At 37.5% G+C, this 288358-nt stretch overlaps 1 protein-coding gene across 1 annotated transcript; it reads left to right on the forward strand.

Annotated features, from left to right (window-relative positions):
- Window positions 1–41909: 41909 nt before the first annotated feature.
- Sema3d (semaphorin 3D) lies at window positions 41910–231408 on the forward strand. The gene is made up of 18 exons (XM_038315362.1): window positions 41910–42151; window positions 112978–113160; window positions 129641–129801; window positions 148680–148742; window positions 157261–157380; window positions 164049–164142; window positions 167216–167344; window positions 178395–178537; window positions 191144–191258; window positions 192364–192433; window positions 196365–196509; window positions 205487–205709; window positions 207371–207459; window positions 209010–209051; window positions 212365–212522; window positions 215036–215100; window positions 217425–217564; window positions 227380–231408. The coding sequence occupies exons 2-18, from the start codon at window positions 113010–113012 to the stop codon at window positions 227803–227805; spliced, it is 2334 nt and encodes a 777-aa protein (XP_038171290.1). The 5' UTR covers window positions 41910–42151; window positions 112978–113009; the 3' UTR covers window positions 227806–231408.
- The last annotated feature ends 56950 nt before the right edge of the window (window positions 231409–288358 follow it).

A 288358-nucleotide genomic window follows, 5' to 3' on the forward strand; every position in this document is an offset into this window, starting at 1 on the left:
CTATTCTCTGATGTCTCATGAGATTAGGGATCACAATCCTATATGTGCATATTCCTTACCTTCTCATACTCAGACACTTCAGAAGTCGTATTTTCTATTTATCAAAAACTCCTCTAGGGCTACAGAAGCATTCTAGCTTGATCTCTGGATACCACTTTATCTGAGAGTTTGAATATCCTCAGAGAAAGATAATTACAATATGTTATCGGTTCATTACTTTTCCTGAAATTGATTACTTGCCACTCAAATATCTGATACCTTCACATTGGAAACAGTTAAACCCCTCCTACCAAGTACAGGAAAAGTTTTGAAAATACAGAAAGTACCGAAAGGTCTGAAAGTAACTTCAATACATTTTCCTTACATTACATTTTAATCTTTTCAATATAATGCTTTCAGGAAGATATCATATTTATACATTATTTGAAAATATGTTTACATTAACGGGATTCCCATATTGAGGTTGTTAGTTAAGTAAAGATGCTTTTCTCTCTCAATAAATGAAGAGCATTTTCATAGCACTGGATGGTACTGCTTTAAGTATCATTTCATATTTCTCTCTCTTTCCTTCTTGGTGCAAGAATTCATAAAGGGTTGTTAGGGATGAAAGCATGATATTTCATATGGGGCTTATCCTATCTGGTATTCCAAACTGTCTATATTCTAAAGAGACACATTTGACTACTGGTTTACTTGTTGTCTTTAATAAGCTTCATTTTCTTAAAAGTAGTTTGATGTTCATCTGGTTCTGTTTTCAAGAGAACGCTCACCTTCATCCTGTACAAACTTAGTTAGTAGGTATCACTACCACCAATATTTCATTAGAAGCTTAACTCTTTTGCAGGAATATCCAGGACCTTTCTAAAGACTAATAACACAATAAATGAGAAAAGGAAATATTTACTTCTGTTTTAGGAGTGCTGTCAAGCCTGCAATAAAACTAACACTGCCTTGGATACACAAGTTAACATATTTGCATGGTGACTCATATGTAGGAGGCTATCGTCCCTCATTAAACATGTATGGAAGCCCAAGATTTTCTTTTCCAGCACTGCTACCAGTTCTCTGGATGTAAATGTTGCACGTGTTTTACTTTTTAAAAAAATCACCAAATTCTAAGAAAAAGAAAAATAGGATGATTCTTCCAAAGACATCAACACTCGTAATATCTTTATTAGAGATAAAGAGAAACTTATGATGGTTTGAAAGAAAATGGTCCCCAAAAGGCATGGCACTACTAGGAGTTGCGACCTTTTTGGTGTGGGTGTCATCTTGTTGGAGGAAGTGTATCACTGCAGGGGTAGGCTATGACAAGCCATCAATTTCCTGCTGCTTCTGAGTCAAGATGTAGAACTCTCAGCTCCAGCATCACATCTGTCTGCATGCTACCATGCTCCCCTCCATGATGATAATGGAGTGAACTTCTGAAGCTGTAAGAGGGTCATCTCAATTAAATGTTGGCATTTATAACCGTTTGCCATGGTCATGGTGTCCCTTCATAGCAATTAGAGACCTCACTGAGAAAACTAAAAAAAAAAAAAAAAAAAAAAACCTGCCAGTGAAGGAACTGGACGCCATCATTTAAAAGAGCACCACGTACTTACCATGAAGATGCAATCCTACTGGAAATGTTTAAAAAAAAATACAGAGGTGGACTTCAAGGTCTTCAAGGACTGACTTGAAAGCCCAAGATGCCTGGATAGCTGGTGATGTGTGGCATATGTTGGGTCTTCTGGATCATGAGTGTTCAACACATAAAAGGAAGCTAGAAACTGTTCTATCATATGCATTGGCACTTTGAGGAACAGAGTGATTCCATGTCTGTTAGGATGTAAAACGTTCCTGGAGCAGCATTTCTATGTAAGTATCAAAGTTTCTAAGCATGTATCAAAGTAGCAAGCAGCCAGAGAAGAAGGGAGCAATGAAGTATGAGCACTGATAGATTAAAGTCAAATTAAACAGGTGGTGTCAGAGCTTAGAACATGGATTTAATACTTTAACAGGGAATTGAATCATAATACAGAAAACTAGGATTGTTAAAAAAAGAGAGAGAACTCCTGTAAGATTTAGAATGATTCCATATCTACAATATCTACAATGTAGACAGTGAGATGTGTTGACTCTTTAAGTAGGGGTAGGGAAAAGCTACAGGAAGAAAACTGATTTTAAAAACTATTAAGAATACAGTAGTTTATCAACAAGGAAGACATTCCATTCTCTCTCTCTTTCAGTTTCTCTCTGTCTCTCTCTCTCTCTGTCTCTCTCTATGTTTCTTTCACCCTCTCTGCAACTAAAAGAGAAAGCCCAAATTAACAACGCAAGATATTGTATGGAGATCTTTGAATATTGATTTTTATACATTTAGGTGGTAAAACAAGAAAATTTAAGGGTTCAGACAATCCCTTTGCTGAAACGACTAATCACAAGTAGGGCGTTTGACTCTGGGAAGGTTCTAAGCAGGCAAGCTTGTCAATGAGATATAAAGGAGGCTGTGGTAATAAATTCTGATTGGAGATTGTGGCAGAAGTGAACAGTGTGTAAAGACAAATGTCGACTAAGATGCAGAGGTATGAATGGGTAGTGAAAATCTTTATCTTTGTAATAATCTGTACTTAGTGACAGTTTAGAAAATTGCTGAATAAATGGTAAGTATAACTCCAATTATAAAATTCATCACTTAATAGCTGTATACTAAAGGAAGATAGATATATCTCTGCGGTTCAGTATTAGATATATTTCCATAGAACTAATGGAGTTTTATATATTTTATATTAATTAAATCTAAAATTTATTTTAATGTGCTTGTGCTCTCCTAAAAGATGCCTTTGACTGTGCATCTTACAAACAACAGAGATGCATTTCTTAGCACGATGAAGCTTATGTGTACAAGAACAAATAGGCTGTTTTCTACACCAAGAGAGAACCTGTTTCCTTGGTTATACACAGTTACCTATTAGCTAGAGAAAGGCAGTTTCTTGAGATGCTTTAATAATTTCATGTATCTGATTCAGGCAAAACATTTTCTGATCATTCTGAATCATTTCAATCAATCAACTGATCATTTCTCAATGGTCCCACCACCTCTCATCGGTGACCAGACTACAGGATATGGATTTTCGGGAGATACAAACTATATTTGCGAGTAATCATGTAGATATTTAGAATGTGTTCAAACATGCTTTGTCTTAATCTTGTATTTCACAGGTAGTACATACATAAGTTTTAAAGAAATTCTTTTCAGCAGGATAAATACTTTCTCATAAAAGATATGAATTAAAAGGGGGAAAAGGAGTCAATTGAATGAATATCACTTATTTACAAAAAACCCACTAAACTTCAAAATAAGATCTCAATTATTGCTTTACCAGTCAAACTTATTTTTATTGGAAAGTGCATAAAGGTCACTGTGTTTAATGCTTCTGCCTTATAAGGAACTACAAGGCTTTTTCAGTTGCCATCACTTGTCTACGGATGTATAGATAAATTTTACGGTACCATAAATTTCAGAATATAAACTCAATAAAGGAGTTGAGGGCATGCACTCTGAAAACATCTGTCTTCTAATCTATATTGTTTCTATAGTTAAAAGGAGACTGTTTAGCCTTCATTTTAAATGATACTATTTTGACGCAAATCTTAGGTTTATAATACAGTCTTTCCTTGGCCATGCATAGTGAAAATCTCTATAGCCTACGTTTTCAATTACACAACTAGAAAACTGGATTTCTCTTGGCTGTAGCTATTTTCTCAGCAAACTATGAGTTCAAAATCCTCTTATTACTACCACTTCCACAAAACCTGAAAATATGCTTTCTGGGGTCTTATGACAGTTACAAAATCAAAGTAAATTTCTCTATTGTTTATACATTCATTGCTTGGAGTCAAGCTATAAAAGCGGGGTCATCTAGTATATAATAACTGTGTCATTCAATAAAAATGAAAAGAATTTTAATTAAAATATGAATATTGTATCATCTCTGCACTAAGTAGAAAAATATTCAAATGATTACAAATTTCTTTTTTCTTTTTTTTGGTTTTTCGAGACAGGGTTTCTCTGCAGCTTTTTTAGAGCCTGTCCTGGAACTAGCTCTTGTAAAATGATTACAAATTTCACCTGTAGCATGACGTTACCACTGAAACTAAACTCATGATACATTCATTAAAAAACAACTTTTTGTTTAATGAACTACTAAATCCTATTGAAATACGTAAAGAATATTTACAGGAGAGTGCATAAAACATATGGAAACCATGAAATTTTAAATAAACAGTACTGTAAGAAAGAATCTAAGAACATATTTATAGACATATGAAGTTACAAATGTGAAGAGCTGAAGGAAACTTTTGATCACTTAAGGTCAGACTTATGAAAATGAAACAATAAATATGAATCAGGATGTGGACCTTGTTGTGAGGAAGAATGAAGGACAACTTTCATGATTATGAAAGTGGAGCATGGTTTTCAAAATGCTGCCATAGAGAATAAACATTTTGTTTTATCCAGTCTACCTCTTTTGTTGGCTTTGCTTTGATCAATGTTTATGAAATTTGTAGGAAGAAAGAAATGATCTTTTCTGGTAAAAGGGGAGATGATACGCAAATAAATTAAAACAAAGAAGCTTCCTGTTTCTTTAAATTATAATATATATTTGTTATACTAAATACTAGGGCATGTGTGTATATACATACAAATACACACTCACATAATATGTGTAAAAAGATAGATACTATACAAAATATATGTATATATTACATAGCAATGCATTGAGGTACTGAGGACAGCTCCCACCTTATAGTCCCAGAGCTGGCAGTGAACTTCCTCTGCCATATTGAAAGCTTGAGTAAGGCAGAGCCAGCATTCATGGCCACTGAGACCAAGCTGCTTAATATTTTAAAAGTGTTCCTTGTCAGAAAATTATTACAGATATACAATAAAGACAGATTCAGATAAAAAGGCCCTCTATTTGGGTCACAATATTAGATAAATAAATGTAGGCTTGGGAAAGAGAAGAATAAAGAGACAGTAAGAGTAATATGAAAGAGTACAGTCATAGATTAAAGGTATAAAGATAATAAAATAAATATTAAACTTGTAGAAAAAATACTAGATCAAGAAAAATAAGCAAAAGAAAGATGAAATATACACAGAGAGTCTAGATTATGTGTCTTATTGTGTTTTCTTTGAATTTCTTGAATGTGACATAAGTACAGAAAGATATTTCATTGTACAGGCTGCTACGCTAAACCAACATATATATTTTAAAGGTATCTTGACTTCAAAATTTGGGCCTAAGAATATGTTGCTTTGGAAAAGAGGTTCTGCTTTTGTTTCCACAGATGATGAGAACCTGTAGATTTCTTCCAGACTAATGTGGTTTGATGGAATAAGATCTCCTGAAAGGTCTCCACAAACTCCTAAAATTACTTTGCCCAATAAAAATCAGAAAGCAGTTTGGAGAGACCTATGCCCAAATTCCCAAATATAGTTTACAAATGTTTGTTTATATTTAAATGAGGATATGCTATAGAGATGAATACTTTGCATTGGTATGGATCTTGGTCTATTGATACAAATTTAAGGTCAATTTTATTATATGTATATTTCTGCTCTCATTTAAGGTATTGAGCTTATACAGATAATTTAAATATATAATGTATAACTAAGAAATACAGGTTAATAGATAATAATATATAATAGTCAAGCTTGTACTCATGTTAGTTAGGTTTTCTAGATATATAGAGATATATTTCAGTTATATAGATATTCTTTAAACCTTTCAAAGATCTATGGAATATGGTATTTCAAATGCTTTAAGAACTTAGGACTTTTCATGACAATGAGACACATCTGCTCTTGGAAACACCAATCTACTTCAAGAGGATAATGGACATCAAATAATCTGCTTATGAAGTTTGCTAGCCATTTGAGCAAGAAACTGTTCTTACCTAGACTGCTTAATGTTATCCTGTATCAGCTGGACATGCCGGACCCACAAAAAAAATGTTTGCTGAACCTGCCTAAAGAAGGTGAGATGGTCCTTCTTTAGAGTTTGCCAGACATTCCTCCGGACACAGAAGAAAATCACTGAAAACTGCCAGTATAGGTAGAACTATCTTTGAAATTTTCTGCTTCACAAAAATATCGGTCAGATACTATGGGTGGGTCTATAGGATGAAGATTGGATGCCCTAATGTTCCAGAAGAACTTTGCGTGACTGTTCAGGCAACAAGATGTAGCTGTCAATTCTAGAGTTTTGAAAGTTGCTTACAATGCACTGCCTGTTAACTTAGCTAATATTATATCCTTCCAGAGTCTTTGATGGATTTTAAGAAGAGATAGCTATAATTATAGTTTTCATTAGTTTTGACGAAAGATAAAGGTGATATAAATATTGTAACTATAATTCTTGCTTGATAACTGTTTTGTTGTATGTAATCTTGCTATGTGAAAGTTAAATGCTTCCTTTATATTTAGACAAAAAAGAATTGAGGTGGCATTCCCCTCTGTATGCTGTAAATGTTATATTGTCATTGGTGAATAATAAAGAAGCTGCTTTTGGCCAATGGTCTAATGGAGTAGAGCTGGGAGGACGATCCAGGCAGAAATGTAGGGAGAAAGTAGGTGGAGTCACCTGGATACCACATAGCCGCCACAGGAGACAGATGTGCTGGAAACTTGCCAGTAGGCCAGGAGTCTTGTGCTAAAATACAAGATAATGGAAATTGATTAATTTTAGATGTAAGAGCTAGCTAACAATATGCTAAAATGATTAGCCAAGTAGTTATTCAATTAATATAGTTTCTGAGTGATTATTATGTTTCTGGGCTTCCAGAAAATTAATGAGCAGTCTCTGCTAACATATATATATATATATATATATATATATATATATATATATATATAACTGCAAAAACTCTTATACCAAGCAATCACTGAGATTGTTATATAAAAAAATCTATGATTTAACTATTAGTAATTTTTGATATTATCTTATTATTTTTAAAAGTATACTTTAAAGCATTTGAATATGCTAGAAATGCAGAAAGTGAGCAGTAACAATACATTCCTTGTGAAGGCATGTATTAATGCTTGCTAAGAGAACATGCTATATTGGGTTCTATTCATATTAACATAAACAAATGAAAAAAATATACATAGTAATAGTACATTATAATAATATTTAAGAGAAAATACCATTAGAGTCATGGCATACTAATCAATTTCCATTCATCAATACTAAAGAGGTCATTTAAGAACTATTATAATTCTTTGACCAATCAATTTCACAAATTTGTCTTTTATTTTTGTTTGCTTTTGACACTCACTATGTAGCTAGCGCTAAGTGGTCTAAACTCACTATTTAGACCAGGTTGACCTTGAGCTCACAGATATTATCTATGTCTTACCACCTACAAGCTGGAATATATCACCATGACTGGATCAAGAAATAAAAGGATGTTTATTTATTTTTGGATAATAATTTAATTAAATAATTTTCCTCTGTCCTTTACTCTTATAAGGGAAACTTCTCTTTGCAAGTGATGCAGACGATTTGAAAAGTTCACAACCATTCAACAACCAGAGTTGAGAAGCCCATTTCCAATTATCCATCTCTATTATAGCTCCTGAACCAAATGCTCAAGGAACACAGCAAAAAAGAGGGAGAAGAACTGCAAAAGCCTGGGTTTCTGGGGGTTTTCTTTGAGTGTACATTCTAGGAATGACAGAAGCTACACTAATAAAGTTATATAGCTACAAAATGAAAAGATTATGACCAAATCTTTAAACCAGTAGCATGTCTAATATGATTGCTTAAATGATTTAAAGTAGATGTTGCTTGTAAACCCCTGTATTGGTAAATATAAGCAAAATTCTATGTTTTGAAAAATATGTGTAGATAAATACGAACACAAATATATACGTGTGTTTGTATATATCTTGCTTAGTAAAAATTAAAATATCATGTGTTGTGGATAACAATTTACCAATGTTTATCTTTTAATGTTTCCTTTTTATAATTTTCTACTCTTTTACAATAAGGGTTTATTAATTCTGTATTTTTTTATGCTCAAAGGTCAAAATTTGCTTCCGTTAAATAAAAGGCAGCTTAACACCTTAGTCATCTGTCTCCATAAGCCCAAATGTCATGCTTTTTAATTTATAACTGTCCAAAGACACCTGGGAAAACATCCTTGGACATGCTAAGTTATACTGGGGATGGAAGAAGTCATGGAGATACTAAAATTCAGCACAAAGTAAGTCCATTGAATTTGACCTTTCAAATAAGAAAATTCAAGAGAAACAATAATGGTAGAAATTTTATCTGTGAGCAAATTAAAAGTCTTTGTTGAAGAGATTCTGGAATGTGTGAGTGTAAGCTGAAGGAGCACCGTGAATTCTTTTCACCATCATTTCCAAACCAAAGGGATTCAAAACGCCTAAAACGCCCTGTCCTAATTTTCAGCGTGACATTTTCCAATTTCTAGTAAAGTATTATGTTACTACTTAGTTCAATGCAAAACATATTGGACAGGATTGACTACATCTGTTTCTATATTACTTAAGTTATCAGGAAGATTATCTGAAATTGGGCAGTGATTATTGTACAGTAGCTTGACTGGTGGTTACAGACAAATTGTCACGTTGTAATATTTCTTGTAGTTACAGAAAGGTTCAAAGGGAATAGCTATGTTATGCAACATGTTTTTTACCGGATGTCTTAGGTATCTATTTCATCAACAGTAACAGCAAAGACGGGGACGAGAAACACAGCAGTCACTTGCCGACTAAGGAGAGCACCGTGGAAAAGGGCTCTGTCCTTCGTGGTTAGCTCTAGAGCACTGAACGGCCTGATGGAGCAGGACACTACAGGAGTCATTCGTATGCTCATTTGTTCCGACTTTAGAAATTGTTCAGTACCAATGCTTAGTATTTAAAGAATTGTTTTCTCTAATGTAAATAAATATATTGATTTGAGTTCTTATTTAGATAAGTATTATTTTTTTTTCTTATTGATAGATGTTTTAGGGTTCTTTTATTGCTACGACAAAACACCATGACCAAAGAGCAAGTTGGGAAGGAAGAATTTGTTTGCGTTACACTTTCATGTTACTGTTCATGGAGGAAGGAAGTCAGGAAAGGAGCTCAAACAGCGCGGGATCCTGAAGGCAGGAGCTGATGCAGAGGCCATCAAGGGGTGCTGCTTACCTGCTTGCTTCCTCTGACTTGCTCAGCCTGCTTTCTTACAGAACCCAGGACCAGAAGCCCCGGGATGGCATCATTCCCCATGGACTGGGCCCTCTCTCATTGGTCACTAATGGAGAAAATGTCTTACAGCTGGACCTCATGGAGGCATTTCCGCAACTGAGGCTCCTTCCTCTCTGATGACTCTAGGTTGTATCTAGTTGACGTGCAAAACCATCAGTACATTCAGTAATGATAAAATGAATTTTTGAAAATATTTCTCTCTATTTCATAAAGAATAAGCGTGGTGTTATTTGGTTAGATTTTTGTGTACCTAAAATCTAAAAAAAAAAAAAAACCATGAAATCTCCTTGTTAAATATTTTTCTGCAGTAGTAAATATTGTGGTCTAATATTACGGTTCAAACACAAGCTATAAAGTCATCCACAAAAGATGCAAAAGTCCTATTGGACTTCCCTTTTCTTTTGCTTGATGTGAATTCTGTGTAGGTGTCCTGCCTATGTGGCTCCGAAGCAACACTGAACATGTAGAGTAGACCGGAAGAGACTCACTCCACTCTGGCAGTTCTATAACACTTATAAAGTGTCTCACAGGAAGGCATGTATTCCTTCAGACTGGAAAACATTGCAATCTTTTCTTTTATTCATTGCTTGGAGCAATGATGAGCTGAAGATACAAATGTCTGTGTATAATGAGCTTCAACGGAGTCAATATGAGATCTAGTCTGATAAAGTTGTTAACTTTGTCATCCTGCAGTGTATTTTTTACAGCAAAGAAGTGTTTCATAAAAACTGTTAGTTTTAAGCACCTAAAAAGTTTAAATATGAAGTAATGAATTTCATTTCTCTTGTATTCTCATATCTAAACAAATACTGAAAATAGACCTATTTTGAAAAATGTACTATTATACAGCCTTGTGATTGTCAAATCTGCTACTTCCCCTAGGAAGCAGCTTTTAGAGTAACAAAAAGTCAAAACGCAAAATGAGGGAAACCCTTTCCACATGTGGTCTTACAGCAGGGATGAATAGCTGTCTGCTAGAATCTGTCATTTTCCCATTACCACGTAGTGGGATCATGGTATACGACATCCACTTCATCATATCTGTGCAAGACTACTTAGCTAATTTGCCCTAATGCAACGTAAGCAGAGTAGATGTGTGCTATTTATGGACAAAAAGCATTTAAAGGGAATGGGCTCTATCCATTTCCACTTCCACTGTGCCAGATGGATGCCTTGATCTGTAAGCTTCAGCAGGCCCCAAAGGAGCCACAGAAGGACATAAAGAAGCCTGATGGTTTAAATATCCAAGCAGCACAAAGATTCTCATAGACGACAAACAATAATGTCAAATTGTCATGCTGGTAGTAATTAATTAGATTATGGCAAAGCCATTTCATGATTATTTAAAAATGGTTGTTAATGTGAAGTAGAGGAAAGGCTGTGTATAGCACAAAGAGGAAAAATGATCAAGACAATGTCCTTGAATTTTTGCTAACTTGTCAAGAGAATGACCCACCAAACAATGGCCTCGTAAGTGCTGAACGAGATGCTAATTTGTCTGCATCCTTTCCTTCCACAATTCAGCACTGTTACTTCAGACAATTTCTCTGCTATTTGAGCTCTGAAAAAATGTTCTCGGTTTTCTCACTGAAAAATAAGAATGCCAGGACAGGCAGTAACCACACAGTAACTGCATGTCCTAGCACTCCCTTTTTATATTTCCACGGACATAAGCAGTGACGTTTTCTAAGTTGAAAGGTGAATTAGGATTTGTCCGAAGGAAAGGTTTGTGCAATGGAAAAAAATGCACACAGGTTATGAGTTTTCCACCAGGATTTTAGTGTTTTTCACTAATCCCTGCACGTACTGAGAAAGGTAATTTAAGTTTCTGGCCAGGTTGCATATCTGTAAAATAAAAGTAATCCTGAAATACTTCTTTTTGCTGTGTTCTGCAACTGCCTGTGGTTAGTTTGGCCAAAATGGACAACATCACAATAGTAAGCTTCTGAGCGGGGAACACAGCTTCTTCACAAAGTGTTATCGGGACTGTGAGCAAAGATGTTGACACATAAATAAGTTTTAAGAGACCGTGACATTTTCACCATTCTTTCCTCGCTTATCATTGCCGACTGAGAACACTCACCCCAAATGCGTGGCAAGAACAGCAGAAGCGCGAACTTATATGAGTCCTACTCCTCCACTAGGGTCACATTCCTTGCTGATGATCAGCTGACAGGGCAATGTCTCCGTAAGAGCCCTGAAGCACAAGGCTCCTTCCCTTTGGTGATCCAGATAAGGGAGAGTTGCTTTCACAATGATGAGCCCACAGGGAAAGGAGGACTATGTCAAGGTTTCAGAACTCAATCAGTTCTGTTGATTTGATAATGGCTTATATACTTCTCACACAGAGAACTTAATCTAACTTTTAAAAAAAAGTCACATAGGAAAGAAAGAATGAAAGAAAGCCAATAAGTAACAAAAATGTGTGCATGGCTATAGTCATATATGTTAACATATTTATTGAAATTGATTGAAATGATTAGCTTTGTATCACCAGATTCTTACCTCACGCAATTTTCTCATGCAGGTATTTAAAGAGAATGTCATTAAAAACAATCCAATTTGTCAAAAGCATAAAGGCATGAAGATGTTCAGAGTCTTAGAAGGTGAGAGTCGTAGCAAACAAAGGTTTCTAAGGCAATGAAGACGTTCAGAATTTATTGTAAGTTTCAGGGCTTGTATTCGAAGTTGAGAATTTGTATAAAGATACTCAGATTGGTGATGTACACATTTCCAGAACTGACAGCTATTTCTGATTAGTGGTTTGTCAACCACTTCAGGTTTACTGAAATTTTTCGCATGTGTGGCTGTACAAAGAAGATTATGTTTGCCTGGGTATCTTGCCTTCAGAAGAGAATTTTTTAGTGTTAGTGGCATCAATAAATTCTGTAATTATACACTTTTGTTAACCAGGAAAAGTAGCATTAAATTAATGCTACTGTTTCTTTATATTTTTGTCTTATTTTCAGGACTAGTTCCTAACTTTATTTTAATGGATATTTATTTCATTTCTTTTTCCCTAATGATGTCCATGGAATTATGTAACATTTTGAGTAGACATTCTGTCTGTGAGCAAGTATCAGTATACAACTTTCCTGTGAATGAATATTACACACTTTCCACTACATTTTCTATTTGCTTGAATTAGTGTTCTATCCATAGGCAGTGACAAACAGCAGATGAGAACATTGTAATAGTCACATATGGCAGCATTACAATTTCAGAAACATGGGCTTTGATGTCAGAGAGAATTTGAAGTCATTATGAGACGAGTAGCATTTTCTTGAGTATTGCTTTTCTCAACTGTTGGGTTTGAGTAAATTTGTCTTTTAAAATATGCAATTTCTTCAAACGGAGAGGTATTATTTGAATTTCTGTTCCCTGTAGTCTGCATTTTAGTTAGAAAGTTAACCATATTCTCTACTGGCTGACTCTTTTAAGTTTTGGTTTTTTTTTTTTTTTTTCTAACACAGGCCTGTACTGTCCCAAATGAAATTGCCGAGTACAGCAACAGGTAGCCTACATATGGACTCAGACTCCCTTCCCTAACGACTCCACACTATTCATGCTGGCTTTGTCTGCTTCTGTGCTGGGGTCATGACATTGGAGCATATTTCTGCCTGAGAGGATCTGAGGCCAAGGCCTCTGCTCTGCCCCATCTCTTTCACACCTGACCCTGACGCTCATTTAGAAAAAGAACTTCAGTTGCTGCCTGACTTCTACATTATCCTAGCCTATGTTTCTGCTGAGATCTTTGCCCTGTGGCCTGGGTAACATATTTTTTTTTTTATAGTTGGGTCTTGGCCTTTCCGACCTGAACCAAATGATTGTAGCATGGTTTTAAATGATCACTCAGGTTAGACCAAAGAAGAAAAGAGACCCTCCTTATTCCTTATTTATTTAAATAGTGTGTCAACACCATTTAAAAAAAAAAAAACTGTCTTTCCAAACTTCTACCTTCTTTTTAGAAGGAAATGAAATTACCTTTTTTAAATTGGTAGTCCCTTTTGAGACTCAGTAAAGCTCAGGTATATCCATTATTTTAAGAGAAATAGTATTGTTTTAATTTCACAAGAAACAAAGTCATTTAATCAATTCCCTAAAGTTATATATAAAGTTAGAAAGCTACAGAGTGCAGATTATATAGTCTCAGGCTTTTTAAATTTATAAGCTATTGATTTTGTTCCCAATAATTATATTATGGATTTTAGCTGCTTGTAAAATAGGAATCAAAATAGGGAGAGACAGAATGCCAATGACAAAACTTGTTTCCTTTGGTGGGGCGAAGGAAATAGTGTCAGAAATAAAATATTGATAAAATGAACATAAAGTTTGGAATATAATATTGTTCAGAGTGAAAGATTACAGACGCTAAAGTCCTTTTTTTGTATTTCTATGGAAATATTTCTGGGCAGATTGTTGACGTAGGCCAAAGAACCAGTGTCAGTAAAAGCATGGATTGTTTAGGTGCACTGCACAGCATATGGTACCCAGACCTGACTCAAAGCAGCAGAACAAACGTCAATTGTTAATGTAAGGAACACAATGACTCAAAAATATGGCAGAACAAAGTTTATTATCTCTATTAAAGCTTAGGATGACATATTTTTGGATCGAAGAACTTCTTGACAGTTCATTAAAGACATATCAAAAGTATTGTTTAACCTGGCTGATCTGACAGTTCCTATCAACAAAACTGAACTGATATTTATCACAAAATCCTGTGAACATTTATGTACTGGAAACTTTCAAAATGCAACTTATTTATGGCTGAGTTATTCAAACCAGTTTACAATTTTTTTTTACTTTCTTCATAGAAAAAAATGGAATCATTAGCGATTATTGTTAGGGGAAATTTAAATTATTGCATATTTAATCATAGGATCCTGAAATTTTTCATCATGTTTTTTTTTTCTTCTTTGAAGACCATCTTCTAAAAGCACACATATATCGTTTGAGGACTTTTATAGAATATAGTATTTATCATCTGTTTATAAATTTATTTGGATGATTCTGTATATTTCCAGGATGTAAAATTTGACATTCTAATCTATTTAATCAATTTTAGTAGCCATATGACATCTGTGAAATAAATAATATACATTTATATCTATTTATGAATGTATGTTTGTGCATGTGTGTCAACATAGTTACTATAAAAGGGAATAACTGTAGAATTAGTGATTAGTCATATAGTTTATTACTGAATGAGATAAAATATTTTACATAGTGCATATGGACTAACGTGAAAGAATTGATAAAGTATTTTAAATAGAAACACAAAATACACTAGAATCTTCCAATATAAGCTGGCCTCAAAGAACTCAGTCTCACTCCTTCTTTCCTTTCTTCTTTCTTTTTTCTTCCTTTCTTCTTTTCTTGCTTTCTTCTTCCTTCTTTCTTTCTATTTATTCTATGTATCTTGATCCCATTCAAATTCCATCCCTTTGCATCCACCTCCGCAAAATAATACAAAACTCAAGAGAAAAAAAGGGGAAAAAAGAAAAATAAAAATCTTGTCATGGAAGCTACAGTGTGACACAGTGGGTCACACAGTAAACTCTTTTATCCACATATCTTTAATTGCAAATGTTCAATGCAAGGAGTCACTTGGGTTGTGAGAGGTCTCCGCTTTCTACTACACTATTGATGCAGGGCCCTCACTAGGACATCTCTTGGATATCCTGTTGTTACCCTGTGCTGTGTAGATCCTGCATCTTTGGATCTGCCCTGTCAGGTTCTTTCATGTGCTCCAGAAAATCATAGACAATTGGGTGGCCAGGTCATAACCCTGGTTCTGGGCTTGGGAATCTGTAGAGTTGGTCCATCAGCCAGCCACTTCTCACTTGTTCTCGCAACCAGGGTGAGCTCTCCAGCATGGCCCTGGCTAATTCACCTCTTGCACCAAAGAGTGAGGGGTGGGGCCAGTTCTCCTGTTTACATGCCCTCTGGGTCTGCTCTCCAACATCTATACCATTAGGGTCAGCTCTGTGGTGCCGCCCAGAAGAGGTACAGAGTCCACTCTTTCGAGTGCTACAGCTGATGAGGTGTGGGTCCTCCAGTTCCTATGACCTTAGGGCCAGCTCCTCTACCTGTCTCAGGTGTTGAAGGACAGGAGGTGAGGAGCATCTCTAACCCCTGCCCCCCACCACCACATGACAGATGAATAGGGAGATCCCAAGCTTACAACCTAGATGTAAAAAGCTATTTCCCAGAAAAGATTCCTTAGCAAAGGCAAGGTCTCATGGTGATTTGTGGGACGTGCCACAGTTCCCTCTCCCCTCTTTTGCATGGTAGCAACTTTTCTGCATTCATCATTCCTAATTATTCGTTGAATTAAGTGCCCCAAACATTTATCTTCCAACTCCTTGACTTAGTTACCTTAGTTAGTTAGTTTAATCTCCTATTTCCATTGCTGTTAAACTAGGTATGTGGGAAAGCAATACCCAGTTCTCTTCCATTTTATTGTTTTCACGGCTATATTGCTATAAATGCATAAAAAGCTACCTAGGAAATACTTGATGAATACATAAATATATATTTTGGACTAACTTAGTAAGCTGACTATGAAACTATTAACTAGTTATTTATACAGAGTTAATATAAATATTAGTTTGGTCTCGAGTTTTTAGTGTTTACCTAGTCATCTGTTATACTGTTATAGCTACAAGTCCAGATAACAGCAAGGCAATAAAGAGATCATACACAAATTGTGTAATGCTTTGGAGTGCATCCATTCCAAACTTTATATAACTTTATAACCTCATTAAACTTTCAGGGCTAAATAATCGTGGCTCTATTTTTGTCTCACAAATAAGATAGTGGACATTTGAATGGGATGATTAAGTCCGAACAACGCACTAAGAAATTCAAATAGATTACTGCACTTAATGACCAGAGAGACTTGAATAAATCTCAGGTTGCTGAAGCCCAAAGCTTATACAGTGAGGTAGGGGATTTTAAATATGCAGAATGGAGGAAGTCCTGAATGAGTAAAGGCCTGAGTGCATGTGTGTTGTTGATAATGGCAGGGCTGTGTCAAGGGCCCTAGCTTCAGACCCATGGAAAATAGAAAAGTCTTCCCCTCCCTTCCCCCCCTTCTGGAGTGAAGCTCAGAGGAAAATGGTAAAGCCTTCCTCTGATCCACGTGTGGGTATGGATAGTCTGTATTCTCCCTAGCCCCTCACCCACCCAGTTATTTACTGCCTGGAGACTGTTCCATTACAGACATGACTCCCAATGAGATTAGCTAAACCCACCGCCTTGATCTGCCTGTATACCTGCCTCCTTGTTTATCTGTATGTAATAACCTTGCTTCCCTGCTCAGCTGTATATTATAAAAACACGAGCTTCCAGAGTGCTGGAGTTTTTCCATCAGGTATCCCACTCTAAATGATCCTTGCTTTTCTGTGTCTTTGTGCTTCTGCATGTCTGTCTTTTCTTCCTTCCCTCAATACCCTGCTCAGGTCTAACTCCCCGGAGCCATGCTCCATGTGGAAGTTAAGAAAAATCATTCAATATTATGATTAGAAAATTAACTATGATTAAATCCTGCATTGGTTAGATGCTCAGTTTGAAAGAGAACGTGCTGCACAAGCACGGGCACTGGAGTTTGGATACCTAGTACTCAAGAAAAAAAAACACAGAACAGCAATGTGCACCTGTAATCCTGGCTACTGAGAAGGGAGACAGGGGCACCCCTAGAGCTCAGTGAACAGTCAGTCTAGCCAGTTAGAGAGCTCCAATTTACACCCTGTCTCCAAAATAAGATGAAGTGATCGAAGAGGACACCAGTGTCAACTTCTGGCCAGCAGACACATGCATACAAGTGAAAACACATCCACATACATTTGCACATCCACACCTGTGCATACATGAATTTGTGCACATAAAAATTCAATGTGTTTTAATGAGACAAGAAATGCCAATATATTGCACTAATTGATAATAACCAAGTACTGTGTTTTGAAATAGAAAAAAAGGAACATTTTATTTTACATTAGAACTTTTTGCAGCCAACATTAATAGATATTAGTACTGGATAATCTAAAGTAGTACTAAAACTTCTAGTGTCTTAGCATGAAAGAAAACGGGTCAGAGACCAGACTTTACTAAGAGTCATTATGTTTTTACCACCATGTACTTAGAAATAATTTTATTGTATTTCAACCTTTGGACACATATCTTTTTAGTATATAATTTGGTAAAAGGGAAGCAACTGAAACACATTGATTTCTTTGAGAAAAACACTCATACTGTGGCAGGGCTGAACTAATGCTTTTTCATTAATAGCATAATTTGTACATGGAAAAACAAGCGATGGGCACATGACCCTCACTTGGATGTGAGGCCTTAGGCAATGATATCTCAGACTGAAGGAAGATCGTTTCCTCAATATCTAGTCACTGATAAACTAGGATACCCAGCGAAAATGACTAAATCTTGCATCCACCCTGTACCTCAACACTTATGACTCCTCTGATGAAATTTGAGATGATAGTGATAAATCTAACTATTTGTAATTGAGCAGTAAAATAGGTTTAGCTTTTAGAAGATTTTAAATAAATAAACAGATATTTTTAATGAGAATAAAATAGCATGTGATGAGAAATTCAAACTGAAACATATACTGAAGGTTCTAGTTTCCAGATGGAAGCAACCTTTATGGAATTGTTATCTGACAGTTTAGGTACCTTCTCAAAGAAAATTATCCATAATTTCTAAAAAGGCTATTAAATTTTGCAGATATATAAGATAGTCTTATTCTCATAACCAATTTTCTTTATTTCTTTCTTTTGAGAAAAAAAGTTTTATTCAAAGTGAAAAAATTTGGGTAGCAAATAAAGGGGTCCAGTGATTCCCCCCATCCCATCTTCTGAGTCCTTACATGAGGTTTTGGTTTGAATAAAGGTTATAAGTGTGCACAGTTAAGTAAGCTGTGCTAGTCAAAGGGGTTCCTGCCCATCACTGACCCATACTTGTGTAAGCCTGGTCTGCTCTGCCTCTCCTCAGAGCTGTGTGGAATTTCTTCTTGCAAAACCAACTCGTTCTTGGGCTATCACCAGGTTTTGCAATTTTTCCTTCTCTCAGCAGGCATTCCTGGGGAAATTTTAATGCTCTGGAATCGATTGTTTCAATGGTCACCCAAGGTGAAGAGCACAAGCATGTCTTAGAATTTCTCTTTGACAGAGACGTTTTGATTAACCCCTGTTTGTTTTTAGACCTCGGTCTTGCGGTATTCAGGGTTATGTGGTGTTCTTGGTGTAAAAATTCCTGAAATAATCATGTTTCTGAAGCAAATACCTTCAGCAGAATATGAAAAGAGCCCAAGTTAAAAGAATTTTAACAAATGTTAGGTCATCACACAAAAGAGTCATTTCAACAGAACCTATTGCTTCTTCAAGGTAAGCAGAACTCTCAGAAGCAAAAGCTACCAGAATCTTTAGTAACTTTTTTTTTTTAATGTATAAAGGGTTCCTTAGACAAAATCTATTAGGACCATCACTATGAGGAAGTCAGTGAGGGAGGAAACTGGTGTTTGTTATCTTTCCCTTTCTCTGATGCCAATATCTTCTTTTGAGAAGCAAAACGGTGATATACAGATGCCTTTGAGTGGTGCTACATAAGAATGCAAGCGATTCCAGATTACTGTGTATGAATCTGCGTGTGACTTTAAGTGGTATTCATAGTTGCCAGTGTTCTACTAACACTCAAGGAGCAATAACACCTCTTCTGTAGATGCGGAAGCGAACATCAACGAAATATCCCAAACATTAAAGCTCTTAGGTAGTGGGGAGTTTAAAAAGTATCTATAGAATTCCCTGTAGGTTTTAACATAATCCTAAATTTCATTTGATCATAGAAATCTACATCTCCCTACGGGATCTTTCTGAAGTTATCAAAGATAAACAGAAATTATAACTAGTCTTTATAAGGAGCAACTGAATTGTTTCTGTTCTTTTCATAGGTAATTCTACCAAAAATTTCATGTAAAGACCCAAAGCATAATATGAATTTGTATAAATAGACATATTCTGAGATGTCCTTGAAATATTTGTTATGAGGTTGATATATGGAAATCACCCTTTAACTTATCACTTTAGAAGATGTAAAATAAGTTATTTGACTCTCTTTTACTCCCCCCCCCAACTAAAATTAAATAACATGTTTCTATTGAGTAGTCTTGTCTCTTGTCTGCCCTGAACTGATGTTAGAGACATCACACTAAACACCATTAGTAACACAGTGCAAACATTGTATTATATTGTGCACAGTAAAAGTATGTTTTCCAATGATGATAGTGTTGGAATGTTCAAGAGATCTATGGTGCTATCATTTTGCAACACTGAATTCGTGATCTTTCTCTAAAGGGTGGATCATGTTTGTTGGATAAAGAAAGTGCCAACCCAACCAAAACAATATGTGTATTCTATTACTCTTCCATTTGATGTTTGACAAAATGAAATGGTACCTACCCAAACCACAATATCAGGTTATATATCCAAGTGGATTTTGTTTATTTGAATCAATATACAGGATTGTGCACGTTTGTGGGTTTATATTACCATACCCACAGATGGTAGCCACTCAATGTATGACATTTTTATATAGATGCACATGTTTTCAATGATGCTAAGCTTAATAATTTATGTATTTTTATATAGCCCATGAGACTGAACGGCAGCCAAGCAGAGCCACATCTTGAAATGTTGCTGATGTAAACTAAATTAACTTCAGCATAATACTGTACAAACAAAATGAAAATTCCAAATAAAACCAATGTATTGAATGCATTTGAAGTACTTCTCACATTCTGTGGGTCACAGAGGTGAAACACTTCACACTCTTCCATTAAGGAAGTTTAGGCTAGGCATGCTGATGAATGCCCTCATATAGTGTCTTCTAGCCCTGTGGAAAAGTCCTTTGACTCAGAAGAACTCTACTTACACACCAATAGACAAATACACTCTGGCAGATGCAGAACTATAAATACACAGAATATTCAGAGTCCCCTGAAGATACAGAATTTGTTAGAAATAAATTATTTGTACTTCTACTACTGAGGTACTTGCTGAAAACAAACAAAACACCCTGTTTGACCTAAAATATATATTTACCTAATTTAATAATTTATATGAATAATGTAAGGAATATATTCATGGATCCTAAATGTCTACATTTTAAAGCAATTTCCAACATTAAAACTTAGGAGTACTTCAGATACATTCAGCATTTGTAAAGATTATATAAGCATAGTAAAATCTTTTTACAATCTCCTAATCCCCATAGAAAATATGTTTAATTTTTTATATGTGCCTATAAGTGATGCAGTATGATATTAATACTGCTTACTGACAAGATAATGATGTTATCATTCCAATTAAAATCACGACAACTATGTTTTATAAAAAGTGGTACTAAAATCGCACAATGTCTGAGCAGACTGCTCTTGCCATATGGAATCTATACATTCATTCGAATTTATATATTGTTATGAACTGAGATTTTTAATGTTGTAGAATATGCCTATTATACTAGAGTATCCTCCTAGTATTAGACATAGAGAATTTTTCTGTGTGTAATATACTAGCCAACAATATCATCTTTTTAATGATTTACGCAAAACATTATGCTATAAAGGTTCAATTTAAAATGCATCATATCACACATCACCCAGCTGTGCAAACTGATAAAAATTTGCTACAAATTGAGTTAAAAATAACCTTAAGAAAGCAGCGAATAATATGCATTTTGGAAGTATTGTTAGTTTAAAAAGTATGACATATTTATACCAAGAGAATATTCATTTATAATTAAACAAAATATTTTGTGTTTTTTTTTCTTATAATTTTGTATTTTATATTTATGGGTACTATGCCTGCATGCATCTAGATATATAGATATAGATTGTGCGTGTTTGTGCTTGTGTGTGTGTGTACCAAATGCGTGTTTGTTGCCAAAGATGCCCTGTAACTGGAGATACAAACAGTGTGGACTGTCATGTGGCTGATGGGATTGAATCCACATCCTTTAGAGTGCTTCTGACCACCGGGTCATTTCTCCAGCCCCCAAAGTTGGTTTTAATAATATAACATTCTAGTAAAAATATGTTCTAAAGTGTAATAGTACAAATATATCCGTACAAGAGTATGTACACACATACTTATTTATAGCCTTTTTTTTTCCATTTTAACCTAAGTTCAGTCAAAAGCAGGAAGAGGAGACATGTGGTTGCAATATTCTCATGGAAAGAACCCATAATCACTGAGTACTACTCCAGGTGGAACATTGGCTTGTAGGTTCACACCGCCATTGGAGGCTGCAGCGTTTCCTAAGAAAGGATGTTAGTGTTATTGGCACAAACTGTATGGCACCAGGCATAACAGCAGAAGCAGAACCTCAATCTCAGGAACTCCGTACATTCACCTCCATACTCCTTTCTACATGAAAGCAGATCATTGGACCTTCATTTGAGATGTACCCAGCTTATGGAATAAGGAAAAAAGAAAGAAAGAACAGCAAAACAACCGTGCCTCTCAAAACACAGCATTCAGGGGAATCTGAACAAACTGGCCCTGTCATGTCTATTCCCACCCTCAATTTAGAACCATGAGATCATGTTCCATTTGACTGAGCATGCTCCATGATCTGTACCTCTTCATGCTACCTAATCCTAAAAACACATGGTTTTCTTTCTCATTAAGCCATCTTTCCTGAAATCTCCTGTCATAAGCTCCTTATTGAAGTACATTTTTATATTTTCTTTGTGTTATCCTGGCTTTTGTTATCGGTACATAGCTACAAACGTAGCAATGGTGAAAAAAAGAAATATTTGATTTGCTATAATTGCATACAGGTCTTCCTACCACTCTGAGGGATTACTACTATGTTCACTCTGCAAATGCTGGTATAGAAATTGCTCATTTCTTATATCTTACCTATGAGAAGTTTCAGAAAAAGGATCCAAAACCAGCAATGACCATCACCAAAGATCACTAAAAGATGGGAGAATTCGAGAACAGAAACAGAGCCAGGATTTAGAATTGGATTCCATTTAGTTCTGTATTTTTTAATCTAAGTTTATTAATCAATTTATCTTTAGAAATATTTAGAAATCACTTAAGAATATTTTTATCTCATTGTCCTTAATCACATTCATTTATTATTTTAGTTAAATAACATTGATGACGTCTCGGTGGAGCACTGAACTGTAGCAAATACATAACACACTTTTAAAGTTGCTCATAGTACTATGTACCTTAGTTTACAATGATCATAACAGCTTGATTTGATGATCATTTGTGAGTGAACTTGAAAACACCCACTTTCCTCAGTAAATAATGAGTTGAAAGATTATTTTTTCTTATCAGTTTATCTTTGGCACTTACAACGTTGTTTAATTCTTAGTAGATGTTCAGTGCACATTCAATGGCAGATTAAATGAATGGAAGCAGAGGTATTATTCCTAGTCCTGTTGAATATTATAGTAATTGTCTAGTCTAATACACTAAAGATTATACCATTGGTTAAAATCATATAGCAGTTTCAGAACAAGCAAATTATATAAATTAGATTTGGAATAGACTTGCCAAATGTCTTTTGATTTATTTCTCCTTGTTATATTAAAATGGAAAAAAATAGATTCTATTTATAATTCTGCCTAATAATTATTTGAATATAATAACCTTTCCACTATTGCATGTTTTATATTGTGAAGGTACTAATATAAAATAAAATAGGTCAGTGATATATATTTTTTCCTTACTATGCTTATTAGAATCACTCCTTGTGATTTTCCCATGGGAAATCTCCTGACTACCCTAAAATGTCTGTGCACATATGGATGTTTTTCAATACGTTTCAGAATGTCAAATGAGGGCCGCTCATAGAATCCATTAAAAGTATTAGCCAAATACAAAGGATAAATTGTACTTTGAATAAATAAGAAAGTTTTAGAAGAGGATTTCCAATTTGAAACATTTATGCTAAGACTACATAATGATTAACCAGTCTTAATAGAAGAAAAAGGCAAAATAATCAATAGTTAATCTCACCAAGTGTAGAGAACCATACTTTGTGATCACAAAGGAGGTTTGTGGTGGAATTAGCTAATTGACATCTGCTGGGAATGACTTCGGTGTATAATAGAATTTTCACAAAATAGATGTTCCTCAGAATATCCCATTAGCAAATGTGACCTTTGGCAAACAATGCCAACCCTCAGAGTTTTCATCAGTGACTGAAGAGATTGGATCAATAAACTTCAAACCCAGAGCTCCACAGTGTTCTCTGACGCTTCCAGCTTCCCACTCCAATATTGACATTCTCATATAGTTTTGAATGGTTAACTTGAAGACGTTGCAAATACTTGCAATGTTTAAGAATAACACAGTCAAGAGGGATAATTGAAGCATAGGATGAGATTTTCTTTTTGTCTTTTTAAAAATATATTTAGTGGATATACACAAGACTGACTATGTCTACTGATCATGTAAATTAATCTGAAATAAAAATACTAGTTGATTGCTAACATTATATATTGCATTAAAGAGCTTGAATTTTACTTATTATGTTGGACTAATTTATATAAAATATATTCAGAAGTAAAATATGAGTAAAAAATGGAATGAGGAGAATAAGACAAGGAGCTAATCAATGAAGAATACTAATTCGTTTTGGTCTTAAAAGCTTTGAGTGATTGATGAGTTTCAGAATACATAGTGAATTTTGCACTGATGATTTCCTTCAACCATTGCTACTGTCCCTTGAGTCTAACTCCACATTCACAGATATGATCTCTTCATCGGATTACATGATGACTGAAATCTGTAAAATTATAATTTTCCAAAATTAAGAATCTGTCACAGCAGCAGTATCAATATATGGTAAAAAAAAAAAAAGTGGTTATTTTTGTTGCTCTCTTCAATTACCTGTAAATTTCATGATTCTGTTTTTTAACACCTGAGTATTATTGCATTGTGCTGCTGTATCACATTTTCTTTCTTTATCTAGTCATCCATTGACAGACACTTAGGCTGTCCCCATTTCTGACTATTATGAACAGAACAACGATGAACATAGTTGAGGAAGTGTCTCTGTCGTAGGATGAAGCCTCCTTTGGGAATATGCACAATTGTGCTCTATCTGGATCTTGAGGTAGATGGAGTCCCAGCTTCCTGAGGAACTCCCCTTTACATACCGATTCTGGCTTCTGGTTTTCTGTTCTTCTGGGACTTCTATGAGTTTAAACGTGTTTTGGCATCTGTATTTGTTTCTCGTGCACTATCTTTGGCTCTTCTGCTTCTTTTTGTTTAGTTATACTCTGATTTCTTTGGTTTTATTTTATTATTTTATTTTGTTTCTTAGATGCATGTTTGTTTCCTAACTCCAAAGAGAGAAGGTGTAGATCTGGAGAGGAGGAGAGGTGGGCAGGAAGAGGAAGGGATTGGGGGACAGAAACAGTAGCCGAGATGCATTGCATGAAACAACAACAACAACAACAACAACAAAACTATTTTGAAGAAAGGAAAAACAAGCGGTAAGCTCATTATGTATAAGATATGCAATGCTCAAACAGTGCTATCTGCTAATCACAGCTAACTTATGCTGCTCGTCATTATTGATATTGGTAAATTGGCCACAGAAAATATTACAACTTTAATCTGGGGTTTAATATGTCTTTAAGTTTGCATAACTGCAATTCTTTTTTTTTTCTGCTTAGCTCATAGCGTATACTTGTCTTTCTGTACTAGACCGATGATGTAGTTGCTCCTTTCGAGTCGAAGTACCTACAGTTTTGTAATGATGTCCTGATTTGTTTCTATTTAAAGCTTTATTTAAATAAACATACATGTGAGTAAGAGAGGGATTTTGCTAACAGCCTTTGCCTTGATGTCTTCCCTTCTCACATTTCGCAGTGGCAGTGCAGGGTGAGACCCGAGGAAGGAGGGCGAGACCTGATGGAGGAGGTGAGCGTGAGGAAGCTTATCGTCTTCTATACGTTAATAAGGTTGCTTCTGCAGGCTCGAATTTCCAGCTTGGGGATTTTTGAGAAAAAGGACTTGCAGAACTCATGTTTTGGAAAAATGCCAAATGAACAAGTAAAAACATCAAAATTTAACCCCCGGCTAAATCCGAATCTCACCTTCACAAAATCAATCTCAGGAAAACAAGAAAGAGAATTCTTAAAGTTTTACTTGCATAAAAGTGCAGAGAGGTTAAGTTTTCTTTATGCTTCTTCATAGAATAATACACTAATATTTCCTTGATGATTCTTAGAGCACCACTGTTTTTGAAGGGGTTTTGTTTGTTTTATTGATTTTGCTTGATTTCAGTTATCATATGGATATTTAAAATCAACCTTGTGGATTTCCATAATAGATCTTGAGAAATGTTTAACTTTCTATAATTTAGTGATCAAACAGAGTAAAAGTATATCAATTTGTTTCGGCATAAATATGGGAAATTTTAAGTCAAACAATATTTTACAATTAATTTGGTAAATGCAATTATATAAATTAAACTTTTATGATATTTGCAGTTGATAAAAATGTGAGTAAACTTTATTTCCTTCATGGTACTTACGAGTCTTGAATGTGAGGAAATTAGGAGCCATGACTTCACACCACTGGCATTAAAATTTTGAAAAACAGATACTATCTCCTTAAGTTAGGGAAAGAAACAATCTTCATCTAGTTCTCAGTGAGCAGCTGATGACACTATGACTTGTATACTTTTCTTTCCAAGTAAACAATAAAGACAAAGCGTTTCTCTTCGTGCTAGCTCTAAACATGAAATATCAGTAGATGATAATTAACAAGAGGCCCACCGCTGAACAATGTGCCGAGAGCGAAGGGCTTTGAAGCTCTGAACCCTAAATGAGTGTCTCTATACACCGCCTTTCCTCAAGGCCTGGGGATTTCTACAGAAGAGGGACAAAAGGATTGAGAGAGACCGCAGATGGGGTCGCAAGGAAACGGCATCATAAGCCTGACACTCTCAGGAACTCACACAGACCAGAACTGCAGCACAGCTTCAAATGAAACAAAACCCGAGCACTGGGAAGGGAAATGGAAATGGGCTCCCACTCCTAACCAAGAAGCAGTTTGTAATTGGTACCCAGCAGGAAAGGGGAGATCTGTGTTCTCCAGTGCTGTGGCACTGATCTATCAACCACTCTCCAGGAGCCCCGTCTAGCAATAGTCAGTCAGTCAATCACACTAACTCCGTGGTTTTGTGGGGTAGGGTTTTTGGCTTGCTCCATTTTGATTTTCTTTTTTCGTTTTCTTTTTTTTTGGTGTGTGGGTGTGTGTAATTGTTTTGGGCTTTTAAAGTTTCCTTGCTTTGAATTTTGTATTTGGGTATTTTTTGTTGTTGTTTAGTTGTTTTGCTCTTTAGAGACAAGAACAGGGAGCATGACGTTGGATAGAGAGGTGGGGAAGATCTGGATGAGTCAGGGAAGAAGAAATACATTGTATGAAAAAAGATTAAGTAAAGCAAAATTAAGTTTTAGAATTTACACAAACCTGTCCGAGCTGGTGTCCAATTGGAGCCCTCTCCAATTAACACTTGTTAGTGATAAAATATATACTTACTACATTTTTTTACAATGTTAGTAGGATTGCTCTTTTCATTTATATTTGTGAGCACTGACAAATACAAAACACCACTTAGGGAAAACAGCCTTCATTCTTTGCTCCAGATATACGGGAACAGAGTAAAGAGACGGGTATACAGAGTGAGGTCCAGGACAGCTCGGAATACACACAGAAACCCTCTCTTGAAAACAAACAAACAAACAAAAACCAAAAAATTACACCTTCAATTTCATTGAATATACATTCGTCACTATCTCTTCAGAAGTAGAACGATTATCAGCCTTCTTAAATGATATCATCAGAAACGCTTGCTGTCTAAAGACACACAATTTTGTTTTTGGTTTTTCTCCAGTTGGTTTTAGCTAGATGCTTTCCTTGCAAACAACTATGGGATGTCATTATCTGGTAAATGAAAATACTACGTTGACATTAGGATACTTGTGGTCCCTTATTAGTATGGAAGTTGTTATTATACCTTCTTGACACTTCTGCACACACAGATGGCAAAGGAATGATAAAGTCCGTTGTCCTCACAGTGTCTTGCTGAAAGAGAAAGTGAAAGCACTCCCTAGTTTTCTGATTATGATAACTAATCCTGTCACAACCCACTTTAACCACTTTCTAAATGTCTAATCAGAGAAAGGAAACAACTGGGACGCTAATTTCTATAATAATTGTAGCATGACATAGGCACACTTAGGTGAGGACATGCAGTGTAGATAATCCCTGTCTCTCCCTATCCATGCATGCTATGACTATACCAAGGGAGGAGGAATAATAATTCTGAATGGCCATGGTTTGGAACTTTCAGAACCAATAATAGCCTGGAAGATGAGAGTGGTCTCACAGGCCAGTCTCCTTTAGAGCATGTTCTCTCCCTTCCAAAGGATTCTTGGTTTTTTTTATTGATCTCCTTAATGTCCTTGGCATGTGCCAAGGCCTCAGTTCAGACAGTTAGCTCCTGCACCTGGGCAAGTGACAGCACTGGACAGACATTTTGGATCATGGGAGACTTGTGAGCTTCACAATCTGCCACTCTGGCCATTCCACTTTTCATGAACTTTTTCTCACCGGGGGCTGGCAATCTTCCAGTTCTACTAATCACTCCATGATGGAAGGTCAAACAAAGCCAGATAAAGTCCTCACAAACGCAGCTGCTGCTGCCTGAGAAACACCATCTTCAATACCTGCAGTCTTGTGCTATTTCTGTCTGGATAAGGCTAAAACTTTCAAATCTATCCCTTTGCTTCCTTTTACCTTTGTGATCCCTTGGTCTTTCTGTAAAATAGCCAGTGCCTGTGTTATGGGGTGCTCAAATATTTTTCAGATATAATTTATAAATAAGTAACCTGATGCATATAATTTTCAGGAATAATAATCTTACCACTCTTGGGCATATATCCAAAGGATTCTCAACCCTACTATAAGGACATTTGCTCAACTATGTTCATAGCAGCATTATTCGTAATAGCCAGACCTGGAAACAACCTAGATGCCCCTCAACCGAAGCCAATGAAAGGATTACTAATTATCTTCTGCTATACTCATAGATCAATGCCTTGTCCATCAGAAAGGCTTCATCCAGGAACTAATGGGAGCAATGGCAGTGATCCAGTCAAACATTAGGTGAAGCTCAGGCAGCCCTCAGGGCAGAGGGCAAGGAAGGACTGTAGGAGCCAGAGGGGTTGCAGACACCAGAACACAACCCAGAGTATCAACTCAGCAGAGGTCATTAGGCTTTACAGAGACTGAAGTAGCAACCAAAAAGCATTCATGGGTCTGTGCTAGTTTCTCCGCATTCACCCTGTGGTTGTTTAGCTTGGTATTTTTGTTGGACTCCGAACAGTTCACAGTCTCTCTCTCTCTCTCTCTCTCTCTCTCTCTCTCTCTCTCTCTCTCTCTCTCTCTCTCTCTCTCTCTCTCTCTCTCTCTCTCTCTCTCTCTCTCTCTCTCTCTCTCTCTGTGTGTGTGTGTTGGGGGCGTGGTCTCAGAATCCTTTGTCTGCTTTTTGGGTCCTATTCCTTTGCCTGGGTGTCCCAATTCACCTTGATATGAGGCTTTGTACCTAGTTTTACTGTAACTTGTTATGATATGTTTGGTTGATATCCCTGGGAGGCCTGCTCATTTGACAAGGGAAATGGAAGAACAGGGGATCTGGGGGAGACTGGAGGTTGGGGAGACTGGAAGGAGTGGAAGAAAGGGGAGGGATTTATTGTTTGAGAGAAGAATGAAAAAAGAAGAAAGGAAGAAAAGAAGCAAGGAAGGAAGATAGGAAGGAAGAGACGTAATGAAAGTGAAAAAAAAAAGAAGCTCTCAAATGCATCCCAATTCAGACTCAGGGAAAGGAAAGTCTGCCTGATAAGCCAGTACTTAAAGAGGCTCAGCAGAAGGCAATTCTGCTCCATTTCCACAGACCTGCTCACCTGCAGCGTCTTGTTGCTTGTTTGAGTGAGTTGCTGAGATCATACTTGCCCCCAGCTATGGATTCCATAGAACTCCACAAAGGGATCTAGCAAAGAGATTGAAAAGACTCCAAAATAGATAAAAATTCACAAATTCATGGCAAGAAACTATAGATGAACCCCAAGATTTTCATATGCTTATTCTTCTATAGTTTGTACAAATATTATGACATTTGAAGAAAAGGAGGAACAGATTGCCTAGAGTCCTCTTTTCTCTCTCTCTTTTTTTGGCTAAAAGAAAGGGTTAAATTGTTATTAAGGTAAGTCAAGGAAAAGAAGGTAGAAAGTGTGGTCTACAAAGAAGAAAACAGTAAAGAAAATAATAGAAAGGGGAGACATTTTAAATAATAAATCATAATTATAGACATCTGTGAAATAATATATATGTATATTTACATATATACACATATCACTTGGAATGATTGTACAAGCTGATTAATAAATCTAGTATCTCACCTTTTTATCTGATTTTGTTGTGAGAACACTTAAGCATCTGTAAGCCAAGGATGTTTGTTTAGGCCAGTGGCATGTATTTAATTGGGTTATCGAGTTTCTCTCTTTCCTTTTTCTATTCCCTATGAAACTTTATTACTTTATCAATGTGCAGTGTGATTTTTTTCATATCTTATCTACTTATTTACCTCATGGTTAAAACAGTAATAATAACCACATAAATACCAGTTCTAATATAAACATTTTATCACACAAGTTTTTAACGTTACAAGGATGTAGTAAGAACTACACACATTCAGTAGAACACTTCTTCAAATTACGAATTCATTATCATCTGCCCTTGAGATGTTGGGCTGCAACAGTGAGCACAACTTCTATGTGCAATGAGTCAATAGTCAGCAATTATGGAGGGGAAGTCTCAATAATTTTAATTATGAGGAAAATAAAATCTGGAGGCATTGACATAGCTAACTCCTCATACATGTTACCGCAGCTGTCACCAACAAAGAAGTTGTTCAGGTTGCTCACTTACTCTGACTTCTGGTGTTGTCATTCACTGGACTACTTCAAAATATATGCGCTATTTTAAGATTTAGAGACCACCAAGAAAAGCCGCCATTGTGCATTAAAAGTCTTAATGAGTTTAGAATGATGAGAAGCAAGAATGATGTGGCGGGAGGGAAAGATGCATGAAGAGCACTCCCCGAGGCTAGAGGAAATAATCATGAGTCAGATGAAAAAACTTTTCTTTCGATGGTCTCTTTATTGCCAAGAGCTTCAACTCAGAATACAGGGGCACCGTCTTAGTCTTGTTATCATGAACGATGAATAGCTTTGGGGTAATGATGACTAACAGCAACACTGGCTAGTGTTCTAAAGACCTCACGGCTGGATCCTTCCTCTCATCAGCCCGCACTGGAAAGCATAAATAGGCTGGCTCCGTAGCAGTGTGACTACATAAGGGCAGGACTGGCTTCGTTGTGGAAGACTAACCAGCAGGTAAAAGCTAGTTCATGGAAAGACGTTCACTGAGTCCAATTAAACAAATAAATGACACAAAAGGCCATTTGTAAGCAGTCAATATTTTTTTCCTACATGAAATTAATAGCTGTAATTTAAAGGATCTCTTTAGTCAAGCACTTCAGAGTGGTACTCACTCACTTTTAAATATCATTACCAAGTTGGAAAAGTCACTTGTTTGGGAGGAGTTAAACAGAGAAAGTCAGTTAAATTATAGTCTATTTTGGTCTGGCAAGAATCTATTCCCTGCTGATGCCAAACAAGAATTCAGTTTTTTAGGAGCCCGAATATTTTAAAGTGTTCTTTACTACTAGTCATAAAAATGTGTTTATTTTAAAAATGCTTCTATTTTAAATCTAAAATGCAGAGAATATTTAAATCTTAACTATCCCCCATACCTAGCTGAAACCCACCCTCATTTTGTGGGTAACTACGTATGCTCACATCCCTATTATTCTAGACTATTTCAATACTTTCTAGGAAGGATGCTTTCGACTCAGTTGTCCTGCTGCTGCTGCATTGTTTGACATTCCCAAGGGAGAGAACTCGATATCATTGTTGTGCACACATGTTTTATTATTTTTTCTTCAATGCCTTTTTCCTATTCAGTTTGTGAGGTTCTATTTTCTTTGTCTGCCATCTAAAAATTGTAAGTTCTTTCTCATGCTCTTTTACTGGGGTTTACTAATGGAGCGTCTTAGTTGAGAAAAATTGAGAACTCCCAGATTTTCCACAGCACACTGCCTATAGGCCTCTTGCGGTGCTTTACGTAATTCAGGTGTTCTGGTCATGAAGTATTCTCACCTCCCAAACCCTCCCACCTACTCCAGACCATTACCTTTCTAGGTGCTTGCATACTGCAAATCCTGCAGGATCTTGCTCAAAACTCATGTTAATGGCATTCAACCTATATACTTGTCCTAATGTTCTCTTTTACACAACTCCGACTATGCACCATTTTTTTTGTGCTCAAAAGCAGCACATTATTTGCTTTTCCCTAAAATATTCATTTATTCTTCAGCACAAATCACAAAACAATTGCAGTCAGTTCTAGTACTCTCTCCATTAGTGTCTGAAAAGACAGAGAACATGTACATTGCACATATATGTCGATATTTCCAAGATAAATGAATATAAAATCATGGAACAGTTGTGGCTGAATACCACATTCATAGCTTTCTCTCTGTGTATATTGCATAGATTTTTCTCTCTGCATTATACTCCACACTCCTCTCTTAAGGTACGAACTATTGCTCTACATCCCGGAGAAAACATGCAATAAATCTTTCACAGGTTTATGTAGAATCATCTATTTTGGGCCTACCTCTCAGTTCCCTAATTTTGTCCTCTCTCATTTTACCACAGATGAACTGACTTGTTCTCAATAACAGTAACTTTTCAACTTCAGTAAGGACCTCTCTTTTCTATCATCCAGAAGTTCCTGTCCAAATTTCCAGAATTATATTCTTTGTGTAATAAAATACAATGCCCAATGTAATGATTAAAGAGGTTATAAGATTTTTAAGATGTGATCAACCAATGGAGTTAGTGCTTTCCTAAGTGGATTAATGGTACTTTTCTGGCCATGTTAATTCTTCAAATAGTGAGGGTGAGTTATTCTTTTAGTATAATATTTGTATTAATTCGTTGAAAAGTTTATATATGCATTCAATGCATTTGATAACATTCTACCCACACTCCTCTCCTAATTCCTCCCATATCCCCCTACATCCCATCACTGAGTCTAATACATAATGCTTATATGCCCATGAGAGTATGGCTGTCCATTAAAACATAGTGGATCTACCAGAGACCTCACCCTTCAATAAAAACTTGCTGTCCTGAACCAGCCATCCTGTCAGTACGTCACCACCCAGGGTTGGGAACCTTGAGCCCCTCTGCTCTCCATGCTGAAGTGTTTGAGCTGAGTCCGGTCTGGTGTGGGCAATGACAGCTGCTGAGTTCATGATTTCACATCCAGAAGATATTGTTGTAGTCTGTCTCGCTCAGGTTCTAGTTTTTACAGTCTCTATGTCCTCTATTTTGAGATAGTTTCTAAGCTGTGGATGAAGAAAGCATAATGTAGATGTCCCATTCATTTTCTGACTAGTTAGAAGCCTCTGCAGTCGCTGGTGCAAACTAACAGTCTCCTCGCATGACTAGATTAGAAACAGTGAGGACCGGTTGTTTAAAGAGGTAATTTCCATAACATTTTTCTCTTCCACATGTGTTTGCTTGCTTTCCCTTATTTCTCTGTGATGAGGGACATTAAGCTTCTTCAAGGTCACTCCCATTCAAATCCAACAACTTCAATTTTTTTTAAAAAAATAAAAGAAAAAACGTAAGAAAACCAAACTGCATAAGGAAAAGATTATTGTAGAGATATATATGTAGAGAACACACGTGAATGACTGAGGTTTGTGAAATATATCAGTCATATTATATATAATGGATTAAGCCATCTATTAAAGGATAAAGATTTTTTTAAATGGGCTCACAGGAAAGCTCACTTTATGCTGAATGCATGAAACAAACCTAAAACAATGTGCTCTTGATAGGCTAGAGAGTATAGGACGAACAGATGTGTACCATAAAAGTATAACATAGAAAGTACAGGTTGATATACTCTTGACATAAAAAGGAGACTAGGTTAAAAGGCACTGAAGGTAAAATTTGTAGTGCTAAACACTCTAACATTTAATAAATATATAAAACTCTATATGAACTAGTGAACAACGAATGCTAAATAGGAAAAACATGTATTAAATACCAAAGAGAAAGAAAAACACTAAGACTGGGAGAATTGAGCTCTATATTACCAGTGAACTATAAATTAAGTAGACATATATGTATGCAGTATATATATATATATATAGTATATATGTATATATATATATGATTTTTGATACAATACTATTATGCTAGAGTAACAATGTAAGTGCTTTAGTCTAAAGTGCCCAAATGTCATGGAAACCAAACTTATATTTAGCAAGTCAAGGGCTCCAAATTGATTTTAAATAATATACACAGCACTTTTATGTGACTTTGGTAGGTTTTGAAGATAACACCATTTAAAATGAAAGGAAAGACCTCTTACTCAGAGATTTTTTTTTTTAAATAGCAAGACTGAAGGGAGGTTAAGCAGTTACCTTTTGTTCTTTATATGCATCTAGGATTTAGGAGGTTCCATGCGTCTGAAGGTCTAAAGACAGCTCACAGCAGTCTCTTCTCACCTGCCACCGTGTAGTTTCAGCAACCTGTCTGGACCCTCTCTTTTTTTTTTTTTTTAATTTGAGTATATTGCCTTTTAATTCTTTTTTTTCTCGTTTTTTTTTATTAAAGATTTCCATCTCCTCCCCTCCTCCTCTCCCTTCCCTCCCCTCCCTTCCACCCATACCCCCACTCCACCCCTCTCCAAAGACAAAGAGCCATCAGAGTTCCCTTCACTATGTTAAGTCCAAGGTCCTCCCAGCTCCCCCTAAGTCCAGGAAGGTGAGCAACCAAACTGACAAGGCTCACAGTGAGCCCGTCCATGCTGTAGAGGTCATGTTCATTGCCGTTGTCCTTGGTTTCTCAGTCCTCCTCCACCGTCAGCCACATTCAGAGAGTCCGGTTTGGTTCCCTGTTCCATCAGTCCCATTCCAACTGGACTTGGTGGTCTCCCGTTAGATCTGTCCCACCGTCTCAATGGGTAAACGCACTCCTCACGGTCCTGACTTCCTTGCTCATGATCTCCCTCCTTTTGCTCCTCATCAGGACCTTGGGAGCTCAGTCCGGTGCTCCTATGTGGGGCTCTGTCATTTTCTCCATCCAATGCCAGGTGAAGGTTCTATGGTGATATGCAAGATATTCATGAGTATGGCAATAGGATCTGGACATTTCTGGCACCCTCTCCTCAGCTGCCCAAGGAACTAGCTGGGGGCGTCTTCAGGATTTTCCATCTCTTTAGAATATGTAGAAGAAAGAGAAATTGGGAAGCAACATCGCAACGTTTCTGTGAAATGATCATTTAAGCACTACGTAGCAGACACATGACTGGTTAGCGATGCAAGAAGAAATTGCATGGACATAGAGTTTTATATTTCCTTCTTAAAACGTTGCTGCAATTCACTTTACTTATTTGGGGGGGGGGGGATTATGCGTATGTGGAGGGGAGAGCACCACTTGTTGGAATTGTTCTGCTTCTCCCACCACACAGGTCCAAGGGAATGAGTTCAACTCATGAGGCTGCTTGGCAAGCACTTTCCTCTCTGAGACATCTCATGAGCCCTGCACTACCACTTTAACATGATTTTGCCCACCTTTCAGATTCTCCTACAGCCTTTAACAACTGTGTTCTCTCCTAAGAAGTGCAACTATTATAATAAAGTTGGAGACAAGTTTTTCACGGTAGGAATTAGGATAGACCTTCAATGTAGATGTTTCTCTGACAGACTCCAAAGTAAAATATGGGAAGCAACGCTGTAACTCGGAAAATGATAATTTTAATGAAGTATCAATTCAAAGGAGAATAGGATTTGTCAAAGTATTGTAACGATGTATTATTACTTTTTTTTTTTTTTTTTTTTTTTTTTTTTCTGGTTTTTCGAGACAGTGTTTCCCTGTAGTTTCTAGAGCCTGTCCTGGAACTAGCTCTTGTAGACCAGGCTGGCCTCGAACTCAGAGATCCGCCTGCCTCTACCTCCCGAGTGCTGGGATTAAAGGCGTGCGCCACCAACGCCCGGCTGTATTATTACTTATTTTTTTAAAAGCATACATAGTTCATTAACATTCTTTGCTAATGGTAATTCTATTGGCTGTTTAATGATTAACATTAAACACCTGTTTAATGATGCTAGATAAGAAAAATTAATTTCCTGTTTCCATGTAGCTTTGAAAAGCAAGAGTGCTTCCAAACATTAAATTAGGGCTCTATAAAACTGCCCTTATTAATTCATATCAGTAAGATCTGGATGATTTCAGCAGGGCTTTTCCAAAGCAAGGATGTAGATTAGGCATGCCAGCTACCCCACTATTACACAAAGCAGATCCAGTCAAGTGGTGCGATTTTAAATTACTGTAGTTCCCTAAATACTGATATTGTTGTTAATGATAATGCTAATTTTTGCAGATTGGCCTAGGGATTCAGCAATCTGGCCTGGTCTGTACGGCTGGCATTGACTTAGTTGGTAAATTACTCAGTCACAGTGTGTATGCAATCTGTTCTGAACAGCTCCGGCTGCCTGGTGTGGTTTTTGGATGTTCCCCTAAGGCTCCTGTGTAAGCGCTTCCTACTCAGCCCCTGGCCATTTCAGCAGCAGTGAAATCTCTAAAATGCACGGAGTTGAGGAAAAGCTTTTTGGGGCGTGGGGCCACGACCTTAAGAGGATTGTGCGACTCCAGCATCTTCCGCAACTCCCTGTTCAATTCCTAGTCATAAAGAGGTAGGAACGAGGAAACGGAATAGCGAGGTCTCTGAACAACAGTGATAACTTAAGCATCACATATTAAACCCGGGAGGCAGTAAATTTAAATTAGAGATAAGAAGTAAAACTGAATAAGCTCATGAGTTGGTTCCATCGCTCACTCTGTAGCACGCGTGGCCTACTCACAGGCACCAGAGAGGCAAGGAGCAGAGGTGATCAATCACCAACGGGAGCCTCCCAATTAGGAGACAAAGTATCCCCGTCTCAGGCATTTGGTGAAAGTCAACGAAAACTAACTCAGGTACTATTTCCTATTCATCATTGGAGCACTGGACTGAGCTCCCAAGGTCCCGATGAGGAGCAGAAGGAGCGAGAACATGAGGGAGAAAGTCAGGAACGAGAGGGGTGCGTTCACTCATGGAGACGGTGGGACAGAACTAATGGGAGATCACCAACTCCAGTTGGAATGGGACTGATGGATCATGCGACCAAACCCGTCTCTCTGAGTGTGGCCAACAGCGGGGGCTGACTGAGAAGCAAAGGACAATGGCTCTGGGCTCTGATTGTTCTTCATGGACGGGCTCTGTGGGAGCCTTCTCAGCTTGGTCGATCACCTTCCTGGACCTGGGGGGAGTTGGGAGGACCTTGGTCTTAGCATAGAGTGGGGAACCCTGATGGCTCCTTGGCCTTGAGAGGGAGGGAGGGGAGGTATGGGTGGAGGGGAGGGGAGGGAAGGGGGAGAAGGAGGGGAGGGAAGGGGGAGAAGGAGGGGAGGGAAGGGGGAGGAGGAGGGGAGGGAGGGGGGAGGAGGAGGGAAGGAGATGGAAATTTTTAAATATATATAAAAAAAAATAAACCATGAGAAAAAAAAAAAAGGGATGAGTAACTTTTTGTGTGATATTATAAAGCTATATTTTAGAATCAGTATCTATATAGCACACTTGTTCCATCCTTTTTAAAGAATGAACTAGTGGGGAAAGAAAAGGAAAGAAGGCAGAGAATGAAAATCACTATTCTCCTAATTGTTTTATTATATACTGTAATATTTTAATGGAAAAATAAGCATGGTTCAGGGGTGAAGGAAATGGTAGAGGCACAAACACAGCAGTGAAGAAAATCCTGAATTTTCTCCTATTTGTGGAAACCGATGGTTCAACTTTGTCCAAAACAAACCTCATTGTATAAAGAAAGAAATTCTATCTAATACATTTATGTGGAAGGCATTTTGATCATATCTGTACAGATCTGGGGTTATTTTGAAAAACCCTCCCATGTTTTCGTAGATACTGATTTCCTTGTGGTAAGCAGCTGCTTATGACCTTAAAGAAGCAGAAGCTGTGGAATGCCGGCCTGCTGGCTGGACTGGCCTGCGCTTGCCAGTTAATGCACAAAGGAACAGCGTCATTCCACTTGGGATACAGGTATATATTTGGGGTTGCGGAACTAACACAGCTTTGTCAGTTAGTTTTGAACCAGAACAAATAAGCCACAAGAGGGCATATTTTTCTTCATTTTATCAGCCTTGTACAAATAAGGAGGACTTCAGTGAGCTATCATATGAAACCATCTCTACCACTGTCCTAAAAGAATACAGTGCCCTCAGATAGACTCTAAGTGTGAAAGAGTGATCAAATGGGAAATAAAGCAAACTTGAAGGTATTTTTTGCAAGTGACATATAGAGAAATTATTTTCCCATAAACTCCTTTCTTGGGTATCGTTGATTGATATTAGTATAATGTTACACATAAAAAAAATGAATCATTTATGTAACTTCAAAATCCCCCCCCCACCCTTTTACAACATCCCACGTCAAGTGGTCAAGTGTGGGAATCCTTTCCAGCTTCTGGTGAATTTCAAAGTCAAGAAGGTTTTTCTTTTCCGAGGTCTCAGGATTTGTGCCAAAGGGGCTGGGTTGTGTTTTTATTTTTATTTTGAAACACATTCCTGCTGAATTTAATTATTCACCACACCCCAACCCAGCTAAGTAAATATAACCCTAAGATTCCAGCCTGGAAAGTCTTGAAAAAAATAGCTGATTTTTTAAAAAGACCCTATAGCATAGTGAAAGAAACATTCCAGACAGGACATTGGGGCAGGAACCTGAAAGGGGTGGGTGGTCATTCCATCTCTCTTGACTCTGCTCTCCTCACCAGAAGATGTCTTGGTAGGTAGTCTCTAAGGCTTTTCCTCACTGCTAATGTCTGTGAATACTCATGCTGCAAACCAGTCCCTATTGAAGACTTAAAGTGAGATCCAGACAGTTCGGCATTCCGACTGACTAACCGTAAGTTATTTACTGCTCTTATCTGATGGATAACGAGCAGTTGTGTATCTCTAAGATGTATGTAAAAGATAAAAGGTAGGCATGTTCTTCTCAACTACTAGCTAAATATAGCTAATGATGTTGATGGTGTAAAAGTCTAATGAATTGATAGTGAGTGAATTTCTAAGATCAAGTGAAACAGTGTACGTGATTAAGGGTGGGTGTGTTTGTGTGTGTGTGTGGTGTGTGTGTTGAGGTGTGCTTGGTGCTTATTAAAGAGAAATGCCTTATAGAAGATAAAGTAGATGAGCCACTTTTACTTCATGCCATCACTTGTTCTAATTAAACATAAATTATCATAAGTCAGAGTTTCAGTCTTATCTCCCTGTATTGACGTGTTAATATTTGAAAGAACATCCATAAATTAGTGTTTATTATAATGTTTTATGTATGATCACGTTAGAACAGGTTTTGCATACATGAGTACTAAATGTCCTGTTTTAACTCTCCATTTTCTTGAATTGTCTCTGGGTGGGCATAAATTTTCCAGTATCTTTTTCATTCCTTTTTGTATTTCTCTTTTAAAATCTTTGAGGTTCCACTTATTTGGGGCAATACAGCTCAAACAGCACATTTGATGAAAAGAGTCACAATCTAGCAGCTTCTGAGAACACGCCCAAATTATGAGATGCTGTTAGGTTGACATTCTGAACCCAGTAATTATCTTCTCAGTGTCAGAGGAATATTGTACAGAGGGGTTCTCCGTATACAATTTACTTAAACACCCGGAAAATATGTGTTTTCTTTACCCTACATTTTCCCTTTAGACTGAAGCAGACACACTAGCAACAATTCAATATATCTAAATGATTGCATACATGTTTCCACTGTAACTAAGGGTTTTTTGTTGAATCCCCAATAGCAGTCCCTAGACTCAAGTTAAACCGCATAATGAACCTTATATTTTAGCAAAACAATGTAAATGACACCCCTTATCCTAAGAATTCTTGCAATGATTCAGGTAGTGTGTGGCTCCTTAGGACAGGGAGCATATGTATTTTGATGACAGTCATATCAGAGTCCTGGAGTTTTTTTTTAAAACCATCCCATTGGGATACAGTACAGTTAACACACATTCTGGTGCAAAAAATTCAACAATGAGTATCCCAATCACCTGCACTTTTTTCCTGAATGTATCTACACCCACAGATTAGCTGAACACATAGCAGGTTCAGGATAACTAGGAGGATCTTGAAGGCTTAGTAAGCTACACAGCTCAGACCATTTACCTTATTGTGAGACTCTGCAGTTGATGCTGAGTCATGCTTAGAGTAATTAAAGGGAAAGAAAGGCACAAAAGCCATATCCCAGATGCTCTTTTCTCATGGTACCTTCAGGAGGCTCTAGAAAATTCCACCTAACTTCGAAGTGAGGGTACTTCAGACTAAAACACTTCATTGCTAATTCATGGGCCTTGTATTAGGATCTACGGAAATAAACACACAAACAGCCAACACGTATTGCATGGAGTCACATGCCTAACTCATTATGATATAGCATGAAAGGGGTTTCTAGTAATACCGAATATCAAAGTGCTTTAGGAAAAAAAGGAGGGAATGATTAATGCTGTTGGGGCTTTATAGAAAGACTTGCAATGGTAGCGATGAGGAAGCATCTGGTAGAGTAAGGACACTAAACAGAAAGATGTAGATAGGAGGGAAAGGGGAAATCCAGAGTTAACAGCAGTTCTCGTTAGAAATAATTTTTTCAGTCAACAAGCCAACAAAAACATTCAAGACTTCATGAATAATGCTTAAGTGGAGAGCTACTTATCATGAATCCCCCAAGTGAGAAAGCACACAACCATGCTGTGGGAGTTAGAAAGACGCAGTGGGTCCACACAAGAAGTTTGGACTCTTGATGACTGCTTAATAATGTAAATAAATATAACAATACAAAACTAGAAGTTAATGCAGGAAACACTAAGGGTCTGGTTAATTATGAGAGAAATGGCACATTGAAAAGGAAACTTCGGAAAGTTGTTGCTGTGGGTTGAAATAGTCTGTGAAGATTTCGGTTTTCCTATGTGAAAAGAGAAAAATTATGGGGTTGGCTGGTGACAGGCAAAATCAAAGTTATAGAGGCGGGCAGCATGGGACACAGTACAGAACCTTGGTCAGAGTTAGGAAACCTAAGCCCCTCATTAGGCTGAGTCTGCCACCAGCCACCTACAATGTGAAGTGACTCACTTCACGTCTGTGGTCCCCTGTCTTCTTCTGGTAGGAGGCTGAATTAAGAGTTCTTTTACGCCCTTCATTTCTCCCATCATCGTGCTCGCCTTCTGACCATCCCCAAGTAACAAACAGACCCCTTGTCATTTCCTAAGGTTGCACTGAAACTTTGCGGCGCCTATATTTAAAGTCAGAGCACAGGCAGGAAGCCCTGGCTGTCTGGTTTCTATGGGACTACTTCAAGGGAGCTCTAGGTGGCAACTAAGGTCATGGTTAGAAGTAGAGTTCTATTCATGGTAGGATTTACCGTCCCGCTGTCCACAAGACTCAATTGTACAGGCCCTTCCCACGTCCTTGTGCGTGGCTCTCCACGAGCCTTTGCTTTTTAAGAAATTCATCTAAGTAAGCCATTTATTATTTATACATGATTTTCTTAGAATTTTACCTCTAAATTGGGAGCTTTTGTTTCCTCAAAATCTATGTCCAGGGTTTGGGCTTGTATTCCTTTAAATCATTCTCGTTGTGTGATCAAAGTTTGCAAAAAATGTACAAAAGAACCCGGAAGGAGGGCCACACCCACAACCTCAGGCCAGTTGTGAGGAAAAGGTGAAGATTCCACGTTGCAAAGCTTCAGGGGTCGGTCACTGAGGAGAACTAATTCGCTCAACCTTTCCGGGCCACTAAATGTAGGCTGGAGTTTACCAGAGAAACACCTGTACTTTTCCCAGGGCAATTAAGATTTTTTAGGGTGGTATTTGTGGTCAACCATCGCCCCTGTTGTTTCTGCCTGAAGTCCTTTGCGTACTGTCTGAAAGAGAAGGGAATACAGGCTCGCTAAATCACCCAGGCCCAGACTGAGACGACAGGGGTGGCTTTACTGACTGACACAACACCCCATCCTCCCCAAAGCACTCACAGATCCGGCCGGAACTACCTCCAAACCCACCCAGGAGAGCCAGGCGCAGACAGGGAAGGTCTGTGAGCTCTGGAGGGATTGCCAGCACATCGGAAGAGGCCCGGAGCTGGGGGAGGAGATTGGAGGGAGAGGTAATCCCTGGCGTTCTGAGCATCCCCTTTTTAGAAAGACGGAGTCTCTCCCAGGACAGCTGCTGCGGTCACACCACAAACTTAAAAGCCGCCCTCCTGCTTGGAGCGTGCCTTTCCTCACCACGCTCCCCGGCCAAAGAGCCAACTGGTTGGGTCGCTGTCCGCGCGGAGAGACGCTCGCGGGAGACAGGAGCGCCCCCTGCCTTCCCGCCCGGCCGAAGCCAGCGCCTCCGCGCTCCGCCAGGGCCGCCCGCGCTCCGTGGCTCAGCCTGGGCTGCGACTCCAAAGAACTAGCGCCTGTGCCTGGCGTCCTGGTCCTCTCGGCCATCGCTGGCTGTCCCTTCTTCTCTCCTGAAACAGCGTCGGAGGGAAGGGAAAAAGCGACAAGAGTTGCCAGCAGGGAGGTAAGTCTGGGTTCGGGTCACCTGCCGCTCCAGTGGGAGGGTGCTCTGGCGGCTTAATGTTAAGCAGGGATGGTGGGATGTGAGCGCGACTGTGGATCCGAAGTGGTAGCCCTGCGACCGGAATGTGGGGACCTGTGCCTAGTCTAAGAAGGCGCCGGAGAGCGCGCCAGAGAGCGCACCGGGTGCGGCTGCGCCATGGGACAGACTGGGGAGCCCAGGAGCTCCGCTTCAGAGATAGTGCGACAACTGGGGCGCAGTGCCACCACGCCGCTGTGCTTCAGAATCGCACTCCGAAGCTCTGCCAGCCTGTGCCTCTGAAAGTTTGTTTCCCGGGGCTCCCCGCCTGAGAAATTTACCCTCTTCCTGGATACTCCTTCCCGGGTTCTCTTCCTAGGCTTGACAGTCAAAGAAACTTGGGGACGTGCTCCCCAACTCCCTACTGCTACAGGTTCATTCGGAGCAGCGGTGGTAGGGCGGTCCAGAATGAATTAAGCAAAGTGTAACTGTGCCCAGCTCCCCCTTTTCCTTTTAGCCTGGGGACACAGAAAGTAGGAGCAAGTTGGTTGTTTTGGTTGTGGCACTTTGAGAAAGGGAGCTACAACACCTTTTTTCTTTCAAAGAAATCGCGACTGGCGGTCTGTTGGGAGAGTTCAACCCTCTTGCTAGGGCGGGGTGGGTAGGAGGTTTTGAAGCCAGATAACAGCCTCTAAGCTTGCTGAACTGTGAAATAAGGCTATGACAAGTGTTCTACAACCAGGGAATTCTGTGGCCCCGGACACGACCCCCACTGCGCATTTAACCCCGAGGGCACCACCTAGGCTCTCTCGGATTCGCCACTGCTCTGGCAACCTCGAGGACTGTTTTCTGAAACGATATTCCGTTCCCAATGACTTGTGCTCAACCTCGTGGACTGAGTTGATTTGCCTAAGTCCCGGCCCTTGGAGAGACTTGACAGGAGGAGGAGACACCCCTGCGCTCTGGCTGGGCTATCTGGAATGTGGGGCCTGGATTGGAGACGTATGCCTGGCAACTGAGGCTGCTGACCTCAGCCATTAGGTATTAAGGATGTCGGAGCTAAATTGGCGAACTTTCACCATTTTGTGTCAAACCCTAACAGAATGCAGTATCCCTACGTGGATTCTTCTTTCTCCACCCAAAACCCTTGGCATTAGCCACTCTAGCCACAAGTTCCTATTTGCACTATAAAAAGAAGCAGCAAGTACCAGTAACTGGAAAGGACCTAAAGTCTCAAATGCCAAAGAAAGGGGCTCTCTTGAATATGTGCACCAGCACTGGGAAGATGGAGAATTCAACCTGAAGAAAGGAGTTTACATGATAAAGAGATACCATGCCCACCCCACCCCCACCTCCCACCCTTGGCTCTGCACCTTGGAGTATCTCTGCTGCTTTTGTGTAACCCATGGCAACTGCCAGGGCAAGGGCCATCAGAGCCTTCTTCATCTGCCATGTGGAAAGAAAAATATGAAAGGTACAAAAGGGAGGGAGGCTCAAGCCATCACTCTGTGGAAGCCATTCGCCTTCCCTCTCTATCTAAAGTGCAGGAAGGATCAATATTGGGAGTGACCAGCCATAGCTGGCAGTTGCTTTAGCTCCCTGTGTCCTTGGAGTCCTGGCTAGCGGGGCATTCAATGACAGACTAAGTGATGGCCATGCAGGGGTCAAGAGATGGGAACAGACCTTGGCCCTTAAAAAGAACAGCCAGGAAATGATGTGCGAAGAGATAAGGAGAGGATCAAGAGGTAACCGAGAGACAATGAAATGGGACTAATTTGACCTGCCAAATTTTCACATGGAATTTACCCACTTATGAAATGGAAAATTTCTGGAAAAGGAAACTGACATTTATCAAATATCTATTGTGCCCATGTGCTCTGTATACTCTTTTATTGCTCTCAATATTGTATAAATGGTCTCTTGATGATTAAAAAGGAAAAATTAATATTGTTCCATTGGACGTTTATATTGCTATAAATAATCATACCTTTAAAAGTTACATCAATCGGAGAATGTACTAAATCCTCATTCTGTTCATTGTAGAGGCGCCAATAGAATCAAAATGATGATGATTTGTGTGCACAAATATACATTGTAAGGGGTAAGGCTGCTGTAGGGGCTCAATTGCTTGGCTGTGGCTCTCCCTTCAGGAACCTAAGCTAGCTCCCCATGACTCTACTGGAAGGGAAGTCTTTTCCGAGGTCTCTATGAGTAAACACGTATCTGTGAAGAGCACTAGAGAAGTTGGTTGGAGAGGACAGAACAACTCATCCAAAGACCTATAACATGTATAATATTAAATTTCCAAATGTAAACGCATAACATGTTCCCCAAATTATCGGGGCTTTAAACGTATTTTTAAAAGAAAAAGAATATCCTTATCTGACAGCAACTCTGAAGTTGAGAACACCTGTTTTGATGACCAGTTTCCCCCCGTCTCACGACCTACACATCAGAAACCTCCATATTTTGGCCACTGTTTTACCTTCACAAATGTCTACTGCTCTTTAGAAAGAAGGATAAAGACTGGTCTCCCGGCTCCCTCTTGCTGCCTTTCTGAGGGAGAAGCCTGGGGGAAAATGTCTGTCAAAGCAAATGTCTGAAGACAATCAGGAAACGGATCAACATGAGTAGAATCTCTCGATGAATGATAGAAAAATAGTTACTGGGATTTCCCTTTCACAGGACTGCCTTTGTAGGCGAAATTTTACCTGATGAACTTGTTCTCCATTTTGTAGGGGAAAGCTGCACAAAGATAAACTTGTTATTATTGTTGTTATTGCTATGTGTCACCGTGAAGATTATGTCTGTGTGAGGGAAATCCAAGATGGCACAATGACAAAGGCAGAGGAAGAGTGTCTGACAGGACAACATGGTGCCTTAGGTTCGAATGTGAGTCACCAACTGTATCGCCTTTTCCAGACTTGGGACATAATTCATCCATACTTGTATTTAAATTAAGGCAGAATCTTTCATGATTCCCAGTTCTTACCTTTCATATGGTTCATTGTGTGGACATAGCATGTTAACGGTCATAGAGTTTACAGAAATTACCAGGCATCTTGGTAGACATCTCCTAAGGTTAGAAGCATCTCATGGCTCAGGATTTATTTATTAAAGTAGTAATGAAGTTGCTGGACTAAGTTTCCACCAGGTTTTTATGAATGTGGACTATCAATTCATCTTAAATGGAAAGTCCTCCAGCGACTGTTATTGTTTAAAACAGCTTCATTATCTTGGAAAAAATAGAAGAAGTTGACCGAAATTTGGTCTTTCATCTAGAAGGTTGAATATTTTCATGACATGTTCATGGGAAACTGTCCTTTTCATTTAATAAACAAGAGTAGCCAATGGTCTATGTTGTTATTATTAGTAGTAGTATTTTGCTATAAACACATATAGCTTCATAGAGTATCCAAGGAAAGTTAAAATGTCTTTGAGGATTTCCTATCACAAACCTTGAGGTTAAAACAGAGCGAGCTGCCACATTTAGGGAATAAGCAGCAACAACAGTAGAAATGATGGTTGATACTTGGCACTATTTGGTGACCACAAAATCACAATGTTGGTTTTTAAAACTTCTCTTCCTCTAGGAGACTTTGGCCAGATTCTCCCTTACTTTTATGTCTTTGAAGTCCATCCTTACTATACTGAAACACTTCAATTTTTTCTCTACGCTTATGTTGTTTATAATCCCTGCTTAGATCATAGAAATCTGGAGGGAAATAAATAGTCTTCTCTTAATTTTGAATACCTTTGGTTAATACTGTACAGAGCATATATCACATACTATTGAAATCTAATTAATTATTCCATAGATAGTAATTTTAATGTCTATAATGTTGACAAAATGAGTCCAGGTTCATACTTAATTGTCTTGATTATAACAAGTAGATATTTTTCACGTTTCTGAATTTTTTCCTATTCACTTAAAGGATTTTAGCTCCCAGAGTGTAGTGATCATGCAGTAACACAGGAAGGGCATACACTCATGCACCTAAAAGAGTTATATATCCCCAAATTATTAAATTCGTGGGTCTTTTGGAAGAAACTAATTAATTAGGAATGATTTAATCTATGTCATCTGTGAAAATGGTAGTTTAATTCTTCATCAGTAAAGTGGTTGGGAAAAAGATAGAGAATTTATTGTACATAAAAAATACTGATAAGCAGCTACAACACTTTGGAAGGTTTTTTTGAAATTTGGTAACGAGACAGATTCATTACTGACATATTTAAATAAACTATGAAACTACATGTACACACAAGAGCTTTTAGGAAGATAGTCCATGTGCTAAAACATAGGGCTCTTTTTAATTATTTTGACCCATCACTGTTATTGTTTGACTTTGCATTTCCACCTTTACACTTACGTTAAACCATTTTAATAGTACGGAAACAGTGCATTTTCAAGCTGCTTACTAATCTCCTCTTAGTAAGCCCTTTCAGTGGGCTCATTCAATTGTAACACTCCATCAGCCATCTACACCTCCCCTAAACTGAAAGGGAGGAGTAAAAGCAACGTGGGAGGGGGCTCATTGACCGGGAGAGACTTATCTGGACTAATCTCTCTTCCTCCTAGACCATCATCTTTCAGCTTGTATCACTTTCTGCTTTGGTGAAGACAAATTACTTCTTTTACATCCCTTATTGCTTCTGGGAGACAGTCTAGTAATTTTAGAAAGTGGTATTTCAATAAGTAATATGCTGTGCAAGCCTTTCACCGGCAACTCATAGGAATGTGGAAATGTTCTTCCAGCTAATCAAAAATTGTCCTAATGGAAGGAACTACACACACACACACACACACACACACACACACAAGAGAGAGAGAGAGCCCAATACAAACAAAAAATAAATTATGTGACTTCTGGAAATAAAGTAAGATTACTTATCTGGTAAATAAAGTTGTATAACTTTATATATCAAAGTAACACATTGATAATCTATCATCAGGTGATTGACATTTTCCTATCTTAAATGAGTCATGCTCTTTGCTACACATTTTAATTAGACTCTTGAATACTTTAAACCAACATTGGCGATGATGGTGCTGTTTGTAATCCAGATGAGCTTCCCAGCTGCCATTTAAATAAATGAGCTAAGTACATATAAATATAACTACATTGCATAACAAAAGTTGCAGTAGAACTTTCTCAGTAGAGATGGTGTCTGGACTCATTAGAATAAAGAGACTGAGAAATAATGTTGGCCAATTTATCTTTAGTTTGTATTAACATTGAAAAGGGGGACTCAGAGTAAGGCCTCCTACTAAGTTCCTTTTTTAAAGTCCCTTAGAGGTTGTACCATGAATTCTCAAAAATTTGGTTGCCTAACCAAGACCTGCATGATGAAAATTCCAGCTGAAGGCCAGCATAGACTGGGGACATCTCATGAGTTCCTGACCCTAGATGAAGAGTTGCAGACAGTCATCTATTGCTGCGAATGGAGTATAAGTTTTCTCCAGGGTGTGAAAGTTCCCAAGAGTTATCCAACTACAAGTGGTCATCTCTAGGCACATATGTTTACAAGCATCACTAAGTGGACCCAGTGGCTTGTGTATGTGACTCTGTGCTTGAATGTATACATGGGTAGCATCAATTAAAGAAGAGGTCATAGTGTGAGAGGTAACGGAGGAAAGGGGAGCTGGAGCAGGGAAAAGAAAATGTGAAAATGATACAAATAGAGTACTCACATATGTAATTTCCAAATATTAAATAAGTACAGCTGCATCCATGCCTAATGATGAAATGATGTCAAATTAAATCTACATAATCTAGCTCTTATGACATGTATAAAACTAGCATAAGTTTTTTCTTTTTATCTTTATCATAAAAAATAGGCTAAATAAGTACTAAATTCAGGTATTCTGAAGTCTGGCATTTCTTATTATTGTTATTCTCAGGGGATATTTGGTTCTCATATATAAAGTAATTAATCGATGAAAGTAAAAAGAGTTCTATAAGGCTTTAAAAAATTTAAAAGGAACAGTATTCCTATTATGGACAGCACTTTTAGTTTTGAAAATATTATACTGTATTTCACATAGATAGTTGAGGCTCCAAATTACCTTTAATAGGAACTTCTAGATTAGTAGAAATGACACCAATTCAAGTTTACTTGTTGAAATAATGTATATAGTTTTATGAGATTTCTAAAAATCTTATTTTGACAGCTTTCATGGAAATAATGGTTCAGGTTCTGGCTATTACAAATAATGCTGCTATGAACATAGTTGAACAAATACTTTTGTAATATGATAGGGCATCTGAACATGGCGGATAATGAGGGCTGCTGAGAAGCCAAAGACAATGGCACTGGATTTTGATCCTACTACACATACTGGCCTTGGGGGGTGGCTAGCCTGTTTTGATGCTCACCTTCCTAGACCTGGATGGAGGGAGGAGGATCTTGGACTTCCCAGAGGGCAGGGAACCCTTACTGCTCTTCGGACAGGAGAGGGAGGGGGAGTGAAGGGGGGAGGGGGAGGTAAATGGGAGGCGGGGAGGAGGCAGAAATTTTTAATAAAAAATGGTTCAGGATCACCATTCCATAATTAATAAATTCTGGGAAGCAAAATGTAGGAAGATTAGGAATCATTTTTTTCATACATCTACTACATTCAAAGATATGTGGTAATTACTAAGACACAAGTAAGTTTAAATTAGAGTTAAATTTTATATTTAACAAATAACAACTGCATTTTGCTTTTTAATACCATTCCTCAGTAGAAAGAACCCAGTTTCCTTAGAGAAATGCCTAATTCTAAAACTACCTTGTAATATCAGAAAATAAAGAGCACTAAGCAACATACACAAACACACCTAATGTACACACACACATGCACACACTAACTCACCCACACATACACAAATTCACACACATCACATGTGTACATACACACAGGCATGAACACACTAAATCACCCACAAACATACACACATACCCTACATGTGCATACACACATGCATGCACACACAAACTCACACACACATACATACACAAACTCACACATACATACACAAACTCACACATGCATGTGTATCCATACCCCCACATACATGTATACATACATTCACTCACAGAAAATGTACATATACATACACAAGCAATCACCTATACAAAACCGTACACGTCTTCATATACACATGTATACATGCATGAATACACACATGCCCACACATGTGCACAGACATATTCACATGTACATTCTTACACACATATGTACACACATTCATGCACACAAACACACACATACTCTTACACATGTGTGTGCAAACACACATTTATATTCACACGTGCATGTACACACAAATGATATCTGCATGCCAAAAAGACACAGGAACCAATGATTAGAACTCCCAGTGATCACAATTCAAATAACATGAACAACAAAGCTGTAGTAATAGTTATGAAACAAGTATAAAATAAATATTCATGAAATTATAATAGTTTTAATAATTTTTATCAGATACTAGAGATAGGAGAAAATTTATGTTCCCTGTGCAGAAGAACTTCAAATAATTTCTGCACTGAGTTGAGAAAAAGAAACAGAATGGCATTAGGGTGAGAACAACTTTCTTCCCAAAGAGCATGGGGTGGAGGGGGCAAAGAAAGAGAGCACTGCGCAGGAATTAATTATCACGAACCCCATCTCACTGCCAGTGTCAACCACGTTGTCACATTTAAAATGATAGTCACAGATCTCATGGATGGTATGCACTCTTCATGTGAGTGAGTAAAAGTGGTGTATTTTAAAGCAGGCTCTTTCTTAAATCTGTAATCCCATGAACTCCAGAGAAAAACACTTGAGACAAATTACACTAGTGAAAAATTTAGAAATCTTCACACCTCCAATGTCATCAATAACTAAGACAGCTGAGATACTGTTACAGATTAAAGGAAATAATGAAAATATACTATAGACTTGTAAAAATGTAAATAAATTTGGAACTAATAATATTTCCTTAATGGTTTATTATTTGTAGTGAATGTCTATACTAATGTAAAAATTGATAATGGCAAAAGCTGGTGTGAGTTTTAGGGAAACTTCTCTATTTTCTAAGTGTTCATAGAAATCTAAAACTCCTCTGAAACATGTTTACAGCATGCATTGAGAAAGCAGACAGACTAAAGGTTAGCCGTTCTGTACCCATCAGAGTTAACATCTCTTCTCTCTCTCTCTTTCTCTCTCTCTCTCTTTCTCTCTCTCTCTCTCTCTCTCTCTCTCTCTCTCTAGTGTGTGTGTGTTCGTGTGTTTGTCATGAATATAGGATTTTTTTCTTATATATGTCTGTGCAGTTGTTATATACGTGTGCCAAGGAGATCAGGAAAGGATATTAGATCTCTTGCAGTTACAGATGGTTATAAACTGTCATGTGAGTGCTGGAAATTGAACCTGGGTCCTCTGCAAGACCATTAAATATTCTTAATTGCTGAGTCATCTTTCAAGTTCCAAGATCTTTTAATTGAGTGTTGGGTTACTTTCTTTAATTTGGGTATCCTATTAATGCTGCTAGTATCTTCTGTTAATAATAAAGATAATAAATCTTATCATCACAAAAACAAATACAGTGACTTGGCTATCCTTATAATTATTTCTTTTCAAAGTAAGATAGAATACTGAATTTCCAAAATCTTCTAAATCACATTATTGTTGTTTGTCATGAAAATAAAGCTGTATGTTAGCAATCAATGAATCAATCTTACGTGTTTAAAGGCATAAGGAAGGGTTTTCTCTCTGTATTTCTGCTGCTTGCTGACTTTACTGAGATCCATCATCGTTCCCAGATGTCTTCAATTCCAGATAAAGGTTAGCCTTCCAAAATTCTTACCAAAGTCAATGAATGAATACTTAGACTTTTTCTTTCAACCTCAAGGAACCCACTCTGACAAATATGTTAAAGATTATTATCCATCAAATTCTTTATGTGCAGTAACTATGCATGGCTATGTTGAATGTTCTAGGATTCCTAGGGAGTTTCTACCTTCGCTGAGGCATATTTGTGTTTCTGCGGATGTATAATGACAGCAAAGGGGACTGCCTCTTGCCACTGAATCAATTATATTTATTATACACACACACATACACATATGAGTACTCACATATATAATTTTCATGTACTTGCATATTACACGAGTCTATATTATATATTTATATAACTATGTATATAATATATAATTATATATCACATATATATAAGTGCTCACATGTATATGTTTTCATGTACTTTCATATTCCACGAGTCTATATTATGCATTCACACATATATACATGCATGCATGTACTCACACACATACTTTTAAATACAAGTGCTCCTTCTTCATATCTTTCTCCAAGGAGAGAGATTCATATGTAAAATTTTACTGTTTCTCACAATGTTCTTGTCTACACTTGGTACAATTTTTGCTGTTGTTGCTTTGAGTTTTGTTTTAATGTATAGTTAGAAGACTTTGTTGTGTTTTTAAACATAAGTACCAAATGTGGTGGCACATTCCTGTAATCCCAGTCAACTGAGTGGCTGAGGCAGGAGGATGGCAAATCTTGAGGCTAACCTTGGCTGCTTACTAAGAAGACCCCATTTCAAAACAAAATACAAAGCACTCATCTGTCATGTGTGAGGCCATAGATTCAATCTCTAGGATCAGAGAGAGAAACAAACAAGCAACTAAACAACAACAAACAAATCAACAAAACCTGGCTTATTGTTGTGTGGGCAGCCCCCTCTACAATTGAGGCAAAATAGTGTCATTTTGTCAATCCCACGGCTCTGCTCTTTACTCTTTCTCTATATTTATAATTGTTTAGTGATGACCTGCTTTAAAGTCTCTGTTGAACTTGTGTTTTAATGTGACAAAAGTTAAAAACTTAGCATTTATTTCTCTTTTTGTTTTTTAAACTTTTCTTCCTCTGGTGTTAGTTTACATGAGTCATAATATAAAACACGCAAGAACTTCTCTGTGAAAAGTCTGATTACCTGGCTGCAGGAGACAGGATTAAGCCTACCTCTGGTGACAGTACTCTGTATTATAAACTTGTAAAAAGACTGATATTAGAAACAAGTCCCAGTACCTTTATCAATGGCTTCTTAGTCAGCTCCTATTGTCAGCCACATTCAGAGAGTCCAGTTTGATCGCACGCTTCTTCAGTCCCAGTCCAGCTGGATTTGATGAGCTCCCATTAGAACAGGCACACTGTCTCAGTGGGTGGATCAACCCCTTGCAGTCCTGACTTCCTTGCTCATCTTCTTCCTCCTTCTGCTGAGCAGGAGGGGAGTGGGAGGAGGGGAGGAAGTATAAATTTTTGAATAAAAAAATTGAAATACGTAATAATAATAATAATAATAATAATCATAATCATAATAATGATGACTGACATTACATGACTAATAGGATTTGGACCCTCACTGAAATTTTAGATTTACATTTTCCCTATGGCAAAACATATAAAAACTTTCTTAATATTTGTTCTTGATCCATGATTGTAGGTAACTTGAGGGCCTGGTTGTTGGGGTTTCTGTCCTGCCCAGTTCCCACAGTCTTTAGCTCCCAAAGAAAATCACACCGATTATCTATATTAGATATAAACTGATTAGCCCATTAGCTCAGGCTTCTTGTTAACTCTTATAACTTATATTAACCCATTATCCTTATCTATGTTAGCCACATGCTCGGTACCTTTTTCAGTGGGGCAGGTCACATCCTGCTTCTTTACTTTCTGGACAGGACTTGGGAGAAATTGGCTTCCTCCTTCCCAAAATTCTCCTGTTCTCATTGACCCACCTTTACATCCTGTCTGGTTGTCCTGCTTATACTTCCTGCCTGGCTACTGGCCAATCAGCGTTTATTTAAAACAAAATTGACAGAATATAGACAATTGTCCCGCACCCATTGAACATGCCTAGAAACCCAGCTCTTAGCAGCTGGAGGTGGGAGGATTAGGAGTTCAAAGCTATACTACAGATTCAAGGCCAGTTAGGTGCATGAGACTATGTCTTCAAAAACCAAATGAACAAAAGTCGTCATCTGACCTATGTATGATAAGTTACCTTAATCAAAATGAAGAATCAAACAATATTCTGTGAAAACTTCTTAAATATTTAATTTCATCAATGGAGACATGTTTAATTCATATTTTGTAAAGGTCATCATGTTGTTCTTCTTATCTCTTCTGAACACATTTTCAAGTAATTGTTGACTTCTGAAAAATAATTATGACCAAATTAATATTTAAAAATAATTTAAAAGTGAAAATAATTATTTCAAATATTATCTATTTGAAATTTTACTTTATATACCAGAGGACAAATTCTCTGAATGTTAATACAATTGTAAAATTATTGATTTTGGCCTTGATGTATTTTTCAATATAGAGTTGATTTTGGCTACAATGACTTCTTTCATTCCTTTTTGTTATATTTCTATATTATAACCTAGTCAGTGTTTACATATTGTTTTTAATACTGATTAGGTACACAGACTCTTTTTGAATGCAAAGCTATCTGCACGATAAAAGAATACCAGACACACACTTACATCTCAGACGGGGAAGTCAATTCGAATCAAGAATCTTGTGCTCTGTTTGAAGTGAGGGCTTTTATCACCTGCAAAGTAGCTGTTCAGAAGTACGGATGCCAGATAGTCAGATGAGCAAACACCATCTCCCTGTCTTTGGCTCAATTCACGTTGTGCAGAGCCATGGGGATTGTTGTCTTAGACTTCTCTGTGATGAGGTTTGGCAGAGAGCATTCATTGTTCAGGTTTTCAAAAGGGCAAGCTTTTGGCAGGAATAACTTGCATAGAAATGGAATGCACTGCTTACACATGTGCACTCAATAAACGTTCAGCGCGCCTGGACTAACGTACTATGGGTTTGCTTTACCCCCACCCTCCACCCTGGCTCTGCACCCTGATTGTTTCAAAGCTTTCTTTTTGTTGTACCCCTATCAACACACTTCTTTTCATATTTCAGGAAGCAGTATCATTATTCATATTTCAAAAGGTATTAGTGTGTAATGAACAGTCACTTCCTAATCTGGTACTTTCACTCCAGAGTTACTAAAATAACAACTGTATTGAGTTTTCCTTGCCGCCAGGTTTTAGCAGTCACACATCACAATGTCCATGACAACCAACAATCATCTTTTTGTATATCCGTAATACTATGTTATTTCCAATAGTCAGAAATAAAGATGCTGAATTACCCTCAAAGTCTGGTATAAAGGGGTGTGTGTGTGTGTGTGTGTGTGTGTGTGTGTGTGTGGTGTAAAGAATGCTGGTGTATGTGTACCTTTATAGGTATCAGGATGAACAAGCACAGTCATGTATATTTCCCTAGGCAGTAAGCCAAACAAGCCAGTGTCAGCCTCTTTGGGGCCAGCATTCCTCTGTTCTTTCAAGGATTTTGCTGCATATGAGGATTTTGCTGCATTTTGCTCCTTTCTCTTGGTTTTATCTTCCTTTGTTGCCATAATAGCTCCCAGCCCTTAACTAAAAGCTCCTTCCATTTTGACCCTTACACTACATTCACTCAGACGCAGCAAATCTTTTCTGAAAAATATTTTTTTACTCCAATTCTACTCACCTGTCCAGAAGAGAATTCCTTCCTTCCTTCCCAGTTCTTCTAAACCCACGGACAAAGCTGCTCTAGGATAAGGACTCAAAGGTGATTAACTGTGTATCTTTCCTTCATCATCCTGTCAGCGATTCCCCGCAGCTTTGGCTTGGATGACTCATCTGTCACACTCACACTGAAGGTGATCCATTCACATTCTACTGCCTTTCCTTTTTCACGCCATGACTGACTGTGGAGTGAATCACAGAGCGTAGTTTACAATGTACTGCTTCATTACAAAACGTATCCCACACATATATTTGCTTTGTGTTTGTCTCTGCTTGAAGCCCATCTGTCTCCATTCATCTTCTGTATTTTATTTTTTTCAAGAAATATTTATTGAATGAGTGTCTGTTATATATCCTGTGTGACAGACATTAATGGAACAAAATGGAACAAACACATGGGTTGCATGATGTCTTAGTTTGGGTTTTTATTGTTGTGAAGAGACACCATGGGCATACAACTCCTAAAGAAAACATTTATTTGTGATGGTTCACCTACAGTTCATCGTCATCATGACAGGTAGCATGGTGATGGGCAGGCAGATGTGGTGCTGGATGAGTAGCCCAGAGTCCAATATCTCTCAGGCAACAAGAATGGGCAGTATCCTGAGCATAGGAAACCTCAAAGCCTTCGCCTTAGTGACACACTTCCTCCAACCAGGCCATAGCCACTCCTACAATGTCAAACCTCCTAATAATGCTATTCTTTATGAGATTATGGGAACCAATTATATTCAAACTACTGAGATTATGAGAGCCAGTTACATTCAGACTATTCCCCGTGCATGCCCATTTCTCCGTTTGTTGGGGCTCATAAATCACACTAACCTCAGGGATATTTTTAGAAATAAATGTTTAGACAAACCAAACACTCTATGGTACATTAAATTATTGTGTCACCTTGTCTTGTCGTTCACAAGCTGTACATATTACACATTTGTATGGATTTCCATTTCATCTATATCATTGTGTGTTGCCTCTTTTACCTGATGGAATAGTTCAAGAAAGAAGATTTAGGTCGCCAATTCAAGTGTGCAGTTGGATAACAGAATAATATTTCCAAACAGATCCTCTTTCTCGACCGTTTCTAACTCCTGCTCCTGCTCTTGCTGCTTCCTTGCTAAGAAGTTTGAAGACACATAATAGACAATAGCATGTGTTCCCAACGGGAACATGACGCCGTACAAGTAGTCCCAGAAGAAGGAGTTAGTTATAGACACTAAACACTGAGTAACAGTGTCCTGAAGCATCCCCATTTTAGTTTCTTTAACGACATTACCGTTTGCCTTTCCACTGTTGGGTTTGTAACATTGCCTATTTCCTTGATGTAGTTTTCCATTGCCAAATACAGATAGAGATTGTTGAACAGACTACTTTTAAAATCTCTACCAGGATGCCCCGTTCCCCTCTAACATGTTCCTGTTCTTATTTCTATCCTTTGGGCCAGAATATATCCACTGTGTGGGCCCTACTTTGTCCCTTTACGTTCTCCTGTCAGGCTTTATTCTTGGGTCCTTTTCTCAAATGTTCTCACTCTCATGATATTTTGAGCTAGTCTATTTTAGTATGCTTCATAAGAAAGTAAAAGGAAACAACATGATCTAATCCACTGCTCTTTCACTTGACGACCTGGAAATAATCCCAGACTCAAGCAGTCTCATGCCCAGAGACTAGACTGTTTCTAGACCACACACCAGTGATGTACTGGCCGTACTTGAACTGTCTGGCTATGAAGGGAGCACTGGAGTTTTTCTCTCTCTATTAAATGTTCAGGGCCCCCTGCAGGAAGCCTCAATGCTGCCCTTATGGAATCAAGTTACCTAAGGAAACTTCACTCCCCATCTGCCAAGAAGCAGGGTCGAGGAGAGCTCAGAGATGAATCTCGGCCCCGGGGATCTCCAAGGACATTAGTACCAAATGCAAGTCTATATCCAGTGCTGTATCATCTGCTTGACAATTCTCTGGTGTGAAACTAAACAGTAGTGGCAAATAGGTTAATCAATGATATTTTCCTGAACTTGAACTTCAAGGTCAAAGTCACTTCTGAGCAAATGGAACTGAAACTAAACAGTGTTCTGAATTACTTTGGGAAAATACTTTTGAGTGTCTTTCTCAATGTTACAAGCTTGTCTGTTCTCACAATTATCACTTTTGCTTATGAGTGCTTATCAGAATAAACTGTTTGAATAATTTATGAACCTATTCACAAAATTAAAATGTCTTAAATATAGGGTATAAGTGAATTCTTTTCTTATATTTTCCAGTAATACAGATCCCATTGCCACATCGTTTTCATAGGAATATTCAATATTACCTTCTGATTACTATGATTCTATGATCCATATGAACTGGGTTTTTAGGTACATATTAGCATCTATAACTCTTTTCCTAACTCATGTGATAGAAATGAACCACTTGCTGCATATAAAGACATTTCTGCGCTTCCTTGTCAGATAGTAGTTATAAGACTTTCCTCATGGAGTAAGGATCTTAGCTTGGAAAAAAGAAATTCTGTGCATAAAGATCATGGTGGTTTATATCTTAAGAGGTGGCAACAAAAGCAGCAGGAATTCAAGGCCATCTTTGGATATATGATACATGGATTTGATGCTTGTTTGGGCTACAGAAGTCCTTGTCTTAAAAGAAAAAAAAACAGCCAGAAGAGCAGGAGGGAGAAATAGGGAAGCATGAGACAGGGAGTGGATGGAGATGAGGGAAGCCAGAATATGCACACGAACCATTCTGAGCTCCCCTGCCTTGTCTATTAGAAGTTGTACCAATGCAATGGAAGCTTCACAGTCCAAGGGACAGGGGTTAGGAAACTGGATAGTTGAACACATGGAGGTTTTTGGTGGGTGGCATGCCCAGAAACTTCAAGGTCTGTGACTGTTCCAGAACACACAGTACATGCCTTTCCTTCCTTTATCTGTGGTCTATGTGGCTATTTGCATTAAATCAGTCATTGTCTGGGCCCAAGCCCCATGCATCATCATCAAAAATCATCCAACCCAGTGAAGTTGTTGTGGATTGTAGATTTGTAGGTGATTGATCATGAGCACTGGAAAAGAACCTATGGCTTGCTACTGCCATCTGATGTATATGAGATGACCGTAGTCTTGGAAATTGGACCTTCAGCATGTAGGATCTGACACTCTCTCCACATAGAGAGTGTTAGGAATGGACATTAGATGTACCAATTATGGAACTGCTTGCTTGATATTGGAGAGAAAGTCCTACAACTTCTCAGGTATCAAAAATGATTTTCTTGTGAATACATAAGAAAAAATTGAATGGTTTTGATCTAACCACAAGAATTTGAGAGTAGATTAATATACAATATTTCATTTACTTTTCATATGCAGGAGAATACACTCATAATATGAATATTTATATGTATATGTATACATAAATTTTACATGTACTATTTATAGATACAGATATATAAATGTATACATATATTTCTATATACACCTTATAAAAACTTATATTAGATGAAAACCTTGTATTCTAATTTTTAAGGATAATGTTTGTTGAGGGAAACCAGAGAAAGAAAACTTTAAAGACTGAAGCCCTTACTTAGGTCGGTATGACAGTCCACACAGGCTCAGTACTCTGGAAGTAGAGGATCAGGATTTTATTTTTTTATTTTTATTTTTTTTATTTTTTATTTTTTCTCATTTTTTTTTATTAAAAATTTCCATCTCCTCCCCTCCTTTTCCCCCTTCCCTCCCCTCCCTTCTACCCATACTCCCACTCCGCCCCTCTCCAAGTCAAAGAGCCGTCAGGGTTCCCTTCACTATGTTAAGTCCAAGGTCCTCCCAGCTCCCCCTAAGTCCAGGAAGGTGAGCAACCAAACACATTGAATAAATGGGACCTCCTGAAGCTGAGCAGCTTCTGTAAAGCAAAGGACAGTCACTAAGACAAAAAGGCAGCCTACTGACTGGGAAAAGATCTTCACCAACCCCACAACAGACAAAGGTCTGATCTCCAAATTATATAAGGAACTCAAGAGACTAGACTTTAAAATGCTAATTAACCCAATTAAAAAATGGGGCACTGAACTGAACAGAGAATTCTCAACAGAAGAAGTTCGAATGGCCAAAAGACACTTAAGGGCATGCTCAACCTCCTTAGCAATCAGGGAAATGCAAATCAAAACAACATTGAGATACCATCTTACACCTGTCAGATTGGCTAAAATCAAAAACACCAATGATAGCCTTTGCTGAAGAGGATGTGGAGTTAGGGGTACACTCATCCATTGCTGGTGGGAATGCAAACTTGTGCAACCACTTTGGAAAGCAGTGTGGAGGTTTCTCAGGAAATTTGGGATCAACCTACCCCAGGACCCAGCAATCCCACTCTTGGAAATTTACCCAAGAGATGCCCAATCATATTACAAAAGCATTTGTTCAACTATGTTTATAGCAGGATCAGGATTTTAAACCTAGCCTCGGTAACACAGCTAATCTAGGTTTGTCCTGAGCTACATGAAACACTGTCTCAAAATACAAACAATGAACAAAAGACTGTTTAGTTTTACCCTTCTCTTCCTTCCCTCCAAGCCTTTCCATGCACTCTTTTTGTTCCCTCTCAAACCTATTGCATCTTTTTCATTTTTTCTATATCCATTCCATCTTACATTCTTGGAGTCATTGTGCCATGCTGGTCATTGTTGTGGTTCATAAGCATCATAGTGCTAAGACCATTGGTTATTTCTCTCCCTTGGGATCCTGCATGGCAGCTCCTGTGTCTCTCAAAGCCAGTTCTCGAGACGGAGCTGTTCAAGTCAGATTCAGCAAGGATCCTCTGACTTCTGTGTCAGATCCTCTGGAGCTAGGATCAATGTACATAATATCTTTAGCAACAGAAGCTACCTTCAACATCTGAGGGGTGACCAAGTGCTACAACAAATAGCCTATAATGTTTCTGGAGTCTCTTCCACAACCCTGACCAACAACCCAAAAGAGGGCTTCTCATGCCTGGTGTTGGGGGTTTTGTCAGATAGACTGTGTCTCTCGGGGGAGCATTGTTACCTTAGATAGGAAAATTTCATTTTTACTCTGCATGTGTATGTATACACAGATGTATATGTATAATATACAGCTTTCAGTGAACAGATAAAATATGCTACCTTATGACCTTTTGGAATCCTTACTATTCTTTTCTTTTAAAAGATAATTTTACATTTTCCTTGTGGTAGTTTATTTATCCTTTACTGTGCTAGTCTGCATAAGTCTAATAAATTGCCTCTCCAAAGGTATTTTAGGAAATGATTTAAGTCATACCGATTTCTAAGTAGTTAGTGAGGAAATCTGTTTTCAAACGATAGTATTGGAATTTTCCCATAGAACCTGCAAGGCTATTTGTGAGGTTTGGGAGTAGTTTCAGTCATCAACAAAAGATTGCATTGATCAACTGATTAACAATTCTTGTTGCATATATGTAACCCAGGATTAAATGGGGAAGGTGGCCACACCAAGCTAACAAAGTCCTGACTTAGGTGGTTCTTTCTTACTTACTTCCTTGACCCCAGTGGATCCTTGCTCTGTCTTCACTGATGTTCCGTGAGATGAGAGCAGCCAATGTCATCACTGGTGTGTAGACAATGATGTCTCATCCCGGGACGTGTTGTCACTGAAACACTATGGAAAGAGAAGCCATAGCCATGACTTCCCTTACCACATATTTAGGAAACACTACCAAATTTGTTCTTAAAATGAAACCTTGGGTCCAACACCAATCACAGTATCAATTCAGGATAGAATTTGTTCCATCCTGTCTTTGTACACCAATATCCAGTTTTTCAATAGTCAACTCAAGTCTTTCTTCTTCCTTAAGTATGCCAATCCAGAAAATATATATCCTGGATATTTACCTCAACATATATGCCAGCACTGTGCACTAAATTACTTCATCTTTAAATGACTGCAAATGGGATTTTTGTGTTTCCAAGAGGCTATGTTTCAGAGACAACAACAATAAGACTTTTAGGTAGCAGTCCTTTCTTGGTTTTTAAAAAGATGTTTTCTTTCATAAAGGATTGATTTATTTATTATGTATGCAGTTTTCTGCCTGTGTGTAGGCCTGTAGTTGAGGTCACAGATCTCATGATGGATGGCTAACCGCTGAGCCACCTCTCCAGCCCCTCCAAAAAGATATTTTCTCAAGGTGGAAATGTTATCTTCTGTATTGATGTTTATAAACCATCGGTAAAATTTAAGTATTCTACTTGTTGAACTTTTTCAGAATGAGGTCCAGAGGACTTTTGCTTCTCTTTGTCATTTTTTAAAATTCCAACCCTGGAGCTGATTGAAATGTAGGCCTAGTAACCTTTCAATCTCAGCAAATCTATTTGGAAATCTTTCTAGTTAAGAAATAGTTACTGTAAAATTGTCTAAATTGGTTCATGTAGTTGTTGTGTTTCAGATTTTTTTTTTTTAAAAAAATCCTGAGAAATTGTCTCCTCAAATTTCTTAGCTCCAGAGAGACTGGGGATGTGCTGGTGTAAATTTCTTCTGTGTGTCTTTCACCACCCTCTCTTCTTCCTTCCTGCCCCCTCTCCCATCCTTCCTTCCTTAGACATCAATGGACAACTTGTCTATTTTAAGACAGTATTGAGAATTCAAAGTGGAATAGCCCCAGGCTTCAGCTCTGTAGCTATGGCATACTGGCTTCAGTGTGCTCAGTGGTACACACTGAGACGTCACATGGTAAAAGACTCTTCACGGCTAGAGAAGGCAATCTTTCTTTTTCTTGGTGATGGCAACATGTACTTTGGAAATGTGGTGTGGTCTGCAGGGGCTGTTGAAACCTGAAGCCAGGTAAGGCTGAACTAATGCCCACATCCCAGGGGCAACTTCCAGAAGAACAAACTAACTTCCCTGGTACATTCATGGACTGTATTCAGTTATGATCCATTACAATAAATGATTGCAATTAAATGTGTATGATTTATTAATTATATGATGTTTTCTAATTAATCTAACTCTGTATCCATTTCTGTATAGAACATATGGTTATATATGATTTCATGTGTTTATAAGTGATTAAATATACTATAACTTACAAAGAAGATAATGTTATAAGTCGTAGGTTTAATGAATTAAATTATAGGTGGAAGGTAGCAATGTTTTGGAGAGTTAAGTAAACTTTTAAGGAATGGAAACTTCTGGGGCAAAACAAGAAAGCTCTATTTTGCCTTATAAAATATATATTTTAATTGCAGTAAATGTCAGGAAAGTACAAGTTGTGTTAGAGTTGCCTTATCTGGTTTTGCTTGTCCTTTGAATATGCCTTCTCCCTAGTCTGTGCCATGCCCTGTGCAGTGAGCTCAAGGGCAGCAGACACAAGTCTGGCTTCTTTTCAGGCATTGCCCTTTATATACTCAGGGAAGACTCACAACTTATGAGTGTTCAATGGCTCTATCACCAAGTGTCCAATGGCTCTATTAGGTGTTTTTCATGGTGTTCTGGATCACTTAGGAAAGTCAGAAACATTTTTCTACAATACTAACCAATGTGAACTCATCTTCTACTTCTTCATATGTGAGTATATGCTTTTTTATCTTGTTATTAAATTTATAGAAATTTCTTTAATTTAAGAGATACAAACGAAAGACAACTTGGTTTGAGCTTAAATATTATTTGCTATTAAATATTGGTAATATAATGTTTTTCTGTGTACCTTGTAGGAAATATAAAGCTGCCTAAAGACGGATGCTCAAATATATTAATATACATATACATAAAATATGAAACAACGTATAGAGTGTGCATGATTGCAGAGGTTGGTCTTTTGTCAAGGAGTTATTGGTTTTGTTTTTGTTTTCTAATGTATCATATATTGATTTATACATTTTTGCTGTTGAACTGTAGTAAAAATGTAGAGAACACTTTCAAATCATTCAATTGTAGTTGTCTTTTAGTGTAAAATAAACTTCTCATTTTAAAAAAAGCACTTAATGAGGAAGAATATCGTCACAATCTGCTTTCCGTAACTCTTTGTCTGCGGGAGGTACGGATTTATCTGAAAACCCAATGCTTTTAATGTCTCATCTGGGTGTGAACAATGCAAAAGATAACACTCCTGCACAACATCATTCTTTCTTGGTGTGGTCACCTTTAATAATAGAAACAACGGATGCCTTTCCCAGTGTGCTCATCAGAATCCTTCCAGGAAGCAGGTGTTCGCTCTTATTTTCCTTTGAAATCGTGTCCTTATTTATTACATTATGTCTTTCAGTTGTGGATATTTTCCTGTAAAGGGGAAATTCCATCCTTCCTGGAATAATAATCTCCTAAATTTTAAATGAACTTTAAAAGAATCTGCTGAAATGATAGAAAGCACTCTCTTCTGCTTAGTTGTATTTTCGTTTTATATCTATGTAGGAAGAATGTGGCTGTTTGTAGACTTCTGAAGGGTGCATTTATCATATAAAACTAACCCAAGTTCATGTTAAAATGGCCGTCACATTCTCACAAATGTACAAATCTACGGTTATTCATTGACAGTGTCAGCTCCACAGGAAATTATAGTGAAAGAAGAAAATTTCTAATAATTTGTCCACTTGTCCTTTCTCATCTCTTCATTCATGCCAAAATGGTTTGTGTCTCTATTAGAGACTTCCACTTTTGACCATCCTCCACATTTCCAGGGGCTCTTGGCTTCTCTTCATCTACCCAACCAAAGCATCTGCATCAGGCATGCGGAGCACACACTTGGAGCTCATTTTAACCCCTCACCCCTCACCTGTCTTTGCAGTTGTTACAAAATCCTGGAGTTGGTGCCGGATCTCATTCTGGCTTTGGGATCACCAGGCAGGCTGTGGTTCTCGTGTATCTTAGAAATACCTGCTGCTTTACAAGAAGCCTTTACCACCAAATATTTCTCTAAGGCCAGTCCATCTGTATTGGTTTTTAGACATTCTTTCAGGGACATTTAAAAAAAACAGAATTGAATATTGAAAATTGAATATTCCAGAACTTGCACTATTGTTCAGAGCCTTGCTATGGTCCGGTACTAGGGACATAGCCAAGAATAACCTGTACAATACAATCAACTCATACTTGCTATATTATTTTTATATTCTCCAAGCGCTTCAAAAACAAAAAGGCAAGAATTAACCAGTTATAGTTATTTATTTGTTTTTGTGACCTATTTGACCTCTTTATTTCTATAACTACCATACACAAGTACTCTTAAGGGTACAGGCCAATCAGTCTTCCGTAGCACAAGTTTTCAGCACCAGTTTCCATCCCGTCTTTGCTACTTGCCAGCTTGCAGCCTTTAAGAACTCACGATGGTTCCCTCTGCCTGCATTTTAACATCAGAAAGATGACAGCAAGAATGGTGTGAGATGGCTTGGTCACCAGGCGTATTAAATGAGTCTATGTGTGTTCACATTTCTAATGAATGTCTGGTCTCGAGTAACCCAGACTCAGTGTTAGCGTCGTGATTACCACTTTCATTTACTGTCGATTTTCAGTTAGTTTAGAGAGCTCTTCTAAACAGTCTCTCATTTCCATTTTCACTGCCATTACTATGTTAAACCTTTGCGATATTTTGTCTAGGCTGTTTTAGTCGTCTTCCGACTCTTACTTTTGTTGACCTTTTATCAGTAGACGTGTCTGATTTGGTCTAGTGTATTCCATCATCTTTGCCTTTGTCAGAAATGGTTCGTTCTGTGTGCTTATCATCTCAAAGAAAGCAAACAATTAAAAAGAACTAAGAATGATAATGAATGATTAGGTGTATATTTCCATACAGGTTTACATGACTATGTATATGGGATACACAAAAAGTTTTGCTAATGGGGGTGAAAATTATCTCCCTTAAAGCAATTACACCTCATCACGTGTTTAGCCATAGTGATGGTTAATCTTGGTTGTCAACTTGACACACCTTGGCAATAAAAACCTTAGTCTAAACGCCTCTACCAGATTGGCCTGTGGGAATGTCTGTTGAATACTTTCTCGATTGTTAATTGATGTAGGAGGGCCCAGCCAACTGAGGACAGAGCTATACCTGGGTATGTAAACCTAAGCATATCAGAAACCTAGCTGAAGAAATCAAAATGGGCAAGCCAATAAGCATTTTCCCTCTGTTATCCCTGCCTCCACTCCTGTTTGAATTCCTGCCCTAATTCCTCTAAATTGGTAGTTCTCAACCTGACCCCTTTGCCTGTGAATGACTCTGTCACAGAGGCTGCCTAAAACCATTGGGAAACACAGATATATGCACTAAGATTCATAGCAAAATGAGAGTTATGAAGTAACAATGAAAATAATTTTATGGCTGGGGTCACCACAATGCAAGGAATTATATTCTAGTGTCCTGGATTAGGAAGTTGAGAGCCACTGCTCTAAATGATAGGATGTTATCGGGATGTGTAAGTCAAATAGACCCTTATCCCAGGTTGGTTTTGGTTTATCACAGCAACAGGAAGCAGAATCAAACAAACATGTTGTTGGTACCTCATGCTTTTTTTTAAGTTGTTGAAGTATGTAACATATTCCAGTTTAAGCCCACAACATAATATATGTAGTAATATGATTTTATGTTGTTAGGAAGATCAGATGTGGGTGTTATTCCCTTGCAGACCCTCCCACTCTTGGGAGTTCTTTCTCAGTTTTACTTAATAAATCTATGTTTATTTTGCTCAAAAATTCAAGAAAGGAAGCCTATGTGTTTCCTGTGAAATCGCATGTCTGCTTCCTTGATTCTTTTGCTTTTAAACAGTATTGTCTCTAAGTTGTTCTGTGCAAATCCATTCCTTACAAAAACATTTACAGTTTTGAGGGTATATTTTCCTCAGCTACATCTTCTGTCAATAGATTGTGAACCTAAACACTGCCTTTGTTCCTGTTTCATCCTAAGGTGTCAAGAATATTTGATGCCATTCTTTGAGCTCAGAGGACTTTAAAGCTGTGTATCATGGGTTTTTAAAAATCAGCTTCTGTCCCTACCTCGTTACTGGAAAGCCACGGAGCTGTGGTTGTGTTGACTGTGTGTGCTGTGTGATGCCCCCCCCCACGACGGGGATCCCCTAATAAGGTGGTCGTCCCATTTACACACCATTGTCTTTGTTTGCTCCTACATGGATGCTGGCAGAACCCCGTGTAAACACCTTACCTTGTCATGACTGGGGTGAGAACTGACTTTGTAGTCTGTCCATGTTTATCTTAACCCTATGAAGACATTACATCATTCTTTTCTCATGCCCTATCTCATATGTGCCTTGAAATATATACTTTCACACTCCAGCTAAAACAGCATCCCTACTATGAAATCACCCTGATTTTATTCACCCCTCCCCTCTTCATAAGTCACAAAGCTTATTATTGTTATTATTATTATTATTATTATTACATATATGTTTTATGTATCTCGTGGAGCACTTACACTCTGCTTCAATCTTTGTGAACATGTTTTATTTCAGCCTATATTATCCTTTTGAGTGAAAGATTACATTTGCTCACCAACTATAAATACGGTAGAGTTGAATCTTCCATATGCCTTGTTTTAAGGTCAATATTTAAAGTTAAAATTATACACTGCCAAAAATGTCCCGACAAGATCCTAAAGGCAATAGAGAGCAGGTATTTTGCATTATTTATGCTCCACCCTGGGGACTGATATTTAGTCTCTGAAGAAAGTGCATTTGAAGTTTGCTTTCTGTACTCCATCAACTCCCTCTCTTCACGTTAGCCACAAATGAAGTAACTGGCTTGACTCGAGAGGCTGCGTGTGTGAAATGATCCATGTGTCATTAAACACGAAAATCAAATGCAGCTTCGGGGGATACTCAAACTATGAGAACTGAGAATGAATAAGAATACTATATTATTTTTTTTTAAAAAAAATCTTACTGTTACGTGATCCAGAGGCCCACTTTCTATCAGTGGTGGACTGCTTATCTGTCATGGCTGGGGCTTTTGCTTGATCACCAGAGAAGAGAATTTCTCTCAAATTCTGTCTAGCCACTTAGTGACCAAGAAATGTGGTTTTGCAAGTTCTACAAGGTTTCAGACAAACATATAGATTGATACATACAGGCATAGATGGAAGCGTGAGCTGAAAAATAAATAACCAGCTGACATAAGTAGTTTAAATCCTTCATGGCTATTTGATGAACGGATGTAGAGGCTCACTTTGAGTCCTTCACTGAAGACATTACCATGCTAAAAGTTCAGCTTTTTCCTCAAACAGACTTCCATTCAAGCCCAGGCTCTGCATCTGCATGACCGAAAACTTGAAACACTGGCTTAAGGTTTTTTTGAGCATCAGCTTTCACACAAGTTAATGGAGATTAAAATGAATATCCATCCTCCAGAGTCTGAAATGAGACCTGTAAGGTTTACCTTAGAGTAGATAGCCCAGAGTTTGGCTATTAGTATCCTTGTTCATTGTTAAAGTCACAAAGTAAATATTTAAGACTGGGAGTATGGCTTTATTGGGAGATTAGTAGGAGTCCCTTTGCTGCCTTTGAATGGCATTCCAACATGAAATGCTCAGTTATTTATTTGGATCTGGGTTGAAACGCTTGGCTGTTTTAAGGCAGTTCTGGGAAGGGGAAGAAGAAAGCTTCTTTGAATGATTTTTGAAAACGGAGTTCTGAATTGGGTCTTTCAGGAATAAGTGACTTCTTTGCCCCCTTTCCACAAATTTACATTAGTAAACACCCTTGGAGCTGATGCACGTTAAGCAACATCTTATTCATCGGATTTTAAAAGTGCAGCCTTTAATCCCACACTCTTTTCATCTTTCTTTTTTGGATCCTTTATAAAAAAATACTATTTTTATATTTTTTCCTTCTGTATCCCATTTCACTCCTACCAGTATCATAAGACATTGAAAATTGACCCTTTATCAGATACTCCACTCTCCAACAAGCGCTGAGCTCTTTCAGGTCTTAATTCTCCTACTGATTCTGTGGCAAATGGTACAGCGTTCTGCTGTTCTCTTGTGAAAAAACTAAGACACGAGGGGCGATGATATAGTTTTTCCAGATTCTTTCTGCCAAGGGCTGTGAGTGGGACATGGACCAGGCAGCTGGGTTTCAGGAATTTCAACCTTCACGGCTAGAGACGCTGGTTGGCTTTCATGGAGGATTTTGAATAATTGCCACTTTTGTTTCCTATGTGTATGTTGTTTTATATCGTTCTGCTTCAGGTATCTATTTGTTTCATTTGTAGTTTTGTTATTTCCTTCAAGGCAGAAATTTGTTTTTCTGAATGCACCCACCCTCCACTATCCCACGTGGTACACCCTTGTCTCATGTTATTGGCTCTACTCTTGGGAAGTCCTAGGCCTCAAAACCCCTGCTGTCGATGTCCAACGCCTGACACAGTCTCTTTACTCCTGACTTTCATTTAAATGCTCTTCTCCTTTCAGCCAGTTCCAAGATGCTATTTGCCTCTGGTAAGAATTTCCTCCCGCTACTTGGACCTTCTGTTCTGCAGATTGCTCCTTGGCAAAGCTGAGAAGCTGTTGCCAAATGTCTTTTTTCACTGACTCTTGTTTTTCACTGTCTGGAAACCTGACAGGGCTTCCTCTGTTTTTCCACATTCCTCCTCAGGTTTTGCCCCACCCTCCTGGAACACCTTCTCCAGATTATCTTCCTTTTTCTCTCAGCTCCACCCAGCTTCACCTTCAGAAAGTCTGCTTGTTCTGAGCGTATCTGTCATTGGACTCTTCCATTTGTCCTTTCCCATCGCCTCTGGTATATGACTCTGTGGGAAAAAGCCTTCTTGTGAAAACAAATATTTACACATATTGGATAGCTATGAAAATAAATTTAATTATTATTTTGTCATATCTCCTCTTTATTATGCTTAATAACTGTGTGTATTAGATTTCCAAGAACCTTGTAGTAAAGCTGTAGTTTTGTGTATAAAGAGTATGCAGTTAATTTTATTCTGCTATGATTGGGTTTATAAATCATAAGAATCAGTGTGGAGAGAAGACACCAGGATGAGCAGGAAGAAGATTCAGGTCTTTTTGATGTTCTTGTTTTTCTTGTCATCTTGACATTGGCTTCCAGTAGTGTATTCAGTCCTCAGCTCCATTGTTTGTCCAATGGAGAATGACATGAAATTAGGGGAATGTGTCTTACCAGAGAGAAAAGGCATGTGTGCATGTTTACAAGTCGAAAACATGTACACCGCAAGTATGTATTGTTATTTCATTGGCTCTCAAAGCTTCCAAATACAAGTTTCTCAACAAGAAAAATATAAAAGAGCAATACGTGATAGATCAATATAACTCTTTCAGTTCACCTTTTCTATTGGGTATCTGCTCTATCCCAAATACTAGAAGCTGAACTCTGGATTTCAAGGAAGGACTATTATGCATTACTGGGAACATGGGTGGCTATTAACCCAAATAGCTAATATCTGTTTGAGCAGTTCAGATTCCTCCCAGGAGATGGGCGCTGCAGAGTGATTTGTCCAGGAAACACAGTGGTTCATGAGTGCATGCAACAGCTTGTGTGAAAATGGGCGAATTTCTGCCTGGGAAACTCTGCTTTCTTCTGTGATGCACTGTCTACTCTCACAGATAGATGTTTCCAGATATCATATCTACCCTTAGGTCTGATTATATACGAGATTCATTTATAATTCATGATTTTAAATACCCCACTAGAAACCCACATAAAGAATCACTGAGCGCAATATTAAAGGACCTACCTCCCTATTTTATTTAATTTCCTTCTGGAAAATGATGCACTGATTTACCAGCTCAGATTATTGATAAAGACTTTGAATAAAGAATACGTGGAGAACCAACCAAATTTTTCATTTGCATGGTGAGTTTGAATTGGCAGTGTAATATACACATTCCTTATTTTTTCTTTTTACTGTGTTTACTTCCTGAGTCCTGGAATCAAATGTTGTTTTGTGTTGTATAGATTTATTTTATTCATATCCTCAGACTGACATAATCCTTCCTTCAGCACTGTGTCTTCCTTATTAGGAAAAGATATTTATCACTTGTATCTCCTTTTTCCTAATTTTAGAGTTGCCTTTTTTCTCTCTATGCAATTATTCTTTATAACCCTTCTCCAGATACCAGGATAAACAGCACGTTTTCTCCAAACTGTGTACATTGTTGATTATTCACAGATAAATTCTTTGTCCATCAACTTGTTTCTCAGCCTGGCTACGCTTGTTTAGTACTTTAATCTTTCATCACAAATCATCTTTCTCTGCATCTTAACCATTCTTGCTTCCTCCCTCTGAACTCCCAGTTTCTCAGCACCTCTGGGATAACGCGGTGCCACTTCTGAACACCAGGTGCAGCCCCTACCATTCCTGCCTAGGAGGGAGGGTCCCATTACCTCTGGTGCTGCTGCGAGGCTTGAGACTTCTTGTTCCCAGAGGTATTCATTAGAGAGGATGCCTGTCTCTACAGGTAGGGCTAAGCATGGCTCCAACACTCTTCTCTCAACTTGCCTTCCGGCTAATCCCTTTTCCAGAGTAGAAATCTCAACTCAATTCCTAATCACTTACTCCCTCTCCTCCTCCTCCTCCTCCCCCTCTCTCTGTATGATATTTTTTTATTTATTCATACTTACTGACTCAAATAGATGTAACTCTGGTCATCCCCAGTCATTTATCTTGATCCGGTGCCAATGTCTTGTAAGTACTACAGTTCTGCCCTTCTGATAATAACCATTTTTCCACTCTGCCCACACACCACACTTTGTAGGCTTATCAATTTCATTTGTTCCTAGCTTTGTCTCTCTCTCTCTCTCTCTCTCTCTCTCTCTCTCTCTCTCTCTCTCTCTCTCTCTCTCTGTGTGTGTGTGTGTGTGTGTGTGTGTAGTGTGTGCACATGTGTGTATGTTTTAAATAAACAAGTACTTGGTTTGGCTTTATAATATTATACTTGAAACTTTCTATCAAAATTGCTCAGATAATTGGGCTGCAAATTATTTGCTGCTTGAAATAGTAACTGTTCATATTTTATTCATAAATGCTATCATTCATGGAAAGATAGGATTTGTGTGACACTTCTAAAATAAACAGTGTGTAAGTATGGCTTGTGGTTTGTAGTTTTTGGACACCAGTTTGTCATTCTTGCGTTCTTCCTCTTCTATCTTCCCCTTCCTAGTCCTTTCTTCAAGTCTTATGTTTACTGAAACTCCATGTAGTCTCCACGTAGTGATAAAGAATGAATGTAGCAACTGTGTTTTCTATCTTGCTCACAAATGACCAGTTTTATAGCTAAAATGAAGCACAATCCTTCCATCACTTGTGATCCTATTTGTGATAAGAGCTGAGCTTAACAAAATCATACTTAAATGACAATAAGACAGCGTTTTGCTCTTGAATGAAAGATTATACTTCAATGAAGCCTGAGAGCAGGTTGAGAAAGACCTTTGAAGCCTGAAATGTTTTTCTCTCTGACAGATGAATCACTTTGCTGTCCCAGCAGTGCCAGAGTAGTATACATGGAGAACACACATTGGTTTCCCTGGCCACCCAGACCCGAATAACCACACAAAACTATATTAATTGCATCACTGTTTGGACAATAGCTTAGGAATATTCCTAGCTAATCCTTACATCTTAAATTAACCCATTCGATTAATCCATGTAACGCCACAAGGTTGTGGCTTCCTGGGACGGTTCTGGAGTCTTTCTCCTTTGGTAGCTACATAGCATCTGCCTGATTCTGCCTTCATTCTCCCTGCATTCAGTTTAGTTTTCCCACCTAGGATACATTAGGCCCTTTCATAGGCCAAAGCAACTTCTTTATTAACCAATGGTAATAAAACATATTCAAAGCATACAGAGAGGAATCCTAATCAGAACAGTCCTACTAAAGCACCTTCACCATTGAATGTGGTTTCTGTGTGACTGGAAGTCTGAAGTAATGGAGGATAGAAAGGAGCTAGGAAAATATTGCAATGTTGCTGCAGGAGCTCCTTCCGATCTAGAGATTAGAAAATACATACATACATACATACATACATACATACATACATACATACATATGAGAATGAGAGTTCGGAGGAAATTTTGAGTCTTATCCTATACTCTAGGCTCCAACTTTAAAATTGGTGATTAGTAAAAAGTGGTTTGATTGAGTCTTACCACCTTGAGCAGTTTCGTAGTAAACCAAGTCTCCTGGTCATCCTCTGTGGCTTTCCAAATGGACCATTCCGGAAGGGTCGCAGGAAAACTACAACTTTAACAATCCACATATTTGCTTTATATACTTATAACTTATTATAGAATTTGGAGCTAAAAGGTAGTTCCTGACAAAACAATGAAATGTTATGGTAAGTAGGGAGAAAGAAGGATGTGATAAGAGATTTCTGATTTGAATGTAGGGTCTGGCAGAAAAGATCTGCCTCTGGGAAGAAGGTGAAGAGAAGGAGAAGTGCACACCACAGACACACAGGAGATCAGGAATGAAGGAATGAAACACAAGGGGATTTTGCAAGAGCCATAGATGATGGTTCGCTGATCTTATTTTAAAAATAAAATGCTAAATGGTAACTATCACAAATCGCTGCACCCCAGGAGACTGAGGTTAAATGCTGAGCACCAAACACTACACGAGTGACTGAGCTCTGGCCAGCACAACCCCATTAGTCCGTCACCTCTGTTTTCTCCATTTATGTGCATGTGCGGGCACAAAATTTGACCCTCTGTCTACTTACAAGTCATAGAAAATAAATATTAGATGAGAAACTGAAAGGTAGCTTAGGACTTATTAGAAGAGTTCAACGTCAAGCTGTGAGAACGAGCATCCTATGTCTGTTATATGCAGGATTAGGCTGTGTAAAAACAAAGGCATAAAAATGAAGACTGAGAAACTGTTTAGAGAAAATCATACAAAACACAAAACAAACACTATGTATTTTTTCAGAAACTTATTCTCATTTTGAGAAATAAATTGAAAGCCTGTCACCATTTCCAAAATAACTAGAATCTTTTATTTGGTTATTCTTATCTTGCTCTCCTGGAGGTTTGTTTTTGTTTTTGTTTTGTTTTTTTAGCTTTTCCTATGTGAACAGACTCTGTTTACCAACTGCCAAGAGTTTAGTATGACTTTGTAAACTGAAGCAACTGTGAACCACAACGTAACACTATGAAAAGAAGAATGCAAAATCTAAGATCAATTTTCTTTTTTTTAAATCTGCTGAAATGGCAGGTCTATGCCCGAGACAGTGAGACTTTTCTATATTATTCTTTCAGAGTGGATTTATTCATGAAATGTGTTAGCCTCTCTGAACAGTGACCTACTGTGTTTATCTTTATAAAGAATAAAATAAACCATTATTTCAGAAGCACTTCCATTTGGAAGCTGTAGTGCCAAGTGTTAATGGCATTGCTATTCTACACAAAATCCATTTAGAACCCTTCTTGACACAGTGTGCTTTTGTGGGAATACCCATGAAGCCACCAGAGACTATACAGTGTTCACTTGGTGTGTCTACTCCTGTCTTAGTGTCTGCCAGGCAGGCTGGTCCCTCACTAGTCCATGTTTGGTGCACATCTACGCAATCAGTGTGGGTCACTTATAACTACTCACCATGGAGAGAATAGTAAATCCTTCGCCAACAATGACAACTGTTCCTAAGTAGTGTGCATTCTAGAAATGTATCTATGTCCCATGGGAACTTTGGCAAAACCATAGGTCTTAAAGAGATTTGACATTCTCAAAAGAGACTTTTTTTTTTTTACAATTACGTATTATAAAGACTCCTCTCACTGGCATCTGAAATATTATCTTAAAATTTATTTTGTCTACTTTTAAAATTTCATAGCCCACACATTTAGATCCAAAAATCCATTTGCACTCATGCATATATGCTCTAGATGATTAAAAGCTACTGATTTTTCAGGTGTAAATTCAAATTAATTAGGTTCAGAACAAGAATTAAAACAAAGAGCCTTATGTAGCATTAAGTCATATTGTTTATTCAGAGTTTTAACAGCCGAGCCTTTCGTTTCTACAGGTTAAGGTGACAGGGTTCTTCATAGAACTCTAGGGTGCTTTACTCATTACTTTATGAGAGTTTCAGAAATTACTTCAGTAAGATTGAATGTTCTCATAATTTTATTTTCTTCACCTAACCTTCACTATAAATATATATCTACAATAAAATAAGACATATATAACTATAGTATTCCAACTCCAGAAGGTCATTACTCTATTATTATTTCATTCCTTTATAAAGTAATAAAGTTGCACCTCAGCTACGATAGGGGATTCGTTTAAAACTGATTAATTAGTATGACCCTCTGTACCTTCTTAATGAATCCTGTTTCCCAAGGATTCGTGTATTCTCACATGCTACCCTCTTGTCAGAAATGCACATTTTGTTGAGACTAGTGTAGCGATGTAGTATGCACCCGAGACGAAGACAATAAATATCAAATTATCGCAGCAGAAAGACAAAACTTAAACCACATCCGAGGGCTTGAATGCAGTGGCTCAGCGTTTAGAGCAGAAGTCTTGCTGTTTCTGCAGGGATCTAGGCTCAGTTCCTAGCATTTACATGCAGCCCACACTGTCCTCACTTCCATGTTCAGTAAATCCACTGTGCTATTGTCATTAGCATGGGCACAAAGACATACACATCTAGCGCATACATACGTGTAGACAAAACACTAATGCATGTACAGTAATACAACCAAACCTAAAAATCGTCCCTATTACAGTGAGCACTACATTTAGCATTTACTACATTTGAAATGAATGTGTTTTCAAGTAAGCGGATGAATAGAAAGATACATATTTGGTTATACTTCTATCTTATAGCAATATACTTTTTTTTGTTTTTTTGTTTTTTTTTTTTTGTTTTGTTTTTTGTTTTTCGAGACAGGGTTTCCCTGTAGTTTCTAGAGCCTGTCCTGGAACTAGCTCTTGTAGACCAGGCTGGCCTCGAACTCACAGAGATCCGCCTGCCTCTGCCTCCCGAGTGCTGGGACTACAGGCGTGCGCCACCACCGCCCGGCTTTAGCAATATACTTTTAATTGTAATACAAAGTAAAGGGGCTTGGATTTTTGGAAAGATTTTGTTTTGATCACCAGTGATGGAAAAGATAGTATGGCTGTTTAATTTTTATGCATCAGAGTAAAGACTCACATTGCCAAACCTGACTGCTCGAGTTCGACCCTTGGCTACAGAATGGAAGGAGAGAAAGGTCTCTTGTGAGTTGTTCTCTGACCTGCCATGCCTACCATAGTACACAAGTCACACAAACTAAATAAGCACTAGTTTCTAAAAATATGTGAAAATATTGATTATGGTACCCTTATACAGGTTCTGTATGAATGCTTACTGCACATTTTATCTTATCTGTCTCATGGACTTGATAAGAACGATTTTTGCACCATTTTAAAGTCAGTCATCCGGGTAAAATGGGAGGCGACAGAAATAAGGTGGTACCAATCTGTTCCAGAAAAATACAAGATAGTCTGTTCTTCTTAAATATATATACTCTTTAAAATTTAAAATAATTTAATTTAGGTTTTAGCCAAATGCCTTTCAATTTACACACTTTTATTTTAAAAAAGGTTTTACCCTTTTCACTAGATTACGTGTTCAATCCTAATTACTTTTTATGGTTGTCTATTATGTAGGACTAACCTAAAGTTATCACCTATGTTGTAATGTTGTCAAAGGGCTTATTCTTCTTCCCAGGGCTCTCTGGAGCCTCCATGAAGTGCTCTTTATGCTCCACTCCAGCTCCCCAGGAGAAGGGAAACAATCCTACTGCTGTATTTCAAACCATTGACATCCTGGCCATGACTTCATTTGCAATAAAAATCACAAACTGTGCAAATGCATTTTATAACTGCCCGCTTTTTTTTTTTTAAAGTTTTTGTAAGAAAATGTCTGGTCGACTTTGTATCGAGAAAGTCGTATACTCTCCACATAGTGGAGGCTGTGTGCGAGTGAACAGAACCTCAAAAGTACTCCCAACAGCTCATTCCTGGAGTTTTCCTTCCATTGAAATCTCCTTGCTTTATTCCTTGGTATTCTTTTAGGAAAATATTTAAGCACTCTATTGAAAGGCACGTGCTATAGTTACTATAAATTATTATTTACCTAATGTAATGTCCGGTCAGTCTTAAGAAAACACCTGTGAACAGAAAATGACATTAGCTTTTCTCTGACGTGTGTAACCTTGCAGTATCCTTCTGATCAGCAGGCACAGATGTCTGGAACACTGAGAGTTACACAGGATCAGGAGGCTGGCATCGTAGAGTAGAAAAAAGAATGTGTATTTCTCTGAAGATATTTTGACTGAACGACCAAATTCCCAGACATTTGGCCAAACATTGCTCTGGGTGTATCTGTGAGGGTTTTTGTGCGTCAAGATTAATGTTTTGATCAATAGACTAAGCAGAACACGTTGCCCGCTCAAATGTGGATGGACTCATGCATCTATCTGAAGATCCAAGGGAACAAAAAGTCAGACACACCATGAGTAGGACGGAATTTCTTTCTGTCTGAATCACTTGAGCTGTAATATTTATACACATAATTTTCTTATTCTTTCTCCAATATGCTTGAACTGAACCATCTCATTTGGCTATAGAACCTGCATAGATTAAAGTAGAACCATATTTTGTCTTCTTGATCACAAGCCATCAGACTAGGACTGATCTACATTTCTGTTCTTCTGAATGTGAGATGCTGACTTAAAATAGTTGTCCACTGTCAGTTCTGCTGAGTGTCTGAATAGCAACTGCAAAGTCCAGGAAATCTCATCAGTCTCCATAGTCCCATGAGCCAGCACACTGAAGTTACCCTCTATTTTCTCTCTTTCTTTCAGTACATAATCAAATAAACATCCACTTGTTTCTCTGGAGAAACCTGGCTATGGTCTGCGATATGGAATCAGACCCAATATGATTTGCAGCACAATTTTGGATGATCTGCGTCCATATCACATGTGAAGTTTTTCTCAATATGATCACTCCAAGAGAGCCTAAACACAAATAATAACACAGTCTTTGCTGGATGACTTCACTGATTATTTGAAACAGTCGGTTTATAACACAAAGTGGTTATAATGTTCCTTTGGCTTTTTAAACTGTAAACATAAAGTGTTTTTACTACGCTTAAAATTACCTGGATACAGTTCTCTAAATACCAAACTGAATGGCCCTTAACTTCTTGACAATGCCTAGTTGTTTACAGTGGAAGAGTTCCCTTGTCTAAGCCTCTAGACTTTCACTGAAATCCCTGTGAAAGTTAGAGATCAAAAACTATGATCTCCCATCTTGTTTACAGAATAAGAAAATATACCATATAAGTAACATGTACATGATAAATTTTAATCATGACATATATAGACCTGTTTTGTAAAACATAGTTTGGGTAGGTATTATGCTAATGAGATTATCTCTCTATATATTTGAAAATATATTTCAGCTACATAGCTTTTGTAGTTTTTTATTATTACCATAATATTACCAGATATAGGGAATTAGTACTGTGTGCTCTGTCAATTTCATGTTTTTACAGTGTCTTAAAGGCACAGAATTGCTATCAGTTTTCTTTCATTGTAAGGTTGTGATTAAGCTTCGAAGCTTTTATTCAGACTGAGGTCATTTTCACATTAGCAAATTTGCCTTTCATATACCCTATAAACAGTTGTATTCAAATTTGGTCAGGAATAAATACACATAATGTATATCAAACCTTTTAACTTGGTGGTATAATATCAAATTTAGAGGCAGAAGCCTGTTTTTCTGTCCCTTGTGACTGAGAATGACCCAGTCACTTGGAATTTTGCTTATGTTTTCTAATAATAAATAAAAAAATTCAGCTCTTAACTTGTTGCAGTGACATTGGTTTGGCAAACACTTGAGTTAGACAAAAGTTCTAAGATTTAACAGCTCTTACTCTGAATAAATAAATGAATGTTCTAATATGTAGGTTCAGGTGCAAAACAAAATAAGGGAGGGATTAAAGTCATGCTGAGCTGTTAATAAATCACAGGGGACTGGAAATGTATAAAGTGACTATGAAAGCAATGTGTATAAGGTCAGAAATATGTTCCTACCTTTTGCATATTCAGGTCCAGAATCCATAAGATAAGGCAACCGCATCTGAGAAAAGAAGCGGACATGTCAAGACTTACAATACAGTGACAAGAGAAATGGTGTGTGAGCAAGAACCATGGGTTATTTTATCAAGTAAAACAAAATAAAACAGTTTTCATTCTTTTGATAGACACTCTAAAAGTATGGAAATTCTTGGATGGACTTTTAATTTCTCAATACCTTTTTTTAAAAAAAAATAAATGTAATACAAAGCTTGTGATTTTCTTGAATGCTTCGGTCAGTGTGATAAAACCAAAAGAAAAAAGGGCACGGCTTCTAACTGCAGTGGCACAGATGTTTTTTAGGATATTGAAAATGTAGTTGTTATATGAGCCATAATAAACTAAATACTGAATATGTGTTTCATAGATCTCTGTATGTCTGTCTCTCTGTCTCTCTCTTTCTGTTTCTCTCTTTCTCTTTCTGTCTCTCTCTCTCAACACACACACACATGCATGTATGCATGCACACACATCAGTATTGCAGTCTAACTTTTTATCTCTAGTAAATAAACCTGCTCATATCTTAAGAGAAACTTTGCTACTTATTATATATTTTCAACAATGAATCGATTTCTTTTTATTGAGGCTATTACTCTACTTTGGCTGTCTTTGTTTTGTCTAGATAAAATATGTTTTCAAATTATATATACATGTATAAACTTAGGAACATTTACCTCAGATATCTTCAGGAATGAATAAAGGAATCAACATCCATGCCACAGGACAGAAAGAAAATAACAACTGATTTTAAATAACACTTCGTCACGAGTTGGTATACTAGAGTTTCTGCAAAAGTCTCTTTTGTGCTTAACATTGCTTCCAGGTTCCCATCCTGAATTATTTGTGTTTGTGTGACTGTCTGGAAACACAGCTGTAATCAGAGTGCTATTTAAACATTATGTAGATTAGCAACTGAAGAACATTCAAGATGCATAGTACGTTTGTATATGTTATGAGTTAGTCAAGTAGTTTCAAACTTTAGAATCATGATTTGATGAGCTATTTTATTTGTCTCACACATATAAGGAAAAGAATTTACAGGAATGAAAATAACACACTTCATGGAAGGGCAAAGTCGGTGTAAGACAGGTCAGCCCTGGGCTTTTTCCAATGGAACATAATCATACCACCACAATGAGGACATTGTTGTCCCCGATTTTACCTACCTGGTGCACTCATACATTAACACAGAGAGGGCCAGCACGGAAAAGCCGAGTGACTATAAACTTTGGGCCATAACTCTAACAAGGGCTGCAAATAGAGCAGCACAAGAAGACATCAAACTGGGCATTAGAATTAAGGTGGAAAGTTCCCTGCTACATTTCATACACAGTCTCCTTAGGGATGGAGTCGATGAGTGGACATTTCTCTTATTTTCACAAGGATGAAAAGAAAGAATTTAGAAAACTTTTAGAATGTTCTCAGTGTTTAGCAGTTCAGTAACTTTCATCAATGGCATTAGTAGACTAACATAAAAGTACCAAATAGCTTAGTAAATAGTGATGTATTGATAACCTATTGAAAAAACACAATATTGTAATTAATACTTAAATTATGATCCACACACTAACAAGGTCTGTGTATCCGTGAGACATGGTGCAGCTGCTTACTCCTTGGATCAGAAGGAAGACTGTGAACCTCATGACCTGTTCAAATAGATGTCCAGGTTTCATCATATCCCCTGCTGAGAAGACATCTCCGCATGGTTAGGATGACCTGGCAAGCAATGTGGTACTCACTGATGTGGAAACTGAGTTAGCCTGACCAGTTCACGTAGTGTCTGACCAATGTCCAACTTTGTTTTTAACTGGAACATTAAAGTACTTCCCTGGACACCTAACAAAATCCCTCATCAGCACTGGGCTGTCTCTTGCATTCAGTTTTAGATTCACAATGTAGACTATTCACTGCCACACTGACTTATGGACCTGATTCCTAAACTTGAGAAACCAGAAGGCCCATGACAGCAGAACTACATGAGGAACACTGTAAAGCGAACATACAAGACCCAAATCTTAATGTTTCATCTTGGTAACTTTTCTCTTTTCTAAGTCAAATTAAAACAAATATTTCTCAGAATATACAATATTCTCTTACCCCAGGGTGGGTAGGAGTGTGAAGAGAATGTGCAAGGAGTTGGGGGGTGGGGAAGCATAACCATAATATATCTTGTAGGAAATATTTTCAATGAAAATTACATACAATAAAATGAAACTTGATGTTAACCTAGGAACAGCCCACAGGGATGGTGCAGGGGTAAGGTCATGATGACTTCTGACAATGGAACCTGTGGACTTCTAAGATTTAAACTAAATTTCCCCCTAGGTTCTGGATTCATGCTTTGTTAGCAGTAGGTATGAGATGTATTTCATTGAAAGAAGGGTTTACTTTCTCATGAGTGTGACCTTACAGTGCTCCAAAGGAGGGGTTGTGAGTGAGCTTCCAGTTGATCTCATTTTCACATTGCGGTAACCAGTTAACTGTACAAACACCATTTCCCCTTAAAAACCATTATCTTATACACAATAGAAATGTGTATTTACTCTTATCTCAAGACCTTGGTAAATTTTCACATAAATTAATAAGAGAACGCAACTAAGAGAGCCTTTAAAAAGCAGTGTTCGTTAGCTACTGCTTGTTCAATAAGCTGTGAGCCCCAGGAACACACACATTGAAAACTCAAAATATAAAACCAAAGTAAGTTAAAGTGATAAAAAAAAAAATCAAGAAAATCAGTTGACTTTTAAGTACAAAAAAATAAATGGGATGGCAAAAAATTCTGTACAAAAGTTTCAAAATATTTTAGATAATAAACAATTCTGATAATTATTAACACTGACACTAACTCTCAATGACATCCTTATGGCCTTAGATTCAAAATTTGAGATTCATTTACCCCACCTACTCCTTATAAACTGGACTCATAACAGTCTACCTTGCTCATACATGTCCGGATCATTAAATAACTACTCCATGACCCCTGCTACAATGGTACACTAGCTCATTTTATCTACAGGGCTATTTAGTTTTATTTTAGTTTTTAAATTTAAATCTTTTTCACCAACCCAGGCAGTAGATGGTTGAGGTGATGGAACTCAGCACCCAGGTCTGCAGAGATGGCTCAGTGATCAAGAACACTTGCTGCTCTTGAAGAAGATCTACCACATCTTGGTTCCCAACACCCACTTGCTGGCTGGCCAACATCCTTATTTCCAGTTCGGGGTGTTTGACACTGTCCTCTGACATATGAGTCACATACATACATGCAGGACAAACATCCATGCACATAAAATAGAGCAGATCTTTCAACTGAAAAGAAAAATTCTCAGCATTGTTACTAACTTTCTAAAAGGTTGGTGTGGCTAAGGTGTTGTGATATCTGTAAAAAGATTTCCCCAATCTGCTTGTATATGAATGAGCTTCATATGAACGAAGGCCCTCTGGGGTTAACAAAGATGTTTTACCTGCTTTCTAAGTCTCAGACTTGTGGACTCATACACACCACAAAGCACAGAAAACCATCCATTATTCAATGCATGGTGAATAAATAATATACAGGGAATCAAATAGGTGACTAACTCACATAAAACTTAAAAATAGAAGAAAATTAACTTACTTTTCAATTTTTATATAATTTGACAACCCAAATGTTAGAATTATATATGTATTTTTTTTTTTTTTTTGGGTTTTCGAGACAGGGTTTCCCTGTAGTTTCTAGAGCCTGTCCTGGAGCTAGCTCTTGTAGACCAGGCTGGCCTCGAACTCAGAGATCCGCCTGCCTCTGCCTCCCGAGTGCTGGGATTAAAGGTGTGCGCCACCACCGCCCGGCCTAGAATTATATATGTATATTGGTACATACATATGCATATATAAATATACATGGGTGTATGCATATATTTGCATAATTTAATTCTGAACTGACTGCTGCATTCTTTATTTCATATTTGTTATAAAATGTTTTTGTATAGTAGAGGCATGTCCATAGGTAGAGATGTATATGCAGTTACACATAGAGATGACTCTAGGTAGGTGTCATCTCTTTCTCAGTAGCTAGCACCTTTGTGAGTGAGCAGTGTTAATGCTGGGTTGCACTGAAATGCACCTGCTCACCAAGGACTGAACTCAGTTCTGTCTTCCTCCCTCTTAGTTTGTCTGCATTGCTGTGCCCGTGTGTTTCTTTGGTGCTTCCTACTTCAGCTGCAAGTCCTTTGAATTGCCCATAATAGCACACTAATCCCTTGAGTATTTCCAGTGATTTTATAGGCTGCTATGGGTCTGGAGAGATGGCTCAGTGGTTAAGAGCACTGCCTGTTCTTCAAGAGTTCAATTCCCAGCAACCACATGGTAGTTCACAATCATCTTTAATGAGATCTGACGCCCTCTTGAGGAAGACACCTGGTCAGTTGTTCTCATCAACTTAGATCATGAAACCCAATATGGACAAGTTCAAGAGTACTGCCATGTATGGGCTGCCCGTGTATGCTTCAGCATTGCCGGGACATAAATTTCAATTTTCACTTCAAATTAAGCATTGATTATGCTTGCTACATTATCATTAGAAAGTATCTGAGGTCTTACTTTGCCATTTTCCACTAACACATTATTTTTTTCAAGACAGGATTTGTCTGTGTAATCCTAGCTGTTCTGGAACTACTATTGTAGACCAGGCTGGCCTTGAACTCACAGAGATCCAACTGCCTCTGCCTCCTCAGTGGTGGGATTAAAGACATGACCACGACACCAGGATAACAAATACATATTTTTAATGTTTATTTCTTATTTTACTGTGTGTTTGTCTGTGTGTGTGCACATGCACATAAGTATATATGTACACAACATCATCACATTTCATATACAGTAATATTTTGATCTTGTTTACTTAATAGCTGTGCATTTAAGAAAATATTTCATAATAGTGACAAAAGATGTATATGTGGACAAATATGCACACATACAAACACACATGGACAAGCACACAGCAAGCAAGCAAGTGAATAGAAAGAGAAAATAAACTATAAATCATTATCTAATATGAAGCAGTTTAACTATTTCAAACAAATGGTTTATGTTTTAAAAGCCCTCCAGAACTTTGTATTTTTGTAATAAATGTCTTACTGTAAATATTTTATAATCCCTTTACATATATTTTCATTATTAGATTACAATGCGTTTGGTGGTGCATACTTTTCTATTGTTATGCTTAGTGAGAAAATTCACCTCATCATTTTCTGTTCCTTTCACCTTGGTCATTACATTGTATTCTTAGCACTCCCGCTTTCTTTCTTTCTTTTTTTTTTTTTTTTGGCTTTTTCGAGACAGAGTTTCTCTGTGTCTTTGGAGCCTGTCCTGGAACTAGCTCTTGTAGACCAGGCTGGCCTCGAACTCACAGAGATCCGCCTGCCTCTGCCTCCCCAGTGCTGGGATTAAAGGTGTGCGCCACCACCGCCCGGCTTCCCGCTTTCTTGCAAAGAAGCTTTTAGTGAAGTAGCAATTTTCTCTTTGGTCATATATCACTGACCTATACATATAAACCTAGACAGCCACTTATTATTTTTGTCGTGGCAAGTATTGCTTTTTATATAATATTTGAATAATAAATATTGATATTGTTGCACATCAACATTAAAATGTAAGATAAGCCTATATCTGCTCCATGTCTCTATGGTAAGAATACCTGTATCTGTACCACACCAAGACATTTTTCTATCCCTGGGAAGAAACATGAAGGATATGGCTGCCATATTATTTAATTCTCCGTATAGATTTTTAATTTATTATTTTATTATACCTTATAAGCTAATATTTGATCTGTTTTTATATTTTAAATAAGTTTGTTTTTAGTAAGGTTTGTATACAATATATTTTTATAACATTTTCTCCCTGTCCCCAGTTCTTCACATATCTTCCCCACCTCTCTACTCAAAAGCTTCATGTTCTCTCTCTCTCTCTCTCTCTCTCTCTCTCTCTCTCTCTCTCTCTCTCTCTCTCTCTCCCTCCCTCCCTCCCTCCTCTTTTTTCTTTCTCTCAAGAAACAGAAAACATAAATAAAAATCAAGGCAAAAAAACCAAGCAAACAGCACAAAACACTTTTCATTTTAGTATGTAAGCATTTTAAGTTTCCTTTAAAAAGTTTAAAGTATATTTGACCTCTTCTTTTAATTTTAAATTTCAAAAATCATAAATACATATACATACATACATATATATCAGGTATATTTCTCATATTAAATCTAAGCCCTCTTAGAGCATAGTTGCACTGTTCTCAGCAGCGACAAACATAACATCACTTTGTTGCCTACACCAATCTGAAGAGCTCGCTTTTCTTTTCGGAACATCAACTCTGGTAAAAGCATATCCTTAGACTGGAAGCAGAAAAGAGTTTAAGAACAAACAAATACGGCAGAGTTGGAGTTTGTCAAAAATAGAAAAAAAAATGGTGCTCAGAGAAAGAATAAAGCCTGCGTGTGGAATTCTCAAAAAATTGTAATTAGTGTCTTAGGAGTGGGCAGATATATCATTTCGGTGCCGCTTCAGTTATATCTCAAAAGCTTGCTAAGAATGTTTTTATTTCTTTTCCCTTCTCCTACAGGGTGGCTGCAGACATATAGTCGTGGGTGGGATTACAGTCTGATAAAGTCAGGAGCCACTGTGTTTGCGGGAAGGAACGAGACATGTGCTTTTGTGTGAATGGTACTTTCAGCCAGATCCCTAAAATTTCAGAGTAAGAGCTAGGAAGAATAAAAAAAAGGCTTTTAGCCGTCAGCCTGTGTTATCTGTGTTGAAATTCTTTATTCTGACTGGCAAATCTCTAAACGGAATCTACTTGAGGGGATTCTCTTCTTCACAGAGCTTCATAGTTTTCCCTACTTTCCTTACCTACCTCAGAACAATCAACACCTGGAGGGATGAGGCAGTGGGCTGTGGGTCTGAGGTCAGCCTGGACTATACAACACATTTCCAATCTAGCCTGCATTCCATAGAACATTCTTGTTTCCCACATGATCAAACCTCCACAAGAACAAATGAACACAAAATAGCGCTTGCATGAAGAAGTGCTGAAATTAAAACTGGGGCTAACAAAGGAAAATGACGGAATGTTGTTTTCCTGTGATCGTTTTTTTGGGCTGGGGGACAGCTCAATAGTTAAGTGCTTGCTGCATGGAGAATGGAGACCTTAGTTTGAAGATTCACCAACTAAAACTTCTGCGCTGATGGCCAGAGATAGGGCATCCAGGGCCAACCTTGCCAACCACTCTCACAGAAATGAAGCTTGGGGTCAGAGACCAACTCTTGTGATGATGGTGGTGATGATGGTGATGATAATGATGATTATGATGGTGATAGTGGTGATGATGTTGATGATAATGATTATTATGATGGTGATGATTATGGTGATGATGATGGTGATGATGATGGTGATGGTGATGGTGATGGTGATGATGATTGTGATGGTGATGATGATGGTGATGATGGTGATGATGATAATGATGATTATGATGGTGATGATTATGGTGATGATGATGGTGATGATGGTGATGATGATGGTGGTGATGATGATGGTGATGATGATGATGATGATGGTGATGATGATGGTGGTGATGATGATGATGGTGATGATGATGATGGTGATGATGATGGTGATGATGATGGTGGTAATGATGATGGTGAGGATGGTGATGATGATGATGGTGATGATGATGGTGATGATGATGATGGTGATGATGATGATGGTGATGATGATGATGGTGATGATGATGGTGATGATGATGATGGTGATGATGATGATGGTGATGATGATGGTGATGATGATGATGGTGATGATGATGATGGTGATGATGATGGTGGTAATGATGATGGTGAGGATGGTGATGATGATGATGGTGATGATGATGATGATTATGATGGTGATGATGGTGGTGGTGATGATGATGATGATGATGGTGATGGTGATGATAATGATGATGATGATGATGATGATGATGATGATGGTGGTGGTGGTGATGATGGTGATAATGTGGAAAACAATAGAGGAAAACACAAGGTGAAAACAAAAGACATCTGCCTCTGAACTCCATATCTGTATACTCAGGTGGGAAAGCCTGCATGCACATTTCACACATACACACATGTGCTTGCATGAGCAATTAAACTAAAAATACAAATAAAAATAAACTAGAAATAATAATTTGGATGTGTTACATGACTTGAGACAGAAATATTTCTTTGACCTATGCCTTTCCACTTTTCTTATTTTAACTTAGTAAAACTTAGAATTGAATAGGTCACATTAAATTTACCAGAAAGTAAGACAATGTATCACACGGTTAAGTATGCCGTATTTATGTTGTGTATTTGTGGTGCTTATTTAGCATAATCTGTAGACATCTGCTTTTACTAGAGTTATAATTTAATTATTATTTTTTACTTTAGAGTTAACTATCAGACACTTCATTTGTGTGGTCTGAGTTTTTATGCTCCCTGTGTCATTTCAACTTTATTCTGAGCTGCAAGTTGTATTTTATGGGTATGCAGAAGTGACTCATCATCTGGTGATGCAGTGATTCCTAAGATGAGCTTGCTAGAAATCATCTTTTCAGCATGCTGAAGGCATATGAGACAAGTTAATATGCAAAAGAAGAAAGATTTGTCAATTTGATTGGAGTAGACAAGCTTTTGATGTCACTTTTCTTTTTTATATATGTGCAGTCAGTGTTTTATTTTATACACACATACGTTATGTAGTTGAAATGCATTTGTCCATGAATAACAAGTCTGTACATATCCTTCCTTCCCCCATTCTTCACGTGTATACAGCCAAAACACTTCCAGCTAGATTTTTGTGAGTTACGATGCAAGTATGCTTTCATAAAAAGAAAAGGCATAAATATTTTTTCTGTGCATAAAATGTTATAAAACCCAAATGTACACAATTACACAAACTCCAGAATACTATTTCAAGTTTATAGTAAGTTGCAAGATACACTCTTGTATTTGTTAATAGAGATGGTTCTGACTAAAGATGGGCAGGGCATGGCTATTCCTGGGGCTAAGAACTAGCCTAAGATGTCACTTTTCTTGACCAAGGTGGCAGTCTTAACTTCTGTCACGTCCTGAGAAAGCAATCTTAGCTCATGGGTATGGTTCAGAAAGCAACATTCCGGAAAAGAATGTATAAGATGTATATTTATTTTGAGAAGCTATCACCCAGCCAAGACAGAGAGGTTAGTCTATTCACATCATATTGTGTGTGGGAATCTTTCTAGAGAAAAAGCCAAGAAACCATAAAATTAAAGAAAACATCTATTGGGTTTTCAGACACTCAAAAATGCCATCTCCTTTTCTCCTCTCTTTTGGAATATCTATTTCTGTGGAAACTCTTTCTGGGATCTCTAAAATAAAACAAATATCAAAATCGGTTTTCTGCCCTTCTTTCTAAAATTTGCCTGCATCTGCTCTTGAGGTTCAAGTTCAATGCAAATTGGGGGAAATGCTGCATTACCGTGGAGAATGATTAAATTAAAATGGGACCACCATGAACTGAATTCCTCAGTCCCTCGATGTGATCTGTGTCTTTTATAAATAAATTATGACATCTTTAGAAAGTTTTTATTAAAGAGTTTAAAATACTCTGTAATGCCTAGTCCAGAGAAAGAAATTTAGACGTTAAAACAATCAAAGTCATATGGAATTAACTGTCTGAATCCATGTTACACTTAAACCCAAGCACTTGCAAAATTCTTTACTAGGAAGATTTGATTCAAGAATCTAGTATATTACTTAAAAGAAAACAGCTCCATGAACTCCAATTGAATAAATAATTTATTTAATTTTAACACGGAGGAAAATTTACCCTGTAAGGTTTTTCTTTTAGTGATACTGGTGTGTAACTTGCTTAGAAATTCTACCGTACAACAAACAACTGAAGTGTAATGCTGCTTTCTATATTCCTTACAGAAACACACAGTTTTCTTTCTTTTTTTTTTAACCTTTCCTTTTTGTGGTGAGGGTTCGCTATTAAATTTAAAAAGTATATGCTGAAACTCTCTTTAAATGTGTACTTTGTATTCTTTTCCAATTCTAATTCTTCGAGTGCAAAGTACATTCCACACATCATAAATTAATACCGAGAAATCTGAATGTACCCCCATAGAGTCTCTCAGTGATGTCTGGAAAGCCAGGCCCTTGTTTATTCTGTGGGTGGCCACTTTGGTTATTAGTGGGGGTAACACTGGACGCCCTTGCCCCAGATTTATGAGACTTGGCAAAGGCCTTGAGAAAACAGAGTCCAGTTTGTCTCAGCAGAAAACATTATTAGATACTAAATAAACATTAATTTAGGTAAACTTGGTACTACTCAGCGCAAAAGCGCACGTTCTTATTCAGATTTCACTCTGATGGGTGAAAGTCTTTGGGAGGGGATTTGGTTATGGAAACCACAAAGAAAATCCATTTAAGAAATAGCCAAAGCTGTGTCCTTAGGACACAATCCTTTCTGGAGAGCAGTGATCCTCAGGCAGGGATGGCAAGCATCATGTCCTTCTTCCAAGGGTGAGAGATCAAGGGAGCGCTCAGTCTTTTAAGAATATTGCAGAATACCCAATAGAGCAATGATTGATTTTCTCTGGATTCCAGCGAATCTTTGAGAAATGAAGCATATTGTGCACTTCATTAACATTGGGTTCTGAAACAGATGATGGATTGTGGCAATTTTGAGATCGAACATCAGGAGGTTAAAGAACTCTACGGAATAACTTGAACTTCTCTCTTGTCGAGAAGCCAGTGTCATGAAAAAGATGGAAAAGCAAGTGAGTGGCTTGTGTGTTAGGTTTAAAAGAAAGAGCTGCAGCAAAAAGAGGATGTCATATTGCATTGGATCCTGGCTTGGAAAAACCAACTGTGAGGAACATTTTCAGATCAACTTGACATTGAATGTAGATAAATTATTAAACAACAAAATAGTTAATAAAAATAAGGACAATTCATGTAAGCAGTTTATAAATTATAATGTTTAATTCAATTACTGCTGGAAAATAGATCTCCATGTATGCATGTATAAGCAAAAACACCCGAAAAGATAGAGAAAAATTGCACAGTAACAATTTAAACTGGAGAATGGATGAAAATAGGATATCTTAATTCTCTTCTTTTTGTGTAGCTGTAATTTTGACATCACGGATTCAGATTTGCTGAAAAGTATCACATTTGTTTCAAAACAGTATGAAACTGGTCAATACTTTCTTTTTTTTTTCTCAGTGAATCTCGAATGATTTACAGGATAGCAAGCATACAAACCTTGCTCTAAAGGAATAAGTATTCTAGGTCATCACGATGACTAATACTTCTATTAAGCCATTCCCATGCGAGAATCAGAGGAAAGCTGGTTTAAGTGGATTTTGCTGTTAACAAGGAGCCCCGGGTGATTAAAACCGGCTGATAATCGGCTTGCTTTGCATGCTGTAAGAGATGCATTTGAGGGAATAAATAATAGATGTTAGAGTCAGGAAATAAGAACAAAGAACCTGGTTGTAATCTGTCAGAGAGAATTGATGCTGTGGTTCAGGTGAGAATGACGAATCTTTTCTATTTTGCCTGTAACATTTGTCACATTCTTGTGCTTTGTGACATAGCCTCTCTGTCGATTGTTTTCTGACCCTTACATAGTACTCTGGAAATCACATAAAATCTCATGTGTTCCTTGTGATGTCTCCACTACTGAGAATGGTTTGGAACAACTAAAAGTTGCCCAGTTAATATTTTCTTAAATGGTTCATAAATATATTAGCATTCACAGGACTGGCTTAGGACTTAATCATTGAGAAGTTGACATTTGTTTACTCCTTTGTTTAAAGTGGGTGTGGCCCTCCAGCTCATTGTAGACACCCACAGGACACCCTCGTGGACTTGATTCTCTCCTTCTACACTGTGGGTCCTGAGAATGAACTCAAGCAGTCACCTGCAGTGGCCAGCATTCTGCTTGCTGAGTCATAACTCTGACTCTGTTCCGTTAGCATTAGCTTTAGCAAAGTGAATATTTTTGCTCATATTGGACAAATTATTAAAACTATTCTAATGAGAATGAACTTTGTCTGTTAGTAATACTTTCCTATAGACATTTTAAAATGATAGAACATTCGTTACATTAATCTATCATAATATGCTAATTGTTTAAAATTATTTGTAATATACAAGTGTATCTAATTTTACATGCTTTGATGTTTCTTGTTTTTCTTCTATCCGAATATAGTGTTTAAACTCCATTTGTAGAAAAAATAAGAATCGATTAAATACCTGTGCTATTGAATTTTAGTAATAGTTATTTGTTAAAAACTTCTCATTTAGGATGTATATCTTGGTTTACAGAAGATAATACAATAATATCTCAGATCTGAAGATGCCAGTTTCCTGTCCCTACACCTCTGAAATGAGTGGCACCATTAATCCACGACACGTCATAATTTCAATAGCATCCTCTTCTCAGTAAACGTAAAAATAAAGATTATTTGTGTTAATGTGACATCTTACATTAAATGTAAAAAGATACAATAAATAATATGAATTTGATTATTTTGGAATTACTTTCAGAATGAGTAAGAGTTTTCTCTTAAGCAGTTGTAAGACTTTATGGAAAAAAGTAAATAAAAATTAATGACATTAATTTTATGCTGTTTAAGACTTAAATATAAAGCATTTACTAACGTAATTATATCTTTATTTTTTTGAATGATATAAGTATTTATCTGGATAGGAATTGGTACTTTTAAGTAATCTATAATTCTTTAGTAATGCTCACAGACAGTGATCAATAATCATATCACATATTACTTGCATATCAATAACATTATGCAAATAGAATAAGTTAATTTTATCACTTCATTTTCTTTCTAAGAATACATGAATACAGAGCCCCCCACACACCTGATCACCTCCTAAATCACGAGCAGTTATTCTGGGTCTCGGTCATTGGTGGTCTTTGCTTTTTAAGCTTTGAATAATGGATTGCATCAAGGGTCAGTTCTTGTTATTATTCTTTAAGCGACGAGGACCCCTTTTTCTGGCAACCTCACCCCTCCTATCCTACTGCTTCCTTAGGGCATCTACCAAAGATAGGCATCCACTACGCTGGTGTCTGCTTCTTCAACTTTTAACTTAGCTTTCTCCTCAATACTTTCTGCAGGCTATCTGACAGCGAGAGCATATCCAAATCGCAGATCGTAGTTTTCCAATTATCTCCTCTTAAATATTCCTCCACGAGAAGCCTGAGTCTGGATTCTCTATTAACAGTGCCAGCTCCATCTTTATACCATATGAAGAATCTGCCCTTTGCTTTTTGCCTCCTCCATATATAATGCTGATTCATCTGCTGTGTGAGTAACTTCTCCAGATCTTTAAGTCCAGCTTAAGATTTTAGTTAAGTATTTCTCTGGGGATCTTGTGAAACTAAAACTTAAGTAAAAATAGTCCCTGGACTCTGTGCACAATTTACACATACCTTTTTTGTCTCGCAATATGTCTTTGTTTACTGTATGGCATCTGTATAGCATTTAAGGTGAGAGCATTATCTTTATCATCTAAAAGAGTCTCTGTTAGACTATGAATTATATATAAACACATATGTATATATAAAACAGTTGATTAAATTTAGAACTCCCAACATTCTTGCCATTGAGCTATTTCTATAGCAAAACTACATAGTTTGTTTCCTGTATCTGAAAGCTCATGATAACTCCTTACAAAGTAGATATATATTGTACATGACATACTTTAGAATATTTCCATAGAATGTAGTAAAGAGATGATTAGTTTATATTGAGTTGACTATTTTCTAAGAAATTTAACTGTTTACAAAAATCTAATAAGTGATAGTAATTACAAAATACCTTTGTCACATTCTTCTATAAAGAATTCTATACAGAATGGCTTCAATCATCATGATGTTAGATTTAAAAATGGCTGACATAAAATGCACCTGTGTTCTGCAGGTGTCCCCTTCCTGTCTGAACTTCTAACCAGTTCTGAGCTGATTATCATTATCAGATTTTTATAAGCCCTTGTTAACCACTTATTACTTAGTGTTTTAACTACAGCACTATTATTAATATTGCTATTGGAGCACATACCTGATAAAGACAGAATATCATTTCTAGTTTGAAGATAAGACAGAAACGGGACACTTTATTAGGTGGTGTTGAAAAATTCTTGATCAAGAGGAATCCGAGCTTGCAAAGATTAATATAATGTGCTAAATCATATTCTCTGGTCAAACAAAAGGCATTGAAACTCTACATTCTAATAATTGCAAGACAAACATTTGTGTAAGGTTGCCTTTCTGCTATGGAACACCTGAGAAAAATCCAATTAAAAGATAGAAAGATTTACTTTGGCTCAACATTTCAGATTTCACTATATAGTCAGTTGACTCAGTTGTTTGGGGGCCTCCAGGGGAATAGCACATGGTGGCTGTGACCCAGAGGACAGTCTTACATAATGACAACCTGAGCGCAGAGGAAGAAGAAAGTCTGGAGTCTCATATTCCAGTGACCCAGCTCTCTTCAGATTGGCTGTACATACTCAGGACTGTATCACCTCCCAACTGTATCACAGAATCCCAGGGCATAATGCTTCAACATCTGGCCTTTGGCAGACTCTGCAGACAGAAATAGAATGGTATTCAGGAGCATACTGTACTGTTAGTGTATTTATTGCACTTTTAAAGAATAAAACGATGTTGCAAGATGTATACGTAGTTTAAAGATAACTAATAAGGAAATAACCATTTTGTGTGCTATTAAGAACACTACACAATAAAAAAGCTCAGATGAAGTGCCAGGGAATAGACACCAAAAAACCGTCTCTCGACAAACCAAATAAAATGGAATTAAAAAAAATGCATATTTACTAACCAAGCACTTGGGCAGCAGAAGCAGGTGAAATCTCTATATGTTTGAAGCTAGTGTGGTCTACAGAGAAAGGTCCAGAAGAGCCAGGAGTAGATGGAGAAATCCTGTCTCCAAAAGTAAAAAGAAAGAAAGGGAGGAAGGATAGAAGGAACCAAAAAAAACAAGCAAAATGAAGATTGTGGAGGAGGAAGAGGAAGAGGAGGAGAAAGAGAAGAAAGACATCATGCACGTATGCAGGGAGGCAGGGAGCAGGATGGATCAGTGAATCTATTCCTCACTAAAGTCTTCTACCCCATTCTTCTGAATTCCTCAGATTCCATCACTCAGCTACAAATTGACCACAGTTGGGTCACAGGCATCTTATTCTCTTTACAGACCTCTTCATTGGGAGACAAATGGGAATGGACAGAAGCAATTTCATTTATAAAAGTGTCGAGTACAGTTCACACATCACTTAGAATGCATGAAAACTTACTGAATTTTACTAGCTATGTGGGTGAAAAATAAAGCATTTATGACAGGCTCTACTCAAATTTGGGATTAGTCCATTCCTGACATGAAGGAGAAAGGTATTCTGATAGGTAATATGTACTTTTGCCACATTCCTGCCTCTTCCATAGCAAGATGGGAAAAAATAAAAACTTGCAGATATTTCAATGTTAAAAATAACTTGCTAATTTTTGCTACGATTTTATAACAGCTTTTCACTTGGTCCATATATCATCAAAGAATCAAAGCAGTTGTTCAGTAGACAAGCATGTAAATCAGAATTATCTTGGTGACCATATGTTTTTGGTTGGTTTGGAAGATCTTTATTAATTCATTTTGGAAGGCTTTCTTTTTGTCTTTTTTAGTCATTTTAAACAATTTTATTATTCAACAATGCCATATACATAAATAACACACTTTGGTGACATTTGTCTCCTCTACCCTCCTTTATCCCCCATCCAACATTCTCCTACATCGTAACTCATTAGCCCCATTCCCACTTTCATCTCTTTATGTTTTGCTTTTGTTTTTGTATGCGACCTCTGGAGTTTAAGCATGCTGACAGAATAAGAAGGATGGTGAAGCTATCTACAGAAGTATAAATAGGTCATCAATAGTTACATTATTAAAGAGAATGACTCCCTCTCCTCAGTATCCCCCAACTGCCAATAGCTTTCCCTAAGCAGGGCTGGAGGAGTTGATGGTGCTAATGGAGATCTTCCCCCATCTATGACTATATGTTTACAGGCTCAGCTGTGGGCAGACAGCTGCAGCTTCTGTGAATTAAACAAGCTCATGGTCATGTCACACCCTACAGGAGTGCATTTCAGACCTTTGCTTCCTATCATACATATATCACTTACTACACTGTTCTTCTGCCTGTTTCTTCCTCAGTGTTCTCTAAGTATTAGAGGGCCTGTTATGTGTTTCTTTTAAAGTCAATATCATGACAGTCGCTTGTTCTCATTACCTTCTCACCACCCATGAGGCTCTACACTAACCTGTGTTCACAGCAAATAGCTTCTTTGACCAAAACTGATGATAACACCGTCTCTGGTTATAAGGCTAAATATTTAGATGAAACTTTGACAACATATCCATTTTTCAAATAGGAATTTCAGTTTACAATGTTCAAAGCAAAATTTCTCACTTTATTGCACTAGAGAGACATCTCAGTGGTTACAAGTCCTTGCTGCTTTTGCAGAAGGCATGGGTTTGATTCCAGCCCACATATGGTAGCTCTCAATCATCTCTAGCTCCAGTTGTATAGGTTTTACACCCTCTCGGACCTCTCTGGGCACAGCCTACACATTCAGGCAACACACTCACATACACAATCATTTTCATAGCTAAAGATCTTGAGGAAATAGAGAAAATGCAGTGAAAATGGTTCCAGCAGTCCTCAGACTCTTGAAAAACATGATTCTCATCCATTTCTCAACGTGTTTCGTTATTCATAAAGCAGAACTTCTCAGATCAATTCCTTCTCATTATAAAGCACATTCTATCAAGTTCTCTGCCACAGATTTTGATGTTACTAGGTAATGAAATAAAATCAATTTTCAAAGATTTCTTCTATATCCTTTTATTTTGTTAAAGATTAGTGTTTAATGAGTCGGAAGAGTGGATGCTTGTTACAACTCCAGCTTCTTATTTGTTAATTTCTTGTATACACATTAGTTAAGGTTTTGTTTTGAGCCTTTTAAGCTTTCTTTAGCTACTTGGAATAAATAAAAGAAAACGTACACTCTCAATATCCAAGCATCGTCTAAACACTGGTTGGGTAGAGGAGCCTTAAAATCAAGTGCATATTATGGCTTCCAGATTGTATGGGATTTCTGAGTATGCAAACAAGTGGGTCTCTTATTCTTGTGTCTTCTCTTGGGCTCTTTCCTTTGATTGTTTTATCTTGTCCAACTTCAATATAATAATTTCTGTTTTAGCTTATTATATTTTTAAAAATGAATGAGTGAATGAATAAATGAAAACCTGGCCACAAGGATAAGCTGAATTACTTATATCTGATAGGAGTGGGAAAACCAGTTTCCTACAAAGAAATGACACTGGGTGTTTCACCCACACCAGGAAGGTCCTCATGTTAAGAAGTAGCCAACCAACATATTATGGATTCCACAGGTTTTGTGTACTGTTATTGTGTACCGCTTGGTGGGGGTTATTTTTCCTTGTGTGTGTGGGGGGGAATCTTTTTTATTTTGTTTTATTGACTTTAGTGGGTTCTGTTTCTGTATTGGGCTTTTTTTGATAAAGAAAAGGTTGTGTGGTTAGGCATGGGCAATGACACACTCACAAAAAAGTATTTAAAAAAAACCAATAGATTAGGCTTATGGTTTGTTAGTTAAGAATAGCTGATGTGAAAACTAATTCCAAATAAGAAATTTAAAAATAAACATGGTGATTCTTAGGGAAAACAGGAGTCAAGATACATGTAACTTTATTTATGATCTAGTTAGGTCCAAAAATGTATGTTTTAACTAAAAGCATTGTAGGTTCAAATGTATTTAGTATATTTAACCTGTCAAATAGCCCAGTGCCACAGGTTGGGGACAGCTCAAGGCTGTGCATTGCTTGTTTCCTTCTGTGATTGGTGTTGGACAGGGAGCTGTTGCTTGCTGCCACTGCCCAGCACAGGGAAATAGTATCATGACTGTGAGTGTTCACTTGGGGAAATATCCAGATTCCAAATAGATGCTCCTTTCTACTGAACCCACAACACATGCACGTTAAAAAGTCAAAACTTGAGAAATTCTAACTGAAACCATCGCAAGTTGAAGATCATTTATGAGACATTTCCTAAATTAATATAGTAAAGAAAAACCGACTTCAGATGGTCTTGACAAAGCCCGAATCAGTGCTTTGACCTGAAACTTATCCAGTAAACGCTTTTGGATGAGATTGGATCAGGGAGAAGCAGAACATTCCCAAGGGGGAAGAGAAAGGCAAATGATGTGGATGGCATGCTTTCTCTGACCACTTTGTCTGGAACACGGAGTGCATACTGAAGAACAGAGAGTAAGCAATTGATGCAGTTAAGGAAAGAACTTGGATTTCGAGTCGACGAGCTTGTATTTCAAATTAGAAATGCCATTTGGAAAGAAAACACTTGAACTATCTGGAAATTGTAAGTGCTCCTTGGATTCACAGATACAGCCCCAGGCCAGAATATCAAGTGGAGTCACCCACATACTCAGACAAAGCACATAGCAGCCTCAGGCCTGCCCTTGAAAATCGCGCAGCAAGGATCCTTCAGTGACAGCAGCTGTGTATATCATTAAAGGTGACAAGTTTGATAAAGAACTTATTTTTGCTCACCTCCCTTTCTGTGGTGTGCATGTGCGTGCATAATGGTGAGTTACTTCTTTCACAGAAATGAGTTCCAATATATCTGAAGCCGTTTTTTTTTTGTTTGTTTGTTTTTTTTTTTTTTTTTTTTGTAAGTCACTGTACTAAGTATGTTCTGGTAGCATCTATCACGAAGAGAGTAAAGCTGAGTTGAAAAATGAACCTCTTAAAACTCTATGGCTCATATACATTCATCTCTAAGCAATTTATATATTTCCTGCATAATGTGATGTTGATAATTTGTATATGAATAACACATTATTATAGACACTCTCAACACTGAGTGTTTAATCACATTCTCCAAACTAACATACATGCCTGTGTAAATTAAAGTCGGGTCTTCATCAAGTCTTCAGTCTCTTAACTTAATGTTCTAGTTTCATAATAATACACATGATACTTTCTTGTCTATCTTGGGTGTGTAAATAAAAATGGACTAGAATAATATGTGTTCAAAAGTCGTATTGTAATGAGGTCAAGTTGTGTGAAGATAAAAATGAATACAGATAAGTGGCTCCCCTACTCCATTCTGCTCCCAATTAATACAAAGGTTTTTTTAGCAACAGTAAGTATATTTGCTTTTGTAACAAAGATGATTTTAATTTCATTACATTAAGAAAACACATGGCATAATTGTCCTAAACTCATATAATCATAAAATATAATTTTCAGAGTAAAATAGGGTTCCCTAGAAAAGCTATTTCCTAAATTTCAGTATAGAAGTTGAGATACAGACTCTGTTTGTTTTATTAAAATATGAAAACCCAAGTTCTGTGATTCCTGACTACAGATGGTTATCATAGTTCCTGAGTCACCCTAAACAGAATGTACCCGAGGGTTTGTTTGTTAAAGGAGACGCTTAATTTTACAAGGTTATACGTTATAACACTTTTATTGAGGAGAAGTATGTAAGTTTTGATTTATTGGCGTGTGAAGGATAAGAAGACAGCTTCTCTTCATTGTTTTATACTCAAGTATTTGCTGGTCTTTTTTCACAGTCCAAAAGATGCTTTGTATGCACTGCCACGATCTAGCTTCACATTCCTTCTTTGCCCAAGACAGCAATAATCTCTATACACAAGAAGATTTTCCTTGAAATTGCTTGCATATTTTACCACTTAGACACTGGTCTCCATCCCCTTTGTAATCTGGATGTTATTTATTTAGAATAGGTCTGTTCTTCTCTGACTGTAAGAGGAGTGGGCATTGCAGACACAGCTTACATGCTTGATGAGTAGTTCCCAAACATGGGCATGCTCTATGCTTATGTACAATGTTAGATTTTCTTTTCCTTGAAAGAAATAGCAAATGAAAGAAAGAAAAAAAAAGACTAGAAGACCATTGTAAACAGTTTGTAGTAAAAATACAGTTTGTCTAGTATGAAATTCCATTCACTGAAATCATGCTAATAGGAAAGAGAGACTCTTAACAAAAACTTATCATATTAGTTAGGTGAGTGCCTTTCTGAAAATACATGGCAAGTGCCAGCAAGATGCCTTGGTGGATCATACAACTATGGAAAGCAGAGTTTTGCCAATGTACAATACAGGTTAAATAATGTCTCGTACTTGCTTGGATACAGTCAGTGGGATAGAGATTTATAGTAAACTCTCATTACTAAATTTCAAAGAAATCTTACTCGGAAGTGTAGAAAACTGGAATTTAATTCTTATTCAAATCTACTGATCTAATGGCCAAAATCATTTCCATTTTCATGACCTTTCCCTGCATACAGAAGGCTCCTTGAGATGTTCTCAACTGATTCTAAGGAAAAACAAAACTTTCCTTCTGAAAACAAAAGAGGATATTCAGAATGGCCCTGAGCAAAACACACACAGACACACACACACAACAACAACACACAGACACACACATATCACACACACACCACACACACACATACACAAGAGACAGACAAGAGAGAGACAGAGACCAAGAAGGAGAAGAGAGAGAGAGAGAGAGAGAGAGAGAGAGAGAGAGAGAGATCACTCCAGCTTCAGAGGGTTCTGAACCTTGAATCCTTCATAGATCATTCTCTTAGTAAGGTATTCAGGGTCTCTATGCTGTGTGGGATTTCAGCTGCTTCTCCACCATCGATCACAGAAGTGATGCAATGAAGGAACTAGAAGGAACCTGGTTCCTTTGTGAATGCAAGCTAGCTCTTCACTGGGTTTTGGAATTCAGCCATCATAGATGTCTGGCATGCATCTGGTCTGAAGGAAGTGAATGAGGGCTGATGTGGTGGCTCAGAGGATAACACACGTGCCACCTAATTTGATGACCTGTGTTATAGCCCCACATGGTAGAAGAGAACTAACTCCTACAGGCTGTCCTCTGACTTCTATACATGTGCTCTGGATCATGAAGATTCACACACCCACAACGCGCGCGCATGTGTGCGTGCTCTCTCTCGCGCACACACACACACACACAATGTTATTTTTTTAAGTACAAAGAATATATCTGTAAAGGAGGTTATAATTTTTTTCAGAAGTAACAAAGACAGATTTTATGAAAGGCAGAAAATGCCATAAATATCATTTTGAAACATTTTGAAAACTAGTTTGGCAAATTCAATGTTTTCAAACTCCTAAAATAGTATGCAACAGTTATAATTAAAGTTGAGTTATAATTTAGTATCATCCTCTTCAGCCATTACACTATCTAAATAAATCTTTAGAAGCACCTCCAGGCTTGCTTCCTCTCACAACAGCTTCTAAGTATTATGAGTGCTATATACCTCTCCAAAAACATTGCCTTCAAAGATACTTAGTGACCTCAAGTTAAACATTTTTAAATATTTCCTTTTGACTTTACCTTGACTTTTTCTGATGTTCTAACATTTACACACAATAAAGCTGGTAAGTGTGTTCTTTTTGCTCGAATTTAATTTTGGCAGTCCATATACGCCCTACAAAGAACTCGAGAGAAATTGGGTGTTTCCCTATTGATGCAACAGGGCTCGCATCTCATTATGCATTGGAAGCAGTTTTATGGTGCAGGATGGGAGCAGGGGATTAACGCCAAACAATACAAACACATATGTGAATGTGACAGGGCGTCATGGGGCTTCCAGCTTTTATTTTACATTCCACAGTCACTCACTACCTTTAGAAAAACAGTCACTCTTAAAGTATGTGTGAGAAATAGCAGTGCTTTAGCTAAGGTTGTAGTGTATGTGCCAAACAAAGGAGGAGGCCTCCGACTTTATTCTTATCAACATCACATTTAATAAGAGCTGATAATCCACTTTTCTAAAAAAAAAAAAAAAAAAAAAAAAAAAAAAAAAGGCTTGGATTTAGAGAAATTAAGTATAGTGTATGACAGGGTAAAGCCTGTAAGTCTCAAAACAGGCTTTATACTTAAATGTTAGATGACCAAGACCTTGGTTCTTAGCCAGCAACACCCTTAGATGACTCAAGAAATTTACTTTACTCAAGAACTTTACTTTAGTTATCATAATACATAGCAAAAAAATAGTTTATAATTGTTGGGACAGTTTTAAACTAACTGATTAGTTGAAAGACTAACTGGCAAACTGAGTTCAATATTTTAAAATCTCAGACCTTATTACTCCTTCGATCTTGTAACCAATTTAAGAGTTCGTGTAGTAAAAAGTGATTATAAACTTATAAACTCTCAGATGGAAAATATATATATATATATATATATATATATATATATGCACACACACATATAGTACATACATATATACATACACAATGGAGAAATGCTTCTTAGAACTTGTATGTTCATCATAAGAGCCCAAGATCCTGGCTCAGGATCATATTGGAAGCCCGAACGTCTAATGGTGGATGTTTTGCATCCAGTTGTTAAGAAGTAACTGAAGCCGGGCAGTGGTGGCACAACGCCTTTAATCCCAGCACTCGGGAGGCAGAGGCAGAGGCAGGCGGATCGCTGAGTTCGAGGCCAGCCTGGTCTACAAGAGCTATTTTCCAGGACAGGCTCTAGAAACTACAGGAGAACCCTGTCTCGAAAAACCAAAAAAAAAAAAAAAAAAAAGAAGTAACTGAAGAAGACCCAGTGAAATGGTGGTAGGGAACTGGGAATAGCTAGGATGCTATGTCAAATTGAACAGCTCAAATGTTTCCTGGAGCACATAGCTTCAACAGCCACGGACAAGGAAAGGGTATTTAGGAAGCAGCAGTAGCTTCTTCAGAGACAGGAGGCTGAAGTGGGATTAAAGGAGATAAAGCATGGCACCACCATTAGTTACATGGTCACAAGACCTGACCCAACAACTACCTTCTGTGTATATTGTTTTGCACAGTGGTCTATTCAGTTACAATAGCATAGAAATATGTTCGTACAAGAAGTGATTCCTAGCCGGGCGGTGGTGTCGCGCGCCTTAATCCCAGCACTGGGAGGCAGAGGCAGGCGGATATCTGAGTTCGAGGGCCAGCCTGGTCTACAAGAGCTAGTTCCAGGACAGGCTCTAGAAACTACAGGGAAAGCCTGTCTCGAAAAACCAAAAAAAAAAAAAAAAAAAAAAAAAAAAAAAAAAAAAAAAAAAAAAAAAAAAAAGAAGTGATCCTTGGGTGTGTTAAGAGAGAGCAGGAAGGAAAAAAAGGTAAATTTAGCTTAACGTATGAATTCTGGTGTTTTGTTGTGACAGAGTCTAACTATGGAGCCCAGGATGTTCTGGACGCTCATTAGTCCTGCCTCAGGCCCCAACAGGGTGCTGCAGCTGCTGAGCTTGCAAGTATATTATTCACCATAAGTTCAGGGTTCTCCATAATATAGTGTTACAGACATATTTAAATATGAAATATGATTTTTCATCAACTGCATGAGAGTATTTAATGATTTCCCAATAATGTGATTTAGAATGATGCCATACCCTGACAACTTGTTTTATCAATTAATCATTCCCATTAACTGATTTCTGTATTTGGAAGACTTATGCTACAGAAAAAAATATTCAATACTCAAGCAGAAACAAGAGTAATTCCATTTGTGGTTTTGATATTCCAAATTAGGGTATATAAAAGAGAAATAATATGATGATCTAAGGAATGATTTGGAATCTGTTGGAGAAAAACATTAAACTTTTGTTAGGCTACCCAGTAACTTTGAAACTGTTATGAATGATACTTGGAAAGTGTTTAGATCTGTAATGGTTGTAAATGGCATCAAAATATTGCCGATGTTTAACATCCCTAGCCATCTGAGAAATCCAAATGAAAACTACAAAGAGGTTCTATCTCATCCCGGAGAGAATGGCTGTTGTTAGGAAAATGAATAACAATAATGTTATGTGAGAAGGAAGGGCATGGAAACTCTTATAGTGCTTGTGGGAATGTAGACTGATCTAACCTCTACTGAGACTCTCCAATCTAAAAACTAAGAACAGAACTACTAAATGACCCAGTTAAGCCATGCCTTGGTATACATGTTGAGGTATCTAAGTCAACACACTGCACTATTATTGAGTATCCATGTTTATTACAACACTGTTTCAGCCTAGACACCCATCAGTAATTTCCTAGAATAAAATATTGTGGCTTATATACACAATGAAATTTAACTCAGTCATAAGAAATGAAATTATATTGTTGAAAAAGTACAATTGCAACTAACAACCATTATACTAAGTGAAATAAATAAGATTCAAAAAGACAAGTATTGTGTCCTCTCTCATTGTGGATTCTATAGCATTTTATGTGTATATATGCCGAAAGCATTGGTTTTGCCCTGCTGTATAGTGAAGTGCTTTTTCTAAAATTTATACTCTCAAAATGTCAATGAAGTTTGCCTAACTTATATAAACTGGTGTGAATTTCCAAATATACTTGGTCACAAATAAACCAACAAGCAAGCAAGCCAAAAACAATGTAAGTAAAGTATTTTAGAAAATCTGACTTTGAGAACTAGTTGTCCGGTCAGAGGTCATTTTCTAGCATGAGTAGTGGTCCTCAGATTTGATCTCCCAGAATAATGCCTTAAAAATTCTTGGATTAAATATAAGCTGTTTTAACATGATTATTTTATTGTCATGAAGATATTTTATATAAAATAATTATGCACATATGTTTAAAGAGTTCACAACCAATTAAATATAAAGTGAATAAAGTTCTTAAGTAACATTATAGTTAGTGATTTGCCTTCAAACAGAACTGAAAAACAAAGACCTTTAATAATAGTTTATGAGACAAATATGGATCAGTTTTAGAAATCAAGGATAAGGGATGGACTGGTAGACAGGATGCCTTGCAAAGGCCTGAATGAATTGTACAGATGATGCTCCAGCTGTGTTTTTGTGTATCTTGGGCTACATTATACCTGTTTGTTACAGAGGCCATGAACAATTGCTATTCTGAGTGTCTGTTTTTAAAAGGATACCAAATGAAACTCCATCCTTTGCATCATTATACAAGTGGGGAAATATTAGATAAATTATTACATGGTCTTCAAAGTAATTATGCTAATTTTTCCTTAAGTTTTTCCAAGTACTTATTGCTTTATAAGGGTTTTATTGCTAGCATTTTATTAATGAATTAAATTTATGTTAAATAACTGTTTTTAAAGACTTCAGGTCTAATCATGTCTAATCATGCATTAACTGACCTTAACCAATTTCCACTTTCCCATTTTCAGTAGTAAAAATAAAGTTAATTTGTCTGAATAATTATTTGCTTTATTGATATCAGAAAAAAACGTTGTCTATTTGTCTTTATAGCTTTGAATGTTACCTACTACTTTCTTGACAATTGTATTTTAATGCCTAACACTTGTAAGATATTTTCAGATCGTTATTAATTGTAGAAGGAGACTTCTTGTTCATTTCCCAGTAGCCCAGCTCTAAAATAATCACACAGAAACTATATTAATTACAATACTATTTGACTAATAGTATAAGTGTTTTTCTAGCCAGCTCTTACATCTTAAATTAACCCATTTCTATTATTCTGTGTATTTAAGATTCTGGCATGTGTCTCCTTCGGCAGCTACATGATATCTCTCCAACTCTGCCTTCTTTCCTTCTCTCTTCTCTTGGAATTTCTGACTTGCTCTATTCTGCCCGGCCAGAGGCCCAAAGCAGCTTCTTTATTAACCAATGGCAACAAAGCACATTCACAGCATACACAAGGAAAACCCACATCAATGAACTGTTTTAAGCATATGTTGTTCTCATACACAAATAAATATCCATTGAAAATTAACATAAATTGAATATGACCATTCTAAATGACTAACACTAGAGTATGGCTTACTTTCAATGTTATGCATTTCTTTATGCAATGGATAAATCATTCTTATAACAAATGTGTTAAGTATTCTGGTCATCTACAATTTTAGGGGTGGTGAGACACCTGAGATTAAGTTACCAATAGACCATAGATAAAGAGGAGGCAAACAGATCTGCTGCCGACATGGCCCATGAGAGTTATGCAGACTACAGCTGGTGATAGTCAAAATGTTTAGGTTAAATGAATTTAGTAATACCATCATACTAGGTTAAAAGACAAGACTTGTGGTATTAGGAGAATTCAAAATGTGAAATTTTGTTTTAGAAATTGCATTTAGACGTACTATCAGCGACATGGATTAGGTCAGAATTTTGAGAACTTTGTATTCTGGTAGATTATCTGGAGCAGAAGGAAGATTTGTGTTATGGATTCTTGAATCCTAGAGACCACACTCCAATCAGGAACATTTTAAAATTGAATTGGATATTTATCAAAGATTCAATTAGAAATACAATGGTATTGGAACCATGGCATTGGAAGCTTTGAAAACTCAGGTGAAATCTGTGAACAAACATCTTTGCTATAACTATGAACAATGATCATTAAATTACAATTGCTGTTGAGTGCTGAGAAAGTCTATCTCTCTGCATAATCATTGATTGTCAGAGTCAGCATGGTTATTGATAGTTCTGTATTGTGACATCTGAAATTCAAATCTGATTGGAACACTTGGATTCAGAAATCCACGTGACTTTAGGATCCCTTAAAGTAGTGCTTATGTTGCATTTGAAAGATAATTCTGTGTGTTTTGATCACGTCTAACATATATTTGTAACATATGCATTTATACACTCAAGGGAATTGGATGTTATCATAAGGATGTTTGCTGCTAAGTTGATATTTAATCAAATGTATATACATACATTCTGTGGCTTACCAATTACCAAGCACATGATGTCACATCATTATCATTTGATAACCCAGAGAACACACTGTCTATTTTCATCCACAGATAATGTTGTGTTTATAAAGTTAATTATTTGAATTATTTTTCCTTTGGAAATGGAACACTTCAATTGCTAAAAGTGTTTATTTCCCAAAGATATTTCTGGCTATGAGGATATGACTTCAGGAATGTAAATCGACGAAATCCGAATTGCTGTTTTGTTAAGCATGCTTTTATAGAAAAGCATACTCCCAATGTCCTTTAAATAAAATACCATGTTTAAGTAATTTCATAATAATAGCACAAGTACTACTATGATGTATCTTTAGTAACAAAGGGTTTAGCTCAGCTCTAGGAATGATAGTCAAGTGAGGTGCCTATTAGTTAAGATCATAGGCAAAGATCATTGAATACTATAATAAAGATGTTTATAAATAGAGCAACATTTTATAAAATGTAAATGAAAAATTCATATGATTTTCCCAATGCCTCAAAAAATATATTTTATTATTTTACGTTTACTTAAAATTATTTATATTTATTTTTACTTACATTTACTTAAAATTGCAATTTCACAAGCTATAGAATATCTAAGAAAACCCTGATACCAAGCATAAGAAACCTTCTTTTGAGTTTGTGTGGGAGACCAAGAGACTTCTAAAATAAGATACACTATTACTATTGACCTTCTTTGCCTCCCAGTTGTACAAGGGAAGTTCCCATTAGTGAAGACATCACACACATTGAACACAGGATTGGGAAAATTTGATTTGGATTTGACCTAAAAATCTCCTTGAGGTATACGAAGCAACGAGCATTCCTACCCAACTGTGGAATCTAAAAACTACAAAAATCAGCATGGCAAAATCTCCCCAAAGGTGCAATAATGGCACTCATATTTTGGCAGTAACTATCAACTGCCTAATTGACTTAAAGCCCACTCAAGAGGAAATCAACCATGCTTGGTACTGAAATTTAGGCAGCTACCCAAACTAATGAGGTTTTGAATCTTAGAAAATCTACTACTGTTAAACTTTACCAGACCAATATAATTTCTAACTTCATTCTAAATAGTGACCGATATGCCCACAGACAATTATAACTCCCACCCCTCATTAAAGAAGCTTCTTTTTGCATTGGACATATATTATTACCTAAGATCATAAATGGGGGATGAGGCAAAAATTAACAAATCACAGTGTGTTCAATCCCAAAGTATCTAAAAGCACAACCACTACTGCTACGGATCAGGGAACAACACAGAAGAGGGATGGAAGGACTGTAAAAGCCAGAGAACCAGAACATCTGATAAAAGATTGTGTCTGCTAGGAATGACAGGGAAGCTATGGACAAAATAACTCAACCAGATGGCTGCCTAAACAGCTCCTGAAAAAAATGGCAATACCAGTAGACCTGCAACGTTGTAAGAAGAAAACTTCACAGGACCCCACCCTAGACAAAGAGCTTCAGAAAACTGATGAAAGTTGAGAATTGGAAAATTTGTCTCTTTCAGAAATGAACTCTATAACTTGTAACCCAAGACTTAAGTGGTCAGCCCTGAAATCATACACATACAATTAACACTAAATGGACTCTGTAGCTTGAACTTAATATTTATGCATACATGTAAATGCATGTATGTACGTACAGCAATAGTAATAGAAAAATAGGCCTAGAGAAGTCTTGTCTGACTCCAAATGAAAGTTTTTGTTTTATCTGATTCCATTTTATTTTGATATTAAAACCTAAAGGAACAGATGGATGAAAAGGTGGATGGATGGATGGATGGATGGATGGGTGGGTGGGTGGGTGGATGGATGGATGGATGGATGGGTGGGTGGGTGGACGGACAGACAGACGGATGGATGGATGGATGGATGGATGGATGGGTGGATGGATCGATGGATGGATTGGTGGATGGATCAATGGATGGATGGATGAGAGAAAACCTAGCGGCAAGGTTAAAAGTTAATAGCTGAGCTGTCACTTATACCTGGTGGGAGATGGAAAATCAGTTTTCTCCAATAGAGTGACACTTGGCATATAAACCGATCCAGGACAGGCTCATGTTCAAGAGTAGTGTATCAGCATATAATGAACTCCACAGGTTTGAGAGCTTTCTTTTCTATGTGTGTGTACTCTGGTGCTTTCATATGGTCACAGTTTGATGATTTTTTTGTATCTTTGTCCATTTTTTTTCTTTAGGGGTATACTTCTATCTCATTTTCTTGGATTTAGGGATTTTGTTGTATTGGATTTTCATTTGCTTTGTAACAAATAACTTAAAATTGCATGCATAGGGAAGGTGATAAGAACAGGAAGCACTTGGTGAATGATATGAGAGGTATATACATATGATATATATATGATATATATGATATATATGGAAAGAAAGAGAAATAGAGGCTCTGAATTTGAGAGGAAGCAAGGAGACACTATTTGAAAGGAAGTTGAGAATGATGAGATGATACTTTAACTTTTAAAAAGTTGTTACCATGTGAATTCAACTCATTACCATTAAATAGTTAAGATGTCAGTTAATGCATAGTCTACAGTATTCTAAATTAGTAGGGTAATTTGTGTACTAAAAACGCACAGGTATTACTTTTAATTTCTGGTGATTATAGTTTCCTTCTCATGACTTGAGCCAAAATATATAAAGGTGACTTTTTTTGCCCAAAATTAAATATGGCAAGAAATAATCTTGTATTTTCTTTCTTCATCCTAGATGCACACATGCAAACACACCATAAACACACACACGCCTAAAAGTTAATTCTAAATTTAAATGTTCTAGCATTTAAGTCTTCATATTTGAAGAATTACTGTGTACTTATTACTTCTAATATGCAACAATTTTCAGTTGTAACAATTCATCATCTTGCCTTAATGAGTTTAGTAACAAGTTGTTATAAATAAATAAGTCACATCAATGAAATTCACATAAAATTTTATATCTCTTGCTACTCAAATAAATTTTTGATGAGTTACCATCCACATAATAGGCGTTGGACTTTTTATTTTCCTTAGGGAAATGGCACAGACCTTCTTGAGTGTTGGATTGTGCATTTGGATCTCTGATTTAGTGGAACAGTGTGTAAAAATCTCATAATCAGAACACTCCCCATTGACTCCACATCTGAAGATCCCCAAGGGTGCTGTTTGTCTCCATGAACATCTGGAATAGATTATACGCAGCTAATTGGCTCCAGGTTGAGCTTGTTACAGACAGTAGCATGTAGTATAACCTATGCAATTCACTAAATCCACCCACTTTGGGTAACTCACACCTACTTCTATTTATTCATAATTCCTCCCAGATGTATGACTTATGCACATCTATGTGTGTATATGTGGACACTCACATACAGATGCACACACACGCACACAAAGAAAATATCAATGCATTAGTAGAAAGGTTATTGACAAAGCATCTATTCAGAATCTATGAAAATATATAAAATACTGAATTTAAAGGTTTGTTGGGAAGGAAAGAAGGATTAGAAATGATAGAGTGTAGAGAATGCATTAAGTAGTAGAAAATTATTCATTTGTTAAAAAGCTCTAGCATTTCCAGCACTTTTTTTTTCTATATTTTATTTCTCCCCTTTGGTATATGTTTCAGCACGTGTAGGCACTTACCAGTATGTCATCATAGTAAAGCAAGCAGTGCTTTGATTTTTAAGTTATTTGATGTTATGAATGAGTGGGTTTATGAGAAACAGTATGGCCACTGTTCACTGAAACCAAATCATCAATCTTTTTAACAGACGATGCTGGAGGCACAGGGCATGTCGTAGCGATTAATGGCCAGTTGGAGGAGTAGCTATCTCAGTACATTGCCAAGGGTCATTAACCTCAACTAGTCATTAATTTCCAGAAAATGTCCCAAACTGAGGTCATTATTGCTAATAAAATGCACATATGGTGTGTCCTCTTGCTTGCTCTGCATGTAAACACACATATCTGTTACACACACTGTTACATGTCGAAAAGAAAGCAGTCCTCCATATGTCCAGGCTCTCTGGAACTCAACTAGAATTTCAATTTACTCAGTTCATTTGTCCACTCACTTCTCGCTGTTTGCAGAGGGTGTAGGTAATGTCCTTGCATCGTGAGGCTGTGGGTAGGACGGAACCAGACTCCAGCAATCTCCTCACAGGTATACAGAGATAAAAAAAAAAAAAGAGAGAGAACAGTGGGAATGAAAGGTGACAGACCCGGATAGAAATGATGGAACAACATACATTACCAAGTCAACAGAGAAAAGAGGAAATCAATGCACATATTAGGTTCCAAAAGTGGCATAAGACAGAGTTAAAGTTTCTTTTTGCTACCCCCCTTCAAGTCCCAATGTATTATATTCGAATCTTCTTCCCTTCTGCCTTGACCATCTAGCACAAGCTGTCTTGCTATCTGTTTAGCTTTTCCAGATCCCAGAGTTGGGAATCACTTTTTCTTGAGTTCTCTTTCACCATTCCGATCATTTGTTCTTTCCTCCATGAGGATATATTTATTTATAAATGATCATTCCTTTTTTAAGTTGTTTTCTATAACATTTCTTATATCTCAATTTTAGAAGTATTTTTGTTGTGTTTTAATCATTTGTGCAGGGTAATTTTTCTCAATTTAATACAAATTAGAGGTATTCAAGAAGAGAAAATCAACTGTGGAATTGCCTCTCTTAGATGTGCCTGTGGGAGTGTTGGTGGGAATAGTTTCATTATTGCTTGGTGGTGGGGGTGGGCATAACTCATGTGCCACCCCTTGCCAACTAGACCTGAGTTGGATAAGAAATTAGCTGAAGGCCAACCTGGAAGCAAGCCGCCATTTTAAAAAATGAGTTGGAGAAAATATTTGGTAAGATACAGACCCAGGTTCAAATTCCAGAATCCCCATAATAAAACAATTTTTAATAAAAGGAATGCTGCTGTGCACTTGTAATACCAGTTCTGGGGAGAAGAAACCCTAGGATTCAATGGCCCACCAACTTAGCCTGCTCAGTAAATTCCAGATCGGTGAGAGACCCTGTCTAAATAAAAATTAGGTGGACAGGGTCTGAAGAATAACATACAAGATTGTCCTCTGGCTGTCTCACAGATATGCACCTGTTCACAAGTGAGCATGCACACACGCACACACACACACACACACACACAAATACACAAACACACACACACAAGCACACTTGCACACAAATACATAAATAACTATTTAATTTTAATTTTGAGAGTTTTTCAATTTAAATAAGGTTTCCATTAGTATGTTATATTAATATGTGCATAATTATAAGCTGTAAAACAAATTTTTATAAAGGGTGATGGTCTATCATTTTAAATTTACTAAAATTTGGGTGACCGATATGACGAAATCATTTACAAGGGTCATGGTGTACATCTGGAGAGCAGAAGACAACTTTGAGGAGTTAATTCGTGGCTTTCACTTGTTGAGACAAGGTCCCTCATTGTTTTCCCTATATTTCAGGACATCTAGTCTGTACGGTTATGGGAGATTCTCTTGTCTTTTTCTCCCATCTTTCCATAGCAGTGCTAAGAGTAGAGATGTGTGTAACAGCATCCAGATTTTTAGGTAGGTTCTGGGTATTGATCTCAGGCTTGTGTTACAAGCAGTTTTACCTACTAAACCATGCCATCATCCCATTTTTTGTGCCTTTTTTATCAAAAGGCCATTACTTTTTTTGTTAGTCGAGATTCTTTCAAATAACGATGATTATAAGACATACACACACACACACACGTGTGTGTGTGTATACATACATATATGGGGTTCATTGCGATAGCTGCAGTCTGTGGTTCAACTAATCCACCAATGGATAACTAATAACAGAAGGTCCAAGAATCCAGCAGTTGTTCAGTTCATGATGCTGGAGGTCTCAGCTGTCTTCAATTTATGCCAAAATCCTAGAAGTAGACTCTAATGTCATCGAAGGAATGGACGTGCCAGGAAAGGTGAGCACAAGCAAGCAGGGAGAGCAAGAGAGTGAGAGCAAGAGAGTTAGGGAGAGAGAATGAGTAAAGAGGGGGATGGAGAGAGAGGGGGGGGGGGGGGGAGAGAGAGAGAGAGAGAGAGAGAGAGAGAGAGAGAGAGAGAGAGAGAGAGAGAGAGTGCTTCCTTCTTCCATGTCATTTGTTAAGATAGATAGAAATAACAGAAGTTGTGGTCTAGATTTGAGGTGGATCTTCACAGCTCAAAAGATCTTGATTAAAGGTATACCTTCTCACTTTTAAGATATGGATTAGAAGTGGGTTTTCCCACTGCTAATTATTTCATTCAAAAAGAAAAGGCCCTCACAGGTGGGTTTTAGTTAATCCCAGATGTAGTCAAGTTGACAACTAAGAAAAGCTACCACTTCTTTGATCTGTTACAGTGCACTCACTTGGGTAAAAACTTCAAAAAGTGTCAAGATAATGTGAGTTAACTAGTGCTAAGTGCACATTTAATAAAATGTCATTAAATAAATATACAAATAAATGTGACTATTTATATGTAATATTCCGTAAGAACTAAAGGCACATATTCTACACAAGAGACAGTTGTATTGCTTTTGAAGATAATGAAAGTAATTGAAAAAATGTAATTTACTCATTAAAATTGGTAAAAGTATTTTCAAATGCATAAAACTGAAATTAATCCTCACTGCATAAATTTATGTACCTTAAGACATAATATTATTTTAATTTAGTGAATGAATTTTACTTTCTGAGATTTAAAGCAATTTTGATATTGAAAGTATTTAACAGACCTGGGCTGTAGATTACTGGCATAAATCTTTTCTAGTGTGGACAAGGCTGAACCAACAAATGAAAGTATGTCATACACTTCAGAAACATGAATAGCCAATCTCTCGTAAAAAAAAAAAAAACAACTTAATTTAATATTCTAAAACTAACACAAATAAACATGAAATATTTATTCTGAACATGCAATAATTAATAACACTACTTAACACAGTGTTCACATCTGTTATGTATGAAACTGTTAAGAATGAAATAGCAATGTTGTCCATCTAATAATTTAAAAAAATCAGGCACCACATGAAGAATGCCTGCTGGCTACAACTTAGCAATAGCTTTTTAAATGACTATTGACTAGAAAAAACAGATGATACCTTAATGATTAGGCAAAAGAAGCTAAGACCCCATTAATAAGTAGAAGATAGCGCACTTAACACAAAAAATAGCAAAGATTTAGGCATGAAGGCGGCCATGAGATTAAGTCCTGATCAGATGTTCTGACCCATCTCTTATTTGATCATGTGACAATGGAGGTATTATTTTACCTATATACCCATTTTATCAACAGCAAAATTAAGAGTTAAGATTTATAGATGTTATTAGTGTTAGATTATTTGTGTCATATAGAACATATTTTTGAATACATCTGATATATATATAGCATACATGTACATATATATATATTCATACACAGAATATATATTATATATAATATATAATACTGAGTATGACTTTTAATTTCACGTTTCATTTGAATTGTTTCTATTTCAATTATTTTTATTATTTCTATCTATCTTAACAAAGAACATACAATCAGTTTACTGTTGACCGTGGAGTTAGTAACTATTTTATTCCTCTCATAAATGTTCATATTTTACAAAGTATTTTTCTGTGCAGTCTTGTCCTCTGTGGGGCAGATACATCTTCAGTTATGGCAAGCTTCCGGTCTGTACTGTGGCCCTAACCTGGTATTACCCAATTTCACCAACCTAAATATCTGTAAAGCTTTGTAAGCCAACAAGAGGGAAATACTGTCTTTTGTCTAGTCCCATTTGAGGATCTTTTCCTTTGGGCTTGTTGTCAGTCACAAGAAGAGTTCTACAAGCACTTCTACCTCATGAAGAGATTCACAAAGCTTTGGGGAAAAGATAGTTCCCCAGAGAATGCATTTAAAACAAAAAGAAAAATAAAACAACTTAAGGAGAAGAAAATTATTCATTAACAAAATAGTTAAATTTCTACTAGTGTATTCTTTCCCCCCACTAAAGACAAACTTGAATTTTATTACTTAGATTCAGTCTCTCTGTAAAATGTCTGTAAAGACAAAGCAAGAGAAAAGAGAGATTATACTTTGGAAATATCTCATACATTCTAACAGCTGTTGCTAACTCTAGGAAAATGTAAGCTATTGCCTTGGAGTAGTAATTTTATTTTCTTTCTCTGCTTTTTAGGTTGACATTGTTTTAAAGACTATATTTTCATCATGAATGCTAATAAAGATGAGAAGCCAAGGTCCAGAAGTCATGATCTTCACCTTCTTCATACTTGGATGATGTTAATCATGACTGTGCTCTTTCTTCCCACCACTGAAACATCCAAACAAAATATTCCACGTCTAAAACTAACCTACAAAGGTGAGTAATAGATATTTTATAGGCGTGCCTAGGATATCTGAATGTCTTCTTTGAATAACTGATATCTTTTTTTCAGAAATGTATATTAACTTCTACAAAGTTACATCAGTTGATAATTACTTAAAACAGAGACCACAATTATTTACTCTTGAGCAGTAAAAGATACTTAAACTTCCCAAGTACATTTTTCAGTTAATATTTATAATTATAGTGATAAATTAAGTCTACCAGATCTATTCAACTGCATTAAAATCAATTGTATGATAATAGAAAATTTAATAAATTCTATGTAACTGCTACTAATTACTGTTACTAGCATATTAAAGTTTATTTAAAACAGCAAGAAATTGCCGGGCTGTGGTGGCGCACGCCTTTAATCCCAGCACTCAGGAGGCAGAGGCAGGCGGATCCCTGTGAGTTTGAGACCAGCCTGGTCTACAAGAGCTCTAAAGCTGCAGAGAAACCCTGTCTCGAAAAACAAACAAACAAAAAAAACCAGCAAGAAATTATTTCACCTAAAAGCTTTTACAGTCCACAAGAGCTAAGATACCAGTTATATAGGTTTTGTAGTGGGAAAAATCAATAAGAATGGCATAAATTTCAAAGATATAAATATAAGATAATTGTTTTAAAGATTTAAATTAACATCAATGGGTTATTTAAAACCATTATGTTATAGTTACTCATTATGTGGGTGTTTGAATCTGTGAATAGCTTTTTCCAAAATTCCGTGTCTAAAAACTCTATTTTTTCCCTATGATTTGTACTAGGCTTCTTACCATGTGTTTAAAAAATTCTGCTGAGAAAGTCAAACAACTTTATAAGAAGCTTCTATTAAAATTAAACTGATAGTTTAAATACCTTCTGTTGACAGAGACTTCTCGTTTGTTCCCAGCTTACCAGACATGAAATAATCATACAGAAATCTGTATTAATTGCAATACTGTTTGGATAATAGCTTAAGGGTAATTTTGGCTAATTCTTATATCCTAAACTAACCCATTTCCACTAATCTGTGTATTGCCACGTGGCTGTGGCTTAGTGAGTAAAATTCCGTCCCTGGCATCTATCTTCAGCGGGTCTACAAGGCATCTCTCTGACTCCATTTACTCTCTCTCTCTCTCTCTCTCTCTCTATATATATATATATATATATATATATATATATGTGTGTGTGTGTGTGTGTGTGTGTGTGTATTTTATATATATAATCTTCCAGCCTGACTATATTCTGTCTATATTCTGTTAAGCCATTGGCCAAAAGCAGCTGCTTTATTAACTAAAAAAGCAACACATAGGCAGAAGAACTTTTTATACCATTTCCCCTTTTCTGTTTGAACAAAGAGGAAGGTTTTTACCTTTAACATAGCAAAACTTCATATAACAAAATAATTACCAATCAAGAATTATAGTTACGATATTTATATCCACTTTATCTTTATCATAACTAAGGAAAACTATGACTTATGATTTATTGTTCAACTCCATCAAAGACCCCAGAAGGATATAATATTACCTAAGTTAACAGGAAGTGCATTTTAAGCCACTTCCAAAACTCTAGAATTGACAGAGACGTCTTGCTTCCTGGATTGTTACCCAAAGTTCTTCTGTAACATGGGGGCTTCCAATCTTCAACCTACTGTTCCATAGGATCTAGCAGACTTTTCCATGAAGCAGGATCTTTTATGCCTTGTACTCTTCTGGGCCCTGCAAAATGTCTGACAGTCTCTGTCATGAAGCAGGAACGCCAAAGGATAGTCTCATCTTTGGGCAAGGTCACTAATCATTTTTCTGTGGTTCCTGCATGTCCAGTTCATCAAGAAGTCCAGGAAAGAGCAATTTTTTCCCCAAATGTCTAACAAGCTTCATTAGGAGCCTCTTCAATGCCCATCATCCTCTTGAAGTAGATTAGTGCTGCCAGAAGCATATGTGTCTCACTATCATGAAAAGTCCTAAGCTCTTAAAATATTTTAAATGTCATATTATGGAGGTCTCTGAAAGATTTGAAGAATCCCTATCTAACTGAAACATATCTCTATATTTCTAGAAAACATAACTAACATAATTACAAATTTGACTATTACAGATGACTATTAATCTATATTTCTTAAGTATACATAACATTTTAAATGAGCTGCTCAAACACGATCTTAATCACAAGCAGAAATATACATACATAACAAAATTTATCTTAACTTTGTACCAATAAACCAAGATCCATACCCAAGCAAAATATTCATAGCTATAGCATATCCCCCTTTAAATGTAAATAAGCAATTATAAACAATCATTTAGGAAATTAATTTATTAGTGTTTTGATTCACCAATAATTAAAAGCTATATTTGAGAATTATATCAATAATTAATTACAGATAAAACTTTGTGCCTTTCCCCAAAGCCCTTTGGCCTCATGTAAAGTGCAATCTGAAAATAAAGACCAAAGCCATAGCTGCCACAGAAACACCATCTCAAAGAAAAGGGACAAGTGACAAAGCATGTCATCCCACATCTTCTTCTGGTCTCTGAGCATACAATGCCTCTATCACATAAATGAATGCAAAAGACTTAGATGTGCTATGGTTTTGCAAAGACATTCATCAAAGCTACATTTAATGTTTTATTATGACAGTGCCCATTTTGCCAAGCGTTATAATTCGGATGACTACTGATACATAACAGCATGTCTTCATGAAACTCAGTACTATAAGCGCACGCGCACACACACACACACACACACGTCAGGTAATGTTCTATGTCAGAGAAAAGTCACTGACCACTTCATTCATACTTATTTTCTCAATGCACAAGTAACAGGTGAAGACACTAGCAAACATCGGTCCAAGTAAGGGTAAATGTAAGGCTTACATTCATTGAGTCTAACGTCCATTATGTATGCTATCCTTTGACTGTAACCAGGAAGAGCACAAATATCAAGACAAAAAAAAAAAAACCCTAGCTGTTGCAACTACTTCTTTGGTAAATATATTCTTTTCAACAACTCCAAATAGTAAAAACCAAGACTTACATGAGTTTTTATTAATTAGAAAACGTGAAGCCCACTGTTAACTTTTTTACCTGCCATTTGACAATAATGTCGTGATTTATTTGATGGAATGGCACTTTGTTTTATAAGAAATTTCAAATGCATATGTATATAAATTTATCATTTTTACCACGTTTGCAAACTAATTCATTTAGTTATAAAGTACAACAGGTGTCTCAACTAGCAATTTCCTTCCAGACTGGTTCATAGAACCTGATTATTTTGACTTATCCAGTAACATGTCTGTTTTTTTTTTTTTTCAATTCACTATGAGAAAGCAGTAAGTGTCTCAGATTCTGAAACCACAGGACTTAGATCTTGACTGCTCCTATTGTATGTGAAATAGTTGGAGAGACAGGAGTATCAGGAATTCAGGACTAGTCTGCTCTACTTAAGTTCCTGATTCACAGAGAAAAGAAGAGGAAAAGAATGAAGCAAATAAGAGAAGATAAAGGGGAAAAGAAAACAAAATCTTTCAATGTGCTGTTTGAACTTCCCTGATTCAATAGATGCAAAGGCTAGAATAGATGCATTTATCCACTACAAAGAAAGTTAGCACTTTACAGGGGTGTTTTACTAAAGCCATAGTTCACATCACATCTTGCGGTATACAGTGGAAGATGCAATCGTAATTAACTCATGTTAATATAGTAACTATAGGGCTAGAGAGATGGCTCAGAGGTTAAGAGCACTGCCTGCTCTTCCAAACGTCCTGAGTTCAATTCCCAGCAACCACATGGTGGCTCACAACCATCTGTAATGGGGACTGGTGCCCTCTTCTGGGCTACAGGCATACAGTCAGAATATTGTATACATAATAAATAAATTTAAAAAATATAGTAACTATAAATGTATATCGTTTCTTGCATACAAGAATATTAATTCTAAATATTAATTAGGAAGCACAGCCAGGGGTGCAAAGATGGAAGGCACAGGGAGGTGTCAGTGCTTTCTCCCGAGCTCTGTCTGAGCAGTGGCTTGTTAAGCCTGCTCTCCTCACCTGAACGCTGATCTCCTACCTGAGCAGTGGGTCTCTTGAGGACCCATTGAAATATTAATTGAAATATTAATTACACAAACAAGGCAAACGTATCATGGAATGTAAGTTGTGACAGAACCAAAACAGTTTGAATATAATGTGTTTTTGAAGAGACATATGAAGCACACTTAAGGTCTTTAAATACATAAAATTATTTCAGAACTTGGGTCAGAAATGTTGCCATAGATAGCACGACAAATCTTCTCTTTAAAAGCATACAATTAATTCCCATTCTGCAATCTCTCTTGGATAGTTTTTTTTTTTTCCATACAAAAGGAATTCACTTCCCTGAAGTGCTAGATGACCTGAGTTAGTGGTATGTTTTACTTCTTTAGTTTAAATGAAATAGGTAATTTACTACTTGTAAGACTTAGCTGTAGGAATAGTTTAGTGAGGTACAGATCCCAACAACACAGTGTTATAAAAATGCATAAATTAACATGTTAGGATTAAGAGCTTGAGAGTCTCTTTGTGTTAAAAAAAAAAAAAGAAAGAATTCAGTTCTTTAAATCAAGCAAGCTGAGCACAAAGGGGCCTCAGTGTTTCCCTGCATTTCTGTTATAAGTGGGATTCAGACATCAAGAGAATCTGTATAACTTGGGCACATCTAAGAGATACAGAACCTCGGCCTGCTCTTACTTTTGAATGGCAGTCTACGTATTAAAACAGAATCATAGATGATTTAAATGAAAGGTAAATTCAGAAATACAATCTTCTGGACAGCTTTGCTTCCCCTGTTCTTCTTCCCTTTCAAGATGAGCATGTGGACAGTGAGCATGAGGATGTCACCACAGGCGTCCACAGTTTGGATTCCAGATGGCGCATGACCCTCTCTGCATTATTAACACTGTGTGATAAAGAAGTCGGCCTGGATGACAAGAGAGACACATGCGCTAGTCTCTCTCTCTCTCTCTCTCTCTCTCTCTCTCTCTCTCTCTCTCTCTCTCTCTGTGTGTGTGTGTGTGTGTGTGTCTGCACGCGTGCGCTAGCCAAAGTATGTATATGGCGATCAAGAGAAGATTTACAGGAGTCATTCTCCCTTTCCACCCCGTGAGTTGAAGGGATCCAATGCTGGTGATAAAGCTGGCTGCTGGGTACCTTTACCTGCTGGGCCATCTCATCAGATGGATGAAAGGATTCACAAAATAACTGGAGAGATGAGAGTTGCCGTGTATGTAAAATAAAATGCCCTAAAGAATTTCAAATATAATAGGAAATGGATCTTTGAATATTGAAAGAAAATTTAAAATATTTTGTAGAAAATAACCATTAGCATTAGAGAATTTTCACTACAAATTTTACCTAATTTGTGGTTGTTGGGAACCTTCAAAAAGGCAGTAGCACATGGTGTGGACTGCTGCAACGGGAGAGAACAAAATCATTGTCGAGTATACTCATGTAATTTAGAAGAACAGTGTGAATCTTAGTGTGACCATATGAAGAATAAATATTTGAAGAGGAGAGGAATTTGCTCTTTGGACTTTCCGTTTTTACTGGATATTGGTGCCCACGATATGAAATGGATAGAGAAGAAATGATGGATATTAACCATGATCCGAGAAGAATACAGAAATAAGGAAAGAAAGCTAAATCTGGTTATATCCTGGAGTTAGTAAGGTCAGAAAGATGACATGTTTAGAGGTATAACCGACAACAAAGGAACTGAACTAAGACTCACAAGGGGTCCTAGGGCTTTACCTGTGCTTGAAGGCGTGACCAGCAACACAAAGTTTACGGGACATAAACAACTATGGAAAAAATAAAAGTTGAAGCAGGAAATATTGCCTTACTGTCTAAATGGTGTAAATACTACCTGTTGGAGAAATACCCTCTAGTAGGCATGCGTGAGAAGGATGACGTCAGTCTTGTGACCACCTCTAGCAAGGTCAGAGGCCATTATCTGGAGAAAACCGGGGGCATCCCTTATGAATTACAGACATCTATTCTAAATGAGGAGCCAATATGAAATTTTCCCCAAGTCAGTGGACATGTAAGAGCAGATTTCACAAGGGGCCTGAATGATAAATGAAAACCGGACATATATGTGGCAAATTAGTTTAAATTTCATAATAGCAAGAGTGAGCACATGGTTGGAACAACTTCCAGGAAAAACAAAAGGCATGTTCAAAGGCTCGGGGTACAGATGGTTTGAAATGTCTCAGCAGTGACCAAAGCCTCACATATGACTTGATCATTGGTTGCAGTATGCATTTGTATAACTTTAAGACAAATTGATGTTTAAAATTATAAGAATTAAAAATATGATCTTTTAAATATAATCCCTTGCTCTCTATTTTGAAGAGGTGTTACTATGAGGAATCTTATTTTTTATATATTTGCCTAATAACTCTGAGCAAAACATATTAAGATGTGGACTTTAAGAGTTTTCTTTTGATTAAGTTCATATGCTTGGCTAGAACACATTCTTACTTATTAATGAGGTAGAATTTTGATTTTAAGCATGCCCTGAAAATGGAGAAATTCTCAAGGCCTTGAGGAAGCAATGTAAAGAATTATGTTAGGATCAATTTCTCACAGAACTATCCTCCAGCTACCTGTGAGGTGTAAACAGAGACTGCTTGTTCATTTGCTGGTTGCCCAGACCTGAATAATCACACAGAAATTTTATTAGTTGCAACACTGTTAGGCCAATAGCTTAGGCATAGTCCTAGCTAGCTCTTACGTATTAAATTAACATATTGCTATTAATGTGTATATCACCACAAGGCTGTGGCCTGCCAGTAAGTTTCCCATATCTGTCTCCTTTGGCAGCTGCAATACATCTCCCTGACTCTGTCTACTCTCTCTCTATATCTCTGTTTGGAGTTCCCGCCTGGCATAACTCTGCTAAGCCATTGGCCAAAACAGCTTTATTCATCAACCAACAAAGCAAGACATATACAGAAGTACATCTCACATCAATGAGGAAGTCCACTTCCCAGTGGCATTGTTCCCCCGGGAAGTACTACTTAGTCACAGTACAATGGGAAAGTATACATCACAGCAAGATTGGAGGAATTTAAAAAGACTTATTTTTGAAACTATAGATTTGAACATTCATAAATCATGACTCTCATGTGATTTAGTTCCATAGGAAGTATCCACAATTAAAATCTAACCTACTTAGGAAAAAAAAAAAACCTGTGAATTGAAAGTAAGGACATGGTTAATTTGATATAAGTAGACTTAATATAATCCAATCCCACATCCTGTCCTTATAAAAAGCATAGATCTACTAATGCAATAGACTTTGACTTTGAGTCTAATAAAGCTTTCCCTAAGTAAAATCATCTCATTCACCTTTATCATATATAATATTCTAAAGCTAGAGAACAGAATCTACTCACCATTCCACTGCAGAACAATAAGTGAGAATTGACTTCGTTCTTACTTTCTTGTTGGACTTCCATTTGCAAGGAGAAGCATTTCCTGTGGGCACGTTACCTAACAAAATGCCAGTATCACATACATCTAACAATTTGAAGTTGTTCTGTGGGGGATTTTAGGTTTGACTAACATTCTTTCTTTTATATGCTTTGTATTGTTTGGACAGTTGACTCTATCTAATTAAATACAGACATGTTGATTGTAATTGGCATTTTTATGTAGATAGTAATGAGTGACTTGGCAGCCAAAAGCTTTGCATTTGATCTTAAAACTGCTGAAAGTCAAGTTGAACCATTCTCAATTAATTCTTGCTGTTTTGAGTCAAACGGAATGCCTTTCTAGAGTTAGAACTGGGGAAGTAGACAAACACCTGTAGATGTTGAAGGAATTAAATAAACTATAGAACCGAAGGTTAGTTTTTATTTTACAATGAATATTTTGCTGCCTCTGTTGAATTTTTATACCCAAACTTCGCTTGGGAGTGAATTGAAAAACAAAACCATTCTGGAAAAAAAAAAAAAAGTCAGATAATTCTTGGAAGTAACCTCAATGAGGAGATTTTAGGACAGCTACTAAGTCAATATGCAAAGCCCAAGCCATTCAGAATTGGGTAAACAGTAAAATGTGGTATCAAGACAGGAGTAGAAAGCAAGCTGAAAACATATGAAATGCAAACGACAAACACATTTCATGGAAGACACTAAATATACTCCTGTGTCTTCAAGTCCTCAGACCTAGCATTTGGAATGTCTCTCCCTTGAAGATAAAGAGGAGCGTGTAGGGCAAGGACTTGTGGTGAGCCTCCTGGGTTGGAGAGAGAGGTGGCTGGGCATTGAGCTGTATCGTTTTCTATGTGCAAAATTTCCTGCTGCAGAAGTGTGGTCTGCAGATGGGCAGGGGGTGAAATCTGACTTTCTTTAAAGCTGACTTTCTTTTTAAGTGATGAATCTTTACCTCTCGAAACCTTCGTGTGTGTGTGTGTGTGTGTGTGTGTGTGTGTGTGTATGCATGTGTGTGTGTGTGTATGTGTTTGTGTGTGAAACTTAGTGAAGGATTCTCCATTTATAGAGTGTGCAAAGCCGTTTTCCAGCCATGCAGACTTATGAGAGAAACTGCCAACTCCACCCAGTTCAGGATCTCTGGCAGTAAATTTAATTTTTCAAGGGTTTAAGGTCATGTTCATTTAGCACTCAAAAACTGAGGAAGTCTGTGTTGCTTAATCCTAAATTTATTAGATTCAGTATTACTCACCACTCCCTTCCTTTGGGGGGGTGGTGAAGAGGAAGAATGAAGATCATCAGGTCATGCGAGCTTTTAGGCTGAATGCACAATTGTATTAAAGGCACTGAAAAGGAAATACAAAGAATTATTAGAAAGGCGAGCATTTATTTCAATAAAAATCAGGAATTACCCAGTCCTTAACCTGACCTTCACATGGGAGAGCACCTGACTATTTTGCCCAAGAGAAGTCCTTGTCTCAGGGCTTCAACACTAAGGGAAATCCATAATATGAAACCCAGTGATGATTTCCTTCTTAAGTAGCCTGACACCTTGTTAGTAATACAAGATTGCCAATAAGATCTCCCATATTTATGATTACTTGATATCTTAGTTGTGTTTTCCCCAAAGGACAGGGTCTACCTACTATTAGGAGAAGGAGGGGCATTCTGAAGTTCAAATGTGAGTCCATGTATTATTCAGTAAGTCATGTGTCTTAACCAAATTTTAAAAAAAGTTCTGATACATGGGATTCAGTCCCACCCAGAGAAGAGGACATTGAAATAGTATTAAGTTTAGTGATATTAGGTTAATTATAGAAAAGAAGTCCTTCCCATTTGGCTGCTAATGATATTTTGTGTTTGGTTAATCTCAGTACACCCACTACAGTGGATTCTTCTTTCATCTACGGTTTATCTTTTCTTCTCTACCAGGCTGTGCATTCCACACAGTATTGCTGTTAGACAGGGTGTCTTGACCAAGCTGTCAGTACTTTTCAGTGCAAGAATGGTACTCAGGAGAGAACGTCAGAGCTTTTGAAATCGAAATTGAAGTGACAGGATAAAAGACCTTTGTCCCATAGCAAATACTAACTTTCTTATTCTCACTATCTATGAGAAACACACTTTTTCTTTTTATATTTGTCCAGATATACCACACGTTGATGAAGCTCAACTTACACCTCTCCTTTGAAAAATACACATATAATTGTGTGCCATAGCACACGTAAACACTCTCAGCAAACACAGGCAGGTAAATCTAAGAAGGTTCAGAAACTCATGGTCATTTTGAAAACATGGTAGCTCCAGCCAACCTGGGCTTCATGAGACCTGCGTCATAAAGGAGCTAGGTAGGGAAACAACTCTGCTAAATGTGAGGATGAGATTACAGATACCCAAAACCCTCTAAAAGCAAGAGGAGATGCATTTTTACTCCCAGTGCATCTACAGTGAGATGCAAGACAGACATGGGCCCTGGAAGCTAATGAACTAGCTAGCCTGAAGAACACAGCAGCAAGCAAGAAACTCAGAGAAGACAGAAGTATAGGACCAACTGCTGAGGCTGTCTTCTGATTATACACACACACACACACACACACACACACACACACACACACAAACACACACACACACAGAGAAAGAGAGAGAGACAGAGAGAGAGAGAGAGACAGACAGACAGACAGACAGACAGAGACAGAGAGATGGAGAAAGGGGGTAGATTTTAAAAGAAAATAATAAAGTCAGAAAGAAAGAGAGTGTAAAGGAAGAAAAGAAAAAGTGCATATACCTGAAGGATTGGGATTGTGAATCCTTTATGTTGCTACTGATTCTCACAACCCCTTCCCAATTCACTGTAATGAATACCTCTGGTGTCTTTCTCAAATCCACCGCAGAAGATACTGTTTATGCTTTAAACATATTTGACAATTACTGATATATTTACCTCATTTCCTTTGGAAGTAATTATATTATCTGCTTTCCAACATTGTGTTTCTTGTACAGAAGTATGGTTTGAGTATCTGGGTGAAATTCCAAAGCTGAGAGAGGGTGAGAGGAGAATAGGAATGCACTGACAAAAGGCATGATTAGAAGCTTCGGTGGGTCGGCTCAGAGTTTATGTGGATCAAAAAAGCCATGTGAGGCCCCAGTGTAAATGCTGATGGCATCCCAAGCAAGGGTGCCCCTGAGTAAGTAAGCTCACAGGAGACCTCGGCATGGGATGTGTGAAGGGACACACTGGTCCTTCCACTAAGGGCAGAGAGGGAGGAAACCCAGCAAGACTACAGGGCTTACAGACGAGAATGCTGACAGTTGCACCCCTGAGAATGTCCAGTTTAGATGAAAACATAAAATTCCATTTGCACTCAGAACAGCCACGTCTCTACATCTGATTCCTGGAGCTCATGGTATGTGTCAGCTTTTGGTGTAAAGATATATTCTCTAGGGTTGTTATTGTGTAGGTTTTAGTTGATGATCCCATGGAAACAAGCAACAACTTTGCTGCGTTTGGCAAGAATGCAAGAAAGATAAGCTTGGGAAGAGGAACCTGTCCCAATCTCTGTCCCGAGGACCCCTCCTAACGTGTCTGTCAGCCCGAGAAGTGTTCATGTGTAATTCTTCAGTCTAATTATTTTATTTGGCTGCAGAAGGCCGGTGAGGCATGCTTTAATCACTTTGATGCTAGCTTTGTTGCAGTACAACGTTAAATCATTTGGAAATGACGATGCTTCAGGTTAGTCAATATTTTTGCAGCTGTTTTCTTGCTAAGTTTGTTTGAAACCAAACCAAATAGAATTTGTTATGGTGAAATAGAATCCAGCAAATAAATATATCAACTTTATTTTCCTCCATGCATAACTAGAAGAAAAAAAAACTTTGAAATACACAAAGTGTATCTTAAGTGTCTGTCTCCTTGCTTGGGTGTATTTCAGGGACTTTTCTTGTTTTAGAGATTCCTGGGTAGTCTTCTTGACGCCACCAGGCCCCATCATCATCCGTCGTGAGCTCTGTGGGCCCACTTATCAGTCTAACACTCAGTTTGAGACTTTGCCACTTCCTTGAAAACTAAAATGTGCACGGCTTCCAGTCACCTACATAATAGCCTAACTCCCCTGCCTGACATCACTGCCCTCGGCTATCTTGACACTGTCTGTACGTCTAGTTTCACTTCTTGTGGTCCCACACATATTTTCCATGTTTAATAGACTGAATTCCATGCTACAAATAGTCATTAAGTACTTAATTTTCTCAGACACTAAGATAACTACTGGAAATTTCAATACAAGTAAGGCTGGTCTTTTTCACGAATTGAGTACGTACCAAGAAAGAGCAACAGCACAGAGTTGTCCTCCCCCCATAACACACACAAGTAGGAAATAATTTCCAAGACAATCAGAATAATGAAACTGGCAGGAATAGTGAAGCCTCCATAAATTATTTTCTTTCTAGGCATATACGCCCAATGATTTATAAAGTAGGAACAAGTATAGGTCACAATAATCAATATCAAGTATGGGTGGAGGGGAGGGGAGGAAAGGGGGAGAAGGAGGGGAGGGAAGGGGGAGGAGGAGGGGAGGGAAGGGGGAGGAGGAGGGAAGGAGATGGAAATTTTTAAATATAAAAAAAAATAAACCATGAGAGAAAAAAAAAATAAACTGCATTAAAAGGTGTAAATGTACAGTCTCTACCAAAGTCTCTTATTGACTGGTACTTGGCTATATTGTAGTGACATAGCAAGTTACAAGTTGCAGTGTTGGTCTGGAATGATGAAGATTTGTGGGTGGCATAGGTATTGGGTTACAATGCAGCTTTCGTCTACACTGACTTGATGATTCATCAGGTCTTATTACTCTAAGTGACTTTAAGCCATGATGATGTAGGGTAGGTAAAGGACACAGCAGGAAGATGCTGTACAAGAGAGTGATAGAAATGGGCAAATGTCATACTTTCTTTACATAGAGTTTAAAAAGAACCCATCATCCTTGTACTAGTTGATCAATCCACAGCATGGGGTGTGTGCCAACTGTTGTTCTAAGGCCAATCTCACACTAACGCCTTCGTCCTGCGAGCTAACAGCGGTTGCCATATGATTTCTATTATCTTCACTTGTGTTTTAGGAAGCTGAGTCATGGTGGCCAAGGGACTTGTCCTAGATCACCATATCACCCTGCCAACGATTAGTCAACCACAGACAGGGCACTGGTGGTTTGATCTAACTCTTGCATTCCTGGCCCTATCATTCTTTATGCCATGTCATATTGCATCTTATAATTTTCAATGTAATCCATGTTTCAGAACAGCCATCGGTTTTGAAACATTGAAGTCATGAGGGTTTCTATCAAACGAAATTGTTTACTAGTTAAGCGAGTATATACTCTTGGGAGTCTCTTCAATTACTTTTAATTTTTTCACATTTCTGCTTTACCTAAGAGAAATCCCAAGGAAAATACAGATTTGCCTGATTGCGCGAAGGGTAGTGTGAAATGCATTCTTTTAAAAGGCTTTAATCATGTTGGCCCTAGCCCATGCCTAAATGCCATTACTTTCTTCTCAATTCTACTTACAACCAGTGTGGAATGTTCATTGGAAATGAGTCCAAAACATAGCATTCGGAGTTGTAAAATTATATTGCAATATTGTACCTCTCATATGAAAAATGACACTCAGTTCCATAAAAATGAAGATAAAGTTCAATGTCAATCCCCTCTGCATAAATGTCCTCTCTAAATATTAAAGAAAGAGTTTTGTTTGGTAACCACAAGCTCTTGAGTTGTGTTACACCTGGCTGTGTTACATCTTTACACCTTTTTCACATTCTAAATTATAATTTTTCAAGTCTATTTTATAAATTGAGCAAGATAACAATTAATAAATGGCAGTAGAAAAACGTAGTAATTAATAGTTAATTAGGTCAAACTTACCAACTGTTTTTAAATTTTCACATCCTCAACCTTAGATAAAAAAAATAAAGTGATAAATTTGTTACTACTCCCTTAATGGTTATCAGTGCTCTAGGTTTAGAGAAATAAAAGATACTATAGGAAAGACTTTGGTTAAAAGAAATGTGTTACAAAGATCTAGTTTACCTGAAAGTATCTGATATCATTGCTGCAAACCATGTGCATTGGGCCTACAAATAGGCATGAAAGAGAAGGAAACTAGGAAATACAAGATAATTACCAGGTTTGACACCAAAGACCATAACTATAGGATACGCATTTCACTTCTTCGAGATGAAACGGTTTCATTTGTGAAGTTACATTTATACGAAGTCATTTGAAGGTTTCCATTTTTTTTTATTTTCCAGTTTTACATCTTTTATTCTGTCTCCAGTTTCAGGCCACACTTCTTTAGAGATGTATTCAACTTTTTGTTTAGAACTTTGTGTGAAGCATGCATCTGAGCAAGAAATGTAGGTCTGAAATAGTAAGGAAGTGTGCACTGCTAGGAGACACTAGCTCACAGAAAACTCCCTGAACTTTGGCTCTTACAATCTACATAATGGCTCCTGAACAATAGGTGTGGGAGCTGGTTTGTAGATGTTTTCACTGAGATTGGGTTTCCCAGCTCTTCCTTTGGATTGGTTATGGTTTTCTACTATACTTTCCTATCACAAAGAATATACAGAGAGACTCACCAACATGACTGCCTAAACATGAGCGGACATGCTACAGTGCATGAGAAAAGCCCAGGAGGCCTCCACCACGCAAAGAACTACAGACAACTAAGCAAGGCTGAGGGCAGAATAATGGTCTTCCCCAGGAAAAAGGACACAGATTGGTCATCCAGTGCTAAATGGCCAGCTATGAAAACACACATACAATTAACATTATCCAGACATAGACAAAGCCGGTTGCACCTATGTGTTTAGAGATGTATATGCATATACATTTATAAGTTCATACGTGCAAGTAACAATGAAAGAAAAAAGAGGCCACAAACATGAAAAGAAAAAGGACGCATACATGGGAAGGTTTGGAGAAGAGAAAGGGACGGGAGAGATTTGATGGTACTATAATCTCAGAAAATAAGAAATTAAGTATTTAATGAGAGTGCAGGCATTCCATTAATGCTCCATCCTGAACACTACCACGAACGGGAGGAAGAGGTGAAGGAGAGCTCGCTCAGAGGTTTACAATGCATACTGTTCTTTCAGAGGACGTGCCTTTCCTTCCTAGCATCCCCGGCTCATAACTGCCATAATTTGAATTCCAGGGAGATCTGGCACCTCTCGCCTGGAAGAACAGTACTCACATGCACATAACCCCCCCCCCCCACACACACACACAGACTTAAAAGCTAAATCTCTAGTTTGCTACATTTAAAACATGTGGTTTATGTTTATGAGTGTATTGTCTGCATGTATTTCTGAGCACTATTGTGTGCCTGGTGCCTACAGAGGCCAGAAGGGAGGGCCTGATCTCTTGGAACCAGAGTTACAGGAGTTTGTGAACCACCACATGAGTGCTAGAAACCCAGCCCACATCCTTATGAAAGAGGAATAGGTGCAATTAAGACAAGGTCATTTTCTCCAGCTCTCCAAATCGAGTTTTACTTATAAAAGATTTTTCTTTCAGTCCTGGAAAGTAAAAAAAAAAAAAAAAAAAAAAAAAAAAAAAATAGCTGTTATATTCAAGAAAGTGAATATTTGAAAACACCTGACTCGCAAGGGACAAATAGCCAAACTGTAAAAAGACTTGCTACAGTTCGGTAGTAAGACACAAAATGAATTTTGAAAGAACAGAATTAAAGGCATTAATATTCGATGTTGGGGCAGCTGGCCCAATCCCTGCGTTCAGGGGCGTGGCTGCCCCAGGGGAATAAGGTCCTTTAAAAAGGACCGGGTCCCGGAAGGAGCCCTGTTTTTTGCCCCCCCCCCCCCCCCCCCCGCTTCGCTGGACCCTTGGCTCTGTAAGTTCCCTTATTTCTCCTTTTATTAAAACTGATTTATTATAAAGGACTATCTTTGGTTATTTCCAAACTCCTCCGACCGCCGGTACACTTGGCTCCATCAATTCACCTCACCAATAAGGATATAAAATTTCAAATAAGCTTGGGAACTCATATATCCTACCAGAGTCACCAGAGACATTCAAAGTAAAATGACACCACAATACCTGTCTATCAAGAGGGTCACATCTCAAATGCTGGCAACAACGATGTGAATAGAACAATAGGACCATGCAATCATCATCCATCAAAATGCAAATTGATTGAAACATCTCGATAAGCATATGGGACAACTTCTGGAAAAATTAAATATGTGACCAACAATTGTTTTTTTTTTTTTTTTGCTTTATTTCAAAGACATCAAAAATTTATGTGCAAAAACCCTTGTATGCATATAATTTATTATATCTACCAGAACTTGGAAACAACAAATTAGCCTTACTTGTGGGTAAAAGGATGACTTACAATATAAACAGAAAATGAAACAGTACTCAGAAAAAAAAATATCACTTGCTTTTGACGTGAATGTTGGAGGTGCTATCTAGGGAGAGGGAGGAGATCAGAAGGGAGGAAGGAGAGCCACGGTATGTAAGAGGTGAATGTAAACACTGTGCAATGTGAAATAAGAAGGGAAATGTCACAATAATGCCAACATTTTTCATACTAAGTAAAATTTTTTAAAAAGCACAAGACGAAGAAAATACCATGATATTTATGGCACACTTTTATCTCTGTTGATGCATCTTAGGTTTATCATTTTTAAAAATTAAAAAAGAAGAATGCTTTAAATTATAATTTATGACCTGCTTTTTAATATCTTGTATTTCATAGTTCAAAATTTTATGTTAATTTTAAAATGGATTTTATACAGAGAATAGAATCATGTCACCATTTAAGGAAAAGTGTCTGTTTCCGAAGGAGTTCAACTTGTTCCAGTGTGTCAACACAGGAACATCCATGCTGCATAAGTATGTTCAAAAAGTGGATTGTTATGTATATTCGGGCAGGTGAATACATTTCATGCTGAAAGCGTTCCCTTCCTTTCCCTCTTTTGACTTCTCCGCAGACTTGCTCCTCTCCAACAGCTGCACTCCCTTTCTGGGTTCGTCGGAAGGACTGGATTTTCAGACGCTCCTTGTAGATGAGGAGAGGGGCAGGCTGCTCCTAGGGGTCAAGGACCACGTCTTCCTGCTCAGTCTGGTCGACTTAAACAAAAACTTTAAGAAGGTCAGTTTATTTATATACCCTGTTGGTGGATTCACTGAATTTCTTCTGTGCCTTGTGCCTCTGCTTTGTTTTAGGTGACAGTGTCACTCAGGAGTGTTTCCATGTGTCAAAACCAAGAGAAGGCAGTTAAAAACAAAATCCCTGGGACAAACATTTTATGTTTTTATGGATTTCAGTATATATGCATATTTTGTGTCAGTGAGTATAATATTGAAGCCATTGAAAACATGAATGAAGGCAGCAAAAGTGTGAAAATATCTACTTATATATTAGAAGAGAAAGCATATATAATGAAGATATTGCAAGAGAATTATTCAAAAGTAAACATGTATTCTTTCCTGAATATGCAACAAGAAAATTTTATTAATTTTTAATTACTAAATACTCCTATGTCAAGACTATGATAGCATTTTACATTGTTTCCCCATACTTTAATTTCGCATCTGAACAAATTCCTACCAGGGTCTAATGATTCTGAGCTAATGAAATCTCAAAATGCTCCAACTACAAATTGGCTAAGAAGTCTTACCATTAAAAGAAACAGAGAAAAAGAAGGATGTTGTCTGAGTAAAATCCCCCAACAACGGTAACCCCACAGACATCAGTCTGAACAGTTCACATAGCCAGAAAGTTGCATAAGAGCGAAAGGCATGTGACGAGTGACCATGAAACCTGGTTTTAATATGATATAAAGAAAAGACATATTGGGCTGGAGAGATGGCTCAGTGGTTAAGAGTACTGACTGCTCTTCCAGAGGATCTGGGTTCAATTCCCAGCACCCACATGGCAGCTCACAACTGTCTGAAGATCCAGTTGCAAGAGAACTGACACCTTCACACCAATGCACATAAAATAAAGTTAAATAAACCATAAAAATATTTAAAAAAAGACATATTGAAGAAGGCTTAAGAAGGAAATGCTAGCTCATATTGCCTCCTCAACTCAGCTAAGCATGTGAGAGAGGTGCTTGAGTCAGGGAAAGGAAACTAAGTCTAAGCTAAAGACTTGACAATAACCACTAAAATTTGGAGTTGAGCAGAACATTCTAAACTCTATCTGTCTTGATCAGTACTAGTACAATTAGGAGATGGACAGAATATTCTAAACCTCGTCTCGTCTAACCCAATTGACCAAAACATGGAACTGTGCCATGTTTAGATAGATAGAAACTTTATCTATTGCAAATCCACAAACGGTGCAGCAGGGATGGTGATCTATCTTGCTGTAGGAGCATTAAGGCTCACACAGGGTTGTATCTGTGGTTCACTCCTGGGATCACATGCACCAGAACCAGTATCGGAGAGAATATAAAGACCACATACTGACGCCAGAGCTCAAAGACAGGTGCTCTAGGTAGTCAATGAGGAAAGAACAGTTATCATTACATTATAACAATGAGTTTGACTCAACAGAAAGAAATGCTTATCTAAGTATGAATGCATTTAATATAAAAGCACCCAAACATGTAAAGCAGAAAGTAATAGACTAAAGAAAGAGCAAGACTCCCACTCAACAATTGTTGGAGAGTTTAATGGCCCATTCTGTCTATCCACAGATCATTCAGACAGAAAAATGAGCAGAAATTTAGAAGTTATGTTGAACTCTCAGTCTGATAAACAGAACGTTTGTCCCAGCCCCCAGACTTCTGTGTTCTCATCAGCACAGAAAACACTCAAGTGAGATGGTAGGCTACTTTAAGTCTCAACAATTTATATGAAATTAAAATCTTATCAGGAATTATTATTATTTTTTTACTAAAAAGGAGAAAACCAGAGGCGTTGTATGACTTGACTAATAATCACTGGTGCCTCACAGGTTAAGTTGCATTCAAAATTTATTGTGAAATTAGAGTCATCAAAATTCCATTGCATTTTCATAAAAACAGACAAATGGACCAATGAACAAAAGCAAACGAAACTATCACAGATAACATTCAGCTGACTTTCAACAGGTGTAAAGGAACTTCATTGAGAAAGGAAAATGAGCTGGGTGGTGGCGACACACACCTTTAATTCCAGCACTTGAGATGCAGAGGCAGCTGGATCTCTGTGAGAAGTTATTATTGAAAACAGTATGGTGACTCTTCAAAAAATTAAGAGGTTAGCTGTGAGAAATTATCTGAAAAATAAAGTTGAGGAAGGAATTTTGAATGTTACTAAAATAAAGAAGGGGTATATGAGGAGAAAGAGAGGTTTAGATCTGATTTATATATTACTTAATTTTTACATGTGTAAAACATGAAATGGTATTTTCCCGGTTCATAAAATTGTCATGTTTTGAGTGTCAGTTTCAATTAAATTTAAATTAAATCTTTAAAATTGCAAAAGAAATACCAATTAAAATCCAAAATACAATTTCCACTATACTCTACGAGATAAGCAATGCTGAAAATAAAAGTTTCGGTATTATCAACTAACATTCTCTAAGAGATTAGCAAATATTGTTATCTACAGTGAAACCTAGATATACCAAAGCTTAGAGGGATTGAAAAATTAAAATACAAATTGTGTGAAGTATTCTTAACCTGTGAGGCACCAGGGATGATTAGTTTATTTATCTTCATAAAGGTAGACTTCTTGTAAGAGTCAGGTAAATAAGAGTCAGTATTGAGCTCTGTTTACAGTCAGCCACCCAGAGACATTGAACTACCTTATTGTATTCACCTATAATGACCATTCTCTGATCCTGATACGTATGAAATACACTTCATGACTAAATGTCAGTGGTTTGGTTAAGTGAATAAGGTTTGTTCTTGAGACTTTAGTCTGCATGTAAATGTTTATCTGCATATGTATTATTGTTGCTTGATGAACACCTGAATATAGACAGACATTCGCTTTGTATGTTTCTCTTCTTTTTTGACTTGCTTGGTTTGGCTTCTTTGAGATAGCTTCTTACGTTCTAGCCCAGTCTGCTTATCAGCTCTGGTGATCCTCCAGTTTTCACTTCCAGAAAGCTGGCATTACAGGAGTCAGATGTCAGACCCAGCACAAGAATTTCCTTTTGTGCTGTTCATTTTTGTAGATCTCAAGCTTGGTGCTGTTGCATTTATACTGCATGCATTAGGCCCAGAGTCCAATCCGAAGTAACACCAAAATAAAAGAGTAGATTAAATACATAGAATATGTTAGTATAAGAGGGGACATACTGTGTCTACTAAGAATTAATTGTTAGTTTGATGAATGTTTGTGGGAGTATGTGCATGCATACAGGTTTATGTGTGTGTGTGTGTGTGTGTGTGTATGTGTGTGTGTGAAGATGTGTAAGATCTCTTTCACTCTTCACCTTTATGAGACATGTCTCAGTATACATGGAACCATGGATGTTCCTAGTGTTGTAAGCTATCCAGCCTCAAGGATCCTTCTGTGTCTACCTGGCCAATGCTGGAATTCGGGATGCACGCCTCCAAACCCACTCTGTTATGACTGCTGGGATCAGACTCCATGCACTTAACTATCTGGATCATCTCCCCAGCCCTGACTGCTACTTCTTTTTTAACAAAAACAAGCAAGCAAAAATCCACATGTGTGTACACAAATATTTAAATACATAAGTACCACAGGCTCACCCTATATAATTTTCTTAGATGGCTAGCCCTTGCATGGAAGACTTCCTTTATATCATTTATTTTTCTCAGCAATTCTATATGTTTTTAATATAAGGAAAAATGAGTTGTGTTTTAGCTTTTGTTTTTATTTTGAATGTTCAAACTTGCTAAGTGTCTTTGAAAGCAAACATCTATAGGTGCATTAATAGAAGCTGTGTTTCTAGAAGAAAAGTGGGGAGAAAAAAATATTTCCAGAAGTTTTACTCAAATTCTTTTAATCCATTTACTTGGAAAGCAGTCTTTTAAAAATTAGAATTATTCTATAGTCTATGTATTATTTAAGGTAACATGAAATGAAAGTAGATTATATGCTAGAATTTAAGGAGTAACATCCACTCAAATACTGTGGTTCCATTCTATCTATTCTTAAGATTGTATTTTTTATTCAGGAATCTATTTTAAAAACATTCATAACCTTGACATAGATAGATGATATCCGGTGATATCTCAGCCATCAGTAAATATCTTAGTAGAAGATAACACTTTTTACAAACGAAGCTAAAATTGAATTTTGCAATTTTGCTTTTATACAATCTGACTTTCAATGCATTTTCCCAAATATGTCTGGGTTTAGTATAATAACAAAAAGCAATTCATGCTTTTAAAGGAATCTGTTCTTGTTCTCTTCTTTGCCTTCAGGGATTGGAAGAAAAGGTTCATTTATCTGAACTGAGTGTATTAGATCATTGCTTAAAATAAGTTGTGATAGCACAACTTCCTTTGGACTATTTTAAGCATAACTTTTTGGGCGATATTCCATGCTTCAAATGTGCTAATATTTAATAAAGTAAATGTTGTGAAATATCTTTTGATATTCTTGTAATAAATGATTATTTGAAGATTTCATTTAATTAGTGGTTTTCCCCATTGCTGAAATTCCTTGTACTTCTCTAAAACATGTAATTCATAAGAAAGTCATATATGTATTGGAAACAGTGTGTGTTTATGTAGGTTTCCACCATTTAATTTTGTATAAATCACTCCAGTGCTAAAAGGTACTCCACAGTAGCTGGTAAGTGTTGAGAAGTAGTACTTCAGCAGTGTTTAGACCTATGGGTTTGCATTGGCTCAGTGCCCTTCGGTAATGATCCGGACTGCTCTGTGAAAAGCAACCACACATGTTGGGACTCTGAGGGCTGAAGGTGTCCTTTGTTCTCTTTAGAGTTACAGCAATCTACGGCACATAATTGAGTTATGAGTGTCTGGTCGTTAATATTTTCCCAAGGGAAATTAAAAAAAAAAAAGAGTCTGTGAAAAGTAGTCAATCGAAGAAAAGCAAAATTTGTCATACAATGTATATGTCAACATCATATACTAATAAGACGGTGCCTACAGAAACGTAGCCATTCTCATTCTCACTTACACAGGCATTTGCTTATTACAGTAAGAGCACAAAACACAACAAAGTTATATACCAAGTAATTAAGAAATGAGTACGTAGTGATTCCCTTCGGAATGCCTTTACTCTCCATTAGGCTAGCTTTTGAGCCTAGCGTAGTGAATCATGCACACATAAACTTAGGATTTTGGAACATTTTCACTACCTAGAAAATAAATGTTATAAATACTCTTTTGGTTTTTTTTTTTTAATGTTTTGACATTTAGGACAAAGGACATGCCCTTACTCTTTTTGTGTTGTTCTGTTTTTTTTTTTTTTTGTGGAAAGATTATTTCTGATATTGAATAAAATTCCATGCAAGTATAAATGTGTTAAGGATGTGATGTCTTATAATTTAATCAGGATTTTCTCTAATTGGTCCTTTCTTAAGGCGATAGCTGGAACAGGTTTCAAAACAGGTAATACACTGTGAGTTTTGTCTTCCTTCAACACTAGATCAAAATCAGTATTTAGAAGCACCTAGAAATGCCTCCACTTCAAGGAAAGAATGTAGAATTGTGCCGGTCACGTAGCTCTTGTGTCTATGTGTGTGCGTTCGGTTATACCAACACTGAGATGAAGATTAGTTTATGGAATATTAGTGAGTGTTTCAATTCGGCACCTGGGAGAGGGTAACCAGGAACCATCAGCAGCAAAGAGACGGTACGATTCTAACAAGAGCCTCAGTTGGCAGACCTGACTGGGTGTTGCAGACTATGCTTCACATCCTACTAACAGGAGTGATATAAAATATCAATCAACCAAGTGTTTTTATTATTATTTTTGTCACATCAAACCATGCACCATGGCCACCAGAATTTAAAAATTTAAAAAAAAATCATTTTTCTCCCGCATTTATGCCCCTTTATATGGTGTTTATCGTCTGGGAACTAGAGTCTGCCGCCCAGACTTCTAAGGCGTCCAAATCATCTTCACCCTGGTTCCAATGCTTCTCACTTCATTTAAGCTCCTCCTTGGTACTTCACTTGCTCTGTCTCCTCTCTCTCTTCTCCATCCCAGTCTCTCTCACACAGCCTTTCCCCCTTTTCCTTCTCCCCAAATCTACTTCTATTTCCTCTAAGTAACCTTATTATTTTGCGAAGTGAATAATCTAGATTTGCCTTTGCTAACCTTCCTGTAACTTATGGCTCCAGCTCGTCCCCTTTGGGTTCCTGAAGGCGTTCATCCGATGTAGTCTCTTGTTACAGATTGCTCCCCACAGCTTTGCCTCACTTCCAGGTTATGCTTTCAATTCACTATGGCAGTCCGTGTGTTTATAGGAATGCCAGGTTCCTCATCTTGTGTAACTATTAAGAATCCCCCATCCACTTACATACTCCTTAAATGTAGCGTTATTTCACATTCTTCATTCTGTCTTAGGAATTGTTAGTTTCTGTGGGTTTTTTTTCCAAAGGAATAATCAATTTATAAACTGCATTTAATTAAGAAGGTTTCAGCTAAGAATCAAAGAACTATAAACAGTTACACACCATGAAGGCAGCCTTGCCTTGTTTTTACAAATACCCCTCAGCTGTGGATTTTCAGTTCCAAGTCTGCTGCCCCAGTTGTGTTTGGTCCATGGCAGTTCAGGCTCTTACAGCCAAGTGCATTGTGGAAGCAGCTGCTCACTTTAGGCTACAAGGAAGACAAAAGGATGAGGAAAAGAGCCTTGAGCTCTCTACCACTCAATTGTATTCCCACCTTTGAGTTTGTGAGCCAAGGTCTTATGCAAGTCAATCTGATCTTGAACTCACTTAGTAGTCTTTCAAGTCCTGGGTCCCCAGTAATGCTATTGGTTGATAACTAAGCATCTGGGCACTTTGCAGAGCAGAAGTATAGTACAAAAATTTTTTTTTTAAAAAAAATCTTTACAGGTATATTTATCTTAGTAAAATATTACTTTATAATACTAGAGTCCAGAATTTAGTGACTATGGAAGGGTGCTGCCACCTTCTACTGAGTTCTTTCCAGTTCTCTTTGTCTGTCAGATATTCTTGATGTCAACATTATCCTCAAGTTGGGGTAAGATGATTTCAACAACACAAATCGTTCACAGATAGATCAACATATAGAAACAGGAGGAAGGTTTTACACATATTATGGTTCATTTCTGGGGTAGCCTTGGTGTTAGCATTATCTTTATTTTGGTATAATATGCTTAGAATGGAATAAAACATTCTTATTCAAAGATATAGAAGAAAAATAGAATTGCATGTATCTTGATAACAATATTTTTGTTTTATCCAGTGAATATTTATAATATAGGTGACCTTGTTTCTAAAATTAAAATAACCAAAATTCAGTTGATAAAGGAAGGACACCTTTGGTTGGAAGTCCCTGAATGTATTTTTAGCAGAATGCAAATAATACATTCTTAGTTGTATTTTTTTTTTTTTTTTTTTTTGGTTTTTGTAATCTCAGGTCCTGAAATCGCTATTGTTCATTACAGGAATAAAGATGAGAATTTTTTATTGGTGACTGAATTTTGAATATTTTTCTTTTATCCTTTATAGGACACATTTTTTTCATTTCTTATACCCATTGAGCTTTGGATATTAGAATGAAAGCTGTAGTAGAATATAAAATTCAGGTTTTATATAAATGACTGCAAGATCATCAACTTCATTAATTCTAGGTAAGGATGCAAGGTATAAAATAGTTATAAAACAGATGATTTTAAGTATCTAAAAGAAGAGACAAATCAAATATCACATGAGGAATACAGAATGGAGGAAAAACTCTGTCATGCTTAAAATTGAGTTAATTCAAAATAGATGAGATTTTTTTAAAAAATAATGGAGATTGGTTGACTTTATGTGGCTCATGTTTGATAAGTATTGTTTTCTTTTTTCTCATTTGGGATAGGGAAAAACATGTTTAAGAAGTGAAATAGCGAAGGTTCTTGCTCTTCCATGAAGAGACTTCCCTGATTAAATTAAGGGAGCTGAGATTTTCTCCCGAAGCTATCAACAGTCTATCCGATTTCTATAGTCATTTACAGATAAGAACATCAGTGGGTTTGGGACAGGTGGCCAACCGTGCATGGGCAGTTTATTACCTTGTGTTAATGATGAAGTAAGATCATGTTGCATTATGTGAAAATTTCAAAACTATCAATAAAATATTTTGTTGGGGAATAAATGATGTATTTGGGTGTCAGGTTGATAAGGGGTGGAGATAGTGGTTCACCTTGATGGCATTTCAAATCACCATGGAAACACATTTCTGTGCATGCCTGTAAGAAATCATTTAGGTTAGACTGATTAAGATAAGAGGAGTTCCATCCTAAATGTGCACAATACCATTCCACAGGCTAGAACACCCAAAGTGAATAAAAAAATTTTAAAATGTATGTTCAGCATAGACATTATAATAATGACTATACTTGGCAATTTGTTTTTGTTTTGTTTTGGGGGGGGGTGGCAATACAGTTTTATCTGTAGCTTTGGGAGCCTGTCCTAGTACTAGCTCTTATAGACTAGGCTGACCTCGAACTCACAAAAGTCCGCTTGCCTCTGCCTCCCAGGGCCACCACTGCCTGGCTCATACTTGGCTTTTTTTTATATATCAAAGACTGGGTTTCTCTGTAACTTTGGGGACTGCCCCAGAACTAGCTCTTGTAGACCAGGCTGGCTGCGAACTAACAGAGATTCACCTGCCTCTGCCTCCCGAATGTGGGATTAATGGCGTGTGTGCCACCACCACCCAGAGGTATACTTGGCATTTTTAAAGGAGTTTAACGACCTATGGTTTCTAAGCAGACGTTAGCTGTCAAGCTGTCACATTGATTCTAAATGAACATTTTTCTCCTCCTCCCCAGTCAACTTGAAGTTGTACTAGCAAAGGAAAGCTGGAACTTTCTATGCATAAACTTTCAGTAGTAATATTCAAAACTAATTCTCTCCCTTCATTTCACTTCTCTCTTTTGATCTCATCATGGCTGACAACAGAATGAAATATCTAATAAATTCTGTTTAGTTATGAAAATTGTTCAGACTTCCAGGTCAGTCAATTTTATGCATTTCCTCTTAAGAATCTATACCCTTAAGGGTTCTCTGCACAAGGCTGGCTGTGTTTTCCTCTGCAGTATGAGGCTTCCCCATGAGACGAATTATATCACTGAGAACCTTCACTGCGAGCGTTTTTTCACTTGACCTTGAATGAGACCTAGGATAACCTCATGGATAACCCCAATACAAGGTTTATTTTCATTATTTAAAGTGTGTCTGTCTGTCTCTCTGTCCTTCTGTCTGTCTTTGTATTAAAAAAGAATATCCCTACTTCTTTTTTTTTTTTTTTTTTTTTTTTTTTGCTAAGCTGGAGGCCAATTTTATTTGACTTTCAAAGAAAACAAGGGGGCAGACAAGTTTTAAATCTCAGCAACTGCCAGGAGGAGAAGACAAAGAAAAAAACAACCCCTTTTTATTTAGGGTCCCAGAAAGCCAGCATATTCAGGAGTAGAGGTTGGCAAACAGCTGCATGGAATTGGACTGGGGAGAGCACTACATAAGTTGAGCGATGAGGCGGAGAATACTGGGGTACGCATACTTCCACTACTGGAAAGAGACGGAGAAAGGAAAGGGGGCATTAGAAAGGAAGATCTGTGAGCTACCTGCAACATTCTACTTTTGATCATGGCTTCTATCTATTTCTTGGGAAGCCTTTTCCCACGGCTCTGGTTGATGCCTTAGGCAGCTATCTTACTGCAATACTCTGAATGTGTAGGTCAATAAGCATGTCCACTATCTTCCCTGTCATTTACTGCCCTCTCCCTTCGGACATTAGCTCCCAGGCAAGCTGGCGAGCAAGAGCTGTTTGAGGATCCCCAAGACTCTTCCCTACCAAGGTCTCAGAGGGGCCTTGTAGCACCGAGTGAGCTTGCTCAGATGAAAACACGTTCCTCAAGGGCAAACAGTAATTTCCGATCTCCAGCTCCCAAGTCTGTCATTGTTTGGACATGGATGGAATGATCTCAATGAGTCTTGCCTATCATTTTGAAGATGTCTGCATCTTTGATCTACACCTCACTTAAGATGTTGCCTCAGTTAAAATTTCCCTTTGATCATCAAATTATACTGTCCAACCCATAAAATAAGATCTCAAAAAGAACGGTGTTTTAATTCCAAAAATGTCATGGAAGAGTTATTGTACATCATTCATGAAGTATTCCCATTGGAATCACATGGATAAGAAAATACTAATAACCATGTTATTAACCTCTGAAATATTAATAGAATCTATCAAATACAGTTTTATTTTTTATCATGTTACCTATGATTTTTCAGTAGTATTTTTGATGGATTCCAGCAAAAGTATAATTGGGAGTTTTGTCTAATGAGAATACAAAAATATATTGACCCATTTTAAACAATCTTCAGAATTAGATTAGTTGCTTTATTTGGAAATAATGCCTAGTCATCTTTATCCCTTTTTTCAATTGATTTAAAACTGTTTTCTCTTGAAACAGAGGTTTTAAAATCAAATATATAAAAAATGTTCAGTGAAGTAATGCAGCAGTAATTCAAAGTGAATTGACTCCTGGGCTTTTTAGCTAAAATGAGGTGTAGAAATAAAAGAAAAATGAATTTCTAAAGTTGGCAGGTTGTGCACACTTATTATTCTATTGCTAGGAAGAATATGTCAGCAGGATTCTGGGTGCACCAGGTCAGCCTCAACTAAATAGTGAGACACAGTTTGCACACAAACATGCACACACACACACACACACACACACACACACACACACGCAGAAACAGAGAGAGAAAGATAACAATTTTAAGAAAAAAAGTGAAGCTTGTTTACTGTATCCCAACAAAAACCCAATACTTAAAAATCTCTATTTACAAGATTATAGGCAAAATCAGTATAGAACTTAATTTAATGTTTGTGTAAAGTATCTTAAGCTTATTGTTTTAATGTAAGCATAGTTTTCTCCATTTGGAAGAAATGGTTCAATATGACAAAATGATAAATATGCTCTGGTTTACAAACAAAGACGCTTTCCTCTGGTTTCTAAGTGTGATGACAGTGAATCAAAACAACCCGAATGTTTAATCTCACAGAACTTCTTGTTTTTGTTAAACAACCCGAGAAAATTTATTTTTCTAAAGTCAAACATGAAATCTGATAGTTATTTCAGGGCTTTATCTTTGTGGTTATTGAACAACAACAGCAAACAAAACCAAAATCTTTCAGAATGAATTATTGAATTAAAATTAAAGATAATTTGCTTAAGTTAAACTTTTAAACTCTTAGAAAAATCGAAACTTATAATTAGACAATAAAGTGATCCTGTCATTCTAAACTTATTAATAGGAGAGATGTTTTTTCCGTATCCCAAAGATGGTGTAACTTTTTCCTTGTCCTTACTATCAAAACTGAGTAATTACAAAAGTACTCGATATAGTTAAAGTTCATCAAACTATGCTTTTATTGTTTTAGCATTTATGAAATAACTGAGTTTGTAGTTATAAATCTAGTAATTTTTCTGGAGTGTTTAAGCATCCATCTTTCTTTGCTAACATGAAAAAGGCCTTTTGTTATTTCCCTTTCCTCAGGGAAAAAGTTCTATAGGAAAGGATCCTGCTATGCTTTTTTTTGTGCTCAGGATAATAAAAAAATTCTTTATGAATAATAATGGCCTCTGACTTGGATTCCCTTCACCCCTCTGTGGCTGCACAAAGTCATTGACCACGGTGATTCACTCTGTGTGCCAGCTATTTACAGAGACAAGAATTGGAGTAAATAACCTCTTCACCTAACGTGGCTACCAATGAAAGAAAAACACCATTTTTCCTTTTTAACACCCGAAATTAAGAGAATATAAAACTCTTGGATCCACGCGGATATCATAATAAATGAAGTTTTTATATGAGATACCCTACTCAGTTTCCTGCTGTTTAATCTTCTCCTATTGCCTACTGAGCGCAAGCTGTCCTGTAATCAGAGCTGTAAAACAATTGCCTCGTTCATGGATGTGCTGGCCCCTTAGCTCAGCGCTGATACGCCGGTCCCATCTGGTCACTGTAATGGACTGCCAGACTGGGGGCAGACAACCCAGTCTCCTGCCAGAACTCTGGCCAGAATGCCTGTGTTTCCCAGTCCAAGGAAATTACAAAAAAAAAAAAATCTTCAATGCTCAATATGTGTACATTGCAGGTCATAAACAGGGTAGGAAGGCGCAATGCGCAATGATCATTTCACTGTTCATCGTTAGTCACCAAATGCCATTAAGTCATAGACTGATCAAAAGGTAATGGAATAGAGCAGTATAACTTGAAGAAGAGGCACAAAGGGGGCATAGAACAATGCGACAAACAAGGACTGAACGCAAGTAATAGACTCGAGTTAGGAAAGCAGCCATGAACCAGGTTTTCTTGTCCTAACTATCATAGGCCACAACCTGCACAGTTTGGGGATTGACCTGACTGGGGAGATGGGAATTAAAGAATCTACAGGCAAACCTACAGAAAAGGTGGGGTTGAGTGGACAGGATGCCCCGAGGGAGATGAAGCAGCAGCCTGGGGACTCAGTCCATTCATTATATACAGCTGGATGGGAGGCAGGCTAGCTAATTTTAGAGAAGCAGTCTCAGGCTGCAGTGCTGTGAGAGGAGAAACCTGTGGTTGATATTTTCTGCATGCACTGCCAACGTAAGTACTCCAGCCAGGGGAAGGCATGGCTATGCCATGGGTCTGAAGCACCGGGGTCTTTGATACGCCAGTGCTCATGTCAACAATCCTTAGCACGTTATCTGCGCCACAGTCATGGAAGTTGCTGGTTTGGTGGATGAGTGCTTAAAATATATTCACTACGGAACCTCTAAGAACTAACGCGAAGTGCCACAACTTCCATTCCAAAGGCTATTCTCACTACACAGTAGTGCAGTGAGTTGTAAAGAAACTGGCTTTGGTTGATTGAGCTGTGTGATTCTTAAATATTTTTAAATAAAGTTTAGAAAAATTTGCAGAAATTATAAAGAAGAAAGGGAACATGCAAACAGTATTCCCCTACAGATTTTTAGGAGTACATGGACAAGAATAATTTAACCATAAAAAGAATACTATCAAACCATATTTTGTTTCTTAAAATTCCTTTTAATTTGTTTGTTAATATTCTTCTCTCTTTCTCACAACATAGACTTTTGATGATCTACTCATGTATTCTTCTGCTCTTCTGGATGCTGTAGATATTGAGGAGAATAAATAGGTCAGGTTGTCCGTTTGCACAGTGCATCTGATTAGAAGAGAAAAGAGTTGCTGAAGAAGAAACAGACGGAAACAAGTATTTTTAAACTGTTGTATTATTTTAAATTGTGTCGCAAGCCATGCCTTGCTGAGCTGCTATACATCCAGAGCCACCTTTTGGGGATGAATTCTGCTGCCATCCTAGCCACAAGGTAGGGCTGTGACGATCAGAAATGTTAGGTAGAAGGAACAGAGATAAGAAAGAAACATACAGACATAGGATAGCAGTGGGAGGGCTGCTCAGTTCCTCTTGCATCCTGAGTTGCATCCTTGCATTCTGAGTCTGCCCATGTTTAATTATCCATACACTTTTATACCCCAATACGAAAGGGGAAGGAAGTCAAGGATGCTTTAACATAATACAAAGGACAACCAGAATAGTCACTTGCCTCAGTACTTTGAGACATCAAGCCAATTTTGTCAATTAATTCTTGAAAATAGCATTCTGTTGTTTAGACAGTGAAGCCACCCTACACCAAATATCCTGAAGGCAGTCACTCCCTAGATCAAACTTTCTATTTCAAGAGAAGGAACAGAATATGCTTGAATTCTCTGTGCTTTGGTCAGGGTGGAGAAGATCTACCTCTATGAGCCATATTAATGTTCAAAACACCAAGTAGCCACATTATGTCGGGGTACGGAGTCATTGCTGTTGTCAACTACTTTGAGTAATCTCAAAACCTCGACAAAATGAAATGCACTCACATTTTTGGGCCTCCACGAAATCATGGAGGTATTCCTGGACTTATACTGGCCATGAAAGAAGGTTTTTGGGTAAGATGTTCGGAGATTGACAGCTGTCTACACCAAGATCATCCATAGGAGGTTAGACATGCAGCAGAAGACCAGACAAGCCTAGATCAATCTTGTGATCTGAAATGGTTTCTGGGAAATCCTATAGCTCTGCACTTACGTGGAGGTTAAAATGGAAGAAAAAATTAATTGAGTAGTCAGACTTTCCATCTGTAGTAACCCATACCTATATCATCTGTAATAACTCAGCCTTTACTTGTGGCAGCATTTATATTTTGCTTTTCAATATTTATTAATTTAAGTCTACCTTGGTTTTTCCTTGGGATCCAGAGTGTTCATTGTTTTATTTACTGCTCAAATCCATTACCGCATCTCATTAGCTCAACATTTCCCCATCTTTGTAATCAATCATACATTTGCATCCTGCCCTTTGATAGAAGTGTATGATGTCTCTGGGGTTCTAAATTTTTGTCTTTAATTAGGTTTTATGAACACATTGCAACTTCCTCTCTGGTGTCCTATTTCGTCTTTTGGCATCTCTGAATTGGGGCAAAGGACATTGGACGAACCTTGTGCTTGCTAACTTGAGTCAATTAAAGTGTCTCTTAAAGATGAAACAAGGAGCAGATATAATTAGGATTTCCTTTGGATGTTGTTATAAGGACTTATCATTATTTGAATGTTTTTGTAATTTCCCTAACGTTAACTACTTCAAAATAAACTGCGTGACATTTTCACTTTAGAAAATGACAACTCTAAATGACTTATGTGAGTTGTAATAAAGGATGCCCATGAATTTCATAATTCATGAATGAAGCAATAATTGCAGTATTTCATTCATAAGTTCCTTGACAATTTTTTTACAAAATTAAAAAGAATGCTCAAGAAATTTAAAACGAAAGCTATTGTTAAGAAATCATATTTATACAACTAAAGCATGGGTCATATTTTCAAGTTTATATGTGAAGTTAGTGGGATATCTCTTTTAAAATATACTTCAACATAATTTTGTCACTTATGAGTGGACATGAGGAGGTATAGAATATAATTTTTGTTAATAAGAATAATCTTTCTTCATGTTAGCAATCTATATTATATAAATATATATTAATATATATTAAATAAATATAAAATAGAAACTAAATATTTTACAGAAAATGAGACCCGCTGGATTGCTATCATCCCAATATGGTATGATAGACCACGGCCTCCTGAAAGGTTGCTGTGAACACCTTCAGAAAATTACTTCACCCAACTGATGCCTGAGATGAACCTGGCACACAGGTTACACCATGAAAGACCTAATTAACAGCGTCCCCATTCAGCAGGAAGCAGTTTGGAGAGAAATAACTGCGCCCATTTTCCCAAATATTGTTTATAAATGTTCTTTTACATTTAAAGGGGGATATAATATGGAGATGAGTAATTTGCATTGATATGGATTTGGCTTTAGTGATTTAAATTTAAGGTCAATTTTGTTATATGTATATGTATTTCTGATACTGATTAATGTATTGTGATTGTGTAGTTCATTTAAAAATGTAATGTATATAGGTTGTTAATGGATAGTTATCAATATTAGTAAAACTTGTAGTTATGTTAGTTAGATTTTCTAGCTATATAGAGATTTATTTAAGTTACATAGGCATTCTTCATATCTTTCAAAGACTACAGAATATCGCATTTTAGATGTTTTAATAACTTAAGGCTTTTCATGACAATGAGACACATCAGCTCCTGGCAGCACCAATCTACTTCAAGAGGAAGATGGGCATCGAAGAGGATCCTTATGGAGTTTGATAGCCACTTGGGCAAGAAACTGCTCTTGCCTGAACTGTTGGCAGAAACTGGACACAAAGAACCCAACGAGAGAGGACTGCTGAACTTGCCTAAATGTGAGATGATCTTTCGGGGTTGCTGATTCAAGAAAAAGTCTGCGAGACATTCTGCAGGACACAGCATATAGTGACTGAACTGTCTTTGAAATTTCCTGCTTCATGGGAAACTCTGCTGGATACTGTGGGCCTATAGGCTGAAGATAGATGCCCCAACAATACAAAAGAACTTTGGGTGACTGTCCAGGCAGCGAGATGTCTCTATCATTTCTAGAGTTATATGGAAATTGCATATTTCTTATTTACTTAGGTAATATTGTGTTCTTCTGGAGTCTTTGATGGAGCTGAAGAATAGATAGACAGTTATAGTTGTTTTCCTTAGTTATGATAAAATATAAAGTAGATATAAATATTATAATTCTTACTTGATAACTGTTTTGTTATATGTAATTTTACTATGTTAAAGTTAAAGCCTTCTTTTTATTGTTTAAACAGAAAAAGGGGAAATGATGTGGGAGAGTCTTCTGTTTGAGTTGATTTCATTGGCTAATAAAGAAACTGCCTGGCCCATTTGATAGACCGCCCCTTAGGTGGGTGGAGTAGACAGAACAGGAAGAGGAAGTGAGGTAGAAGGATCAGTCAGATGCTACACCTCTCCTAAGTTAGACAGACCGCCGTGCCTCTCCTCAGAGAGAAGCCAGACGCGATGAAGCTCCAGCCCAAGATGGACGTACGCTAGAATCTACCTGGTAAGGCACCACTTTGTGGTGCTATACAGATTATTAGATATGGGTTAGTCAAGATGTGAGAAAGAGGCTGAAAATAATGGGCCAGACAGTATTTAAAAGAATACAATTTGTGTGTTGTTATTTTGGGTAAAGCTAGCCGGTGGCTGGGAGCCGGACAGTGGGAAGCCGGCCCACAGCTAATCACTACACCGAATTTTAATAGATAATATATTACTATATCCTTAAACATGATTCTATTAAATGGGCTGTTTTGATATATACTTACTGACTTAACTATTTTATTTAAGGTTCTCTTGAACTTAGATATAAAAATCTTAAAACTTGAGGCTATATCCATATATATTATCTCTTTTTTCTCTCTCTCTGATCTCTAGTCTTGATTGAGCTCAAATTCCCTATGTAGTCTATCCTCCTGCCTTCACTTTATATCAGCTGAGATATTTGCATAAATTACCATATAAGACACACCCACAAAAATATGAATATTAAGGTGTTACTTTGTGTGTATGTATACTCATTAAATTTCATATCAAAGTTTCTATGTGATTATGTGTGGTTAGTGTACTCTCTTAGGATATATTTGTAAGTACTTTTGTCTCATTAGGTTTATATAGACTGGATTAAGGATATTTCTTTTCCTTAAGGAATTTACTAATTACCATTCACAAGGAGCTGGTGTGGTGGCACAAATCCAAATATCAGCTATAGGGAGTCTGGAACAGGAGGATCAGTAGTTACAGATGACTCTGCTAAATGCTAATTTAGGTAGATTATTCAAATATATAAACATTGATTCTAATAAGTACAAGACAAGTAAAAGAATATTTTATTTACCAAGTCTATTTCATTTTCCTTGTTTTTACTTTATCATAAAAGGAACGTGATTGTATACTTTGGGGCTATTTTTCACCTGATAATGAGCTACTAAGTTCCGTATGTATTTATTTCCATACCTTTCATTCACTGATAATTGATTGCTGGCTGTTGACTAAAATTATATGAGAGGGAAATGACATAACTTCAAACAATTCTGAGTAAAGGACATTTCTGAATCCTGTTGTGGCTCACACTTCCGGGTGGGTTCATCACCTAAGCGCACTGTTTGCTCACCCATTGTTCTGCATACGCCACTGATTTGTAGGTTACAGAAATGTTCACTAAATACAACAGGCTTTCTTTGCCTTAATACTTCACTGTATTTGTTCATTAAGAATGGGTTTTGGGTGCCATGTTCTGTTTGCCTTGTCTCCAGATATGAAGATCATATCATGGAACACTGGTGATGTCTAAATGCTTTGCATTCTTTGGGTTTAACCAGGCCCTTCATCACAATCTTATAGAGTATGCCTTTCCTTCAGTCATTAAAACGGTTTTCTATCAGTGTGAAACACAATAAAAGAGTTTGGATCCGAGTGAATCATGTGTCATCTCCCCCTTGAGTATGTAATCTCTGTTTCTTCTTGCCCACAGCTAGCAGGGGTTACTTAATATAAGCATAATGGACTACCATAACTATTTGAACCCTGCTTTGCATCCTTACATATTTTCAAAGATGTTTAAAAAAACAAATAAAAAAAAGCAAACGTGTAAAATATTTTGTGAAATATAATTTAGTGCTACCCACCAACGGGGAGGATGCTCTTCACCTCGGTCCTTTGCCAAAGCCATGTTTGCTGTATAGCGATTAAGATTCTCGGATTTGGTGACATCAAATTTGGGTCAGATTATCGTGATTTATTTTTGGGGATTTTATGTTTTATTTAATTTCTATATGATTAAGTTCTCTGATATTAAAATGAAGAAGAGAAGTATATCTATTTTTAGGGATATTGTGATATTTAAATAAGATATAATTCTAAAATATTTAGCTTCTTTCCAGATGTGTCTATACTCCATGCATGCTAAGTGTGGTGAGCAAATTGACTCTAATATTTGGGTTGGAGTAGAAATGTGTGTGAATAACAGAGAACTGTTTCTACCGTCTCAGGACACATTTCTACCGTGCACCACCACTTGGAGAAACCCAGAAAAGCATGATGAATTTAACAACTATTAACTCAAAGTTGTATTGACATCACAATAAGAGCATACATGCCTTGGATAATAAGTTATTTGCTACTACATCATTAAGACCAGGAAAATTGCAGTGTTCATTTAGAAAGATTTTTCAGAGGGGTTTTGGAAAATATTTTTGTCTGGACTCCAAGGTGCGGTTGACGTTTATTCTTCAGTGTTACTTAGTCTCTTTTCAAATCAGAATTGGATGTTTTTAATCCGCCTATTCTAATCTACCATTAAATGTTCTTTCAGATTTATTGGCCTGCTGCTAAAGAACGGGTGGAATTATGTAAATTAGCTGGAAAAGATCCAAATGTAAGTATGAAACTTGAAAATGACCTCCTCAAATTGGACACGAAAAGTGCAGTAAATGTTTATATTCTCTTTTATTGAATAATAACATTGTCTACTGCCTCTATTACTAAACTGACATTCTCTGTACACATTATTATAGTGAACAGGGGATGGGACTTCAACATTTGAAAGTAGGGGAAGGAAAATCAAGAGCTCAATGCTAACCTCTGCAAAGTAGTGAGTTTAAGAGTTATCTGTACTACATAAAACCCTGTTGAAAAGTTCAGAAACAAGAAAATTAAAGATTAATCTGACATAAAATATTTCTACCTTACAAAAAGCAACACTAATATTTACAGTAGTCCAAAGATAGAAGAACAATATATTTTAACATAATAGCTCTCAATATTGCTATTTTCTTCAGAAAACTAGATTAGAAGTAATTCAAAATATTCAAATATGCCATCAGGAAAATAGTATTTCTATGAATTTATACTTTAAATTTGTATATATATATATATATATATATATTAATGTCAACAAAACATTACTTAACATCATAAATGTCAACTAATATCCCTTTCCTTTGAGCTGAGGTTGAATTTATCTCACACACACAACTAGGTGTTCTTTGTTGGGTCTGACTTCTTGTACTATTTTGATGAGGGGAACATCCTGTTTGAGCAAAATCTATATATCCTGAATGTCACTAAGATGAACAGAAGTCTCAATCTTGACCCAAAATTTTAATATCTTGTGGCTTCTTTTGCAACATTCTAAAACAATAATAATAATGAATGTTAAACTGTACATTTTTGATATTTAATAATGACAAATAGTGCTCGTTGTGTGAAAGCATAGTTAGATTAAAAAGTAAAAATGTGTAAACTGAGACTCTGCTTTGAGTTCCTGGCTTCCCAGACCTGAGTAACCACACAGAAACTATGTTAATTACAATACTATTTGGCCTATTAGCTCAGGCTTCTTCGCAACAAACTTGTATATCTTCAATTAACCCATTTCTATTATTTTATATATTTTACCACAAGATTCATGGTTTGTTTCCTCTTGCATCTTGGGCAGCTACATGGCATTTCTTTGACTTAGCCTTCTTCCCTCCTCTATCTTTGTTTGAATTTCCTGTCTTGCTATATTCTGCCCTGCCATAGGCCAAAGCAGCTTCTTTATTAACCATTAGTAAGAAGATATATTCACAGCATACAGAGGGGAACCTCACATCAAGGATGATTAAAGTATAGCAATATAATTCACGATACAAAATGCCCTAAGAATCTAAAAAGACTAAGAACCTAAATCAAGCTGGCTCCCTCAGTTATTCATTTACTTATCCAGTAAGGAGGGTTGGGTAGACTAAATAAGACAAGTAGAGTGGTGTTGTCTATAATTACAGTTACTTGGATCCTGACAGTAATGGTATTAGAAACTGGTGGCTAGCCTAATATATTTAGTGAGACCCTATCTCAAAATAAAGAGAGAACTGGAAATCGAGTTTAGTGGACCAAGCACTTGGCTAGTAGGTGGGAGGATCCTGCTTTACTCTCATAGATTATTAAAAATGAAGTGAACCAATAAAACAAAAATGCAATTCTATTTTTGTATAACACAGAAGTAAGACATCAGTCTGTCCTCCAAGACATTTCTTTCTAATAGAGGACAGAGGTCTGACCCACATGATCACTTTTTTGTATTAAGTGCCAAAACCATAATAACCCAAAGAAAACAACGTAACTGTGTAGTCATACCTCATTTTATATTCAGTTAGCATCAAATGTGATCCTTTAAAGGCACCTTTAAGCTAACAGAAATATGTCAGGAACTGTTACCATCAAATGCAGTAGAAGATAGTTTCACATGGGCTGTATTAGAAAAGAAAGGAGTTACACTCTTCTGGATATATTTTTCTTCCTCCTGTGCAATGAAGGGCTTCACCCTGTTCAGTATCTCCACATTGAGATGATGCCCACGGATGAAGAAAGAAATCAATTTCCCATTGAACTTGAGGGTATAAAATAATTTGGTTACAGCAGTTTTCAAAATTATTTGTCAAATAAGCAGTAGTGGTATGGCAGACACCCTGAGAATAATTTTATGTTTTGTGAGTTATCTATGTTTAGTACTTGATAAAGAAGTAAGGAAAGAAAGCTAAGTCAATGTCAGTTTTCCCACGAGTTAGAGGAGGGATAAACTATGAATGTCAAGAGATGGAACTTTGATTGTAAGAGCTTTTTCCCAACAGTCTGTTCACTAAGTTACACAATAACTTCACTTGTTTAGTTAAGACAAGGGGGGGGTTAACTTCTCTGGATGTTCTGTCTTTGAGCCCACAATTGTGAGCTAGTAATCGCTTTTAACTTTTACACATGTCCACTGCCAACTGACAGAGCCTTTTCCTTTTTCACACAGGACTACAAAATTTGATGCTGCACCACAACCCTCCTTGTTTTCGCTGCATCCTTTTGAACCTGTGTTCTCTTTTCGAGTTGTTGATAATGACTGTCAGTTTTGTACCAGTTACCTTATTTAAAGAACTACTTCCCATGCCAATAGTTATAATTTCATTTCACCCTCATTTTCTGATGAGAAGACTAGACCCAGCAAAAGCAAATGGCTCGTTCAATACTACACACTTGTTCAGTGGTGGAAACCAGAAACTGAAGCCAGAAGTCTGGGCACATGCTCTATGCTCCTAACACTATCACATCTATATAATACAGCAACAAACTTTTTCCCAAGTCATTTCTATTTTTAATATTACTATAACATCGATCTTCATTTCAAACAGTATTGCACTGGTTCTAGCAACAGAAAACAGGCAAGTCTTTGCTTTCACTGACTTCTTGCCTCTACATGACCTCCTCTTTCCCTCCTTTCTAGTAATTTTTACCCACTTCCAAAGAATATGTTTGGGATTAACAAAGTGCTTGGAAAGACTTTTCATTTACAAAAAGGTACTATATAACTACAAAGTAGTGAATTATTCACTTTAACAAAGTTAACTAATTGGGATGGTGGGAGAAGGGAGGTGGGGGTGGTACCTATTATACTCCCTAAAACAGTCATTCAGTTTAACCCAAGGAAGGGAAATACGGCAAGAAAAGGCTGGCATTGTTTTGAAGAAGGGTACTAACAGAAAGACATAAAAGAAATGATTTAGTTTTGTTTAAAAAGGTTGAATTAAACTGCTTGGTATAGGCAAAAGGAAGCAAAGATGAGGTTAGCCTAGGGTTTCTGTTTGTTTAGTTACAGAGGTGCCAGCCTTGACAGTGAAACATTAGAGAGAGAAAAAGAAATAGCTTTCTGCTATGAAATTCTACAATTCTATACTCTTCTACTTGCTAAGAAAGCCTAAAACTAAATGTGTCTGTTGTAAAATTTAGTAAGTTATATGTGAGACAATGAAGGGTCACTTTAAAAAATATGCTTCTCGCCTGGAGTCACTAGTTGGGGCATCAGGTGACATTGCAATGCGTGCGTTCTTGTAGCTTATTTTCTAACTTTCAGAATGAAATCACTGCATACCTAGTTTCTTCTAACAGGTTTTTGTTACCTCTCAGAGTACCATAGCCTTTGCCATATCAAAAGTTTCCAAAGCAGCTCTGCAATCCTTGCCACATCATTTCATGAATGTCCTATTATTATAGCATTGGCCATTCCCAGTATTTTCTGTTACAAATGATCCTACATGTGAGAATTCTCACATACCAATATTGAGAAGATCATCGCCTTTTACTAGTTAAGGACTTAAAACTTCTTGTGTTCATGCGGGGAAACTGACCTTCAAGAACCTGATAATATGGTCTAAGCAGCAGTACTTTGTTAAAAGATGTTTTGCTATTTTTTTTTACTGGTCATTAACAGAGTTATAAAGAAGACATATATGTTATTGACAAGTGTTTATATGCTTAAATGTGTTGCAAAGCTTATTTTCACACTGAGTTTCAGTCATTAAAAACTATTCACTTGTCTTAGGGTTTTATTGCTATGAAGAGACACCATGACCATGGCAACTCTTATAAAGGAAAACATTTGATTGGGGGCTGGCTTACAGTTTCAGAGGCTTCCTCCATTATCATCAGGGTGGGAAACATGATGGCATGCAGGAACACATGGTGCTGGGAAGTAGTTGAGAGTACCAATTCCTGATCTTCAGGCAACAGAAGGGCACTGTGTATCCCTGGGTGTGACTTGAACATATTGAGTTCTCTAAGCCTGTCCCCACAGTGATATGCTTCCTTCAATAAAGCCACACCTACTCCAACAAGGCCACACCTCCTAATAATGCCACTTTCTATGGGCCAAACAATCAAACACATGAGTCTATGGGGAGCTGTGCTTCCCCAAATCACCACAACATCAGTTATCTTGAGGTCTAAATTTTAAATATTACCATAGGGATATCTGTAATTTTCTGATTTCAAATGTTTTCCTTTGTTCTTTTATTAAAACAGATTTTTTTCTTAATAGAGATTTACATTGATCGATATTTTTAAGCAAAAATGTATATTTGAATTTTACTTTGTTTATTTGGTAGGAATTTACTTAAATATTTTTAGTAATTTTAAGGCCTAAGAACTCTTTTGCATCAAAGGTTGCATCTGAGAAATTTATCTGGGGAATGATCACAAGAATGTAGGAGATTCCTAACAGGTGTGGATAGCCATGTTTTTAATCTCCACACTTGGGAGACTGTGGTAGGATACTCTTGTAATTTAAGGAGCAGGTTTAAGGTCTACTTGAAATACATAAAGTTCGGTCTCAATTGAAAATAAAAAATAAGCACAATAAAAAACCACTTAAGGAAAACAAAAGAAAAAGTATTTATTATCACAATACTGTGTAAAATACAAAGATAAACCCAAACCTTAAGTAACTGCGGAAATACTCAGTGATACAACATTTATGTATCATCTCAAGTTTCTCCTAACTTTGGGTTCAATTCCAGGCACAGCCAAAAGAAAGCTAAACGCATCAAGGAATACTCAACCATGAGTGTCTTCCAATAGCTCAAAGAGCTGACTCAATTTAGTATATTTTAGTTGTTAGAATTACATATTGAGCTGCACTACATTTAATTTTGACATCAAGATTCTAAGTACCTCTGGCTTGTTATTTCTATTTAGTTACCTGAACAGAAAGCAAAATTTAAAATTTTCATCACCAGGCTATTCTGTGAATATTAATTTAACTTTACATTTACTTAACTCTTATACGGATGCATAAAAGGTGTAACATGTTAAAAGTTGCAGTATTACCTGGAATAATTAGGAATTTTCCATTGCACTGGTGAATTGGTCCAAGAGGTAAAAGTGCTTTTTATCAAGTCAGATGGAGGACCTAAAATCAGTCCCCAAAACCCATATGATATGAGAAGAGAACACAACCAATGATTTGTCCTATGACGAATGCACATGGACAGTGGCCACAGGAATGCAGCTCATATTAGCACTCACACATGCATACATTACACTTGAATGGATAGAATAAATAAGTATAAAAATGATATTAATATAATAATAATAATAAATAATTTAGTGATTATTTCTTGTTAATTCCCATCACACACACTTTCTAGTCGGGGAAGGTTGGCATGAGTGAAAGGGAAATTAGATAAGAGGAATAAAGAAAACAGGAGAAATCCGCTAAACTATATTATTCAAATGCAACAACTGCCACCGTGAGCAGTGACCGACAAACTAGCCGGTTCAGGGAAAGTTTAAAAAACTGCTTCTCAAAGTTATCTTTCTGCATGCCCCAAAGAATTATGCCACCATCAATAGCCTAGCAAGTCACTGAGTGAATTAAACCAAGTTAATTATTAATCATGCCACTTAAACAAAGCTTTGAAACTTTGTGCATAGAAAGAAAGCAGCACATAAATTCTGAGATGTAAAAACACGAAGACATGAATTAAAAGGCCATTGTCGAGTACATTCCCTCAAGGATGTTTGCCTTAAATGTCTGCTCTGGGCAAAATGCAAAATCATAGATCTTATCTTTTTCTAATCTAATCACAGCTTTCCTTCCCTTTGGCAACCAATACTGTCCTTAGAGAAAGGCCCCCTTTCAACCTTCCCCCCCCAACACACCCACACACACACACACACACACACACACACACACACACACACACACACAATCACACCACTTCAGGATGACATTTTCTGACCTGTAGCAGATAATTCCAGACTCAAACATGTTTTGTTGAATTAATGTCAACTTAGCCAGAGTGTTAATGCTAAAACGATTCCCAGAAAAGGTGATGATGGCGCACAGTCTAGATATCAGAAACATATCTAGATTTGTGGTTGTTGTTCTGTAATCATTAAAATACTACATATGCATCTTAAACTGCAGACTGGCCCCTACTTGCCTTTTGAAACAGTGCTGCCTCACATAGACCCATATCATCCAGATTTTATAGTCTATACCTGGAAGGGAGTTGTCTTAATTATTATGCAAGTATCTCTTTAAGATCCTTCAAAACTGACATCTAAATCCAATGACCATGTAGTGAAGTGAAGCATTTGATAGGGTGGTTCAATGACTGGCAGGGAGTGAGCTTGACTGTCTTATTCTAACCATACAGCTTTCATCTAGGGCCTCTGTACCCTTGCTGGTGCGGAACCAAAGTCCAAATAGCATGATGGACACGCGGAAGCTAAGTAAAAGCCTGGGACATGTAAACCTCCCTTCCTAACTGGATGCCATGCTTAAATTTTATGCGGTGATCGCAAATGATTTTAAATTTTTGCATTGGCTTTTCTCCTATTTCTTTGCCTCCATTGTTCTAAACCGTTAGCATTTTTTCTTCCTGAATCCATTCTCCTGAATTAGGCATCCTAATACAGGAATGCCAGCTACAAACCACACTTCCCTCTTTTTGTTTTTGTAAATTAGGTTTATTTGTTTTTATTTTATGTATATGCATGTGTGCTTGCTTTTCTGTATGTTCACAATGTGCATGCAGTTGCCTATGGCAGCCAGAAGAGAGTATCAGACCACCTGGAGCTGGAGTTATAAGCAGTTGTGGATTTCTGTGGCAGGGGAGGGACATGGGAGTTTGACCTTCAACATGTGGGGACTATTTATTAGCACACGAAACAAAAGACAGAATCTCTCACACGGAAACTGAGGAGTCTTCGAAGATTTAATAATGGAGAAATGTTACGGTCTTCAGGCTCCACATGTCTCTCCTGAAGCCTCTTCTTATGGAAATTATTTGCCTAAAACAGGATAGAATTTCCTTCCTGGGACAAAGGAAGTAGTTGGGCAAGGTCGAGGCTGTCTATAATCTTGTATGAATCCTGTTTTAAATCTAGGGCATTCTATCAGTTGTGACCCATGAGCTATGGCTTCTGGGAACTTCTGTAGTCAGGATCTGCCACTGTTCACGAGTGACCTTGGGGAGGAATCCCTGGCCAGTCAGGAATGGAGAAACTAGATTTTTCCTCAGCTTCCTACTTTATAGCCGAACATTTGCCTGCCTTGTATACAGGATAAATGTCTAGACTGGTTGTGAAAGTTCTGTGGAGCTGCGGGGTCCTGAAACATGCGTTCATGGCTCAGGAACTGTTTCATTCTAGGGATAGGATTTTCACTCCGAATCCCAGTCCTTGGCAGTCTAAGGCTGGGGGCTACCCTGACCTTAAGGGGAGCCTTATTCAATTCCTCACTGGCTTCAGCTACACAGTGTGATTTTTCTCTCTCAGAGTGAGGAAAAAATAAATTGCTCACAAAAATTTTCTAGAGCTAAAAGTTCACTTATAGTAGATGAATTTAATATTTTCTTTAATAAACTGAATAAATTTTCTAAGAAAAAACAGATAATTGATATTTACTAGTAAATCAATTATAGAAAATAATTATAAAAATAGTAAAAATGGAAAGAAATGTTTAGATATAAGCATATGAAAAACGTGAATGTGAGTCTTCAAAATTCTGCTGGAACAAAAATGTTCATGAGGAAAGAACCAGCATGAAGTAACCTAATTTAAAAGACTTTCCAGTTTTAAAATAAAGGGGACTTTATGGTAGGAACACAAATGTAGTATGTCCACTGTTTTGTTTGCTGGGCTTTGGACAGTTGGTATGGTAGATAGTAAGACATGCAGGGGCTAGGTTATGTGTTTGCAGCAGAATAAGAGAGATTTTGTGCTCTGTGATAGTTTGTGTCATACCCAGTCTGTTTATAGCCATTCCCTGGGTTTCACTGGATACAGCTTGTGTCATATCCAGTCTGTATATATCCATTATCTGGGTTTCACTGGATACAACCATAGAGCTGTATGTCTCAACACTTTAATTAGCTGCAAAAGTATAAATTTAAGATTTTTCAATATCACTCCTTTAGCCACAATTTCTGTATTACCTTCCATTTTTCAAGTTAACTAGTCATACTCTTTTCATAAATCTTTCTATATTTTCCTTATTTTGGATAATTGATACATTCTTAAAACAAGGAAAATGAAGGATTATCCATTAGCCATATACTAATGCTTTTCTTTTTTATACCCAATAGACAGAATGTGCAAATTTCATCCGAGTTCTTCAACCCTACAATAAGACTCACATTTATGTGTGTGGAACTGGAGCATTTCATCCACTATGTGGATATATTGACCTTGGACTCAACAAGGAGGTAATGAAACTGATGTGGGACAGTGGTCTGTGTTCTGTCGATTATATTTTAAATAAATGCTGATTGGCCTGTAGCCAGGCAGGACATATAGGCAGGACAACTAGACAGGAAGTAGAGGCAGGTCAATGAGAACAGGAGAATTCTGGGAAGAAGGAAGCCCATTCTTCTGCAGTCCTGACCCAATCACAGAAGAAGCAAGATGTGACTGCCTCACTGAAAAAAGTACTGAGCCATGTGGCTAACATAGGCAAGAATAATGGGATATATAAGTTATAAGAGTTAATAAGAAGCCTGAGCTAATGGGCCAGTTAGTTTACAACTAATGTAGACCTCTGTGTGATTTCTTTGGGACGTAATGATTATGGGAACTGGGCAGGACAGAAACCCTGACAGCATGAAACAATAGAAAATATAATTTACTACAATGTCTATAGCACAAATTGTATATGTATAAGTAAATATAACATGAGTTATATAAGACTTCATGTTCCTAAGTATTTTATAAATTATACTAAGTGTTTTCTATCAAACCTGTTTTAATGAGAGAAGTAAAATTTGCAATATAAACTATTATAAGCAATTGTTTTTATGAACAACACATGTACTTTCAGTTTTCCTTCTAATGGTTTTGTATACATATTTATGAATATGTTTATAAATTACAATGCTGTGAAAAATACATTTTACACATATGACATATGATCTTATAGTGTAATTATATATTATAAATACTTTCATTTTGTTCTTGAGATATGTACTGGCTGATATATGTGTTAACAGTGGACTCTAAAAGATCATCAATAGTTTCCTTGGTTTTATGCAAACATTCACTCACACTGAAGTCATTGAATTTTCTGGGCTAAACTAATGGAATGGAAGTAAAGGATGTATTTAGTTAAGATTAATTTATTCCAAATATCAATGAGCATTTGTAATAAATGAGAAGCATGCAGATTTCAGAGTTTCAACCAAAATAAATTTTTTCAAGTGTCATAGATTGTCATGTGTACTGCAGGCATTTTTTTTAACATTATGGAATATCACCAACATGAGATTAGTGCCATTGTAATTCCTAATATACAAGTTAGGAAAAATGATTTTTCTTGGTCTATCATAAACAGGCCAGCAATGAGCTGAACCAAGACAGTGTCTGTCTAAAGCCATCATGACCAGCCTAGCTTTACCTGTGGATTCTATACTGTTTCTTTGTAGACACTATTCTCATGCTTATGCATGTAATTCCTATGTATAGCCATACATATTTTCAGTCTTTGTGCTTGAGAGCAAAGTCGGGGCTTACAAAAAGGTTTCTATTTTTATATATTTATTTATTTATTATGTATACACTATTCTGTCTGTGTGTATGCCCGAAGGCCAAAAGAGGGCACCAGACCCCATTACAGATGGTTGTAAGCCACCATGTGGTTGCTGGGAATTGAACTCAGGACCTTTGGAAGAGCAGGCAGTGCTCTTAACCTCTGAGCCATCTCTCCAGCACCTTTTTAAAAATATTTATTTATTTATTATGTATACAATATTTTGTCTGTGTGTATGCCTGTAGGCCAGAAGAGGGCACCAGACCCCATTACAGATGGTTGTGAACCACCATGTGGTTGCTGGGAATTGAACTCAGGACCTTTGGAAGAGCAGGCAATGCTCTTAACCTCTGAGCCATCTCTCCAGCCCACGAAAAGGTTTCTTTATGTTAATTTAGCAGATGCATGCCCAGGTCAAACCTACAACTCTGGCCAGACAGATTTTCCTCTCTAACCTACTCATCTAACCAGCCTAACTAACCAGACCCCTCTAACCGACTGTCTAACCAGCTTTGACTCAACTTCTTGAAAGTAAAGCAAACATGATAGTTCAATTCTGAACCGCTCGGAGAATTGGCAATGGAATCTATCATTCTTTGTTGCCGGTGTAATGCTGGGTAGCCTGGCTCTGATGAAGGGCAATATATAACAGTAGCAAAGGGTATAATTATATGAGCACCCCACAGCTTGTGTGGGGATTTAGGCCTGAGGCTATAGACCAAACTCACAACCTGCCAGGGAAGCAAACAGAGTTCTGTAACTCTTAAAGTCAAGCTCCCTAGAAGGGAATTTATAGAGAGCTAATTACTTAGCTAGGGACTTGTCAAGAAGGTCCGGCCAGTCTAATTTACAAGTTTTCAGAGTAAAAGAATGGTGAGAATAGAGGGATAGAGACTTGGTACTTTGAGCTGATCTGGAGAACAGGCAACCTGCTTCATTGTGGATCACTATGTTCATGTATCATTCATTTCAAGGTATTTTATTTCTAGAAGTTTACAGACCCGTTCCATTTTAAGTAGACCAGCTTACTTGGAGAGAAAATGAGAAGAGGGAAGAGGGTATACAAAGGGCTAGAGGAAAACCCCCACTGGGGCCAGCCAGTCAGGGTCTGGCACAATGAAAGGAAGAAAGAGAAAGTTAAGATGAACCCCGAGGAGTTGGCGGGGTGGGGGGGGGGGAAGGGGGAGAAGAGGTGACACTATTTAGTGGGATAAGAACTAAGAACAGTAACAAGCTTCTGTGGAAAGAGCTGTTATTAAATGCACATACTGCATTTAACCATGTTGCTCCTACGGGCTCATGGTAGCTTACCTCAGAAGGGAGATCAAGACAGCTGTCAACAGCTTCAAAGAGTGGTTTCAATAGTTAAGTTTGACTGTTTAGCAGCTCGGTGACTTTGTGCACATTGTAGAAGCTTTCTAAGCCTTTGTTGATTCAGTAGCACGTGATAACAAGAAGGGTAAGTGAATATATAGTTATTTTAAGTATCAAATAAAAGTTATTGACAACATCATCCTGCATGTACGATCTCACAGAGACTGAGGCAGCCAAGGCCTGCACAGGTCTGCACCAGTTAAGCTCCTAGAACTGAAAGGAGAAATGAACACTTGACTGCTCCCTTAACCCAGGTATCTCCAATTGATAACCACTTGCAAAGGAAAATTTAGTTTCTTCCAAGGGAGTTTCACTGAGAAAACAAACTACTCTTAAAGGTAGGCTTTATGCCCAGCAGAAGATAGACAACAGAAATGAACACAGAGGTCTCTTTGGAGATTCCTTGTGTCATAATGTCATGTTCTTGCTTTTCTTTAGAAAATGCTATAGATAAAAATATATTACCTGTATGTGCATATATATGCAATTTGTGAAATAACATGTATTACTATAAGTACGTCATAATATATAGTACATAAAATTATATCGATGTTCTATAACATATAGAATCTTTTGATGACTATCTGTTAACTGTGTTTGCCTAGCATTGTGGTGTACGCTTACAATTTTAGTAGTTGGGAAGATAAAGGTAGGAGGGTCAGGGGGCTTTAAAAATAGTCAGGACTCCATATGCAGTTCAAGGTCAGCCTGGCTAGATGAAATCAGCTTCAATTTGAAAAACAGGAAAGAAACAAGGGGAGAGAGAGAGAGAGAGAGGAAAGGCACAAAGAAAGAAAAAGAGAGGGAAAGAAAGAAAAGGAAAGGAAGGAAAGGAAGGAAGGAAGGAAGGAAAGGAAAGGAAAGGAAAGGAAAGGAAAGGAAAGGAAAGGAAAGGAAAGGAAAGGAAAGGAAAGGAAAGGAAAGGAAAGGAAAGGAAAGGAAAGGAAAGGAAAGGAAATTGGAAATAAAGGATGCCCCTTTTGGGTGAAACAGCTTATCTTCAAATGGGTGTATGCCGATACTTAATCATTTCCTATGAGCCTATTATCTGTTTACTTCCTTAACAGTGTTTCTTTTTCTTTAAATATTTAATTGCATTTAAATCTCTGTGAGTGGGCAGGGTTTTGTACCACTTATGTACTCTGGAGCATGTGTAGAGGTCAAAGGTCAACGTTGGGGAAAGCGCTGTGTCTTTCCATTAGGTGAGTGCTGAGGAGAGCACTCTTGTCAAGCTTTGCAACCTTCCTGCCATTGAGCCCTCTTGACGGAGGAGTCCTCTTCCAGCAGCTAACATTTCTGTCTGTGCCTTGCAAAAAGGTGCATTTTCATAATTAATTAAATTAAATGGATTGTGTGAAGTACATCCTACAAAATGGCAGTTTCAAAACTGAGAATCTTATGCAAACCATGTAGTCTTGGAAAAGCATTAATTCAACCGTTAATATCATTTTCTTTTCCTGGAACTGCTTCGGAAAGACTTGCTCCCTTGCCGTGCCGTGTACTTCTCAAGGAGATTACAGTAAATAGGTCTGTTTAGCCAGTGGAAAATGATGTGCTTTTAATGATCAGTAAACATCTGTGATGGCCACTATCTATAGACGTCCCTCTGTCCCACGTCCAGGCACTCCCTAGTCACAGCTGGGAAGCACACGTGCATTCTTGCTGGGACTTTTATCCGTGTGTGTCACTCTTAGTTTTCCTTAGGCGACCTCAGATAAAGGCTGTTGGGTCTGATCATATCACATGATCACATTCTGACTGTACATCCAGGAAAATTTTAAATCCACGAGACTCTGTTAGTTACTAGCCATAGCCATACGACACTGAGCCAACAAGTACATAGCCCTTCTGCCCTGACATTTCCATGCACAAAACTGGGTTTATTAGTGCAGTTACACTGCTGATACGGGGCGAGTGTTCAGTAGACGATGTAAGCAAGTCCCCATATCTTCATTAATACCCCCCTTTCAACTAGTAAGTGTCATTATTTACATTCAAACCTGCTTGTTTTGATTTATTAAATTACAATTGCTAGCCGATCTCATTTAAATTGCTGCTACTACTTTTTGGTGAGACAAGAGTTACTATTAGCCTTATTCAGAAGAAGAGGAAGAGCTCTCCAAAAAAAAAAAAAATGACAGCATAATTCAGGAATTAACCTAGTGTCTTCTGTCCCTCTCACTCCGTTGCTTGTTTTCACTAACATAGCAGTGTGTGTTTCTTTCTTGATGTAAGAGTGACCTGCTGTAACAATGATATGCTGCCCACAATGCTTGCAGTTTGGGTTCCTCTTCTGACTATAATACTGGTGGCTGAGTCATCTCCCTAGCTGCTGGAAGGTGGTGCTGTCATTGTTATGGGACACTAGGGAGCATAGGGTTGTGTTCATTATGCATGCGTATTTTTCTTGGAAAGCTCTATGTAAGATGATTTTCTTCTGAATATCAAAAGTCTGCCAATGTCATTTTGTCTGTGGCCACTATTATAAAAATAAAAGCTTCCGCCAAAATAACTATGTGTCTTCCATGAGTAGTGTTTTCGCTATTGCGAAACACTACAACAGGATTTTTCCCCCACATGTGTTAACATCTCTGAAAATTCACTGTCTATTTGAGAACACTTGTATGGCATTAAGCATTTTTAAAAGTCACCAGTCTTTGATAATTTGGTACCATAAAAATGTTTAGTTAAACTAACAGTAATTATCATTCTGAAATGCACATATTACAAAGTAAATTCTTGAGGGGGGGTTGTTTGTTCGTTTTTTGTTTGTTTGGTTTGAGCCAAGGTGGTTTGATTTCATTTCTGAGACAGAGTATTATAAAATTCTCTGTGTATCAAGAGGTGGCCCAGACCTCCCGATTTTCCTGCCTCCACTTCCCAGGTGCCAGTCTCAGAGGTGTACATCACCATGCCAGGGAGCAAATTTATTTCTTAAACATTAGTTTGGAGACTGGGAAATGACTACCTGGGTAAACATTATCACTAGACAAGTATGAAGAATGGTGTTCAGGTCTCCAGGACCCACATGTAGCCAGACACAGAAGCTCTGTAATCTCAGCGCTTCTTCATGTGAGATCCCAAGTGGAGACAAGAGTGTCCTCCGAAGCACATGGACCACGCTCTGTCTCAGACAAGGTGGCAGATGAGGACCAGCCTCTGAGATTATCCTCTGACCCTCCACTCATGTTGCTCTATGGAACATACAGTCACACACACACACACACACACACACACACACACACACACACACACACTAGAAAGAGAGAGAGGCTTAAATAGTGAGATAAGTTCTGATTTTATTAGCCTAAGTAAATTATTAAACCTGTGCTGAGAGTACAGCTCAGCCAGTAAAGTTCTAAGCTCGGGTCCCTACAAGCTGCATACAGCACAAATGCTGCCCGCATCTGTAATCCAGCACTGACCAAACGAGAGTGTGCTAACTGAGCTTGCTGGCCAGCGGCTCCAGCCAAATCGCTGAGCTCCACATTCAGTGGGAGCTCAACCCTGCCTAATAAAACTGATGTGGCATGCAACTAAGGAAGACACCTAAAATAACGTCTGGCCTCTACATTCATGACCACACAAGGGTGCAAGCACCCTCGTGAATATGTGCACACACACACTAAAACAGACGCACACATATACAACGCACCCAGGAAAGAAAGCTAATTAATCTTTGAAAACGCTGGTATTCTGTGTTGTATTTTTACTGACAGTTGTGCAGGTAAAATGAATTTTGAGTAAAGTGTTCCTTCAACCTGAACACTTTACTGAATCTCTTTGGAAACAGGAGACAAAACTTGGCATAGAGTCTTGCAGGCTGCAATGGCGCCGAAAGAGTTAAGCCCCAGCACGATGCGTGTGCTGTGTGCTCAGTACAGTTCTATCGAGTTAATGAATGGGAACCAGTTCTTATCTTCTCTGTTCTTGCGGACCGAGATACATTTGAAAACGTCATTGTGTTTCTTACCACAGGAACTCATATTTAAACTAGACATGCACAGCTTGGAGTCTGGCAGACTGAAATGTCCCTTTGATCCTCAGCAGCCTTTTGCTTCAGTAATGACAGGTAAGATCAGCGCAAACAAGGCTTATGTCTAAGTGACTTTCTGAAAAGGCCTGTGTAGACTAAACCACTGAATTTTCTGACTGACTTGAAGATAATTTCGGATTAGCCCTTCCCCACATGTTGGTGCCGGTCTCTCTATAGGAGCATCGTCACCCGTAAAGTGAGAGAGGAGACAGAATTCCTTCATGTCTGCACAGAGGCTTTTTAAACAAATGTCTGACTGAACTCTCTCTAATGCAAATATCATACTTCATTCTTCCAAAAAAAAAAAAAAACCTTTTACTTACCTGGGATTTTTCTAATACTCAGCTTTGACCTGTATTTACTCAGGAAGGGTGTCACATAAAGCAATTCCTAAGTAGGTAATGAATAAACAATGCATCAAGCTACAGAATACAGTTATATAATGTCTAAGCATTTTTCTCCCATATTTCATATAATGGAAATGTGCAGATCTTTTTCTTTCCTTCTTTTGCCTTTCTTTCTTGAGGAAGGCAGAGTCAGTCATTGGCCGGTACGCGAAGGGAAGTCAAGACGGATAGGAAGGAAGGAGGAAGGAAGGAATGGTAGGAGTGCAGGAAGGCTCGGAAGGAGAAGGGCAGTAAGGACGGAAGGACGTCCTGGAGGAGGGACGGAAGGAAGGAAGGTAGTAGGGAAGGGGTAATTTTGTGGCAGGGAGGAGGCAATGAGTAATTGCGTCAGTTAAGGAAGGACGGGAAGGGAATTCCTTCCTTCCTTCCTTTCTTATTTCCTTCCTTCCTTCCTTCCTTCCTTCCTTCCTTTCTTATTTCCTTCCTTCCTTTCTTATTTCCTTCCTTCCTTCCTTCCTTCCTTCCTTCCTTCCTTTCTTTCATTTATTCTTTTTCTCTCTTACACATGTAGCCCTGTCTGGTTTTGTATATATCTTAAATTCTCATAGAAAAGGTGCTATATGATTTGAATCATGCTCCGAAGAACATCAGCAGGATCTGTGACTCTTAAACATTATACAAGCCTTTCTCTGTTTGGTTCGAGCTTTAGTCTCTTCTCATATAATTCCTCTATCAAATGTTGGAGCAGCTGATAAGAGTGAAGCACCATCACATTTTATTTGCCACGTGGTTACCACCAGGAATTTTGCTTTGAAGTGAGTGAGTGTTTTGAAATTATGCAACCCATGTTCATTTCTTCTCAAGAGATGTCATGATGGTTTTCATCTGTTAAGCAGTACTGATGCAGCCTTAAAAACAAAAACAAAATACACATTGCGGATATGTAGATATGGATTACCCCTCTTAGAAATCTGTGAGCTGTGTATACTCTAGAAATAAAATGACCGTTTTTAAACCTGAATATTCAGTTCAAAATTATGGCTAAAACACACTTTGTCTGACAAATATTGCTATGCTTTGTCTGACAAATATTGCTATGCTTGAAGTATATATATATATATATTATATTTCAAATGATATATTGTTATATATTATATATTGTTATATATATATTTATATATATATATATTATATATTGTTATATTGTTCCATTTTCTCTTAGGTTTCTCTTCAGATCCTTATTGACATTATCGTTTTTCCTCCATATTTTACATTTTTTAATTCAAAATAAAAATTGACATTTATCTGACATGTTGGAAAAGCATCCAGTGGCGGAGATGACATGCTCCCTGCGCCAACCTTATGTCCTTGGGTTTCACTTGAGCTTTTTGTTTTGTTTTGCTTTTTTTCTTTTTTTTTTTTTTTTTTAAAATATTTATTTGTTTGTTTGTTTATTATGTATATGTCTGCAGGCCAGAAGAGGGCACCAGACCCCATTACAGATGGTTGTGAGCCACCATGTGGTTGCTGGGAATTGAACTCAGAACCTTTGGAAGAGCAGGCAGTGCTCTTAACCACTGAGCCATCTCTCCAGCCCCTGTTTTGCTTTTTTTCATTAGCCTTTGGCCACTGACATTTAGGTTGAATCGTTCCAAGAGGACCAGAAGCAGGGGATTTTGAAAGTGTTTCCATCATTTCACATACAGAGAGGCTTTTGAAGACTGCTTTGAAAAATAAGTCACATTTCCACGACGATATTGTTTTTATCCATTGTAGGGCTACATAAGAAACTCAAATGATCTATACAGATGAGCCATTTTTACTATATTTTGGGTGTAGCCTGAAGAAGTTTCCTGTAAAAGTCTCCTGAAATAGCAGGGTTTTAGCTCTCAGAAGAACAACATATCAGCTGCAGGGACAACCTTCTTCCTGCCTCCCCCCCAGTGCTCTGACAAGCAGTACAAACAGAGGACGTTGACCTTTAAACCCACTCACACTTGCCCCTCCTTATCTCTCTCCCTCATTCCTGTTCTTTCTTCTTCTACTCCTCTGTTTCTGTGCTTCCCCTCTCCTCCTCCTCACCTTCTGCAGCCCCTCCCTGATTCCATCTCGTATATGCTATCCTTTCTCCTCGCCCCTTTTTCCTCTTGTTTCTATTATTCCTTTTTCTCCCCTTAATGAAACATTCACTTCAATTCATAGAGAACCAAAAGTTTAGGATGCAGCAAGCAGACAATCTTCCCTTTGTTTATCAGAGCTTTAGAGACATGGTCATCTCAAGGAATGCAACATGTTATAATTACAAGGAATGACGTCAGCGTTGAAAACTCCCTTTCAGCAGGGGCTGGACAGAGAAAAGCTGTGGCTGCTGAGGTTGTGTCGCTTAAGTAAATACTAACTGGGCCATCGTTCTTATTATTGCAATTAATTTTTAAAACTGTGACCGTTGCTACAAAAATGAACTCCTGATTATGATATTTAGCTTCTTATTGTACATAAATGCTAACGAGTATATCCAAAGAGAAGTCGACGCATGGACCCCTGTTAAATCAGAGGTTCTTGGTCTTTTTTGGATATTCAGCCTCTGCTTATCAGTTAGTTGAGATACCTCTTCACCTAAGCACATTCTTAAACATCTGAAAAATGTACGAAGCACGTGTTCTAGTGTTAATCCGTCCACTTGTGTGTTGTGTGGCCCACTGTATCCTGTGTGGACCTCCGCTTCTACGTCTTAGCCATCCTGTTTGCTTTCTTCCTTGCAGACGAGTACCTTTACTCTGGAACAGCGTCTGATTTCCTTGGCAAGGACACTGCATTCACGAGGTCCCTTGGGCTGACACAGGACCACCATTACATCAGGACTGACATTTCAGAACACTACTGGCTCAATGGTTAGTGATGTTTCTCTGACTTTGCTATGGGAAAAATTAGGAGCTCATTATTATGCATTCAGATGTGTTTTGGGAGAGTTGAATTCATATGGCATTTAAAAATACATTTGAAACGATTTCACTGCAAATTAAACAAATCTGAAAGTGTGTCTGTTGTGTGTTTGTATGTATGTGTGTGTGTGTGTGTGTGTGTGTGTGTGTGTGTGTGCGTGAGTAGATGGTATTTACCACGTACTATATCCTTGGCAGTTCTTGTGTATAATAAATGTGTTATTTTTTAAAGGTTCAGATTGACATTTGAGAAACTATCATTTTAACACTTTATTTTTAAAGTGTAGGTGTGAAAAGTTGAGTGGTTGATCATGAGCTCACAATCCATCAGCAACAGAACTGGGCTTGATGCTGGCAACCTGTGCTCTGTGCTTTAATTATCAAGCTTATTCGCTCAATGGAAAGAAATAGATAGCATGCTAAATTCATTCTTCTGTTTTAATTGCCACCTAGAAGTATATATGTTTTAATAACTGTATACACTTTGTATAGATCAGAGTAATTAGCATTCTCCCTCTGTTATCATGTATTAGCCTAGACAAGATTAATAGTTCAATGCTTGTTTCTGCTGCCAGAATTTTTTATGTTTTGATTTAGACACAGCACTCCAAAATGTTAAACTATTGATAATGATATTGATTTGTCTAATTATAATTTTATTCAAGTTTTATAAGCTCTTTGTGCCTTTAAAAGAAGGAAAAAATAATCCCTAAAGAATTTATTACTTCAATTATTACTTCAATTATTACTTCAAGAACTATTACAACTATTTCAGCCACTGTCTTACTATACTCCACATGTAGGGGGAAATAGCCAACAATTTTATTTGAACAGTCAGATCACATTTACCATTCCATAAGTATTGAGTCTAGCTAAGGAAGCCAAGCCGGAGATTGCCCAGTGGCTATCTTCCTATCTCTGTGTGATTTTTGAACAGGGACAATATAAACAAAAGGCAAGACACTTTTTAAAACATTCCTTCTGTCAAAACCTGTAAATCAGTTTGTTTACACAGTCAAGTGATTTGCAAAGTGGCCAAAAGAAAAATTTCCTAAAAGCTAAAATGGGTTTTGGAATTACTCGATTCGAGAGTGACTTGGTAGATTGCCCCCCTTTGACACCTGCTTAGGTAAATATTCTCAGGGTTTTGAAATAAAATTACATCTACTCAGGAATGGCAAATGTCCTCAAGAAGAAAGTTTGCTAGGAGATAGGCTAGTCATTCTTCATCATGACACGTCCATAAAGAAGTCTATGGATGCCATTTTCATTTGCCTAGAAGCTATTATTGTTATTGCTATTTGACTAGAAATACACAATGGGACACCTTTCAAATGGCCTGACACTTCCCCAATAAACAACTTCCAAGTCTTTGTTATACAGAGTGTTTCTCCACACAATGGTCCTACATAGACAGACAGGGGAAGGTGGCTGACCCCAGGGACAAGGAATGTGTGCTGATCATGGGGTGTCAGGCTAGTGAACAAGGAAGCTGAAAACGTTTGGTGAATTCGAGGCAAGTTACTGATGCTTACAATTTAACCAGCAAAGTGTGTGTGTGTGTATGTGTGTGTGTGTGGGTGTGTGTGTGTGTGTGTGTATGTGTGTTCTTAACATTAATTAGCAATACACTAAAGACCAAAAGACAGTGCTGTGGGTATGAAGATCAGTCCATTGAGAGAAAAAACACAGATGAGAGGGAATAGAAATGGAGGTAGCAATAGTTAGCAGAACGTGAAAATTCACTGCCAAGAAGATGTGAGAGGGACAACATTTGCTTATGAATAGGAGAATCCAAAGTGCACAGGTTAAGACAGAGGCCAAAGATGTAAGACAATGAAGATAGTAGAAAGATGTATGGTAGAAGTTTCAGTGGAATACATTAAGCTAAATTATTAAGAATTAGGATAGCTAACACCCATGAAAAGTTAATCAAGACAATCTTTACTGGTTAATAATCAAAGTGACCAAAAGACTTGGTTTGCCAGGACATTTCCAGAGGCTTCTGTCACCCTTCCATTCTTCAATGCATTAGCTTACACACCCACCCACCACATAAAAACAAATAAAGGAACCTGTTTTCTTTGAACATAAGCACCTGCTCTTAAATCTTGATTATCACCTATATGAGAACTCGGTCCAAAGTTTCTCTGAATTTAAACCTTTGTTTACTTAAAACACATCAGGCAAGTTATTCCCAGGGACTCCCATGCAAGGCTCACACACATACAAAGTTCAGAGCTGAACTTGATAGAATACCCACCACAGTTATCATTATTCCTGAAAATGGGAGAAGTAGGAGGCAGGACAGAAAGCCTAATTCTTTGCTTCTCCCCATGACTCTTGAACATTTAAACTATTTACTACCTCACTACTTTTTCCTTCTTTCTTGCCTATCCTGCCTAATGATCTCCATTGTATTATGTGCTGTTTCCTGTAACTATAATTCCAATATTCACCGTTAAATGGACTTAAAACATTGGGTGTCTTACATTCTCATCTTAGATTAGACTTAAAATCGTTTTATTGAGAAATAAGGCTACCAAACCCAGGCATCAGATAACTATCTTTCTGTATTAATTAATTTTACCAGTGTTACAATTTAACACCTTACAAAGCCGTGTAGGGGAGGAAGAGTTTCTGGTGGCTCACAATTCTAAGGTGCAGTGCACCCCTGCAGCTCAGGGATGGCATCAGGAACTTGAGGCAGCTGCTCATAAAGCATCTGCCGCCAGGGATGAATGCTGCGCTCAGCAGCTCCTTTCTTCCATCGTATCCAGTCTGGGAGCATCGTCCAAGGAATGGGGTCACTCACTTTTAAATTGATTGCCCCACTTCGGCTACCCTAATCTGTAAGACCCTCATAGACAGGCTTGGAGGCTTTTGTGAATGGTGGTCTTTTTTTTTTTTTTTAATCCCACCAAGATATCAATCCAGATTAACCATCATACTTGCTCTGGGTTTTGGTTCTTCAATGACCTTTCCCTTTAGTTTATCTTAAAAATCCGCAAGTAATATTTCCAATACATTGCTTTTCCATTTGAACTGCCCCCTCAGTGCCAGCTTCCTGATGTTATCTGTCTTGGTTTTCTTAACTTCCTCCACGTATTTGCCTTGTGCTTATCTGTGATCCTTTTCTCCCCTTCAGTTCCTTTATCTAATCTGTCAGTAAGCAACTCTACTTCCTTCAAACCTGCTATTAACCTTGATCTTTCTGTGGCCGTGATCCTCCAATAAGCTTCATTGCCTCATAGAGATTTTATTGCCCCATTTGATTGTTTATTAATTTACCTCACTTTCATCTCTCCCTTTTCAGTTTTTTTTTTTTTTAGATACCATACATGGTAGACATGATCTTGGGCACTTTTACAGTGTAATTCTGTTTAATGACATGCTCTTGAGAAAATTATTATTTGCTTCTTACTTTCAGGGAGATATCAGAAGTCATATACTTGGCTACATAGCTAGAAAGTTCAAGTAAGATTCAAACGAGGATATATCTGTCCAGCTCTGAATGATAAACTCTTTCCAGTGTGTATGACAGAGGTTTGGATGCGCAAGCGGGAGCCCGTGTTTTTATAGTGTCTTCATATTCCAGTTGCATGTGGGGCTAAAACAAATTGAGGATGTGGGTCTGGCAGCTAAGGTTAAACCTGACAGGGAGCGTGTGTTTAGATCAGCCGTGGGGGAGACCACCAGAGTGTGGGCTGAACTGAACAGCAGGTCAAACATTTGCTGAGGGAAGAAAAACAGAGTATTATCAGTCCACGGCTTCCAGAGATCCAGTCAGGACCCCTTGGTCCATGGAACTCAGGTCAGAGCAAAGGAAGAAATTGCAGAAACTCTGGAACATTCCTAATAATGAGGAGAGAACTGATGGATGAAGGCAAAATGTTGGCTTTCAAGAAACATTTCTATCCTCTGTCATGAAAAATGGCCATTTTGTACACTCATTGAGAACATGGCCCAAAGACAAAGGTTAGTGGGGTTTTCTGGCTGAGTTAGGAGTGTAAAGACCAGAACACAGATGAACTGTGCTAGTTGATGGAATAGATGTTAACTTAGAAATTAGTGTTTTAGCCTTTTACGTAATTACAAACTGAGATGCAGTGGGCAGAGGGTTGTGTCCAGGTCTATTAGCTTGCACTAAATCAGGACATTGACTTTTTGTAGAAGCTATGGGAATGAAAACCATTTCTGATTTAACTTTAGATCTGGCACAGAAAAGATAGAGACATGGGCTGCGCTATATAAGATTCAGACACCAGTATGATCAACACTGGCCACCAGTAGAGATTTCAATTTAAAGTAGCATTAATGAAAATCAGACAGAGCAGGGCATGTACCTCAGTAGCAGTAGAACCGCCATACACAGGAGCCTAGGCTCAATCCCTAGCCCTAATAAAATTGCTTCCTTATTTTTTCAACTATATATCATCAGTTCAATGTCCATTATCAGCTGGAGAACAAAATCATTTTGAGGAGTCCAAACATAAAAAAAATTCTGTCAGGGCACAGATGTTTCTGAAATGCCTGGTTTAAGTTATCATTGGTTATTAATATATGTACAATATCCTACAATTTCATACTGCAATGTATTTGAAAATTTTCTTCATTATTTGCATTGTATATGGATATAAAACTTGGTGTTGAGGTTTGCAAGAGTATTGTTGAGTTGAAGGAAGCTATGAATAATCTATTGTCAAGTAGTCAGCTCCATGCTAAATGCAGCTTCCTCTTCTGTACGTATCATTATATTAGCGTCTCTTTTACTTCTTGTGAGCGACATTAAAGATTGTATATCAAGGTTTGCTGTCTGTGCTTGCTTCCATTTTTCAGTTCAAATTCCCATATTTTTACAGGCATGTGATAAGGTAAATTCTTTTAAACCTGGTACAACATTTAGAGTAAGTAAAATATAAAGAGGAATTGTAATATTTACTGTGTGAAGATATGTATACTGAGCAATTGTTGCTAGCATAATTATCAGGGATTTTCTTCAGTAGATTTTAGCTGCTAGACAGCTTTGGGAGTTTGACGTCCTTAAATGCATACCATGTTGTGTCCTGTGCCCCACTTGGCAGCAGCCAGAATGAGAACAGCTAATCTCTCGCTTTGCCTGTTAAGACTCATGTAGGATCGACCGCTACTCTCTGAGGACCAAGCCCTCTTTTGTGATTCAAGAGACATGACTCCTGAGAGCTGCGTTTTTCATTGGGATCTGAAGCTCCCTCTTACATGAGCTATCAGAATACAGAATAACAAATCTGAAAGCCTTTGGGCTGTTCTAGGTAAAGTTCAAACTGACACATTCCCCATCAACACAACCTTTAAATACATCACAATTCTAAAATACCAAGACACAGACTCAGTCAGGGACAAGACAGGGTGGTTGCTCAAACAGGGTTGAGCTTTAGTTAGAATCTCAGGGTGGGATGAAAGAATGTCACCACGTGGAAGATGGGAACAACTAATGAACCTTGGATGCATGTGTTTTTGTTTGCTTTCTGGAGTAGCTGGGAACTTTTGTTTTGAATTTTCATTTTTACCATATTAGAGGGGGTTTTGATTTAAAGTTGCTGTTGAGACTCTCTGTTGTCTGTAAATTCTCCCACATGGAAGGAGAAGTTGAAACAACTGGAAGAAGCCACAAGAAGAAACAAAAAGCAATTCGAAAAATCGTTGTCAACTAAGTACTAAGTACGGGGGTAGGTGTGATCATCTCGTGCAAAAGAGGCCTGTGGGAGAAAGAAAAATGTTGTGTTCTGCAGGCTGAGGTTTTCTCATCTTCAGTTGGCAGAATCTTGGGGTGTCATGCTAGAAGTTCAGTTGTGAAAATGCATAGTTTCAAACTGTCCCTGTGAGGCCATATGTTTTAAATGCCAGAGGGTGGGGCTGTGCTATAATAAAGCCCAGGTGTCTATTGCTATGATTTTAAATTGTTGAATTCAACAGCCATGCACTAATTAAATGATAGCTATTTTTAACCCAAATTTGGCCGCAAATCAGGAAAGAATTTCTATCATAAAATGCTAACAACAGAGCTCTAAGACAGAACCTCAGTGTAATCGGCAGGAAAGAAAGGCCCTATTCTCAAAACTTGCATTTATTTTTAGCTTATAAGGATGTTTATTGTTTAAATCACAGAACAGAGTACTAGTTGATACTCAAACTTCTTTTCTGTAATTAGATTTCTTCATATAATAAACATTTGGCCTAGACTTTCCCACCATTCCCCTCAAAAACAATCTTCTTCCAAGACCTATAAAAGAACCACATTTAAAAAGGAAGGAAAAATCAGTGATGACCGACTAACACAGAGTCATGCCTGTTGTATGTTATATTTTATCTCACAGTTAGAGCATCGGTCCTTGCAATGCTATCCTAATCTCTTCCACTGGTGTCGTATACATTTCTGAAATGTGGGCTGCTGTCACACTCTACTTGGTCATTTCTGGGGTTCTCTCTGGTAGAAGCTACAGGCTGATTTTCATTTTCACAAAGGCTGCCCCGTGCATGCCTGGAGCCCACCTCCACATGCCCCAGATGTCTGTACTTCCTTTAGAACTTCTTCTGCTTTCTACTCTTCTTCCCAGATGGCTAGTTTCTGTAAACAAAAAGTGACCATCGACTGGCTCAGGTCAGCTCGGGAAATCATCCTCCCGCATTCCCATAAGCCCCTGTTCAAAAAATTTTTTTAGAATTAAGCAATTTTTTTTTTTCAGTTAGAGGGGCTCACTCTATAGCCGAGACTAGCCTAGGACTTACTATGTGAGGTAAGATGGCCTTGAACTCATAGCTGGCTCCTGCACTAGCTTTCAAAGTGCTGGGGTTACAGGTTTGAGTAAGTACTCCTGGCTTGAAAGATATTATATAAACACTTTCCTCCTTTCTTTTTCAGTTTCCTATTATTTGGTATTTTTCTGTTTGAAATTATGGAGTCTTCATCATCTTTCTAGAGAAAGGATTGCAAATTTTCAGCGGTGCTTTGCGTGTTTAGTTTTTTTTTTTTTCTTATTTTGTTTTGATTTGTTTTGGCACAGAGTCTCACTACGCAGCCCTGGCTGTCTTGAAACTCTTTATGTAGGCCAGGTTGGGCCCAAACTGACAGAGATCCTCTTGTCTCTTCCTACCTCTACATCTCCCATATATGACTAGTAGGATTTAAAAGTGTGTAGCACCACACCTGGAAAGAATGTGAAGTAATATCTCATGATTTGAAATTTCCATTGTAAATTTATGTGAATGAATTAGAGAGATGACGCAGCAATGAAGATCACTGACTGCTCTTTCAGAGACTCTGGGTTCAAAACCTAACAGTAACATATTAAATAGCTCACAACCAAAGGTAACTTCATTTCCAGGGCCCCCAAGGCCATCTTCTGGCCTCTGTGTGCAGCATGCATGCAAATGGTGCACAGATATAGGCTATCAAGACACCCATGCACGTAATAAATTAGAATAGAATGAAATAGAATGTAATTCAAATTAAGAAATAAATGAGTCAGTTACATAGATCCGAAAACATAGTATCATTTCAGGAGTCATCACGATGCATGTGTAACATTTCCTGCTTTGCATTTCAGTGCTGCAGCCTACGATGTTCCCACTAATGCCTTGTTTAAGATCCTGCACTTATCTAAATGCAGAGGGCCAATCGTCTTCTGAGGATTTCCAAATCATTTGTCTTAGCCCCCTTTGAGCTCACTCTAAGTACTAAATATTTACTGATTCAATCTTTGATCTCTGTCATCCAGTCATGCGTCTTCATCATTAGCCATGGGCTAACAATAGGTGGAGCTATTCTCTTTCTCCATCTGCAGAGTGGTCATATCCATTTTAATGACTTGTGAACACAGATGATCAAAAGCATCTCACAAGGGCTTGTTTGCTTTTAATGTCCACTATTCTGAACTATAACTGGAGATTTTCATCTGGTTTCGCAGCATGGTATTAGAGACTGTTAAAGCATTCTTTAGAGTGTTATCAATCCCCAGCTCTATGTCTATAAGAATGCTATCATTTTCTGTATTGGTGCTCTTTATTATTATTCTTTTCTTATTTTGATGCAGAGTTTCTCTGCATAACAATCTGGTTGTCCTGGAACTCAGTCTGTAGACCAGGCTGGTATCGATCCCACAGAGATCTCTGCTTCCAGCGTGCTGGGATTAAAGCCATATGCCACTACTGCTGGCTACTGATACTTCTTTAAAAGCACCTGGAACATGAGAACTGGTTCTCATAGACATGTCATTATATATGCAACTATTCACCTACTCCAAATGAAACCTGAAGTCAGTTCTTATTGATTAATCATCATTTTATCCTAGAAGTCCTTGGGGTTACAAGTAATTATTTTCATACATACAATCCCACAGGTAGAGGAAAACACTATCATGATTTCCAGTATCTGTTTTTGTTTGTTTGAGTGCAGGGTTTTTGTAATTAAACTGACCTTAAACTTGCAATTAAGGCAAAAACAACCTCCACCTCCTCTGTGTTGAAAATGGAGAAGCCCTGAATGAAACCTATCTGTGATGTATCTTTAAAGTAAACTTACACACACACACACACACACACACACACACACACACACACGTGTGTGTGTGTGTGTGTGTATGTATATACATATACATATATATATATATATATATATATATGTATGTATGTATGTATATAGCCCGAAGAGTTCATTTGCTAGTAAAAGGGACTGTTTTTACTTTCCTCAGGGTCTAAAATCACTTGTGATTCATCAGCAACTATAATGTGTGTCTGGTAGCGGGGAGTCCAAATCCTGAGTGGAAATAAAGATGATGAAGCCTTGCCCATTTCAGATAAATTGAAGAGTAAAATTTCCAAGTCTTGTGTGTTTTTCTAAAAGTAACTTTCAGGTATTTTTCTGGGTCTTGACCAAAGGTGGATTTTGAGGAATTTAAGAATCCATTGGGAAATAATACAGAAGAAGGAGATGTTTGTGCAGGCATTTCTCTCTTCTCTTTGCCTAAAAAGAGAATGATTAGGAAAGGCTGGGCTGAAAACTACTCATTGCTTGATATGCACACAATGATGTACACATGAGTGCGTGCCCCTGAGTGTGTGCCTGTATGTTTTGTTTTGAGATAATATTGGTCTTGAAATCCTCATCCGCCTCTGCGTACAAAGTGCTGGGAGTAGAGGTGTGTACCACCAAGCCATTTGCAGAAGGCTGCTATGAAGCCTACTTTATAGGACCATTGATCACTTGCCATCTATTTTCTGGAGGATGATTTTTTTTTAAGAACTCCCAAGATGCATGGAAATCATAACCTTGGGCAGAAAGGGTCCAGAACAATGTGATGGTCTATCTCCTTTCTTCTGTACCCTGAGTGTTTAGTGCCTTGATTGCCTCAGGTGCCTCACATATTCTGTTGAACTCACCTGCTTCTTCTGCTCCTCAAGAGCCGTATTCAGTTTCTTTGCTTTTATTCAAAACATTATTTCTGAACGAAGTAGAGATGTGTTATCAGGCAGCCTTACAGTTACACCAAACAACAACATGAACTGACCAATTCTTTATCTATGCAAGTCATTAAGAAACTTTTTCTGACTTGGAAGTAGTACAAAGGGTTTTCTGTTTTTTTTTTTTTTTTTCCCTTTGTGCTGCAATACTTTGTCAACTGGCCATAGGTGAGGGATGGCTTTCTGGGTCAGGACAGGCAGGCTTTGTTAACTTTGAATAACTTTATGTCATTTCTACAAGTACTTGATGCGCTCAGGTGCCCCAGCCACAGGGGCTCATAACAGGGCAGCCACCATCCTCATTACCGTCACCTTAATAAATCACGCTGACCTTTTCCTTGCCTTGCGATTTTGTTTAGAGATTGCTTTATTGATGAGGTGTCTCCTGGTGATGGGACCCAAACTTAACGCATGCTTAAGGCCTGTATTACTCCTGAGGTGTCTCCCGTTCTTTTTGTGTTTTCTATTTTGGAGACAGATTCTCACTAAATAGCAAAGGTAGGCCCCTAAATCACTAGGGATGTCTTGTACTTGTGATGTTCCAGCCTTTGGCTCCAGAGTACCTGCTAATATAAGGTGGCGCTGCAAGGACTAACTACAACTCATGTTGATTGAACCTCAGACACTGGCAGTTTCTCAGTGCTTTTTGTATATACTAACCTACTAGTAGATTCTACCAGACAAATAACATTAGAAGCCTCCTATTATATGTAAAAAACCTAACACATAACTAGCCTCTTGGACTTTTGACTAAGATCATGTCTACAAAATTGCTTGATATCACCATTAAGATATAAACCCAGAAAGAGGATCTCCAGGGCATGTGCTTGGAAGGACCTAGGCAGTATTGATTATTTTCATCCAACCTCTGGTGAATTTCACACAGTGTAATAATGAATACCACAGTTTTCATGATCGATGACATTCCAGGTAACCCTAAGTTCACTGAAATCACATGGTTACTCTAAAGAAGTAGTCTCATGATAAAGAGGACATAAAAATCACAGAATTGCTAGGCGGAAAAAAGACTTTGAAGGTAAGTCGTCTGCGCCTCATTTGGCCAACAATGGACCATGTATACTCTACATACAATGCGGTCTCTTAAGATTGTATTGCCTACTGACATCATGGCCTGTTATATTCCTGTAATTAACTTCTATGGTGTTTGCATAGTAATGATGAAATCATTGAATAAAGCATTTTTCAGAATATATATCCCTGTGATTATATGGCTGGAGACTGATTTAGTAGAAATCACTGATAGTTGGCGCCCACAGACACTCCTGGAATTGCTTGCAGACATGCTCAGCCGCTCTTTGTGCTATCACATACACCCAACACTGACGATGTTAACTTGCACATCTTGTTTTCTGCATGCTACTCTCAGATCACTTTCTGAAAATTCTGCTAATTTTTTTCATATATAGTGGTCCCAGATATGATTCTGATTGGATTATCTTATTGTTTTAACTTTGAACTCCTCTCTTTATTTTCCAAACAGGAGCAAAGTTTATTGGAACATTCCCCATTCCAGACACCTATAATCCCGATGACGATAAAATATATTTCTTCTTTCGGGAATCATCCCAAGAAGGCAGTACATCTGACAGAAGCATTCTTTCAAGAGTTGGGAGAGTTTGCAAGGCAAGATTCATTTATTTTTCTTAAGACCCATGTCTATGTGCATGAAGTAATGTGTCTTCAATATTGAAGGAAAGGAGGCCATGCATTATTGATAAAGTTGAAAGTGAGTTCAGACTTCACACTCCTATATATGGGTGATTTTTGAGATGCATCTTTGAAAAGCAAAAACAAGTTATTTTCCAATCTGATTTTTGGTTCTTAACTGCCTCCCTGGTCTTGCATATTGTTGGTTCTCGGCAGATGTTCAGTACCATTCAATGCTCTTACCAATAAGACTGTATTGATCCCCTGTATTGATCTCCAGAGGGAAAATGTTTCCATGTTACATTAAGACCATCTCATCTTAAAATTGACTAATCACTAGAGTAACTCACACACTAACGTAATCAGGTCTATATTTTTACAAATATACACCTCACATATAACAACCATGTCTTTTGTTTGGACCAATTGAGCTTGAAATACAATTCTATTTTATTATATTAAATACATCCTATGCTATTAATCTAGATTAGGTTCTGAGAGAAAAATGAAGAAGAAAAGATAACTAAAAGCATAAAATGCTTATTTAAAAAACCCCAATTAAATCTGAATATTGCCATTTTATATAAATTATACTGACCACAGAAACAGCTTTAGAGAGTTACATTTTGTTCCATCAAGGCTTTTAGTTGATTGGCCATGGACTTTACAGAATAGAGAAAGTACTAGAGCCAAACTCTTGATGTCTGAATGTATGCATTTTTGCCTCTGCTGGAAAAACTTGCCTGAAGAGACATAAATCAGTTATGAGCAAGAGCTGTTCAGTTAATAAATACCTTCTTCAGCAATCTTTCTTTGCTCTTAAACAAACTTTTCATTTTCTTTCATCTAAGCTTGTCCCTTTTTGTTTCCTTCTGTACCCTCGGGCTTCTGAACCTCTCTAGGGGCAGGAATACAAACCATCACCGCACTTGAGATTGCTAATGACAACATCCCTTTTGAATGAAGCCGACTTTTGAGCCCAGACCATTTTTTTTTTTTTACGTACTATCCTAGCTCATAATGCTGTTCCTCCCACTGATCCTTTTTAGCCCACAGGGGACAGATTGTTTAAAAGGCATCCTCATGCTCTCAGAGCCTAAAACTCTGTAGTCCTCTTTTAAAGCCTCCTGCTAGGAATGAATGGCCATGCCCGGAGTGCTCTTAGTATGTCAGTGTACTGAAGCATGCCGCATAACAATGCTATAATGACCCTGAAAGCCACGCAGTAGACTGACACTTTGTATGAGTGGGGTATGTTAAATGTGTCAAAGGGGGATTACAAGCAATCAATGCATTTCATGAGTCCTTTTGAAAACAGTGTATGACAAGCGCGCTGTTTGTGGGGGAGTTCAATGCTTATTTCTTAATGGCTGTAGTCCATTTGCCTGAAATTTATTTTTAACAAAGTAGAGGTTGTATTCCCGTATAAATGGATCATAAGGGTAGATGAATACCTCAACCTTTGTCACAACTATAAATATCTATGTTGAAGCTGTAGTTAGAATTTCAACCGTTACCCATGGAATGTTCTTTTTAAGCTGTGAGAAAAATCCCTGCAAAAATGAAAAGCAGAAGAAAAAAAGCAGGAAAGGAGTTTACCCAACTCAAAAGGCTTCTGAGAATGCACAGGAAGATTGTGTTCTATCAAATTATGAGATCAAATAAAGATGTGATGGATGAGAAACAAAAGAGAGACTTCTCACTCAGTGTGGAAAGAGATGAGTCTCTTAATTGTTCTTTTAACTGTGTGACATCTTAAAACTTCTCACTATGTAGCCAAAATCTATTGGTCAGATGTCCATGAAATCTGGTTCTAAATTCTTTGTTTGCAATTTAATTACTGCACATCCAACTCGTATTCACCGTTGCCTTTTATGTTACTTTCACATAAAAGCATTCTTCTGGCCTGACTTGAAATTTATTCTTTTTGTTTCATTTCCCTTACTTCAAAATGTCTTGATATTTATTTCTCTACATTTTTGGTCAAGCAATAACAAAACAACATATCTTTATTGTGAAAATTGAGTGTGATAATTGTAAGAAATTAGTATAGAAGGAAGATCTCATAGAAGGCTGTGGAAGCCCCTCTGACTTTCCCAGGTTTTATTCTGTTATAATGGCAGTCCTTTAGCCTGCTTGTTCGGCTCACATTTTCCCACAGTCTGTATTTGGAAACACAAACGTTTTGTTCTTGCTGCCATTGTTTGATTTCATATTTAACTAATAATTTGACACGGAAAGGAACTGTTGACAGTTTAAAAAATTTCTGCCACTTTTTATGCTAAACTTTAAAACTGGGTGTTGTATTTATCTGGAAAAATCTGTTTTTCTTGATTTATTTGTCATAAAATTATTGATATGAAAGAGGTTTTGGTAATAGACTACCCTGTTACTCTCTTACTCTCTCTCTCTCTCTCTCTCTCTCTCTTTCTCTCTCTCTCTGTCTCTCTCTGACTCTCTCTCTGACTCTCTCTCTCTCTCTCTGTGTGTGTGTGTGTGTGTGTCTTTTTCCCCTCTGCACACCCACAAAGATTAAAGATTGTCCAAGAGAAGGGCAGAGAAGGGCTGATATTTTCAACATTATAATCCATTCATGCCTTATATTTGAATATTTCACCAATTGCATCAAAATATGACTTCCCTAGAACACACATGACACTGCTGATACTAAGCTGTTATTCTTTTTTTTAAAAAAAAATCTAAATTACACTGAGGTAAAGGATATAAAAGACACTCATAAAGTGTGATGATCTAACTAGGACATATGAGAACTCTAAGCTATCAGTGACGTTTGAAAGCATCATATGAAGGGAATGATTGAAATGAATTCTCTAGTGTGAACAGAACTACACTACATGGAGGAAGAGAGGACACACATTCTATGTGGCATTTGTCAGGGCTCATAGGATGCTGAAATCTTGTGTTAAAAATTCAAAGCATGTCTCTGGGGACCTATGACCCTAGGCAATAGTGAGTTATTCTATATTTGACGTACAGAGGGGCAAGATGAATATATTTAGCCCACATTGGAAGAATGCATCTGGTTGAGAAATACTTGTGAGTAGGAAGTCTGTTTTATCCAACATAGTATGAAAAAAAAACCATGAAGAATTATTTAGGAGATATTTCAAAGAGAATCTATTTGTACATATCTAAAGAGCAAATAGGTATTTCATTGGTAGATCAGTACAGATTAGTTCAATCCATGACTGTGGTAATATTCTTATTTGCAGTATTAAGGCAGTGTGTGGTCACATATTGAAATATGGCTTTGAAGATGAAGAACGGAATTTACAGTGCTTCCTTGTTCCCATTCCCCAAATGGTATTGGCCTCATCACGTGATAACTTCCTCATAGGAAATACCATCCTAGATGATACTTGTCATACATATAAGCACTCCTATATTATTGGTAACTGGGTTTTAGAGGACAAGGCAGGGGTCTTGACAATTCAGAACTGGTGCATTCCCTGATGAGAGAGGAAACAGCATAGACGTTATATTGGGACATTGTGCAGCTGATGTGGCTCTGGAATGTGTTAGCATATTAACCTACTTAAAAGTGTGAGCCTGAGGCTCTGTGGCATCTCAGCTCTCCAGTGTGAAATCTGCAGTATGTGTCGGCTTTTGAGTCATGGAAGTAACTAAAACTGTTCAGAAGTATTTGTAGCAAGATGAAACACAGACAGAATCCAGAGGGACAATAGCAATTTTAAATAAGATATAAATGTCCACAAAAGCAATTTGAGAAGAATTTGTTTTGTGGTATGGTAGGATGGGTAGGAGAGGTATCACCAGTTACTGGATTGATGTCCTGATAAAACTCATTTGCTGTGGGGGCACCATGCATCCATAATCTGCCTCCTTCAGACACTGATGCAGGCAAATAAAACAGAATGGAGAGGGAAGAGAGTATGTGGATAAAATGGGAGGAGAAGAGAAAAGAAAAAAACAAGGAGATCAAAGCAGTTTTCAATGATGTTACAGGCCAAAAAAACTCTAGAATTTGACAGTCAACATATAACTGATGACCTCTGCCCAGGGGATAGAAACATTCAACTCAGAATATACCTGCTGCCTTCTTCTCTCTGTCTCCATTTTCAACCTACACAATGCAAACACCCATATCTTCTATGACTACTGTATCAAAAAATGTAAAGCTTAAATAAGAGCATTGGATTTACATGTGGAATATGCTCAATGGATGATTGCCACCAATTTCTGGGTATGAGCGAGCATATAACAATCTAATATGGGAGACTTACATGTAATGAATGTAAACTCTGCCCATAGTACTTGAAAATACACACTCACATTATTTATATGATAAATAATATGTAGTTATAAATTATATATATATACACATACATACATACATACATACATAGTTTCAGAACCTATTCAACTTAATATCTCTTATGAGCTGAAGAAGGTGGCAGTGGTATCCTATGGGTTAACTACCAAATTATTTTGGCAAGCAATGGAATTGTATTATGCTTCCATTTGTTTTGTTGAATTGAAGATAGTATTCTCAGGCTGGCCTGAAACTCACTGTACAATCCACACTGACTTTAAAATCTCTCAATCCCCTTATCTCTACTTTCTGAGTGCTGGGATTCAGATGTGTGATATAAGGTCCAGCTGGTATTTTGTTAATTGTAAATGCAGAAACTACTGTTATTTTGCTCTCATTTAAAAAAAATGATCTATTTTATTTTTATTTATGTGCGTATGTGTTTCTGTGTGAGTGTATGCTACATATCTGCAGTAACACACGGAGGCCAGAAGGCCATGGAGTCCCCTGGTGCTGGAACTACAGAGTTCTGTGGGCCACCTGAAATGGGTGCTGGGCTCAAATTCTGGTCCTCTGGGAGAGCAGCAAATGCTTTTAACCACAAAGTCATCTTTCCAGTTCTATGCTTTGTTCTTATTTTTTAAAAATACTTATATTTATAAATGTGTAGTATTTCTGAACACAATTGAAGTACCTTGAAACCACATTTGATAAATATTTATTAATAAGAGCTATGAATTTTGGCTAAGATATGTGGAAAGGAAAGGTATCAAATGGTTAATTGATAAATGTTAATTTCACATGACACTATTAATCAATGATAGGTCAGAAGAATACCATTATATTAAGACTTTCGTTCAAATTAAGAATGATTTCCATCATCAAGGGCATATCCCCTAAAGAATTATCTTTTTGTAACATCATAACTTTCTAGCCCAACTATTTAGCAAGCCTTTCAAATTTAAAACAGGGTGCTGAGACTTAAATGATTTATAAAATCCTTGTTGAGTTCTATTTAATTGTTCAATCTTGTTGAACTGTCAATATTTTGAAGTACTAAGTGGGCCATCTTACACCCCGATGAATTTCTGTCATTCATGGTAGACTATTTTTATCTCTATGGTGAGAAATTACACACTGACTGGGGATGATCAGGAACAGCCGATGAGGTAAATGACAGAGAGACTTCTGTTTATTAACTTTGCCATTCAGTACTTTCAGAAACCAGCGTACCTGTATACACACTCTCCCCCAACCTGTGTGAATGTGTGTGTGTGTGTTTGTGTGTGTGTGTGTGCGCGTGCGCAAATATCCTTATTAATGTGTGGAAATGACGGTCCCTTAGTGAGGCTAGCTGGCACCTTTGCACCTCAAGGCTATTTTGATTACATGTGGATTCCTTTCATTTTTGGAAGCACTGTGGCAGGCTTACTTATGCAGCCCACTCTCTAGGTTCCAGCTGCGGGCTATGCCAGTTCCCTTTTTGTTTTGAGCATTTCCTTGCGTCCATGCCAGGAATTCAATTTGGATGGCCCTTTCACATAACTTGCCTAGGGGGTCTCATTAATAGCTGTTTACTTCAACTCCACTCGCGTTGTCTAGTTTGACATATGGCCCTATTTGGGCAATCGCTGCCTTTGAAGATTTGTTTTTAAGGCTGATGACACTCTCTGTATTTATTGATCTCCACTGGGCTGTGGTTTGCGTGCTTACTTTCGGCGTGTCCCTTACAACCTAAGTGAGAGATTTAGTGCCCGAAGTTACAGATGTGCCTCCGTGGTACTTCCATCTGCTTTTCCCGTCAGAGAAATTCCTGGGAAGGGATTTATGGTGCTGGCTGTAGCTTGTAAAGGGAAAATTAGTAGGCCTTGATACTACCTGAGAGCATGCCTACGTGTGCCGAACTCAACCTGCTGGTGCTTAGAAACGAAGTTCTTTAGCGTGATGCGTCATCCACATTCCGCATCTCTAATACTCTCCTGAGTTTCTAAAGCAGCTCAAGAAACATTTTCTCCTTTTTGCATCGATGCTCTGCAATGGCAAATCTCAAGCAGTTGTCTATAAATATTATTTAGGAAACGACTAAGAAAACTAAAACGGAAGGAAAACGTTTCCGTGAAAATCTCTGTGGACAATTTTATACCCAACATGGTATAAAACTAGGTATGGTGGTGCACGCCTGTAACCCCAGACCTTGGGAGGTAGAGGCAGGAGCAGAAGTTCAAAGTCATTCTCTGCCGCATAGTGAGTTCCAGGCCGGCCTGAGCTCCATAAGATGATGTCTCAAACGAACAAGCCAAAACATCAAAATCACTGCTCAGTGTTAATGGACTTACTTCGAGGGAATCCAGATTTTCCCAATCCTTAGACCCCCAAAGAGTAAAATTAGGACAGTAAGAGTTAAGTTATGGATTTACCTTTGGTTAAAATTTCAGTGTTTACCCACTGGGGTTCATCTGTATTCTTGGACAAAGAGGGGAATTTTCCGAAGCATTTAAAAATAAACATCTTCTCTGTTCTCTTCTCTCCAGTTGCCGTCATCAGTAATATTTCTTCTTGTATTATACCTGGAATTAGAAAAACTCTCCTTGTTTTGAAATGTGATGTAAAGTTCATAGCATTTTTTTTTTCAATAAATGAAAATGTTATTCTACCATTGATGTTGTCTCTTGGAGGCTAATGCTCAGGCCCATCTATAGACCATTGTTAAAAAGATAGCATGAAGAATTGGGGAATCAGTACCTTTGTGATTTTGACTTAATGGATTCTCTAATTCAGTATGTCACATTCTTTATCTGATGTACCATTTGTCATAAAAAGTTGCATCTCGCAGGCTTTAATTAATTCTGTGTTGAGATAGGCTATTAAATAATCTAAAGAATGTCTCTGTTCAAGGAGATGATGGTGCCCGCAAAGCAACTGTCCTGCTGGCTCCTCTCTGTGCTTTCTCAGGCTGCACTGAGTTATTTCTAGGGACAGAATCTGGTTTTTAGAAACTTAAAACATGTCTACATGTTTCTGCGTAAGTAAATAAAAATGGTAAGGAAAAAAAGGTAAATATAACAAGAAGTTAGACTTAGAAGATTTACACCGCAATCATAACATTAGAGAAATAAAGGAAAACCTTGAATAGGGTCACCAAAGCTTCATTAGTCCTACACCATCTACATTATTATATACCAGTATTTTCCAGTGGATGAAATGGCCCAGCAGATAAAGGGACTTTGCCATCAAGTTTGAGAATCCAGTGTTCAAAGGAGAGAACTGTCTTCTTCATGTTGTCCTCTGAACTTCACATCCATTCTGGGTCTCCCATGACCCTCTCCCCCAGAAATAAAACGAAAAAAAAAAAAAAAGAAATGTTGAAAAAGTTATCAATGTACACAAAAAAGAATTTTAATGAGGATACTTTTGTACATTGAATGATGTGCGATAGAGAAGCGCTGCCCTTCCCCCAAACAAATGAGAAAACAATGTTTCTCTTCCTGGTTTCTACTCTCGGTCTTCGGCCAGTTGTGACTGTGCTTCTTGTGACTGGTGCATGTGAGGATAACAAAGCTGTTCTCACCACTATGTTATACTGAAATAATTGCAATTTTCTTGAAGACCGCTTCAGTTAGTCTTCACATGATGTTAGACTGGGTAATCCTGTCAGGTGAGTCGTAGAAACCAAGGCGAAGCCTCAGGAACTCACACAGAAATGGGTGACATGCCACATGAAACACAGCCTTATTTATATTCTTGAGAGAATGCTGTTATACAGACGTGTGCTTTTAGTAAAAGAAACTATCAGACTGACTCCCCTTCCCTTGACCAACCTCAGATCTATTGAGACCTACTCGCTACTGCTTCCAAAGACACTGAAGGCTTTTCTGATTCTTAGCATCTCAGGTAAGTTCCAGGTAGCTTGACAGCCAAGAACCTTTATCCCCACTTACTAACAGCTGACAGTTGAAATATCTTAGAAGTCAAAATAAAATTATACATACACAAACCGCTAAGAAAAAGGGCAGAGAAGAAAACTAGCCATTTGCCTGTATAACACACCTGTGACTTCTTGAACTCATAATTTTTAAGATTCCGCAATCTTCTTACATACTATGCGAACATTCTACTAACTCAGCACATCTCCATGCCTTGAACATACTATTTCAATATATACTCAATTACCTTCCTGATTTTTTATTGATTTCAAGAATTTAGCAATACAATTTCATGTTAATTTATTAATTTATTAATAAATAATAAATTATTAATTATTTATTATTTCCTTCTATTTTTTCTAAGCGTAGGTGAAAGTGGCAATATAAACTACTGAGAGATCTTTAAACCGGATGGCTTATACAAATGAAACTGTTTAGCATATGAACCCAGTATTGTGAGCCTCAGGTCACAAGACACACTCAGTAAAAGCTCATGGGTGATGGCCCTGAGCTATTCTGCATGACAGTTTAATGTTTATCTAAACCTAAATTTGCTTGCACGGAAGAAATGAGTTCTGTCCATTAGGGTATATCATGACTGATCTACTATTGATGAAAACAATTCCTAATCTGTTGTCAAACCAGAAGCAAACAACAGCACAAGGGCACTGTCCTTACCGCCCCGGGGAACACAAGAGTTCAGGCTTGTTTACCCTTATCTCTTTGTTACTTTCATGTGCGTCTCTGTGCAGAGGGCCTAACAACACAGCACTCCTGATAAATAGAGTGGAGGCACACAGAAGCCGGACTGGTGACCAGGAGCTGCCCAGTCTGACATCTCAATAATAAATCTTTTGTGTTGGTGAGACCGCTGGCTTCTGTAGAGCTTCACAAAGAGGAGTGTACTTGTTCTGGGCTAAAGGTTCTCAGAGGGGCTTTCGTGGATTTGCAAACAAACACAGGGGCGGACAGCTGGGCAACAAAGTCAGACTGATGCTTCCTTGCATCAAATACAAATACAAAGTCTAGTGCACTGGACTTCCCTAGCTGGGCTCCTGGTTTCTCTGAGAGTCAATGTCTGCTCCTCCAGTGTTTACTGAGGGCATTATACCAAAGTGGTGCTCGCTGCACTGCTGAGAACAGGAAGCTTTGACTTGGTTTGTTCTGTTTGCTTGATTTCATCATGAGCTCCTTAAGAAACTTGACAGTATTGCTAGACAGAGAGACATGGCAAGATTGTTCCATTTAAAAATGTGCACGTCATCACATTAAACAATAACCATTCCCCTTTTACTCAACACAACTGGAGCTAGTAGGTTAGATTTTTTTTTCATTTTTACCATAAAAAGAATTGAAAGTAGAATAGGGAAAATGTTTGACTATAAGCACATGTTGACATTCGCTACACCAGGATTAGCAAAGAATGATACTCTGAGATATGATCATTCAAAAAGCCATATTTAGAGAAGTCTGTCTTTACATCTTCAGAGCCATCAAAATCATCAAATAGGTAGCATACTGGTTGAGCAATGATACTCAGAGAGTAAATATATGCAATAGAAATTTAAGAGCAATTATAGACATGCCTATTATTTGAGTGGCATTATATAGCGTCTGCTATGTGGTTTTCTTAAAGACAAATATGAGTTTTTCATTTCTTTTCTAATTGCAATCCTTGAGCACTTCCTCTCTGTATACTTAATAACATCCAGGCACCTTGGCCTTCTATGAAAGCCTCTCTTGGTCTTCCCCTAATTTACTTCTCCAACATTTTCCTTTACTCGTTTAATTGATCCCAGTTTTCATTGAAACACACTTTGTCTTGGTTCTCTCAGTATGTTTTGCATTGCTCTATCTGCTGTACTTCTCCCCCAATTTCCAGCCCCCGGGTCATTTCTTCAGCTCATCTTTCCACATGTGCCCTGACGCGGCCTGACACTAACAAGACGGAGTATCGGATCTGCTGCATCCCAAACACCTCTCTCTTCATTTTCCCCATGTGCAGAAACTCCAGCAGAAGCGCCATCTGTGGCTCTCCAAACCTTTCTAAAGAATTTTGCCAGTTTTCTTTGTAAAGCTAGTTATTTCTTAACGATGAAACATATACTTATTAAGCACCCTACTGGCAGTACTATAAAGAATATTCTAATCACCGGCAGTGGTAGCCCATGTCTTTAATCCTAGCTCTCGGGAAGCAGAGGCAGGTGGATCTCTGTGAGTTCGAGGCCAGCCTGGTCTACAAGAGCTAGTTCTGGGACAGGCACCAAAAGTACAGAGAAACCTTGTCTTCAAAAAACCAAAAAAAAAAAAAAAAAATTCTAATCAGCGAAAGCACTAAGAAGTTTCTAGTGCTAGCTTAAACCATCTAGAAATTAAATGCTATTGCAGATTTTATTATTATCAAATGCAGAAAATCTAAACTGCATGAATGACAAACAAAACAACAACAAAAATCACCGAAAGCCTTCCTCTTCTGTCTCCCCTGAATTTAACGGCTTTCTGAGTGTACAATTTGTATTTTTATTGTGTATGTGCATATACATATGATTAGATGTTGATATATGTAACCACATGCACGTGTGTATTACCAATCTGGTCTATTCTTCATAATGCCTTGGACTCATTTGAGCTTTAAAGGAAAGAGATAGTTGCTAGGCAGTGACACACACATTTAATCCCTGCACTCAGAAGGCAGAAGAAGGTGGCTTTCAGCTAGGTCAAGCCACGACGGTCTACACAGTGAGTTCCAGGTCAGCCAGGGCCACAAAATGAGATCCATTGTTAAATTTTAAAAAGAAAAATGAGTGAGACAAAAATCTGTTAGATGTTATGATTCGTTGACTAAGTACCTGAAGTATTTCATTCAAGATTGATGCCTTTAAAGTTTAAAATTATCCTTTAATTTATATTGTTATATCTTATATAGCTGAAATAAATCAATAAAAGAATAATTATTACTTCTTTTTGTTGATCAAGAGATATCCCTGTTCAATAGGAAGGAATGAAAGAGATGAGTCACAGTGAGTTGCATATAGTGGCACTCTGTGTGTGGTCTCTGAAGACAGGAGGCTCATTGGTCTTCCTTCTGTGTCCCCTCACTTTTGAAGACACAATATATATGGGTATATATATGTATGTGTATGTATATATGTGTATGTATTTATGTACGTGTATCATATATGGACTCGGATTTTTACTTAGAATTGTCATCCAGACATTCTCCTTCAATTTAGTCTAGATTAAAGACATTAAGTAGAGAAGGGATGTACTCCATAGTCGAATACCAAACTTGTCAGTTAAATTTTTCATTAATTTTCTATAGTTTGGGATGAGAAAAGACAAAAGATTTATATGGCATTGTTAAATGTAAGCAGATTAATGGAAAATGTATCTAAGAATAATTTTGATTGAAAATAATTATTAATATATGCATTCCATGAATCATTTCCATTCTATTCTTTTTGAGCAGAGGAAAAAACTAGCTTATTTGAAAACATTTTTTATAATTTTATAAATTTAATGTATAAAAGGTCTGGTCTACAAGAGCTAGCTCCAGGACAGGCTCTAGAAACTACAGGGAAACCCTGTCTCGAAAAACAAAAAAAAAAAAAAAAAAAAAAAAAAAAAAAAAAAAGGACACTCTGGTTATTCTGTTTATCTGAATTGGATGTCTATGTTTGGCTCAATGTTTAAAACTATTTTAAATAAAAAGCTTCTGAGCAGAAGTAATGTATGAAAATGCAGGTTAATACTGAAAATTATTTTCATATGCATGTATGTGTATACTTATGGTTTCTTGATGCTTAATGAATACTACACTAGTTTGAGAAAGACCATTTTTAATTCTATAATTAAGCCTATTTTGAAAATATGAAAACATGGTTCTTAAATACTAATATGACATATAAGTCATTCTAACAGCTATTGAACCCAAGTTGCCTGGCACTATACTAAACACATTACACAAAACTTTCCATTTGGTCATCAAAATAACCGAATTTCAAGACATTAATCATATTTTATCAATGACAAACTAGAGATGTGTTAGCATTTTATAGGTCATGATCAAAAACTTGGCAGACACAGCATTGGGTCCCAGGCTGCTTTAATTACTGCACTCTGCCTGCATCCACTCATTTACCAGGTTTTAAACGCTCGCATTGCTTTCATTTAACCGTAAGAAAACATTTCTGGGTGAGTGACGAACTAACTTTTCCATGATTGAGTAGTTGAAGGAAATACTCAGATTGCGTGCCTTTTAAAAAGGTAGCATTCCTAAGATACCACCTGTAAAACTGACCAGGTTTAGTTAGTTGTAGATTCCTACTGGTAACTTTTTAACCTTTTTGTTTCCCTTTCTTCTAGAATGATGTAGGCGGGCAACGAAGTCTGATAAACAAATGGACTACTTTTCTTAAGGCGAGGCTGATTTGCTCAATTCCTGGAAGCGATGGGGCCGATACTCATTTTGATGAACTCCGTAAGTCACATGTCCCTTGTTCTTAGAAAAGTCTTACGACTTAATCAAATAATTCAGCATGTGTTTATTCTAGCATCATCAGGCAGATACATCCATTCACAATTAAGTGCAGCCTGGAGGAATTCACACATGCAAAGCTTATTATGTTCTGCCCTCAGTCTGGAGGCACAATATTCGAAGTATTTCTGTATTCAAAAGAACCTCAAATTTTAATAAGGAAGTATAATTACAGTAATTAGAAGATGCAAGCCAAGAGACTAGAAAGTCTATTCATTCTTTTCCTTGGTGGGAGCAACATCCTCCAGGTGGGGATGGGTCTGGGTGGATTCCTTGTTCCTCGGATGCCATCTGCTGGGGAGTGTGGAAGATTTGTTGACCGTGGTCATCTACGCAAAACATATTTAGAGAGACTGCAGACCGATTTCTTTTCATTTCTTCTTTTTTTATCCCTCTAAAATCTAGTTTTGAAACCATGTTAATTACACATAAACTCGACATCATTAGTGTGCAGAATGGTTAAGTCCTCTACTTACTTCCTCAACATTATATGCTTTACACATAGTGAAAATAAACACAGCCATATCTCACATAATTCTGCAAAACATTTTACTCATGAGTAAATTGGGAGCACGGAGACCTTGGGAGAGGGCTGAAGGGGAGGGGTGAGGAAGGGAGAGGAGAAGAGAAAAATGTAGAGCTCAATAAAAATCTGCTCTTACTTTAGTGCTGTATCCACTGCACATGCACGTATTTCCACACTGACAGACGAGGCTCAACCCATTGCAGCACAACATGTCTTTAAACTGTTGGGTAAAATGTTCCTTCGGTCTCTGGTTTCCATTTTATGTGGAATCACAGACCCTTAATTGGAAATAGGCATGGAGACTGCCAACTGAGTCATCCCATTTACACTTGATTGACACATCCCACTAAGAGGTTATGTCACATAGCTCGTGAGAAAGCTCTTAGCCTTAAGTCCTTAATACTGTAGTGATTCATCTTTATGTTGCATGTTGCTTAGAGTTCTTGGACTATTATATATTATTAAAAAGCAAATGGACTACTGAAAAAAATATATGGTACATAATTATTTTTCCATTAACAGAAGACATTTATTTACTCCCTACGAGAGATGAAAGAAATCCTGTAGTATATGGAGTCTTTACCACAACCAGGTAGGTTGAACACAAGTCTTTTTTTTCTAAGAGATTTATTCTAAGGAATTGCTAGGCAATTCCAAAAAAAAAAAAAAAAAAAGCTATTGGGAAAAGGTAGGGAGTTGAATTCTCAGCATAACACAAATTACTTCAGTGATAGAATCTGAGCATATTTTAGCTGGGTTTTATAATGTTTGTGAATTTATTCAATCAGGTTCACCCAGATTATCAAAGATCATATTAACTGATCATGTAATTTGATCGTATCTATTAAATACATTCATCTGAGTAACATGCCTTTTGTTTGAGTAGTTGAATATGTTAGCCTGGTGAAGCTGACACACCAGAAACGCTACCTATTTGATTTATGTATGTTGTTTGTCAGTGCAGAATAACGAGGATCTTTGTGGCCGTGTCAGACTCTCATATCTGGGCAGTCTGATGCCAGTCCTTTCTGTACTTTCTTACTTCAAGCTCTCAAAAGAGCTTTCTTATTTATATATTTTATTATCATGTGTGTTGTGTCCATGGGTGTCTAAGTGCAAGTGTGTGCGAATGCCCATAGAGGCCAGAATATGGCTTCTGATAGGATACTTTGTAGTTGGATTAACAGGCAGTTGTGAACTGCCTGCATTGGGTGTTGGAAACCTAAATACAATCCCCTGAGCCATCTCTGCAGCCCTAGAGAGAATGCTTTTGTCCTTGAAACTTTTTATGCATAGGAGCCAAATATTTGTTAATAGTTTGTTTCACAGGCGTTTGCTTGCTAATACCCACCCACGATGCTTCATCTCTAGCCCTGCATTAGAAGCTACTCTCGTTATCACTGTGACCAAACACCCACAAGAAGCAATTTTTAAGAGAAATGACTCACCTTTCCAAGATGTAATTCATTATGCCATGCCCCCGGAGGCTTGGTCACACTTGAGGGAATTATGAAGCAAAGAAAAACAAGGGCCAGAAGCAGAATGGGGCTGTAATCATCAAGGTCTACTCCCCAGAGACCTACTTTCTCCGGCAAGGTCCCACCTCCCAACCTCAAAGACTAGCGCTACTGACTCGAGAACAGTTATTTAAAAGAAAATCAGTCTGTTATGGGTACCTTATGTTCAAACTATTACAATAGCTGTATGATTTTTTTTTAAAAAAAATTTCCTTCATAGCTGTGGAGCATAAATATTTTTATCATTGGACCTGGTTTTAGTGTCTTAGAAATGTATTCATATTTGTTCTCTTCATACCAGCAGGGTAGCTCTATCCTAATTACCACAGATAACTTTCACAGGGCCCCCAGTGCATTCCTGTGGTTTTCAGGCTTTTTTTTTTTTTTTGCTATACATGATGCATCAAGGACTCACCTGTGCACATGCCTCTGCACCCATTAACAAGCACATCTCTAATATGAAGTCACAGTATAAAATGGTTGGGTAAAAAAACATATCCAAGTAATATAATTACTGCTCTCCGTATGTGTAACCATAGAGAAAGAAATACATGACTGAAGGACCAAGTTCATGGATGAAGCTGTACTCCATCAGAGGACAGAGCACTGTTGACTTCAAACCATCTAGATCACAACCCCCTTGTCACCCTAACAAGTAGACGTGGCTGCTCTGAGCAGGCCACTGAACTGCTCTCTAAGATTGGTGGCCAATTCCTATCAATAAGGCTAGGCTGAAGCTTGTCCTTATTTTCATACCCATGTTCTTGTCTGGTTTTTGCATCGTGCTGCCTTGTAATATCATTGAGATTACATGACTTCCAAGAGTTTGTAGTGGCATCTACAAACTCCTTATAAAGGTGTGGTCTCTTCTGTCTTCATCCTATTTTTTTTTCTTTTTTTTAATATTTATTTATTTATTTTATATACAATATTCTGTCTGTATGCCTGCAGGCCAGAAGAGGGCACCAGACCTCATTACAGATGGTTGTGAGCCATCATGTGGTTGCTGGGAATTGAACTCAGGACCTTTGGAAGAGCAGGCAATGCTCTTAACCTCTGAGCCATCTCTCCCGCCCCCTATTTTTTTTCAATGACTTACTTTTGACTCTGTTTAAAGGACACCGACCCCTTCACAGTATGCCTAAAATACTTCTCAGTTTTGCATGTATCTTCCCTTAATTCTTTATCAATGTGCTTAGACATTAGTATTGGAGGACTTGGAGGGATTGTTATCGACAATGAAAGAAATGACTGGGGTGTCTCTATTTGAATAAATTTATCGTTTCTTTTTCTCCATGGTGAACCCCTTATAAGCTTGAATCTTATATTTTGGATTCAAAATATATCAGCAAACAAAGAATATTTGATTAATTGTGGGAACTAAGAGGAAAATATTTTAATGTGGATATCACGAAGACACCCCAAGAGCTGCGGTTTGGGAATCCATTTTTTTCTATTAATGTGCAAAGAATATAAAAAAATGCAGGAGGAGCAATTGCCTGCAGTGGCTCAAGTATCTCAGCTCTAGTTTTCTTGGCCCCTTTCCATGCAAAATTCTTCTTTGAAGTTGATGTGTGTTCCACACACAGATGTAGATATGTACCAGAGAGACAGAGCCCCGAGATACTTCTTTCATTTTTTTTTCCTATCAAATTTCTGCCCACCCAGGGCGTAAAGTTACAAAACAGCTCTTTGTTCCTGGTGTTCTTTGTTGTTTTATTTTTAATGTTGCCTTGAAGACTGGGGTAATTTTAGAATGCATGTCATATCTTTTGTCTAGCAAAAAGACATAATTACCCTTTGATAATGGTACATTATTCTTTAAAATATAATAGACAGATATGTGATTTTTATCACAATATCACTTTCCTCCTATCTGCTTGCTTACCATTACCTTCTGATATTTACCATTGACACCATTCCAAGACTATTAATGATTGAGATTCCAAATGCTGAAGAATCATTAGTTTGTGTAAAGCAGGGATGACGTCATTTGTCAGAAAAGTCCATCTTAGTTTTAAGAGAAAGCCTCAAAGAAAATTTATTTTACTGTTCAGGAATAAAGCAAAAATGAAATCCCTGAAGGGTGCTAACAGTTGTCATCTCTGTCTTGTACAGTTTTAGAATTCCTGGGAAAATTTTAGCTGCTTAGTATGTTTGCTGAAACCACATGATTATGACCACATTAAGTATTAAGTAGACGACTGCAATTCATAAGCCCAGTTCAAGCAATGAAAGTTTATTTCTGCCTTAAAAATAGTTTTAACAAAATGATGTGAACAACAAATTTGTTATCCAAACTCTGGATATGCACGCACTTTTAGTGGAACGAGAAAGGCCAGAAAAATGTTTAAGCCAGCAAACACACATGCAACAAGTCCGACAACCTTAGATAAATGGTATGTTTTTTAAAAAAATGATTACTGTTTTAAATACAGATAATATAACTTCTTACACTTTAATTTTTGTATTATAATGATTTCAAAAACTAAACAATATGTGGGTGAGCATCATATTTAATCATATCTAGCCTAAGTTTTTCTGCATCTTTGGTCCTCAACATGTTCGCTGTGATCCCCCCTTTGGGTCACGTATCAGAGAGCCCGCATATCAGATATTTACATTGTTATTCATAACAGTGGCAAAATGAGTTATGAAGTAGCAATGAAAATAATTTTGTGGTTGGCGGTCAGCACAGCATGATGGACTGTATTAAAGGGTCACAGCTTTAGGAAGGTTGAGGACCAATGTTTTCGCCTGTCCTCTGAGGATCCATGATGACCCACTTCCGTACCCTTCTTGCTGCACGCTTCCATTACCTACTTGTAAGACAGTTATCATCATCACATGTCAATCAAAATTACTTGCCTACAAACTCCTTCAAGACATAGGCACATATTTTGGCAATGCTTGTCAACTAGAATGTGCCATCTGTTCTCCCCAAAGCCCATGGGTGCAGTTATGTGTGTACAGGGTGAATGACTAGATCACGTTCCTTTCTTTTAGCTCCATCTTCAAGGGCTCTGCTGTGTGTGTGTACAGTATGGCTGACATCAGAGCTGTTTTTAATGGCCCCTATGCTCATAAGGAAAGTGCAGACCATCGCTGGGTCCAGTATGAGGGAAGGATACCTTATCCCCGTCCCGGAACGGTATGTACCCAACTGAATAACTGAATTATTTCCTTCATTTCACACTCAACTCCTAATTCTCTTATTACCAACTATGACATTTCTTAAAGCCCACATGTGCTTGCTGTTGATTTTGAAATAATGTATTTGTTTATAGTGATGTATTAATATTTCTATTATCAAATAAAAGGTTTTGAATGACAACTTTAGGTTTTAAGGAACACAGTGGACTATGTTCTGGTGTTTATATTGTGATGTTATTACAGAATTTAGCTTGGATATGTCAATTTAGTTGTCCAGAATGCAAGATTGTAAATCACATGAAAACGCCAAATGAATAATTGTTTTGTTTCTTTATCTCTGCATATATTTTACATAGGCCTTTAGGATTTCTTAGTGTCTGGTTCTTCCATTAAAAGCTCTTGATACACATCAGTTTTTTCTTTATTATGTTGAACTTTATATAATATACAATTCTTAAATTAGAAGAAATTCTAAACAACTTGGGGTACAATAAAATTTAAGGACATATACCTGTAATCACAATAGCTTGAAGGATGTAGTAAGAAGATTGTGAATTTGAGGCCGGCCCCTAAGCAGGTTAGAAAAAGATGCTACTGGTAAAAGTGGGGAGGTGGAGGAGAGGAAGAGGACTCATCTTAGTCTATATTTATTTTCGTATGCTGTAAACCATATTTAAAGACAAATGAGGAAAAGTAAAACGTATTTTATAATTTATGCATTTGCTTAAAAAATGGGCTTGGGAGATGGTTCCCAGTAACTGTGAAAGCGAGAGGGTCTGTGGATAAATCTCTGAATACCAGATAAAAAAACTGGATGTGCCCAACCATGATGATGCACGCCATTAATCCCAGCACTCGGGAGGCAGAGCAGTCAGATCTCTGAGCTCTGAGTTCAAAGCCAGTCTGGTCTACAGAGTGAGTTCCAGGACAGCCAGGGCTACCAAGAACCAACCGGTCTCAGGAAAAAATAAAAGCAAAACAAAACTGGATGCTGCAGTACATGTCTGTAATGCCTCCCACTGCTGAGGAGGCAAAGATAGGAGGACCCCTCGGGCTTTCTGACCAGCCAGTCTGGCCAAATGCCTGAGCTTCAGGATCAACGAGAGACACTGTCTTCAACAATAAGGCGTAAAGCAATTGAAGACACCCATATTGACCCTGAGCTTCATATGCAGGTGAACAGATACACATGTGAACACAGATATGAGTGCACACACATGTACCCACAAATAACTGAAGAGCACACTTCCCTATGTGCTTTATAAATGAGAGGTTCCTCAAACCTTAGTATCAAAAAGGTTAATGCCCTGTATGCCTACTTAAGGATAACTAAATACTTCCACCAAGACATCTAAAATAATCATCCAGAGAAATTTTAACCCTTTAAATCCCTCTCTATTTTGCCTTTTGTGTTCATTATTAGGAGGAAATAATTGGAAGTTGGGCTTTCTTATCTTCCTGATTTCATGTTACGTAGTGTAGCTAAACTTGTATGTATTATGCAGCTATTTCTATTATTATTATTATTATTTCTCAATATGAATTTTTCCAGGATATTTTGTCTTAACCATTAGGTATTCATTATTCTTTTATTTTGATTCACTAATTTATTTTTGGGAGGGTATTTGTTATTTCTGTGGATAATTTTATATTTTTACTATGTTGCTTGTAATTATTTATTTATTTATAGATTTATGTATTTGGAAAGAGGGTGACCTTTTCTGGGGAAATGAAAGAGCCCCCTTGAGAGACCAAAAAAAGAAAAAAACCAAAAAAAAAAAACAAAAACAAAAACAAAACAAAACAAAAAAATGTCTATTACATCTCCAGTTAGATTGGAGACCAGTGGGTTTACTGGTGTCACTTACATGGGTGAGAGATTTCCTTCAGGAGCCAGGGTGGGTGACTCTCAGGCAACCACGTTACTGAAAAAGTCCCACCTTGCCTTCGTATATAACTTCTTATTTAATTTGCTGTCATAAGTCAAACGTTGGGGGCATCTGTCGTAAACATCTGTTGGAGTCCAGCCTGGGTGAAATTTGCACGTTCCAGGATAGGAGTGTGAGGATTCGAATTATTAAGCAAAAGGGAGTAAGAGACATAAAAGTCAGAATAACACCAGGAGGGACATTCAGTGAATCTTCAACCCTGTATCACTCAGGTTTATTTTCCACATGATTATGTACTTCACTCCAAAGGGAAGGGGGAGGCCACAGACTTTATTAACCTCATATAAGGAATAGACCAATTATCCTACAGGCAGTTACTCCCTGGAACCTCCTACCGAAGCCAAACTTCGTTGAAGGAGCAGGAATAGCAAGGTGTAGCGGATTCAGCTCTGTACTCAAAATACTAATTAACCACACCCTAGGTCAGGATCTCTGCTTTGCAGCCACACCTGTTGTCAACAACTTTGAAAGAGTAAAAATATGCTCAAACTCTCTGACCTCTAGTCAGGGTGGAACGGACTCACATCTGTGGGCCCTGACAATTTGCAAGACTTGACCACGCAGTGTAGAGATAAGGTTGCATAGCAGGTATGTAGAGCTCCTTCATCTTGGCTGAGATGATGTGTCCATCGTTTCCAACTCTCTCTTTTCTCTCCTACCTGTCCCTTGATAGCCACCATATTGTTCTTTGGTTCTGTGACTTTACATCAATACTTCATCTAAATAAATTCCAGACATCTGTGAATGGATTGCTTTACCAAGCAATACCCTAAAAGCTCTTTCATATTACATATGGTAGAATTTCTTTACTTCTTTATAGCTCATCGTATTCCAGTGGTGTGTGTGTGTGTGTGTGTGTGTGTGTGTGTGTGCACTCACATACTTATTACCTGTTCATCTATCAGGGAACAGTTAGTTGTTTCTCATCTTTGTTACTTAGAATAGGATTGCAATTAAACTAGAAATGATTACACTACTTTCAGGTACTGATTTAATTCAAGCCATTACAGTTTTGGTTTTGGCGCTGTTTCAACCCCCTCCCCCCCCCCCCCCCCCCCCCCCCCCCGCCCAATCATCTGGGTATTATAAGTGGAAGGGTTTGGAACTGGGACAATCTACATTAAATACAATACATAATTTTGACACACAGGCACAGCCACTGAATCTTACCATACGCATTCACAGAACACAGTTATCAAAATAACTCCATACCAACAATGTCTGGTAGTTATAACATACGTGAAAGAGACTGCAGTGAGCTTTGCTGTCACCGTTTTCTCAGCTACCACCTGAAAAAGCCGTAAATACAGTGGAAGCCTTAGAGAATACTCATTACATGACACTTCTAAGCACACAGTCGTTTCTCCGAAATGGCAATTAGTGACTCCCACAAACCAGAAGATGCATAGGTCAGTGTTTTTCGTCAGTGATACAAGAGAAAGGAAAATATGTCAAATATGCTGATAGCTACTGCTGTACCCTCACAATAGTTATGACCAAATTTTGAAATGGCTAAAAGGATGCCTACACTTTTAAATTTTTGTCCTCATTGGCTCAGTTATTTTTCAACGATTGCTTACTATTTTATTTGTTTTTAATGATCATCCTGTTTTCGACGTTGCCAATATTTTACGTATTGAAAATAAATGAATTTAAATTGCAATGCCGACGTTGAGTTGGGACTGTCGTGTAGCTGATGTGAAAGTGCGTCACACAAGTGCTTTTTACCAAATGAACTTTATCACTTTAAATAGCCACATTCGTAAAATCGGTGAAATTAGGTTTCACAGTCTATCAAGTGACCGCCCTTGTAAAATTTGAGAATGTACGAGGTAGAACGAGTGATAGAGACATCATAACTCACCCTCATATTACACCAGAGGAAATTAGTGTCCAAAATAATTAAATAGTATACCCGATCTCATATTACTCAGGCAGCAGACTGAAAGAGCTTGCTGGGTGGAGTTTTATGGTTGGTCCTTCCCTTGTCCCGAGATATATTTACCTCTTTCTTAACATTTCCCTCACAAATATATGCCAACATACCCTATCTAAAACTCTTTATATTTATTTTATATCCTTTTCTGCTATACTCTCCTATCTGTGCTTATTAAAAGTACAAAACTATACAGCTATGCTCTTCCTGCAATTCGGACATATTACATAAAATTGCAACTGAACATTCCTTATGACTGACATTTTTATAAATACTTACAACTGGAATCTTGAATTGTTTCTCCTAGGCCTGGTCTGTCCTCTACACAAGTGTAATGAAGCTCTGTAGCCTTGCAACACTTGATATTTTTATTTTAATGTGGGGAAATACATCTAACCTCAGTGAAAGATTTGCTGAATACAGAATTTGCTTCTTGTACATTGGTTAGAGTCTTTCGTTTTGTATATTCCGTTTCCATATTGCTTTTATGATTGAACACTGAGTTTATATCCCAGGAGGGACCTCAGTTAAAAACTTTCAGGCACGGGTCATTTTATCTTGTTTAATTTCCTCGGTTTAGGTAGGATGTTGTACCACTGTGCACCAATGCCAAATCTCCATTCCTAGTCACCATGCTTTAAGTTAATAAACCTGCAGTCACAGAGATTTTCCCTCCGTGATTCTTCTGCCCTCTGGTGTCTGGAAAGAGCAGCTAGCAGACGATGTTTTGTTCAGATGAATTTGTAGGATCTTTACTTTTCTGTTTGTTTGGTGCAGTGAGGTTCTGCCTGAAATGAACTGTGTAACAAAAATAAAACAAAGAATGCTACAAATCAGACATGAAAACCAAACTGGACGCAGGATAAAGACAGTAGTCTAAAAGATATCTTAATCTCAGGAAGATCTGTAAAGGATGGCTTCAATTTTGAGATTTGATCTCTTAGAAATAATTCAATCCAATTTTAGCAAATGAGGAAGTTTATTTTACAGTTGTATTCTGTGTTGACAAGGAAGTTGCGTGTGTGTGTGTCTGCTGTGTTTACTTTGTATGTGTTACGTGTATACATGTGTGTATGTGCATCTGGAATGCTGAAGCTGGTGTTGGGTATCCTTCTCTATCACTTTCTGTATATTATTATTTTGGAGGAAGGCTTTGTCGGTGAATCTGGAGGAGATCACAAAATTGATACTGTCTTGTATCTTGCCAGCAAGCCCTAGGTATCCTCCTCTCTGTACCTCCAATGCTGGCATTATAGGTGTGTTCAAACAAAACTGGCTACTGGGGATTGGAATTCAGGTTCCCCACATTTGTGTGGCTAGCATTCTATGGTTTCCTCAACTCCTGATAAGGAATCTTTATAATTCGCATATTAATGTAAGATGCTGCCCAGTGTTGACTGAGAAGTAGATTACAGTTTTAAAGCACCTTCTCTCCAAGGCTGAAAAGGACATTGACTTCTACAATGTAGATGTTTGTAAAAAAAAGATGTGACACATTACCCAGAAATGATTTCCAGCCAGTGTTCAAATTTTGTAAAAATGGGAATTCATCTTTGATTCCTTCTGAAATGACTACTGTGTTCACTGTCAACTTACTCGGCTGTGTTTTAATTATCAAAACAAATGATTCTTCCAACTAATGTTTTGTTGTTTGAGACTGAATGGAGCCAGAGGTAATATCATTGATTTTCATAGCTTTAGTTTTCGAGGTGGACACTGTTCAATTATAGGTACTGCGCACGCTATGAGATTTCTGTGGCTTTCTTGGTCTCAAAGCTGGCAATAGCACTGTCCCTCAAGAAACGCATCATTCTAAACCCGAACTTTCTGGGGAGTCAGACACAACAGACATCACAACCACCCCACGACTAACTAACTAGACCTAGGCTACTTCTCCAGAAACAGTGAGAGTCCACTTATGTTAAACATACATTCACTTTTCATCCTGGTTTTCAGCTGTTTAAAAGGCACAACCTTGGCTTCTCAACCGGGGTCCCCAATTTTCAAACTACCCACTATATGCGATAATATTTTGATTTTTCTTTTATGGGAATTGCTGTAAGGAAAAGGGTGTCTGATGGACAGGGATCAGGATTCAGAAAGTTCAAGTTCTTTGGATTAATATTTGCATAGTTTATTACACCTTAATGACTATGTATTAGGCAGACCTCTTCCCCCACCCCAATCACTAATAAATGGTCTTTTTTTGTTACTATACCCCAATGTCTATATATTATGCAGATCTCCCCTCACCATCTCTAGTTCTTAATATAGGGTTTTTCTTTACAGATCTATTTCAGACTGATCTTTAGAGGAATAATCAGGGGGATAAAATTCCACTTACAAAATGTGCATTTTCCAATTAAAATAAAAACCGTATTTCTTTTACCTATTATACATAAATCGTCCTGTTTATTTCTCCCGGTTTGGTCTCTCCTTGAGCCATGACTTCCCTCACGCTCTTCATTCCTCTGATTAGCTTAAGAGGAGAATGGGACCTGGAGTGATCAGAAAGCAGCTGACAGCGTTGATGGGGGAAACTTCACAGCTGTCTGGTTCCTTGCCACAACAACGGTCTCTCAAAAAACCATTTTTCTTCTCTTCTTATCCACCGCTTCCCGCTGCCCTCCTGAAGGCCCTACACAAACACCCAGACCTGCCAAGCATTACAGGGTCACACCTAGCCAACTGCAGCCGCCTAACACAGCCAAGCCAGCAGGGCGGGATGCTGAGGGCCGCACCCTAGCTTCTCCGGGTTTGTCTAGGCGGGCTGTCTTCTCTCTTCAGTTCTGGGCACATATCCAGCAGTGTTTTGGCGTTTTAAAGTCTGACTGAGAGCTTTCTTGTTCAATCTTCTTCTTTTCTCAATGTTTAAACTGAGCAAAGAAAACTCGGGTAACCGACCATAATTCCTGCTTTTCATAGGCGGGAAATGTGTGCGACGAAAGCACGGGAAGCAACTAAAGATCCTTCGTGGGGTGGGATAGTTAGATGAATGATGGCAATGGTCGCAAATTTAAAATACTTTATGCATGTCCCACACTAACACCTAGGATATACAGCTTCAGTGAGACTCCTTAAAGGAAAATTAATAACCAAATATGGCTTTTCTTAGAGGTGATATTTCTTTGCATTTTGTTTGCTTGTCCTTTATGTGAGTTTCTTTCCCGCTTTACCTGAGTAGCATCTAGGCATCTTCATTTGTGAATACGTCTTTTGAAACTGTGGCGACGGTGTAACTACAGATGTAAAAGCCAAGCTGCAGGGCTCTTCGCAACATGCGATGTAGGCAAAATCTTGCTTTTAATGATAAATCAATCAGATTGAACTGAAGATGTTAAGAGATATGAGACCCTTCGGAAATGGCCACTGAGTAGAACTCAAATGTGCATCTCTAATCGGCAAAAGGTTCAGTATTATCTCTGCCTATCTCTGTTTGAAGTCTGACTCAGTCTACTTAGTAAAGGCCTCCTCCCACAGTGCAGTTGAAAGATTCTCCTTGGGTGAAGGGGAAATGCACAAGGCAGTAAGGGAACACAGACTTTGATCTTCAGAACGACGTCCAGTAGCAGCTCTCAATTGGCTGACGATGCAGGACATATCTCTTTCGTGAGGGCCCGGGACAAATGAATAAACATCATCAAAGGATCAGTTTCTTAGTGGAAGACATGAAAAACTTTTGTAAAAGATAGATATTCTCAAATTAATTAGAAAATTACTAACAGGTCTTTTAAATTTTTAGTACAACTTCTTTGGTAGACACTGTCTTTCATAATGGGTCATTATGATTTTATTGGTATGAAATTTGGAGTTAAAGCTATTTATGATCAATATGCTAATAATGTTCATAAGCTAGTAATGCCCCTCTTGGTCAAGGAGGAGACTTTGAAGAACTGATATGATTATAATTAATGTCTAATTTAAATGCTTTTCGCCAGTGGGAATTTTATTCTGTGTCATCTTTTTTATAAAACTTCAAGATATTTGTTTAGTTTTGGTGTTATTTTATTTTGAAAATTCTAAAATACTTTTAATAGATGTTTTCTCTGATATCTTTCATTTTATTCTATATACTTATATTGATTAAATATAGTTCCTATTTAAAAAAAATGACCATTAAGATGTGAAACGTGATAATGTTTTCCTACTAAAGGCAACTTCCTAGGATATAGTTTATGAAACGTAAATTCCTGCTGTGAAAAAGCACATACCTTGTAAAATGTACAAATGGTAATGTTATTCCTTCCCTATTCTGGATAACTGCACATCAAATGCGGTGAATTTATATCAAGTTGTGCTTGATATAAATTAAGTTTGACCACCAGAGGGCAGCTGACGCTAACTCTTTTTTTAATCCGCGCTCCCAGGAAGCGGTTTTAGGCAGAGGTGGGAAGTGGCCTGGGGTATGTTCACAGAGCCCAGGCTTAGAGGAAGAGCATGCAGGATGGACCCAGTTTAATTTTCACAGCTCCAGTAGCTGAAGTGTATAGCTGTACTTTCAAACCATTAAAGGTCTTCTGGAGCGAATTTTGTAACATGTTGATTTGTTCCTTCTACGTTTGAATAAATACACTTAAATTGGAAAAGAGTCCTAGCTTTCTTTAAATACAAAAATAAAGTTTTCTATCACAGTTTTGCATTTATTGATCATTTTATGAGAGTTCTTCATTATAAGTTTCTAGTACCTCCATTGGAAAATTTGGGGCTGGGTCATGAGATGTTTCATGATAAAAAAAAAAAATGGGCTGACCTATTTGCAGTAGTCTTGGCTGCCCCTGAGCCTGGATGCTCCTGCACTGACCCTGTTCCGGAATTACAGGGATGTATCATAATGCCTGATTAGAAAAATTAATTTTTTTGTTCAAAACCATAATCTTTTTTAGAAAGTAAGATTACACCGGGGAAACTAGAAAATGCAGGTAACGTCACCTGATTATGAATGTTTACATGAAGAGACGCAGATTTCCCTCTATTGGAGGTAGACTGCACTTGTTGCACACTGGTGTGCGTCCTCCTCTCGCTTATCTATTTGCTGTGCTCCGTGGCACGCAGCTCTCAGGTGTCTTATTCCTGCACGCATTTCTTTTCAGTGTCCAAGCAAAACCTATGACCCACTGATTAAATCCACCCGAGACTTTCCTGACGACGTCGTTAGCTTCATCAGGCGCCACCCGGTGATGTACAAGTCGGTGTACCCAGTGGCAGGAGCACCTACCTTCAAGAGAATCAACGTGGACTACAGATTGACGCAGATAGTGGTGGACCACGTTGTTGCTGAAGACGGACAGTATGATGTCATGTTTCTCGGGACAGGTACCCTCCAACCACACTTAGAGCCAAAGAAATTGAAGTGATCACTCATGGATAAGGAAAGCAAAAACTTCCAAAATATTTGTCAGCCAAAATCAAGTAAAGATCAGTTAATACAATGTTCCCTGAAATTGTTTAGCCTGTGCTTTGAAATGATGATCACAAATACATGTATACATTTATATGTATATTTTTATAAACATACTGTTTTAACACAAAGTATTATTGCTTATTTGATGATTCTCAAAATTAAGGAAAACATTATGTAATAACACCGTTCTAGTGGCGTAAAGACAGCATGTTCCCTCAGAACTTGGTACTGTAATATATATGCTAACTAATGAACTGAGCATTTTTTGCTATAGGAAATTAGTGAGTTTTAAATGTTGGGTATTTATTAGAACAAATTCTCAATAATGTGAAACAGTTAGAATCATTTAACATCTAAGCACTACACTAGTTTTGCAGAAATTAAGCTTATTTAGAAAGATCATGGCATAGCTAGGGCCTTTGTCACCAGCTGTCAAGCCTGATTATGTTTCAGATGGCAAGTGCAAACCTCAGATAATCCAGGGGATGCTCCATTTCCGAGACTGCCGAGATGACTATTTAAGGGTCAGAACTTTAATTAGTGTGTTATTAATTCTCATGAGCTAAATTTAATTTACACTGGTCATCCAAAGCTCATTCATAGGTCCTTAGCAGTTCAGTACCATAAAGAGCACTCAGCCACTAGATGGTACTACCTAACCTTTCCTGAGAAAAATTAGGGGACTTCAAAAAGTATATTATGTATTGGAAAAATTGTATTTAGCAGTTTTGAATATCTTAGAGTCATTTTTTAAAAATTAAATAATCTCGGCATTTTCTACACATACTGGAATTACTGTATGTCCCTATTTTCAAGCTCCCAGATAAGAGTTTTAAAGACATATTTTCAATAGATTAATTGCAAGGTGCTAACTCTCTTTTTATGTTTGTAGTGAGTATTACATTGTCTTTCTATACTGGCATGCTACAGAGACACACTTCATTCATTATATGATTATTTAAGATAAATTTTCTACACATCATTTTTATTATATTTCATTAAGTTATAGCTTCTTTTAAGCTTGAGCCAAAATAACTTGAACCAATTCTAAATTTTAATCTCATTAACAATTATTCTGAAAGCACATTGTATCTGAAGGATTAGTAAGCTTCCCCGTGAGAAGATCTCCAATGCTTTCTGGTCCATATTTTAGCATTTTAGAAAGTTATATATATATATATATATATATATATATATATATATATATCTTTTTCTTAGTGTTTATAATTGAACAGATATAATTACTATGTAAATCTTACTGAAGAGAAAATAATAGGTTTATGTAATTTTTATTTTAGCAGTTTAACATTTAAAAAATAAAATATATTTTACTTGTTATTTCAAACAATAATAAATTAGTCATATATATGCAGTTACTAAAATGCTATGTGTTTTACTTTTAATCTCTTTATAAGAATATTCCCTAGAAGGGAAACAGCATTCCCAGCAGGCTTCATTTCCCACTGCTTTATTTGGGCAAATGAGAGGGAAAATTTTAAGATTTCTAGACATATTCATTCAACTCAATATTGAAAGCTAAACAGTGGTGTTAGGAGTCCGTGTCTTTTTTCAGACATTGGAACAGTCCTCAAAGTTGTCAGCATTTCCAAGGAGAAGTGGAACACGGAAGAGGTGGTCCTGGAGGAGCTTCAGGTGTTCAAGGTGAGAGGGGCTCAGGGCTCAGGGCTCAGGACAGAGGCTGAGACTGCGCAGTGCCAGGCGCCCTTCGTCTTTTCTTTCTTTTTCCCTGGAGAAGTCACTGAAATGTACTTCCATTGTTTCTCTGGCCAAGCGTTGGGAGAGGTCATAAGCAAGTGTGAAAGGCGCTCACTTCCGCTGCTGAATGCCACTGCCAGAAGGAAGCTGCTTGGTTGCGTCTCCTCACGGCATTCTCCAAGCATATAGTCAGTCACGTGGCCACATTTAGTCAAAGCCTCGGATCTCCGATTTCCCAGATGCTCTTCTACTTTATGAATCTTACTTTGCAATTTTTTTCCCCAAATGAATTTGAGAGACCTGGAAAAGTTTATGAATCATGTATAAGAGTCCTCATTTACTGCACTGGAAAAAAAAAATTCAATGATAGCAAGTTATGCGTGCCACAATCCTCTCGCCTCTTGAAGGGAATGAGGAGGCCTGGAGGAAGAGCTCTTTGTTTTAAATTATGCTTTTAGCAATAAATACGTTGTAGTGTGACCAGAATTCTTTGTAGCTACTCTGTGGTATTTAGAATTATTTCATGAAAAATAAGACATTAGAAATAATGTTACATGTCTTAGAAATATGTTCTTTTATGTTTTTGTTTTCTTAAAGAAGTTTATTAAAAGCTGTTTCCATGTAAACATCCATTGCCTGAAAAGAGGGAGTCCTCCTCTGTGAAGGGCTAAAGTTAATTATCATGCTGAGGTTTCCAGGATCCTGTTTACATTCTGATGATAATAGTGGTCAAGAAGTTAACAAGAACAAGACCTGCTATCTGGCCTCTTCCAAAACAAAATCCTGGGTGGCTCCTAAGGGAAAAGTGGATGTCAAACATAAGGGTGAATGAACAGAGGTTCAGGGAATGTCTATCATGAGCAGGCACATAACTGTAAGATAACAGGTCCTCTCCAATGGATCTTAGAGGCAAGAATTGACTGTTAGCTTGGTGATCAAAGTTGTTCTTCTCCTCCTCTTCTTCCTCCTCTTCCTCTTATCCTCCCATCCATCTATCTGTCTGTCTGTCTATATTTTTATATTTTATCATGAAGCCACAAATAGTGACATCTTGAGGAGTCACATAAGAACTATCTTCATCAACAGCAGAACTTTAACTTTGCAAACGCTGCTCCCTAAACAAGTTTTTGAATCTTTGATACAGTAACATCAAAATGGAGCAATAAATGATGGAGATCTTCTTGTCAACACTCGCATGAATTATATGCCAGCATGAAGATACGCAGGTTTAGAACACAGCAAAAACTTGTTAATAACTAGGAGGCATTTCAACACAGCATTTCCTCATAGCGTTGGCTAGCTTCTCTCTGATAAAATAGTTCAAGCATTTTCCTTGTGTCTAGTAAAGTAGAATCATTACACACTGCAAGAAAACAGCAAGTAGTAAGGTCATGTTCTCTCATTGAGATTCTGGACAGCCAAGTTTGACATAAAGCAGCATCCTGACAAATATAAAGCTCTAAATGTATTTACTGACATTTTGCTTCTGTTTGCAGCACCCAACAGCCATCTTGAACATGGAGTTGTCTCTGAAGCAGGTACTTTGTAATTTCTGTTTACCAATTAACTTCAGATGTCTGAAGTTCCCTGAAATCAAAGTTCATTTGCAGAGTCTATTGAAATTGGAGACTGGAAGTTAAGTCATTAATAATGCAGAAAGTTAAAGGTTGCCTGTTTCTCCTCTAATTGATCAGAAGTCACTGTTTCAGCCTTGCCTTAGGAGAATGGAGAGAAAAATATTAATGAGATAGTAAATAGTGTGTACTCCTTTTGCCTCTGAAAAAAATGAGTGTGTGTCTGTTCTCCCGAAATTGTATTTCTGCTCACATCATAAGACATATATTTAAGATTCCAGTCACAAGCCTTGAAAGGGACTTTTAATTCGGGGACATAGAAATTCAAATATGAACCATGGTACACGACACTAAGGAATCAACCTTCAACACTTTACTCAATAGCAAACTCTCAGAACCGATTTTCTCAACTAGAAAACTCTCTTGTTTGTTATGCGTTTAATGTTTATTTAATTATGCTTGCTTAGGGATGCTTGGAATCAAACCTAGGGCTTTATACTTATTAAGAAAGTTAATGAGTACTTTTTGCGGGGGGAACAGGATCTTATTATCTAATACACACACTACCTCCTTAAGTACTGTGTTTATTGAGAGGCGTGAGAAAAAGCTAGATTCCCTTTTTTAAGTGCTGAGTATAGACTCTTGGTCATTGTAAATACTAGACAAGCACTTTCCCTTTTCTACCATGGATGGATATTCCCATCCTGCTGTAAGTTTAAATAGAACGCAATATGCCAACATTTTAAGCAAAGTGGTGTAAGTGTTAATGCTCAATTTTAGTAACCATATATATATATATATTTATATATATATATAATATGATTTTGCAGTTATATTATAATTTCCACTGCCTAGATTTAGTCTTACCATTCTATTCCTACACTACAAACACCCTCAAGATTTAAGACAGTCATTTAATAATATAATATTTAAGACAGTCATTTAATAATATAGGTTCCACTGTAGGGCATTGCTACAATTAAACTTAGTAGTTCCATTAGAGGAAAAGTCTAAATGTGTTTGCTTCGGAGTGCTTTTCATTGGCTTACACAGTCAATAACTTTTATTACTTGAATCTCGGCTATTGTGCATTGAAGACACAGAAAAGAATGAGGGGAGTGGCATTAATCTCCCGTTTAGCAGAGATGGACAGAGCTGAGATCGGGGAAGCACACCGGCAATGTAGAGTAATAATTGAAGCATTTACCACAAAGACAAAGGACAGAAAGTAACTTGAAAGTGAGCCAGGAAGACCAGGGGTTGGGAGGAGAAGAAAGAGACAGACTAAAAAATGAATGATACAGTTCACTATATCGAATGAGCAAATAAGAATGTGAAAATGAGGGACTACACCTGTTTCCATTAAGTGTGTATAAAAGCTGATCCAAAACATACGTACTTAAGGTGAAAGGAAGTTAGAGATGACTCTGGAGAAGGAAGCGTGAGTATGTCAGGCTCTCCCTGTGCCCCCTGCTTTTTAACAGCTTAAGAACAAAAAGCTCTCATGGTTTTTAAGCAAGGGAATCTTGTAAGAAGACCATCTTTTTAGAAAGATCTGTCGGTAGCAAAGGGAGTGGGTCCTCCGCAGAGGTGGGGGTTACGAAGAAAGGCTGGCATTAGAGAAGAAGTTAGAACATTGCAAACGATTTGAGCAAATGATGATGCGGAGCAAAACAAAGGCCACAGCAGAGGTAAAGAGGCCGAAAAAGGTGAGAGCTTCATGGATGGAGAGGAAGTTAGTAAGATGATGAGAGTAACTAGGAGGGGAGCCATTTGCCATAAGCATTTCAGAGACTTGTGGGAAAGAAGATAACAGAATGCTTTGTGTTTAATGACAAGGAAGTCTCAACAGAATTTAACAGGCAATAAAGTCGATTTCCATAAGTTGGTAAACTATGCCTTTTATGCTACAGCCTGTTTCTGTGTGGGTTCCTCCTTATTTCAAAGCTGAGAATGGTCCACTAGAGTTGTGAGTTCTTGAGACTCATAGGCTGAGACTTATCATCGACACTGTTCCTCTGTCTTCATCTCCCCTGCTGCAGATGCTCAGATGGATGTATACGGGGAGTACTGCAGCAATTCCAGAACTCACTTTCCAAGTGTAATTTATTTGCTGTTTCCAGTATCCTGCTGCCTTTGCTTTATGATATAGCATTGTTCAAGTCTACCTGATGATGTAGACAGCAAACATTTACTCACCAACTGTAACCTGTATTTTATCAGGGATCAGTTCATCTTAAAGGATATAGTGCCAGGAGTCTCTTTTAGACACTTCTCCTGTTGAGAGCCATGGCAGAGGCATGCCATCAATGCTGCTTGTAATATCAATGCTTATTAGCATCTACCTAAGTACAATTTCTACTAATGAGAAAGAAATGATGATTCAATTCCATAGTCTAGCAGCTTGTTAGCTTAAATTATTGCCTAGTCCACTTTAGCTTTCTAGAATATTGTCTGTAGTTGTTAGTAGCTTTTTAGTTGTTGGAATTCATTTTGTTATTTTGTTTGTTTGATTTTACACTTTAGGGGCTCAACACCCAACTCCCAAACAAATGCCCTGAGAATTACTCTTTCTTATGAATGTCCAGCCTTAGCTTGGCTTGTTTCTAGTCAGCTTTTCTAAATTAAATTATCTCTTTTTACTTTAGCTACATTTTGCCTCTGATCTTTTTAGATTTCTTTATCCTATGTATATTTCTTTACTTTTTACTCCATGGCTGGCTGTGTGGCTCTGTGGCTCTGTGGCTCTGTGGCTGTGTGGCAAGCCCTGGCATCCTCCTCTTCTTTCCTTTTCTCACTCCTCCTCCTTCTCTCTCTTTCCTATTTTATCTCCTCTTATTTATTCTCCCGACATGCCAGCCCTGCCCATCCTTTCTCTATCCTGCATAGCTATTGGCCATTCAGCTCTTTATTAGACCAATCAGGTATTTTAGGAAGCCAAAGCAACACAACTTTACAGTTAAACAAATGCAACATAAAAGAATGCAGCACATCTTTGCATCATTAAACAAATATTCCACAGGATAAATGAATGTAGCACATCTTAAACTAATATTCCACAATAGTTGTCGATTTCATATTGAAATCTTCAAATCAGAGTCTGGCTAGGGGTAGGCAAAGTTTGCTTGTTTTATCCTTCCTCACAATTCTGCATCAGCTTTTACAGATAACAGGACACTTACAAATGGGTTTAGAGCTAATGTATGGGACTTAGAAAAGGGAGATTCTCAAGACTCACGTGAGTGATGGCGCTGATTCACTTCTGCTTGATTTGCAGCAACAGTTGTACGTTGGTTCCTGGGATGGATTGGTTCAGCTCTCCTTGCACAGATGTGACACTTATGGGAAAGCTTGCGCAGATTGCTGTCTTGCCAGAGACCCCTACTGTGCTTGGGATGGAAATGCTTGCTCAAGATACGCACCCACTTCCAAAAGGTCAGGAAGCCCCTCCCTCCCACATGATTTCTCACATAGTTTCAGTTAAAGGCAAATAGAAAACTTGGCCTGTGGAAGGAATATTATAATTAAAATATTCAGTCACTTTATATGAAAGTTGGAGGACTGAACAGATGTTCTGAAATTGTGAAATATGGAATTTTAAAAAAATCTGATAAATTATACATAGCATTTTTAACAACCAACCATAGTGGTTCATGCCTGCATTTGCCCAACACAGGAGACTGAGGCAGGAGAATTGCTGTGAGTTCCAGAATAGCCTGAGCTATATAGTGATATCCTGTTTACTTCTCAAAATTGTTCTTGTTAACGAGTTTTATTACATTCCTTCTCTTGGACTTCAAAATATGCAGATATTCACATCTATTGTTTTGCAAGTTGTTCATAAGTACTCATGTTTGTAGAAGTGCAGACAAAGCCCACAGTACATCTAGTGATTTGCTGCAATTTTATTTTTACTCTAATAGCTATAATTTGTCAATTTCTGTCACTCAGATCAGCATCAACAATAAACCGTTGCCTTGACATTGGTAGCTTTTTATTTTATAAACACTTGACTATACCCAGGAAAGCTCAACCATTGCATTATTCTACACACACAAGTACAAGTTATCCGGAGTTCTGAGATACACATTTGGACACATTTTTTTTTAAAGAGAAAAACATTAGAAAAAATATGAATGCCGGTCAATAATACTCATGTTAGGTGAATATTTTACCATCATGTGTCATATTTTTGTATGTACATGGTAGTAATATTATTTGCTAGGGTGTTATTTAAAGTATATGTCCTAGATAAAACTGTTATCGAATTATAGCATGCTTTTGGTTACCTTCATTTTTAAGCTATCTTTGCACTTTTGATATCTTTAGTGCTCTAAGTGAAGAACGTGTATTAATTTCACTGTCATATGTACATTTATTTTAGGTGAAATATTTCACTGATCTGTCAGATTCTAAACATTAGGACTCAACAATTGTGGGTCTTTTGTACATCTGCGCATATTCGTTAAAGCCGAGACACATTTTATATTTTTTAAGTCCATACATTAAGCATAAGTGGGTAAATATGATTATTTGGAGTTAAAAGTTGCCAACAGTTTGTTAAAACTTGTCTGCCCAGAATAGACTCATCTTAATGAGTGTTTGGGGATCTCTCTTCTAGAAGCTGAAAAGTAGAGTGTTCATTACTTGGCAATAAATGTTCTCTTTGATTAATTGATCCTGTTCCTGAAGAAGCCAAGATTTAAAAACATTCGTGACCTTATGTTCCTTACAGCATCATAATTTTTTTCTTCCTGTGTTTCCCAAGACTGCATCTCTGATCTCACAGACATGCCACTGTGATGTGCTCCCTCACCTAACATAATGTCCATCAGAGGCTACAGATGTGTACAATGGATGACTCTTTTCCAAGGTTGTCATCTGGTCAGCTGGGCCCCTGGGGAGCACTCCAAGCATCTGAGAAAGTTTACTGCCGTGTCTCTGATCTCTGAAGTGACAGCATGGACCCCAGAGCATAGCAGGGAAGAAGAGATCTAGAGGATTTAGCAATAATGTTAGATGGGAATAAGAAATCCTGGTGTGTTGTCTTATTACGTGGAGTACAGATAATAACATGACTGTACAGTACAAACAAACCAGAAGGGATTTTGAAGATCTTTATTTCAAAGCAGTATCTAAAGAGATAAATACATTTAACCCAATTGTAACATCTCACAGTTATATCTACGTATAAAAATATGATGTGGTAGAATGTTAATATGTACAACTTTAATGTTTTTATGTGCATATTGAAATACTTTCTGTTTAAAAATTTAAAATGGACAAAGACAGTGAAACTATATTAAGGAGTAAGATATACTTAGATTAAGTAGAAATGTAGCATTTCTTCTTAAATAGGTATTAATTTAAGGAACACCTATAACATAATGCAAAATTTCTTGTATTATTTTCACAATTACCAGGATAGCTACTTATTTATTGACAATAATAACAAATATGCATGCGTGCCATATTGAACTTGTAGTTCTGTTTCTGACTGAACCTAATTTATTGAATAAAGTGTGTAATAGAATGAACAACACAATGAGATTTCTTTGTTTATATGCATTTTCCTACTCACTGGAAGACGTTTGTATATTATGATTTTGGAAGGCAGGAGGGAAAGAAGAGTTCTTTCTGTGTCTCGTGTATAAACCTGGATCTTAGTCACATTCAACCTGTTCTATTGAATAACTTGTAAAGCTAGAGAAAAAGAACAGTAGTTAAATGAAATTTTGATCATGTTAATGAAAAACAGGATTTGTTGTGTTGGGACTTCTCTACCACAAGAATTTAAGTTAATGTTTGATTGATGGGAACTCTGACCTGCATTTAGGTTGCACAGTAAAACAAGTACAGTTTGTCTCAGTTAGTGTTAGCATGAGACACAGCCTTTCTATATTCCAATTATACTTGAAGATCTAATTAGCTTAATTTTCTTTCCATAGGCGAGCTAGACGCCAGGATGTAAAATATGGGGACCCAATCACTCAGTGCTGGGACATAGAAGAGAGTAAGTATGGGCTTGATGCACATTTCTTACCATTTAAAATGATAAGCCTTCTCTTCCTGAGCTTTTTAAAAAATTCTATATGAATCTAAACAACCATATATACACTATCTCATTGTGTATAGTGCTTATGTTCTGGAAAAAGCAACAGGAGTTTCCTAAATGAGTTCCCTGTCTACTTGCCTAAGTGTATAACCCTTTGTTAAATCATGATTTGTTTCATATGTCTTTTAAATTCCTGAGCCACAACTTGTTTCTTCTTTAGTGCCTTATCCGTCCTTTTAAAGTTGGAGGATCCTGTTAGAGGCAAAACAGGGTTGAGCCCCAAACATTTGAGAATCCTGAGGAAACGTGAAGACCTCCCAGGAAGGTCTGATAAAAAAAAAAAAAAAAAGAATTTAGTGCTTATTAGAACAAAGTTTTAGGTGGTCTGAACTTTATTTCCATTCACTTATTCTTGCATACCTTCAAGCAGTAAATGCTCATTGAGCAAGTTGCATATGTCCTTAATTGATCTGTGTGTACTGTGAGGCAGAGGAATTCCTTAAAGTGCTTATGCCCTTTGGAGGAGATGTCATTCGGTACAATTAGCAATACAAAAATGGAGAGTTCGCTCAAGGCTATGTTGTTCAGAAGAAACAATCCTCAGAATAGATGAGCTTGAAAATGTGTGTAGGGAAGAGGTAGGAGGCTGGAAAGGAGGTTTGGTGATTGACTTTGAATATGGAAAAAATTACCTCTAAAAACGCTAGACAGCTCTGAGGTTTTATTTATTGTCTTCTGATTTTCCCACCCCCAAATATATACACTTACATTTTTTTGTTTGGTTTCATTCTTTGGAGACAGGGGTGTCACTATATATTCTGGCATACTGCCCTTGAGCTTGATTTGTTCTGTAAACCAGGCTGAACTTTAATTCACAGAAACCCTCCTATCTGCCTCCTGATTGCTGAGATCTCTCTCTCTCACACACACACACACCATACACACACACCACCACACAAACCAGGAAAAGGAAAACACACTCTTTTTTTTTTTTTCAAGACAGGGTTTCTCTGCAGCTTTTTTAGAGCCTGTCCTGGACCTAGCTCTTGTAGACCAGGCTGGCCTCGAACTCACAGAGATCCGCCTGCCTCTGCCTCCCGAGTGCTGGGATTAAAGGCGTGCGCCACCACCGCCCGGCTGAAAACACACTCTTTTATCATATTGTAACTGACCCAAAATGACCTAACTCTTCCTAGTTTGTAACTGGTAGGCCGGGAGTCATTTCTTGATTGTAAAACACAGTTGTGGTTTTCACTTCTAAGTTCCTCCTTCTGCGCAGAGAGTTGTGGTATAGAATAGGGTGCACCCCTTCTTATTCTAATGCGAAAGTGACGCACTGTTGTGTCCCTTGTTCAGTTTAGTGAACTTCATTGCATGCTGTGAATTCCAACCTTTACACACATACATGAGAAGATACATCAGGGGCGGTTTTGAGAATGGAGGACGTGGGAATGACCAGAACACTCTCTATGTGTTCCTAGGCTTTATAGTCACCTGTTTGTTAGGGAAAATGACAACTGGAAAACAGGAAAAATACGTTCTGTGTCAGATGATGACAGGCGGCACAAAGGAAATGAGCCAAGTACATTGTTCCCTGAGTCACGCACAGTAATCGCCTTCCCTTCACCACGCCCCTTTCCTGCACTAAACCATTTGCACAAGATCTCTTTAAATCATCATCTTGCCCATTCCCTTCCTGCTGGGGTCCCCTGCAACTTCTTCCATTTCAAATCCAAGAGAAAATTGTCATTTTTGATTTTTATATGATCTAGAATTTTTTTCTTCTTTGAATCACTTCATTCTCTAGACGGATGCTTGCCAGTTAGGAAGTTTTGTGAGCTTACTCTACATCCTTGTTAACTGGAGTCAATAATGGTAGCTGATTTATATCAGAAAATCAACAATACAGAAAAATAAAAATGAAAAACTTAAATTATTTAATTGAATAAAAAAATAAATTACTTTTCCAGAACCAACAACATTGAAAGACATAAAAAGTTTTTAATGAAGAGATATAATATTAATATTTACATATTTCAAATTTTTACATCTTTAAAATAATTGTGACAATTAAGGACTAAGATGATGATAGAGGAGTAGTTTAAACGTCCCTTTGTTGGATAGTATCTGATTCCTGATAACAGTATTATAGTATGAATTTCCATTCTCTTTAATAATGTGTATGGTTCTTCCGTGGCGACATCTGTTCTGAATCAGTCTATTTTCCCATTGCTTTTAAAATCAGGTCAAGGTTAATCTCCAATGCTATGTTTGCTTTCTAGGCATTAGTCTTGAAACAGCTGATGAAAAGGTGATTTTTGGAATTGAATTTAATTCAACCTTTTTGGAATGTATACCAAAATCCCAGCAAGCCTCTGTTAAATGGTACATCCAGCGGTCAGGAGAGGAGCATCGTGAGGAGGTAAGCCGTCAGCATCAAGGATTCTACTGTCAAACCGAAGTCAGCTATTCCTTATGAAAGTTGCACAATACTGAATGTCATAGAGCACTCTCCTCACTGTTTGATGAAAGGACAGGTCAGAGTTTAGACTCACCAACAACAGAGGTTACAAAAGTTTGGGGGATATGAAGAGGCCAATTCAATGCAAGTATAGCTCTGACACATATCTTTAAAACATTCACATGATTGTTTCTTTCAAATTTTTATTTCTTAAAAAATTTCAAGACAATTTCTGATTAAAGATGAGAACACGATCTTTTTCTAAAGTTAGTAACATCACTAACTTTCAGCTACTATTGAGTTTAGTCTAGGTCACAAAATGAAATATTTCTAGAAATATCAAGTTCTATTAAATCATATCATAAGAGGAAAGTGGATAAAATTGCAGAATTTGGAAATGTATATATTTTCAGTTTTATTTATTTACATAATAAATCTTATGTCAAGGCGAGAAAATTAATTGTTTTATTTTATTTATTTTATTTTGTTAATTTTCTTGACTTGAGACTGAGATATGCTATGAACATTTTATGACATAGATAAGTCATATATGTTACAGAATTGAATGAGGTTATTTTAGGCAGTCTTAGAAATCTTAGATTAATACTGTAACTATTGTGAAATAAAATCTATATTGTAGAATTGATTGTTTTTATATTTATTACTAAAGAACAAAAAGAACCCAGTAACAGGGCTTGAGAGATGATTCAGTGGTTAAGACCTTGGCAGCTCTTCCAAAGGGCCCAGATTACTGAATCTGTATCCACATTGGGTGGTTAATAATTGCCTGTAACTACAATTCCAAGGGAGTTAACACCCACTCTGACCTCTGTGCCCTAGCATACACTCAGATCCATACATATGTACATAAATAAAAATATTAAAGAATCTAATGATATTAGGATTTACAATTCTTATATTACACAAAAGACACTGTGATGAGTGAAAGATGGAATGTAGAATTCAGAAGAGATGTTTTTAGTGTTAAAAGATGCTCCTGAGCTCCCAGTGGATATGATTGTTCTGTGACATAAAATATTCGTAACATATTGCAATCACAAGTCTGTGTTAAGAAAATTAACAGAAAAAAAGAATAAGCACCATTTTTTCTCTGTGTTGACTTAAGTTTAATACGTAAATACATGAAACTGGAAATTTGAGGATGTCTGTTGACTTTATTCTCTATAATATCACATATCAACAAAACTTGATATCATTAAACATAAATCCTAACATAGGCAGGGAATATACACACTCAATATTTATTTAAGTCTATCCTGTAGGCAGAGGCTGCTCGTTTGTTCCCAGCTGCCCAAGACCCAAATAACCAAACAGAAAGTTTATTAATTACAACAATGCTTGACATATTAGTTCAGGCTTTTTATTAACTAACTCTTACATCTTAAATTAACCCATTTCTACTAATCTGTGTATCAGCACAAGACTGTGGCCTACTAGTAAAGGTTCCAGGGCATCTGTCACCTTTGGCATCTCCTTGTCTCTTTCTACTCTCTATTCAGACTTTCGGCTTGGCTTTACTCTGTTAAGCCATTGGCCAAAAGCAGCTTTATTAATCAATGGCATATTCACAGCCTACAGAAGGGAATCATACATTTCCTCCCCTTTTTGTCCAATTAAAAAGGAAGGTTTTAACTATAATATAGCAAGATTACATACAACAAAAATTATTAACAAGAATTATAGTTACAATATTTAGTATATTTACATTTGACAAATTAAGGAAAATACTCTATCATCTCTTCTATCTTTGTGAGTCTAATGTTTTATATCTAATATATCTTTTATATTTATAATTATCTTTCTTCAACTTCATCAAAGACTACATCTGGACATAATATTACCTAAGTAAACAGGAAGTACATTGTAAGCACCTTCCAAAACTCTAGAATTGAAAGTGACATCTTGCTGCCTGGACAGTAACCCAAAGTTCTTCTGTAGCATTGGGGTATCCATCTTCAGCCTACAGGCCCACGGTATCTAGCAGTCTTTTCCATGAATCAGGAAATTTCAAAGACAGTTTCACCTGTATTGGGAGTTTGTCAGTCACTTTCATCTGTATCTTGCAGAATGTCTGGCAGACTCTTTCAGGAAGCAGGAACCGTGAATGACTATCTCACCTTCTTTAGGCAACTTCAGCAGATATTTTGCTGTGGGTCCTGCATGTGAAGTTTATACAACATACCCTCAAGCACTCCAGGCAAGAGCAGTTTCTTGCCCAAATGGCTAGCCTTGCCACATTGAAGGCAAATTCCACAACGAGTTTCTTCAATATCCACCCACTTCTCTGAATTAATTAGTACTGCCAGAAGCAAACAAGTCTCGCTCCCAAGAAAAATCTCAGTTCTCAGAACATTTTAAATGCCATATTCTGTACGATTTTGAAAGATCTGAAGAATACCCATCCATCTGAAATATATCTCAGTACATTTAGAAAACCTAACTAACATGACTATGAGTTTGACATAACTATTAATCTATATTTCTTAACTATATGTTGCATTTTTAAATGAACTTCACAAACACAATACTTTAAACAATAGCAGAAATACACATAAGAAAATTAACCTTAAATTGACCTTAAATTTGTATCACTACACCAAGATCCATACCAATGCAAAGTATTCATCTCTATAGCATATCCCCCTTTACATGAAAACAAACACTTACAAACAATATTTGGGAATTTGGATGTAGTTGTCTCCAAACTGCTTCCTTCTTTTCTGTTGGGGAAAGTATTTTGGCTGTCAATAAAGACTTTTTAGGGGGGGGGGTTGTCCATAAAATCACATTATTCTGGAAGGAATCCACAGGTTCTCATCCTCTATAGAAACAAAAGCAGAACCTCTTTTCCAAAGCAACATATCCTTAGACCCAAATTTTAAAGGCAAGATACCTTTAAAATATATATGTTGGTTTATCTTAGTAGTTCCCAGAATAAAATATCTCTCTGTGGTTAAAAAATATTCATAGAAATCACAATAATATACATATTCCAGACTCTCTGTACATATTCAGTCTTTAGGTGGCCTATTTTTTCTTTACTTCTTTAATTTCTGTCTTTCTGCACCTTTTTATATTACTTTCACTGTTGCTTTAAGAACGGTTTTATTTTTTTAAAATAAATTACTTTTTTCGAATTGCCTATACTTTATTCTCTCTCTCAAGCCTATATACATTTTTTAAACACATGACCTGTTTAGAAGTTTATTTTTCTCCAAATCTGTATTTATTGCATATTTGTAAACATTTTTCTGCCCAGGAGAATTTTAAAATGGTAATCATCTTGGTTGCAGTGGGTCTGGATGCTGGTTTTGTCTCTCTTGGCCTTTTAATATGGCTGAGGTACCTATACCACCAGCTTTCTTGGGGAATGCCAGGTAGGAGCCACACTCACCACATTAACTCGGAGAAGGAGTGTGTAGCACATAAACCCTGTCTATCTGAGGAAAAGCTGAATCTCCCATGCAGTGCGCTGCATGGCCTGGAAATACCTCTGTGTATGCCGGTGAGAATTTGCCATACTCTCCTGCCTGTGCAAGCTTAGCTGACCTGATCTCGCTGTTTTCCCAGGCAGTGATGCTGAGCTCCTGACGTACTCTCAGCTACTTTCCTCCTGACCTGGAGTGGGCATACAAGCTCCCGGACCTGAAGTTTGTGGCTGGTCGTGCAGACTAGCCCCACATTGGTGGCCATTTTGTAGGTGAAGGTTGCTCATTCATTCCCGGCCACCCAAGACCCGAATAGTCAAACAGAAATTATATTAATTACAACACTGCTTGACCTATTAGCTCAGGCTTGTTATTAACTAACCTTTACATCTTAAATTAACCCATTTCTATTAATCTGTGCATCACCATGAGGCTGTAGTCTTCCGGTAAGCCTCCTGGGCGTCTGTATTCTTTGGCAGCTACATAGTGTTTCCTCAACTCCACCTACTATCTTTCTACATCTCTGTTCAGATTTTCTACCTGGCTTTGCTCTGTTAAGCCACTGACCAAAATAATTTTCTTTATTAACCAATGGCAATAAAACATATTCAAAGCATATTCAAAGCATGGGGAATCCCACATCATTATTCTATCTATTTTTGTAATCTATATTTAACTATTATCTGATAAAGTAAACATTATTCTACTTCAAAGTACAAGTCATTTTTGCTTTATTAAAGAAATATTGAATGCTCTTGGCATTTTAAGATACAGATTTAATTTAGTTACATTTATATATTTTAATTATGTATGAATTGAAGCTACTTTTAGATTTTATAGCTACTGGGGTTTGATTTTTCCTTCTATTAGCTCTAATTAGAGAGGTATTTGTCCTTCATAGCAAATCCATCTGACCTTTAGCTTGGAAGTGTGGTACTGCTTGAGGTATTCCTCCAGCTGTAGACACCATATTTGCCTATGGTGTACTTACATTCTTCATTGATTCTGAAATTTCTATGCGTTGCTTTAATGTACCTAAGAGCACTATATCACATATCACGATGGTACCATGCTCCATGAATTTCAATGGAGCAGAAATAATGTATTTATTGCATTCTGTTGGAAAGTATGTTCCCTGCAATGTTTCAACTGGTATTTTCATCTGTCTTCGCAAATGGGCGGTTTCCCATTGTCCGGGACCCGCAGTGCTGCTTCCTGAGTTGAGGAACAGGGCAATATCCTGGCTGCACTAGAAGCCTGTTGCCCTGCAGGATGTCTTCTGGTCCTCACTCATAAGGTCGCCACTTGCAATCTTTCCTCTGCTCATAAAAAGCCCGGGGGATGGATCATGGCCTCCTGGGCTACAGATGCTGTCACCAGGTTATTCGGTGCCAGGAGGAGCCCATTTCCTCACCAAGCCACTTCGCAGCTGGGTGCTTTGGGGGAGGTTGCCTGCTGACTCTCTTATAAGGCTGGTTGAAACTGATTGTGTTTATGCTGCAGTCCCCGAGCTTCTGTTGAACTTTGGGGATAACTTGAACGAAGAAAAGACGTGATCCTTCATGCCATTTTGCCATACTGTTTTTTCTTGGTGGAGCTGAACGTTTTTAAAGCATCTTCCCGCGGGTCTGCTTTTTCCATCTGTAGCGCTCTGTTTTCCTTTCGTTTCGTTTTTGTTATGAGAGCAAATAAATGCTTTTAAATTTGCAATAACACACAAAGAATCATGATACCACTTAGTGCAGATAAGCATGAGTGATATTTTGGGTTTGTTCAGTTCCGGTACTCATCCCTACCCTGGGAGTACTCTTCCTGCTTCCTCCCGTTAATAAACATCAGACCATAGCCTCTCTTTCAGCCACACAGAATCCACGGGGATGAACAGAAGCTCTTTAAGTCATGTTCTCTAATAATAAAAAGGTTGCCTTTATATCTAAATATTTATTTTTTTCTGTTTAGTTAAGACAAATTACTAAAAACTAAAAAACTGGGAGGCATTGGTCCTTATACTGTTTGATTGCCCATCAGTGCCACCATCTTGAGGCATGTGCACCTCACAGAACAAAGCTTCTATCCATAAGATTTAAGAAGCTTTCAGCAATCTGGAAAACACACACGTGTTAAAATTTACTTTCTTAATAATCGGAGGTGTGAGCAAATGTTCTCAAGTTTCTTAGCTCTGTGCCTCCATTAATTATCTCAGTAACATATCTTAGGGGTCCATCATTTGGGAAGTTGTTAGCAGATTCACTCACTTAAAAATACTTTCCTCGCCAGGTGGTGGTGGTGCACACCTTTAATCCCAGCACTTGGGAGGGAGAGGCAGGCAGATCTTTGTGAGTTCGAGGCCAAACTACAACAGCTAATTCCAGGAGAGGCTCCAAAGCTACAGAGAAGACCTGTCTCAAAAAAAAAAAAAAAAAAAAAAAAAAAAAAAAAAAAAAGCCTTTCCTCAAGCCATCTCTGCATTACACAAATCAATAATTTAATACTAACACATCCTAAGTAATTTAGTTATGTATCTTTTGTTTCTAATAGTTCTAACTTTTCTACGAAAGTGTTATGTTTGAATTAGGTAAATCTACTTATTTCTAAGTACACAGTTTCCTAACTCTCCTGCTTAGGAACTTCTTCCATAATAAGGCATCAATGTTTTTCCACATTAATTTATACTTACACCTTATATTTTATAATTTATACTTACACCTTATATTTTATAATTTATACTTACACCTCATATTTTATAATTTATACTTACACCTTATATTTTTATGTTTACATTTTTTTCAAAGATAAAAAGTTATTCTAACAGTTAGGTATAAATTTCATTTCTTTAAAGAACGAACCAGTTATTTTAGTAATATTTTTTCTTTTCCTTTTTGCCTAAAATGATTATTGGTTTTCTGTTATTTTAATAAATGTTTTACTATGTAGCATTTAGAAGCATAATTGGAAAAACCTAAAACAAGCATTTATTTTTTTCTTGCAGTATTTTGGCTCCCTACAATATTAAATTAGAAAAGTATTCAGTGTTTTGTTTTGTTTTTTTTCTTAAATACAAACACTTTTTTTTCACAACAGGCTTATAGGTTTTCCTGTTTTTAATGATGAGGGGTTTCTTCCTTATTTGATACCAGTTCCCCTCTGGTAATATTTTCTGGAGAAAGTTGTAATTTCTTCCAAGACACCAGGAATGTGTTAGACCTTCCAGCTGCTCTTAATAAAGAATAGAGTGCCTCTCATCTTCACCTGCTATTTAGTATCTAAATGACCTTCACAGTTTCTTTGGTCTTCTCATTTGAAATGAATTGCCTTTCACTAGGGAGCTTTAGGTAACAATGGCAATCATGTAATCCTTGCTCACATTAGGCAAATGGATAGCTGTCTCCAATAGAAGAATGGTTTGGGTTCTTTGCGTTAGGGTAGCTTGTGTTTAGCACTTCTAGATTGGAGAAAGTTCCATGAACTCGTTCGTGCATCAGTGGCCAGAAATGATCTCTTTGAGAGGGGCTTGATTTTCTGAGCTGTTTGTGATACCTTTTCACTCTGGGTCACAGGCTGAGCGTGTGTCCCGTCCCAACAGAGAAAGAAAGCATTATAGAGAAATAATGGAAAGCAGTGAAAGCCAATCAACTACTTAACTTCTGCGTCGCAGATCTTTATCCATAAATTGTAAGAGTCTTCTCCATGTATGAAATAAAAATCTGTTCTACTAATGATTCCACTGCAATAAAGCTATATTTGCAAATGTTGGAAAAGAAACAAAAATTCATTAAGCATCTTGATAGACCTTGGGTAAATCCATCTAGCTCAAAAACAAAAACAATAAAATAAAATAGAGCACATTTTGCCGGGCGGTGGTGGCACACGCCTTTAATCCCAGCACTCGGGAGGCAGAGGCAGGCGGATCTCTGTGAGTTCGAGGCCAGCCTTGTCTACAAGAGCTAGTTCCAGGCCAGGCTCTAAAACAGCTGCAGAGAAACCCTGTCTCAAAAAAAAAAAAAAAAAAAAAAAAATAGAGCACATTTTATAACAATTGGTAAAAATCCAAAGAACATTTAGTATTCCATAGATGGTAAGAAAGGTGAAGGATCTTCCCCTGGTAATGGAATTCCAGGTGTTTATGTAGTGAAAAGTCCCATAGGATTGAGCAAACATGAAAAGGGGGCAGGGATCTCAGTCTCAGGACAAAGCTTCCTAAACAGGATACAGAAAGAGAAGGACAAAGCAGCACTGGGGTGTTATCCAGTGTTCGTGAAGCTACAGTCATAATTTCCTCCTTCTGGAAGATGAAAGAAAACAAGAGACAACACCCAGCAAAACTGATGGTGTCTATGGCCACATTGAGTGTAGCCTAAGCGACATCAGACACAGACTGCAGAGAGGTCTGTGACGTGGAGAGCCGGACTAGAACGGCAGCTTCATGCTGATGGCCCCAGGGCACTTTCAGGAACGAGAACTACAGAAACTGCAGAAATTAAACTTTTCCTCCAACATGGCAGCTATAATGCTTTCTACTTCCAAACTCACCGTGGTGTGCTGTCCAGAAACTGACAGGCGGGAAAACACTGGGGAAGATAAGTAAATCAAAGTAGGAACAATCAGATGAGAAAGCAGCACTCAAATATACAGAGCCAGTCTTTTGAGATCTACGATGTATTTATATTTTTAAACAATTATAATAAGAGTATTTAAAAGGAAGGCAAATATGTTCCGTGTTAAAAATGAGACTGCTGTTGCTGTTCAGCGTCCCTTTAGAAGTCTGCAAACACATCTACACATTTATTTTGGGCAGGAAGCTTCTATGGTTTGAGAATGGAAATTAATTTGAGGTTAGTTAGTTTGTATTACAATAGCGGTTTAAGATGCTGTGGCTTTGTGATTGTATCCAGTGGGAAAGGAAAACACATCCAGCTCACCTAAAGGTCCAAGAAAAGGACACAACCAAGCAACCAAGCAAAAGCCTGATGGTGCAGGCTCAGGACAGTGCAAGGGAGGCCTGAATCAGCCTCATTAACCACGAATCTGAGCTGTGACCTGCCTTTGGCCTCAACTGGTTCCCCGCCAGCTGCTCCTCTCTGGCACCCAGGGTGGTTTGCCATATACTTGTTACTTGACTGGGCTGGTAGCCAAAGATGTTTCTTTCCCTTTTCTCATATTTCCAGAATAAGAGAGGTTTTTTTTTTTCTCCTACATACTTTTCACATAAGAATGCGAAGTATAGTCCACCCACTGTGAATAAATTTAATTTAGCTGTCTTTATGTCTCTTTCGTTGCCATCAGCCAAAAGTCTACAGTTCCGGGACAGATGTGTGAGCTGGGAAATCTTGGTCTCTTTGTCGTTGTTTGCTGTTTTTGTTTTTCTACCCCATGCCTAGCCACTCAGCAATACGCCGTATTTCAACAAGGCCCTTGTGCTGATGAACATCCCCCTGCTACATTGAGGATTACTCATTGTTCCCACCCTTTGTGAGCCAGGCAGGCTTAACATTTGAATTGTCTCTCACCGTCACCGCTTCAAAAACTTGAGCATCGCGTTTCAGGGGAGGTTTGTTTTATTCATTGTGTTTTCTCACACTTTAAATCCCATTACTGTGCTAGACAGAGCACTCCAAACTATGGTGGAAATTTCCACAAATACGACACCCCAAAGTACCACTTGCACAAGTCAATGATAATCAGGAAATTAGCTTTCAACAAGGCTAGCTCTCTCAGTACAGGCCTGCTCAGTGACAGCCCAAAGCCCGAGGCATGTTTTTGCGATTCGGCTTCTCCTTCTCCTAGACTGTGTAGATCATTTACATGGTGATATGTAGAAGGCAGAGCTAATACATTGTTCTCCTCTCCACCAGAGGTAGTAGACACTCTGAGTTCTTCTAGTTAACAGGGACTCTTCATAAATCTCCCTGAAACTGTTTGTGAGTTTAGGCACTGATTTCCATCTGGAATAGCTGGACAGGTTATTTGATAACACCACTTTCGTGTTATTGTTGCCCATCACATTTCATTCTGATTTCTACACTGGAGAGAAAAAAACTAAAAATATCTCAAAGTTCATTTGGACATGATAAGATACAAACACAGAAAATTCAGGGTTTGACTTTGGGGGACTACTATTTTAGCTGATTTTTTTTTTTTTTTTTTTTTTTTTTTTTTTTTTTTTTTTTTTTGTAATCTTCAGCTCCGGCGGACAATGTTTGATGACAGAAAGTTGAAGAATATATCTTTTAGGTTCATCAAAGTAAACCTGCGTGGTCTGTTTTGATTTGCTTGTGGCTCTCTGTTTCTAATTTATTACCTACCTTTTTTTTTTCCCCCAACCTGCAGTTGAAACCTGATGAAAGGATCATCAAAACGGACTACGGGCTACTGATCCGCAGCCTGCAGAAGAAGGACTCTGGGATGTATTACTGCAAGGCCCAGGAACACACTTTCGTCCACACCGTCGTGAAGCTGACTTTAAATGTCATTGAGAACGAACAGATGGAAAATACCCAGAGGATAGAACCCCAGGAGGGGCAGGTCAAGGATCTATTGGCTGAGTCACGGTTGAGATACAAAGACTACATCCAAATCCTTAGCAGCCCAAACTTCAGCCTGGACCAGTACTGCGAACAGATGTGGTACAGGGAAAAGCGGAGACAACGCAACAAGGGGAGCCCAAAGTGGAAGCACATGCAGGAAATAAAGAAGAAACGCAACAGACGACATCACAGAGCCCTGGATGAGCTCCACAGAGCCGTGGCTACATAGTTTCTATTGAATTTAAAGAGAAAAGTATTTACCTGACTGAGAAACACTGTCTTCTGTTCTGTACATCCCTCATTGCCAATTCATGCATGCCTTCCATGGAGTTTCATATTCATGAGACTCCATGGTAGATAGGAATCCATCTGAACCAGTTTTCTGAGAACAAAACGTATATCAGCAAAGTCAGGAATGGTCCTCACAATCGGAGCCTTACATTTATAAATGTTTTACATTTGAATTTAAAGTCATATATAGAAGTAAGCTAACTGAACATCATCCGGTCCAATGGAAGGTGCTTTATTCCTAAGCATGCCCATTAGACATGGAGTTTATCTTGCAGTTGGCTATGTTTTTATGAGCAGCTAAATCATTCCATTCTAGAATGGGTGATCTTGTAGGAATTGGAGGAGAGGCACAAATTAAAACATCTTATGCTAGTGACAGGAATTTACTCAAGGAACCATCAGTCCACACTTGGAGTCAGGTATAAGAATTTAGAAAAGTATGTCCCTTCTTTCAGGCCACCGGCTACATCTAGTGCACTTCAATAGTGATTATATGAGAGGGTATTAATGATCCAAACAAGGTTCTTTGTGATTGGTCAAGAGAAACAGGTTCACAGACAGAACCTAATGGTAAATGCTGTGTTCTAGAACGCGGAATGCACAATTCCCATTTTAATAACATGGAAAAATATTTTAATATAGTAAGAGTAGCATGATGTGTGCACTGTATCTCAGAAGGGACTTATAAGGCAGACAGTAAGATAGCCATAAATGCTTGCTTTGGGGAAAACTTATATTACACAAGAAGGAAGGAAACCAAAAACAAACTAGTTAGAATGTAACGGATCTGTTTCCACTGAAACATAGCTATCTCCCAACCGTAGTGTATCCATGAAAAAGAGTCTAGATTATAACAAATTGTAAGCCAAACCTCAAGTGGAAGTAACATTTGTAAAGAATTATGGGATGACAGTATTTTATTTATAATCAATGTATTTCTGTGTTCTCTTTTTTTCTACCTATTTATCATATGCTGTATATTGTTTGCATTTATATCGTTACTTGGTTGTAGTTGAGTAAATGGGAGTAAACGATACGTAATACACGCAGAGATAATTAAGTAAATGACCAACAGGGGGAGTGGGACTATATATTTGTTGAATGAATAGATAAGCGCAAAATTTTGATGACGGGAAGGGTTAACTTAACTCTTTGACATCCTTTTCTTTACACAATTTTTCTGAATTTCAGGGGTGATACATTAGAGCTCAAGCAGCGTTGTTTTAGTAGTTTTACAACAAGCAAGTCCGTAAAGAAAACGAACAGCATTAACGTGAATACCACTTGTATTTTGTTAGCGCGTTTCAAATTCAACGTTCTCTCTGAACATTGCTTCCCAGCCAGTCTCTGCAGAACTCACCTTTCCTTCCTCGAGCACAAAGCCCGTAGCCTTCCTCTGTTTGGCTTTTTCACACTCCTTATAGTGTGAAATGAACAATTAGTCACTTCCTCAGAAAGAATGTGGCTTTTTAGAAAACCAACAGACCTTGCTTGTTTCTCATGCATTCTACACGCTCTGAAAGAAGTCTGTGAGAAGCCTGTGTGCTTAAAGACCAGTGTCAGGGAGTCAATCTCTTTGTCCAATGCAGCATCAGGACCTTCCATTCACTTAATCTGCATTGGGCTCCTGTCTCAAAGGCTTCCCAGTCAGCTGTGAGGGACTGGTGTAATAATGAATATCTGTAGACGCTTCACTCTTAGGACGAGGAAAAGTGAAGGAACTGTCCTAATAAGTGAACCAGAATGAATTGCATCTCCAGAAGAAATACATACAAATTCTTGTGTCATGGTTAGACTAGTAATCAAATGCCACACAAGGGAGTTTATTTATTAATTTGCTGTGAGTCCTACAAACTGACGGCAAACTCAAAGCAAGACAGAGGGGTCATGCTTCATTTAAAAATTACTTTTAGATTGTCATGTATCAGAAAGTAATTCTCAAATATGGACGGCGATAAAAATTACACAAGGTTCTAATATTTGCACTGACCTCTGAAAATTAATTTGAGCTAGCTAAGATATCCAAACCATTTGATAATTACTTAGGTCAAATGTAATTGTTTCCTATCAACATTCTGTAAATCTATTTTATACCCTTGGTTTAAAATAAAATTCTCGCTGCTTTGCATACAAAACTACTAATGATGAATAAAATATATTTTATAACCTATTAGTAAGATTACATAAGATAAGGTTATAAAATAAAACTGGCGACTAAGGTTTTACAAAAACAAATTGTATCTAAACCACATTTTATTACTTGTCCAGAATCCTTAGAAGAGTGTGAATATATAAATTGACAAATGTGATGTTTACCTCCTTAACCTCAGATAAAACCCTTATTGAAGTGAAGAAAAAGCAGACTATTGCTCACATTTTGAATATTCAAAGACACCAGATATCTCATAAGAGACTCTAGAACAACCTAGGTATTCATTTTTTATATATCTTTCTTAATCTTCAGTACATGTCTTTAACTTTCTTGTGTGAGTTTTTGCTTTTATTCCAGTCTTTTGTGCTGCTAAATGTAATTGTGCCCAGCTGAATTCATTTGCATTTAATTTATTAGGAATTTTAAGAGTTTGTTTAGAAATGGATAATCTAAATAATAATTTTATGTAAAATATCTTTTGTTTTCTTTCCCAAAGAGCTCAGAATCCTACATTAACATAGTTGAGTAAATTGTTTCAGGAGAAACAGTCAAACTCAACAAAATGCAGAAAGTTATAGGAAAAAATGAGCAATTTGGAGAAATCACAAGAATTCTCCAGGTACCATTCAGAATTCCAGAATCAGTTAGATTTACTTCCAAAATGCTCTCTGTGATATGGCCACACATTGGGAGCTTTCCTGTCTTCTATAGCATGACTCTTCATATATTCTTACATTCTATTCCTCCCGAACTGGGGGCTTCAGATAGAGAAGAACAGGAATAACTGCTTGCTGGAATAACTCAACACAGACTGAGTTCCCAGGACAGCTAGTGTCATCTCATTCACATGAAAACATAAAATTAAACAAGACCACTCGGCAAACTGTGATTTTTCTCACACATATATCTAAGGTGTATCTCACACATTTCACCAAGACAGAGGCAAGTGGCCTTGGGAACACCCTGTCTTCAGAGGATAACATCTGCGGCCACATTTGTCACATTTGCAGTGCCACATCTGTCATGGGGCGTTTTCACTGAAAGGTCTTCGGTGTGGATGATAGGCTTTTTTTATATAAAAAGAAATATATATTTTCTCACAGTAGATGGCCACAATATTACAATTTTCAGTTGGTATGTGAGGTTAAAAAAAAAAAACATACGATTTGAAATTCCCAGATTCTGCAAATCAAAAATTTAAATACAGAAGAATACACAGTCTTTTTAACTATGGATTAATTATTTTGTAATATAAAGTATCTGTGAAAGGCTTGAAGCGTCACTTTTTGGGAAAGAATTACCTTGTCAGAATCCACAATTAATTTTATTCTAACATTGTCAGTGGTTAGCAATCAATTTTGAATCTTTCTACTTTTAAAAAAAAATGTAGTCTTGTAGTAGAACATAGTTAAATTTGTGAAATGTATATTTTGTTTGTATTATAATAAAAGATAGGCTTCAGTGTTTGTTCTATTATTAAAAACAGAGTTTTATGTATGAATGCTTTCTTTCTTAACTCCAAATATGGCAAGCAGATTTTCTAAAATAAACTGAACTAAATAAAATAGAAGATATTCCTGAAAGTTTTTATTAGGTATTTTAACTGTAAGTATGCAATAATATCGTCTGTAAAACAAGAAAAGTTGTCTCTCCCACTTGACACATTTTATAAACTTTATTATTATATAATTTAGATTATTTTCTAAAGGGAGCAAAATTACCAGAAGTAACTGGTATTCCACAAGTCAAGGTATAAAAATTTCATCTGAGTCAATATAGTTATATATTAGTATATTTATCAAAGAAGTTAAGATGAAACTTTACTATAGTTTTTCAGATTTATTTTCAACTTGGTATACTCAGAAATTGCAATTTATTTTTGCAAGTAGATGTCTGTACAATATTCCTACAAATATCCAGCTCTATTACGTGGAAAACTATAAATTTTGCAAAGGTCCTGAAAAATTCAAACCAGTTAATAGTAACAAATAATTGGTAGGACCTTTGACTTAGTCTATATATAACAAACACCATAAATGAGGTAGCTTGTCAGCTAAGAATTTTTTCCCAGGAGTCAGGTGGTGGAAAGTGTTCATCATTTAAGATACTTAGTAGTTTCTGTGCCTGGCAAGGGCCTCTGTGCCCTTCCATTCTATTCTCATGTGATGAAAGAGGCAAAAAAAAAAAAAACAAAAAAACAAAAAAAAAAAAAAACAAACCTTTGGTCTACTTTTAAAAGGGCACACATTCAATTATCAGGACCCTACACGCATGTGTTATGTGATATCTTGATTACATTCTGAACATAATATTTGTTTTGAATTAGAGGGCAGAAATGGCCATTAGCTGACTGAAATTACCCATAGAGGTTTTGGAGGACTGAGGAAGTAGTAAAGCGGGGCTTAGAGAGAGGATCTCAGTCCATCTGGAAGAAGGAAAGGAAGAAGTAGGAAGCCACTGGTGGCTGCTGCACCGCTTCTCAGATCTTTCAGGTTCTTTACCCTGATATCGGACTCCTGAGTTTTTATTGATAAAGATTATATAAACATGTCACTCATGAGTTAACCACAGCGTTTGCTTCTTCATAATACCATCAATTTAGGGTTAGAATTTTAATATCTAAGCTGAGTTCAGGCTGAAGGTAACTTTTGCTACGTAACAGGTCTCCTGGTCCTATTTATACATCATTGTTATAAATAAAATCCAAGGTGAATGATTGAGAAAAGGCAGTGGTGACTGTTTGGATCATGAAGATATTTGACTATTCTCTAACAAGAAGAATCTAGAATGTAGAATTAAATGGAGAATGGAAAATTCTTTCGAGCATCAGCTGCTTGTAATGCATGCCACAATTCATTGAGAAACCGCTGCCCAGAAGAGAGAGCTATAAATAAAGGGTCCTCCCGTTAGTACAGAGATCATACAGATATATCAGTATGCATTAGTTTTAACACATATCTTGTTCATGGATGAAAATGCAAATTATCTGAGGACTGAATTTCTGCAAGTAATATATAACTTCTCCATGTGGGGGAATGGATGGAGGATATTTTCAAGAATGTATACTGCAGGATTAATTATAAGAACAAGGAGAGGAAAATCCTGATGCTCGTGTCAAACAGAACATATAAATTCAAGTTCAGTCTCACAGTGGATACAGGCGTTTAAATAAGACGTGCTGTGTATCAACAGAAAGATCTCAGAAACATAACTTCAAAGGAAAAAAAGACTCAAACATTTCAGGAATGCAAACAGAATTTTACAATATTTATCAAGTTTAAAAAAGCAAATGATATTGCTTATGAATGTTTGCATTCATATATAAATATTCATATGGTAAGTAGTAAACATATAAAAAGTTTCTGGTGAAGTTCAGCACTTAACTCAAGCCAGAGTTTCCACTAAGATGCAAAGCAGAGGATAAGAATATGGGAAGCTATGTTTTCAGTAACATTTAATTTCTTAAAACATGTCAAAATTCAACACACTGAAATGTTGAAACTTGACTACATTGACCATTGGGTGAAAAATCTATTCTGAACACAACTCTATGTATTTGAATAGCTCATAATAGAAGGTAGATTATATATGCCATAGGACTAGAGACAGACAAATGGTAGATAAGATGTAAAAAGTCAATAAAGGTACCAATCCCCCCACAGCAAATTCTAGAATGTTCGAGAAAAGGAAAGAGAGGAAAGAATCTCATGCAGGAATGCTTGTATTGCAACTGTGGTTTTGGAAACATGACCTTGCAACCTGAGTTATTCTTCCAACACAGAATTTCCCTCTGGCATTTGATTATTTTAGATGAGTGTCATTTGGGACCCCAATGACATCAGGGATCCAGCCCCAGGGATGAAGCCTTTGCCTAAATATCACCCTACCATGAATGGAAATGCTTAGGGCAGGAAAATCCAGGACTACACATTTAATATGCTCTAAGAATCACAAGGATGAGTTGGCAGATTTTAGAATCAAGGTTGATGTTAAAATGTAGAATAACGTTTCCCTGGCTTGCATAGTAAATATATAACTCAATCGTGCTCTTTATGTAACTCAAGGGATGAAAAAAATATTTTGTGTTTGCTAAACATATTTAAGTGGTTCTTTAGATCATTATTTACTTAAGGAAGGCTTCCAGGTTGCTTCATTCTAAGTCACAATAAGCATTCTATGTGTAGGACTTGGCTAAATATCCTAAAATTTGCACTTTGCCAATTTTCTATATTCATACATTGTATAACCTCACATACTCAGGGCCCGTGCTGCAATGTAAGAAGAACCTAAAACCAGTTTACCACATGGGAAGTACTTGTCGAGAATCAGGAAAGGGGTTATTTCCTGGCCACATACGGCTAATCTTCTAATATGTGGAAACAAATTACTGCTGGGCAATTATCTCCAATTATTTAATTATATTATAATTACGTCCCTCTCTTATTGGTTGTTTTGCTATTGAAAAATAAATAAAAACTGTGACTCCGTCATGGTGATCTGTGTTTGCTAAGGTGCTGCAGACATTCGGTGGCCAGAGGAAAAGTTAGACTTGAGAATAAGTGCACTTCATTCATGCTTTGAAATTACAGAGAACCAAGCTATAGGGCAACAATTTGCTTAAGAACCATTCAAGGCTACATTTCATATAATTCTATAGATAAAGACATGTTGGTTTTTTTTTTTTTGCACATGATACAAAGAATTTTATCAATCTCTACAAGAAATAAGCACAAAATGGTGAAAACTACTCCACAATTTCCACAGTTTCCAACAATATGTTATCATTACTTCACTTGAAAATAACAGGAAACACAGTAGGGAAACTTGTTAGGGACAGGAGGTCATGGACACTTAAGTCTGAAATGGAAAGACGGGTGCTAAGAGACTGTGATTTATGGATTTGGTGTTCACAGTATAGAGAGTCAAGATTGTTCTGTTGTTTTTGGTTTCGAGATAAAATAAACAGTGTAATAATGAGCCCACCAAACAGAAGCAAATAGGAAATAAAATGTCAATGGTCAAAATGAGTCCTAAATTACAGGGCATCTTTAGATTAGTTATTTACCTTTTATCTCCTTCAGGTATAAAAGTGCTTAAAAATGTATGGTTCTCCTTTCTTTTTCAAATCACAGAAACTGAAATTCTTAGAGATTATGTCTCTTCTTTAGATATCGACTTCAATTTCTAGCAACAAACAGCAATTGAACCATGAGGCAAGCAACAAAGGGATTTCTTCAATAGTATTAGGATTCATGATTTAAGAAATGACTAAGAAAAAAAAATCCACCAAATGGAAGCATTTTCTAAAATTCCTCCCGCATGTGCTCCTTTTTAAATCAAATTGGTAAATTGATGAAAGTCCATTTTTATTTGAAGTGTTCATCTGTTTTAAAGAGAACAATTATAAAGTGGTCTCGTTGTCTTCTCTGTGTTCTCCCCTTTGATTCAGGTGGGCTCAGTGCAATAAACAACCTTCAATCTGATAGACACAAGGTGCATATCATTTGTAATGGATTTTTCTTTATACACAGGCGCTTAATAAAAGCAGTCTTTGAAGGAGGCTCTATAGCTTGAAATTCATGGCACATTGAGTTCTGATAGATATTTTCTGACAATCCTTGGTTAAAATTTGAATTGTTTTCTTTTTTGCCCTAGTATTTTCTGGTTTGATTTACCTTCAAGGGCACATAAGTTTCAAATAGAACTGAGCAGAAAGAGAGAGAATGAGAAAGAGTCATTGCAGCCATCTGGTTCCCAGGCATCATTTGGAATTTATGAATTTCAGTACACCAGTACCCCTGACACAAATGACCTGGTCAGTGATCAGTAGCTCCTGCTACATACATGTGTTTCAACTAGGAAAGAAGGGATTTCTTGTATTAAAGAGGAAATTCTGTTTTACAACGAAAAGAAGGCTAGTCTAAGAACAAACAGTAAAAACAAATACCATGTATTTGTGGATAAAAAGGAAATAGAAAAAGTAAGTGCTCCCTTAATAAGAAATGTATTTTTATATGCCTCCCCCAAATTTCCTGCTCTAAAGAACCTGCAGACATGTGATGGTGTGTTGGGCTTGTTAGCATAGCCAAAGAGTCAGAAAGTTACAAAAGCAGACAGACTCCAAATGCTACAGTGGAAAATTTTCCAATTTGTCTTTTCTTCCTTTTCAGTCATTGGCTTTCCTTCCTAGATACAACTGAACTTGCAGTAAGTGTTAAGTATACACGGCTTGCTCACAGTGCATCTCAAGATTAAAAATGGAAGAAGGTCAAGGGGTTTCAGCTGGTTTCAAAGTGACCTGATGACAGTAAGTGGAATCAGAATTCCCGTCCCTGCTTGAAGCTAAGAAAGCTGCAAGGGAAGCCGATATAAACACACACACACACTTAGTTACTATTTCTTTCTACCCCAGATGCTTCCCAAGTTCTATGGCACACAGAAAGTTCTAAGAGAATGCTAGGCAAACCTAAACAATATTAAAAGGTTGTAGTCTAGGTAAAAAAGATTCTGTTTTGCACTAAGGACCCATGTCACTTTAGAGGAATTTTATTTCAGTAAGTAGTGGAAATAATGAAGGGTCTGCCAATCCAGTTTTCTCTTTCCAATGTGCCTACCTCTATGGTATCTGTTTACTTCTGTTCTATGGCAGGTGGCCTTCTCTACCTTTTCTTTTATTGTCTTCCCTCAGACTTCACTATCTAGGATGATGTACAGACTATAAATTCTCTGAATCTGATGAAATGTCCTCAACTTCCCTTGTCTCTCTTAAGAACACTTAATGTCTTGGGTTATAAAATTTTCTTCAGAGATAAGTATTAAACTGGTCTTCAAATTCCAGTTCTGAAGGAGAGTCAGCTAAATTTCTGTAGCACTATTTCTCGTGCATGTTTTCTTGTATTTATGCTGTCCCCAAAATACAATAGAGTTGGGCATATTTTTTATATTTACATATTTTCCAGGTTAAATAGTAAAAAATACAGTACATTTCTCTCACTATGAACTATTATTATACATTATTTCAGTAAGACCTAATGTGAAACATTAGCACGAGAAAGTTTGAGTTCACTTTGAAACAGATCTTACGCCTGCAACCTGACAATAATCAGAAATGAGCTTCTGAGTCTCACAGAGAAAGGAGCAATCCTAGCCATTCCCAAAACTTGGATCTCTTGTCATTTCTAATTCTATAAGGACAAAACAGCAAGCAAAATAATTCAAACTTTCACATTTAATATTTCTTAAAGTTTTAAACCTATTTATAAGCACAATTTCATATATAGAGTATAAGTATTAATTAAAAAACATAAAATTATTACATTACAATATTCCAATATATTAAGACTTAGGTATGATTTCTTGAATGAAGACATATATCTATAAGGGTAAGAAAGAGATTCACATTACACATTCTTAGACAATTCATCTTTTTTTTTTTCCAATTTCATTGCACCAGAGGAAACCAAAGCCAGTAGAGAACCAATTCTGGCATCTCATACCAGCTCAGCAAACTGGTAAGGTTCTAGTTGTTTCTTCATATCCTCCCCATGGACACTTCATGAGACAATATAAAAATGATGGTGTAATAGATTATAGGGAACAAAGAAAATTAAGAGTCCTTAATTCTCATTAACTGATGAGCAAATGCAGTGCTAATGAGGGTAGAGACACAGGGACAGTGAACACATAGGGCTATTGTGTTCACTGTCCCTGGGTCTCTACACTCATTAATATAATAAGCACAAAAACTGCTTCATTTTCTTAGAGACATATGCTGGGCCATTGTCTGTCTTTGTTTGTGCAGCTATACCCATGATGGCCATAACTTCTAGTAAATGTGTGTTCACCAAATTAGCCTTTTCCAAACTCAAGGCAGTTGCTCATTGAAAACCTAAATAGGTATCAACAGCATGGCATACATATTTTAATTTTCCAAATTCTACAAAGTAGGACATATCTACCTGCCAGATTTCATTTTTGGGGGGTACCCTTTGGGTTACTTCCTGCAGAAAGTGGTGTTTGGTTATATAAAGAATAAGTAGGACATCTTGTTATAATCTCCTTAGCTTGTTGCCATGTAATAGAAAACTCCTTTTTTTAAGCCTTTACTTTTGACATGATGGTTTTTTTGTGAAATTCTGAGGCCTTCAGCACATTTCCAAACAATAGTTGATTAATTTTTGCATTGCCTTGTGCTAGAGGATCTGGTAGACCTGTATGTGATCAGATGTATGTTATACATATATGTAACATAGCCTTTTCCTGATTATATCTTGAAACTAAATGAATAATGAAGTCAATTCTGTATTATCTGGTATAAATTCAGTGGTTTCAATATGCAAAACAACCATTTCTGCATATTGTGAATTGGTAACTAAATTGAGAGATTATTTAAAATCGCTGAGTACCAAAAGAATAGCATACAGTTCTGACTTTTGGGCTGAAGTATAAGGGCTCTGTTCCAATTTACTTAAAACTTATGATTTGTACTCTGCCTTTTCTGATTTATTTACAGCAGTATAGAATGTAGGGGCTCTAGTTGTTGGTGTGTCACATACAATGCAAGAAGGTTTGCTAGTTGGAGACACAAGTCCGATCATCCCATGCTGCTGGAATCAGAGTTGGTCCTGATCAAAGCAGGCCTGGCAGAAGCCAGAGATGCCTCCGATGAGTTTTGGCAAAAAGCTGTAAGCCATAGTAAGTCAGTAGGCGGGACCAAACCACGCAGGTAGGCCAACAGGAAACCAAACTGTGTGCAACTGTGCACCAAAGGGGTAGTTCAGCTGGGTACAGTGGGAGAAAGCCACAAAACTTTTGGGCAGTTCCTGGCAATGGTGTGGACTCTGGCCACATGGGTGCCAAACTGTTACCATACAAGAGAGTTCCACACTAGCCCAGAAAGGAGTATAGCAAAGATTTATTTATTAGGGAGTAAACTCACAGAAAGAGTAGTGATCCACAGTCATATGGAATTGGAACTGAATCCAGTAGCCAAGGGGCCTAAACATGCTTTACGTCTACATTTACATGAGACCATGCCCAAACTGGGCCAGGATCTTAAAGGCTATTAGCTGAAGGAGTTACCACAGCAAGAGATAAAGGAAATATAATAATAATAATAATAATAATAATAATAATAATAATAATAATAATAATAAATGATTAATAATGTATAGAAAGTAAGTAAAAAGGAAATTAAAATCTTGTATTAGCATTGCAGCTTTGGCTAGACATAGCTTGGTCAGTTCAGTATTGTATAACTATTATATCTAAAGATACAATACTAGGGACCATGTTTGAAGCAACTGCCTGCATAATGATTGGACACCTTTTTTATAGTTCTGCTTCAGTCTCTGCTTTTTTGAAAATGTTTCCTAGTGATGATATTTTAAATGTTTTATAAGTAAAAATAGTGGTAGTAGATTTGTGAATACTGATAGAGATACAAGCATATATTTTATAATTATATAAATATATATCATAGGATCACAGAAAAACTGGTAAATTTCAAGAAAAGTAGATTGATTATAATTTTTATTGGTTAGAAGAGCACTTTAAACATAGGAGCTTGTACTACAGCATAAAATAAATATAGAGTACTGGCAAATACATAATATAATATGTCATTATAACAAAAACAGATGATACAGACCTTCAAGCACACAAAAAAGATTTGAAAAAATTTATAACATATTAACCTATACAGAAAATTCTAAAAATGTCGAAGATTAAATCTACAGACTATATTTCTTACTATAAAGTAATACAAATTAGAGAGTGTTAAAAATAGTTTAAAGTTTTACTTTCGGGAGACATATATTAGTTTGCTATATATCTCTGATTCCTAAACAATCATTAAGAAATCATTAATGTCAACATTTAAAAGCAGAGTTTATGTAACAAATTTGAAGTAAAATTTAATAAGAAACAAATATTTAAAAAAATAAATTAGAAAATGTTATAGACAATAATTATTCAACTCAGAAGCTTTTTAATATAAAAACTAAAATATCATAAGCAAAAACAAAAATCATACATGAAGGTTGGACAAAGCTACTAACAGAAGAATCAGAGACCCACCCATTCCCATACTAAGGAGTCCCTTAAAAAATACTAAACTGAAAGTTATAATATATTATAATGCAAAAATATAAGAGTAAAAAAAGAAACAATATACATAAATAGAATTCAATGAAATACATTGTGAGAAAAGTAAAATATTAGTAAGTCATGCAATTGATTTAAAGTTTATTTAAATAAGTTTTATTAGAATAAATATAAGAGATAGAAAACATTTTGCCTAAAATCTATGAATAAAAGGTAAGCACATAGAAAACATACTATAATAAAAATAGGAAATAATAATAATTTAAAAATAATGCTTGCCAAAAGGCCCACAAATACTATAATAATTTAAACAATTACTTTGATATTATTCACAACTAGTGCCCAAAATCATGACTACAACTTAAATTCCTTTTAACTCATGAATGGATAAATAAAATGTGGTCATTACATTGTAACGATCATGTTTTCTGGAGAATAAAACACAAATTAAATGCATGCAATACATTAGTTTATATATACATTATGCACAAGTGTATGCATATTGAAATAGAAACAATTGCTGAATTACACCTGAAAAGCTGGAAGATAACTGCTCAATCCTTGAGACTGGAAGCTTCCACAGTTAGAGCATCCCCTGGTATCTGTCACGCTAAAATGTCATGAACCTGGTATTTACTCAGTCCATGCGTTTGCTACATAGGCAGTTCAAATCTGGGCTTGAAAACCTTGAATTTCTCTGGAGGTTCACTGGTTTTCAGTAAAATACAAAAGCCTTTTCTAGGCTTTTCCAGCAACGAGCCGTCATCATCAATTGATACCAGCAATGAACCATCATCATCATCATCATCACCATCCTCATCCTCATTATCATCACCACCACCATCACCATCATCATCATCATTGTCACCTTCATCATCATCGCCACCACCAGCTCAAGGCCGATTCTTAATTTCTCTGCCAGATGAACATGTAGACCAAATCAATTCAAGCAGAATATGTGCTTAGATTAACTACGAGGTGACAAATGTAGACATTCATACACCTTTTCAGTTGTAGCATGTGTATATATTTGACTCTTGCATTTGGTTTTTTTTCATATTGTTGTGATAAATATTACAACTAAAAGCAACTTGATGAAGCAACTCCCAGATTATAATCTTTCACTAATGCATGTCAGGGCAGGAATTAAAGACAGGAACTAAAACAGAAGCCATGGAGAAGTGGGAATCAATGGACTGCTGCTCCTGGCATGCTTGGGATGCTTTCTTTTGGTTTTTCAAACCACCTATCCACACAATGCCCTGGATATGCAGACACCAATATTTATGGGCCAGTCTTATGGATGTATTTTCTCAATTGAGGTTAGGTCTGTGTTCTCAGGTGACTCTAGTTTGTATTGAATTAACCAAACAAAAAGAAAAAACAAAACAAAACCCACACACAAACATTTTATTTTATTTATATTTTTTACCTGAGAAGATATCTCCCACATCAGCTTCTTTATCTCTGGAATAATAAATGTTCATCCTCTTTTCTATGTATATACAATTCAATGATTTTTCTGTACCATTTCATTCGCATAGACTTAGAACACAAGATATGGTGTTTACAGGGTGATAGTTATGGCACCAGGTAAAATACTTTAAAAAATCTGTTAATATTCTGGTCAGTTTTCAATTTCAAATGTGAAGTGGCAGCCATTTTCTTAAACATTTAGTAGCTTTTGTTTTAACATTATTCTTTTGTAAGTAAGATCAATTGTGCTAGCCAGAGTGAATATCAAATAAATGTTAAATAAAGGCTCCTTGCCAACTCTGAGAGAGTCTGTTAGTTAAAAGTTATTGCTCTTGTGACTAGAATAAAGAGTAATAGTAACCGCAGACGTTAAATGAATTATGACTCTCCTTTAAGGCATATTATATAGACTACCTCTGCTGGAGGCTTGAAAACCTTGATTCCACTCTTAGGCTAGGCATAGATCACTTTCTGTCCAGGAAGCCAAGTTTCTAATCAGGATGCCTGTCAGCAGTGCCATCAGTGGGAGCAGGCTGTGCCTTTCTCAAGAACACTATGCACATGTTCATGTGTGTTTTCCTATCTGACTGAGGTACAGGCCTGGGAGAATTCAAGTGATTACACATGGAAAAGTGGATTTCATAAGAAAGTGGCAGGCATTTCAGGTAATGAGTATTTTTAAAGCAATGGACTTGAGGGAATACCTTGTTCTGAGACTAACTCACGAGAGGAAAACCCGAGAAAGAAATGCTATAAGAATGGCAACTGAAAATGTTGCAACGATGAATCCCCAGTAGGGGGGACATGTGGTAATTTTTATCATCATTTTCGTCTTTTTTTGCAAATTCTCTCCATCATTGTTTTAATTACTAAGACTCTATTAAGTGTATACATTGTGAATTAATGTTCTTTATTATAATCTGACATTAAAAACTGAGCAAAGCCATAGACAAGTATATTAAATTATGTCTCCACTTTCCCCTTGGACCTGTCTGTGGAATGTTCCCACATTTCTACAAAAGGGAAAACATCCAGACAATGGACTAAACCTACTTCCCATAGGCCAACAATCTGCTCCGGTGCAGATTCTCAGATCTAAACTGTGTATAGAGTGCTACGTGGAGTGTCTACACTCTACACTAAGGGTTTGTTCACCAATCTGATCACTTCTTCTTTGTGTGTATGTGAGCCAATGAATGGATCCACTCAGGCAAAGAATCACAAATTGCTTCTTTGTTCAGATCTGGAATCAGAACTTGAAAAAGTTTTCATTCCGACTTTTTTTTTTTGGTATCATTTTTCCATCTGATCCCTGTTGGTTTCTTCTAACATCCCCACTACACAGTATCTTTTCTGGCTATTCCTCCATAATTTAGCAGCTTCCAAATGCCCAACAAGTTAATCATTGTATTTGTACATCCTTTCTTACTTTGTTTGGCTTCTCAATAATAAGATTCTATGAACGCTGTTGCTGGCAAACAATTCACAGTAAACTCTCCATGTCTGGAGAATGAAAAGGCCCAACTCAAAAGTGCCAGCATATCACTTGTCCAGTGGTGGCAGGTGTCCTTGCTCATAGGCACCAATCTTCTCCTTGTGAAAAATATGATGTGGGGCAAAGGAGCTGTCAGGCATCTTTATAAAAGTATTAGCCCACTCATGAAAGATATGTTCTCATGAACTTAATCACCTCTCAAAGATCTGACACTGAAATGTCCTCATGATGGAAACTGGTTTTCAATATATTTAGAATTTGGTGGAAATTAAGCTTATACCTGTCTAATTGAATATGATTACATCTACTAAAGATAATGTTACATGTGGTGCTGTCTACCATATTATAAACACACACATAATATGATCTCATCTAATAGGTGTTGTGTATGTTTAACATAACAAGAATAACAGTAGAAGTAAAGTCTTGTGAGTAGAGGGAGGGAACAAGGACAAGAAGATAAATTGCTGCTGGGCGGTGGTGGCACACGCCTTTAATCCCAGCACTCGGGAGGCAGAGGCAGGCGGATCTCTGTGAGTTCGAGACCAGCCTGGTCTACAAGAGCTAGTTCCAGGACAGGCTCCAAAGCCACAGAGAAACCCTGTCTCGAAAAACCAAAAAAAAAAAAAGAAGATAAATTGCTGAAACAAAGAGATGACATCTAAGACAATCAACAGAGATCAAAACTAAAGACAGGCTAAAGACAATGAGGGAGAAAATAAAGACTTCAAATGGAGTTCTCAATTCTCAGACTGATGTGAATACATTACAAATTTGAGAATCCAGTACTTCTTCAGAAGATGAAAAGTTGTTCCAAGTTTGATTTAGCTTTAATGAATACAGATTCTACTTTGGCAACCGTGGTCAACTTTTGGCCCAAAGACTTGACAGAGAATGTCCATGAGTTTGGCCAAATGCAAATTTGTAAACATTATTAAAACATTGTGATATTTTTAAATTTCTTTTTTTGTAATGAACTGTACAGTTGTCAATGATGAACTTTGTAAAATGTGTTTGTGTCATAACATCAAAGTTTTGGACATGCCAGCTAAAGAAATTGCCCACTGCTGGAAGATCAAAAAGAAATAGGTAAAGTCAAAGTGTGGATCAATGATTCACTCTCAAATGCACATTAGAGGGTTGGCGAGTATATTGAAGGTAAGAAGAAGAAGTTAGAAGTCTACAGCCATGGGCAGAGATGGCAGACAATCACACCTTTCTCTTTCATCACTGTTAGATGGATACTTGTTTTTAGTTCCTCAAAGAATTGAACCATGACCTAAGGGATATCAATGAATAACCTGTCCATGCACTTACATTATCTAAAGTTCATTTAATACAACAAGGGTAAGATTTCTAGCTAAATCCAAACTCAAAAAATTGCTTTATTTTACATTTACTGATGTGTCTCTTTGGACCATTTTAGTAAATGTTACTTCTAATGCTTCATAATTATTTTGTTTGTTTAGAAGAAAGGGCCTTAAAGTTGTTCTACTTAGTCATGGATGTTTCTCTCCCCTAATACCAACCCTTAGGTATCAAATTCTCTTTAAAAATTCTGATATTGTTGCTGGGTATTAATTAGGCCCTCTGAAAGTGCAACAACTGCTCTGAACATCTGAGACATCTCTCTGCCTCCTCTCTTTGTTTTTTGACCAAAGCTATATCCATTCCAATTGTGGGCCTAAACCATCACCAATAAGACCCTTTATAATGTACTCACAGATGCAAAAAGTACCCTTAAAATGGGCTGGTTCAAATAACACATCATTCTGATCAAGATGCAATTTCAAAGGGAGTCTAAGGAAGAGAGATGGTGAAATGCCCTGAGGCAGTCAGCCATCAAATGTCCTAACCTATGAAAGTGATGTCATGTCGGTAACCTGCACAAGACGGCCGGGAAAACTTCAAGTGTTCATGACGTAGAACAAAGAAGGGTGTAATGCGTGGCATTTGGAGAGATGTGATCTAGAAACCATGAGTCACAAGAGGAACAATGCAAAGAAGCATTTCTCCAGCTAATTTTCATTGGGAGCATCAGGGTAGAGATTTTACTCTCCTGAGTGGATGGAGACTGGGGATGGGGGGGGGGGTGGAGCTGAGTTGATAAATTTCACATTGGCCAGCTTTGCCAGAGTGTGAAGCTTTCCCCGGTATCCCCCAGGGCTATTGGAGTGTTATAGTTGTCAAACTTTCGCTGTGGGGAGGGAGAGGAGGTCAGATTGTCCACAGACAAATTACCAAGGGTCCCCTGCGTCTCAGTGTGGTGTATCCCGATTTCACGTGAGCACATCCAGAAACTTGGAACTCTTCCTCTTTAGACAACAGTCTTTGTTGTTTCAGAACAACTGGAATAAAACATCATGAGGAATTCCCCAAACCTGATTTTATTTTCTGCACAATACTTTAATTTTAGTAAAAACGCTACTTATCTATAGCTGTGAGTCCTGAATCTTGAGAACACGATAAGAAAGAGTGGTACAAACACCCCTGAGAAGGAGCTTCTTGTCCCATTTATTAGCCAGGCTCAGGCATGTCCAAGGTTAAAAATGTGGCGATTTTAAAAAGAGGGCAAAGACTCTTCTATTTCTCATTAGAATTTTAAAACACAAATATGATTCATTTTTATGCCCCCCCCCAAAGTAATGAAAACTCTGCCAGGTGCTGATTTTTCAACTTCCCCTTGACCTGCATTATACCTAAATGTATTCTCAATTATTTAAAACATGCCTCGGAATTTTAGGCTGTCTGCTCACAGTCTTGAAGTCATCCATTTTAGCCATGTGAACGTTCTCATTTTCAGCATCACTGACTAATCCTCTGATTATAGCCTCTGCAATCTTCTATTTCCAAGGTGAAGCCCCTACACATTGCTGTACATTTTTCTTCTCTGCATTCCTCAAACTATAGAGAACGCGTACAGTAGGGACATTTTGCTCAGTCTTATTTTGGTTCCCATCCCCCAAACTGAAGACTGCTGTCTCCAACTCAATGAATTTTACAGCCGAATTGAATCAAACATGTCTGTCTGTTGTAAGGAGTTATTTACAGTTTGAAGCAAAATAAATCTCTATATATTTATATTATACAACTTGACTTAGATTATGTATGCATACAACACTGAATGGCTAAAACAAACTAAATTTTCATACCCATTACCTCTCATACATGCTATTCCTGTGTTGGCAGCATTTAAAATCTATTTACTCTTTTCAAATATATAATACATTATCATTAACTATAATCACCATGTTATACAATAGTTCTCTTGAAATTATCATTCTATCTCACTATTTTTTTTCTTTCACCAATAACAAGTTTCCACTTCACCCAAACATCTAGAATAACAATATTCTACTCTCTGCTTCTATGGAGTTGGCGCTTCTATATCTCATGCATAAATGGTATTGTGCAGGATTTGTCTGTCTGCGCTCCCTGTTTTCACCATCAGGACAATACCCACTAGGCTTACGCATGTTGTCACAAGTGGATGGCTTTTTTCAAAGGCAGAACAGCTTCATATTATGTACAGTTACCACATTTCCCTTATCTATTTACACATTATAGACGGGGAGATTTCCTGCATTTGTCATTTCTAATGGTTTAGACAGGAGCCATTCAAGAAAGTTCTTTAAAACTGTGATAAAGATGGAGCAGTGTGACTCTTCATAGTTGATAGTTTCTGGCAGGGACGGAGTGGGTGGGACGGATTCAGTATTTTTTTAAGGGACTGGCCACTGGGCAGTTGACTATGCTCCCCTGAGTACAAGGGCTATACAAGTGGACTTGGTATGTTTTTTTTTCTCCTTTACTGGGAAAAGAACAAGGATGAGTGGCTTGACATGGGAGGAATGGGAAGCAAGAGGGATAGGATACATTCTGTGAAATAATTAATTAAATATTAAATCAAATAATTAAAAAAATATTAGTGTTGGTAAAAACACATAAATAGACGTGACCAAAAATATGTTTCATGCAGGGCAGCAAACAAACCTTGTCTCCCTTCAGATCGACATAATGATTCTGTTTTCTCCTTCCTTGTCTTATATTTCCTATGTTCAGTGAAAGTTGAAAAATTATTTTAATGTGCTTTGTGGTGTCCTGGGCTTACTGACCAGGATCTTGTCTTCTGGGAAACTCTTCAGTCCTCTAAGCCAGTAGGTGGCAAATGTGCGCCCTTACATGTGGCTCTCACTGTGAGCTTCTGAGATAGGACTAAGGTCCTCGTGCTTGGGCACTAAGCAGTGTATACCTACTGAACCCTTGCCCTGCAGCTATCTGCTTTCTGCCTGGCTGCCTCCTCCTTCCTCCTCCTTCCCCATCACTGAAACCCAGGGTCCTGCAAATGGTAGGCCAGTACTTTAGAACTGAACCTGTGGGTCATGACCCCTTTGGGAGTCATGCATCAGATATTTACATTATGATTCATAACAGTAACAAAATGACAGTTATGGAGCAGTAACAAAATAAAGTTATGGTTGAGGGTCACCACAATATGAGGAACTGTTAGTGGGAAGCAGAATTAAGATGGCTGAGAGCCACGGCTATGTACACAGCTATTAACCCTATGTATTAAGCACTTTGATTTTAAGCGTGACATATTTGGCTAAATAAGACAATATAAACTATGTTTAGTGGTCACCCATTGTTCCCAAGAAATAAAATGTCTATGTTCTGTTTCTTAGTGGTCGCTGTTTATGAGGACAGTGGAATTAATATGGGATCCCCTTTCCTTACAGAGCTCTGAGGAACCTCTCAATGCACTGAATACAGACAGCTGTGGGTGGGATTTTCTTGCTTTGAACTTATGGTCTCAGGACTCACAACAATGGGTCTCCCTAATACTGACAGTTCAGAGGGCAGAATATTTAATTCATCCCAAAGAAAGTTTTGGAATAGATAAAGGCTAAACACTTAAGAGGTACACATAGCTGGGCAAGAAAATGGAATTTGTTGAAGGGAAGCCTTAGCAGCAAGGAGAGGAGAAACTGTTTAAGGGAGGGTTGAGAGGGGAGGGCAGGGAGCTGGCTCTCAGGTTTTAGAAACTGTGAATTCTACAACTGGAAATTTTATTTCCTAGAGCATAGTTTATGATACTCAATTGAAACTTATTTCTACAAGAACTCTAACAACTACATCCCTTTCCAAATAAACTTGACAATAATTCTGTGTGAGATAATTAAATTCACAAAAAATTTCTCTTGGTTTTAAAACCAATCCCTAATAATAGGAAAAATAACATTTTGGTGGATTTTATATTATCTTCTGATTGGTAAAAAATGTATTTACAATTTAATTTACTCCATAATTAAAGAGTTCTCCAAACGGAAGTTCAAATGTCTTTTGCATAAATATGTTATTAATTTTCCCTCTGGCTCAGTCTTTATCTGTTGCAGTTGCTCTCTGGTCTTGTTTGCTTAGCCAAGCGTTCCAACAGCACTTTCACAGCCGACACTTCCTGCGGAACACCAGCAGGCCCCGCATCCTACAGAGATGTTTACTTTGATTAGCAGCAAGTGTGTATTTACCAAAGAGTCTTCAGTCAATATCTGATTCCAGTTGCACAGTGGATAAATATTCGATTCAAATTCCTTTCAGTAATTTTATTTATATACGGGCGTGTATTTGTATTTGTAAATACAGATAAACGCAGGTACAAGGAAAATAAAACCTTTTCTGCTTCCATTTATTTGTACGAATAGAAATTCATTAAATTATGAAATTATGCCCTTTAGAGCAATAGAGGGACAGGACAGTTTTCTGGTACTGAGATGCTTTAGCAATGCTCATCTCGTGTGTAGTGTAGTGGAAAAGTTAGCCTGGAAACACTGCTTCAAAACTATTCTAAAATAGACACTCACAGAGTAAGCTCAAGCCACTTGCCTTACCTCTGCCAGGTTTCACTCAAAAAAGTGTTAGTATGGCATTTCCTTAACAGGGAATGCTAAAATATTTCCCAGGAAAGTTCAATATGGATGAAATTGAGAAAGCATTGATGGGTAAACTGAGGATATAAAGTCTATATTTTAAAATTCACAGATCCTACTGAGAAATGAAAATCTAGTAAATTGAAGACATAATAAAATTACGTAAAGATGGAACTTTTTAAAATCCTAAAAAACAACATTTACAAGCTAGAAGATCTCCAATATCGACCCAGTTTGAAAGCATTTATGATTGCAGTTTTAAAGGACCTGTATGGCATGTCACTTAAAATGAGAGTGATTCTTATCACTCTCCTCCAATTAGTGAGTAGTGGCGGAAATAAGGATGATCTTAAGTTATTTTGCTCTTACCAGGCACCAATGATTGCAGAAAGTGTGGAGTCCCTCTATTACTTCTGAATTGTGTTTTTTTTTCTGGGCATGTCATTAAAATGCCTGCATTCTTTACTACATCCTAGTTGGAGTCAAGGGTCAGTCAATAGGATTTTCTTTCTCTGTGAAAATAGGAGGCAGTTTGAAAAATGAGATTAGATTATTTCTTATTGACTAAACCCTTCCTTTGGAACAAGGTCATAGGTCTTAAATTAGTTACATTCTGTTGTGTAGACAGCCCATCTTTGAATTGTTAAGAGAAGCCCATCATACCAAACCTATTCTAACCAACAGTGCTAACAGAGTCTATATGTCTGTTTTCTAAGCCTACATTCTTCTCACTTGGAGGAAATGTGATATAAACTACATCTAACTCTGAGAATTGGGAGTTTATGGAATTTTCCAGAAAATATAGATAATAGAAGATGCTATGCTAAATAATCTCACCATTTTGTAGGCTCTCTTAAAAAATTACTAAAAACCATAACTATTTACATGTAAATATCTTAAATAACCATCAAGGAAAATATTTGGTTTTCATCTTTAGAAATCATATATATTTCTCTAGATAAGAAAATTCCCTTTGGCCATCACTAGTTTTAATGAAAATTACCAAAATGACATAAAATAAAAAGCAACAACACTACCAAAAATGAAAAAAATATTTGTGATTGGATACATTCCAGATATTCCTTCGTTTTTGTCTTGTCTTGACTATCGAGAAGGTTAAAGAATAGCATAAGGCAAACATTTCATATTTTTCTGATATTATTTCAGTGTGGTGGAAATTCTGAAAAAGACCTCACTACTATCATTTATTAAAAAGAGAAACCAGGCCAGGCGGTGGTGGCGCACGCCTTTAATCCCAGCACTCGGGAGGCAGAGGCAGACGGATGGATCTCTGTGAGTTCGAGGCCAGCCTGGTCTACAAGAGCTAGTTCCAGGACAGGCTCCAAAGCCACAGAGAAACCCTGTCTTGAAAAACCAAAAGAGAGAGAGAGAGAGAGAGAGAGAGAAACCAGAGAGAAATGTAAATTGAGTGGGATAACCAATCCAAAGGGAATGGACTTGGAGTAGTCTTAACTTGTGTGGTCCACACACGCTAAGCAAGATCAGTTAGGTCCTAAGTAGGCTTCTCAACAAAATTCTCTCACCTGTGCCACTTGTGTAATTGACATTGTCTGTGCTCTCCCATTGAGATCGCTGAGCACAGTGTGTTCCCAGCTTCTGTACTTTCCTCCTGAAGTTTTCAGAGAGAACCGCAAACCAATGTTTGCCAGGCTCCAGCCCTCCCAAGATTTTCTTTATTAACAGTCAGTAGTCTAAACCTGCTAAAGGGTCTCTAGAAAGAAATGTAAGCAAACAAAGAATGCTACCATACAAAGAAAGATAGGGTATTCAAAAATCAATTCCAGGACAGCCAATTGCTGGTAGCTAGGTCTAGTATTTAAAAGGGCATAAATATTTACTGCTGCCTATAAACAATAACCAGATCTAGATACTGGAGGACTGTGATGCACAAAAGCAGCAACATTAGTCCACACTTATTCTCAAAACAAAGGAGAGACAATTAAAAAATTACAATTGACTTCAAAGATAGAAATTCTTCTTTTTACAAAATAAGAGACTATGTTTTTTTTTTTTTGTAGAACAATGACAGCTCTAGATTTGCTCGTAGAATCTTAACACTTTTATAAAAAAAAGATCAACCCACTCTGCCACTCAACTGCTATTCCTTTTATTGTTTGTTTTTTTTTTTTTTTTTCAAGACAGTGTTTCTCTGTACCTTTGGAGCCTGTCCTAAAACTAGCTCTTGTAGACCAGGCTGGCCTCCAACTCCCAGAAATCTGCCTCCAGAATGCTGGGATTAAAGCCCTGCGTCACCACCACCCCAACTGCTGAAAGTATTCAATAAAAAGAAGTCTTTCTTCCTTAGCCCTGTATTGGATAAATGAAGATTAAGCAAAAATACTGGAATAGACTCTGTATCAAAGCTTATTTTCCAGACATCCCATGTTTCTATAGCAAAGGAAATAGGTCCAACAGGTGAGTTTCTGTTCGTCAGAGTTGTTCAGCTTTGACTCCACTGTGAATCATCAGACACGTACTTCCCTGTGAATTACTTCTTGAGGATGAACATAAAAACAAAGCTGCCAACATAAAACATCACAGGGAAGAAAAGTATTGAGGTTAATGTTCTTTTTTAAATAGAGAGCTTTAAGAGTGGACGGACATGAGAAAATTAAGTGAAGGGATGTTTTGAACAAAGAATTCATTACAAGAAAAATGAGGATAGTTAACTGTGGATATTCGCTATACAGGTATGCAATGGATGAATGAGCTCAGCCTCAGGAGGAAATCCGGCTTGCAGGCCTCTCGCCAAGGCTTGGGTCTTGTCATGTGAGCCTGCCCCCACCCAGAGGAAAAGAAGCATTTTCACGGCAAAAGCCCCATCCGTCCAACAAGCACAAAGGTCAAACAGGCCCGTGTCAGACTTGAAAAGCAGTCTACCTCAACTGTTTTCACGTGCAGGGGTCGTCCTTCCCAGGAAATGGGATCCAGAATAGGCAGGTGCTCCAAACTTCAGCTCATCATCATTTGGCCACCCCAGCAAGGACTGGCAAACCTGACCACTACAAGCCTGTTCTCCCCAGCTAGAAACTGTATCACTTCATCTGGGCACCACACAATGGCATGAGCCTGCCACTGCGTGAACAAGGCTCTGTTGCCTCTGAATTAAAATAATGGAACTATTCAGACAGGGTCTTTTCCCCATGACGTGCCTAGTTCTGGAGATGATCTGAACTGAAGATTTAAGGACCTAGCTTGTACCTTAGATTTTTTTTCTACATTTAATTTCCCATGCAACATTCCCCTAGTTTTATTTTCTCTGGTAATAATAACTTAGAACTCGTCTAAGAATCCCTTGGTGTCTTAATCCGTAGGATCACCAAGCTTCAAACACATTATTTTTTTTTTTTTTTGGTTTTTCGAGACAGGGTTTCCCTGTAGTTTCTAGAGCCTGTCCTGGAACTAGCTCTTGTAGACCAGGCTGGCCTCAAACTCAGAGATCCGCCTGCCTCTGCCTCCCGAGTGCTGGGATTAAAGGCGTGCGCCACCACCGCCCGGCTCATTAGTTATTTTTTAATTGTCAACATTATTCCTTTCGCTATCATTACCGTTACTATCATCTTTACAAATGCACTGTGAGTAACTGTGTCACTACTGCGTTTATGTGTTAAGATAAAACTTCAACACTGAGAGTGTAGATATGTGGGTGTGGGGACTTCCAGTTAACTGTATGAGTGTACTGATAATCTGTAGTAAGATTTTATAGTTTAGTTGCACCCAGGAGGAAACTTACTTCTTTTTGATTGCTGGAGAAGGATTTTTCTAGCTGTCCTGAAACTGGCTTTATAGACAACGCTGTCCGCGAACTCAAAGATCTGCCTGCTGTGGCCTCTCGAGTGACAGTTTTTATCCCTCCCCAAATGATTTCCTTTTTTTTTTTTTTTTTTTTTTTTTTTTGCAATTCCTTGTGTAAATCTCAACAATTTCAATGTGCGTCGGATTAAACCAATTCCATTTTCAACTTTCACTTTTAATGATGTTCTTCAGTTTATCTTTTAGTAGAAGAATACAATTAATGTGTTTGCAAATTGAGCTTCAGGGTTGACGTTTTTTGTGTGTGTCGAGAGAGGGAAAGAAACAAAACAAATAAAATAAACCTAAAAAACATCATAAAACAAAAGGTGAACAAGGATTTTTTTTTCTTTTTACTACTACCCGAGCCTCATTTCCCTTGCTCTGGTTAGTTCTGCTTTCTCAGTGATTTCTTATCCTAGCCCCTGGGGCCTCCATTGGAGTCTTCTAAATATACATCTCCATTATCTTTCATCTCTCTTCTCTGAAGCAGTTTGGTAAGTAGCCAACCGCTTTATTATTTAACAAATGTCACCCTATATCCTTATAGGCTGATTCAAAATTAAGCCATGAAAGATCAGCAGAGCCGGAAGTCTGAAATTCATAATTATGAATCAGTTTCAATTTACAATAGCAAACGGCAGAAATGTGACTGCCTTAAAATCAAAAGGGTTATGAGTGTCTTCTAAAGACATGGCAACCTCACTGACTTGATGTAACTCCTTTTTCATGAAGAAAACAGTGTGTGCTCCATGTTAATGCTCACAGCTAGAAATGGAGTTACTAAAATAGAAAGTATATTCACTTGCCTAAAGCTTAGTGTAAATGCGTTGATTCCGTGCTGCTGGCTTCATTCTGTTCTTCTATTCTGCGATCTCTGTTCTGCCCGTTATTTTTTTCAGCCCAGTTCCCACTCACTCACTCACTCAATGTCTGCAGCACAGTGCTTCAAACAGAACATCTGATCCAGTAATCTGAAGTTCGTTCTTTTTTTTTTTTTTTTTTTTTCTGTTGGAATAAATCATCTCCGGAAGGGTTTTCCCCCTCTTTCTGATCTAACAGAAATTTACCACTGTTCTTGAATTGCGCATAATCAGAGTTAACATCATTCACAATTCTGAAGTTCATCAAACTTGTAACTCAAGGGCAATGCGGCTACAACTGTGTTTTAAAAACACAAATACAGCAGTGATTACATTTCAATACAAACATGTTAAGCCTGCTCTTGGGAAAAGCTATTAAAGTTCACATATCTTTTTCTGGATATGACTTATTTTACAACATTCCCCATAAGTGTGAAGTCTCAACTAATTTTGCACAAACTCTTTCATCTCACACATCCCTTTCTCTACTGGACCAAGTTCTGTTTATGGAAAATAAACTGAACAAAAGGATAAAGAGCTATTGAAGTTACAGGCTTCTTTCCTGCCCTCCCTTGAGAGCCAATGCACAGGATCATATAGATGCTGTTCCCTTTAAAGATAAAAGGAGATCCTGTTTCCCCACATGGCAAATAAATCATGCGAAATCTAACACATAGAACAAGACGGACATTAGCAGGAGACCCGAGAGTGAATTTGAAGACTGTGAGGATCAGCCAATTGCACCTAATGTCAGGCCAAGATCAGTGGAAATAATCATTCTGACGTCTGACAGACAAGGTCAAAGGGCAGGATTTAATGCCTCCGTAGTCTGATTTCCCAGTCTCGTTGAGCAGGTGCTTAATAAGGCATGATTATTTGTTATGTTTTAAAGAGTTGAGCGGAATGTAAAATGTCCAGTGATTCCCGACTCTGGTGCTGGTGAGAACATTGTAACCTTTTTGTTAAGGACAATTATGTGGAGGTCATTACTTTGTCAGAGCTGATTTCTTTCCCTCGGAAAAAATATGGAATGCAAACATATCAAGTTTCACGGAACGAGTAATGTCACAGATGACTCTTCCATGATTACAAAGGAGGACGAGGCTGGGGTCAGGCGAGAGAGAGTCCTGAATGCCAGGGTGATTAGACAGACATTTCCACTACAGCATCTCAAAGACAACCTATGGAGACAGAGAGAGGTTTCCAAGCATCCACAGGACCTCATCCGTAAGAAGAAAGAGGGCAAGAGAGAAAGGGAAAAAGAGAGAGAAGGGAGCAGAAGGGAGTGAAGATGTTTGCACAAGAAATGCTATTACTGTGGACTGTAGGGGACTTGAGCTAATTAGAGTGTACGTACACACAACTACACCCAACCATAGCACTAGGATGGAAGGTTGTGCTCAGTAGACACTCCCCTTCTTTGTATTTTGTTTTTCTTTCTATCTTATGAATTTGTAAATATAACACTTGGAAAATTAAACCGTTTGAAAAAATGGGTAGGGATTTGCTTTCCAATTTCTGCATTGACTGAGGGCACCATGCTTGAGCCTGTCCCTTAATTTCAGTCTATTTGATATGAAGGTACCAACACACAATTACGAAATTTCCTGTGGTATTCTTTGTGAAAGACATGAGGAATAGGCCCAAGGCAGATTTTCACTAATTCATCCTCTTACTGTGATTACCATGCCTTTTTTATTTATAAAATTTTGTACTAAGAGTATCAGACAAAAGAGTCATAGTACCAATGTTGGCCTTTATAGTGTTAATGGGAAGATGACCGGGAAGACAAAGTCAGGATATTTGTTGAGAGATTCACTCACACCTAGAACACCGATTTCCAAGATGTATGCTAGTCAGTCATGTCATCTGGTCTGTAAAGCCTTTGTGCAGTCCCCTGTACCTTAAATCTGGGCTGGAGTGTGGTTTACTTTAATAGAATCAGGCAGCAACTCTGCTGGACCATTTCCCAGGCCTCGGGCTCAAAAAGAGGGGAGGGAGAATACTGAAGGAATATGTACCAAATCTGGCTACCTTGCTGAGCACACATGGAGAAAGCATGTGAAGAAGGCGAGGCCCTGGGTATATAGAGAGGTAAGGACTATACGCAGGTAGGATCTATAAGGCCACAGAGGAGGGGGTAGCGTCTACAGGAAAGAAAAGAATATAGGGAAGGTAGGGCACATATGGATCTCCGCACCCAGCTTACAGCCAGTAGCTCGCTGACAAGGAGCCTGAAGGCGAACATCCCAGACTCAGCATCTCTAGGTCACCTTGGGCCAAAGACCCTGAGTCAGGAAGAGAAATGATTATAAACTGATAGACTTGTCACACTGTATTTGAGGTCACTATGTGGAGACCAGCCTTTTGTACATAGTATATAACGGAAATTAGCAAGACAAGTAAACGGAGTTCTGCTCTTCACTGAGCTTGCCAGTAGCCATTGCTACTCACTGCTCACATAAAAAGTGTCCACAAGCCGGGCGGTGGTGGCGCACGCCTTTAATCCCAGCACTCGGGAGGCAGAGGCAGATGGATCTCTGTGAGTTCGAGACCAGCCTAGTCTAGAAGAGCTAGCTCCAGGACAGGCTCTAAAGCTGCAGAGAAACCCTGTCTCGAAAAACCAAAACAAAAACAAAAACAAAAACAAAAAGTGTCCACAATGCCTGAAACTGCATTTTGAATTCCATGTAATTCAATTATTTTTCTTATTTTGGTTAAACAATCCTGTTTGGAGAATATAATTCTCATGAACTTTTGTTCTATATATCGTGTTGTTATTAGATTGAGATTCTGTCAGGAATGTGTCCTGTTGAAATTTCATATAAATATGCCTCTATCAAAACATTGAAAGAATTTTGTTAACGATTTAAGACTGTTATATCCTGCAATGGTACTAAGATTGGTTATATTGGACTAAACAGGATGAAATCAATTTTACTTTTTGAAATGCAGTAACTACAAAACCTTGAATTATACACATGATTGCAATTGTTTTACTTGGAGAGAATAAAACAAGATTTCTTAACATCCATTTGTAAAGGGGATTTTAAGTATCACATTCCCCCTGCAAGCACAAACCCACAATATCTTCTATTTTTTTTTCTTTTTTCTTTTTCTGGTTTTGCGAGACAGGGTTTCTCTGCAGCTATTTTAGAGCCTGTCCTGGAACTAGCTCTTGTAGACCAGGCTGGCCTCGAACTCACAGAGATCCGCCTGCCTCTGCCTCCCGAGTGCTGGGATTAAAGGCGTGCGCCACCACTGCCCGGCTAATATCTTCTATTATTAATGGTTGACATCTATATGGCTTATGTGTTCAACGAATGAATTATGCTACCACTAATTGTTGGTTTATTGACTACTTTCTTTTCCTTACTTTAGGATCATCTCTTTTTGAATGCAATACAATGTCTAGTCACTGTGTCTTATTTCTTTGGATGGAATGTTGAGAAATTATAATAAATACTTAAAGGATGGGTGAGATATGAGAGCCGAGGGACAGGAAGTGCTTGAAAACTAGTAGTCAAATAGAAAGATACGTCACTGATGACAACCATGAGATAAACTCTGGCTCATGTCTGGAGAAAGAGTGAATTTCTATTCTGAAAAATTAAGAAAAAGTAAATAATAATTTTAAAGTAATAGAAAGGATTGGGAATTTTGCAGAGGGCTAAAAAAAAAAAAAACTTACAGATATGATCTTCCCCAAGCAACTCAAGTGAAGACGTATTGGAAATTAGGACTTATAGACACTCAATGTGGACTAAGTAATGATACTTTGAAGGATTTAGTTTCTATCTTAAGATTTTTAATACTAAAATGAGGAATGGGGTGTACATAAGGTATAAAAGAAATAATGCAATACATCGACGTTTGCAAGAGCTTAAAGGTAGCAAATACAACCACCTGAAAACTAGGAAGGTTTTTCCAAGAATCAGCAAATATCCCAAGGAAAAACAACAAGGTTGACAGGGTAGCGTGACCCAATAATAATTGGAGAAATAGCTCTCAACGTCTCAGATTCTGAAAAGTTATTTGTCACTGACCCCAAGTTGATTTGGCTGGGGAATCAACTCAAAGCCAAGGAAAAAATCATAAAAACACAAACTATTAAGGAAAGTATTAATTGTTTTGAGAATTAAAGCTGTCAGGCAAGCTCTGTGTGGAAAATGTAGATGAAAATTGATACATTAAAAGATTGTCTGTAAATCCTGCCCGAGAGAAAGGGGACAGATGTTTCTGTTGGTTCAAAGCAGAAAGGCATTAACCTGGAGAACTTTGGGATAGGCTGTAAGAAAGGAAAGGCAAGAGGTATCCCTGGGTCAGCGTGTCTAAATGGGCAAGGCCAGCTTAATGCTGGTCCGAGGATACAATAAACTTCCAGGGGTTCCTGGGACGACTGTCACTTGTTTAGCCAGACTTTTCTTTCCCGACTCTGGTTCTGGTTAGGATGGCAGCCAGGTCGCACTCATCTTTCCTCTTCCGGGGCCACACAAAGAATCTGTCACCGAGAAGACACACCACAATGAGCTCGCTGTGCACAATTATAGAGGAGAGGAATGTGGTGAGGAGCAAGCGGTGGAAGGAAGCTAGAAGCTGGTAGAAACAATGTGCTCTAACCTCATTTGGCTCTCACAATAATAAAGGAAGATCTTGACTCACTTGAAATAATATTCTATTAAAATCACTTCACTGTTCATGAAATATATATATATATATTAAAAATGAGTATTTGAGAAAGCTACAATGTCTCTTACAGTGGCACGGTGTGCCCTTTTCTCAATTAAACGGGAAGAATTAAAGACAACTGTGCACAAGACGAGCTTGGGAGCCTGTGGTTAGGAGGCTTGCCTGGTATGTGTGAGGAAAAACGGAAAGGAAGGCGTCATAAACAAAAACAGGGGCGGTCCAAGGCTAAGTAAGTCACAGTGCTGTCTCTGTGGGCTGTGTTAAGCCCCTTAACAACATCTCTGTTTTATTCTCTCCATCTGTTTTACCAGACTATTGGGAGGATTATTTAGTTAATGTTGAGGACTATATTTATCAATTCCAGCGAAGGCCTGCTGGTTAATGAAGAGAGAACTCTACACGATGCAGTGGGACTATCACAGGGGTGAGCAACAGCATTATTTTCAGCTAAGTCCTTTAGAGACCCACAGGACAAAACATGATCCGCACTTCTCAGAGCATTCAGAATTGTGTTTCAATAATTATTTCTCCCTCTAACTCCCCCAAGTCAGTTGTGTTTTCCACTCTGTGGGCTCGATGAGCAATTTGTTTTTTATGACGCTGGGATTTTTGAGTGGTCTCAACACTATCCGGAAAAGGATTCCTCTAAACAGAAATTACAGCACACAAGATGCTTCGAGGCGGTGACTTAGTTTCCGCGAAGCTGTGTGAGGGAGTCCTTAACTTTTACAGCTTGCTCGAGATCTTTCCCTTTTCCTTTAGTGGAAGAAACAGTCCAGTTCCGAGTAATTTGATCCCACACCACAGACTGGGAAGTCCCCGATCTGTCCCATCTAAATGCGGCTTTCTATAGGATTAAAAACAGGAGAAAGTATGAATTTGATATAATAACATGTGCTGAATAGTTCAACGAGAATCTCTTCTGTAAATCAGGCCTCACACAAAGTCAGTTTTCCTCCCCCAGGTATCTGTCATAATTTTCACACTCACCCTGTCCTTTAACCTGCCTCTGATTCATTCTAAAGCACAGTGAAGCTTTTGCGACCTGCAATGCAACATGAGCCTTCTCTTTCAAAGAAAGGACCACAGGGAAGAGGAATATTCTGGGACACTGTTAACCTGTGTTGCTAGCTCAGCCCCATAATAAAAGATAGGAAATAAAGCCTCCATTGAAAGGAAACCTCCTTCTGAGGTTAATCAGCTCCTTCAGGCCAGAAGAGTTCATCTGGGAAATTACCTCTGTCCTCCTCATGCCCCTCACAGCATGGTCTAGGAACATGCCCCAAGCACTGGTTGGTGCAGCATTGTTCTGAGGCTCTGGCCACCTTAGGATAAGTCTGAAGACATTATTAAGGGGTCATTTAGAATCTGGGCCTTGGGCTAGGCTTACGAGCCTCACTCAGGATATTGGTACTTTTCTGTCTTTAATTTATGTTTACCCAACAGTGGTTTTTAGCTGAGTTCAGATATTCTCCCAGAAATCTAGCCTGGTCCCTTTGTGGGTTTCGTTTGTACCCTCCAGAGTATTTCTGTGTATTGTAGCTCTGATCCCAGATTGAGATGAGATTTCAGACATTATTGGAGGGTGCTCTATTTTTTATAATTTGTATTTTGTGTGGCAGTCTTGAAGTTAATGCCTCACTTGCAAATGAAAACACTCATTTGTGGTCTTTATTGTAGGTTACGATCTCAGTAGCGTGTGCCTGGAACGACTTCAGAGTGGGACCCAGAAATCTCTATACATTAATTCGAGGGCTTAGTGTCATGTCAAAGCCATAAACAGAGTTAAATCTCTGATGGTTTAAAATGTGGAGAGTGGCATAAAATATTAATAAAGAATTAGTAAGCACCCAAAAGCTATTTTTATTTTAAAAATACTGTGTGTGCCATTGTGCGGTGGTAACACAGGTCTTTAATTCCAGCACTCGAGAGGCAGAGGCAGGCTGATCTCTGTGAGTTTGAGGCCAGCCTGGTCTACAGAGCAAATTCCAGGACAGCGCTCCAAAGCTACAGAAAAACCCTGACTCAAAACAACAACAACAAAAAAACCACTGTGTGTGTGTGTGTGTGTGTGTGTGTGTGTGTGTGTGTGTCTGCCATGTGTGTTCAGGTGCCCCACCCCCTCAAAATACAGCAGAGGGTGTCAGAGCCTCTGGAGCTGCATTTAAAGCAGTTGTGACCTTCCTAACACTGGTGGTGCTGGTCAGTATTTTATCAGACTAACAGAAAAGCAAACGAGGACACATGGAAGCATTTACATTCATGGGGTATAGTCATATGAAGTAAAAGCAGCGTAGGAGACTTCTCAATGTCCGAAGTTGTTCATAGTGCTTTCTCTTTAAACTGACAATATTACATTTTATTGTGCGCACAACGATATTTGGAATAATTCACACATCCGAACACTGAACCAAAAATGAAATAAGTGTAATTCTTCGCATGGCTAACATTTTTATGGTGACAACTTTTAACGCCTCTCCCTGAATTTGTCGAGAATACAATTTATAATTAATGACAGGCTCCGTGGAGACAAAAAGTTTTGTGGTTTTTTTTTTTTTTTTTTTTTTTTTTTTTATAATTCTTTGCTGCTTTCTAAGCAAGCTGTTTTTCTCCTTTGACTACTGGGACACCCCAGCCACCAGCCTCCACTCGCAGCAGGCCCAGCGACCTTTGCTCGTCATTCTCATCTCAGTTTTTGCCAGATCAACAGTTTTCAGTGTCTTTGGGTTTCATGCCCCTGACGCTGTCTTTACCCTGTGTGTGTTGGCACTTTGTCCTACACTCAGCTGGGTATCAAGTAATGGATGTACTTATAGCTTTGGTATTTTGTCCTTCTGTGTGCCGGTTTTGTATTTGTTTCCATCAAGATCATTATGTTTCCATCACTAAATTCATTGGAGAAAGTTGGTTGTTGTAAATCCAGGGGGAATATATTCAGCCACTTATAAACCAGAAGGTTATACAGGTCAGACGGCTGTAGGTCTTCATGCACAGACGAGAGTGGGTGGCTACAGATCCTACAGGGAGGGGGTGTAGCATGGCAGGTGCTCACTGACAGATGAGAGAGACTGTGTGGCTACACATCTGGGAGAGAGAGAGCATGAGATGGCAGACCCTCAAGTACAAAAAAAAGAGCCTCCGTGGCTGCCGATCCAGCAGGCAAGGGCTGTGGCATTGCATAGAGCTTATTTTGGGTAGGGTATTGAGAAATGATGATTGTGGTCGCTTATTAGCTTGTTCCATGTTATCTTAGTCGTACTGTATTTGTTCGGTAACCTATTCCATGATGGCTTTAAGTCAACAGAAAATAACGCCAATATCTTCAACATCCAGTAAACATTTTCTTGTTTCTTATGGATTATACAAGAAAAAAACAGTATCAAGAAACTGTCAGCTGTCATGTTAAAGGAATTTATTCCTCCTTGTGTACTTTACTACTGGAAGAGCTGTGTAAGTCTTCTATCTTGGTTCAGGTCAAATTGGAAACTAATCTACATGTTATTGAGTGCACTCATCACACCGAGGAGAGTATTGTGTTTACTATGTATCTTGGCACAGAGTCAAGTTTAAACATTAATTTGAAGTATCCTGATTTAAGTAAATTACTGTAATATAATGAGTTCAAATGTATCTTTTCAGGGGAGATGAACACATCCTCAATGTGGAACATGAAAATGAGAAAGCATGATACAGACTTTCCCAAGGAAGAATAAGCAGAGATGAGAAACAACACAAGAAAAAAACCAATGACAGAAAGTCAAGAAGGTTTCTGTCTATCAAATACTTATCAAATAAACACAAGCATTACTTATTGTAAAAGCTAAGGGTGTTACTTTTTATATGTTATATATGCTAGTGATTTTGCTTTGATTATGATTTCTATTTGAATTATTATTGGCTTCTCATTCTTTTTACTTTAGAAATGAACTTCTTGTAAAGAATTTCCAAGGGTAAGAGGTGGGACTCTCTCTGAAGCTATTGGTGCCTTTTGCATACAATGTTTGAAGGATGTCGTGATTTAATTCAATTGTTGTTGAAATGGTTTCTATCTGAGCATTGGAAACAAAACTACACATGGACAGACTGTATTTGACAATGAAACCAACCTACACCAGGCACCATCAACAGTATAGCCAAACGACCAGTTCCATAAAAGTTAGCTCAAAGCATGCAGCACGAGACAGCCACCATCAGCTTTCCTTAGATTTATTTTGCCTTCAACTTTTGAATTAAATATGGTTTATACAAAAATATAGTATGCTCTTTTCTAGTTTACCTAAAATTCAGCTTTCCTCAACCAATTATCTACAATCAAAGATTATCTGAAGCTTTCTATTTAATTAATTAATTAATCTTCCTTCACTCTGTAGCTGCCTACTGTAGAGACTGCTATTGAGTCCTTGCCAAATGTAAGCAATGAGGGCTTATTCTCCATACTATCAAGTTAAATATCTTCTATTCTTGTTGGGTTTTATCTGGCCCATAGTGTATTTTCCTTTTTGTGAGATAACCAGTCAGAGTGGAAGCCGGCTTTGATAGATGGATTCTCCTGCCTCAATTTCCTCAGCACTGGAATTGATAGTACTGCCATTATAGGTATATACCATGCTCTCCAAAAGTTTATAGTATAAGTTTGAGCAGCAAAATACATGCAAGATAGACTTAAAAACTTATTTTTAAAATAATTTCTGCTAATTTTAATTATTCAATGGTATAAATAAAGACAAAAATAGGTAAAGCCAGAGTCCACTGCCATCTGTTACATAACTTTAAAGACACTAAGTGAAAAAACCTTCAACAATGGGGAAAACTTTCAAGTAGTACAACTGTACAAAATGTTTCAGTATGTTACACAGTCTGAAAGAGACACATTGCTTCTGGAGAATTTTAAGGAAACTTGACAGCTACAAAGAGAAATATTTTCTTTCTACAGAAAACAACAGAAATCTAGAGAACTAGAGGGTGCACTAACACAAGAAAGACTTCAGGGAAAACCCTGGTCCAACACAAAGGTTGACTTCCTTAAAGGCATCAGAGAGCTGTGGAGGGAAAGAAGCATCCAAAGGGTCAAATTCCAGGCACTGGGTCAGCATTTGTCTCTACTAACAAAAGCCTTCCTTGCTCCTCTGGTGGCCAGTGGTTATGGAATGGATATAAGAAACAGATTTAGCCAAGTAAATGTGCATGGGCAAAGAGAGTCCCAGAAGGTTTGACATTATATCAGCATAACGGGATAGTTGATGGACTTGAATTTATGAAGAATTTGCTGAGCAGAAATATCCACCTGGACTGGGGTGTAGGATCTCTAGCTATCTCCTGCAGTAGGCAGGTTAGGAAGAGACAGTCTGGAGGGAATGTGATTGGACACTGAGTGCACAACCACTTTTAATTTTGAAGTATTTCCTTATTCTGGAGGAGATCTAGACACCGAAAGAACTGGGAATTAGTCTTGGGGTAGGAAAGGCTGTTCCTCTCAGGATAGGCATTTGGACAATCCCTGAGAATAAAGAGTAAGTGGCAAGAGAACACACATTCATTTTAAGAAGCTTGCAAACAAGGGTGCAATTGGTCTCAAAACTAGAACTCAAGATGAAAACTGCTGAAAGAACCAAATTTCCTCTTGTCTCTCGGGGCGGTGTGGAAAACTCTTACCAGATCTCTATTGAAGTGGAGTGTGGTGGAGTGAGGCCAACATCAGGACTGAATGAAGAGTAGGATAATCTCGCAGAACCCACCTGAGCCTGGTCTAGCTCAACACAGACTGTATTGTAGTCATGAGCACACACGATTTCTGTAAAGACTGGATCTACCTTGTCTAGCATGCTGCTTCTAGTGTGCAGCATCGGATAGAAAAGCCTTGAGAAAAGAATGACCATTAGAACATAGACCTGCAACTTCGGCCTTGATCTCATAGCCCGAACTAGACTGTGCTCGCCTGCAGCTCTCTCTAGGACAGAGATGAAAAAAGATGTGCTGTGGATGGACCATTGTGCATCTGTGGTACCTTGCTCTTCCATGTTCTTTGACACATACTCTAGTCTGAACTAAATGATGTGATGTGAAATTTCCTCCTATATGTAAAAGCTTACAGGAAGACAGATCTTATATCCATTAATTAAGGTGAGTCTCCTCTGGATGACTGCTAGGAAATTGGCTCCAGAGATGAAGTGGGCCCTCGGGCCTCACTGTGCCATCCTCATGGAAGCACTTGGGATTTTTCTCTAGTGTGCTTTTTCTCTCTCCAGTCCTTTTCTCTCTCACCTCTCTCTCCCTCTCTTACTTTCTTGCTCCCCCACTCTTCTCTCCATACCTCTCTGTTATTCTAATTTTTAAAGAATCTTCTTTCCAGGTTTTGAAGGCCCTGGCATGTTAGATCTCCAGATACTGTCTTGTGTCTGTCTAATGCTCTTGCTTCTTCCTCAAAACCCAATTCTGGCCTTGAAATGCTTTCATTCAATAAACCTCACTGAAGGGAATTGAACGTCAGTTTTCCAGGTGGGCAAACTGCTGCTTTACAATATCTTTAAACACTGGTAAAAGAAAGGTAAAAGAAAGCAAAAACAAATACTAACTCAAGCTATAAAATTACCTTAAAAGTGGGAACTTTAAAATAACTGTGATTTGTCCATGCTTAAAATAGGGGAAAAATTGATTTTTATAATAGAATTGAAATTTGTTGCTGTGGGATAATACTTTTGTACACTGAAAAGATTTGTCACTCATATTAATTTAATTCAATGTTGATTGGCCAGTAGCCACTCAGGAAGTATGGGTGGGGCTACCAGACTAAGAGAGTTCTGGGAAGAGGAAAGGGAGAGGTAGAGTCACCAGCCAGATGCAGAGGAAGCAAGATGACAATGACCCACTGAGGAAAGGCACCAAGTCATGTGGCTAAACATAGACAAGAATTATGGGTTAGTTGTAATAGATAGTTAACAATAAGCCTGAGCTAATAGGTCAAACGGTTTATAATTAATATAAGCCTCTGTATGTTTCTTTGGGACTGAATGGCTGTGGGACCAGGCACGACAGAAAGCTTCCATCTACAATATGCTCTGAGCAATCCAATGCACATTGTGGAATTATGAAAACAATTTTTAAAATTAATGACTCAGTAAACACATCTATCTTTGAGATATATGGCACATGACAAAGTTTTCATGCCAGTAGTAAGTAGAGCAGTTGCCTAACATGCACAATGCCATAGGACCCAACCTTCATATCATGAAATAAAAATTTAAATAAACCTACAAATAATAGGAAATACTCATTTTATCTGAAGAGAATATAAGAGAAACAAGTAGAGACTGATAAAAAGCTAGCAACAGAAGATTTGGCTCTCATAACTGTGTTGACTGTTAACTAAGAATGACTTTGTAGCTTATTTTCTTATTAGATTTTTAATTTATTTGGAAGCATTTAGAATGATAAGAGGCAACTGAAGATAATGAAAACCTACAAGCCCATATATGACTAATTTGTGGTGCACACCATCAAGAATCTGCTGTATATTTACATCCAAATTTATACACCCTTATACTGTGCCAGGAAATGTTAGTTTTATTGGAAATATCACCAGGACAGGCTATCTAAAGCCAGTTAGTAGTGTGTCAACTATACAAAAAAAAAAAATTGAAAAGGACACAGAACAGTATAATAAATAAACCACACAAACAGGCTGGTGTGACAGAAAATTATGCCATTTCCTGCTGAACTCAGGGAGCCGCGTGGTACGGAATGGGGAGAGGCAGATCTGGCCAGATATTCTAGGACCTGAAAATTTCCAAGAGCCGCAGTGGTTGCCACTTGGAGCAGACTGGAAAAGCCACTAGTCAGCAGCACAGTGACAGGAACCACAGCCTGGTGGCCCTAGAACCTCTCAGGTCTCCACCCTTGTGGAGAAGAGCAAAGAGCATCGGAAGGTGGAGAGAAAGGACACGATAGCGTTCTGGTTTTCATTGCTGAGACAGAAGCTCAGAAAAGAGCAACAGGAAGAATGGATGATTGCCCTTTAAATGCACCCCAGGTGTGGATCCAAGCCTTATGACTTTGATTTTTTGAAGCTTGTATGAATTATAATTTACCAAAGGCAATGGAGAGTCCAGGAGCTGAGCAAGCAGGACGTGTGAAAAATGAGGCAAAAAGTCATGAGCAGTGTCTTAAATCATAAATAGAAATATGGGCTAATTTAAGTGTCAGAGTTAGCTAGTAATAAGCCTGAGCTATCAGTCAACCATTTATAAGTAACATCAAGACTCTGAGTTACTGAGATTTGCTGTGGGACAGGAAAACTCTGTTTATACACACACACACACACACACACACACACACACACACACACACACACTCACATAGCCTTACAGTCTTAAATGTTTTTCTTTTGAAAGCAGTTAAGTTATTTACAGGAGAGTTAAATTATTTATTGCAAGAAAAGCAGAAATAGCTACACTATAGTCAATGTACACACTATCATCATCTTTACCCTTCTCCCCCTCTCCATTGTCTTCCTCTTCTGTCTTCTTGCTTTTTTTCAGTCTCGGTGCCTTTTTGATTGCATGAGATTTTCAATTAGCTCTGCAGCAGCATTATCCCTTTCCTCTTTGCCTGTGCCCAACAACCCTGTCCTCATGAGGTTGTTTGTCACCGACTCCACCTCTCTCCCACTGTCTTCACATCATCAATGACAAAGCTGGGATTCCCTCCATGTTCTGTGGACCAAGCTCAGAATGGAAGCTGAAGGAGGCCTCTTGGGCACAAGGGAACCCTTGAACTTCTTAATTTAATTTATTTTATTTTATTTTTTCGAGACAGGGTTTCTCTGCAGCTTTAGAGCCTGTCCTGGAAGTAGCTCTTATAGACCAGGCTGGTCTCGAACTCACAGAGATCCGCCTGCCTCTGCCTCCCGAGTGCTGGGATTAAAGGTGAGCTCTACCACCGCCCGGCAGGGAACCCTTGAACTTCTTGTTGTTTCCGCCTGAAATCTACATTCCCAGTTCTCATTCATAACAAGCCTCATCAGCCTTTGCCGTGTCTTCAAATGTTCCTTTTTCAGCAGACGTAGTCTGCTTCATCTCCCCGAGCTTTTCTTCAGGAAGCTGAGGAATTGAATGAAGCATCCATTCTTCTTCTTGGGCTCCTCCTGGCAAGTTTGCGTAGAGAATTCAGAACACACTTTGACTCTGGGCATTTAAGGATTCCTTTGCCCTTCCCCAGGCACATAGGCACCAAGTGCCAGTCAGGTTCCTACTTGGCTGTGTCTGTGGTGTACTGAGAAGGCCGTGAGAGCCAGATGCAGAACCCTCACTCTCTCCACTTTGCCAACTTTGTATTTCTAAATTGTTGAAAAGGGTATTAAACAAGATATTAAGGGGGAAGGTAAAGAGTCTCAAATATATATTTTTGTTGCACAAATTTTGATGCATATACATATGTCCAAAACTCCTAAATATTAGGTGGCAAGGTAGAGCCCAAATAAAAATGGAAATAATGATAAAAATAAACAAATACTTCCCTGTGACACCTTAGATGCACAACCTCACTAAATCCTTACGTCAATTCTATGTCTCAGATATGGGAAAGTGGGAGTCCATGAGTTTGTGTATGCTTTTCATAGGTTAGCCCAGACCCTCTGTGAAAGCTAGGTATAACACTAGGCCTTTGCCTTTAGTCAATAGATGACGAATTTCCAGATACACCTGGCTTTATCATCATTACAATCTCTGAGGGAGTTTCTTTTGGAATTCTGTAAATGAGATTGTGTGTTTGTGAGTGTGTATGTGTGCGCACACATGCTTGTGTGTGTGTGTGTGTGTGTGTGTGTGTGATGTTGAGAGAATTTGGCTGCTACAAACCTCAAAACAGAAAGTTTTTAAAGTACACCGCACCAACCTTGGATCAGAATCTCCCCGATCACTGTTGTAGAGGAAGGGTGGACCCCTGTGAGATTGCCTAGGTGTCTTCCCTTTCTGACACAGTGAATGGTGGTTAAGGAGGAGAACTCTGCTCTGCCCTGTTGCCAGTCATGCGGAAAACATTGTGCTCTCTGACTGATGACACAGAAAGCGACTTTAATTTCTCCTTTAGAAAATCTTTATATCGCACAGTGAGTTGCCTGGCACCACCTTCAGAACGTGGAATTAATAGAAATTCTAACATGATTTTGGCATTCATAAGAGAAGCTGACCAAGAAATTATGCGAGATACAAATGGCTATGTTTCACAAATGTATATTTCTAAAATATCATTATTTAATATTTGTGGGAATTATTTTATCGTGTGATTAAATATTTATTCTTAAATTAAAATATCTTTACATCACTACCCTCCTTACTTTCCCTTTTTTCCTCTAACCCATATCATATAAACCATCTTGTTCCCTCTCCAGTTCACAGTCTCTTTGTCTTTGTTATACACACACACACACACACACACATATATTCTTGTAGAATAAATATAGTTATTTTTGTCTGAACACAAGAAACATAAAACACAAGCTGTTTTGTTTTATTAAATGAATTTGCACAGAGTAAGAAGACCTCTATAAGTTTTTCTACATAAAAGATAAGAATGTGTGTATGTGTGGTGTTTGTATGTGGATGTGTGAGTATTAGAATTATATGAACTGTATAAATATATACATATATTATAAAAGGTATCTATTATGTTAATTCATATATATATGTATGTGTGTATGTTTATATATAATCCATTTTGTGTCACTTGAATAAATATAATTTCATCACTGACCACTAATTATTGCATTAAGGCTCCCATCCAAGAGAAGACTATTCCTTTCTTGTCTGTAGTTCTTTTTGGGGGAGGTTTTTCGAGACAGGGTTTCTCTGCAGCTTTTAGAGCCTGTCCTGGAACTAGCTCTTGTAGATCAGGCTGGCCTCGAACTCACAGAGATCCGCCTGCCTCTGCCTCCCGAGTGCTGGGATTAAAGGCGTGCACCACCACCGCCCGGCTTGTCTGTAGTTCTTCCACATAAGTAGGTCCCTATGAGATATTCCCCCTTCAGTGCTAACATGTGTATTGGTGTCCTTGTTTACGTTTCTTTTAATCAGCTGTATTCTCAAGGTATCATGGGTGGAACAAGTAACACTGCTTTACAAGTTTTGTTGCCCACTCAGTAGAAGAGTTAGTCCAGGTTTGCAAATAATTCCTGAAATACAGGAATGTGTATTTCAGGCTTATGGATCACGGAAAGCTTCACACACTCGACTGGGTATTCGGGAATTTGACAGTTATTCCACACAGATTTTCATGGGATACTTTCAAATTAATTTTCTCATGTTGGTGTTTGTATTAGTGTATTAATGTTTAGGACACGTCTATTTTATAATAGTTGTTGTCCGTTCGACTGGATTGAAGGAGGGAAAGAAAATAGGTGAAAACTTCTGTTTGTGTTTACAAGAATATTTCCAGAAACATTTGAGGTGAGGGCCATCAAATGTGAAAGAAAGATCTGTCCTGGTTGTCTGGGGCACACACATGATGCCTGAAACCTGGGTAGAAAAAGGCAGCAATGGAAGGCTTCCGGAGGCTCCAGTGCACACACACCATCCTTCACCTGCTGGACTTCGGTGTCACCGCCATTGTACTCGGATGGCAGAATCCAGACCCTTTGACCTTTCAAAGTGGCTCACAGCACTCTGCAGGAGCATTCTGAACCTTTAGCCCTAGACTGGGAGTCCATCACTGTTCCTCCTATTCTGTTGCTTGTGTTCTAGCGCTGAGAAGCTTCTTTCTCTGTTTCCACCCTATGCACCATTAGGGACTTGGCCTCTAAGTAAACTAATGTCGCATATCCCTTTTATTTTCTTTTATTTTTTTTAATAGGCAGATCTCTTTTTTTATTTTTTTTATGATTTATTTAACTTTTGATTTTATGTGCATTAGTGTGAAGGTGTCAGATCCCTGGAACTGGATTTTCAGACAGTTGTGAGCTGCCATGTGGGTGCTGGGAACTGAACCTGGGTCCTCGGGAAGAGCAATCAGTGTTCTTAACCACTGAGCCATCTCTAGCCCCCGCAGATCCCTTTTATAAGCATACATATAAATATGTTCTACATGATTCTACCACAAATACGAATGACACACTCAGACACATAGACACATGCACACACACAGACACACAGAGGATACACACACACAAGACACACACACACAAATGAGACACTCAGATGACAAAGGTACACACATACACACACACACACACAGTCTATGCATACAGACACAGATACACTGTTGAGACATGCACGCACGCGAATACACAAACATACACACACATTTTTCTTTCTTTTTTTTTCTATTGAAACCTATATAGGTCCTCTTACTCTATGTTAATACATTTATCACTTTTGTGTTCAAGCTTTATCTTCCTTGTGTTCAGACAGTATTTGTCTCAATAATGGTTATTTATTTACATAAGAGCTGGGCTTTTTTATTGATATAATTGCTGTGACCTAAAACTTTGTTTTTCTCAGAATAAACTTGTCTTATTGCATTCTAGTTTATTTTAGTTACTTACAAGCCTGACTTTAAACAAACTCATATTCAAAATATTTTAGTTTTGCATGCCAATAGTGTTTGGTATGCCCACTATAGCATTGGCTTATTTGTATTCCTCTCATGAAATGTTATTTTAAAATAAACAAATGTCCAAAAAGATGGTTCAGTTGGTAAATTAGAACAAAAGGAGCCTGAATGTCCAACACCCTTAAGAACTTGGGTTATTGAGCGGAAGGGCCCTTCGGGATGGGTAGTCAGCTAATTTCTATGAATAATTGAACTCTAAATTCATTAAGAGACCTAGTCTCAAAACTACTGTGGAGATTGATTGAGGAATATAGAATTCTGCCCTCCCCATGCAGTATGCACACACTGGAACAATACAAATACTCCATACAAAATTACAGTTTTCCAAATCAACTCTACTCTTTTACTGAATTCATTTTAAACAGCGTGTTATTTGGAATGGTGAGTTAAGTGTGCTTAACAAAGTCTCCGTGTCCCTAGATTTCATTTCATTTCTATTTTTACATGTTGGGAACTGTCTCCAACAGTTTAATCCGACACCTCTTGTTTTAATTACAAATCCCTATCACCTGAAATGTATCTGGTACAGGATTCTCCCTCATCGCATCCAGGGAGAGAGCACCACTTAAGCAACTTTTTACAGGGAAGGAAATGCTATCGTCCATATGCCCCTCACTACAGTATGTCGGCTTCATAGTTAAATTCTACTACGAACTCACACCGAGGCTTACTCAGAGACAACCCTCTTATACCTCTATTAACCTTTTCAGTTTTTACGATCTGTTAGGCATAGATACACATCTGTTCAACAGGCCAAAATTATACCTAGCCACCTGTCTAAATACTTCAAGGGCTACCAGTAAAAATGCCTCGAGAGTATAAAACAGTGCTTACCTTCGTTTTAGGATAAACATACTAGTGATGCCCACAATCCTCAGGGCCCTGTTTTCGATAACTCCTGGAATTTACAACTGCAAGTAGTTGGATATAGGCTGGGGTGTGGCCTAACACACTCGGTTAAAGTGCATTCCATCATTTAACAGAAAGGGACAGATTATGGGAACATATCATGGAAATTATTGGAAAACATCAAGATTTTTAAGAATAATATAAATATGAAAAACATTTAAGATGTTTTGTGTTGCATTTACTTCAAAGCTCTGCACAAGGGACTTGGCTAAGAAGTGCTCTCTCATTTAAGATTTTTTTCACTAAATTTTTCTCTTTTTTCATAAATGCCTTGTTCAAAAAACCTGATTTATATTAATGATGAAAGATATTAGATAGAAGAAATATACTTTTTAACTGGGAAGTCTGCATGTCTATGAAATATGAATAAAAATTACTGTATTAAGATACAATATTTCTCCATACATATGATACATTTTTGTTATTTTATTTTGAAGAGTGCACCTAGCTACTTGGATTTCCTTTACATTTTGTTTCATGTATTGTTGATAGCCTAACATTTATTTTTAAAATATTTAAAAGTAGTAACAAGGTCATATTGGTGAAATTTCTGCAGGTATAGACTCTGATTACTTCTGATATTAACAAGAGACACAATCTTACATAAAAGTCCCTGATCCTCTGAGTCTTATTATCTTTCTACCCCCTCTTCCACAATGTTCCCTGAGCCTTAGCTGCGGGGGGGGGGGGTGGTTAGATGTACCCATTGGGACTGGGATCCACAACTTTTCCTTTTGATTGGTTGTAGTTTTCTATAGTGCACAAAATGTTTCATTTATGAGTAGTGAAGACTACACTTACTTGTGGGCATAAGGGCATACATTTATAGATCATTGTTAGGAATTATGCTGGGTAAGCAAATAAATGGTTGTAGATTCTCCTCCAAGATCACAGTCATTGCTAGTTCTGGCTGGTTAATTAAGCTTTCAGTACCAGGCATAGTACTCTACTTGTTGAGCAGGACTCAAGTTCAATTAGAGAGCTGTTGCTTAACATGGCTACCCGTTTGTGAGCTGAACCAGGCTGACACCAGTGAGCATGCATAGCTGGGTGAGGGAAAACTCCCAAGCTTCAGTCTTGCTCAAAGAACTGCAGGCAACTGAGTAAAACTGAAAGCAGGAGAGGTCTTTCTCCCCAGGGAAGAGTGCAACAGTTGGAAATCCAGTGCCAAATGGCAACCTCTGAAAAATACATACACGGAACTCAATAGGTTAGCTTTAGCAATTTCTTTATATAAAAATGTGCAGGCAATAACAGTTAATGGAAAGGAGGCCATGAATTTGAAGAAGAGAAGATAGTTTGGATGAAGGAAACGGAAGGGAGAAATGTTTTAATGAAATTACAACCTCAAAAAGTAAAAAAAAAAAAAAAAAAAAAAAAAAAAAGGTAATAAGGTAACCAGCTTTAAAATTAGATGGAAGTGGAATTTATAATTATCTACCTATCTACCTTACCTTACATTTTCTAGATCACTGCATTTTTCACTTAAAAAATAAATAAATACAGACACATTTTCCATCACAGATGGAAAGCCATGGGCACACACACGTTTCCGGATTCTTTCCCTTTGGTTTTACTGGGTGTTCTGTAGTACTATGATTAAAACATCAGCGAGTAAGAGCCAATTATGCTGTTAGAGAATCCAGGCGGAGCAGATTTGTTTCTGCTTCACTGCCTCTCCTAGTTCCCAAGAGCGTCCGTCCCTTTAATACAGGTGTTTGCAGTTATCAATCAGAGACTCTCAATCAACTGTCCCTGACTTGTTGATGCAAGAAGTACATTTGCCTCAAGCAATTGGTTTAAGAGCGCTTGTAATTCAGAGATGAACATTTTATGTTGTCGCTGTTAAAACACTGAAGTTATTACTTTCTTCCAGATTTATGGATGGAGAGGGGGCCAAAGTTATGAGCTCCCCGTGAAAATTACTGGTGTCAGGAGAGAACAGAACAGGCAGTTTTGTGGTTATCAACAGCTTCGGAAAGACTTATTCCCGCTCATGTTTACCCCTACCTTTGAGATGTGAAATTGCTACACCACTCACTGATGACAGCCTGTTATGCTAGTTGGAGAACGAACAGCTTGTATTACCAGTGTTCCTCCAGTCCACGCTGGGCTAACGATTCAGTAGTGTCACAAAAGTAATGAGAATACTTCAAATTTAATTGCAGAAATCTGAGAATTGTAGGTCTCTTCAGATTGCTCTAAGCTGTGTTAGCATTTCCTCTTAGACTAGAGTCTCTCCAGGATAATCCAGACAGTGTACGTTCACCACTCCAGTGAACCTCTCCATGGGAGCTGACGTTACGGATCACAGCCATCACATAACTATTCAAGAGTTTTTCTTATTCTCTCCTCGTAAGTCTGTTATCCCAGGAAGGATTCTAGCACCACATTGTTGGCTATTTAGACTTGATGGTGACGGTCTCCTAATTTTCTATTTATTATAATAAATGTGATAAAATTTATCATGTAGCCCCTCTTAAGTGTGCATATGTGTATACACACACACACACACATATATATATATGAGTAACATTAAGTATACATTGTTATGAAACCATCTCTCTATGTCATTTCAGATGGAAATACTCACTACGATGGAAAAAGTGACCGTGCATTCCTTCCACGTCACTTCTACTCTACTGTCCTTAAAATGTCCCAATCTACTATATGTCCCACTAATTAAAGTCTTTGAGGGTCTTCTAAATACATACTGTTAAATTATACATTAGGATATAGAATTAGCACAATGAAAGAAGCAGTACATTAACTGCTGGGTTACTTATGGCCAACTGGCAATGATTTTTTTCAGGCAGGGGTCAATTTCTTATATAGATTCTCCCCCAGCGGAGGAGAGTTGGCGGGGTGGGGGTAGATGAATTGGGTTGCAACTTGAAGGGTTGAAGGAAACCTATCTAATGCTTTGAAAATGTATTCTGCCATTCTCCAAGTCAATTGCAAAACAGCGTGATCAGAGAAAGAAAGTCACTTGACTCATGCGAAGGCCTGGAACTTTCCCTCCCTCCCCTCCTGATGGTTATCCCGTTTTCCCTCCCCTCCTGATGGTTATCCCGTTTGTAGGAATTTAACTAAGAAATCTCTCATGTCAAGGGACACCTGGGCTTGGAAAGCAAGCAGTTGGTTTAACTTGTTTTCTAGGGCTTTCGTTTCTTGTTTTCATCCATTCATTCTTTTCAGACTGCAAAAGCCCAGGAAGGCATGCTCTGCTTCACTGGGGTCAGCTTCATCCTGTCCCAGTCCTGAATTCAGAGGAAAGCCCCTCTGATAAATGGAGGGTGTTTGCCTGTCTTTGGTCTCAGCTTGCCTTCTTTCGGAACGTGGTTTCTGCTCTCTCAGAGTATTTCCCCAACAGCTGGCAAAGCATTGTTTAATCCCTGTGCTTTAATAGGCACGGAGCCCATCATTGTTCTGAGCCTAGAAGAGTTCAGGTGTTTTGCTTTTGATCATAATGATTGGGTGTGTCTGTGAAGGAATTTCCAGAAGAAATTGGCTTGTTAGTTCTATGGCCCAAGGAGAGAAGATCTACCTCCAGTGTGGGTGATCATCATCCAACAGGCAAGATGTCCAGAAGGAAGAAGAGGACAGAAGACTGAACTGACTCCTTCTTATGAATTGGGGATGCCATTGTTTGGGATATCAGGATCTTCTCCCAAGACTAGTGGGCAGTGGTTCTCAACCTGCCAAAGGCTACAAGTTAACAAAGATCCTCATGATGTGGTGACCCCCACAACCATAAAATTATTTTCCTTGCTATTTCATAACTGTAATGTTGCTACTTTTAAAAATCATAATGTAAGTATTTTTTGAGACAGAAATTTGTCGAAGGGGTTGAGAAGCACTGCTCTAGGGCCTTCTTCCTAAATACATTGTCACCATTGTGTGTTTGGGGACACTTCAGATTTAGACTCAGCCTCTTGCCTGAGTCTGCAGGTTCACAGGCCGCAAACAACCTCCTATGGCACTGCGCATGATCAAGTGGAGCAATTCCCCTGGGAAATCTTTCTCACACATCCCACGGTAGGCTCTGTCTGTGTCTGTCTGCAGTACCACAACCAAAAACAACTCAGTGATCTCTCTTCAGGTTTTACCTCTGGAATGTACATCATACTTCAACTTGTTTGTAATTTTCATTGTCATTTATTGTCATGATTGCTTTGAGATCCTTCTTTCATTCATAAGTTAGAATCATTTTGGTCTAGAGCATATATCTCAGTAATAATGGATTTAGTCCCTTAACTAACTGATAATACACCACACTCCTGGTTGTTAACATATATTTCTTATGAGTTCCGGGGAGCTCTCAAGTCCCTTGAGTTTCTTTGATGACTTCAGTATGAAGGAGCCACACATCTGGCCTTCTTGGAGCAAAAGGTTTACTGTCATAGTTTTGATGAAAGAGGTCTAAAATCATAGCATGGGCAGGATAGTGATCTCTCTGAAGATTCTTAGGAAAGGAATATTTTCCCTCCCGAAAACTGTGAAATTCCATATGAATTGGCTGTTTTACCCCAGTTTGGACCTCTGTTTTGACATTACTGTTATTCTGTACTTCAATCTCCCCTTGATTTCCTTGTACAACATTGGGTGTAGGTTTATGCTAAGTCCATTTGTAAAAACAAAGAAGGCATTTTTATTTACTATTATTGGAACTTTCAACATTGGCTTTGCTTTACCCATTTATGTCTGTCTTCCAATGTAATAATACTTCCTAGTGGGGATGACTTGTAAGGTAAATAATACATGACTCTTTGCACTGGTCAGTTGCAGAGAGGACTGCCAGACAGCAAAGCCTTGTGTGCAGCCCTATTCTGCAATGTTCTTGGTGAGAAGCAGTGCTCAAAGGCCCCTGATTTCATGCTCAGTCCTTAAAAACCTAGATTCACGTAAGGACAGCATTCCCAGGACTATGAGCAGAAAGGACTTTGTATCTGTGCTTCTCAAACCACTCCTGTCCAGTTTCACCTGAAGGTAAGGGAGTCAGGATTCCTGAGGAGGGGGGAGGAAGGCAGAAGAGTTGGGCTAGTTTCTATGTGCTGATTTTGTCAATTTAAGGAGCAAGTTGAGTCTTAGAAAGTGTGTGAACAGTTCATTTTCAATCAAAACGAGGAGGGTAACCAGGAGAAGAAAAGATATTTCTAGGTGTCCAATGTTAGTGTTCCTTAAAGACATCTTGGAAGGATCTGGGTTTTTTTTTTTTTTTTAGATGAGTCATGTATGTTTTACTATCTAGGTATTAGTTATAAAAGCAGAGAAAGACAAGTACTGGTTATTTATGACTGTTATGGAGCCGGTGTCCCCAGAAACTTGCCAAGCTAGGGCAGGATGACTGGAGTGACAGACTCAGGGCTTACGTTTCATGCAGGGTGAGAGCACAAAATTGTACCCTCATTTCCCTGACATCTTATGCACTTTCTCAAATGGAGAGCATAGCTGCCAACTGGGAACATCTGGGCTAGACACTTACCTGATTAAGAAAGCGATTGCGGTAAGCAATTGAGATTTTACAATTTACTGTAGTTAGTGCTAAGCTGATGCATATAGAACCCAGTGTGTTGAAGGAAGATATACCCATAATCACAAGCTAATATATGTCCCAAAGGCTAAGTCATCATAGGGAAAATTGTGCAAAAATAGCTATCCTGGGTTGGATAGCTTAAGACCAATCACACATGAAGGCAACAGTTTTTTTTTTTTTCAGTAAATTTTTGTAATAGCAAGGATGGAGTCAGTTGATATTTGAGACCACAAAGGACTGGCTGTAAATTGCATTTTAAACAACGTCAGAAGAAATAGCATAGTCAGAGTGTTACCATTAGACTAGGACATGTTTCATTCAATGGCACGACAATGGGCCATTGCCATGACTGATACAAGCTTTACTAGACCTTCTAATGAGAAAGGGACTCAATTACATGCATCTTTTACAGGATCATGATATGTTCATAATCTAGAAAGAAAGGGCAAGACACAAAGTGACTTACATATGAGGTTCATTTGGATAAAAATCATAGAAAAGCTAGAAAATGTTTCAGAGAATTCCACTGACATGGTATAAACATGTCTCAAAGAGTATAACTTCATATATAATTTTATACAGTCAAACAATGGCTTTAGAAAAGTATATAAGTATCAAGAATATATTTTTACCATATCCTTTTATAGATCAAAGCTATCAGTGTAAAAAGATGTCATTGGTGGCAAAGCTCAAACTTTGTGAAAGATTAAACAGTCTGAGACACCATGCCAACACAGCATATGAATGGTTGTCCAGTTCTCCAGCTTGCTACTCTGAGTTTTCAAATCTCAAGACTGAAGAGATGTACTGTACCTTCTATTGATGTAAGCATCAGGCTTAGACACATGATTAATCTTGGCCAAAGAAATTTTAATGGAAAAATAATAAAAGTGGAAGCTTTAAGACCGTTCATCTTGCTGCATCAAGCCTTGTTCTCCACTAAAAATAATGGTGTGAATGTGTCCTGGGAGCTACTGGCCTCAGAAGCTGTAAAGACATGTGGCTTGAACTGAACTCCATCCAAAGCCTGGACCCAAACCAAGCTGACATGCGAACTGATATAGGGTTACACATTTTTGTTGCAAACCTGTAAGTAAAGCCAATTCCCTGTGCTCTGAGCTAGGAGAAGGTGGCATCTTTTACATCGTTATTGTGGTAATGCTTGAATAATGAAGAGACAATTAAAATAAAATTTCTAATCTGCCAGGGATTTCTTCCTTTTAATTTCCTTTCAGTATTACTAATGAAGTGCAGATCACTGAGGAGGGCTTAATTGTATTATCTTTGGTACTGTTATATTCTTTCTAAAATTTTCCTTTTCCCCACCTACTAAGAAACTTGTTCTTTTATCTGAAACAAACCCTCTTGAAAAATCATTTTACCTAATTCTTTTAGACAAGGAATTATATTAAATACATTAATATTTATTTTGCATATTTTGAAAGAAATTTATTTCTTATCACTTTACACAGGAAGTAATACAATGTTAGATCTGTAATATGTGGTATATGTACTTTTTCTTGACTCTAAACAATAGTTTTATTCCTGCACATGCGTGAAGTAGTTGCCTTATATTTTTGGCCATATTCATGGTGTACAGATAAGCATATTCTTCCATCAATACAAGATTGATCATTCTTTATCATGTTTCCCCTTGAACTACAGAGAATGCTTTTTATGTTGTATATTTAAGAGTGAGGATGCTCTGTACCCTGAATATTGACAAAATTTTGAAAGATTAGCTTTGAAATTATGTTATTTTCCTTACCTTTCTTTACTGGTTTTACTAATGGGGTTAATGCATTCTCTTTACCACATGAAAAGTGTCTGATAAGTAATAAATGTAAAAAAGAACTGGTTTGTGAATCTGATTCCTCTTTGTAGTAGGCTAACGTTCTTTCCATGTAGAAACCAAGTCTCTAGTCTGTTTTTATGGTAAGATTTCCCAAGGGTTGGAATGAGTGACCTGGTATGACAGTGATATTATTGACACACCACTATATACAGTGAGAAACCCAACATATGGTGATAAGCTACTGAAGAATACATTCAGTGTTGACCTCTGGCCTTGACACATATACATACACAAATATATACAAATATAGATTTTACAAGTACATATAGAAATAATACTGATCACTAAAAATAACATAATGTTTCCTAGGACAATTGTAAGGGTGTTTCCATTTCATTGACTTTTGATATGGATATTAAACCCAAAAACAGTTTCTTCTCAGGGAACAAAGCATCATTTACAGTTGGTGCTTTGTCTGACTTAAAAAAAAAAGACATTCCCTTGGCTTGAGATAAAACCATTTGAAAAGAAAACTTTAATGTTACTCAGAGAAAGGAACTTACTCTCCCAATCCCTTTTCTGCCCACGTCCATCACCAGATCCTATGAGTTGCATGTGTCTGGGCAAAGAATGAGGCATTTAGAGAAAAATGAAAAAGAAAACACAACTAATAGTTAAAACAAGATTTCATGGCCTGTAATTCCCACAGAATTCAGCAAGCATTGAATTTAATCTGCATTACAAAATGGTCCATGTAAATGTTTTAGACACCGAGAAAGGGAGGGATACGATTTTATTTAAAGTAGAGAGAATCAATTTAGCTGAATACAGTTTGATGACAACTGGACTTCATTCAAATCAATTTCCCCCAAGTGAAAATAAAAACAGTCTTCCTCCTAAGAATGATTATGCAAAATTCTCTGCCTCTGATATATTGTGAGAGTATTTTTGGCATAAGTAACTGAGAAAGCAATACAATTTGAATCTACTTTGTGTAACAAAAAGTACTATAGAAATTCTAGGAGAAAAAAGTTATTGAGATACAAATTAGTTTATGAGAACACACTAAAAGAAAAAAACAATTTGTCCTTTTAATAAAACCTCACTCTTAAGACTCTGTGTAATAAATATTAAATTAAGCTACTCATAAGAAGGATTTATAAAGAAAGTATAAGAATTTACCATTATAAAAAAGTGAGTATAAATGTTTCAATAAGTCCATATTACATGCAAGCTCAAGTTAATTTTGAAACCAGCATGTCTTGAACACTTATTAATAACATTCTCATGTATGTATTCAGACCAATATCTCTCTACCATTTAAAATTTTAAAAACCAAGTGCCTGGGTAATGAAATCATGCTTTCTCTAGGCATATGAATAAAGTAAGGTTTTTACACATATATTGAATAATCTTTCTACTTTCCACATTTACTTTCAACTTGACTGAATATGTAGCTATATAGAAAACAATATTAAAATAGAAATAAGCCGGGCGGTGGTGGCGCATGCCTTTAATCCCAGCACTCAGGAGGCAGAGGCAGGCGGATCTCTGTGAGTTCAAGACCAGCCTGGTCTACAAGAGCTAGCTCCAGGACAGGCTCTAAAGCTGCAGAGAAACCCTGTCTCGAAAAACCAAATAAATAAATAAATAAATAAATAAATAAATAAATAAATAAATAATTTAGATAAATAAATAAATAAAATAGAAATAAAAAATAACGTATCCCAGCATTTAACGGTTCCTACGTTCTACTCTTAGTCTCTGGACAGAGTCCTGTTCACCCTTGTAAATGTGGCATACATGTGCTATCTCGGATGTTTCTGCCCTGACTAGTTCAAGAACAAGGGTGTGATTAGATTCAGATTTTGCTCTCTGGAAGGACTATGTTTATCTATCATTTTTCACGACTGTTATTTATCTTCTAGAAAATTCTTCCTTGATTCTATGGGCAGGACTGAAGTATGGTGTGCAGAATTAATTATTTTTCTTCTGATAAAAATTTTCTCCTTGGCAACTTTTTATAACAGAATATCCCTCAGTGTCTCATTGGATTCCTTAACTATCTCAAAAGAGAGTTCCATCACCGGGTTCTTTATCCATCTTACAAAAGATGCCTGTCATTGGATCTCTTATCCATCTCATAAGAGATGTCCGTCTTTGGATTCCTTGTCTGCCTCACAAGAGATGCCCATCATTCTGGTCTACCTTCAGCAATGATCCTGTGAAGTCAGTTTAGTAAGAATGCCCCTCAGCCTTGGTGATTTTACTCTTAGGGATTTGCCATCCGTGGAAACTCACCCTACTCTTTCTTACAATTTTGCCCTTTGCCTTATTTACTTGGAATTGAGCTTGATATTTTCCCTCACAGTGGGTCTTATCTGTACCATACTAGGTTTCCAGTAATGTATGTCTTACTCTTTAATATGAATCATGAGTAGAATGTTTTTTCTTTGATGGATATTGTGCAAGTTTTGTACAAAAATAACCCACATAAATTGTAAATGTGAACACCTAATGTTTATTTTAATTTTAGTATAATAGAGGAACTTTGTTATTTCTTCTTTGGGGTTTCTTCAGAACATATTTCCTTCATGATGTTTTGCATGCATTCGTGTGTGTGTGTGTGTGTGTGTGTGTGTGTGTGTGTGTGTCTTTTGGTTTCTTTGACTCTCACAAGCAGTTATGCCATGCATGCTTAGAACTAATTTTCAAACTATATTAAGCTATATTGTCTTCAGTACTAGCCATACTGTGGCTTCTGGAAAAGTGGGCTTATTGGGAAAGATAATCTTCACATTCCTTTTGAATTCTAGGTGAAGAGTATTTTTTCTATGATCTCATGTTTATTAAGGTGACATTACTTACAACTAACAGTGGCAATTCCTGAAATCAACACTCTGCTTCTAAATTTTAAACAATATATAGAAAGTTAAAAAGGTATTTCACCTTCTTGGCTACCACAGTGAGAATTCTAGTAAGTGTATATATTTCTACCTTATAACATTTTTACTATTGTTTCTACTTTTCCTCCCTTTCCCTCCACTTTTTCTCCACTATTCACTGCTCTGTTTGGAAGCTAGGAGTTGGAATGGTATTTTATAGTTCCCTTATTATTATATTTTATAACTTGGTCAGTAAATGCCAAACCAATATTAAATACCAAGTAACCATAAAGATTTATGGTTTTTTGAAAATGGTTATCCTGAAAAGCTATTGGCTACTTCCTAGCACAAGGCTGAAAACTTGGTTTAGACATGTGTTCAGACTTTCTACAAGTTTCTTGAATGAACAAGGCATAATTTTCTAAATGCATAGGAGATTAAGGCATCAAGGCAAAACAACTCAGTTGTTTCTGCGGCTTCTGGACAAGTGCATTACTTAAGGTTCCGTTACCTATAGAAATTATAGGTTGGGAAAAGTCCAACATGGACCAAGTAAAGAAATCTATACTACCCACTTCTGTGTCCCGTATTCATCTGGTAGACTCAGACAATGATGGATTAAAAAGTGGACACTTTGCAGTCCAGTCCATCTACCTAGCATTCATCTAGCAAGTCTCCAATTCACTCTACACTAAACAGAGTTTTAATATAATATATTCTATATAAATAACATAATAGAAGTTAGTGTTCTTTATAAATTCATCACTCATGTATACATTTATTGGTCTTTTGGGCATTCCCACCTCTTTCTATTTACACAATAATACAAAAGCAAAACAATAAATGCCAAAATGAGAAGCCTCTTATCAAAATATTTGGACAATTACCCTAGTAGTTATTTATACATGCAGTTCTTCATAATATATTTAATAATCATATAATATGCAATGCACTATGACAAGCATTTCCCCCCATTTTATTGTGGTAGTTATTTATGTAGCATGTACATTATCTTGCTGAAATGTGTTGCAAATAATTTTTGTTGATTTGCCAAATGCATTTGAATAGATACATTACTGATTCATGTATATTTTAAATTAGCAGACTTTTTTATTCAATTGAGTTATCATTTATGATTTTAGCTATGGATTCTAAATCTGAATCACAGAAAAGTTGAGTGAAATCTTGAACAGACAGGAATATGAAGAGGTTAATATATATTCAATATGCATACATGTGATAGAAAACACATGTGGTTGTATTATCATATGAATCTCAAGGGCATATGTTAATGATTCTCATCATAAATTCCAAAACAGAAGCAGCATATTTTTAATTTGTGAATTGCAGAAGCAAACAAGGGAAAATAAGCAAAATTAAAACTTGGAACTAGATGGTGATTAGTTGTTCAATCTGAATTGTCAATGTTCTCTAGAATTTCAAGGGCTCAAATGTGTTTTCATGTTCAGTTTCCAAACATAGGCAGTTCAAAGAGTCAGCAGGCTAATCTTTCACTGTCCAGTCTTCCAAGTTCTAGATTTTTTGATAACTAAAGAACCTAGGATGTAAGGTTATTACTTTTCTGCAATGCAGAAGCATTGCTTGTGGGTGGGATTTGCCAAAGGGAAGAGACTTTGAAGGCTGAATTGGTTTTAGTAATGACAGCTTTGCCTGACACTACATCCCGCTTCATCGGGTGTCCAGGTGTTATGCATTGCTCTCAGTACAAAGCAGATGACAAGTTGAAGATGACCAGGGCCTTTTGTAGAAGCCAAAAAATGTAGGTTCTAACCAACAAAGTAAGAGCATCATCATTGTGAGTGACAAACCGAGACACCTGTGGTAGGTAGTCAAAACGAACACTTACCACTGGATTGCCTTCTACAGTGGTTCTATTTGGAATGATGACTGTGTGTGTGTGTGTGTGTGTGTGTGTGTGTGTGTGTGTGTGTGCCTGCCTATATGTGAGGTATGCTAATGAATTTAAATAAGGACAATTGTGTAATTTTTGTCTTATGGTTTGATGAAAATATGATACTTGTGCAAACAAGTATTCGTCCCTGACAGTAGCACACTTTATTATATTAAACTCACATTCCACCTATTCATTAGGAAACCAAAAATAGACACGTTTACATGAAAAATAACAGAGAGATATTTTATTTAAAACATCTTTTAAAAACATTTACTTTAATAATCTTTCTAAGCTTGCTAGTGATGAATGTCTTTGAGAATACAGTGTTAGTATAAAGGAGACTCTCTCCAGTTATGCCATTAAGATGTTCAGCATTATACGATAAAATAATTAGTCAGTGGAAACTCTGAGGAATTTTGGTAGCCAAACGTTCATGATTTTACATTGCAGAAGCTAAAGGCTGTTTAATGTCATGAAACACACGACAGAACATCTGAGTGAGGTCAGGCAGACGATTATTGAATTCCACTCTGTAATTCATAATATTCAGCTTCTTGGCTCCCTTTCATCTTATAAATCATTAAATCACTACCAGCCAGTCACTGTCTGCCTTTTATAAATATTCCTAAACACCATTATTATTCTCTATGAATCATTTGTACACATGTTGAGATGGGAATGCCAACTTTTTTTGGAATCAATATGTCCATATTGTTGATATTTAGAGGAAAAGATGAAAAGAAACATAAGATGGAAAAAGTCTTTGATATTTTGGTGATTTCTCATGAATGAAAATATTAACGATACTCAGTCCACTACTTTTAAAGAACTGAGAAGTGTGACAGGAAGCTTGAAACCCTCGAAATAACAGAACTTCATCATAACTTGTTTGACCCTCATATTTACTGAGAGATAAGCCTTACAAAACCAGGCTACACTGTCTTCAATTGACAGAAAAGTGCTTTATTGACAAAGAAACATACTCACTTGCATTGCTTATGTTTATAAGATGCTTATCAGCCCTGCTCCTCAGTCCCTGATCTTCAGTTCCAAGTTCTTCGGGGCAGGATACATTCTGAGAATTGCATCTCTGGACAGTGCCTCACTGCGTGCCACCCCAAAGGTAATGTACGCAAGGCTGCCACACAGCGAGGGTTATTTTATAGTCACCATCACATATGAGGTCGTTGTTGACTGAAATATTATTATGTAGCCTGTGATTCTTATACATCAGGATACTACTGGATCATTTCTGGAACAAACATACATACTGTTAAAAATTCAGACTAAATCACTCTGTTCCAAATATGTTATGGTGGCAGATAAGAAAACATATGAATGCCTTTTTTCTACCCTCAATGACCGTGGAAACTACTTCAAACTAGTTTAAAGATTGTGGAATAATGAGACAATTTTCAACCAATTTGAGAATTAAAGAACTCACTCATCTGTTTCTTTCTGTCTCCAGACACCACAGGGATAGGAGCTGCCTCTGTGATAGTGCGTCTGCAATGGGGGGGGGGGGGGGGTTGTTCAGAACTGATGCAGCATCCTCATCAAAACAAATAAACCCATACACTGCACCGAGCCCCAAAATCTGAAGTTGGAAACCTTACCTGCTACAACAGGATGATTCACCTCAAGACTGGGAGTGGACCTGCAGCCTGCGGCAAAGAAGTCGCGGTGGCCCTAAAACACAAGTCTGGGCATCAAAAACGATCCACTGTATAGATGAGGACTACCACTGCCAAGTATGTGTGGGCCAGCTTAAGCAGCGTCAGGTACAAGTTCTGCAGAGACAAGTACCCCTCTGATCTGGACAAGGGGTTCATGCATGGAGCAATTGTAATTTGTGTAAAGTCAGAATCACGTGGTAGTGAAGAAAAAGTGGATCCACCTGACCAAAAGCTCCTAAGCCCCACATGCCAGAAGAGTCTACTGATTTTTTCAATTACCAAAACCTCCAGAAAGAAAGAAAGAAAGAAAGAAGGAAGGAAAGAAAGAAAGAAAGAAAGAAAGGAAAAAAAGAAAGAAAGAAAGAAAGAAAGAAAGAAAGAAAGAAAGAAAGAAAGGGAGAGAGAAAGAGAGAGAGAGAGAGAATCCATATGACTTGACTTTGTTCCAAAGTTAACAGTTAAAAAGTCCAACCCAGAGTATGGCAATGGGGCATGCAGTGAAGGAACACTAGGCCATTGGAGCATATGGCGCTGGCAGGCCTTACCCTTCATCCTATTCCATCTTCTTTCCCAGAAATCTTTAGATCACAATCAAGATCTATTCCCTTACTTGACCACTTATTCCTCCTGAGGCTGACTGCCAAGGTCAAACAAACAACCCCTCCCCTTCACCTAATTTACATGCCCATTTAAAATTAAACACCTCATCCTAGCGCAGAGATTCCTCTTCACCTTTATAAACCATTTGCCTATGTGCCACATCTGTCTCATCTCTATCCTTCATTACGTCATGACAAATATCCCTGCCCCTTTACCCTGTGCCCTGTCCCTTCTCTCTATCTCCTTTACCACCACACTGTAACCTATCCTAACTCAGAGCTCCCCTCTTCTCTTATGAATGACACCTAAAAGGTCGTTTGATGCTGTTTTCTGCCTGAGTCATAAAACAACCACTTTAAATTTTCTTCCCCGATTAATAAAGAATGTCTCTGTGAAAACAGGTGTTTGGCTTTAGGTTGTGCCTAATCCAGGGTAAGGAAGGTCACCCACCACTTCATGGGGTCTTTGAGGCATAATTAGGACATAAAGACAGAGTTCTCAGAATTGGGATGAGTGTTTTCAAAGTCAGGTCTTCAAGAGTAAGTGTCTCCTTTCCACCATGTGGAGTCATCTCCAGAAGTAAAAGGCAGTAAATTAGAACTTAAGAGAAAACAAGCTTTTGAAATTAACTAATTAATTTTAAAAAGCTATCTTTTTTCATTTTACATATGAATCTCAGTTCCCACTCCCTCCCCTCATTCTGCTCCCTCCTCCTTCCCCCTATCCATTTCGCAGAGAGGGTAAGGCTTCCTCCCATGGAAGTCAACAAAGTCTAGCACATTGCTTTGAGGAAAAGACCAAGGCCCTCCCCACTATATCTAGATAGAACAAGGTATCATTCCAAAGAGAATGGGTTCCAAAACACCAGTATAAACAGTAGGGATAAATCCTGGACTCACTGCCAGTGGCCCCACAGCCTGCCCAAGCAACACAACTACACCCACATTCAGAGAGCCTAGTTTGGTCCTATTCTGGTTCTACCACTCTCAGGCTGGAGTCATTCAGCTCCAATTAGCTCAGGTAAGATGTTTTAGTGGGTATCCTCATCAAGGTCTTGACCCCCTTGCTTATATTATTCCTCCTCCCTCTCTTCAACCGGACTTTGGGAGCTCATTCCAGTGTTCTGCTGTGGATCTATGGATCTGCTTCTATAAGTTACTGAATGAAGTTTCTACGATGACATGTAAGATAGTCGTCAACTTGACTATAGTGCAAGACCAGTTCAGGCACCCTGTCCACAATTACTTAGGGTCTTAACTTGGATGATCCTTGCAGATTCCTGGGAATTTTTCTAGTGCCAGGTTCCTTGCTAGTCCCATAATGGCTCCCTCAATCAATATATCTATTTTCTTGCTGCCCCTCTCTGTCCTTCCCCCATCTTGACCACCCAGTTCCCTCAAGTTACTCTCACCCCTCTGCTTCCCCCTCCTCCTCTCCTATTCCTTCGCCCTCTACCCCCATGCTTCCAATATTCTCAGAATATCTTGTCTATTTCCATTTCCCAGGGAATCTTACTATGTTTCTCTTAGGATTCTCTTTGCTACCTAGCTTCTCTGGGGTAGTGGACCTTAGGCTTGTTATCCTTTGCTTCGCATCTAATATTCACTTATGAGTGATTACCTACTGTGTTTGTCTTTCTGGCTATGGGTTACCTCACTCAGGATGGTTTTCTCTAGTTCCATTCATTTGCATGCAAATTTCAAGATTTCATCATTTTTTTTTTACCACTGAGTAGTACTCCATTGTGTAAATTACCACATTTTCTTTATCCATTCTTTGGTTGAGGTGCATCTAAGTTGTTCCCAGGTTTTGGCTATTATGAATAGTGTTGCTATGAACATAGCTGAGCAAATATTCTTATGTATAATTGAGCATCCTTTGGGTATAAGCCCAAGAGTGATATTGATGGGTTTTGAAGTAGGTTGATTCTTAAATTTAAGAGAAACTGATATACTGATTTCCAAAATAGCTGTACAAGTTTGCATTTTCACCAGCAATGGAGGAGTGTTCCCCTTACTCTGCATCCTCTTCAGCACATGCTATCATTGGTGTTTTT

This window comes from Arvicola amphibius, chromosome 18 (genome assembly GCF_903992535.2).
Source record: "Arvicola amphibius chromosome 18, mArvAmp1.2, whole genome shotgun sequence".
NCBI lineage: Eukaryota > Metazoa > Chordata > Mammalia > Rodentia > Cricetidae > Arvicola > Arvicola amphibius.

What these genes read in the sequence shown, in the direction of transcription:
- Sema3d (XM_038315362.1), top strand. Translation starts at nt 113,010, where the DNA reads ATGAATGCTAATAAAGATGAGAAGCCAAGGTCCAGAAGTCATGATCTT. An exon ending in ACCTTGGACTCAACAAGGAG is followed by an intron (nt 157,381 to 164,048) that starts GTAATGAAACTG and finishes TTCTTACCACAG; the next exon opens with GAACTCATATTTAAACTAGA. An exon ending in GAGTTGGGAGAGTTTGCAAG is followed by an intron (nt 178,538 to 191,143) that starts GCAAGATTCATT and finishes CCTTTCTTCTAG; the next exon opens with AATGATGTAGGCGGGCAACG.